The following is a 249964-nucleotide window of genomic DNA, read 5'->3' on the forward strand; positions in this document are numbered from 1 at the left end:
CCTGTCCCCTCTCAGATCCAACAGAAACTCCATGTCCTTCAAACCACCCAATGGCCTCTCCTGCCCACCCTCCAATGCCTGCTCTTCATTCCTCTGGCTAAACCACTCTCAGACATACAGAGATGTCCTGCTACCTTAAACAACTCTACCCTTTCTGCTTGCCTGACCCTTATACTGAAGCCATTGTAGAACTGGGAAAGGGGCAACTCAAAAGGCTGGTGCAGGCATCCCAAAACTCGGCCCACCAGATGTTTTGGGACTACAATTCCATCATCCCTAGCTAACAGGACCAGTGGTCAGGAATGATGGGAATTGTAGTCCTAAAACATCTGGAGTTTGGGGATGCCTAGGATGGAGCAACTCCTCATTGAGAAAAAGTTGCAACATTTCTGTCTTTTTAGCTTAACCCCCCCCCAAACAAAAACAGGTAAGTAAAAGGGGGCAGGGGGCATGATAGAAGTGTATAAATTATGCATGGCGTAGAAAAAGTGGAGAGGGATCATCCAGCCTTTCTACTTAATGTTGGTTTTTATTTTAAAGTTTTCAGAACTTCCTCTGACAGTGTGGGAGTTGGGTGAATGAAACATTTATTTTTGCCTCTTCCCTCCCAGGTTGGCCTTTCTACAATGCACTGTTTTCCTCCACAAGTCTGCTTTGCTTTGTATTCTTCTCCCCCATGCAACCCAGGAAAGCATACATGTGAAAAGCCACATGGATTTTTCAGGAAAGATCTGCAAAAAGCGTAAAAGCACTGCATCAAATTTTCTTGAATGGCATTACTAAAACACATTGTTGGAAGAACTGAGAGTAGCAGGGTAATTTGCTTGGGGGACTTGATCCTCGAGTGGCATAGGTGCCAACTTCCTGGGGCCCTGGGTGCCTGAGCACCCACAACATTCCCCATGAAGGGGCCAGGCACCCACAAATTTCGATGCTAGGGCCATGCACACTGCATGACACCCAAGCCCCAGGCAGCCACAGTCGTGGAGCCAAGTTGGCACTCCTGCCACATGGAATGACTCCAAAAGGTAGTAGACACTCCCTCTCCCAATATTTCCTGCCACTCTTCTCATTCCCTAAATTTTCAGTTACAGCCCATGAAGTTATGCTGTTGCCAGGGGTGTAACAAGGGAGGTGCGTTGGGGGCGGGTCGCCCCGAGTGCCACCCTGGAGGGGGGTGACACTCGGCACGCCTCCCAAACCAAGCCCCGCCGCCCAGTAAAAAGCCTCGCTCGGCACGGCGGGGGCTGGCTTGGGAGGCGCACTTTGCTTGAGGGCGCGGCGTCCGTACGGGCTACCGCTCTCACGCGCTGTCCGTACAGGATGCCGCCCATGCAGCAACCTATATGGCCACTGTGTGAGCAGCAGCCCGTACGGACTGCGCATGTGTGGCACCCTGTACGGAGTGCGCACATACGGGATGCCGCACTTGTGCAGTGTGTATGGGGTGCTGCACAGGCGTCGCACCGGGTACCGTTTGGGCTTGGTACGCCACTGGCTGTTGCGTGGATTAAATCTTTGCTTCCTGAATAATGGTCTTTGCCAGTCTTTTTCTTCCCCAAACAAGCTTTTTCTGCAATTGCCTCAGGTCCTTACAATCATTGGAGCTAGCTGTCATTTTGGAGTGGGGGGTGGGCAGGATATGATTGTTCAAGCTGTTCAGTTCTGGAACTAGGAATGATCTGAACAAAATCATGTGGACATTCCAAACCATCTAAGTAAAACCGGCATGTGTTTGTGTTTAAGAAAGCACAAAGCATTATGCAATCGGAATCACGCAGAGTTGCAGATTACCAGTTCAGGTTCATTTGGCCGTGCAATATTCTGCAACAGAGAATAATTATTTTGGAAAAGGAAGTCCTTCTAATTTAAATGTGAGAAAAGATGGCTGAAAGTTGAGGAGGGAGGTTGCTAAGCAACAACTGCTTTACAAAGGGTTTTTTCACTCTCCTCTCTCAGCTGACATTTTTCTTGAATATTTTAGATGGAGTTTGGCCAATATATTAAACCACCCATATGACTGTGATACTGTTTTCAAACTATGATTTTCACTACTTTGCTTTAGCAGCAAAGCATGAGTATCAGGTTTTTGAAATCAGATAAAACAAGTGTTTACTAGCAGTACCTTTTCCTGAACTAGTTTTTCATTGGAAATTACCCACCTGGAGCAGAGTAAATTCTCCACCATTCCTGAAATTAGCAGGTGTGCTAAGAAGTTTCCAACAATTAGAAAATGGATGTAAATTGTGTGAAAATTTCTATATAAGATGCATTTCCCTCTCTGACAGATGCAGCGTGACTGGCCTTTTAATTCTACCTTCTCATCTTTCTTTTCAAGAGACTGTTTCACTGCAGTGTTTATTTTATTGTTGACTTGCTGTGGCAATGGGTTGAGCATATAGACCACAAAACTGCAAACTGTTATAGATTTGGGCAACTTGGCTTCCCATTAGGATTAGTGCTTGACAGTAAATGGTATCGGGATATTACATTTGCTCCACCTGGACTGTGTTTAAATGTGCATCCTTCCTTTGATAGTCCAGGCATTGGTTATCTCGGAAGGGGGGTGGGGAGGAAATCAGATAGACTAATATAATTAAAGAACCTTTTTCTTTCCAGGTTAAACCCAATTGGGATACCATTGTAGGGGTTCCAGGACTAATCCTGGAGTTTCTTTGTTCCTACAATAACTGCATCTTTGATTAGCTGAGGTTTCTGATAAACACTGACACCGCTGATTTATTATCTACTTCTTGGTTCCCAAGGATACCGTGCATGTTCCATTCTACAATATGCTGTTCCTAACCTAAAGGTGAATGTTTCAAAATACCAGTGTCTCTCCTGTTCTCCATGGGTATTTATCTTTTTCCATTCCATAACCTGTATTTTAGGCAGCTTTCTGATAACAAATCCTTTCTCTGATGCAGTGTGTCTCATTCTTTCATTTTTTTTAAAAAATATATTTTATTAATTTTCCAATTAAAACCAATTATATCACATTCATTATTTCAAATTATACACATATATATATCAATCAAGCCGAATGTTATGCCAAATCATCTAAAGAATTTTTTATTTGGGTTCCCATGCTTCAAGAAATTGGGGATTCCTCGCAACCGTCCACTGCCGTCTTTTTTCTAAAGTTCAAATCGTCCTCCAAGTTCATAATAATCCAGATCTTCCCCTTACAGTCACATAGATGTTTTCCACTTTCAACCAATTGTTTCCCAGCTGCTGTGTGTCTCATTCTTTCAATTTGACTGGCTTTTGCAAGTCTTTTCTTGCCATATCAAATCAAATCAAACTGAAAACCTTTGGTTTCTTGATGTTGTCAGGATGTATCACATAGGACATGCCAGCATAGGGGTTTCATAGAGGAGCTCTGATTCATTGATCCAGCAATCCCCACAGGCTATTAATATGTTCATTATTATTATTATTATTATTATTATTATTTAAAAATATATTATTATTATTATTTAAAAATATATTATTATTTATTAAATATACAGCCCTTCATCCAAAGGGCGGTTCACAACATAAAAATAGAAAATGAGAAGACAAAATACATAATAAAACACAAACAAACCAATAACTCCCCTCCCACAAACATATTTAAAAAGCTGTAGAATGTTAATTAGCCAAAGGCCTGGTTGAAGAGAAACGTTTTTGCCTGGTGCCTAAAGATATGTAATGAAGGTGCTAAGCAAGCCTCTCTGCCATTCAGCAACAGAAACAAGGTATAGCCATAGTTGCAAATCAGTGCAAGGAATGGACAGCATAAGCCAAAAAGAATAACCAATATAGCTGGTTGGTTATTAATATTAAAGTAAATGGCTGATAAATAGTTCTTCCTTATAGTGACCAGTGTTTTCTTCATCTGTGACACACATGAAGCCAACATGGTGCCTTCCAGATATTGTTGGACTATCGCAGAGCCAGCCAGCATGGTCAATAGTCAGGAATGATGGGAGTTGGGAGTTCAGCCTTGGGTTAGCCACTGCTGGTCTATGGTGTTTCATAACACTGGCAATGTTTGGTTCAGCTGTTGTCCTTTGGCTTATGCTTAGCCCATTTTTCTTCTCCAGCAATGAGTCCTCATCCCTCCCTTGATCACCCTCAACATTAATTGACATGACTAACCAAAGTCCATCAATTTCAATCTGAATCTACTCTGAGTAGAACTCGGTTGGACACAACATCCTATATTAAGGATTGCTATCGATTGGGGACCTGCCTCAGACATTTAAGAACTACAGGTGTTTGGGCAAATATAACATCAATTGGCCAACCTTGCCCTAGCTTCTTCTAATGAGGTCAAATGACAATGCGGCATGTCAGAAATAGACAGATCTCACTCATCAGCTGAGAGCATGCTGGACATGAACAGGGATTTGTTTCTTGGGGAAACAAGCTGCCATTTGGCTTACGAACGTATTTGTGGGCACTCCTCATAACAGGAAGAATTACCTCAACTAGGTGGAACAGTTGTCTGCTAAGATAAAAGTAACTACTCCAGTCTGGGTGACTGAATAAATAAATCTGACAGACTGACGTGCCCAGACTTCACTGCCTCTGCACAGGGGAGCCTCTCCCATCCTCTGCAGGCGAAAAAAGGGAGAGCCCAGATGTTTTTGCTTCAAGACCCACCCTCTCTTTAAGCACATCAGGTTAATTTTTGAAGGTGTGAATAAATCTCAGGCTGATACTTTTGACAGAACAAGAAAGTCTCAAGGTTACCCACCCATCTCTGCAATCTGTCCTCCATTCACTCCTTCCCCATAAAACTGTGTCATGCTTCATTTCAGCTACTGGACACTGTGATCCAAAGGCTCCGAGTTATGGTTTTACTACTAACAAAATGTGCACCAAATGGTGGAAGTGTGTATTGAATAGCTGAGTTGGCGGTGAAAGTATGCCCACATTCCTTCTTCATGAGTACTTAATTTCTAAAGAAGAAATGCTGAGGCTCAAGTCTGTCTGGAAACAGAAACATCTGATCTGGAAGCTCTTCTTATCCTGGTTGTGTGGAGGCTCCCTCTCAGTGACAATGCTCTGAATCTGTTCAGTAACACCTCGTGCCTTTCAGGAACAGACCATGGCATTGAAAATAAATGCTCTGGAACAAACAAAGCCCTGTTGCCAGTCCATTGGTACACATGCAAATAGGTGCGAGATGGGGGTGGGAATTGGTGAATTGCTGTTGATGTCACATAGTGCTAACACAGGGGGAAGCGGTGATATTCTCAATATGCTTGCTGGAAGGGGGGAGGCATTTGAGGCAGTTCCCTCCCAACTGTAATGTTCCCTAAACTCAGTCTAATACTTTCTCCACCATCTTGGCTGTCTGTTGGTACATCTTCCACCGGTAGGAGCAAAGCTGAGATAAGATGAATGAATACCTGCAGGCGTGTAGTTAGTAGATCATATTCTGTAACAAATCTATCCACTACTGCAGCCAATTCCACCGAGTACAACAGACAATGGCATCAGTGGCCTGCTTTCAGCTAGAGCACTCTGTGCATGCTACTCATGTAAATTGGTTCCGGGGCCATTTGTTTAGCCCACTGCCAAGGATGCGCAGCTTCTCCTAACCCCTCACCCATTTAAGAATACCGTAAATGTCTAAAGCAGGCATCCCCAAACTGCGGCCCTCCAGATGTTTTGGCCTACAACTCCCATGATCTCTAGCTAACAGGACCAGTGGTCAGGGATGATGGGAATTGTAGTCCAAAACATCTGGCGGGCCGAGGTTTGGGGATGCCTGAAAGCAAGGAGCCTTTTCTCTCCCTAGTGGTTCCCCATGTGTTTTAGTAACAGGGTTTTAAATCATGCAGGCAGCTTACATGGACAGAAAAGACTTCCTGATTTAAACATTAGCAGGTGAGGGGCCAGCAGCTGTGCTGGGGGTGAGGGGGGCTAAACAAATGGCCCTGCAGCCCCTTCATATCTGTGTTGCCCTCTTAAATGAGTGGCACATGAAAGGGCCATAGTAGATCAATGTTTGTTTTAATGCAATTTCCCTGATTGTGTGTGTGTGTGTACATTCATAAGCCCCTACTCACCAATAGACATCTAAATAGACAGGTGCAATTGTGCTCTGGAAATCTGTGGTCATGCTTATGCACATCTTGTGTGTTCTGGGTTCCTTGAAAGGATGATGTGCTCACATTTTATACAATTTGCGGGGTTGCATCCGATATTGGAATATGATTAAAGGAGGCATAATTGCAAAAAATTGTGAACTGTAATGTTCAGTAGGGTTTTAATATGAACTTAAAAAGAATTGTGTTGTTGGAGAGAAGCAGCATGATGCTTCCTTATTGAGAAAGCTCCTGGCTTCTCAAGCTCACATACAAGTTCCTGTGTACACCGACATACAGATGGAAGCCAGTAGGAGACATTTTGAGCTAATTTTCCTGGAGTATGATGTTACCCAGAGACATCAAATTGTCAGTATTTTGAAGAACCACAGATGATGGGCAAACAGCTGCCAAAACCACATGAAGCGTGAGATTTCTTTTGAAGAGTCCAGACCTGGGCATCTTGTTTTCTTTTACTGCTGTCCAAAATTAGCTCCGTTTGAGTAAAAAAAAAAAATCAATGAGGAGTGCAACCACTTTTAGTTTAAAGCATACGTTTTGACAAGGAGCACTGATGAAAGACTTAGGAATGTTTGCACACAAGATACCATTGAGATGTGGCTGCTGCTTTTGGCAAGCTGGTTACAGAGTTCATGGGAAGAGCAGACAAAACATGCCTGCTAGAACACTTTCCACCCTTCCCCCACACCCGTTTCTTCTTTCAAACAGAAACCACACATGTGAGTGAGCCATTTGCCTACAGCAAGATATGGACGTACTGCTGCCTGCATAACAGCACCGAATCATGGATCCTGCAATTATGGAAGGCTCTACCGTTCAAAGCCATCCTCTTGGATAACATGCACCCAGATGGCCAAGCGCCATTTTAGTGGGCTAAAGAGTGAGAGTCTAGTTCTAGTTGCTGTAGGTTTTAATTCCATCACACGCAGCTTGCCTTCATAGGCAGAAAGGAAATCATTAATTATTACAGGCAGCCTTTTGTTCCGGTGTCCTTGCAATGTGGCACTTGTGAGCTGGCTTCTCGTATCACAGCAATGGCTGCGTTTCAGTGGAAACCGAATCCCTACGTGTGCTCAGCGTATACTTTTTAGAGGTTATACATTAAATTATACTGAAAAAATGGGGAAGACTGAAATGATCCCTCCCCCTTCTTAACACGGTTCCTTTTAGAATGAAGCTGAAATGATTTATCGTTGTCTTGCTGTGACTTTTCCCCTCTTCCTTCCTTCTGTTCAACCTGTGCAGCCAGCTACGATTGGTGTTGAATAATGCATAGAAAAGAAAAGAGAATGCATTACCAATAACACTGATATTGTTGCACACAAGTGTGCGGCATCTTAAAACAGACCTGAGGGAAAGCAAGTGCACTTGCTTTATTGGAATTCAGATTTTTTTATATGGCTCTTCTTGTGCCATCCAATTTGGGTACGGCAAGCCTCTGCATTTGACATTGTCTCAAATTCAAAACCCAAATAGGTCACTTGTTTGTATGTATGTGCGTAAGACACACAGAAAGAGAGAGACATAGCTCTAGTTTAAGCAGGTGCAGAATTAGGCTATTCCCCCCTTATGAAATTCTGAGGACAGTTATTTGATTCTTCTCCTCCACTGCAACAAGAAAAGTATGGATATATGCCTGCGTACCTTGTTTTAGTGACACACACACACACACTTTCAATAGCAGTTTATGTATTCGGGTTTTTGGAGTTCAACAAACAGCATTACTTTGACCTCCCTGTGCTCAAATATTGCCATTTTATAAATATAACATACACAACCAGTTGCATTCACAGCAGCATTAGGGCCTGTACAATAAAAAGTCATTTAATCAACACTATGCTGAAAATTTATGAACTCCTACCTTTCAGTATGACGGACAACAAATAAATCAGTTTATTGCTTATGCCCACATTGTATTTTAATATTACTACCAAAACTTTAGTGAATATTAGGCTTGTGTATCTTCGATCAAATCATTGTTTTAACTGGGGTGGCTTGACAGCTGACAAACCGGCAAGAGCTAAGTGTAGAGACATAATTCAGCTGAACTAAGCACTTTGGAGTCATGCATTCTGTTGAATAATGCACACTTTCTTTTTGTTTAGAGTACCTCTATCAGTGCAATCCGATACAGGTTTACTCAGAGGTAAAGGTAAAGGGACCCCTGACCATTAGGTCCAGTCGTGACCGACTCTGGGGTTGCGCGCTCATCTCGCATTATTGGCCGAGGGAGCCGGCGTATAGCTTCCAGGTCATGTGGCCAGCATGACAAAGCCGCTTCTGGCAAATCAGAGCAGCACATGGAAATGCCGTTTACCTTCCCGCTGTAGCAGTTCCTATTTATCTACTTGCATTTTGACGTGCTTTCGAACTGCTAGGTTGGCAGGAGCTGGGACCAAGCAACGGGAGCTCACCCCATCACAGGGATTCGAACCGCCGACCTTCTGATCAGCAAGCCCTAGGCTTAGTGGTTTAACCACAGCGCCACCTGGGTCCCTCTACTCAGAGGGTATTCATGAATTCAATAGCGTTAATGCATAGACAAGGACAAAGGATCACACCCTAATTTTCTCATTGGATTTTTCTTCCAATGCAGCATCCAACTGATTATCTGTGGGGTTTGGAAGGCTTGTTATGACCCTCTGCCTGCAACAGTTTGTTTACACAACCCAGACGGTTTCCCAAAATTGTTTTTTATCTTCCACAAACGCCCATTAAGCTCTCATATTGAATCAGATTGTAAGTCCATTTAGCCCAGCACTGCCTGCTGTCTGTCACAGCCCTGCTACTCCAGATCATTTGACAACAGATGCTATTGATTGAACCTAGGCCCTCCCCAATACTTCTGAAATGGATGGCTGAACCCTACACAATGTACACAATGCTTCCATGTGAAGACACTCATGATTACTTTTAAAGGTCCAGCATATGTTCTGAAAGTTGCTTTAGAGCAAGAGGTGGGGGGGGACTCGTAGCTCTCCAGGTGTTGCTGGACTCTAGCTCCCACCAACTCCTGATCACTGGTCATACTGGCCTGACAAGATTTGGAGTGCAACAGTCATCGACTCTTCTGGTTCCATGGATCCACACCACTACTTCCCAATTCATAGAATAAAAATAATACTCCGCTGCCAAAGTCTCACGTTCTGCATCAGAAGTGACAATCCTTGCATGGTGCTGCTTGTTTATTTGAAACTTCTTTTCAGGAGATGCTGAGTGCAAACATTGAACAAAGTAACAGGTGTTTATAATCTTTATGTCCTTGGGTAGCTACAAGAATCTCAGGATTTTTAATATTTGTGCTCAACTAAGTAACACATGGTGCTGCTTTTTCACTGTGTGTGTGTGTAACGAATGAACAAAATGCAATTGTTCTAATGGCTAACTAGATGTTCTTCAAAATACTTAGCTGCCACTTAAATCTGGCAGTGGTGCATTGAGCTTCCCTTCCATAATGTTCTGCAGTTACCCATACCCCACTCGGGTGCCACCCAATCCTAAACTCATTTACTAGGTAGTAGGGAGCAATGTCCTTTGAACTTAGTAGGTCTTACTTTTGAGTACACATGGTCAGGATCTTACTGCACAACTGATTTGTTGAGAATGCTATTCCCCCACTTTTTGCCTTCCTTATTTTACAACTGAAGGTCTTGATCTTTCTGACATTTTAAGTCAATTTCTCACTTTAAAACACATTCCCAGAGTGAATTTTGTGGGTTTTTTTTTTTTAGGGCAGGTGTTACCTTAGCGGATTTTGTGTATACAAAGGGTGCTCTTATTAAAGCTGCAAATATTTTGTGCTTTAAATAAGTTGGTATTAAACTGAAGTCAGTTCCAAGAGAAGTTGAGTTCCAGAACCTGGGTAAATGATGCTCACCATTTGCTTTGCTTCTGCTGGCTGGGAGGAAAGCAACAACTTAAGCCCCCTGCTTTGGCATCAGAGATTTCACCAGGCTTATATTGGAAGCCTTAACAGCTAGAAAGCAGTTTTAAAAATAAATAAAAGGTGAGAATCTCCAGATACTGAACTATGTTATTGTGGAAATGCATAATACACACAGCACACTGACTTTTATTATATACAGTTCATATAGCTGATAGATATTTGAACTCTCTGCAGTTAGGGAGGCATTTTGGCGCAGAAGATGAGGCCCTCAGTAGAATGAGCAGAAGGGCTCATAGAAAGTACAGCAAGGCTGGTGTACCACATTTTGAAGTAATCAAATAATTTACACCATAGAAAGCAAGAATAGGGAACGCTTTTCAGCCTGAAGGCCTCATTCCCTTTGAGGCCACCTGCTAGTGGTGGCTGAGGCTAAAAAATGGGTGGAACAACAAATGTAAAAGTTACTTTTGTGCAGTGGGCTAGATAAACACACACACACACTTCTCTATCATCTACCTAGAAAAGCAGGAGGCATCTGAGTTCAAGGACGCATACCTGCCATGCAAAAATAATCAGTGTAAAAGTGAGCATTGTGACCTAGAGAACTATGAGGGCCAGATTTGGAGGCTTGGAGGTTCTCCTCCGCTGATCCAAAGCATGTGCGTGCGCATGTGAGTGAGTGTATGAGAGGGGGGGGGGAAGAGAGAACACCCATTAAATTGAAAGTCTAAATTACCTAACTGCCCCACTTACTGGCAGATACCTCCACTGTTATGAATGACTGAGTCAGTCTATAACTTTTGGAGGGTTTCACATAATGATCGCACCTACGCACCAAGAAAACGTAAAAACATAACCAACATTCTGGAAATTCATTCAGCACCATCTTGCAAACACCAACAGCACCAGCAAAACTCAGGAAGCATTTGGAATAAGCTGCTCCCTGAATTTATGACTGGCTCCGTTCAAGTGAATGAAAGCAATGTGGGCACTAGAGTTGTAGGCTCACCACAGCAAAGATTCTGGAACTGCACCAGGCCCTAAAATGCCCTATAAACTAGAGCAGTGTTTCTCAACCTTTTTTGGGCCAAGGCACACTTGTTCCATGAAAAAAATCACGAGGCACACCACCATTAAAAAAGTTTAAAAAATTAACTCTGTGCCGCCCTATATTGACTATATAATTATGACTGTAAGAAACACTTGCCAATTGCTGTGTTGGTTGCAATCTCCTGTAATAAGGCTTCACAAGCCGCTGATTTCTCTGCCAGCACAATCCTTTGCTCAGCAAGTTTCAGGTTGAGCTCATCCAGCCAGCTTCTTTAAGTTTGTCTAAAACCACCCTCCCGTGGTGGTGGCTGTTGAGAGCTGCGCTCGCCCCGCGTCGTGACCCGGCCGGCTTCCTTTCCGGCAGGTTAGCGCTGTTTATTGGCGGCCGCCAGGCACGTGACAATGCAAATTGCCCTTCTCGTCGCTGCACGTCGCGGCACACCAGCCAGCGTCTCGCGGCACACTAGTGTGTCGCAGAACAGCGGTTGAGAAACGCTGAACTAGAGGGCTGAAAGTATCAACACAGCTTGAAAATTCTCAATATTTTTTCCTTCTTCCAAAGAGGATATTAGTACCCTTTAAAAAATCATGCTCCAGATAACACTTACATCATTTTGAAAAAGAGTAAATGTTCTACCTGCGGCTACTTAGCTGCTTCTGCTACTTTAGACTTCAGTACACTACTGGCTAGATGCAATTCAAGCCATGCCTGGTTGCTACATTCTTTCCAAAAGGCACTGTGCCACCAGATACGTAGGGAATACTCTTATGCCAGCAGTAGAGAAACCAGAAGGATTTAAATTTTTTTTGACCTGACCCTGCATTTACTACATTCTCCTTCAGCGTCACTCTCACTGCTCATTTCTTCTTGTAAACAACTAGAGAAACGGACAAACACAGTTAAAAATGCTGCCGCTTGGACACTGTTCTTTTAAGCCTCTTTGTTTCTTGATTGCACGCATTAAAGGGGATATCTGCAGGTCCAGAAGCTGGGGTCTCTTGTTCTTTTGTTAGCATTTCTTTGCATCTTCTCCTTCCATTAGGAGCAGGGAAACATGCCAGTTCCCAGGCGATGTCCTCACACTTGTTGGCCATTTGTGCGCTGGCAGAGAAAAAGCTATTCAGTAGGTTTCCTCGAAATCTGGCCTTTGAGCAGAACCAAACATTGTGCTGCACTTGCACGAGGGAAGCAGAAATACCTAGATTTAAGAGCTTCCCAATATGTTATGCAAACATGGGATTCTGGAAGGCAGCCAACAGCACAGAGTTGGTATTCACTGCCGGAGCGCTGTGTAGCAGCATTAACCGTGGTTCCTGAAGAGAGGCCTTTTACAACCCCTGACTCAGCCAGCAAAACAGGGAAAAGGAGTCATGCAGGCCGGCAGATAACTTGCCACATCAAACACCACTGGATCTTTCCCTGCGTCGCTTCCAGACCTTTTTTTGTGCAACCAGGAGCGATGGCGATGTGGAGCTCATTCCTTGATCTTCCGTACATAAATGCTGTCCTGTAGGATATGGGCAATAGCAAGCAGTTGCAGAAGCCAGGGGGGGCATACTGATGGTGCTCTGGAAAGCAAGGACTGACTTTTGACCTTCAAATCCTGGTCATCCTGTACAACAGGATGCCTAGCAGATCAGACAGTGTAAGGTCAACAGGTATTATTACCCTTTGAAGTGCTTTCCCTCTGTCTTGCTGGGATTTGCACATCGTGTTTCTTGTCCGTGTGAGAGGCACACCATGCAGCACATAGCTGGTGACATTTATCGGATGTACTCGTCTTCAGAGATGCTGGACAAGTCTTCATCTGCGCTTTCCTCTGAATCTGGTAAGTTGCCCCAAAGCAGTAAGTTTGTACCTTAAAAAGAAAAGGCAAAAAAACTTCCATTGCATTCTCTCTGACCAGGATCTCATGCTAATGAAGCAAAACACGTTGCCAAATGAAGCTACAACCCCAGCAATAGATAAAGGCTAATAAACAAAGTAACATGAACATGCAATTTAAGCCTTTAATTCCACCTCCGTATTTAAATGCCACATTCTAGAACAGGGCTGGTCAACCGTCCAGCACCCAGGTTCCTATAAACTAGGGGTAGGGAACCTTCTGTAGCCCGAGGGCCGTGTCCCCTTACAACAACCTTCTGAGGGCCTAATTAATGCTAGTGGTGGGTGGGCCAGTGAAGCAAAAGTGGGTGGTAAAATGACTGCAAATCTTACCCTTTGCACATTAACCAACATTCCAGCCATACAAAAGCCAGAGGGTTGTACAAACCATGCATTATCACAGCTGATTGGTTGGCCTCCCACTCCACTGAGCTCTGCACGTTGTTGCTCAGAAATGAGACTATGACGCTATGATTCTATGCTTCTGTTATATACCTGAGGCCTTGTTCTCAAACATGGCAGTTCAAGATGGCTTTTGCCTGAGTATTTATCACTTCTTTTTAATTCATGCTTTCCCACCTTGGATTGCTATTTTATGAACTGTGAGCTCAGATCTGGTGCTAAAAACAAATTCCTGGGCCGAGTGCTTGTGCTCAGAGGCACCCTGTTCCTTAAGTTGGAAGTGTGTAAAACCCCCGAGTATGTTGACGCTTTAATAAAAATTAAAGTAGGTCCAACAAGCCTGAAGTATGTCTAACTCTCTTTGTATACATTTTCTAAGAGGCACACAATTCACTGTAGTAAAAGCTTTGGAATAGGACACTCCAAGGGGATAAGAACAATAAACTTTGTGCGTGGAATGAAATTTTCCATACCGGAAGAATCGAGCCTGTTGATTCCAAAAACAGTCTGGCTGTGAAACATCCAGAAGTGCCCATTGTTGCAGGACAGCAAACAAGGTTTGCATGGAGCGATCACATGGTAACCTACCACATTCCCACTAGAAAAGCAAACACACAAGTTCTTAGGTGAAAGAGTAGACAGAAAAGTAAGCTCTAAAATCAACAGTAAAATGAATGTCCTCATGGTAAATAGCAAGTTAATAAAACAGGATCCCACCCTATCTAGTAGAACTAGTTGTGAATGTTTGACTAAATACTGAGCAAGATGCCTTTGGAAAACAGTCCAGAAATAGCCTGTACAGTATGTTCAGCCTGCAACTTTCTTTTTAACCCCCCAAATGGGCACCTATATTATGAATGTATCAACAACAGATGTTGCCTGTTCTTAAATATAAAACCTATTTTATAGAACATAACCTCACCTCACCTCATATCACAAAAATGGGAAAATACTGACCTACTGATCCCTGTGGCTCTAGAAAGCATGGGATATAATGATTATTGATGTCATGACAAATTCATACAGAGATGACTAAAACCAGGACCATTTTATGGTGGCTGATAGTTACATTTTTAGAATAAAAGCCATTAAATTGAAGAAAACTGAATAGATATGAATCTATACTGAACTTCTCTACATTTTCTCTGATTTGGGTTGGGGGACACAAGCCACAGGGTAAAATCTTGATTTGCTAGTTATTGTGCTGTTTCATGAATATCTAATAAGTGGCCACAGAAAAGGCTATCTTCTGCCCCACTGGCAATCTAGCCACCTTGATGTGTGCAGTATTGTAGTCAAATTCCTTTGAGTTTATGTATTTCAGCTAGTACTGCCCCCTCCCTATTTTAACCCTGTCCCTGTTCCATCAACAGCATACTGACATGCAGAAATTAAGGAGGAAAAACTCCTTCCATCTCTGCGTGATGAAAAACTTCACCTGCCACATTTCTGCCTGTCAGACTGCTATTAAAGCACAGAATGAAAGCCAGGAAAAAGGTGGGCAACACTACAAGTGAAGATAACACATGTCAATAACCTATTCTGCTTTGTACCTGTACTACCACAGTTTTGGAAATCCTGAGGATATCAGAATAGTCCAGTTTTCCCAAGTACAGTAAATCTGGGAGCTCTTTATGCCAACCATTTTATTGCTGGAATTTATCCTGGACATTGTCAGCCAAGGACTTCTTTGATGGTGGATAGTTAAATTCAAGTGAGCATTTGATAATCAAGTTTGCTTCAGGCTCTTGCACACAAATGAATGAAGAGGTAGAGACCACACAGCTGTTCAAAACACTATGCTAAGTTAAACTGCAGCATTACTTACTTACCATTTCAAACAGGCCACATCTTTCAGTTTACATTTGCAGATTTCTGTGAAATAGCAATTTCCAATGAAGCCAACAGTACTGTGGGAGAAATAGTTAAAAATGAACTTGATCACAGTTTCACAATGTGAAGTATTGTGGCAATAAAAGTTCCAGCAGAATGCTATTCTCTTTGTTTATTGTTAGTTTACAAATCTATATGTGCCAACAGCCATTGTAAACCTCTCTTTGCTAACAGCCATTGTAAGCAAGGCAATATACGACATAACTGTACATTGATCCAGCTTTTAGTTTAATGTGTTTTGATAGGTAGTCTTTTCCTTGCATTGTCTCTTCAAAAATGACCGAGCTGAGTTGCCTGTTGGAGAAAACACTTTAGCAAACCCTATAAAGTTGTGATCCCCATGACTTATATGAAATGCTGTTTCACTCTACTTAAAACAAGAGGCATTCGTTATTGGCTCCTATGTTACAAGGAGGGGAAACTTTTGGCTCACAAGATGCTAATGAATTCCAACTCTCATCAGCCTCAAGAAACATGGCCAATGGTCACCACTCCACACTCTGCGTAGTGGTGTAGGGAGCTGCAGGAGACAGAGAGGGGCAGGAATCAGTGGCCCCCTTCTTTCTGTGCTGGACATGGAAGAGCCCAAGTGTCCTTCACAGGAAGAAATACAGGGGGTTGCTGGAGGGACAGACAAAGTGCTCTATCCTTGTGCCTCTTAGCAGTCTTCTCACCTGTCTACATGTGAATGGTTAAAGGGAAAGTTTGGATTGGGCTATAAGGCTGTAATCCTCTTCATATTTCCCAGAAAACAAATCCCAGTCCACTTACTTCCAACTAAACATGCATAAGATCACATTGTAAGAAAGCAATTTTCTCCCAAAGTGGGCCTAGTAATGAAGCAAATTTTCCTATGAAAGCTCCACTAGTTTAAGGGATTGCACCACATGACACTAAGAGGTTTCAGGATTGCTGCCTAAGCTTGCAAAAGAAGCAAATCAGATAAGAGGTCAAAACTGCCTTCGGAGCAAAAACAGCTTGAACCCTGTAGTTCAAGCCATTGTGATCATTCCACAATAGCTACCCGGTAAGAGAATCACTATTGCTCTTTAGTAACAATAGATTAGTCTGCTTCGATTCTAAAAACATCTCCAACTCCAGCTTCCTGGTGTAACCAGCCAGGTGGAAGAGTATCAGCCAGTGCAATATGTTACCATAGCTTCTGTCCAAGAATTGGTCTGTTGATATTTGTTATTCAATAGAGCAATTTTGTTTCTGGTTCTCATGATGAAGCAGAGGGAGATATGGGCTCTACAGCCAAGCATGACCATTCCATCAGCGTTGCAGCCCAGAGCCACTTTACCTATTGCTAGCCATGAATCATGGCAACAGAATGAGATGAACAGGTGTAGAAGACTTATTAAGAGTGCCGACAGCATCCTGTACAACAGAGGAAGCGACAACCAATCATTCCATCAGCACCTGCAACTGAATAGTTTTCAACAACCATTAATCTGTGTTTGCTCTTGGATGTGTGTTCCTTTGCTTACAAATGAAGCAGTCTGATCATTACTGCATTCCTGACAGGATTAAAACAGTTTTTCTGTATGATTCACACCAAACAGACCTCTTCCCAGAGCTGATCTATATTAGACAGAAAATTAAAAACTATCCCTGGGTGTTGCCATGGTAGAAAGGATTCAGGTGGCAGGCAGCTACTACCAGTAATCAGTTATAGCGTTGCCATTTTTTATTTAGAGTTTCAAAATGTAGATGCTTCGCAACACTTAAGCTCTCCCTTCAAGTTTAACCGCTCAGCCCGAACAGAGTACAGTACCCCCCCCCCCCCCGGCTGCCATGCTAATCAATTATTACATTATAAAGAAACCAATCATGATAAATAATTTCCCGAGGCACTAAAACATAGCTTTCCTTTTAATATCTCAGTTTGAAGTAAGAGGTTTACTGAATTCCATTACCACATTTCTGTAATAGCAATAGTCAGCGTTGTTTCATTGTTCAACATTATCATAGACATACCATTTGTAACCACACAGAATAAATTCAATTAAGGTTTGTCAGTTACTTAACATTTATACAGTATAATATCTAAGTGTGGGGAAAGTCTCAGCTATGAAACATTTCTGTCATTTGCTTAAAATATATATTTACTTATATTGAATGGATCTTGATGTTGGCTTTTGGAAGACTTTTAATTTCAAGCTGTTTTGTGTAATTTTTAACAACTTGTTTTATACTTTGCAGTTCAAAATTATTTTACTCTTTGATTTTATATTTGCTCTCTTGAAATCTGTAAGTTTCCCAGAGCACTGACACCCAACTTTAATGTATGGGGCAGGAGAGATAATACCTCAGTACTAGAGCACAAGCTTTTTATGCAGAAGATCCCAGGTTCAGTCCCCAGCATATGCAGGTAGGGCTAGGAAAGACCCTTCCCTGAAACCTTGGATAGCCACTGCCCATTCTTATAGACCAGGGTTGGCCAACTGTGTGTTCCAGATGCCCTCTCATTGTGGCCACTGACCATGCTGCCTGGGGCTAATCAGGGTTGGAGTCCAAAAGCATATGGAGGCCACCACATTGGCTACCTTGGTGTAGACAATACTGAGCTTGACCAATGTCTTCTACATCTGTTCATCTCTTCTGAGTCCATATAACACAGATTCCTATGTACAGTATATTTGAAATAATAATAAATTTCCAGTACTACCCACCTGAAAGCCAAGTGGAGTTTCCTTTGGCCTTGTATATCTTCTCAAATAAATTACCAGCAGTACTGGTTGACCAGTTTACTCTCTGGGAACTCGGTTGATAATTATAGTACAATTTAGATTCTAAAGGGCTGTCAGATGGAGAACACTTGTTTTCTCTGGTTCTGGAGGGTAGGACCACAACCCTCTTTGTTCCTTGTTGCCCACACTAATGGATTCAAGTTACAAGGAAGGAGATTCTGACTAAACATCAGGGAGAACTTTCTGACAGTAAAAGTTCTTTGACAGTGGAGCAGATTCCCACAAGGTGGTAGAATCACCTTGGAGGTTTTTAATGAGAGGTTGGATGGCCACCTGTCATGTATGATCTAGCTAAGATTCCTGCATTACATTGTTGGACTAGATGGCCCTTGGGTCCCTTCCAACATGATTCTATGATTTGTCAGAAACATTAAGCCTTCCACCCCCAACGTGCAGGCCATCTTTTTATCCATTTGAATTACTGAATCTGCAATCATATTGCTGAAGATAGAGTAAGGCATGCTGATGACACTAGCTCTCTGTGACAAAAGTTCCATTAGTTTAGGGTTCCCTTAAGAAGTTTTGATTAAATATGATTATGATTTCCTACATGTACAGTATATCAATGTCATCACCAATGAAACTTGCCTTCTTCTTCCAACACTCCTTCCTTTTCTCATGCTTGAAAGTTGCATTTTGATTCACAATCACTGAGGATGTAGGAAAGCAAAGACTATGTCTTCCTGTGGTTTATACAACACCCCCCATTGTGCTTTTGACTGTTACCACAACAAATACTGTAGACCAGAAACTGACTATTAAGAGAAGTGAAAGTGACAGTTCTAGCATACCGGTAGTGCCACTAAGTTCTCCTACTGTTATGGCGTTGGTGGTGCTATTCTAATATTAGAATCATGCCCCGCTTTCATAATGCAAGATGATTAAGGAAGACAGACTACACAGGCTGCTGTGATTCCCTGAGCTGAACATAACAGAAGTTGTGCAGACCTGCTTTAGAAAGCCCATGTTCTGAATATTTTATTTTGACCTCAAGTCTTGGATTCTGCATTTTTACAAAATGAAAATATTTTCCTACATTATGGCAGATATTGTAAGGGCTGTATGCCACATGAGTGCATGAAATACCCAGAAGGACAGAAAAGCTTAAGACATACCTCTTTTCATAGCCCATGCACACATGTGAGTTAGGACAGCAGCCACAGCATCTGCAACCTGGCAGACCAATATAGGCGATTGTTGAAACCTGAATGTGTAGTGTATTCTGCCAAGACCCTTCACTAGTATTATTTTTATTATATTTATAGCCCACTTTTCCTCCTAGCTCAAGGCGGCATACAGGGGTCTTCCTGTGCCGTTTTCAACCTCACAACAACCCTGTGAGGTAGGTTTGGTCAAGAGACAGTGACTAGCCCAAGGTTTGTCTTCATGGCTCCTTTGAATTTTGTGTGCCAGATCCTAGTGCAGCACCTTAACCATTACACTATACTGAGTTAAGAATGTGAAAGACCACCGAAACTGGACCTTAGACCTAATGCAGATAAGTCACTATGGTTCTTGAGGTTCTTTAAAAAAAATGTGTGAGAGATGCCAAGCAAAATACTTACTGTGGGACAGAAAATTACAGCCAATTCAAGATTCTCTGAGTCTCCTTGTGTTGACTCACCTGGTGGGAGGGATGTCTGTGGAGTAGAGATCTGTCTCTGTATCAGCCAGGAGAACAGCTTTCATGCCCCGGGAACTTAGCACTTGCTGGCAAAACCTGCAGCACAGCACAGTCACACATCTGTCTGCAAAACTGCAGCTGCTGGCGGACATGGCAAGGCCCGTCTGATCCAGAGGAGATTCCAGGGCACCCCTGTGCTTCTTTCAGTAGGGTAGAAAAATAATTTGTCTTCTGGGGCCAGCAAGGTCCTTCTCCCCCACAGGACTTACTGGTACTCTTAGTTTATCAGCTTTGACTACCAACCCTCTTGTTCCTTGTCACAGATTAAAACTCTTACCAAGTGTGGTGATGGTCCTTCCAATCTTATACTGGAGGCTATCTAATCAGCATTAATCAATATTAACTATTGAATTGAGGGAAATTTTCTCCCTCCCCCAGTCCAAGTCTGTTTCTCTTATTTAGTTACTATTTATTTCTTCAAATTTATACGCCCCTTGATTGCAAAGAAAAAAAGCAATATATAAAAAGATAAGACAGAAAAATCAAGAAAAAATTCTAATATTTTGAAACATACAAAAAGTTAAAATGTTAGAACTGATTTAAATTCACAATAGCATTTCTAAGCATCTGGGAAGGCTTGCGCAAACAAGAACTGTTTTAGCTGGCCGCGAAAGGAATACAGCGAAAGCGCCTGGTTGATATCAATTGGCAGGGAGTTCCAAAGTGTAGGTGCTGCCAGCACTAAACGGTATAGTTCTTACAAATGCGGAACGGGTGTTATGTGGCACCTGCAGTAGTGCTAATTCTGCTTTATTTCACTGCCTAGACCCCGGGGTCCTTCCTATCATTCCCTTCTCCCCAACCACCGAGGGCAAGAAACATGCCCGCCTCCCAATTAATCCTACTGTCCCCAATTTAGGATTCTTTACTTCCTTCTCGGCCACTCACGGACTGACTCCGGATCCCCCTGCCTCCTGCCAGCGACCCCAACCTGGACGGCTCCTTTCTTTACGTGCGCGAGAAATGCTCAGAATTAAGACCTCGCGTCGCCTCCCAGTCCCCTGTCAGTTTGAATCTGTGGCTTTGCCTCCCATTGGGGGAAATCTGGCCCACCACCGGCACCTGATTGGTAAAAAAGACAACAACCCGCGTCTCCCCGCTTGCCATTGGATAAACTGACCCTCTCTCGTTCCTACCTACGTGCGGGGCATGAGGACGCGCCCCCTTGCTTCCCATTGGTCCACACGGGGCTTGTATTTGCATGCCCCACCCTTCGTGGTCGTAACCCGCTTCTGTCCCCTCCGAGCATTCTGAGTGGCCCCATCTCCGTCCTGGGTGGGCGGTGCCAATACGGAAAAGTGGCGGGACCGAGGCTGAGGGAGGAGGTAGGCGGGGCGCGGCTATTGGCTGGAGCGCCCGCCAGCTTTCGGAACCTCCCCTCCCGATTGGTGCTCCTCTGTGGAATGGGCGGATGCGCTGGAGCGGGGCTGCGGCGGGGAGCGGACCGTGGGAGCAGCGGGTGGCCTGAGGAACGCGCCTCATGGGGGGAAAGGACTCGCCGTCCGAGCAGCAGCACTGCAGGTAACAGTCGCGTCCGGGACGGAGGAATCCTGAGTTTGGGGTGAGCTCGTGGCAGATTCCCTGCGGTAGATCCCCTTGCCTATCCCATAATATCCCCTTGGCGGGATCCGCCTCCTTTTCCAACTTGGCTGCAATTCGTGTAATGCTAGCCTCCCGCCAGCACAAGGAAGCCCACTCCTTCCAGAAGGCTGTACAGCAGCAGTCTCCATCCTATAATACTCTTCCCGCGCGTGTGTGTCTTGTCTTCCTAGTTCCCTTGGTAGCCCGCAGCGAGCACAGGCGCCCTGCTGGAGCCATCCCGTGCTCCAGTCCACCGGGAGAGGGTCGGTGTCCCATCCATCCCATAATATTCCCCACTGCGGCAAGCGCGGGGAGGGGGGGGGGGAAGCCGGACTCCCCGCATCCCGTACTCGCCCCGAGGGAGAAGCATTCCTCCACAAATAGCCACAGCCCCGTCGAAGCCCAGCTCTTTTTAAAGGGATCCCCCCCCTCTCTCTCTCTCTCTCACACACACACACACTCACACACACACACACACCCCGGAGAAGGCAGTTCTATGCGCTCGCAAACGAGCCTTGAAGCAGTTTCATTCCAGATCAGTCTCTTCAAGCTACGAAGCTCAGCGGCGTCAACACAGACTGGCCGCGGCTCTCCCGAGTTTTCAGGGGGAACCTTTCCCGCCCGGCCCTACCTGGAGACGCAGCTGATTGAACCTGGAACATCTGGCATGCGAAGCGTGTGCTCTGCGGCTGAGCGAGGTTCCTTTCCGAACTAAATCCGCAGTACTCTTATTCCCAGAAGATAGTCCCATAGCAGTCTATTCCTCCTCCTCAAATACAGGTCTTAGTTCGTAATATTCCTGGGTGAGCAGGAATATTCCTGCTCGTAATATTCCTGGGTGTGGAGGTATTCCTCTGCCCCATTAAGCTAGTGTTACTTGCCAGACAATAATATACCTACCTTCTTATCCTCCCAGGCCATAAACCCCTTTTCTAGTCTGATGCATTTCCTCTTTACATCATCTCCCTGAAAAGTGCAGCACCAAGAAGGAAAGGCAGGGCTGGATTCCTAACTTCCCGTAGATCAGATCTGTACACTTACTGTGATCCACCAAGCTGAATACAGCTCACCACCCATGTGCAATGGTTTGCTATGGGCTCAGTAAACCTCCTGGTTTTGCTTGGTACTATTGGGTGGGTGGCAGATGTCAGATTCTCAAGCACTTGAACCAACTAATTGAATGTTTTCAGCTTGGTGGGTCACAAGTTGTGCAAGCCTATGACGTACCGGATCGAAAGAGGAAAACAGCATATATCCTTCAAATGTTGCTGCAATTGACTTTTGAATTGAACAGCTATCTTCTTGTAAAGGAGAAAGCACAGTCTTGAGCTTTCAAAAAGTAAAGGTAGCTGTATTGTACCATGAGAAAAATTCAAAAAGTATATTAGCACATTACTTTTATTAGGCCAACCATAATATCACAAAATAGTGTGCAAGGTTTTGAGTTCTTCAGAACACTACATCAGGGTAGACTTGGGATGGTGGCTATGGTTATGCTTCTTCCCAGCCAGACTTGTTGGAATCTGATAACATCTGTGGCACCTAAAAGGCCTCATTGAATGTCTGCTGTCTATTTCCACATTCTCCCTTGAGACTCTTACTCACGGGCATCACCATCATTAATTTTAGCCTGATGAAGAATACTGGATAATTCGAAAGCTTGCAAACTGTTTTGTGATATTTTGGTTGGCTTAGTAAAGATATTTCCCTAATACGGTTTTTGACCTTGCAAGGGGCTATTGGGATGGACTACAAGGTTTTAGTGATTTCTCTTTGTATTTCAGGGAGGTAGCTTTAAATATGTTTGCATAGTTACTTCACAGCAGGCTGACAGTATGTGCTAGCACTGGGTAGAAATATGCCAGATTTCGATTGTGTTTTCATGCTGTAGCTCTCAATCCTAACTCCACTTGTTTGGGAGTAAATCCCATTGAATTTGGTAGGATTTACATCAGAGGAGATTACACTGTTAGGATTACACTGTTATTCCTTAGTCAGTGAGCCATTACCATTTCCTGTCTGTTGGCCACATTGTTTCTCTATTTGGATGTGGATCCAGGTTTCTGGAATCCCCTCTTCTTAACATTTGCTGCCAACAGTAGTTTGTAATTCAGAAAAAGAAGTTTTGTCCTTACTTTGCTCTGCTTGCATCTCTCTTGCACATACTGCTCTGTTTCCCCAGGCTCCAAATCTGCTTTGATGTCTACAGCAGATACATATATCCCTCCTCCCTCTTTACTTTACTTTGCCAGCTTTTGGGGGTTCAATCCTCTAAAATTAACAATGATGCATAATAAAAAAATACCTAAAGCTAGTCTGTTGGCTGGACCAAGATCTGCAGCTTTAGCTACACCAAAGGGGATTAGTCTTGTTTATACAATGGCTTGTGGGTTCATTTTCGAGCTCCTGTAGTTCAAGTAATTTGAGGATTTGGGTCTGATTTCCCTTTTTAGCATATCATATTGCTCTGTCTCCAGTTGTTGTTTAAACTAACCAAGAAGGAACACAAAACTGCTTTTGCAGGACCTGTTTTCCTTTGTCTCCCCATTTTCTTGGATTTAGGAGGTTCTGATGATATTAACCCCCCCCCAGCTCTCTACCTAAAATGTAACTATTGTACCCTTTTCTTCAATTGGATGCATTTTTTTTCTGCTGCAGTTTGAGTAGCTTGCATTTGTACTTTGCATTTCTAGCTTTCAGTCACATTTGTTGTTTTGTATATGCCTGTAACTGGTTGAGAGTCAATTATGTATTTGAATTTGCAGGCAGTTGAACTGAAGAAAGTGACTTTGGAGCTTTCATCTCTTCTACCATTTGGGATTTAATTTGCATCATCTCTGGCTCTATAAAAAGAAAAAGAAAAAGTCAAACCCACACACAACATGTTGTTGCGCAGAAAGACTTCCACTCCCTGGCTGTGCTATTAATGTTAGCAATCAGGAAAAGCCTTTGGGGGCTGCAGATTCTCTGTAGTCTGATGCTGCTGCTGCTGCCACCGCCACCACTGCTGCTAAGGGTTTTGGTGCAGGGAATCCAAACTGCTGCCTTTTCTGTCCGCTGAGCTCTTCACATCTGCATGTCTCTGCTGCTCACACACACTCCATCTCCCACCCTCTCTCCATGGACTGATTGCTGTTGAGGGAAGACGAGCCTGGCCAAGTGATTGTTTTTGGGAGGAACACAAATTGCATTTATTTTGTCGTATTCTGGAGGATCTGCTCTGAGGATAATCTTTTTTTTTTTTTTGCTGGGGGTGGGTGGGAAGGAAAACATGACGTCGCCAGCGAAATTCAAAAAGGATAAGGAGATCATAGCTGAATATGACACTCAAGTCAAAGGTAAGCATATATATATTCTTTAATGTGGACATGGTTTGTTTCTGTATGTGTTTCAGTCTGCAGTTGCATATGCAGGCACTCATGCTACATTTTTGGGTGTGGAAGGGGAAAGCATTTGCAGATTGCCAGGAATTTGCAGTGCTTCTCTATAGTGCAATGTTAGAAGGGATTGACAGGGATTGTTGCTTCTTTGGGTGGGTTCTTGGTGTATCCACCCCACTATCTTTTTTTAAATATAGCTTTCATTTTATGGCACTTTTTTGCTTGAGAGTAGGCTAGAGGAATATAGAACATACATTTGTATTTTTAAAAAATCAATTTTGATTGTAAATGCCTCCTTCCCCTGGGGAAATGTATGTATTAGCCTAAGAAGCTTTGTTGAATTTCAGCTTAGAGGAGCTCTTTTACAGCTGTATGCACCAAAAGGCTTTCACTCTTCATCAACGCCTTCTGTGTGTGGCTGTTTCACACACCTCTGGCAGCTGGTTGCCGTGCCCTTCAATTGAAACTGCATATATTCAATGATAAAGTGTTTTTGGTGATTCTGTGCTCTTTTTGCAAGATGTCCATTAAAGGCTGTGCTATGTTTGCAATGGCAACAACTTGATAGGCGTGCTCCATGCAAAAAATACCTTGGTGACATTAGGCAAGTGGGTTTGGTTTCACATCCTCACATGTCCTGAGTGACACAGTTAAGAGACGCTTGCCTAACCCTTTTGTGTCTGCAGAGTTTTCAGCATTACTTCATACATGTGTTCCTAGTGAGACCTCATTCCTGCACGTGTCTAGCCTGACACAATGCTTCTTGATAGGGGAACTTTGAAGTAGTCATTTTAATGAGAAGTCCTTGATCTGCTTGTCTGCGTAGGATGGCATGAGAGAGTGATTTTGAGTTTGTGGAAAATTAACTGGCTTCTAATTGTGAACTACATGTGCTCAAGGGCTTTTCTGCTCTCATTCAAGTACAGTAATTGCAGAGCTTTTGTGGATTTGTGGCCTCTTGATATGATATGATCTGAGAGAGATCACTGTCTTTACCATGTTTTAACATATAAAAAGCAAGACTTTTTTTTAAAAAAAGGTTCTGCTGCTTGGACTAAATATGGCTTTTTAATAAAAGTGTTCTGGGATTCCTGGGTTGGAGGCAGTAGCCAGTGAAAGCATTTTTGTCTTCCACTCCTCTCCCCCCCCCCAAATGTAATCTTTTGCTTGGCCAAGCTAGCAACCAAGGTTTTAGGAATTCCAATAGCCAACAGGAGGCATTGATTCAGAAAAGCATCTTATCCATCCAGCAATAGATTGCTGTCTGGGCTGGAAGAGTAGGTGGTCTTAAAAATGCAGTTTTCCAAATATATGTAGAGACTTGGATTTCCTTTGTTTCAGGATACAGCAGGGAGGGTTCCCTCTTCCAGCTTGTTGAAACAATGCAAAAGGCATTTGTTCTGTTCTTAGTGACTCAACCTACTGCACAAGTATTGTAGCCTCCATTCTACATGGTGGTCTGTATTTAGGGAAAGGATTTCAGGTATGCAGAAAAAAAGAAAAGACTGTTTATTTTAGCAGTCTATTTGCAGTTGTAGTGTTAAATAGAGCTTGGCATTTAGATAGGAACTCTTATTAAAAAGTATTGTTACTTTATCTTTTTTAAAGAAAAGCACTGCTGTTTCAGCCTGGTTTAAAGTGAAGTTCTGTCCCCTGCTGCTAAAATATTTTAAATTCTTATTAAAAATGACAGATTTTGAACATGGGACTAAATCATGCACATTAAAGCCATCTCAACCCTTGCTTTTTCATGCAAAACCATTTGCAGTCGTTTTCGGTCATCAACAGCTATCAGTCAGTCAATCACCCATTTCCACCACCCTTCTGAGTGATCCCCCCTCCCCTCCCCCTCCCCACCCCTTCTCTACATAAGTGCCTGGGGACTCCTATTTCACTGTATCTGAAGAAGTGTGCATGCACACGAAAGCTCATACCAAAATAAAAACTTAGTTGGTCTTTAAGGTGCTACTGAAGGAATTTTTTTATGCATGGAATAGTTACATCTCTTCTGATGAGAGATGCTGTTCTATGGAAAACAGACTGGTAGCTCCTCTTAGCATGGCTGTAGCAATTTCAAGGAATTACCTGGACCTGAGTAGCCACTTCTAAAATGCCATCCTATGCAACACAAGAGAAGAGAGCTGTCCGACTGTGTTCTCTGCCTGTTTCAAACCTACACAGACTTCTCCTTTCCTTTTTCTTTTTGCTAGAGTTTGGGCAAATGGGCTGGTTCCCAAGGAAGAATAGTGAATCGCTACTTTCCTATGATAGTTTGTTTCCTCCACCTGCAATTCTTCACTTTTCTTATACAGTACAGCAGTTCTATACTTTGATGCATCAATTTACAGTGGTACCTTGGTTTACGAACTTAATCTGTTCCAGAAGTCCTTTCTTAAACCAAAGCGTTCTTAAACCAAGGTGTCCTTTCCCATAGCACCAGGGGACTCTATTTACAAATGGAACACACTCAACAGGAAGTGGAATATGTTCTGCTTCCTAGGCAAAGTTCACACACCAAAACACCTACGTGTGTGTGTGTGTGTGTGTGTTTGTGTGTGTGTGTGTGTAAAACTCAGGAGTCTGGCAGACATTTCTTGAAGGGAAAGAGTCATAGAACTACGTGGACAAGTGAGAGGAGGGATTATGTTCTTGCTGGCTTCCATTTAGGAAATTGAGAGCTGTCACAGTTTAAGCTTCTTTGGACATCTTCCAATGAGTGGCTATTTCTCGTGAGGGCAAAGTACTCTGCTTATGCTCATGAATGCTCTTCATAGTATTACCTGATTCCTGCCCTCTTTGGCAACTCAGTCACCAGGCCAAATTTTAAGGTTCTATGGCACCTAGATTTTTGCTTCTCTGACTGGTGGCACAGAGCTTTTTATCATATGATTGAACTGAAAAAAATCAGAAGTGGTTTGTTTGGGTTCTTCTGTCGTTGCGCAAAAACATGTTACAAATAAAGTATACATGTGAAATTTATTGTGATGGTTAATTAGTGGAGGAAAACCACTGTTTTTAGTGATGTGTGAATATTTCACATTAATACCATGCGTTTGTGAGCTATCAAGATATCAAACTCTGCGAATGAAACCTCAAGTTCTAGTAGCTTTTTTTGAAACTACCTTACTAAAACCTAAACATAAATGCTCTATCAGTTGCACAATTGATATTACTGAAAGTCAGAGGTTTCTATCTGCTGGTTAGCTGTAAACTTGGAGAGTATAAAAGGTGGAGCTATGTACATTACAACAGATGTTGTATGAGAAACTCCAAGTTTTCTCTGTTACACTGATGATCATGAATATTTTTGCCACTGTTGCAGTGTTGAAGTATAAACCCATCTATGGCTTGTTAACCCATCTATCACTGTAATTCTGGGTTCTCCTGTGTCATGGAAGACTGTGATTAAAAATACATGGTGTATTGGATGATGGAATATGCTGAATAGCTGAAATGGGAGGCAGGAAGGAGAATGTTGTCTTTCTCTTAAGATAAAAGAGTTCTGTAAAGCTAGAAGGGAGAGAACCATCACTTCCAATATAGAACCCTCAATAATGCAAGTTCCTTGTTCTGTCTGAATGCAACCACAAGCCATCTATTCAGCACTTTATCCCTTTTCTTCAGTGTTTCCTTGCTTGATAATTTTTGTTTTTATGTGATCTTTCACCTGACATAAAATCCACTTCTAGAAAACTAGTAGAAGTTTATCACTCTTTCCTGATTTAATTGCTCCCAGAAAAAAAATATCAATTTGTAACCCTGTGAACCCAGAAAAAAAGTTTTGCACTTTAATATTCTTTGTACTTTAATATTCTCATGGTTTTTATGGATCATGCCTCTGCTGTTCACGTTATGAAATTTTGGGTGGTATTCTGGCACATGGTTCTTTCCACTATTCTCTTGGGGGAACAGAAGTACAAATACCTATAAAGGGTGGTGATATAGCCTATATCAGTTGTGTCAAACCACGCCCACTGGTATGAATGAAACTGAGCATGGCATGGTGCTATATTGATCAAAAAGCTACAGTTCCCTCACACAATTGGGACAGAAGTGCTAGCATTATAACCAGGACAATTAACTCAATAATCACCATGTGTAAATGAATGTTTGTTATACCACCAAGCTAATTTATGTGTGATAATATGATTTCTATGAATGGTTGTAGCTTCTTCTTCTTGGAATGTCTTAAGAGTCATGGGTGTAGCCAGGATTTTTGTTGGGGGGAGGGGCAGAACCTCAGTTAGCTAAGGTATGTATATATATTGATTTATATTGATTTGGGGGGGAACAGCTGCCCCTCCCTGCCCCCCTTGTCTATGCCCATGTTAAAAGTACCACAATTATTTGTGGCTTAATTGTGTTAATGGAAGGTGGCGCTGTGGTCTAAACCAGTGGTCCTCAACCTTGGGCCTCCAGATGTTTTGAGACTACAATTCACATCATCCCTGACCACTGGTCCTGCTAGCTAGGGATCATGGGAGTTGTAGGCCAAAAACATCTGGAGGCCCAAGGTTGAGGACCACTGGTCTAAACCACTGAGCTTCTTGGGCTTGCTGATCAGAAGGTCGGCAGTTCAAATCTGCACGAAGGGGTGAGCTCCTGTTGCTCTGTCCCAGCTTCTGCCAACATAGCAGTTTGAAAGCATACCGGTGCAAGTAGATAAATAGGTATCGCTGCGGTGGGAAGGTAAACGGCATTTCTGTGTGCTCTGGCGTCCGTCGCGGTGTTCCGTTGTGCCAGAAGCGGTTTAGTCATGCTGGCTACATGACCCCGAAAGCTGTCTGTGGACAAACGCCGACTCCCTCGGTCTGAAGTGAGATGAGAGCCACACCCCATAGCTGCCTTTGACTGGACCTAACCGTCCAGGGGTCCTTTACCTTTACCTTTTTACCTAATGGCATCTAGATACACTGGGATTAAGATAAAGAACCAGGATGCTACACCACCTCACATTCTGATGAATTGTTAAATTTAATTCATTTCCTTAAAGGTGGAGTAAATTAATTCTTGAATGTTGGCATGTTTTTACTGCAGGGATAATTTACCTTCTTGGGGGGCTGGGGGCTGGAAGAAAGCTTCCAGCAAACTTAAGCAGTTTAGTGAAGTTCCTATGAAAGCTCAAACTAATCTATGCAATGGGGAGGAAAATGATGTACAGGATAAACTTGGTCACCCATTCAGTTTGCTTGACGCTTCTTCAAACTTTTATAAGTGAGGCCTAGTGCAGCAGAAATTCAATTATTGTTACAAATATTCACTTTTCAAAAATAGTTAGAAGGGTTTAACAAACTGTAGTTTGGGCTGATGATGTTGAGCATTAATACATACATACACACATAATTTTATTTGTCTGCACGCCTTCCACATTTCAGACCCTGATCAAGGAGGCTTACAACATGAAAAAATACACTACAGTGGTACCTCGGTTTATGAACACAATTGGTTCCGGAAGTCTGTTCATAAACTGAAGCGTTCATAAACTGAAGCGAACTTTCCCATTGAAAGTAATGGAAAGTGGATTAATCTGTTCCAGATGGTCTGTGGAGTACTTAAACTGAAGTGTTCATAAACTGAAGCAAACTTTCCCATTGAAAGTACAGTGGTGCCTCGCTAGACAAATTTAATTCGTTCCACGGGTCTTTTCTTATAACGAAAAATTCGTCTAGCGAATCCCATTGAGGTTTTTTTGAATTTTTTTTGCCCATGGGAACGCATTAATTGAATTTCAATGCATTCCTATTGGAAACCGCGATTCGCTAGACGAATTTTTCATAAAACGAATTCGTCTAGCGAGGCAACCTCCGCTCGAAAAATCCTTTCGTTAAGCAGAAATTTCGTTAAGCAGGGCATTCGTTAAGCGAGGCACCACTGTAATGGAAATCCGTTCCAGACGGGTCCGTGGAGTACTCAACCTGAAGCATACATAACCCGAAGCATGGGTGTAATTGGTTCCGGAAGTCTGTTCATAAACTGAAGCGTTCATAAACTGAAGCGAACTTTCCCATTGAAAGTAATGGAAAGTGAATTAATCCGTTCCAGATGGGTCCACGGCGTTCGTAAACCGAAAATTCATAAACCGAGGTGTTCATAAACCGAGGTTCCACTGTATTGCAACATTACAAAAGTAGTCACAAACAACAAAACACACACAACCAAACTGAACAATTTTCGCATAAATCACAAGATCTAAAATAAAGATACATAAAACCAACGGCAACAAACCCCCATCAACAAAACCCCCCCAGCCCTGATGTAGATATACAGTAATTCATTGCTACCAGCTGCCTGATAAAACATACTTTATGATGGTAGGATATAGAATGGGGTCTGGGGAACACTGTGCTCATAGATGGTGCACAAACATTTTTCTTGGAAGAGCCAATAAGAGCACAAACATCAAGAAGTTTAAGGAAATGGTTTAATAATTAAATTCAACCAGACGTCCAAAGCTTTAAGCAGAGATGTGTGAAAAGAGGACTTATTGAATAGAAATTAAGCATTAAGCTTACTCTTGAAACTTTCTATATTTTACAAAAATAATTCCAGATGTTCAACTTTGAAACAACACAAAACAGTTTGCTTTCATGCTTCATAAAAGAAACATGCTTCATTTCTGGATTTCACTTCAGTGTAGATATATATGTTGTTGTTGTTGTTGTTTAGTCATTTAGTCGTGTCCGACTCTTCGTGACCCCATGGACCATAGCACGCCAGGCACTCCTGTCTTCCACTGCCTCCCGCAGTTTGGTCAAACTCATGTTCGTAGCTTCGAGAACACTGTCCAACCATCTCGTCCTCTGTCGTCCCCTTCTCCTAGTGCCCTCCATCTTTCCCAACATCAAGGTCTTTTCCAAAGATTCTTCTCTTCTCATGAGGTGGCCAAAGTATTGGAGCCTCAGCTTCACGATCTGTCCTTCCAGGGAGCACTCAGGGCTGATTTCCTTAAGAATGGATAGGTTTGATCTTCTTGCAGTCCATGGGACTCTCAAGAGTCTCCTCCAGCACCATAATTCATAACATATGGGACGCAGGTGGCGCTGTGGGTTAAACCACAGAGCCTAGAGCTTGCCGATCAGAAGGTCGGTGGTTCGAATCCCTGCGACGGGGTGAGCTCCCGTTGCTCGGTCCCAGCTCCTGCCAACCTAGCAGTTCGAAAGCACGTCAAAGTGCAAGTAGATAAATAGGTACCGCTATAGCGGGAAGGTAAACGGCGTTTCCGTGTGCTGCTCTGGTTCACCAGAAGCGGCTTTGTCATGCTGGCAACATGACCTGGAAGCTGTACGCTGGCTCCCTCGGCCAATAATGCGAGATGAGTGCCGCAACCCCAGAGTCGGTCACGACTGGACCTAATGGTCAGGGGTCCCTTTACCTTTACCTATATTACATATTATATATATATAACAAAATATATTACAAATACACACACACACACACAAAAAAAAAACTCATGTAATTAAACATTAATTTAACACGAGTACTATGCTATAGCTAATTAATGGTTGCTTTTGTTAGTTATTTGAAACATGATACCCTTAGTGTGTGCTTTCCCGCAAAGCAACTGACTTTGCAAGTAGTACCTCTGAAGGCAATAGGATTTCCCCCATGCATATTATTTTCAGACTGCTGTAGAAGTTTTGTTCAAGTTTCACTTCTTATGATTCTTACAGATAAAGAGATAAGTTACTGGCAACTTTGTGCATTAGTAGCACAGACAATTTGTGGTTAGAAATCTCATTTGTTTTCAGAAGGAAATCCCACACTCCTAAAGGGTTGAGCTTAGTAAAGCCACCTCTCAAAATTAGTGTATTGTGTGCTTCATCACTTTTAATAATTGCTTGTGGCCTTGAAATTTGCCATCTGAAACTTGTCTTATGGGACTGAATAATTCTTTGTATGAGATGCAGAAATGTAATGCAGGGTGGGTGCAAAGTACAAGATTTTTAAAGAAGCGAATGTAAAATGATCTTGTGTTTACAAGAATTATAATTGTTTGGGAGTGAAGTCTGGAAACATGATGTTACAACACTAGTATGTAGTCTGTGGTATGTCTAGATAACAACAAGAGAGGGAGAGCTTGGTTAGAAATTGCCACTAGGTAAAATGAGCTGACAACTTGTCATTTCTTAGGCAGTGCTAGAAGGCAAAAGCAAATATATATGTAAATATGAAACTGAGGGGGAGCAGACTTCCCTAAAGTGGTTACAATGAGGGCTATTATATGATCTGGTACATGGCTGCTTTGTATGCTGCTATGCATTCCTTCAGGAACACTATGGATGGGATGATAGTTACTCAGCTTTGTGGAGAACATGGCCTGTGGCAGGAGGGCATCATACTGGGGAAATTAGAAACAATCCCTTAGAAGGGATCCATCTCCCCCAAAAGGTGTGATTATATAGACTATACTTCTCTGAGTGGGTGATGGAGTTCTCATAATGGAATGCAGCCATTTGGAACACAGAGTGATGGGCATGTAGACTTAATGGAAATTTGCCTACCTGGTGTGAAGGTAGGATGATGGCATTTGTGGTGCTAAGTTTCCATGTCCATAACATATTGAGGAAATAGTCTTCGAAACTAAGTTACGGTAGGTAAGATGTTGAACTCTACAGTCTCCAAGATATAATATCTACATGCAGTGCAAGCTAGACGGGAGAGTTGCAGGGCCTCAGTGATCAGAGTCAGATGTCATATTCCCACTCCAACAAACAAAGGTTGGTCTGGAACAGGGTCCCCAAACTAAGGCCCAGGGGCCGGATGCGGCCCAATCGCCTTCTCAATCTGGCCCACGGACAGTCCAGGAATCAGCATGTTTTTACATGAGTAGAATGTGTCCTTTTATTTAAAATGCATCTCTGGGTTATTTGTGGGGCCTGCCTGGTGTTTTTACATGAGTAGAATGTGTCCTTTTATTTTAAATGAATCTCTGGGTTATTTGTGGGGCATAGGAATTCGTTCATATTTTTTTTTCAAAATATAGTCTGGCCCCCCACAAGGTCTGAGGGACAGTGGACCGGCCCCCTGCTGAAAAAGTTTGCATCTAGCCTTCCTCCTTACAGTTTCTTGTGGTGTGTGAACCAGGAAAGTTAAGTGTTCCCAACAAACAAAAGAGTGCAAATCAGGATCAGCTTGTCACTAGTGCCCCATTTGTGACATGTGTTCCGATTTTCTTCAGATGCCACTAAGGTACTTCTATTCTTGATTTGTAGTACTTAACTGGGATCTGAACAATTTATTTTATAACTATTAAAAAATGGAACTTGAGAAAAGAGAGTGTGTTGACTTGAACCAACTTGCATTTCACTGTTGAAATTGCAAGAAAGTCTTTTACTGAATAAGTGGATTTAATTTTTTTCCAAGAAAGGATTTGGTCTTTAGAAAAAGAGCATTGAAAACTGTGAAGAAATTTAGTGAGTGGTATTAATTTTAAGATTCTTTTCATATTAGAGGATTCCACTGCCTTATTTATTCCAAAGTGGTATTTTCCTATCTCTGTTTGGGCATGTATTTCCATGCAAATTATAATCACAGGAACCTAACAATTTTCTGATGTCTGAGCTTATGATTAAATGGTAGCAATTCTTACCTAAAAATTAGAGTTGATATGGTAGAACAAGATATACTCTTTTTTTCTGAAACCATTTTATCCTTAACCTTCTGGATAAATATAACTTTATTGATAGTACAATCATGAATGTCGGAACAGTTTGTCCAGTAGCATACGAATCAATGCCCTTTTTGGTGAAAGCATTAAAGGTAAAGGTAAAGGGACCCCTGGCCATTACCGACTCTGGGGTTGCAGCGCTCATCGTGTGTTATTGGCCGAGGGAGCCGGCATACAGCTTCCAGGTCATGTGACCAGCATGACAAAGCCGCTTCTGGCGAACCAGAGCAGCGCACGGAAATGCCATTTACCTTTCCGGTTGGAGCGGTACCTATTTATCTACTTGCACTTTGACGTGCTTTCAAACTGCTAGGTTGGCAGGAGCTGGGACCGAGCAACGGGAGCTCACCCCATCGCGGGGATTCGAACCACTGACCTTCTGATGAGCAAGCCCTAGGCTCTGTGGTTTAAAGCAACATTGGTAGCACATTAGAATAAGGTTACCAGATATTTTTCAATGAATCAGCGGACACTTTTCAACTTCAATGTATTTTGTATGGGGACTGATTCGTAAATCCGGGGACCGTCCCCAGGAAATGGGGATGTCTGGTAACCTTACATTAGAATATTTTGCTTTTCAGGAATGCATGCAAATTCAGAATGGCTGTAGGATCTCAACACAAGCATCATCTATGCATGTGACCCTTCACTTCAGAATGTGCCTCATCCTGTGGGCTTTTTATCAGTTCTTGTTTACAGTAAGGGGATTATATGGCAGGGGTCTGTCCACTTCATATCCATAGGCTGCCACGTCATCTGCCATGATACAAACTATGTGCTATAACAGCTATATTTTTGTACAATTGTACTGTCTTGTTGGAAAATGTTTCTCCTTTCGTCTTAGGTTGTATGTTCCAGTGCAGTCATGAGACAAATAGGCTTTCCATTCCTAGGTTTGTAGTTTGAAAGCTCTAAATGATTTTAAGGGTGAGTTTCAAAACAATGTGCTTAGTGCATTGTACAATTGCTGGCTACCCTATCCTTTTGAAGTTCTGAAGACTTCATCTCTGGGCACAGAAGTGTCTGCAGCATTCTTTTATTTAAACTTCTTTCATAACTTTGGCACACATGCAGTCAACGCATGTATGAGGAAGGTAATGGGATCACATTGCTGGCACCTCCCCTGGTAATGCTTTCTCCTGTTGACAGAAACTCAGTATGTAGAGACAAAGATCTAAAAGAAGGCACCTACTTATATAGATGCACAGATCTTCCACACTCAAGGTTCCCATTTGAGAACATATGAAGAGCCTACTGGATCAGCCTTCAAGCCTATCCAGTCCAGCATCTTGTTCTCACAGTTGCCAGCCAGATGTCCGTGGGAAGTCCGAAAGCAGGACCTGAGTACACCAATACTATTCCCCACCTGTAGTTTTCAGCACTGAGCTGTCAGCTGTGAGCTCAAAGGTCTTGCTCCTGGTCAGTCATCACCCTATGAGGTATATGTAAAATTAAGACACACACGTTGCCCATATATGCATCACCTCACATTTGATTACATTGGATTGTATTTGGCCTCTCTCAATTGCAATCTTGTGCCGCTGTGCTTTTAGTGCAGGCTTCCTCAACCTCGGCCCTCCCAGGATTCCCTAGCTAGCAGGACCAGTGGTCAGGGATGATGGGAATTGTAGTCTCAAAACATCTGGAGGGCCGAGGTTGAGGAAGCCTGGGTTAGTGCCTAGTTCCCCACCTCCTCCGTATTTATTTCCATCTTCATTCAGGTAGGGGAGAAGGGAGATTTGTTCCCTCATAAGCTCCTATCAACTTCCTCCCCCGGCTGCCCGCCATCAGTTTAAAAGTTGTTCTGCCATCTTTTTAAATTTTAAGCAGCAACTATCTGGTTGCATCCTGGTTCAAGTGAAGCCTTTCTCTACTGGCCTCCTCCCCCTTAGCTCATGCATTATACATTATTACAGGATTTGGCTCCTAGCACACAATGACCTTACGGTGCCCTTATTAGTCTGAGCTGCTTTAATTAAATAATTAGTCTGAGTTGCTTTATTAAAAAAAGGGTGTTACTTGTGCTCTTGTTGCTTTGTTGTTTAACTTGCCTTGATGCTTTGTCAGCCAGGACTCACTGTAGCTCATGGAGCAATATTGCGGAGTGTGCAGATGCAGCAGTATTTGGGATGGGGGCAGTGTGCCATTGCACTCCCTATGCTATATTAGAATATTTGGAGGAAAAGGTATGAAAGTAGAATCATCCTGAAATCCAGTGTGTCTTCTAAAAATACAGCTATACATCCCCATCTCCATTCTTTTCTCTTCCCTTACATGTGGATAAAATCCAAAGGTTCATCAAGTTAATTTATTCACCCTCATCTCAAGAATTCTCTGCAGTTATTTTGCTTTTTGTCAACTTGGACATCAGCGGAGTTGACCAAAGCCTGTCAATCAGGTTGCCTGTGCAAATGGGGCTGTAAGGTTATTTATTACTTAATATATTTTGCAGCACAAGCTGTTTCAAATGTTTGCTGCCCATCTTGATAGAGAAGATAAAATTATATTACACTGCCACCTGACCAATTTGCAATGGGACTTTGTCCAGGTGGAGACAGATTTTTATGAAGGCTTTGAGGATGCTCTAATTTCTGTAGTCCAATAGTTTTGAAGTACCCTGTTAACCTTAAAAGTAATCCCTGAAACGTAACCCCTTCGCAAGTGGCAGGCTTTCTGTAATAAACGACAGATTTTCAGCAGTGTGGCCCTAGCAACTACAAATCCTTGGTTGGCTTCTATGCTGTAAAGTTGTACTGCCTTTTAAAAGCATTTTGGGAAACCACATCTGCTATGATTTTCTCCTCTGATCATTGATGCCTTAAGGGGGCTTGTCATCAAAAGATAAAAGAGGAAACACTTTGGCTTTCATCTCCTAGAAACTGGGTGATCAACTCTTGGTGACTGAGTTGGTCTCATTTAATTTACCTCTCCATTTGTGATGCTATAGCAGTTAAACCAGGCCAAGTTCAATGTGTTACTATTGGTGTATATACCCCTTAATGACTTGGGACCAGTTTACCTCCAAGATCACCTAACCCCACATGTACCCACCTGACCGCTTCAATTGGTAGAATTGGCACTACTCCCAGTGCCACATAATACCCATTCTGCATTTGTAAGAACTCTATTGTTTAGTGTGGTAGCACCTCCACTTTGGAACTCCCTGTCTATTGCCTGGCATGCTCTGGTCCATGGGGTCACGAAGAGTTGGACACGACTAAACGACTAAACAACAACATCTATTGATATCAAGCAAGTGCGTTCACTATATTCCTTTTGGGGCCTGCTAAAATAGTTCTTGTTTAGGCAAGCCTTCCCCGATGCTTCAAAAGTTAAGGTAATTTTAAGCTGCTGTAGTAATTTAACTTTTGCAGCTTTTAAAGTATGGTTGTTTTTTTTCTTGGTTTTACTGTTTTATTCTTTGTAAACTATTTTGAGGAATATATTTGTACAATCAAGTGGTGTACACATTTTAGAAAATAAAGTAATAAAATAAATAATAAAAAGTGATGGTCTCCTAATCACATCTTCCTCTCTTACAGCCCCCACCCTAAATTTTGATAGGAGCATGTTAGTTCTTCCAAAGGGTATGTGCCAGTTCAGAGTGTTGTAAAGTATGGTACAGTAGTTGATCATGGGAAGCCTGGGACCTCCTCTACCTTCCTAGGAAGTTAAAGGTGGCTTTGACTTTCAGACCTTGAAAAAAGAGGTGTTATTTGGTGAACTGGTGTCAACTGAATTGGAAGAGAAGTTAGTTGTATAGACTGATTACCTAAGGATAATCTTATCTGTGAAACCAGGGATGGGAGGGCCAGATCATAGAATAGTAGAATTGTACAGTTGGAAGAGACCCTGATATAAGTTAAGACTCCATCTCCTGTCAGCCTCAACCAGCATTGCAAATTGTCCGTGAAGTTGGGAGTTGTCCTCTAAATACAGACGTACCTTGGTTGACAAACGCCTTGCGACTCAAACATTTTGGCTCCCGAATGCTGCAAACCTGGAAGTGAGTGTTCTGGTTTGCAAACCTTCTTTGGAACCCAAATGTCCAACGCGGCTTACGTGGCTTCTGGTTTGGTTGCAGGAGCTTCCTGCAGCCAATGAGAAGCCGAACCTTGGTTTCCAAACATTTTGGAAGTCAGACGGACTTCCAGAATGGATTCCGTTCAACTTCCAAGGTACCACTACATCTGGATGACACCAAGTTTTCCGTTCCTGTTTTAAACCAGTGTTTGTAGCTAGGCTAAAAACTGTAAACCTGAGTGAATAGGATCCAAGCACATACTGGCTGATAGAGGCTCTTTACATCTTATGTCACAAGATCTGGGGTGGAGGAAGGTTGCATAAGTCACATGACAGTTTTAATCCTGTGTTCATATTTAGTGATTAACTTTCTCCCTAGCTGTCTTGCTTTAGTTGTCCTGCTGTTGTTTCTTATCAGAGACCTACAATGAAGCCATTATTAAAGGTCATGGTTTAACTGATTAGGAGTGGGTTGCCACCTTATTCAGTTGTAAAATCTTTCCTTGTTTTTTCATTCCCCCCCCAGTGCATGTGTTCAGCAGCCTCTCAGTAGTTACCTGGCTTGAGTGTTTATCCTTTGAAGTTAGATTCCTTGTGCTTTTCAGCAGATTTCTTCTGCCCTTTCTCTCCTCTTCCCTCCTCCCCAACACTTCGTGCATTTAGCAAGTCCCTATTCCTCATGAACCACAAATGGTTTTGAAATGCAGACTTTAGCCCCTCCTTCATGTTCATTTTTAACAAAATATTCACTTTCCCCCTCTCAATTGTAATTATTCTTAAATTGGCAAAAAGGGGGCCTGTTTCCCCAATCAGTCTTCAAAGTCAGTGTGCTTCCTGTAATTTTCCCCGCCTTTTTGGTCTGCTTTTGTGCAATCAGCCTGCTATTATCCATGTAATGTCTCAATAGGGCTGACTCCAGAGGACTGCAGGAAGAAGCTATAATATGAACAAAAGACTTGAATTTTTGTGTTTCTTTTAAAGTCACATACTGTACATCTGGAGTGGGAGGGGAAAGGCTCTTTGACTGTATAAAGGAAAGGGCAACTAAAGCATTACAAAGGCCACAGGATATAGGATTGATGTTTGGATGGAAACTTAACTCTGCTGTGAATGAAAATGTGCACTCACTTTTCCCAGTGAGGTTGAATTTCTAAAGGGCATGAGTATTTGTTTTCATACCTTTCTCACAGTGTAAACTCGGGCCTACTAGTAGGATGCTTCTAGTTGTGGAAGAAAGGCTAGGACTTTTGTCTTTGGCCTGGGCTAGCAGTACATGTTGTCTTCATGATGACAGAACACATGCAGTGGAAGTGTTCCTGTATGTTAGATTTCCCAAAGTGGAGTGCCTGATTTTCTAGGGCTGGAGAGGCATTCATGTTGGACAGTTTGTGGTGAAGGGACAAGATGATATTATTGGCATGCAATGATCAGTGACATTCAGGGGCTAGGAGTCCTCCCGCCTGTCTCTGCACTCCCCAGGCTGTTCCCTTGCTGCTCTGGGTGGCTGGGTGAAAGGACAGGGGAACCCTGATACAGCTGCTTGCCAAGGGCACAAGGGAACCTAGCTAATTCCTTGGTGACATTAATGTCCCCATTAACTGTCAGCAGAGAAAGCATGCAAACTCCAGGTCAGAAGGTGCTTGAGCCCAACTGGTGATGATTACAGCTCACTAAAAAGCCCGCTATATGGTGCAGGTGTGGTCTGTTCAGGATGGGACAGTATTGTGGCAGCTTCAGTATGGTAGCATTCAGGGATTCTGCAACCTGTGACTTGCTCAATTTGAATCAACCCTATTCTGCTCAAGTGGATAACTCCATGGGTGAATATGTGCTAAGGAGGACCTAATCAGCACATGCCTCCGTGGCTGCTGTGGCCCTAGAGTGTTCTGATTGAATAATTGGTATGTGGCTAGGTATACATAGCAAGAAGCCTGCTGGATCAGGCCAAAAGCCAATCTAGTTTTGCATTTTGTTCTCACAGTGGCCAACCAGATGCCTGCAAACAGGTCCTGAGCTCAACAGCACTCTCCCCGCTTCTCATTCCCAGTATCTGGTATTCAGACACATACAGTATCTAATTCTGGAATATACATCATGGCGAGTAGTCACTGATAGACAAATTCATGACGGATAAAACTAATCCCCCTTTAAAGCCATTCAAGCTGATGCCTATTCCTGCACCTTGTGGGAGAAAACTCCATAGTTTAACTATGCCCTATATCAGGCATGGCCAACTTGGCCCTCCAGCTGTTTTGGGACTACAACTCCCATCATCCCTAGCTAACAGACCAGTGGTCAGGGATGAGGGAACTGTAGCCCCAAAACAGCTGGAGGGCCAAGTTTGGTAATGCCTTCCCTATACGAATAGGGCAAAGTAAAAAATTATTTTGTCTGTCCCAAATCCTCCAATATTCAGCTTCATTGTCCCCAGATTCTAGTGTTATGAGAAACAGGGCAAAGCTTTTCTCTATCCACTTTCTCCATGCATAATCTTACACACCTTTTCACTAAACTAAAAAGTCCCAAATGTACCAGTAACCTTCTCTCATAGGGTAATTGCTCCAGCCCTTTGAATGTTTGGGTTGCCTCCCCCCCCCCCCGAACTCTTTCCAGCTCTGAAATACCCTTTATGAGGTGAGGCAACCAGTATTATATACTGTATTCCAGGTATGGTCATGCATAGATTTGTATATTGGGGAGTTTTATTTTCAGCCATTTCCCTAATGATCCCTAGCAGGGAGTTGGCCCTTTTCATGGTTGCACACGAGATTGACATCTTCATTGAACTGCCTACTACAACCCAAGATCTCGTTCCTGGTCAGTCACCATCAATTCAACTCTTCTTGGTGTATATGTGAAGTTAAGCCAATCATTCTTGTTGGTGCCTTTCTGGAAGCTGCCTTTTGAAGCATTTCAATTTATTTATAAATCGAGATGTATTTTTAGATCTTCAGGTTTTTTTGATCCTTTCTTGTTCTATGAAAGATGGTTCCTTAGATTTACTCGAATCTAATGCTCACCCTTTTTGGCCAAATTGCGTTACGAAAATTAAGATGCACATTAGATTCGATGGCGCATTAGACTCAAGTAAATATGGTATTGTCTGGCTTCTTCCCCAGTTTAAAGTGAGCAGAGTATATTAACACTGCTGGGTGTGCACGTGGGCAAGTGACTAACATACTTTTGTGCTCTTCATAAAGTACAGCATTGTTTTGCATCTTAGTCCCTCTCCTCCAAGATTACGTCAGTGAGCTTTGGGGTGTGCTCTAAATACAGATGTCCTTGATTACCCTGCATGATTGAGATAATATGGAGAGGTCTCAGTGCTGGTAACTATTATTCACATTATCCATGAGAGGGTGACTGCAGAGATGTGGTCCTGGATTACTATGAGGAAACATTCTCAAAGGTTTTGCATGTAAAGATGGATACACACATCTTATATGTTCTTCAGACACTTGAGGGAGGATGAACGAAGCCTTTCACAGTATCTGTACATCTAAGCAGGTTGGCAGTAGCTTTCCTGGGCTCTTGTTTTTCTCTATAGGTTTTTCAAGTAGAGATCTTGAACTGCAGGATGCTGGGGATTGGATCTTGGAACTGTTTGCATCCAGATTATAGGCTCTGTCACAATGAGTTTTGGGTTCTGTCCTCAATAGTAGTAGGCAGAACTAGTGATTGATCAGAATTGAAATTAAATTCCATTCTTTAGAAAACATTGGACAAAGGATTTGCCCACAGTGTCTAGCTAAAATGAAATCTGAACTATTTGCACTCTGATCAGTTTTACTTAGGGTTCTGTTATGCTAAAATGTATGCAATCCCCTTAGTAGCTTCTTTCTGTCAAATGGAAGTGGGAGGAAGAAGGATCTCTCCATTTTTAAAGTGAGTGTTTCCTAAGTGATCTTTCATTATGCAGAAGGTGTTCACTATAAAAAATAGAAAGAATCCACTAAGGGATGCTGCATCTGTCTGTAGGAAAAGTCAGCTGATCTTCTTAACTGTTTGGCATTTAACCAACTTGACCCATGTTGTTTCTTGTGAGAAGGTTAAATGGTGCTTTCAGAATGACTTGGACTCTTTGACAAGTGGTAAAAATAAATCCATCTCTGAATAGACAAAGGGCTTTCTGGTAGATGAGGAAACTGCCTCCTCCTTTTTCTGCTGCTGCTGCTCCAGTGGTTCCTTTCTAAAAACAAGCAGTTTGATTTATGTAAAGACACACAAGCATCAGTGCAATTGCTTGTATCTTTTTAAAAAAACCTGTCTTCAGTGTGCATTCTCAGTTTCTACAATAAAGGTGTAGTGTTGTGAGGAAGATAATTTATTAGACTTCATATAAGAACCATTTTTTTAAAATAAAAAAATACAATTCTTTAACAGCACATTTTAACCATGGACTTTTTTATTTGAGTGCTGCATATTCCAGTTCCACTAAATTCAGCACCATAACTGGGTCACTGTCATAGGAAAACAGGAAGCATCTTTATACTAGGGCAGGCTGCTTGTCTTGTATTTTCTGCTTGGACTGGCAGCAGCTGTCCAGGGCCCACAGGTCGAGGTCTTTCACATTGCCTGCTACTTGATCCTTTATTGATGCCAGGGAATGAACCTTGGAACTTCTGCATGCCGAGCAGGTGCTCTGTCAATGCACTACAGTTCCTCGCTGACTCATGGCACATGTTGGGTATGACAGCCTCCGTTTTGGCTTCTGTTTTCATTCTGCGTGTAGGGATTACTACGAAGTTATTCTTGCCTGTAGGTCCCCAAGCTAGCACTCTCCCAGACCTGTGGAAGTGAAATGTCTTTGAGGAGAAAATCTGAACAGTCTTAGAACTGCTTACGCAAGTATTTGAATGATGTATGGAGGATCACTGTATGGAGTCACGAAGGAGCAATGTATATTAATTACACAACATTTTAAAATGTATTCCTGTATGCTTTTCTGTCCGAAATTATGCTCTGCATCCCACAGTAAAACTTTATGTATTGCATTATGTCAGTTATGCAACTTCATTAATCACTAAGATAGCCTCTTACGTCAGAGGAAGTTCTGAAAAAACAGTTTCCTCTTATTGTGCTGAGAATATGTTGTTTAAATTGTATTCTGTTCTGCTCATTCAGCTTTGAAGAAAAGATAAGTAAGCAATTTTTTTCTTCCCAGGTTTTGATCAGACCAGAGTGGTTGAAGGATTTGTGCAGCACAATCATATTCAAGTCTACAGTGGTACCTCGGTTTAAGAACAGCCCTCTTTACGAACTATTCGGTTTACGAACTCCGCAAAACCGGTGCCCCGGTTTGCGAACTTTACCTCGGTCTAAGAACGGAATCCGAATGGTGGAAGGGCACTGGTTGCAGGAGGCCTCATTAGGGAAAGCGCGCCTCGGTTTAAGAATGGTTTCGGTTTAAGAACGGACTTCCCGAAAGGGTTAAGTTGGTAAACCGAGGTACCACTGTATTTGGAAGTAAGCCCCATTGAGTTTAATGGAACTTACTCCCAGGTAAATATGTGTAGAATTGCAGAATTGTAGAATTAAGCTTTATCATTAAGTACTTTTTAAAAATCCTAGTACAGTAACATAGATACCCATACAGTAAGGTGGCACTGTGGGTTAAACCACAGAGCCTAGGGCTTGCCGATCAGAAGGTCGGTGGTTCGAATCCCTGCGACGGGGTGAGCTCCCGTTGCTCGGTCCCAGCTCCTGCCAACCTAGCAGTTCGAAAGCACGTCAAAGTGCAAGGAGATAAATAGGTACCGCTACAGCGGGAAGGTAAACAGCATTTCCGTGTGCTGCTCTGGTTTGCCAGAAGCGGCTTTGTCATGCTGGCCACATGACCTGGAAGCTGTACGCCGGCTCCCTCGGCCAATAATGCGAGATGAGCGCCACAACCCCAGAGTCGGTCACGACTGGACCTTTACTTAAAAAAAAATCCTAGTACAGTAACATAGATACCCATATAGTAAAATTTTCCTTAAGACTACCCTATCATGATTCAAGTGTAAAAGTTTGTCATTTTGAAATGATACCAAAGCTCAGGCCTGAATGAATGCCTCAGGTGTTGGAGTTCCACAGCTGAGGAGCAATTCCCAAGAATGCACTTACTTGTATTACTTGCAGAGAGGAGACTACTTATTTCTTTTTGGGGGGTCCTTTACCTTTTATCCTTCTCAAGCACCATTTTGTAAGCATAGGGGCTACAGGATGAGTATTCCCAGTTACCATTTCAGAATGGTACTTGGGGAAAAAACCAAGGTCTTGGTCTTCATGTGTAGCACAGAGTATCGGTTGGATGCAGTTTTTAATACAGTATTCCTCTGCTTATAATATTCCCTTCAAGTCGAACAAAACAGAAATCACTGTTCCCTCAGACATGACAGGGAATCTCCCTTCTGTGCTATGCCTTGAGGAAGGACCCCCCCCCCATAGCACACATTTAGGTTACTTAGGCAAAAGGTAGATGGGGACTCTTTATGTAATGGACACTGAACACAATGCAGTGTGGATGGGCAACCTCTGCATTTGGTTGCACATCAGAATAGAGTTGTCCATGAGTGTTCAGTAATTTTCTTTCTGTGGTTTTCATTGACTCCTCAAATATAAAGTGATTAAAAATACTCTGAGACAATAACATAAAACGACAACAAACACCTTACTTCAAGTATTTTAAGGAGCACGGGGAATAAGAAAAGGGGAAAATTGTATCATTAAATCAATGCAGAAATATACAGAGGAGTTTTGGCATTATGTTCTTATTGTAAACACACCTTGTGATGAATCATGGGAACAGAGTGGTGGTGTTCTGCTTTATTTGTAGAAGTAATAAAATCGCACCAAACAACAACAAAAAGTTTCTTCTCCTCTAGTTATCTTTAATTTGTGTAAAACGCCACCCCCCAAGTGCTATCTGTCACACTTCGATATACCAGTAATCCGGATCTTTGGTGTGGTATTTGAATACCCAAGCACAAGCCTGTTCAGATTGAATTCAAATAAGAAAGTACATGTGAAAGTTAGGTAAACTGCTGTGAGAGGGAGCATCAATTACATAAAATCCCTTGAATAAATTATATCTTGTTCAAACTTGGTTTGTGATCAAACACTTAAGTTAATTCAGATGTTTGTTTTCCTGTTAGCAGGTTTTCTCCCCAGGGCATGCTGGTACTAGCAAGTTGGTTATCTGACACCTCAGGTTGGACTGAGCTCTCATTTCTCTTAAACCAGGACCAATAGCAAAACAAGTTTAGCACAGATTTTGCCAGTAATTCACACAGCTGTAGTGCTACACAGATATCTGGTTGTATGTGTAGCTAAACAATTTAGATATTTGGGGGTGGGGGTGGGTGACAGTCATCTAAGCCATACTTTGAGTAGACCCATTGAAATAAATGATTTTCTCTTATTTTGGGAATCACTCTCTGAATAGAATTCACAGAAAACCTGTTTAAAATTTACTTTTACAGTACTTTTAATTAGATTACCATCAAGCATTCCCATAAATAAGCTTCCTTCCAGGGTTTTTGTTCCTGGAAGTTGCCCCTATAGAACCCCAACACTGCTCTTTAAATTCACCTCCCCCAGTTGAAAAAGAGGTTTTGGGATGAGGCACTATAGCATTTTAAAGGCGAAATAACAGCAAAATATTCTAATGTAAGGTTACCAGACATCCCCATTTCCTGGGGACGGTCCCTGGATTTACGAATCAGTCCCCATACAAAATCCATTGAAGTTGAAAAGTGTCCCCTGATTCATTGAAAAAAATCTGGTAACCTTATTCTAATGTGCTACCAATGTTGCTTTAAACCACAGAGCCTAGGGCTTGCTCATCAGAAGGTCAGCGGTTCAAATCCCCGCGATGGGGTGAGCTCCCGTTGTTCGGCCCCAGCTCCTGCCAACCTAGCAGTTCGAAAGCACGTCAAAGTGCAAGTAGATAAATAGGTACCGCTCCAAGCGGGAAGGTAAAGTGCGCTGCTCTGGTTCGCCAGAAGCGGCTTTGTCATGCTGGCCACATGACCTGGAAGCTGTATGCCGGCTCCCTTGGCCAATAACGCGAGATGAGTGCCGTAACCCCAGAGTCGGTCACGACTGGACCTAATGGTCAGGGGTCCCTTTACCTTTACCAAATATCAATATCTTTGAAATGGGGAGAGGGGAGTAAAAGAGTTGTTTAAGGCTTTTGAGGGGAGACTTTCCGAGAGAAACGCTGGGTTCTATGGTTTGCATTGCTGGTGTACAACCCCCTCTTTTTAAGGTTTAATATAACAGTGATGTTGAAATTGTAGCCAAATTTATTGTTCTGTGATATGGAACAAAGTTTAGAGAAATGGAGCCTTAGTCAGAAGCCTCTGTTTAGCTCTTGATGACAGGCTAAACTTTACTTTAGACAGAGCCAAATACATTAAAAATATTCTTTTTTAAACCTCTGGTGCCTGAGCCCACAAATGTGTTTAACTAATAATAAAACTTTTATTCTCCGTGTGAGTAGTATGCATTTTTTAAAAATACTTTCCTGTATAAATGTTCCTTTTGCACCTGTGAGAACAAAGCTATGAAGACAATCCCCCCTTAAAGGTTTAGAAAAGATAAAAGCTTAAGTGAATTTTAATACCAGCAAAAGATGAGTGGGTGAAAGCCCTAGATATCAAATGTGTGACTTAAATTTTTTTAGCCGCAGTGTGTCAAGGAAATATATCTGCTGAGACTATAAAATCTGTGACATGTTCACTTTACAGGCTCCCCCCCCCCCCCGCATTGAATAGATTAGACTTTTATCAATTTAAAGGGAATTTGAAGCAAGAGAAATTTAGTTTTCTTTTATCGTGTCCACACACCCAACAAATAACCTTCAGCTTTAATAAAACACTTCAGCGTTTCAAATGGTGGATTTGTAAAAAGAATACAATGGGGAGAGGAGAAGCTGTTCCAAGTATTTGTCTATGGAGGTGGTTCTATGTGTAGGGGAAATGGGTGGGGGTTAATGGAGCAGGAGACCTTGGGTTGGGTGAGGGTTGTGGAGATGGAGGAGCAGAAATTGCAGGGTGGGCATAGAAGGCAGGTTTATGGTTATGGAATGGAAAGATTGGGATGGGATTCATCTAACACACACCGTCTGCAGAAGCCCTGCACAAGGAATTCCAATTGTCCCCTCACATCCCCAAAATTGGCTTGGTAGGGTCTGGGGGAACACCTCAAGAGCAACTTGCAGCAGGAGGAGGGGGAGAATTGTTCCCTCTGGCAATCCACATTAGTGCAGGTGGAACGTTTATAATAGCAAAGCATTTAATTCCATCTAAGGAGTTTTTTTGCTGGGCTCAGAAGTGAATAATAAAAGTGGAAGGCCAGAGAAAAGAAGGTTTCAGTAGTGGAGGCGAAGATGAGCAGAACGTGAAACGGAGTTATAGCTGAAGGGACCAAGATGAATGGGCAGAGTTTGGGCGTATTGTGGGGTGGGAGGCAAGCCACACGTTGTCAATTGGTCAACTGACTTGAAGACTGACTATTGAACAGGCAGGTGGAGGTGTATAGTGGACCTAGCAGGGGGAGGTCTAGGGTGCACAGATGCAGCAGGATGCCATTGGCATGTAGGTAATACCCTGTCTTGTCCAAAAAACTTCCCGCAAAACAATAAATAATGGGGTGAAGAGATCAGGTGTCACACTGCCTGGAAATGATGTTTACCTTGGTCTTGTTATAGAGGTGTGGACTTGTTTGTGCAGCTTTTCACTTGAACTGGGGAAAGAAGTTTTGTCAAATTCAAACTCCTTCCTGTAAGCAGAATAGGCAAGAAGAGCAAACTACTTGAGAGTTTATATTGTGTCCTTTTTATTTAAAGTGCTCTTTATTTGTTGGAGTGCACTTGTTAAACCAAACTTGAAGGCTTGCTTTAGATGCTAATGTGGACATAAAGGTTATTGCTGTCAGAACAAGCAGAAGAGTGGGTTCAATAGGAAGTCTTGATTCCTTGCCTTCTTGCTAGGGATATTTCTGGAAACATTTATTCTGTGCTCCCTTCTCTCTCTTCATTTTACTGGTGCAAGTTTGCATTGGTAGAAAGCTGATCAGCCAGAGGGACTTTGATTTTTGCCCATTCTTGACAAATGCAGGTTATAAGAGGGTTTGTTTGCAAGCAGCCACTGCAACCTTACGCTACTAATCTATGATGAAACACTCATGCCCTCTCCTTTTCTTTCCTTGTTCAAAGAAGAGAAGTGATCCAAAGGCAATTTACACATAACTCTGAGAAGTGATGGATTGGGATGGGAGGTGAGAGCCAAAAGGAGTAATTATTGGGTTTGGTGCTTAGTTACTTTACAGACCTTCATTTTCTATGTATCATAGTTTTGTTTGCGACTACATAGCTCTTACTAAGATGTATTCAAACAGGGCAGAGGTTTTAAACCTCAGGACAGAACTAGCATTTAGATGGTTAACAAAATCCAAATACGTGGATTATTTTTAGATTTATGCCTGTAATTTGAGCTCTAAATAAAATACAAAATGATCGTTGCTGTCTTGGGTCCATCAACTCAGCAACTGAACACTCCCTTTCCCCCCTTTTTCCCTAACCCTCAACTGAATGTTGTACCTATTGTAAAACGAAGTACATGTATTGCCCTCTGACATACTGACATACTGACCACACTAAAGGACAGTGATGTTGCAGTCCTGTAGAAGTACTGATAGGACTCTTACTTTTGATCACACAGTATTATGTTTATTGGCTGGAAAGAGGAAGAAGAGTTTGGATTTTATATCCCGCTTTATCACTACCCTAAGGAGTCTCAAAGCGGCTAACATTCTCCTTTCCCTTCCTCCCTCACAGCAAACACTCTGTGAGGTGAGTGGGGCTGAGAGACTTCAAAGAAGTGTGACTAGCCCAAGGTCACCCAGCAGCTGCATGTGGAGGAGCGGAGACACGAACCCTGTTCCCCAGATTAGGAGTCTACCGCTCTTAACCACTACAGCACACTGACTCTCAGTGTGAACCCTTCTTTAATTATTTGGGATGTTTCTTTGTTGTGTACATGCAGCTCAGGATAGGTTAACTCAGATTTTTCTTTTGAGTTGCTTTAAGAAATTCACCTGCTCCAACTTACACCCCCCCCCAATGCTTGTGGTTAGGGGGCGTTGGGGTGCTGAAGGAAGAGGGCTCACACTAGGAGCCTCTCAAATCTGGAGCCAGCCCTAGATACATTCGGCTAGGCTCTTTTATTGCTGTATGGTCTGCATTTCAGCAGAAATACTTTAAAAAATTGTGACAAGCATTTAATGTTTCAGAACCTCAGTGAGACTCTTCCTGCCAAATCTCTGCCAGATACACTTGGATAGAAAAGCAATCTGGAGGTATCCAGGGCAGCTTAACCTTTATAAACCCCAAATGCCACTGGCAATTGGTATCTCTCTCTCTCTCTCTCTCTCTCTCTCTCTCTCTCTCTCTCTCTCTCTTTTAAGGCAGAATAGCTATAGCTGCTCTGGAGAACTTTCATTCAGTGTTCAGAATTTTTGTACTGTACTTGAAAATTTCATCCACCTTGAAATAATCCCCACACTTGGCATTTTCTGTGAAAAAGACTCATGCCCATAAAATGGTGGGAGAAACTGCCCTGTTGTCAAGGAGCTTTGTGGGTGGTGCTTACAGCTAAGGAAGAATGTTTTCTTTTCTATTAAGAAAGGATATGAGTTGTTCAAGCTTGTGTATGTTACCAGTGACACCTTCCTGGATGTCTACTCTTTTAGTAAATCAGAATTTCTAGATGTAGTACATTGAAGATCAAAATTATGGAAACATGCTTGTACTGCCATTTTTTGTTGAGTGGATTCACCTCAACTTCAGAAATAAAAAATGCAACATTCTGATTCTTTGCTTTGTCAATACTGTTCCCAGTAGCCATGTCTCATTGATTGATACCCAGTCCTTGCCAGAGCCTTCTGCAGAAACCCAGACTGGGCCAATGCACAAATCTGAATTACTTACTCTTACTGCACAGTCTTGTTTATGTTTACTCAGAAGTCCTCCTTGCAAAGTTCAGTAGGACTTACTCCCTAGTAAGTGTGCAGAGCTGCAGCCTTAATTGAATGTAGATGGATTTCCTCCATGAATTGGAATTTTGTTGATACAGAGTATGCCCAGCCCTGATGTGAGGAGCGTTTCATAGGTGTTGCAGAGCTGCAGCATGTCCAACCAGTTTTACTGCGCTGGTTGCTTTTCAAAGAGTTCCTGACATGTTTGAGTGGCTTAACATAAACTGCTTCTGTCTAGATTTCTTTTCTTCTTCTTTTTTTAGCATTTCAAAAGCAGCAGTGACAACCTATCTTGGGAGATAAGTTTCCAAATAAAATCATTGCCATAGTACCATTTGCATTTGATTTATTATATAGAATACTTTAGTGATTTTTTTTGGCTTTGTATTGGACATTACATGCTACTCCACTTGGCAATTGTGATTTGAATCATAACTTCACATTTTTACATGTAAAATATTTTATGATGGAAAGAAGAAACAGAGAAATGACTTAATGGGGGTATCTCATCACTAGTTATAAACCTGGTAGGGGAGCCAGCTAAGAAGGATTATGCAAATTTCAACATTAATTTACAGCCTTCAGCGTAGACCAGTAAACCCAAAGCTAAGTGGCTTGTAAACTCCTTAATTGCTGTTGTTTTTAGCAAAAAGGTGAATGTGCCCTTGTTGGTGTATACTGAATCATTGTCAGATCTCATTTACTGATAGAATTATCCCCTGTGAGGTCAGAGGTCCAAGTGAATTTGGTTTAGGTAAAAGGTGATTGAAGAGCTGGTATTGACTTTTTCCTTTCAATAAAAACTATATATAATTTTATTGCAAGCAGGTTTTCTTCAACAGCCTGTTCATAAGACTTACTGCAGGCCCTGTCAGGACAGCAAGAATACCAGAGACTTGGATAATGCCTTTAATATTGTATCATAGATAGTATCACACCCAGACTGTATTGTATCGTGTTGTATTTTTTTTTGCAAGAGATAATATAATTGAAAGATGGGGTGTAAATCTTTAAGATAGCTGAAAGCTTTGAAAGTTTTTTTTAATGCCCCTCTGTCACTGAGCTATGGCCTTTCCCCATTAACTTGACTGTGGGCAGGCTAACCGAATTCTTCCTAATTCAACTGATAATGTAAATCCATAATAGCATGTAATTTTCAAAGGAAATTTTAGATGTATCCACATCTGCTCTATTTTTAAATGCTTAGCTGATCTGTATATTTTCCATTTCCCCATGATGGTGATATTTAGAATTGCATCTCTTTAACTGAAAAGTTCTGGTTTCGGTGGCAGCCAACACACCCCAAATTAGACCATATTTTCCATGCTGGATCATGATTATAGCCATACAGACTTCTAGATTTGACTTATAGCACTTTTTTGTATTAAACATGACTAATTTGTGGTATCTTCTGATTTTTTCTATTTACAGAATACATTGTACACATGAGCCAAGCTGACATTTCATTTTTCATGGCGATGTATTTATGCTTTTGAATTTTGTTTTATTTTTTTATCACAGTATCTTAAATGTTGGATCTAAAACAATGCAGCTGAGCCATGTCTGTGCATCATTAAGTAGGTTATGGCCTATGAAAAATCATACCACAATAAATTCAGTTTGTCTCTATGCACAATGGCACGTTTTGCCTATTTCAGAATTGGCAGAATCTTTCTGAAATCTGGCAATTTCAGAGCTATTATTTAGGCTAGCTTTCTGTGTAGAAACAGATGCTGAAAGACAAACCTGCTGGTCTCGCACTTTAAATAGCCCTCAGATGGCAATGCGGATAGCGAGAAAACACAATACTGTGGAGACTGCTTGATTATGTTGGCTTTGCAGTTCTATTATTAGATCACAATAACGGGAACGGAATGCTGTAGCTACTGCATTGCACACTAGAACGATCCAATGGATATGATGCGTTTTTAATTCTGATATTTAGAAGCCTTACAGGCTCCTTCTTTGTGCTACTAGTTGTTTGGAATCTAGTCTTGTTTTTCTTCAGTAAAGGTCAGAAAGGTCGTTTACAGCCCAGAGCTGCAAAATGACCATTGTTCTAGAGCAGCCTTAAATTCTCGCCTTGTTAAAATAGTGATGTGTTCCAAACATCAGCCCTCTTCAGATGTTTGTTGCTCTACATTAGGGTGGGGAACCCTTTTGACCCAACAAAAGTTTGCCTTGGGAAACTTTGTGATGCCTGAGCGATTTTTTTTTTTGGTGTGTCTAATAAACAAAGCTAAAAATGTTGAAAATGCCAAAACTTGCCTAATATTGTAGGACCTAAGTCCCACCCGGGTAATAGGTGGGACTGGTGGATGCACAATCCTTTTATACAGTCACAAACAGGCAACACCTGATTTCCTCGAAAACAAAACTTAACTACAAAAAGCACATGTATTCCAAACTGCCATACTCCCTTCTCCCTTCTTATCTGGCCCTGTGAGCCTAGCTTGTATTCCCCTCCTTCCTTTATCCGGCCTTACTGGGTGGGTGGGTGTAGGGTAGGCATTTGATAACAGTTTGCAAGCTACGTGCTTATGGCCCCTTGCTTTGTCACACTTCAAGCCCCTCTATACAATGTGCTGTGTATTTGAATCCTAAATACTATGCAACTATTTTCATATCAATTATGTGTGTCTTAAAATAAAGGTATTGACAGTGTTCATGGCCCTTCAATATTGCACTTGCAGTGGGCACCCACCCATTGTTGCTTATGGGCTTACGAAATGCAAAATTTTCCACAGAAAAACAAAGGGTTTGAAAAAAAGTCTCCCTGCGTCACTGACTAAAGATGGAAAACGCTTAACGTAACGAAAATAGCTTGCTGAAATACCTGATTCTGTTTGTCATGGTTTTCTGCTGCCTGTTCAGCCACATTTTTATACTTTGTCCTCTGAAGAGGGCTGGATGGGTGGTACATATGGCTAGATTACAGGTTCCCAGAGTTAAAAATAGGAAAGCGATGTGGAAGTGAAGGAAGACTGAATCCTCTTGATGTCCTGGTAAAATGGCCAGACTGATTTATCATGGCTTGGGGTCAAGTGCCTCCTACTGCTTAAATGGTTCTTAGCCCTCCAGGTCTGCTTTGTAGCAGCCAGACGATGAGGACAAATGATTGAGTTCAATTGTTTCAATCTGACTGCACACAAAGCAGGGGAGTCCTGCATTGCTTTGGGGAAGAAAACAACCCCCATTTAGATGCTGCTGTCAATGGTTGTTGTTGTTGTTGTTGCTGTTGTTGTTTTAAATCAAACTACAGTGGTACCTCGGGTTAAGAACTTAATTCGTTCCGGAGGTCCGTTCTTAACCTGAAACTGTTCTTAACCCGAGGTACCACTTTAGCTAATGGGGCCTCCCGCTGCCGCCGCACGATTTCTGTTCTCATCCTGAAGCAAAGTTCTTAACCTTGAGGTATATCTGGGTTAGCGGAGTCTGTAACCTGAAGCGTTTGTAACCTGAAGCATTTGTAACCCAAGGTACCACTGTAGAAGGTTCAAAGCTGAAAGTAGAGTAGCATATTGGCTGTTGGCCATGCTAACGCTGTGGTTACAGTAAGAGAGAGCTGTTCTCCCACAAGCTTTTTAAATAGTCTTTTGTGCAAAAACCAAACCCATGTACCAAGGAAACTGCTGCACAGCATAAACTCTATTGCTGCCTGTTCCAGAAAGCTGCTTGGTCACTGTGTAATACTGAAAAATGATATCTAAATAAGCTTTAAACGAAATAAAACCAGTTTAAAACCAAAGAGTTAATATAGAACATCTTATTTGCCAAATACCCAGATATCTTCTGGATAGTTTTCCCAACAGACATGCTTTCTAGTCTGCCAGAATATTTATTGTTCTCCTTCATACTACCATGTGTTACTTTGGTGGTTAAAACTTTGCTTCTCTGTTTCTAACCTGACTTTATCTACCTCTCATAGTTTATTGGCTTTTTCTTGGATTGCATCTGTCCAAGTCTGAACACACATTATGTCCAGGAAACTTCAGCACCTCTTGTCAAGATTTTTTATACTAAGACTTAAAACACAAGCTCTGTTCATATTGGACTGATTCACACGCAATGGCAAACATAATTTGGCTGTTCACATCTGAGCCTTGGGTTAATTCATTTCTCCTTTCCCCTTGCCTTTAGATGCTCCATTACCTTGTTTGCACAAATCATGATTGGATATTTAATACAAATTGGCAAACAATGGCTTTTGCAAACAAGGAAGTGAAGATGATAACCTGAGCATTTGATTGGCCCAGGGGTGAGGAGCTGTATGAGTTTGAGGTACAGTATGGGAACCACCAACATTTAGCCATTAAACATGGATCATCCCTTTGTGTGAGTAAATCTATATTTTAAATCTATTTACGAGTAAAGATACAAAGTGGATAGTGTGGGTGTGTAAAGAAATAAGTCGTACCTTAGTTTTCGAACAGCTTAGTTCTCAAACATTTTGGCTCCCGAATGTTGCAAACGCGGAAGTGAGTGTTCCAGTTTGCGAACTATTTTTGGAAGCCGAACATCCGGTAGGGCTTCCGATTGGCTTCAGGAGCTTCCATCAGCCAATCAGAAGCCACACTTTGGTTTTCGAACATTTTGGAAGTCAAACGGACTTCCAGAATGGATTCTATTTGACTTCTAAGGTATGACTATAAATCCAAACAATTCCATTACCCTCCTTTCTCTTTTTCTCACCTCCCTCTACATACCTTAAAATCCTAATATGTGATATGATGTCTTCTTCCAAGAGCACCTTTTTTTTCTTCTTCTGCACTTCTGCTACACCAATGTACAGCTTAGTTTGTTGTTCAAACCTTGGCTATAGCTCATGGTTCTCAATGAGAGAGCTTAACTGCAAGCCTGGGTTTGGATAACATGCTACACCAAACTTTGATTTAGCTCAGCGTGGGAAAGCAAAAGAACAGGGAAGACCAAAATTTGCCTTACACTCAGGTGTGAATGAAGGAAATGTGGGGAATTCAGAAGTTTTTTTTTTTAACTGAAGCTGTGAGTAAAAGGAAATGTACTCAATGTACAAAGTAAATACCACAAGGCCATAATTTCTGCAATGAGCAAACTGATTTCAAGGAGCATTGCCTACTTACTTGGTGCTATTTACTTTCTCATTGATCTGAAGAAATGATTCATGGAAGTGGAATGGTACAGTACCAGTGTGTAAGACAGGTCTCTCTTTGAAGAAGAGGTAGAAGTAACGATTACTGATTTTTATCACGGAATAGTTTGGGAGTTAAACTAGCTACCCCACGTTTGAAAAATAATCCCCCACCCCCTGTATTAAATTCCTGACCAATTCAATTCCTTTTCAAAGAGCTGGGAAAGGGCAGGACTCAACTTGTCCAGACTCCCTATGGAACCATGGTCACATGACAGCAGATGCATGTGCTGCTACTTGTTACATGTAGGAACATGACTAATATAAAATCCACAAGTTCACTTGCTAGAAGGAAAGCAATTTATTTGCAAGTGCATCGGAAATATATGACCCAGGGCATTTTAAGGGGAACAACTGTTCTTAAAGTACAAATAGACTCACAATGGTGTTTGATTCAGCCTTCAACCACTTCTTTTTGTTGTTGCGTGGTTCCATATAAATTATGTTTCTTAAAGCAGCTGGTCTTGACACTTTGGCTGATTAGACCATTCAACCTGGGAGACGAGGGCCATATGTGCTCTCTGTAATTCCATATCCATTATTTTTCTATGGCCTATGTGTCTGAAAATGCTGAAACTTCTAAAAATCGGTTAGTATATCCTAAGGGATACACAATTCCTATACTTCGTCTGCTTTCAAAGATTTTCTGGCAATCTTTCATGAGTTAGATAGGTCATTCCTCCCCCCCCCACTTTTTTAATTTGAGCCTGTCTAGGAGCAAGTCTCTTTAAAGCCTTTAAAATATTTTTAATGCTCTTTAGGCCTCAATGTCTCTTCCAGATGGTAACAGTATGAGTCAGATTGTAAGATACCGATTTTTATTTTTAAGAGAGGATCATGCTTTCTCTTGTACAGCACAGAGGAAGTGGATGAGTGATATGTTTTGCAGTGCGGAGGACCTAATCCTGCTCCCTTCTCTGCTTCCTGTTCCTTAAGGGCAAAGCCAGGTCCTCTTTATCATTTTTCTTGGCATTGAACACCACACTCCTCCTCTTTGTGGTCATACAAGACAATCTCTCTCTCTCTCTCTCTCTCTCTCTCTCTCTCTCTCTCTCTCTCTCTCTCTCTCACACACACACACACACACACACACACACACACACACAGAGAGAGAGAGAGAGAGAGAGAGAGAGAGAGAGTTCCATATTGTAAATGGTTAATAGGCTTCCATGCAAACCTCACAGTAAGGTCTTGTTGTGCCATTATATTGCTAGGAAGGGAACAGTGGGAAGAGTGTGTGGAAACACTTCAAAGTGTGCTCAAAGTTCTAAGCCACCTTTACCTTAAAATAAATCTTTTTTATCCTCTTGAAATATGAAAAAAGCAGAAGCTGTCTTGATCTGCCACAAAAGAAAAATAGCTTTAGTGAGAATAAATCGAACACATCATACTTGGCTTTTGTCAGATGCAAAGAGATATTCTCTCCTCCACCCCCTTTCCCCCTGAAGCATCTTGTGGTACCTCATCGCCTTGCAAATAAATCAATACAAATAGGTATGTTAGTCAGTTGTGGGATATGAATGGCTTGAAAGGAAAGAACCACTAACCTCCTCTTGCTGTTGACATAAAAAAATGTGTCTGCTTTATCTGGGACTATGACACTCATTGCGCGCACGTGGGGGGGGGCAGCAAATTTGGCTTAACTTGGTAGTCAAGCTTTGTTTAAAATAGCCAGTGAATGAGACTTGACTGTCAACTTGCTGCTCCACACTAGGTACTTACTACCTAGTGAGGGAATGTTTCTTTGGGAAGGAACACGGGGTGGGATTCAACTAAATAGTTCTCTGTTTGTGCAAGGACTACTGCAAGTGCAATGGTACGTTCCACCCAACCCCATACACACCCTGTGCAGTCTCCAGATCAGATTTAGGGGTGCATGATGGGTGGAGACGGGGAGAACATTCCGTTGCATATTGAGGAATCATTGCACTGATTAAATTAGCAACTTAACACTACACTGAATACAACCTAGTATTTTGTGATGCTCCAGTTTCATTCTTCCTCAGGTGCTACTTAATGAACAGTTAAAGTCTCCATAGGTAAAGGGTAAAGGGACCCCTGACCATTAGGTCTAGTTGCAGACGACTTGTGGCACTCATCTCGCTTTATTGGCCAAGGGAGCTGGGGTACAGCTTCCAGATCATGTGGCCAGCATGACTAAGCCGCTTCTGGCAAACCAGAGCAGCGCACAGAAATGCCGTTAACCTTCCCACCAGAGCGGTACCTATTGATCTACTTGCACTTTGATGTGCTTTTGAACTGCTAGGTTGGCAGGAGTAGGGACCGAACAACGGGAGCTCACCCCGTCACGGGGATACCAACCGCCGACCTTCTGATTGGCAAGCCCTAGGCTCTGTGGTTTAACCCACAGCGCCACCCGCGTCCCATGGTAGACACCAAATCAAAGGCGCTTCTCAGATTTGTAAGCCCAATACAGTGGTACCTCAGTTTACAAACAGTCCTGTTTACGAACGCCTCCGTTTATGAACACCGCGGACCCGTAAGTGTTTACATCCGGGTTCTGCGGCGTCGGATGCGCATGCGCAGACGCGATCTGCACAGCGTGTGCATGTGCAGAAGCGCTCTATCGGCGCTTCGCGCACGCCCAGAAGCGTGCCTTCGGGGAGCGAATGCCTCCGTTTACGAACGCCTCCGTGGAACGTATCACATTCGTAAACCGAGGTTCCACTGTATTGGCATTATTTTCCCAACAAAAGTTGTTCCTAGTTGATCTGGAAGCTATAGCTTGTCAGAATACTAGACAAGTGGCTTTTGAAAACTGCTCTGGGAGCCTTTTTGGCTAAGGAGTTCAATGCTTTAAGCTTATGAAGAAATAAGTTTAATGTTGTCAGCAATTTGGATGTGTGTTTCTTCATTGTATAGCCAATAGTTTTCAGGTATTTTGATGTCACTGTTAAGTCATTTGTATCTAAGGACTCGAAAGGTGGCATTCAACTAAGTTTTACTAAGCCTAGATCCATGGAAATTAATGCACATGATTAAGTTAGGTTCATTTATTCTGAGTAAAGCCATGTATCATGATAGCATTAGCCCTTTAACATTGTGCCAAGGGTCACCATTCTCTTAGATTGCAATAAATTTTATATTTTTGCACTACATAGAACAAATGATTAGTGTGATAAATTTCCTAGGTGGTTGTCATAATTTAATATAGGGTCATACTAGGAAACCATATTTGTGGACTCTTTTACTAGCTACAATTTATGGGCAGGTCATTATTTGCAAGCCTGGTTCCTCATTTTGGGGGCAAGTTTTGAGAGAGGTTGCAGGCAGCTACCATCTTGCCTTTATTTTCTGAAACCTCCTTTTAAATGATGATGATGATGATGAGTAGTAGTATAAATTTATCATGTCAGCATTCTTTGGCAACTGAACATGTTTAGCATTGGGCTGTTGTGGGTTCTCTTGGGTTTTTTCCTGCAATGTTTTTTCTCTCTACCTCTTAGACAAATTGTATATGATGATGTGAAGCAAAACTCAGCATCAGAGACAAGAAATTAAAAGAAGAAGAGGAAAATAAAAGGGGATTAGACCGGAGCTAAAACCCCAATAGATTAGGTGCCCGGTCAGCCTTTCCAGGGAGGGCATTCCATAACTAGGTGGCACTATTAAAAATGCACTTGCACTAGTGGGAAGTACATTCAGGTACTTTGGTAGCAACCCACAAAACTTCATAAATATAAAATTAGCACTATGAATTGGGCCTGAAAATGGACGATGAAACACTGGCCTAATATGTTTATATCGCCTGGTTCTAGATAGTCATCCGTCAGCCATATTGTAGGTTACCTAAAGTTTCTGCATCATTTCCAAAGGCAGTCCTACATGTTATTTATATTGCAGTAATTGAAATGGAAGGTTAGCAGGACAGCTATAACTGAAGGGAAGATTATCCTTATCCACATAGTGTACTCTCCTAAACTAGTAAAATATTATCTGGGTCACAGAGGCCAGTTATGTCTCCACTGACACAGATGGATCAAAGAGCATACCTAGACCACAAACGTGGTCCTTTATGGCAGAATGCGACTCCCTTCAGATGTGGTTGAACACAACTGACCAGGGCAGATAAACCAAGCGTTAACACGGGCATCCCCAAACTTCGGCCCTCCAGATGTTTTGGACTACAATTCCCATCATCCCTGACCACTGGTCCTGTTAGCTAGGGATCATGGGAGTTGTAGGCCAAAACATCTGGAGGGCCGCAGTTTGGGGATGTCTGCGTTAACAGTACCACTGTGTTGTCTGGATTGAGCTTCAGTTAATTGGCCTTTGTTTGGTCTGTTACTGCATTCAGGTGCTGATTTAGCACTCCTGCTGCCTCACCTGAGTTTGGTGAAAAGGAGAAATAGAACTGTGTATTGATGACATCTCACTCTTAACCTTCAGAGACCTTACTCGGCAGTTTTCTATAGATATTTAATAGCATGAGGGGTCTTAATAAACCATGTGGAACGCTAATGTCACAGTGCTGAGCAGAAATCCTGCCCCACCTTCAAACTTCCATCCAGGTATGAGCAGAACCTCTGGAGAGAAGTGCTCCTAATCTCCAGTTTGGACAGCATCTCTGTAAGCTGCAAGCTGACCGTATCAAAAACCACTTACGAGATCCAGGACCATTTAGGGTTCAAATTCTCCTGTGCATCTCCCTGAAGCAGCAGTAGTCATCCCACATCGTACGTGGGAAGCACAACTTTGTACCAAATCAGGCTGAAAAGCCACAGACCTGAACACACCTTTTAACACCAGGCCCTCCCCTGATGGTGGGTTCAAGGAGCAAAAGAAAACACCCTCTTTACTTTACGGCTGTTTTTTCTTGCCTAGAGGAAGTTTCTGAATTGTTGACCACCACTGAGAATTGCAGTACTAACTCTGTGTGCACAGTGAGACTATGTTTATTATTATCTGAACTATAGCCACCCAAACCAAATGTTGGGGGGATAAACAGTGTTTGCTACTTAGGGATGAATTTCAAAGTGGCTTGTAAGGCAACACGTGAGATGTTTTTGTGTATTTTTAATGCAAAAATTCTGATGGCTTCCCCATGCCCTTGGGCATGCCTAAAGGTTGTCTATGGATTGTGCTTATTGTAAACAAATAAACAAACCCAAAACTATGTGATAACCAGTGGCATGCACTTCACTTTTAACTGGTTTTCCCCTCTAGCTTTCCCAAAGTGATGATGAAAGGGGAAGGAAGAATTAAAGGCTATTGCAAATATGAAATAGCGTTTGAAAGCTTTTTAAGAACTTGAAGGGTTTGTAATGCAGATAAAGAGATTTGGCTTAGAATTCAAAGTATGCCTTTAAGAGCTTTGACTGTCACTTTTTTGTTTTTCTTTCAGCCGCATGTGCATTAAATTCTTGTCAGTGTGTGTCTGTGCCAGGAGTGCTTCTGCATCTTAATCAGGGTATGAACCGTAAATAGATGCTGCTGGATTGTCTCTGCTTAATATTATGGCTGGCCTACATAAAAGCCCATGAAGAGTTATATATCTTATGGCTAATTAGGAAGTAAATCTCCATAGGAAAAACTAAATGTCTGCTGAGCTTTTATGAGAAAAGAACAAGCGATGCTAAGTTGGCTTATTTGGCTCAATTTTTTAGAAAAACGTAATAACATTGTTAGTGTTTGCTATTGTGTGTGTCTCTTGTTCTCCCCCCCCCCCAATTTAATACAACTTTAAAGCTTACAATATCTCAGGGCTGCTTCAAACACTCTATAGTAGGGCGTTATAGTCTGCTTTGACACACTAGTGCTTGCACTTGCAATATACATGCATTTGTTTTTAAACATGTTAATATAAAGCCTTAACTTGTGAAGTGGTCTTCAGTACAGGTGAGATCATAGCCATGTTCACCTGATTAATTTTAGACAAGCCAGTTACTCATTAGAAAAAGCAGCGTGGGGCATGCCGCTGGGAGGGTACCTGGAAGGGACACCCAGGAAGGGCACAGCTGGCATATGCCGGCCTTCAGGTTTCCCTCCCGAGCCCCAGCCGCCCTCCCAGTGGCACACCCCACAGTGTTTTTTCCAACAGCGCTGGGGTGGTGCATGCTAGTTGCTTCCCTCCTGGGAGGGATGCATGCTCAGGTGGCACGCTCTGCCCACTTGGATGCCCCAACCCCATGGTGTGGGGGTTGTGTTCGTGTACCCCCCGCCCTGCCCCTGGCACTGGTTGGGGATGCTATGCCAGTGAGGAGCAATGAAACAGGAGCATTCTGTGCCTTCAGGGTAAATCATTAATCACGATTTGCTGTAATGTCAGAATGCAACTATTGTCTGGATAAGGAAAAGTTGTTTGTTTTGAAACACCCTTGCACAGCCATGTCCAAAGTCCATTTTAGGGGCCTAATCCGGCTTGCCGGTCGGTTTAACCCGGCCCCTGTGGCAGTTTATTTCCTGGGGTAAAATCCTAAAAAAAAACCTCCACCATCCTAAAAAACGCTGAACAATTTCAACCCTAAAAAAAGCTCACGACTTTGGGGTAAAAATCATAAAAAAGGTCAACAACTTCAATCCTAAAGAAAGGTCAACAATTTTGGTGGTTGGTCCTTTGGTCAGCCCTCATGGCCCTTCACTTACGGTAATCAAATCTGGCCCTCTTTGGAAAATACCACTGCCCTTGCAGGAGGAAGCTCAAACTAAAATTAAATTAACATGCACTTTTTAATTTTGTAGTTAATGAGCTAGGGTACAATCATCTGCCACTAGGGATAATGAAAAATAACCCGCAAATTTAAATCAACTGCTGTTTGGTATCGGCTTACTGCATCAAAGGAATTAACCACTCCCTGGAAAAGATGCCTTGTGACACAGTCTAACTGGTTAAGATCTTTTGACTGGCACTTTCCGGAACTTCAGCTGCTTAGCATGTGGGATATAAGTTACAAAGAAATGCAGGAACTGTAGCAGAGCTGCAGTATGGGTCTCTGGTTAGGGTGGCAGCTTCAGGATGACATTCAAGTAAACTAGGATATGCTTGTAGATGAAAACATTGTACATTACTAGCACAGGCTAGCAAAGGCATTGTTTTACATCTGGAAGCTGAAGCACTAATGCTAATAGCTCCATTTTTTTAAACGAGGGCCCATTCATGAGGTGGGGTGAAGCCTCCTCCTAAGGTGGTGTTCCCACTGCCTCCACCACTGATGCTGGCCGGGACGTGCCACCTCTGCCTCTGTGAGCCATCATTTTCACTGCCATGTCAGTCAGCCACAGATACCTTCAATGAGTCATAACTGTTTAGCAAATTTGGCAGATTAAAAAAAAGAAAGGACTGCTAAGCTTAAATTTGATAGAAATTTTGCATGACAGGACTCGGGTGGTGCTGTGGGTTAAATCACAGAGCCTAGGGCTTGTCGATCAGAAGGTCAGCGGTTTGAATCCCCATGACGGGGTGAGCTCCCGCTGCTCAGTCCCAGCTCCTGCCAACCTAGCAGTTTGAAAGCACGTCAAAGTGCAAGTAGATAAATAGGTGCCACACCGGCGGGAAGGTAAACGGCGTTTCCGTGTGCTGCTCTGGTTCTCCAGAAGTGGCGTAGTCATGCTGGCCACATGACCTGGAAGCTGTATGCCAGCTCCCTCGGCCAATAAAGTGTGATGAGCGCTGCAACCCCAGAGTCATCCGCGACAGGACCTAAATGGTTAGGGGTCCCTTTACCTTTACTGTACTTTAATTCTAGGAAAAACTGCAAGCTCCTACTACTGTTCTAAAGTATGAAGTTTAGGTGCTATGCATTTCTCTCTCTCTCCCTCTCTGGTAGGTTCACAATACTGTACACCTTTTCATCCAGACAGCTTTTTTGCGTGTTTACACTTTTATAAGTTTACAAAAGTAAGTGTGTTATGCAGCAAACATTTCTGTCTCATTTATCTGAACAAGAAAGTGACGCATATTGTTCTCAGCACCATTCTTCCTAAATGCTTGACTATGGTTGCATTGTAATGCACTCTTAATAGGTTTCTAAACTTTTTTTATTAGTATACTAGTTAGATCCATACTGTACTGTACTAGTTTTTAACTTCTTAAGTTATAATGTAGTCTTTTGGGTTTGTTTTACACCTTTTGGTATCCCCTTGCTCACTGTAAGGAACGTACTGGATCTGCTTGTTACTTTGAAAGCTCAATGAGTTGCTAATAAGTATGAATTTATTTTGGCAGTTCTTAAATTTTTGTAAAATATTGCCACTCCCATTGCAGTCATGGGGTGGGACTGGGTAGGTGGGGAGGTCAAGAGAGCCCACAGAACAGCGCATGTGGGGAGGAGGGATATTTCTAATTCCGTCTGGCAAACTGATATACTTGTGCAGATGGAACGTTTGTAATTATGTGACATTTGATTTTCACCCAATGTGTTAAGGCTTGTCTTGTGTGGTTCACGTACTCAGAAGTTCAAAGATATTTAGGGGGAAATAACATGGGTATGCACAGTGTATTGGACATGAACTAAACAGACACCTCAGAATAGATTTATTAAGGTTTTGGTGTGTAGAACTTATGGGTATCTACAGGAAGAAATGGAAACTTCTCTCTTAATTTGGATGTTCCATATATTTCCCCATAGACTCCAGGACCTCTCAGAATAGAAGTATGTGGTACATGTAAACTTAGATAGAGGCTTGAGATTCTGTCTGAGGAGAGGAGATACAGAGCTTATCTTTATGATGAGTACAAAGTTTGGTGGTGTGGTCTCTTATTCCATGTTCCAATAAACCATCTGTAAAATGGAAATCCTACATTTGAGTTAAAAGCAGCTTTCATTTTGATCTCTTGTCTAAATCTTCTTAAACCGATTTTAAATTGGCTTGGGAATTATTGCATAAAGACTCATGAAACAGATTAAAACAGCTGATTGTAATTAATGGCTGCCTTGGGTATTGTTGCAAGGAAGTAAAAAAAACCATAATGGGGAAGGGAATTGGCTCTTTATGGATTTGCACATCTGATTTGGGTAGAGCAAACTGTCTTTTTCCAGCCTTTTAGCTTCTCTTGTGGAAACTAAAATGGGAATTTAACAATATTATTAAAGGATGGCATTGTGAGGACTAATGACTTTGCAGTTTCTCAAAGTACATGCAAAGGACTTTCATTACTGACTATAAAATAAATGGATGATAAGCAATTTTGTCTGTTTCAGATAGGAGATGGGAAATAATTGATAGGTGTCCCCCTCCTGTTTCTTTGAACCACTGAAATTTATATCAGGCATGTCAAGGGTTGCCAGATTTCAAAAAGTAAAAACCAGGAAAACCTAAAAGTTGTTGATCTTTTACTTTATTTTTACAAAAACGCCAAAAAGGTGATTTTTTGATACATCCAGAACAAAGCACCACATTTCGGAATTTCCCCCTGGACTTCAATTCCACCTTTGAAATCTCAGTAATGTTAGAGAAAATCCAGATGTATGGCAGCCCTAGGTATGTCAAAATCATTGAATTGGTAAGAAGGAGAAAAAAAAGCCTTTGGGGGGAAAAAGATGCAGACCTTTGGACTGACCACCAATTGCCCAAAGCTTTTTAAGAATATCTCTTTACTGTTATTGAAGGAATACTGGGACAAAATAAAATTTAGTCTTCTACTAGTGAGATTTAAGAGGGAATCTACTTTTATGACGCCTTGAGTGGTTTCTAACGGCTAGTAAATCAAGGAAGATTTTGTGGAGAAGAGAAAACACTGACAGAATCAGCTAAAAGAGTTGGTTGCCATAGCAGCAAGAACTCATACAGAGTAGTGGAAGTGGCTTGAGGTTATCTTTCCAAAGACACACAGCTAATAGGAAACCTATTACCGTCTGTGTTCTTGTATCTGTTGGACTGTTAAAGGAAATGCTGTGTTCAGGTTGACTAAACAATGACCAAAATGAGGGGCAAGGTCTTTTAATTGCTGATGTGTTGAGGGGCAATATGCTTGGAGTATTGTGAGTATCCCTTCATGTCATGCCTTTCCATAGAAGCTGTTAACATTTTAGCATTTCCTCTTTCTACACTTAATCACTTTCACAGTTTTAATCAAAAAAAGAGATCCTGAGTTGATAGTGGATCACGAACTAAAATCAGGCATTGCATTTGTAGCTCAGCCACATGGTACCCAAGGGATTAGCTTTCCACTGAAGATTTCTAATGTACTCCCAACCAAAGCAACATGATAAATGAGCCTTTCTAGTACTTGAAAATTGGCCCAGTGTAGTTTTTGCTTTTTTGTATTAGGTCTCCATGTGCTACATTTATATTTTCTTGCTTGCCTTTTTACTATGCCAGTTATGGTGAATATGTGGCCCTTCAGGTGTTGTTGGTATGCATCATCTCGGGCCATGCTGTCTGGAGTGGATGGGAATGGAGTCCAACAAAATCTGGAGTGACTTCCCACCTCTGATGTACACCTAGTTCAGAACTTAAGAATGACCCTGCTGGATTCACCAAAAGTCAGCCAGCTTCCGCTTCCCAACACCTGGTTTTCAAAGTTAGCACTCTCTAAATGTGGTTACAGGTAGGTAGCCGTGTTGGTCTGGGTCGAAGTAAAATAAAAAAATTCCTTCAGTAGCACCTTAAAGACCAACTAAGTTTTTATTTTGGTATGAGCTTTCGTGTGCATGCACACTTCTAAATGTGGGTTTCCATTTAGCTGTTGTGAATAGCTGGTGATTGAAGTTATAGCTTTAAAATGTCTTTATTCGTCTGAGTGATCCTTCCCCTAGTCATAATAATCAAATCGGTAGGAAAATGTTGGCTTTCCCTAGGCAGCAACTTGTGTTGGTTTGTGTTCCAAAACTTGAACACCCACTGGAATAAGTTTGGTGGTGAAGCACACCAGCTCTTTTGCTACTACCCTGTGAGAAGAAGCATGGAAATGAAACAGAAATGCAAACGAGAGAGAAAAAAATTGGTAGACCTGATTAATACTGAACCATATGTCAAATATTTAAAGTTATATAGTGGATGCTCGGGTTGCGAACGTGATCTGTCCGGGAGGCAGGTTCACAACCCGCAGCATTCGCAGCACGCAGTGCTGCGTCTGTGCACGCGTGGGTCGCAATGTGGTGCTCATGCGCAAAGTGCGATCTTGTGTTTTTATGCGCATGCGCGAGCGCCAAAACCCAGAAGTAACCTGTTCGGGTACTTCCGGGTTCGACGCGGAACACAACCTGAAAAGACATAACCTGAAGCGTCTGTAACCCGAGGTATGACTGTATTGCACTTAAAAGAGGCAACTAAGCTTTTATTAGTTCTAAATCATTCAGTGCACTGCCCAGACCCTCAGAATTTTTCAGGTTGGTAGTTCAGGAACCATTGGTCTACTTTCCATTGACGACAGCTCTTGAAAGGCCTTTTTGCTTTACTAGCCGAGGGAGCTGGCATACAGCTTCTGGGTCATGTGGCCAGCATGACTAAGCCGCTTCTGGCAAACCAGAGCAGTGCATGGAAACGCCGTTTACCTTCCCGCTGTAGCAGTTCCTATTTATCTACTTGCACTTTGACGTGCTTTCGAACTGCTAGGTTGGCAGGAGCTGGGACCAAACAACGGGAGCTCACCCCGTCACGGGGATTCGAACCACCGACCTTCTGATCAGCAAGCCCTAGGCTCTGTGGTTTAACCCACAGCGCCACCCTGGGTAGCAACTGCCAAATAGGCTACAATACTTTGATGGATGGAGCAATGGTCTGGCTTGGTATAATTCAGATTTAGCTTTTTCCTAGGCCCCTGATTTAATCCGACTTAGTAAAAATAAGAATATTGAACAAACAGATAAGGCTACATTACTGAAAGTGCCTCCGAGAATGAATATTAAAACATGCAGCTTAAATACCCAGATTTCTACCACTACTAAAACTCAGCTTAAATATTAGAAGTTTTATATTTCTTAAGTCACCCAGGAGCTTAGCTTGGCAGATCTCTAGACTGCGGAAGTTGCAGAGCTGGGAAGCAGAAATACTGCATTATGCCGTCTTCTGGAGTTGATTGAAAGCTAGAAAACAGCCGTTGGCTTATTTAGTAATAGTGCCTAAATGGAGAACCCCTTGAGCTCATTTAACTGTTTCCAATAAGTGTTACATACTTGTGAGTTAAAGAATGCCTTATACGGTACATAATGGCTTTAGAATAAAGGTTTGTGAGTTTGGTTAAACCCTCACTACGCATCCCGGAGTGTTTTAGCATCCCATAGGTTGGCCTGTGAAAATACTTGATATTGAGTACAATGTAGAGATGTAAAATTTCCGGAAATTTTGAAGCTAAAAAACAACAACAACCACCACCCGGTTTTTCCCCCGCTTCAGGAAGAAACCCCGCTTTTTTTCCTTTTTTTTCCGGGCCTTCATATCTCTAGTACAATGTGCTAGCAGCATTTCTTGCACAGGCCCTCTTTTGTGTATATTAATTCCAATGGCTTTGCTGGTGGGATTTGAGCTCAGAAATATTTTTCTCTGCTGCATAAAGACATAGCAAACGTTGGGTGTGAATGTGTTCTCTGTTGAGCAGAGATGAAGGATACAGCCTTAAAATGTTTATAAGGAGCAGCCCTTCAGCATGCACACTTTGAAGGATTAGCCAAGAAGGAGGAGTGATGAGAGTTTAAGCTGCTCCTGAGCATTATTTGCTATACAAAAATGAAGTCATGTAAGGGGCTGGGGAAACTGAACACGAGCAATTTACAAAGAATACATTTTACCCTTTGGATGTTTTTTGCTGGTTCGATACTAATAAGTGATGCTGGTAGAAAATCTTTCCTAGCTACTAACAGATTTGTTTGCAAAGCGACTTTTGAATTTTATCTACTGCCTAGGGTGAATTGCCTAGGTATATTATGTAGATTCTATTATCTCCTCCTCCTTCCTCCCCATCCGCTCCCTGCAAAGGCCATTTTCACCATTATAAAAGACAAGCTTTCATGTAGAGAGTCAAGATATTGAATTTCTGACTAGCAGACAAAATAGTTCAATACCCAATAATGCAGCGTGTTTATCATTTCCCAGGACAATTTGAACCTTGATTTTGTTGAAGATTCCTGAGGCAGGGGATTATCTTCCTTTCAGATAAACGAGAATGATTTCTCTAAGGGTTGACTGGAGAATGGAGAATTGCAGAATTTATTCTGAAGACCTTTAGAGCAGTTCTAAGTGTCAGTCATTCGGTATGAATTAATAGTGTTTGTGGTGGAATGCCAGCCCTCTGGCATGATTGGTTTTTGGGGAGGAACAGGGTGGGGGAAGGTCACTTTTTATTCTATGTAATTTTAAAGAGACAAAAGATTACCTGTGGTCAAAAAGCAAACTAGCCCCACATAGAAGCTGTGCATCCTGACTCTTAATTTCCAGATGTAATTACAGTGGAACCTTGGTTCCCGAACGGCATAGTTGATGAACAAATTGGCTCCTGAACACCGCAAACCCAGAAGTAAGTGTTCCTGTTTGTGAACGTATTTCAGAAGCCGAATGTCTATTTCAGCTGTCAGTATTGTTTCTGGGGCCAATCAGACAATCACAAGCTGTGCCTTGGTTTCTGAACATTTTGGCAGTTAACGTACTTCCAGAATGGATAGAGTTTGAGAAGCAAGAAATTTGTACACAAGAAATTTGCATGCTTTCACCTTTGTAGGGTAGTAATGAACTGTTGTTGTCTATAAAACACCAACCGTCTATAAAACACCAACAGTGTTCAAACCCAGCAAGAAAATTTGTCCAACTTTTGAATAGATAGACCCTAAAAATTGGGATAGTCTTGTGGCATCCTAGAAACTAACAGTTTTACTATGGCACAAACTTTTATGGACTTGGCCCTACTTCATCAAATATATGAAGTGATGAAATCTTAGTTTGCAGGTGTATAAAGGAGAAATCAGCCATTGGCTTATTTGGTAATAGTAAAAGGATACAATTGTATGGTGAAGGTTGGATGACAATAAGATGCAAAAATTGCAGTGAGTGATAATTAGGTATATGTTAAGTGGGCACCTTTACAGTAGTAGACTGGAAATTAGCAATCAGCAAGGTGCCCATTTAACATATATTTAAGCTCTAATTATCACTGACTGTAATTTTTGAAACTCATTGCCGTTCAACTTCCACCTTGCAATTTTCTGATATCATTAGCCCCACAGCCTGGGCTTCTCACTGGGCACACAGGTCTTCCAAATAGCCTGAGAGGAAGGTGAGAGAGTGTTGAGTTGAGGCTTTGATTCAGAAGCCTGAACCGACTTTATCACTGAAGAATGAACAGTAAACCTTAAATGAAGCCGGAAGGGTGAGAAGAAAATTCCTGTAATTGTATATGCTTTTTAATATTATTCTCTCTCTCTCTCTCTCTCTCTCTCTCTCTCTCTCTCTCTCTCTCTCTCTCTCTCAATAAAAGGTAACAATGTAAAAATCATTTGCACTCCTACAACACTCCTACAAATAAGGCCATACAGGGCTCTACAACTTGTGCTCTTCAACTTGTCAGTGACTTGTCATATCTCACTGTGGACTGCCTGTCTCAGGCCGACAAGAGTGATTGTCGAGGGCTCATCTGGGACCTCATGTTGGACTGTTGGAGGAATTGGGAGCAGCAGGATTTCTCAAAATCAGCATAACCAGAGGGACAAGCCCTCTCCTTCCTTCAAGCCTGGAATCTGGGCAAAGGATTGGTTTTGTTGTAGAGCTTCCAGTGCAACGTTAGGGGCAAGCTTCTGCTCTTCTCCTGATCCTGCAACTTAGGAAAAGGACAGGGTTAATCTCTGCATTGCATTGACTTTTTGAGGCACCCACAGACAAGACACTGGCCTTTTCCTGAGTTAGGGGCAGACAGATGACCTAAACTTTTGATGGATGCCAAAGTCAGCCAAAATATGTTGCCCCTTAGCCATACATCATAATCCTGACTGATTCCTGTTGCTTTCATTTAATAAATTTAGGCCCTGTGATGGAACAACGTTGGGCAAATTCTTCCCCCCTGCGGTTTAATTAAAAACAATAACACTGAATGGGGAAAGGAAAATAGTGTGTGCATATGTGTGAGGGGGAGAGACTTAAATACTTTGGAACATATTCCTCCCCCCCCCCACTTCATGCAACTTATTCAACAGACACTGTTAGGAAAATCTATTATTCCTGCATTGCAGGGGGTGGACTAGATGACCCTCAGGGTCCCTTCCAACTCTACGATTCTTTGAAAAGGACCTTTTGCCAGCCACTTAATAGAATTTTAGTGGAGAGCTGTGTGTTATCTGAGCAGACTGCTGCAAGACAACTAAAGAGAAAGGATCAAATATTCAAAGATCCTTTGTTACCTAATCAATGAAACGTAGACTCTGGGAGCTGTCTCAGTGAGAATATCTTTCTTTCTCTTACACCTGACACCAATCCCTGTGTAACCTTTTATTTATATGCCTTTTAAAGGGACTAGAATGCAAGTGAAAGATGCCAGATTGACATTCTTGAACACTGAAGACTTTTATCAAAGGATGGTGGGGGGGGGGGAGATGTAGCTCAGCTGGTAGGAGTGCCGCCTTCCCTGCCATTGTGTCTTTAACCCTATATTAGAGTGGAGAGGGGGAAAGTTCATTCCCCCTGTCACCTCTTCATTCTTCCTGTTGTGGAATTCTGCCAGCAAGTATGACAAGAGCAGTTGACATGGCAGGATGGAAGCTGCCAAATCTTCTGCTATAATGCCATTCAGTAGGAAGTATGTATTTGATCCAGGCAAGCATCTGAAATGCTTGTCTGGGGGTGGAGAGAAATGCATTACATGCCTGTTGGCTGGCCTCTTTAGCCTTTGTGCTCACACAAATATTGTATCGCCCCTCATTTTAGTGTGTGCTCTGAAAAGTATTGTGGTGAAATCGGTGTTAGGAAAGCACCAGTAAGTAGAACCTGGATGTCTGTTGGTGGCAAAGCCGTATGGCAAAGTTTGTCTTCCTGATGCTTTGTTTCAATCTGATAAAGTGCATCTTGAAGCAATTTTACAACTAGCTGCTGAATCCTAAAAAAAAAGTGCATGCTTAAATTTATCGCCCCTGTAATAATTCTAAAACAACCATGGCAGCAGGGCATTTGAACATATACCCAGTAGATATGGATGGATATACCTGTGTGCAAATGAACCTTCAACCACCATACCTTCGTAAATGGGTTTGTCTGGATTGACATCACTAAATGACCACTTATCCTTAATTCCAGAAAATTGGTTCATTTTGTGTGTGGAGGCAAGTAGAACCTCTTTTGTTGCAAGTACTAAATGGCTTCGGTCCAGTATATCTGAAGGAGCATCTTCACCCCTATCGTTCTGCTCGGACACTGAGGTCCAGCGCTGAGGGCCTTCTGGCGGTTCCCTCGATGCGAGAAGCCAAGTTACAGGGAACCAGGCAGAGGGCCTTCTCGGTAGTGGCACCCGCCCTGTGGAACGCCCTCCCACCAGATGTCAAAGAGAAAACCAACTTCCAGATTTTGGGAGACATCTGAAGGCAGCCCTGTTTAGGGAAGCTTTTAATGTTTAATAGATCATTGTATTTTAATGTCTTGTTGGAAGCCGCCCAGAGTGGCTGGGGAAACCCAGCCAGATGGGCGGGGTATAAATATTATTATTATTATTATTATTATTATACAACAGAATGTTGTAAAGTGGAATGCTTTTGTTCAGTGTGCCAGCCAGCATTGGGCTGGGTTTCTGCTTTGGTTTTGTAGTGGGGATTGCCCACACAGTTTTTTCTTTCCTAAAGTTTCATTGTTGGGCAAATCTAGGGTTCCCCCATGCACGCCAATATTCCATGGTGATACAGTCTTCACTCTTACAGTCAGAGGTTCAGAGTAACTTAAGACAAGAGGTCGCCTGAATCTTCCACCTGCTAGCTTGGCAATTCAGACGATATATTTCCTGTTTTTACATTTTTTTTTATTCGTACAAATAACAAGAAAAAAAGTGCTTGGTTTGCTCACAAAGTGAGTTTGAGATTTACGTTTCACACTGAAGCAGAAAACCCTAAACTGGCAAGAGAGTCTAGTGAACTAACCAGCCCATTATTGCAAGCTCCACTTGAATAACATTCGAAACACAAGTTAATTGTAGCTTTATGAGACAGGAGTTTCTGTTTTAGTTTAGAGGTTGATTGCAGATGTGGTCTAGGATCTAAAATTACTACTTCAGCTGACTGCATAAATGTGACTCTCTGTTCATTCTGGAGCATTTTGTTTTTGACCTGCTGCTGAGTCACTTGAAAGAGAAAAGATACTAGCTCAGCCACACTGCTAATTAAAGTTTGGGTTTCTGTTTTGTTTAGGTAGCTTTATATAGTCAACTTTCCATTAATTCATTTGAGGGCTATAAAATTTGTTAACTGTTTGGCTGCAGTTGAAATTTCTGGCAACCCTCCTTCCTTCCTTCCTTTCTTCCATAGCCTAGCCTGTCTTGTCCTTAATTTCAATGTGTGCTGGCATGTATTTCATATATCTAAAATAGTTGGGAGATCCAGTTAGTTCTGAGGGAAGAGCTATCTGTGTGTGACATACAGCATATTCTACAGAGAAGGGTCCCTCTGGAAAAAGATGGCTTGGACTTCCAAGTCTCCAGCGTGAAAGAAGGCCATCACTTGTGTCGAATCACCATGAATCTTACTATGTTTGATTTTCACAAAGACTGGCAAGAGTTTCTCTGCCAGTTAACTTGATCCATGTGGGTGGTCAGAACATCTCGTATTAATTTTTTAGTACTGTGAGTGGACCCTACGTATGGGTTTGTGTTATTCCTCTCAGTCTCTTATCATTTTAAATTGCTTGGCATTTGGGAGTAGGATAAAAGCATCTTGGAAGTCCTGCGCTGTGATAAGGTAGATGGGTGCCAAGGAAATCTTGGCTTTCCTCCCAGAACGCTTTGTTTATTTCTCTTTTTTCTCCATCTTAGGAGGACACAAAGGGCTCGGGCTCCCATTTGGTTGCTCATAATAGAATGCAATATGTATTTGTAACGTGCCAAATCCCATTGGTTCAGACAGGTATTTAAAATGAATTATTTTTTAATCTACATAATAAAAGAAAACCAGAAATTACACTACAGTATAAGGGCTGAAACAAAATAAAAAAATACCTTCCGTGCATGCACACGAAAGCTAATACCAATGACAAACTTAGTTGGTCTCTAAGGTTCTACTGGAAGGAATTTTTTTATTTTGTTTTGACCACGGCAGATCAACACGGCTACCTACCTTTAACTAGAACTATAAGGACTGGTTTGCAATCGTGCTCTCGTACAAGTGGCATCACTGTGGAGGAGTGCGTACACACTGTGCGCCAGTGATATTGCAATTACTTGGTTTGGAATGCAAATTGGCACATCCCAAAAGGACTCCTGTATTCTGAAATAGACCATCTCAAATGGCTCTAGGTGTTCTAAGCACCAGCAAGGGGGTCCCTGCTAACACAGACAAGTAAAAGGGGCTTCTTGCACAGCTTAAATTACAAACTAAGCTGGCGAAGGAGCTCCTTTTACTTGTCTCTGTTATCAGAGGCTCCTTTCCTTGTGCTTAGAATGTTGCTATGGCAATGTATCAGCAACTCCGGATGCTTGAGATGCTGTCCCAGCATTGTACCAAGCATTAGGGAGATGGGAGAGATATATCATCTGATTTCAGAGGCAGGTAATAGGTTTGAGGGCTCATAGGTTGAAAGGATGGGACAGGAATTTGGATCCTTTTGTTCATCTGAAAATGATAAGGTTGTTTTTAAATTACAAGTTTCTGTGCTTGAGAAAAATACCAAGCAAGTTCCTGCAGTTTCTTCCTTTCAGAGCTACATACGTGGTCTGCTTTTGCTTTCTCAACAACTGAATTTCCCTTGAAGCTTGTCATCTTTTGAAAAAAAACTGCCGTTGAATTTTCCGGGGGATTTCTTCAAATCCGTTGATCTGTTGGGAAACTTTGCATTATTGAGAAGCACGTGAACACAGATTCAACCAACTTCCCGTTTTATAAATGAGAGCTCATAACACTACATATTAAAAGAAACCCTCTGTTTCACTGGTTTCTAGTGAATTCAGCAACAGGGCAAGCAGATGATCTCAACCCATGTAAAGTGGAAACGCTAAATGTAAAGTAATGCAACATCGTGTCTTTTTATAAGCAGTTAAATTACCATAGATGCTGAGGAGTTTGTGCCAAGTGAGGCAGATGAAAGCAGAGATAAGAGGTATGAAAAAGAAGAGATGGAAAGCAAATCTATGAGGATGCAAGCAATTGTAGACCTTTACAATCAGCAGAGCAAAGGTATTTCATTTCCCTTTGGATTCCTGAGATTATTGTTGGTATTTCTCACAGCTGGCAAAAAAAAAACCAAAAAAAAAACAGCAGCCTTTTTTAAAAAAAGAAAGTGAGAGTAAGTACAGCTGCCCTGTAGCAAGAGGCCTTTGTATTTTAAGAGATGAGGGAGATAGTTCAAGACAGTTGAATGTCTGGATGTATGAGATGATGAAGAAGAAGAGTTTTGATTTGATATCCCGCTTTATCACTACCCAAAGGAGTCTCAAAGCTGCTAACATTCTCCTTTCCCTTCCTCCTCCACAACAAACACTCTGTGAGGTGAGTGGGACTGAGAGACTTCAGAGAAGTGTGACCAGCCCAAGGTCACCCAGCAGCTGCATGTGGCGGAGCGGAGACACGAACCTGGTTCACCAGATTACGAGTCTACCGCTCTTAACCAGTACACCACACTGGCAAGATAAACAGGAGTGTGTGCAATGATCAAGCTCTGGTCCGCAGGATAGTTCAGAATTTTCTGAAGATGCTTCTAGTCAAGGTCATCTTTCTGTTTGGTTTACTGAACTATAAGCTTTCCTAGTCAATGACTAAATGACTACTAAGGTACTGCAGAAAGGTGTTTTTTAATAAATAAAATACAGCCGTGTTGGCATATAACACTGGTCAGAAACAATGGTTGGGGACCTCAAGCATACAGCTTGAGTAGTTCCTCCTTTGCTCCTTCCTTAGGAGAATGCGGAAACAAACTATGGAGTGATTGGCTCAGTGTTCGCTTAGCTGTGAATCAGTGTTTTTATTTTGTTTTCCTTCCAAGAAACCAGGATCATAAGCCAAGGTTTGTTTTTGGCATCCCAGTCATTGTTTGAGAGAAACAAACCAACAGTGCTAGTTCATATTCATTTGCTGAGCCTGTTTCTCTGTGGTCTATTTCCCTCATTCTGGCTGCTTAAGGGACTGCTTAAACCAGGGGCTGGCAACCTAAGGTAGCGGCCCACGAGGCTTGTCTAACCAGCCCATGACGACCCCTGCTCCCCCCCTGCCTGCTCTTACTGGCGCAGTGCGGCGCGGTGCGGCACGGGACCGACTTCCGAGTTGATGGCGCCTGTGTGCATGTACACGGGCGCTCCTCCGACCCGGATGTGCGCCAGAAATAGCATGTGTGCACGTGTACGGGATGGAGAAGCACCCATGCACATGCACACACGCTACTTCCGGCACACTTGCTGGTCGGAGGAGTGCCGGAAATAGTGTGTGTGCACGTGCATGGCTGCTCCTCCTACCCGGAAGAGAGCACATGCACACACGCTCTGGCCCATCCTCCGGAGCGTTGACTGGCCCATCCTGTGATAAGGTTGCCGGCCTCTGGCCTAAACTGTGTGCACTAGAATGCAGCTTGTGCACAGGCTAATTTCCCTAACCATGATTAAGGACCAGCATTACATCTGATTGCAGCCATATTAGTGCAGCATTGGTCAGTCTATATAGTAAGTCTTACTTGATATAGCCTCAGCGAAGATGTCAGAGTTTTGAACCTGCTGGATACCAAGGCTTAGTCAGGCGTGTAAGTGCTCTTGTGATAAAGTGTGTACATTATTTAAGCAGTGGAGCTTCCAAGAGGATACTATAAGTTTGTTAAATTCATACTCTGCAAAAAGGGGAAAAGGTATCAGTTACTTTAAAATACCAGCATTCATAGAATCATAGAAATGAAGGACCCCCGAGGGTCATTTAGTCCAACTCTCTGCAATGCAAGAATCAAAAGCTAAAGCATCCCTGACAGATGTCTACCCAGCCTTTGCTTAAAAACATCCAATGAAAAAGAGTCTACCACCTCTCACAGGAGTGTGTTCCACTGTTGATCAGTTCTATCAGAAAGTTCTTCCTAATGTTTAGTTGGAATTTCCTTGCTTGTGATTTGAATCAATATTGCATTATTTATCTCGTTTTTTTTTCAAATTGCATTGTGATTCTTATGGGCAAAATGTTACACTTGGCACACACACACACACACACACACACACACACACACACACACACACACCCTGCTGTGTTTCTTTAGGGTTTTTTTGTGGGCTGGTGGCCTAGTGAGATCTGGGTGGATGCACCAGTTTTATCAGCCAGTGCCGCCATATGGGGCACTCTCTGCTGACCCTGCCATTCCCATGATTGCACCTGTCCTTTTATGCCATCCTGTTGGTCCAAATGGCACAGGCTGTGTTGACAGTACTCATGGAGAGCTTCCACGAAGCCTCCACCAGCTTCCCACTGGGTCATGAGCCCTCCAGCAATATGAACGAGTGCTTTGTTCTCCATGTGTTACAAAGTAATACGGTAACTGTTCCAAAGGATCGAACACTTTCCTGCTGTCCACAATAGAGCAAAAATTGTAGGCAAGCCAATATTTTCTTATGAATTTTAGTAAAAAGGAGAAGCTGCTGTTGGTTTGATCCAGTATGGGGGTTGCTGTTCAGAATTAATTCTTTCTTCTTTTGTGCTGTATACCAGTTGGAGTTCCTTAATTATAATTAGCAGCTGCAAAGCATCGATACATCCAAGAGTTGGCAGTATGCCTGCTCAAACTTGTGTGGATACAATCTTGGTAATTGCTGCTGCTTTTTAACCTCTGTTGGAAAGGGTGTGTGTGTGTGCGCGCGCGCCTTGAGTTTGTTTTAAAAAATACTGTCATAATGGAATCATCCTGGACTAAATATTGGCTTAAAGGCTTTGTGACTCGGCTTTATGCAAATGTAATACCCCAGCTCTTTTAGAATAGTGATGAGTTGCTTGTGATTGACAAGGAGCATCCTAAGGCAGTTAGCATATGGAGGGGGGGAAGGGTTAGTTAGAGTTAAGGTACGTTAAGGAAGAGAGGTTGGCAGTGGTGGAGGAGAGAAAACATATAAAAAGAAAAATCTTGTTTAGTCTTTGGATTTGCTGCTGTGAGGATTATTGCTTATGAAGATAGCATCTGTTTATTATTCAGTTCTTCAGTAATTATCAGCAAGTTTTCTTTTTATAAAAAACCCCCACATCTGTCTCATCTCTGTCTCTTTTGTAAGTGTAAAATAAAATAGCTCCCTGACCTTGCACACCTTGCAGGGTGGGGCACTCAGAATAGCATCACCTGTTCTTTAGTTAGTGCAAGAGATGCAAGTTTTCATCTTGGGCCCTTAATACATAAGTTTCTGTGCTGTTATAAAAATGAAGGCTATTGATTATAAAAATGATATGAAGGAAAACTCTTCCTGTTGAAAGAGAAAGCTAAAACCTTTGGTAAAAGTACTCTTTGTAGCTGATTTGCCAAAATTGTATTGCACCAAGGCCAATATTTTTGCATTGAAAGTAGATTTATCTTTGGTTTAGAATGATTGACTATTATTTTACCCTAGGATTCTGGAGCCTTCATTAATGTCTCATGATGCATGTGTCCTAAAGGTTCTTTTAAAAGGCGGTGAAATGCCACCCAGCCACATGAGAGCATATTTTTTTTTTTTTAAAAAACATAATTTTTATTGATTTTACAAATTACAAAAGATGGTACATACATATACACCTTTTCCACCTTCTTCCCACCCCCCTCCATGGGTCCTCCCCTGCCACAGAAGTATCCCACGCAGGTGAACAGTCAGAAGTGGTCCATTTTATGATTGGGTTTCTGTCCTCCTCCCCCTCCCCTGCCCCCGAAGCCCCCCCCTGCCACCAGGGAGCTCCAGTGAACCAGGGCAGTACGCAGGAGTTCATCCATCCAACCATCTATTGTCATACCAAAAAAAAAGAAAATACAAAAAGAGAAAAAGAGAAAAAAGAGAAGAAAAAAAAAGACAAAAAGGAAAAAAGACAAAAAAAAAATTCATCATAATTGTTAAATTCATAATTGTTAAACCATATTTTGTGGGCTTCCCCACCCTCCCCCCTTCCCCGGTTTTCCTCCCTTATTTATCATCTTCAACAGTTTCATAGTTCATATTTTATAACATACACCTTTATATCTTATACCACTTTTAAACTAACTATTATCATTTTCGCCTATTATCCACTCACTGAGAAATCAAACTCCCATTTTTTCTTCCCGCGCCTAATTTTTACCCCTCTATAGGCCTCCATATTTTCACCTTTTTCCAGAATCAATTCACTTTTTAAACCTATAATTATTCCCAAACTAACCTTACACCCCCCCGAGTACTGGCTCCACCCCACCAATCCAGCAAGTTCCATAGTCAGCAGTCCAGTTATAGTCCTATTAACCCATCCTTACAATCACAACTTCACTTTCCCTTCACCCCACCCCCTGTTTACAGTCTTTTGCCATCCAGGCCTCCATATCAGACCCCTGAGCTTCTTCTCTTCTCTGCTTAATTTTTCCTTCTTCCCTGTGGTCATTCTGGAGTTCCAGTAAGTCCAATCGTGCCCCCCTCGAAGGGGAGGCACTCCATCCAACTTTTTGTAGAGTAAAATCATCATTTTTTTCGTGATGGGCTTCATTTTGTGTTAAGTCATCACAGTCCTCATCATTGTCATTCTCACATTCGTCTTCTTCAGTTTCAAAAGCTTCATCTTCTAAGAAATCATATTCTGCCATCATCATCTGGAATTGTTTCTGTAACACTTGCCGTTGTGTCTCCTCTTGACATAGTTCTATTCTTGCTTCCCACATTAAGGTCAAAACAGTCCGCTGAAACTCAGGCGGGTACCTTTTTGTTGACATAGTTCAGTCCTGTCAAGGTCAAAACTTGTCACATGGGGTGGAATATAATCGCAGTCTATTTTCTCGACTCCATTTTAACAAGCTGGCTGCATTCTTAAAAATAAAGTTCGAACTCACATTTCAAAAGTATATAAACCAAAAAAGAATTTCCAAAAAGTCCAGAGATAAAGATAGAAATAGAATTTAACTATAAATCCTGATCAACTCACTGGATTGTCTGGGCTGCCGGCTCCCGAGGAACAGAAAGGTCTTTCTTAGTCTTAACTTCTTTCTGCAGGGCAATCACAACCACAGTCTCTCTCCCCTTTTACCCTGCATTTAGGGGAGATTCTCTTTAATGCCTTTGAGGAATCCTTTTAAGTTGAAATCTTCTGTTTACGGCTTCGGGTTTCTGTTTACTGTCTCTTATGTTACCGTAGGGGGGGGGTGGCTTCCTCTTTTCCCCTCTCTCCCAGGTCCAAATTATTGCCTTAATTTACATTCCAAAGAATCCAAATTACTCACAGTCTATTCATTTGCTGAATGTTCTTTGAAGAATTGGCCACCTCCACTTCCCAGACTCGCAGCTTCGCACTCTCAGAGCAGCAATGTCAGCCTGTCCGCCGCGGTTCACCTCCTCGCTCTCGGGGGCTTAAACAAAGCCGATCCGGGGAGGAGAGAGCCCGCTTTTGGCGCCGCCAGGCAAAATCTGTCCCCAAAAAGCTCGATTTGGGGCTTTTAAGGAGGTTTCGCTTCGCTGGAACGATTCCCTCCACCTCTGAAGCGCCGAGGTCCGCTCCGCTGTGCGGACCCCCGTCTGAGCAAGATGGCGTGGTCAACCGGAAGCCCCACATGAGAGCATATTAACTTGCACTGGAGAGCACATTAAACTGATGCTGTGGTTCCTTAAGGCTGACTTTAAGGTGCTGGTTTCAATCTATGGCTCCCTATTTTTTTTTTGGAACTTGGAGATCTGAATGCTCTTTACATTTCTTCATGATCCTCAAAGTGTTGAGTTGTCAGACTTCAGAGTTATAATTTCTGGAGCTCCACACTTCATGTGCTCTACAAGGATGATAAAAACCCACCATTGTAACTTGCAGTTAAGCTTGTCCGTCAAGCTACGGTTGAGCCTGGTTTTCCCATCTCTTACTTCACCTCTTATGTTTCAAATATTTTTCTGTGTTTTATGGTGCTGCAGGGAAGGAAAAACTGTCTCCCACACTTCATGCTTAAGCGATTCTAGGTGACAGACTCCCTGTTGGGTCAGCTGCAGACTCTAGCATGTACTAAGCCTTCAGCAAGCCTGAAAGCAATGCAAATTCTCCTTATGTAGGTTGGTCTTTTGGTGGCTACAGCAGATAAGGGCTTGTTAATTCAGTATATTATACATTTGGCTTGTTAAGTAAATAAGGAGGATGAATCAGGCTGGCTCTGCAATTTATGTTATCTCCTCATTGTTTCTGGTTTTGTTCTCTTAGAGGTTCTCATACAAAAATGTTACTCTTTTGTGATATTTCTTACTGTGAATTTTCAAAGAAAAAACGATAAAGCAGAGTGCTGCTGAATTGCTTATTTAATTGTAAGATTTTTTTTTAAGTCCCTCGAGTTAAATTTACAGGGAAGCTCCATGAGGGCTTGCAATGAGCCTTGCAGATACTCACTGGTGTCTGCATGTGGCAGAGTGCATGCTGTGAGGCTACTTCTAAATTAGGATCACTGTTCTAAAAATATTGCATGTGTCTTTGCCCCAAACACACATTTTTTTTCCTTTTCAGGATTTTGATTTGAGGGGGTGGTGAACACATTTTTGCAAGTTTACAGTGAACACTCCACCCCCCCCCAAAAAACCCCTCTGGATGGGTTTCCTTTAACAACAACAACACCTTATGATCTCTTTTTAAAAATAAGGTGAACATATTACTAGATGTTAACAGATAAAATAGTAACACTTGCAGGAAGAAAATTTTCCCTAGTTAAGGCAGGCTACTGATAATGTATTCTGACCTCCTCCCCATGGTCTCTGTGTTAAGTTTTGTTGCTGAAATTGGATGGTAGCGCCCTTTTCTCGCATTTGTCCTCTGCTTGTGGTGCACTGTGGTTTTGGGATTGTTGTTGTTGTTTAGTCGTGTCCTACTCTTCGTGACCCCATGGACCATAGCACGCCAGGCACTCCTGTCTTCCACAGCCTCCCGCAGTTTGCTCAAACTCATGTTTGTAGCTTCAAGACACCCTCCAAGCGAATGAAGATATATAATTTTTTTAAGGAGTGTGAAATTCCAAACTAAATTAGTTGTGGCCTGTAATTCAGGGTAAGTAGTTTAGGAGTTACCAGTCCTTTCAGTATATTTATTGCATCTGCAGTTTCTTTTTGTGCTGTAATACAGTGGCCCACTGTGCCTTAGTATGTTCGGACAGGAGGTGATGGTGGTGGGGAACCCTCTCTGCTTGTATAAGGATTGGGATTGGATAACAGGAATACATTGTATAGCCTTGGAAAACTTTCTGGGCTTCAGGAAATTCCTGCATTCTTGACTTCATTTTATTTGCAGCCAGAACAACAACAAAAAACCTGTGAAAACCTATCTGTAAGCAAGACTGCTCTTCTGTATTTAAGTCTTTCAGGAGGGGCACTTGGGCCATCAATGAACCATTGTTCCCCAGTGCCAGCAAACCCAATCAGCTGCTGTTTTCCCTCCAATGGAAATGCAGTCCTATGGAAACTGGTCCTGATGTAGCACATCTCTGCAGAAACAAAAGGGAGCAACCATTGACTGTGGCTTGCAGGATGTGACATAGTTGTTAGATTGCTTGGCCCAGTTTGGTTTTCCTGAGCATAGGAGTCCTGCCTCATGACAATTCATAGCAAGCGTTTCTTTAAACGGGGTTGCGGAGCTCATCTTGCTTTACAGGCCGAGGGAGCCAGTGTTTGTCCACAGACAGCTTTCCGGGTCATGTGGTCAGCATGACTAAACTGCTTCCAGCAAAACCAGAGCAGCACACGGAAACGCCATTTACCTTCCTGCTGGAGCGCTACCTATTTATCTACTTGCACTTTGGGCATGCTTTCGAACTGCTAGGTAGGCAGGAGCTTGGACCGAGCAACGGGAGCTCACCCCGTTGTAGGGATTCAAACCGCCGACCTTCTGATTGGCAAGCTCAAGAGGCTCAGTGGTTTAGACCACAGCGCCACCCGCATGAGGGATAGGGATGACCTTTTGCAATGCTCCTGTTCTTGCTGCTTGTTCTCCAGTGAGTACTCCATTTTGAGAGGGTTGTCTGCTTTAAAACTATTGATTTTTCCCATGTCTTGCCAAACACTGTCTGGTGGTTTGCCTCCCAAAAGAATTGAGGTGGACCTGGCCAATATGTTCACAGAATTCTATTATGCTGTGTTTTGTAATCTCAAGAAACAACCAGTTGGTTGGGGGCAGGGGTTTCAGCGTATGGTGGTGTACTTTGATCGCAGCGAATTCTTCCTACAAAGAGCAACTGAAAATACTACGGGAGCTTGTTTTATCTCACGGAGAAAAATAATTCCAGGAACAGTTAATTAGGCAGCATATAGCAAGCGATCAGATTGTTATTCAATGGTCTCTTTAGACCAGGCACCCCCAAACTCAGCCCTCCAAATGTTTTGGGACTACAATTCGCATAATCCCTGACCACTGGTCCTGTTAGCTAGGGATGATGGGAGTTGTAGTCCCAAAACATCTGGAGGGCCGAGTTTGGGGATGCCTGCTTTAGACCTTGCTTCCCTGCACAGCTCCCACAAGACCAGTACTCTTGATTTCTCCTACTACAGGCTGGCTTGTTTCAGCACCGTACATTCTCTGTGGGATTTTGCTACCTCCAAACTAGCTCTCTAGGCTGCCATCGCTGCCTGCCCCCAAAGCTGCAAAAGTGATTTCCTCAGCAGGTGTAAGTGTCATGATTACTATAGAAACTACTGGATTTTCTGTACTCCCAACCTTCCTAAGAAATCAATGAAAAGCAAGAGGAATGGGAAGCTGTGGTGAGCGAAAGACATGCATTGACATTATCTCTCCTGGGGGGCAACACCTACCCACCCCCATAAGGCTTCTTTCTTTCTTACTTACACATTTGTATTCTGCTGTGCAGCTGCACCTATGTGCATCTGTGGAACATTTTAAAACTATTTCTACCACCTTTAAAAAGTCTTCGAGCTCTAAGTCTTTTTATATCTATCTGAGAAGTGCTGTTGTGCTGCATCTAAAACTTCTGTGGAATTAACTGGAACACTATAAAGCAGCTAATTGAATTATATGCACGCACACACGCACACACGCACACCATTGGTCTTCAGTTGTTGGGTTGTGAAGTGTCCAAACTGGGTGATGCCCTTTTTTTTAAGGGTAACTTGCAGTAGCAAAAACCATTGCATTGTTATTTTTAAAAGCTGCTTTAAGAGAAGAGGGGGAAGGGTTATATGGTAAAACTATTAAGAGTGAGTCCCGTGTTTGGAGGTTGAGTTAAATATGTTTTGGGTCTACAAATGCTGAAGATTATTATTAGTTTATATTCTGTTCATGTGATGGATAGGACACATGAAGACTCCATGCAGTTGTTTGGGTCCCCTGAACAGTTTCAGATAAAGTAGCTATGAAGTTGAACCTACCATGTGGAAACTTGAAGATGCTCGGCATATCTGCTCTGATTGCTCGTGAAAATGAAGTGATGTATAAAATGCATTTTCTTTTTCCCTCATTGCCTGATTGTTGGCCCAGTTCAGTGTGCTGCTTGAAGGTTAAGATGATTCTTCCAGCTTTTCCAAGGGAAAGCTTTTAGACCTCTGAACATTGCTCTGAACAATGTGGTTTCTGTTACTGACCAGAGACCTACCTGTAGTTTCCTTTTTTCAGTCAGTAGTTTCCCCTCGTTTTGGATGTTATATCCAGTTATGGCACCCTTGCATAAATAGGGACTTGGCTGCAGCATTCATCTTTTCTCCCCAATATGCTTAGAGGGTTGTTGGGGGGGGCTTTGGAGCAAATGGGGGGACATGGGAGCTGTGGGGGAAGGAGAAGGACTGGGGAAGTCTCAGCAGCTGGTGTGATGTTGGATCTTATCCTTGCTTCTTTGTCTGTAGTTTGCGTGCATTTAAAACAGGCCATTTAAAAAAGACAAACACTTGCAAAAGCCCTCTTGCTCTGGTGCTGCTTGCACTGCTGTTTTGTATCCAAATGATCCAGAGTCATAAAGAAAAGACAGAAGCTCAGTGAATGCTAAGTGTGTTGCATTTGCTTATTTATGTTGTTTGGTATCAATTTGATCTGGGAATGAGACTGTTATATAAATAACTGAGATCGGCCACAGAAAATCCACAGGCATAGCAGGCAGTTCTAATTAGCTTTTCAAATGTCCAGGGAGTTTTGGAGGAAAATGCATAGCCCGATCATTTTGTTGGGCATTTAGGGGGCTGAGGCAGAGGCGTTATTAATGGACCTGCAACCAACTTATTTAATAGCTCAGTAGCCAAAGGCCGTAGGTTGGTGGGGTTTGATATAATAACTGAGAATGGTACTTTTACTTGCCAGTTGTTTAGCTTTCCCATGGGTCAGAAATATATAGTTTTATATTTCCAAAGGCTACTTCAAGCATTGGGTGGTCTTAATAAAACATTTATCTGCCCCAGTAGTAAAAATGGTATATTAACAGCCGTGTCATCTATGCTAAAACCACTCTCTGTGCAGGCAAAAGGAATCTGCCTGAAATTTTTGCCCAAAGACATCCTTTTCATGAAAAATGAAACTGTCTTGTGACCTTTTCCAATTGGGAATGCGAATCAGTTGGACCTTCCAAAGGCAAAGTATTCTCAATTTGATGTGCTGCATTTAATTGCAGTGGCGCAGCTGGAGTCCCAGCAACTAATTGAATAATCCCAAATTGGTGTCTTCTGGGAATGCCCGGCATGATCAGTGCTTTGGTTTTGCCCTAGGAATAGCCTGCAAAGGAATTTGATGGAGAGTCTCTGGAGGGAATTTGAGCTAACAGCGGGGCATTGCAGTGTTAGCCAGCCCTGTGGCCCTTATCTAGAGAGATTCAGTACATTTTTCGACAATGACCGCTTCATTGGGATACCAAATGTGCCCTTGACATTGCTGATTGATAGAATCTTCAGCAGTAAAAGCCTTCCTTGTAAGTGAACTGTATTGGGTTCCAAGTTGCTTTGTTATCCCTTGGCCGCAATGTCCAAAACACAATTATAGTTATTTTTCTGTCTACAGGCACAGTTAATCATGGAGAGGTTTTGCTGACATTGAGGTTGGTTAGAGGCCAGAGGGGAAGTGAGAGGCATGGGGAGCAATTTTAGCCTTGATTTTACTAACTGCCTTGTACATAATATTTATAGCATTCATATCCTGCTCTTCCTCCAAAGAGTGAAGGGCAGCATACATAAGACTATCACATTTTCATTCTCAGTAGCCTTGTGAAGTGGGTTACACACACTGATGTGATACATATGATGCTAATTGCATTATTCCCAATTATATTGTGTGTGTTCTTTTAAAAATATAATTACGGACAGAGTAATTTTAATTGGGAATGGAGTGGGAGGGCTTAACTCTTTCATTCTTGCCAAACGGCAGTTTGGCTAGTTAGGCTTTGGGGTGAAAAAATACTCTCATGTGTACCCCAATAATTGCAGTGTGGGATGGATTTATTTTGTCACCAATGGTTTGGGAGATTAAAAATCTCTCCATGCACTGCATTTCCAGTCACTCCCCATGCCTGACATGAAATGTTAGAGAACCACATTGTGATTGGGAGTAAAACAAAAAGTGGAGCATGTGGTTTGAGAAGCATAGAATCACAAATGGAAGGGGCCCTAAGGATCATCTAGTCCAGGCATAGGCAACCTTGGCTCTCCAGATGGTTTGGAACTACAACTCCCATGATCCCTGACCACTGGCCCTGTTAGCTAGGGATCATGGGAGTTGTAGTTCTAAAACATCTGGAGAGCCAAGGTTGCCTATGCCTGATCTAGTCCAACCCCTTGGAATGTAGGAATATGCAGCTGTCCCATATGGAGATCGAACCTGCAACTTTGGCATTATCAGCACCACGCTCTAACCAACTGAGCTATCCAGCTTAGGCCCTGCGTGTGTAAGCTCAGGCCAGCCAATTTGTATTCTGAATTGGTTTGAAATCCAGATCCTCCAGTCAGGGTTTGAAATTAGCAGGGCACGAGACGTATTTCGTCCTTAAAATTCTCCATTTGCGAGCGCCTCAAAAAGCCTGGGTGCCATTTTTTGCGTCTGGCTGACACTCAATGCATGTGCTTTGAAATCTCGAAGTGCATGTTAAGGATAGACAATATGTTAAGGAGTTTAACAATGAAGAGTAGAGTATTTTGAAAACTTAAGTATGGTACCAATATTTTAATTGTAAACACCAAATTAAACATGGATTAACAATTTCCTTTAAAAATGTGATATTAACATTGTGTCATGTGAATTGTGTATTGTTGTTGTTTAGTCGTTTAGTCGTGTCTGACTCTTCGTGACCCCATGGACCATAGCACGCCAGGCACTCCTGTCTTGCACTGCCTCCCGCAGTTTGGTCAAACTCGTGTTCGTAGCTTCGAGAACACTGTCCAGCCATCTCGTCCTCTGTCGTCCCCTTCTCCTAGTGCCCTCAATCTTTCCCAACATCATGGTCTTTTCCAGGGGGTCTTCTCTTCTCATGTGGTGGCCCAAGTAATGGAGCCTCAGCTTCATGATCTGTCCTTCCAGTGAGCACTCAGGGCTGATTTGCGTATTAGTTCATGCTTATCAAAATAAAAAAAAGTGTTGCTGATCCCCGCTCCCCCAAATGACGACTAGACATTCTGTTTTGGCGCCTACAACCAAGGTCCCAGGAGCCATTTGGTTCCTGGCTTCTCTGTCCCAGTTTCTAACAATGCCTCCAATTATATACTTATAATATATAACACTATCCAATATTGGCTCTTCTTTAGGTAGCTCAGAGTTGTTGACATGGCTCTCTTAGGCGTTTCTTACCTGATGCCTGCTTAGTTTTAACCAATGTTCTAGCACTATGACCACCAGACATCTTGTTATATTTTATGCTCTTTTTAAGAATCTGTTTTAACATTCAATTTGTGGCCTCCCCCCCCCCTCTTTGTTTTACAGAGATCCGAGCCCAGCTTATTGAACAACTGAAATGTCTTGATCAGCAGTGTGAGCTTAGAGTCCAACTGCTCCAGGACCTGCAGGATTTTTTCCGCAAAAAGGCTGAGATCGAGATGGATTACTCCAGGAACTTGGAGAAGCTAGCTGAACGATTTCTGGCAAAAACAAGGAGCACCAAAGACCAGCAATTCAAGTAAAGTGTTCTTTCTTGCACAAGGGAAGGGGGTAAAACAAACAAATAACATGAAAACATATCTATTTATGAATGAATGTCTATAACAAAGTATCTGGTGTATTTCTTCTTCCTGTCGGGTATTTTCCTGTAAAGCAAATGCTGAACAGTAGTTTTTATCCTGCTCCTCCTTCCAGATTTAGCTTGGGAGGGTGGGGCACTCAAATGTGTTGTGTCAGCGTATGTGATCTCTGCAGAATCACAGCACTTGTGCTCATCTCTTAGTTGCTTGCCCAGTGGGAAGATGCAGTCTCCTGTGAAATCTGGTACTTTTATGCCCTCTGTTACTGCTTCCTTCCCTCCTCTTTGGGCCTTAAAGATAAGGACCCGAGAATGGAGGATGCAAATCTAACACATAACTGGCGTTTGTAAGTATAAAGTGTGGCCTTTGGAAAGCAAGGATTCTTCCTAAAGCTGTGCCACTGCATTTTGTTGCTGATGTTTGTGAACTGTGGCTGCTGTGACTTTATTTGAAGTGCTTCAGCTTTGATGCCTGTGAGAGGTTTCACACATGCAAGCAGCACCAGGATTTCCCACCTATTTGCCATGGGTTGCTAGCAGGGGCTCCTCCCATTCTCTGTTATGATAATCACTGGCGTCAATGACGGGATGTGCAAAAGGAGAAGAGGAAATGAGCCGCTCCTGCTGCTTATATTGGCTTTGAGAATGGATATGGGTTGCGAATCCTCTGAAAATGAATGGAAGGCTGTTTGACATCAATGTCAAAGGAAGAGGGCTCAGTATTGTATAGCTCAGTCCTTCAAGCCTGAAGGACAGCAGTCAGAGTGGGTCACCATCTATGTCTGACAGCCACACAGTTTGAGGGGGGGAGGGGATAAAGAGAAAGAGAAGATGCTTTTGTATTAAAGTCATAAGTGAGATCTTAGGGAGCATATGTGACCATGATTCATTCTTGCTTCCTCTGCCAGCTACATTTATTTTTGGAGCTGCATGTATGCACTTGAAGATGGTGCTTTTAAAGGGAACTGCCCCCAAAATTGTGAGCCAAATGGGACATTTTCATTGTCTCAGTAGGACATGATCTTTTATCCCATAGCTCCATGGCTCTGGTGAGTTACGTGCTTCATTTTGAAAATTGATATTTGAATAAAACCTGGTTTCTAATACTATGTATCCCCTCAAGACTGTGTTTGTTTGCTTTGCAAACTTAAAGGTGGCCAAGATACTCTGTGCAAATGCACTAATCCTTCATTCCATTGAGCAATATCCCTACTAATCTGCCTATTGTGCAGCATTTTATGTAGGATACCAGTATTGTGGAACAGAATTGAAATGAATTGCCCATGGACTCCACCACATGGCGAAGGTGCTTCTGTAGTGTCTCAATGTTCTTATATTAGAAACTATATTTTCTTCTTAAAATGTTCCTAGCACATACGTTTTCAGAGATGTGTATGGACATATGATAGCATAGAATTGTTTAACAGAACAGAAACATGGAGGCATCTAAGAGAACTCAATCTAATGGATGTTAGTGTGCTAAACTTCCCTGCTTCTAAAATATCCCCAGCAAAAATTTTGATCCCAGGGTTGCAAGTTTCTCGCATTTCATGAATGCCAAATTCATGATATGTTTTGTGGTAGAATATATGCAGCCCAACCTCTTGTAGTTTTACAGCTTCAAGACTCATGGGAATGCCATGCAAGAAATGCAAATGATGTGTAAATTAGACATGGCTTTCTGGCTCATTATGAGATCTAGTATTGCTTTCAGATGGACAAGATGCCCATCTCTAGAAAAGGGAAAAGGCCCTGCTTGTTCTCTATATTGGACTATAGGGAGAGGAGAACCTTCCTAACTTCTGCTGCATATCTCGACAATGTGCGAAGCCTGTCAAATTGTGTTGTTGGGATAGCAGCTGGGATGGCAGCTTGATGTAAAATCAGTGTTGGGATCACAATAATTTCTGTTCCAGAATACTCAGCCTGTTCTCGGGAGAAAACGTCCATCTGGATGAGCCTCCATCCTAAATTCAGTTTGTTTAATTTCCAGCCATTGAGGCCTTAGAATGCTTTGTTTTTATTACTCGATTTAATTGCTGTGTTTGGGAATACTGTTTGGCTGTGATTCCTTTTTACTAGAAAGCCTTCCTCTGAAAGCCATTAACTTTTCACCCTTTGGCTTCCTTTTTATACAGCTTTGAAGTGGTTCACCTTTTGTTCTCCTCCTAACTGATACTTAATGCAAACATCCTCATTAAGACATACACTGAACTACATCACTACCAAAGCCTGATCCCCTAAGCATAGCCAATAAAGAGAGTTGTAAGTGTCCTTCTCATATTTATAGAACTATAATTGTGTCTTGAACATTTTTTTGTCTGCCATTTTCCGTCAACAGGAGGAGGCTTTAAAAATGCTTTAGATCTGCACTCTATGTGCCATTAAAGAGAAATGTCAGTTTTGGGTAGTTGTTAGTTCTTGTGTAGTCCAAATGCACAACCCCTAGGTTTTTCCAGTGATAACTGCAAGAATAAACTTCCGTTTAATGATGGTGTCAAATTTCCCTAGTGGAAATGCTCTCTCATTAGAGGCGTTTTGCCTATAGCTGTTGCTTTCCTTCTGTTGGGTGTTTCAGTTGAACATTTGATATGGAAGTTGTTAAGCTAGCCAGCAGGCTTTTAATTAATGCTGCAGTGTGTGTTACTCAGAAGTGTTGGGGAACAGTTGTAGCAGATTACTTTTTTCTTTCTGTTCATGGGTGAAATTTTGTTTGTTAAAGCAAGGGTGTCTTGGTTTCCCATATGATTATAGCCTGAAGTGTGATGTGTATCAAAAGTAGATAAAATGGTGACTATGATCCGTTGTTCTAATTTGGAGTACACAACATTTTAAGTTTCCTAGCACTGATTCTCACCCATCCCTGCAGCAAAATTTTCACAACCCATGAAACCTGTGTTTTGGGGTAATATTCATAGGTTGTTGGAGACCAGAATTTGGTCACGAGCAGCTTTTCCTGTTTTAATGTTTGCATCTTATAGATGCTATTTTGGTGGTTTCCCTGCTGGCATCAGCGGCTTTTAAGCTACTTGTTTTGCTGTGGTGTGATCAATTTTTCCCCAGTCAGTGGTGATTATACGATAATATCACTGTTTGTAGCTTTGAAATGTTCCAAGTTGTCTCTTGTTTGTCTTCTTTGGCGATCACTCGTAGCCGAGTAAGATTGTCTTCCATGAACACACTCTTAACAGTGAGTCCGTGAGTGACTGTGGAGACCAATGCTGGATCCACAAGTCCTTCCACAGTGGGGACATAGGTTTCTGGGCAGGAGTTGATCATGGTGAGGGTTTGCCAAGTGTGCCTTCCTCTTAGCTCGTTTCTGCTTTTCACCTTCTGTTTGTGCTTCTTCAAAGTCCATGACACCTTTGGTAAAGGTTGTTCTCCAATTGGAAGCGCTTGCAGGTCAGTGTTTCCAAGTTACCAGTGCTTATACTACATTTTTTTCAGATTTGCCTTGAGAGCGTCTTTAAACCTCTTTTGTTGTCCTCCGGTATTTTGCTTTCCATTCTTAAGTTGGGAGTAGTTGCTTTGGAAGATGATAATCAGGCATCTGAACAACATGGCCAATCCAACGAAGTTGATGTTAAAGAATCATTGCTTCGACACTGGTGATCTTTGCGTATTCCAGGTTGTACAAAAAGTAAAGGTAGACATGTTGGCTCATAAGAAGAACTCCAAAATCTGTATTGGTGGAATGTCTTTTTGATAGGCCTACTGAAGTATCACAAAATAGCATGCAAGCTTTTGAGTGCTGCAGAACTTTTCACCAGGGTTGGAGGTAAGCAAAGCAAAGTTGGGGCAGGGAGAAAAACTGCTGGTGGTGATGCCTTGAGTCTATATCTGGTATGAATGTTAATGCAGAATGGGGAAGGAAGTAGCAGGCATTCAGATGAAACTCCTTTATGTGCCACACAGGTATCAGGTTGCACCAAAGCCTTCGGGGAAGGAGAAAAATAGCAAAGACTGATTCCTCAACTCTGGAATTACAAAAACCAACTGTTAATCCCACATTTATCCCTTTACCTTTGGGTAAGACACAGAATTTCCATCATAGGCGGAGAACAGTAATAAAAAGAAACTAGGGAGAAATTAGGGCTGTATACAATCAACAACAACAGGTAGAGATTAATTTTTGTGGTGTGCCTAAACATCAATAGAAGCAAATTTGGTAACTTTACCTAACAGCTGGAGGAAATGTTCCCTCAGAGAATCAAGTTTTATCTTCAGGTGATAAAAGACCTTCTTCCAGTTCTGCTGTTTAATGACTAAATTCAGTATATTCCAAGCCAAATGAAAGGTAGCTGTGTTTGTCCATAAAAAAACAATACCAGAATTCATCTCAGGGCAATACCTAATAGCAATACAAAGTCAAGCTCTCCTTACCATACGGCGTGAGAATTTTTCTCTCCTCTCCCACTTTGCTTTATTTTACTGTCTAGCCCGATAAGAGCTTAGGAGAACGCAAAACACTTGCACGCACGCCCCCCCCCCTCAGTTGGCCAGTTTAAAGGTATTCCCCTAATACGGATTTTTGAAATGCTTGTAACTGTAAGTCATGTTCTTTCTTGCTACTCAGGAATCCTCTCATCTGAAGATCAGTCTGAGACCCTTCAAAGGCCTCTACTTTCCATCTCAGCTGTTTGTGTCACCTGCCATCTGTCTGTCACTTGTGGCGTTCCACAAAAGCCTCCAGTTTGAAACAAGAGAGATGGCACTTGAAGGCCCGTGCTGCAATTCTTACAAGATTTTGTGAGAATAGCAGCATCTTTCTGTCTCTCTTGAATGCTTTTCATGTCTTCTAAAACTCTTCTTCTGTAAGGGCAGAGCAAGCAACACATGTAGGCATTGTGCAGTATATGAACACTCCCAAGGATGTTCTCCACCTGTTAATAAGCCCATTTGACAGGGGACCAAAAGGGCAATTTCCCCAATTTACCTCTCCTGTTTCCAATGAATGACAAGATTTAACACCCTTGGGATTCAGACAACATGCTGGTCCCCCCACTTCCATTTCCCCTTTTTAATGGATGGTTCCCTCACTCCCTCACTCACTCACTCACTCACTCCAGTAACTGCCATTGTCCCCTTGATGCACAACTTAAAAATGGGGTTGTTTGTCTCCCTTGCCTCAGGAGGTCCTGTGCATTCAACTACATATAAGAAGAGTGATGCTGCAGCTTTATGTAAGCCAGGGGTCCCCAAACTACGGCCCCCGGGCCGGATGCGGCCCAATCGGCCTTCCAATCCGGCCCGCGACGACTCCCGCCGCCCGCTGCCGCCGCCCGCTCTCACGGCGCGCGGCGCAGCGACGATCTAAAAAATCGGCAAAAAATCACCGAAAATCCTTTGTGCGCATGCGTATGGGCCTCTCCCGACCCGGAAGAGGTCATTTCTGGTGCACTTCCGGGTCGGGGGAGGCCCATACGCATGCGCACAAGCGATTTTTGGCGATTTTTTTCCCGCCCGTGTGCGTGTGCGCATGCGCACGGGCGCGCACTCCCCCGCCCTCCGGCCCGCTGCGCACGCACTCCCCTGCCCTCCGGCCCGCCGCGCGCTCGGCGCGGCGGGCACCGGCCCGCCGCGCAGAAAGTCTGGGGGCCCCTGATGTAAGCCATAAAACTAATAATGTAGGGACTATATTAGAGGGTGGATTAGTAAAAAATATATTAGTAAAAAATATATTACTGCTTCATTTTCTTTTTTGCAGTTTCTGATATCTCTTACTTCTTTATCTTGAATCCTTTAATCACACATCCTGAATTTAAAATGTGGTGTAGATTAAACAGCTTTACTTATTCACAGTCTCAAATTGACTCTCAATCACAGTTGGGGTTTCTAATGTCATGTGGCTACTAAAAGGGAACTGACTCGGATCGGTCTCTTCCAAGTTCACACATGTTCAGGCCAACCTTTCCATAGGGTGGAGTGTATGTGTGAGTAAATAACACAAAGGTCACCTCCAGGTTTATCCTACCTTGGAAGGAAGGTGGGGAACCTGTCAGCCCCTTTGGGTTTACTTTACCCAAAGTTGCTCCAGAAACTTAGTTTCCCCCAGTCCATGAGCTGCTATAAGAATGGAAGTCAGAGAAGCTTTGTTTATGCTGTGTCTACCACACGGGTCCAATATGACATTAAAAGAGCTCAGGCTCTTCTAATGCAGCCATGATATAGAAATAAGCTACTTTTTCTGGTCATTGACATGAAGGGAGAAGAATATTGAATTCGTCATGGTGCTTGCTGCTAAACGTGCAGGAAAATAGACACTGAGGCCTCAAACTGAAGCTTTGAATCAAACACTTTGGAAACCCCAAGAGAGTTTATTCTTTAGCAGAGCTATTTCAGGGTAGCAGATGGTTTGAAATCTGGCTCCAAGTCCCAAACTCTCTGCAGTGGATGCAGAACAATGGATTTACCTGCAGGGGAAGCTTCTGATGCTACTGTTTTCTCTTATTTCTGGAGCAGGAGCTACTGTATGTGGAATGGAATATCCAATGCTAACAATGCAAGTATGTTGCGCCCTCCTGCCTGTAGTTGAGTGCAGTAAACTGGGGCCAGCAACCTTTTTCATCCATGGGCTGGTCCACCGTCCCTCAGACCATGTGGGGGGCCGGACTATATTTTGAAAAATAATAATAATGAACTAATTCCTGTGCCCTACAAATAACCCAGAGATTCATTTTAAATAAAAGCACACATTCTACTCATGTAAACACACCAGGCAGGCCCCACAAATAACCCAGAGATGCATTTTAAATAAAAGGACACATTCTACTCATGTAAAAACATGCTGATTCCCAGACCGTCCACGGGCCGGATTGAACAGACAATTGGGCTGCATCCGGCCCACGGGCCTTAGGTTGTCTACCCCTGGTGTAGTTGAATCAGGAACTTGCATGTGCTAAAGGGAGAGTTCAACATAGATTTCAGGGATGAGGCCCACTTCTGGCTTTCTGCACAGCTGCATCCTTAATAATAAATAATTAATAATAATAATAATAATAATAATAATAATAATAATAAACTAGGGTACCTATATGAAGGTTAGAGAATGGAATGTCCTACAGTGAAGCAACTTTTTCCTGACATTTGTAACTCTGATATGTTCTAACATTTATACTGCCAAATTACCTCTGCTATACATTGTCTTGCAAAATCACACTTATGGCCCGCTCAACCTCCAAAATGCTTAATTACATTTGTTTTCAAGGAGAAGTATGGTGTCCCCAGTATACTGATGATATGCAGCTCTATCTGTGCATTCCATCTGAATCAGGAGAGACTGTGGAGGTGTTGGACTGGTGCCTGGAAGCAGTGATGGACTGGATTGGGGCCAAGAAAGTGAAACTGAATCCTGAAAAGATGGAGGTGCTCTTGGGTGGTCAGCTCTCATAACAGGGAATTAGGTAGATGATGTTTGGCGGAGTTGCTGCACTCCCCCTAAAGGAATATGTTCCTTTAGCCTGGGGGGACTCATTGATATCATATCTGTCCAAGTGGCCTCTGTGACTAGGAGTAATTATGCCCAGCTCAGGCTGGTCCACTAGCTATGGCCCTTCCTGGACTGGGAAAGTCCAACTTCAGAGGTCCTCTCCTCCTGTCCGGAATCTGCAGCTAGTACAGGTTGGTGAATAGTTTAGCCCAATGGGACCACAGGTCACCAGTCCTGAAAGCACTGTGTGTGGCTCCTAGTGAGCTACCATGCCCAACTCAAGCTGTTAATATTTGCCCTAAATGGCTTGGCACCTCCACCAGTATCAACCACCTCAGATCTTACAGTCTACAGGGGAGATCCTGTTGGGGGTGCCGTCTCTGGAGGCTGCCTGGTTGGCACTGATTCATAACAGAGCCTTCTTGATAGGACACTCCTTTTTGTGGAACATTTTTTCCTGGTGAGGTGTATCTGTCTCCCTCAGTGTTAATGTTTAGGTGGAATTTTAAAACATTCCTTTAAAGAGCCAGTGTGGTGTAGTGGTTAAGAGCGGTAGTCTCGTAATCTGGTGAACTGGGTTTGATTCCGCATTCCTCCACATGCAGCTGCTGGGTGACCTTGGGCTCGTCACACTTCTCTGAAGTCTCTCAGCCCCACTCACCTCACAGAGTGTTTGTTGTGGGGGAGGAAGGGAAAGGAGAATGTTAGCCGCTTTGAGACTCCCAGTGATAAAGTGGGATATCAAATCCAAACTCCTCCTCCTCCTCCTCCTCCTCCTCCTCCTCCTCCTCCTCCTCCTCCTCCTCCTCCTCCTCCTCCTCCTCCTCCTCTTCCTTTTCCTTTTCCTTTTCCTTTCCCTTTTCCTTTTCCTTTTCCTTTTCCTTTTCCTTTTCCTTTTCCTTTTCCTTTTCCTGTCCACCGAGGCACATGGTGGTTGAAAGACATCGTTTCTGGCAACTTTGAAATTAGTAGTAGTGAGGATGTTTGTTTTTTCTTTAATTATTTTTTGTAGTTTGTTGTTTGCTATCTTTGGGTGGCGGGTGGTGGTGATGATACTGTCTGCAGCTCTGCGTGGCCTGGGTGAGAGAGTTTTCTAAGTCTTCTTGCTTGAATTCCTTTAACTAGACCTGCCAGGAGGCCTTGATACAGTGTATAAAAAGCATGTTCTCTGCCATATCTTACCAAGCAGCTAAACAAAAGTAACACTGCGGCCTATTTTAAGACAGGATGATAAAATGGCTTTAGAAAATGAAGATAATCTTCGGAAGTGAGATGCTAAGCAGCAATTGTCAACTTCTAACTATCAGAGCAGCCAGGACATCCCAGCATGAAGTTCAGGCGACTTTTTGGCTGCCTGTGTCCTGAAGAGGATGCAGAACAAGCCTGGCAGCCTTCAGGCTGAGCACTTGTAAACAACAGATGTTCACAACTAGAATATTGGGTGGTGGTTGTGGTTGGTGTTTTTTTTTGGAAGGACTTGAGGTGTGGGGGAAATGAGCCTAAAGATCACCACTGCTTCAAAATGTTAAAAGTATATAATTAGAATAAAGAGTGCATTATGACTTTAGGCGGTTTGAAAGAAACAAGTCTTGTACTGTATATGAAAACAGTGCTAAACCTTGAAAATTCTATTATGCTTTGGGCATTTTCATAAATGACCTTGTACTATGGAGGGTGTGGCTTGTTAAATTTCAGCATGCCATTAATGATGAAATGGATTTATTGAATATTTTAATACAAAAAGGATACATATATTTAATATAAAAAGAATACATGCTATTAATGATAACATTGATTAATCACAGCAAGAAAGATATTGATGTTTTTATTCAGATTTTATTGTAGTTTTATTGTTGCATGTTACGTTTTGTTTGATATCCTCTATCATGTGTCTGAAGGGACCCAGGTGGCTCTGTGGTTAAACCACTGAGCCTAGGGCTTGCTGATCAGAAGGTCAGCGGTTCGAATCCCTGTGACGGGGTGAGCTCCCGTTGCTTGGTCCCAGCTCCTGCCAACCTAGCAGTTCGAAAGCACGTCAAAATGCAAGTAGATAAATAGGAACCGCTACAGCGGGAAGGTAAACAGCGTTTCCATGTGCTGCTCTGGTTTGCCAGAAGCGGCTTTGTCATGCTGGCCACATGACCTGGAAGCTATACGCCGGCTCCCTCGGCCAATAATGCGAGATGAGCGCGCAACCCCAGAGTCGGTCACGACTGGACAGGGGCGTAGCCAGGATCAAAACTAGGGGGGGGGCAAGCCATGGTCGTTCAGGGGCGGGGCCAAGGCACGGGAGGGGAGGGGCCACGAAGTGGGAATGTGGGCGGGGCTACAGGGCCAGTGGGCCCAATGACATTGTGGCGGCGGCGGCGGCGGCGGCAGCGGCCACTTTGTGCTTCTGGGGCTGGCAGCGTTGGCAGCTACCCTGCTTGGCTGGAGAGGATGAGAGGGTCGGGCAGGCGAGAGGGGGTGGCAACACGGGCGAGGGCGAGGCAAGGCACGGCCGCAGCCACGACGGCTCCAAGGCGTTGCTGCATATCAGCATAATATTTCAACCATGTCTTGGGTTCAAGCCCCACCTTAGGAAAAAATTCCTGAATTGCAGGGGGTTGGACTAGATGACCCTTGTGGTCCCTTCCGACTACAATTCTATGATTCTATTGATATATTACCATAGCATATGCATCATTCTGCTTTCTTGAATTGTCCTACTCCTAGGCATAGCAGCCAACTCCTAGAGGCCTAGGTGCCTCTCCCCTCCCCCCCCAAATACTGGTAAATACCGTATTTGAAAGAGTCACCCCCCCATGTTGATGGGCTTTCTATGTGGGGCTTATCTGCCCCCCCCCCAGTATTTTATTAAGGATGGAAGAGGGAGGGAAGGAAGGAAGAAATAGAGAGAGGGATAACTCAGATTTACAGGTGTCTCTGGGTGACGCTGTGATGCTGGAACTCTGCAGCAAGAGGACAGGAGGGTCGGGCAGGCGAGAGAGGGTGGCAGGGCGAGGCAAGGCATGGCCGCAGTCACGACAGCTCCGAGGCATTGCTGCATATCAGCATAATATTTCAACCATGTCTTGGGTTCAAGCCCCACCTTAGGAAAAAATTCCTGAATTGCAGGGGGTTGGACTAGATGACCCTTGTGGTCCCTTCCGACTACAATTCTATTGATATATCACCATAGCATATGCATCATTCTGCTTTCTTGAATTGTCCTACTCCTAGGCATAGCAGCCAACTCCTAGAGGCCTAGGTGCCTCTCCCCTCCCCCCCAATTACTGGTAAATACCGTATTTGAAAGAGTCACCCCCCCCCCATGTTGATGGGCTTTCTATGTGGGGCTTATCTGCCCCCCCCCCCCCAGTATTTTATTAAGGATGGAAGAGGGAGGGAAGGAAGGAAGAAATAGAGAGAGGGATAACTCATATTTTTGGGTGCCTCTGGGTGACGCTGTGATGCTGGAACTCTGCAGCAAGAGGAGTCTTGTAAGCAGCTTTCTCTCTGCTTGATTTACAGCAGGCACGTCCAACAGGTAGATTGTGATCTACCAGTAGATCACTGGATGTCTGTGGTAGATAACTGGTAGGTCACTGGCACCCCTAAAAAAAGCTCACCCAAAATTTTCCTCCTCCCTAAAAAAAGTTGAACTATGACCTGAAGCCCTAAACAAAAATGGGCCTCCCTCCCTCCTAAAAGAAGCTCAACAAGTTTGACCTAAACCCCCCCCCCAAAAAACAGGGCTTCCCTTCCTTAAAAAAAACTCAACAGCTTTGACCTGAACCCCCCAAAAGGGGGTAGATCACTCCCAGTTTTTAACTCTGTGAGTAGATCAGAGTCTCTTGGGAGGTGGCCACCCCTGATTTACAGTATACAGATGCAGGAGGAGGGGCAGGCTGGAACACCTGTGCTTTTTATAAACATCACTGTGTCTGTCAAAGCTACAGGCCCCCCCTTTCTTATTCACTTCCTTTTAGCCTTGCAGAGCCACCTTAGTCAAATTGAATCCTCTGCACCCTCATTAAATCGTCAATAGAACTCTTAATGTGATTCCTGAATGCTCATTAACAACTCCCACTCAAGAACAATAGGGTGAATTGGTCAGCTATCGAAACTTGCCTGGGGATATCTGCTCCATTGTCTTAACTGCTTAACTACTGGTAGCCACTTTGCTTTATTTATTTGATGTGTTTTTGTTACAGCTGTGTCCGTCCCCCCAGCAAGCGGAGACTTAGCTGCTCTTGCTAAAGCAAAGCCCTTTCCACTTCAGTTTTTGGAGGGGAAAAGTGCTGGTTATGGTCTGTAAAATACATTAATTTTTTGCTTCTAGGGGGGGGGCAGCTGCCCCCTCCTGCCCCCCCTTGCCTACGCCCATGCGACTGGACCTAATGGTCAGGGGTCCCTTTACCTTTACCTTTATCATGTGTCTGGGTATGTTCAGTGGTGAAGTGGATTATAAACAATCACATTAAAAAGGTAAATAATGTCTATTTACCTTTTTATTGTGATTGTTTACAACTAGTTTTAGTTTAAAATATCTTTTTGATATTCCATTTCCTAAGTACTTTCATCTTGTAACAGATGTTAAGATCTGGGAATTAAATCTAAAAGCTGTTGTATTTTAGTACTTTAATCTCATTGCAAGCTACTGATAGCTAAACTTCTAAATATCAGTCATTAGATTTGAAAAATTAATACCAACCTCTTAAGTGCCGTCTTTTATCTTGTGTGTGTGTGTTTTTTTTTTTAAATATGGTAAATGGGCATGTTAAAGTATTCAGAACTTTTCCTTTCCTCCCCATGATCCTAGGCGTGTATTTGGCATATACGGTTTTGAGAGACCTGCTTTACCCCCTAGCCTTTGTTTGAATTACTCAACTGCGACTCAGTGGACCTGTTTTGTAAATCAAAACACTAGGAATGCCTGTCCTACTTGCTGCCTGAGGTATAATATGTTAACAACCTCTGACCCTCTTGCTACAGGCAGAGAATCCCCATTATTGCTGAATATATAACTTAAGAGTCAATGTCAAAGGCTTGCATTACATCTGGAATTATTAAAATTTTCAGAGCTCCATCTATTTGCAGCATTTATGCAGTTGTTCAGTGGAAAGCGAACAGGAACCGTTTTGTTTCAACCCTTACCTGAGTTTTTTTAATAATGAATGCTAGTTGTATGCCACTGACTGTGAAATGATTCAGTTAGTAACAAGTCATTGAAATACTTTGTGTTACAACAACATGCTTATATCTTGACGGTTGTGGGCACTTTTACCTACATTGGTGAACTTACTACTATTAACTGCAGCTGAGATCTGGACTAGGTAATGTGTCTCAACATGAGCATAGGAACGGTCACACAAAACCAGAAATGGTTGTGCCAGAATTATTGCCTCTTATTTTGGCATACTTAGAATCATAGAATTGGAGAATTGGAAGGGACCACAGGGGTCATCTAGTCCAGCCCCCTGCAATGCAGGAATCTTTTGCGCAGTATGGGACTCGAACCCATGACCCTGAGATTAAAAGTCCCATGCTCTACCAACTGAGCCAAAAGCAGAAGCCCAAACTTCTCTCTCTTCCCCTCGGCTTTGCTTCCTGGTTTATCACCATTGTTTGGGAAGCAGGCATTAGCAGCGAGCGCCATATTTTTAAACAAGTAAAAAAACGGGTCTTGTTACCAAACTTCAGGAGCCTATGCTGTTGTTGTTTTTTTTGTTTGCTTTTTTTTGGAGAGGGGAAGTATTTGTATTTGAGCACAAGCAACCTGGTATAGTTGAACCAGCTCCAGTCTCTGGGGAAATATCATCCTTTAATCCTTTTCACACTGAAGCATTGGAGCAATAATATCCAACCAGAAGTAATGAATTGGAGTCAATGTTTGATCTACATGAAGGGATCCCTTTTGAGCACTGCACGTTTGAAGCCTTCTCCTTGGGTGGTCATAAATCTAAATTAGAGCATTCACCACTTTCACAGCAAAAGTCAGCTTGCTTGGTACAGTAGCTGCATTTAGTGGTGCTTAAATTCCTTTGTAGATTTAGTTAGAAATGCTATTAGCTTCCCTTCCATGAAATTCCCATCAGAAGCAATCACCCTCCAGTTATAAGTGACAGTTCTTGTGTATGCATGGCTATCATTGAGTGAGTTTTTAATTTTTATGAAAGCAAAACCCTTTTTTTAAAACCTCCACCTCTGCTTTTCTCTTTCCCATAATATCCTGTCTGTCTTGTCTGTCTTTTTCAGATTGAGATCTCTTTACTGCAGGCTTAGTCCTTATCTCTGCAAATGCTTCTCAGTGCTGAGCTGCCTGTGTTAAATAAAAATTATGTAAATAGTCTGTTTATTTTGTAAAATCTCTTTCAGATGAAGTGTGCAAAAACAAGAAAGGCGGCCTTATTGTTCCTGGATTAAATAGGGGTCGAGGGGAGCCCTAATGGTTATAATGCAATATCTAAAGTGGGTTCCCAATACATGTGTCCCGTCTGCGTGAGGCTGAGATTTGGGCGTGGACTGATTGAGGTGACAGTCCCAGACAGAAATTAGAATGGTGCTGTGCTTGATCATATTCCCCCCCCTCCTGCCCTATGGCCTTTCATGTGTAACCTCATGCGGTATGTCAACATGCAAACTGGCGCCACCAGACACCAGTGGTTCTACTTGCCATATTTCTGTGGGCCCTTGGTATTTCTGCTATGCACCACTTTGGAATAGCTTTGTGAATTGTGGCGCAGTAGTTTGGACAGCTGAGAATTGTCTCTCTTAACTCTTTAATGTCCATATATTTTCCTTTGGTTTAAAGGAGATTTTCATGCTGTGCTCTTCTTGCACATACTCGCTCTCTTTTTGGCGGGGAGGGTGGGGAGAACCATGCCATCTAAGCTGTCTCAGTTGGCCTAGGGCTTGGGTAGGCAACTCTAAAGAACCAGAGAATGGTGATTTCAGTCCTCCTGTTCTGGTGGCGGGCACTTTCTAGGTCTTGCCAGTGCTGTGCATTGGTTTGGCTCATAACATATTAATTCTTGACAGTTTTGGGAATTCAGTTGCAAGGCATGAAAAACTGGCATAATGGCGTGTTTGGAAGAGAGAGCAAGTCTTCATAGTTGGTAGTAGAGCCTTAGTATGGCAGTCTAGCTGGACTGGATGTAAGGAGGAGCTCCAGCTTTATGGCAACTGCTGAGAAGAAACAAAAGGAGAACTACCGTGTTTCTCATAAAATAAGACGTGCCTATAAAATAAGCCATGGCACGATTTTCATGCGTTGAAAAAATATAAGACATACCCCGAAAATAAGCCGTAGTGCTAAGTGCAGTTCTGGAGGGCCTCGCCAAAACACCCAGCAGTGCGCGCCGCATGGAGCCCCGAGCCAGCGGGAGCCAGCAATGCCCAGCAGCGTGCGCCGCGTGGAGCCCCAAGCCAGCGGGACCCAGCAATGTCCGCAGCGCGTGCCATGTGGAGCCCTGAGCCAGCGGGACCCAGCTGAAGCACCAACAAAGCGCCAGGCAGCGCTGCGCAGAGCGCCCCGAGCCGCAGGAAGAGGAGGAGGATTCAAAGTGCTACAGAGCACTGCTGGGTCCCGCTCGGGGTACTCCGTGTGGTGTTGCTGGGCGCTTTGTCGGCGCTTCAGCGGGGTGCGCTGCTGGGTCCCGCTGGCTTGGGACTCCACGTGGTGCGTGCTGCGGGCCCCGCTGAAGCGCCAACAAAGTACCCAGCAGCGCCATGCGGAGCGCCCCAAGCCAGCGGGACCCAGCAGTGCTCTGTAGCACTTTTAATCCTCCTCCTCCTGCGGCTCGGGGCGCTCTGCGCATCGCTGCCGGGCGCTTTGTCGGCACTTCAGCGGGTCCCGCTGGCTCGGGGCTCCCTGCGGCGCGCGCTGCTGGGTGCTTTGTCGGCGCTTGAGCAGCAGCAACAACTTAGCGGTAATAAAATAAAATAAAATAAGACACCCCCCAATATAAATATATCGTATAAATATATAGTAGAATAAATATAAGGCGGTGTCTTATTTTATGAGAAACACAGTGGTTGTTTTTACCGCCCCCCTCCAAAAGGGTGGGGGAAGCATCTTGATGAAAAGAGACATTTGACCTCCATAAAAAGGTTGACTTGGAGCAATTCTCTCCCTAAACATGTTTGCTTGGCACAACCATTGTTAGCTTTTTGGTACTAGGTTATGTCATTTAGGTATATTATTATTATTATTATTATTATTATTATTATTATTATTATTATTAGACCAAGCCTTTAAGACCTTTACTGTAACTGCCCTTGTTTGCTTTTTACTTGCTTTTAATATTATGTTAATATTATGTTAAATAAATAAAACAAAACAACCCCAAACTATTAGAGTGGTAAGCTGCCCTGAGGACTTCATATCGTACAAAGGTGGGGTAGATCTTCTTTAAACAAACTGTGGTATGGTCAGTAGTTTCTTCCAAAAAGCTCTCCTTCCCTCACTCTCCTTTTTAAAAAAAATGTGTTACTGTGTACTGTGTTACTTTCCATGATGACAAGCTGCTCCTCGGGAGGCTGGCCGTGAATAAACTCCTCTACCTGTTTTTCCAACGTCACACTGTTCTTTGGCTCAGAGGCATGAAGGGCAATTTTGAGGAAATGTTTTGCTAGCTTTAGCAAAGCAGAGGAAGAAGATCACGCTTCTTGCAGGAATATATGACAATGCCTACTGAAATAGATGCCTTGTTCCACCTTCCTAACCTACACTGGCTATGCCAGGGTGGATGGGGAACCATAAGCCCTCTTCAGGAGTTCATGAACTCAAGAAGGGGGAAGTGTGTGCATGCCACCCCCAGTGACTCTGTGTACACCTGCCGCACCCTTTCTCATATTTAGTCTGAGCATCTGAAGAAGTCTGGATGGACATGCTTTGAAGCTACCTCAGTGCCTGGAATCCTGATAATGCAGGGTTTCTGATCACAGGGAGGCTTCTCTGAGCGTGTTCAACCAAACACACATGAGCTTTGGGTGTGTAGGGTACGGGGCAAGTGCATGTGAGGACATTGGGGGGAAAGCCAGCCCCCTGCATACTTTTTGCCCTTGTGTGTTCAGGATGAATGCCTGCAGAAGCTAAAGATAGCCTGCTTGGTCCTTCAGGGGGAAGGGATCCAAAGCACACAATAGGGCAATACTGTACCTTTATAAGGACCCTTCAAAAATGTCACAAAGTAGTAAATAAGCTTTGGAACTTTCCAGAAAGCTTCACTCAAGCCAGGTGTTAAAACAGGGGGGTGGAGAAGTAAGGAGAAGGGGAAAGCTGGCATGACACCAGCAGATGGAAACAATCTTAAAATGGATTCCAGCAGTTGTGGTGCAGACATAATTAGATTAGTCTCTGCTGGGTGCTAAAATGGCTTTTCAGACTGTGTTGAGGGCTGTTAGGAGTAAGAAACAAAAGCGGTTCCTCCGTGACATTCTGGAAATAAAGTTGTACCTTGGAAGTCAAACGGAATCCTTTCTGGAAAGTCCATTTGACTTCCAAAACATTTGGAAACCAAGACGCAGCTTCCAATTGGCTGCAGGAAGCTCCTGCAGCCAATTGGAAGTTGCAGAAGCTGCGTTGGACGTTTGGGTTCCAAAGAAAATTTGCAAACCGGAACACTCACTTCTGGGTTTGCAGCATTTGGGAGCCAAAACGTTCAACTTGCAAGGCATTCGGGATCCAAGGTACGACTGTACAATATTTAACCGAGTCTTGGTTCTGTCTCTGGCCTGAAGTGGAGTGCACGGGCAACTTGCTGTTTTGGAAACATTCATATATGGACCAGAGTGGGGATGAGATAGTAAAGTTAGCCGTATTGGTCCATAAGAAAAATGTCTGAAATCCACAATTACCGTAGGTAATAGCTTAATTAGGATCAACCAAAAGGTCACAAACTTGTGCCAAGCTTTTGAAATTTGGACTGCAGTTCCCATCAGTCCCAGATAGCACATATTGCCCTAGAAGGTGTGGACTTAGGACTTCAAATTTTAGTGTCCTTGACCCAAGGAAGTTGCGTGATTTCCCTTACCTGCTAATGCTGACATTCTGAATCTTTGTCATGCCATTTATGTATGGGCAAAGTTATTCTGGTTTTATTAACAGGTCGCATTCTCATAACATCTAGTATCAAGGTCAGTGTTAACATTGTTTGTTCTAACCCGTTCTTTGATTAGATCATCAAATACAATGTAAATCCCTTAAGGCACATGAGGTAAGATGTTCCAAACCAGCTCAGCTCAAGAGTCCACCACTACTCTGTCCTAAAAACTCTGGCCAAAAATGAGACCGTGAGTGCTGTGTGGGTTCTTGGAGAGCTTTTAATTTTTTTTTAAAAAAAGCCTTGTTTTGTTTCCCAAATAGGAGTGATTTTTATATCTCTACTCCCATGCTGTGCCTCTTGTTTTGTTGAAATTTGAATGAAACTTCTGCCATCCTCATTCTTGCTTTGTGTGGGTTGGGGAATATATTCCTTTCTTCCAGCTTTAGTGTGTGACGTTTTAAAGCTATTAAAATGTGCCGCTTGTTTTGCAAAGGAAAAAAAACCCCGCTTCTCTGAGAGCACAATGGGAATACAGAACTGCTCTTTGGATGTTTTAGAAGGAAAGGTTTCTGATCTGTAAATATTATCTAAATCTCCTTTCTATGGGATATTAATGGATTTCCCAAATAATGTTTAAAGAGCTCAAAACATATTCTGTCTCTTGACAGGTGCTCCTGAGAATTTCAGAAGCAATCAGAGCACAGCTTCCAACCACCTCTTATGGCCAGAGATACATCAATTTTTGAGGATGCCAGGCTACCATGTGTAGTATCAGTTGTACTGTTTACATTTGCACCCTGCCCCTTCTTCACGATACTTGCTTGTCAGTTATTTATATTATATTATATTTTATTAATTATACACACATACATACACACACATACCATATTTTTCCGTGTATAAGACTAGGTTCCCCCCTAATAAATTATGTCAAAAATTAGGGGGCGTCTTATACACAGATAGTGCTGAGGCCATTTTCTTAAATCTGAGTCCCCCCAAATAGGGGGCATCTTATACATGGGGGTGTCTTATAGATGGAAAAATATGGCACTTTATTTATATATCATATTAAATGCTTCTACCTTGGGGGGGGGGTGGAGGGGAAGGGAGGAGGGTTATTGTTTTGTTTTGCTCTTGTTTTTATTATGTATTTTGTGTATTTATCTTGTATCTTTATGATTTGAACTGCCCCGAGATCTACAGATGAGGGGTGGGGCAGCATACAAAATTAATAAATGGACCCTTGTGCCGAGTTTGGCAAGGATTACTTTTAAGCAGGCACCTAAATGCCAATACTGCAGGTGCCTGACAAATGGTCCTTGGAAGCGTATTCCAAGGGGCAAGCAATCACACTAAAGGCCCTGCTGGTCTTGGTAGGGTACAACAAACACACAAGACATAACCGGCTGTGCATTCACATAAATAATGCTCTTCTGTATTTTCCACAATATCAAATATTTCTCTCATACGTAATCAACACATAAAGTTCAACAAAGTAAACAGAAGTCCCAATAGATCAGTTCATTCACAAAGCCCAAATATTTGCTAGTTTCTATTCCACGTATGTCTTTGGATATTCATGAAATCCAAAAGGGGGCTTGCTACAGTTCCACAGAGTCTTGACAAGGATTTCCGGAATAATGACCTTGTTTCACCCTCCTGGGCTTTGTCAGTTGTACATGTTCGTCTGTAGTATATCAAGATTGTGCATCTTATGACATAGTGGAGGGTAGTATTTGAAAGCCCACAGTATATATAGGCAGCTTCCCAAGTGTCCCCAGTGTCCCTTAATTCTTGATTGTATAGCCCCAGGCTGTTTAATCTGCCTATGATGTTACAGCAGCTAAAATAGATCCTGACCAGGGTTGCATTGGAGCAGATCGACCACTTGCTGTAAGATGACCCCCTGCGAGCTCTTTTGCACTAGCACAGTGTCATATGAAAATGCATAGCCAGGTGGCTAAAGAAATGCAAAGCCTGTAAACTTTATGGAGTAGCATAAGTACAGTCCATTAGACTGGCAGACCTCTTGCTATTTTTATATAAGAAGAAAGAGCTTGTGTGTCCCAGCCAGCTTATTGTCAAGTTTGAGGAGTGCTGCCTTTTGATCCTTTTGTTGGCTTTTGTCTGTTGTAGCAGCATACATACACAAGTTCAGGGAATGTGAACATTTCCCCCTCTTGTACGTGCTGGCTTTCCTTGGCAAGCAAAGCTAAGTAGTAGTTTTGCTTCACCCTGGCTCTCTCACTTCCCTTACACACTGAACCTTGAAACAATCCAGATTGCAAACTTCAGTCATTTCCTGTGATATTTTTCACAGGGCAAGAAACTCTGCCAGATCAGCTGCTTTGAAAGTGCCATTCTTGTGTTTTGTTCTTTAAATGAAACTATAATCTGTTTTTTTACTACAGATCCAATCTCTCTCTCTCTCTCTCTCTCTCTCTCTCTCTCTCTCTCTCTCTCTCTCTCTCTCTCTCTCTCTCTCTCCCTCCCCCTTCGCCCTCCCCGTCTAAGGAAAGAACAATGGAAGTCAACAGTAATCTGTATTCCTAACATTTCTAGGAAAGTTAACAGCATTTTTCTGACAGGAAACCTCTGTTATCTTCTGACAATGGAATAAGGGATTTGTTTTTTTGGGACTGCATCCTACTCCATCAGGAAGATGGTGCTGCATTTGCATCACAGTGGAAAATATATCCTAGAAGCTGAAACATGAAGTAAAATACACAGAAGACGAATTATGAATCTTGGCTTAAAGGCTGATTATTCTGTGCATGTAGTAGAGGAACTGCTATCTCTTTGTGTATGCGTGTGTGAACAATTTATACTGGTTTAGAGGTGCAAACTATTTGTTCTTTATACATGTTTACCTTAGCCTCCTTCTGAAAATATCAAGAGGATATGCCCCTCTATTTTATCATTATAATAACCTTATGAGTTGAACTAGATTAGGCTTCCTCAAACTCGGCCCTCCAGATGTTTTGAGCCTACAATTCCCATCATCCCTGGCCACTGGTCCTTCTAGCTAGGGATCATGGGAGTTGTATGCAAAAACATATAGAGGGCCGAGTTTGAGCAAGCCTGGATTAGAATGAGAGAGAGAGAGAGAGAGAGAGAGAGAGAGAGAGAGAGAGAGAGAGAGAGAGAGAGAGAGTAATGAGTCTATGAACACCCAATATGTTTCACACCCATGCAGGGATTTAAACCCAGGTGTCATTGGTCCTAGTCCACTAGTATACCAGCTGTGGGGAACCTCTGGGCCTCCACATGTCATTGGACTCCAATAACCATCAACTCCAACTAGCAAGGCCAGGACGGGAATTGTAGAGGATAGGAGTTGTGATCTACCCCTGCCCTTTATCATATCAGTTCTAGTTGAGTTGTAAATAGTGTGGTCGTGAGAATTAGTCCACCTTTGTTTGCTGCTATATTTCTGGTGCCATCTGTACACATTGGACTTCCCATGCAGCACAAATGGGTCCTGACAAACCATGTGGAAATGCTGAGTTTGGAAATTTGAGAAATATCTGGTGGGATATTTGATCCCTAATCGAGAACACTGTGCTCAATGGTCTTTTGTAATGGTTTTGTAATTATGGAATTGGCAGCTACCCGCTCTTTATCTGCTTTTAGTCAGGAGTGGGAAGACTCACTGGGTGTTCTTTCTATATTGAGTTGTGGAAGACTCTTTTCTTCTCTTGCGCCAGAGGCTTCTATCCTTCTACATGTGGTGTGTCCCGTCAGTATGCAAAGAAGGCAACCCCGCAAATGAGTTTCATACTTTTTGTATTACCAGAAAGCATGGCTGTGCGCCAGTGGAAGTGTGTGTTGCCAGCTATCCTCATGATCTTTAGGATGAATCAGCCTGTTTGATAATTGTGTCCTCTGATTTGGATGCCCAACTGTTCTCTTCCCACCCTCTTTCACATTTTTAAAAGGAAGATTTTGTGTGGCTTGCTTTAGTGGGGAGAAACACCCTCCTCTGTTTAATTCCACATGAGCTTTAAAGTGAATTCTACAGCTGTTGGAAACATTCCTGCCATAGTCTGGCTTAAAACAATATTTTTATTATTGTCCCTTCCAAGTATTACACAATACAGTGGAAAAAAGAGTGGATGTAAACAAATGATAAAGGGAAACTAATCTAGGCAAGTTAGAAAATCAGAAGTACAATCTCCTGGGAAGGTGTCTGATGACAGCTCCTTTTACAGAGCTCAAGGTGGTTTACATACTTCCCCTCCACTCAGCTTTCGCCTCACAACAACCCTGTGAGGTAGGCTAGGCTGAGAGGCAGTGACTGGCCTGAGCTCACCTAGCAAGCTTTGAACTCTTATTTGAACTCTTGTCTCCCAGGTTCTAGTCCAGTACTCTAACCACAACAACACCACACTGACACAGTTTATTGAGACTTGTAAGTGACCTTCCTACCTGCTATTATCTGAGTTACTGCTCTTGCTTTAGCCAGGCAGTATACAGCTTTTGTAATACCTACCCTCCTCCATGGTGTTTGTTGCTGACAGGCTGCAGTATCTTTTCAAAGTAGTATGTGTAGAAAAAGCATTCTTCAGCTGGCAGGCAGCCTTAAACGCCCCTCTCTGCACAAATGTGCATATTTAGCGCATGCGTAGAATAACAAAGATGGCAGCCACAGCAGATGAAGACCACAACTTCCAGAGAAGGAGTCTGCCTTTAAACAGGCTTCAGAATATCCGCTTGCCACTCCAAGTGCGACACTGCCCTCCAAAAAGTGGGATGAATAGCTGACTTTCCTATTAACTTCAAAGCTAGACAAATAAAATTGTCTGTTGCAGATCCCTGACAACTCTCTAGCTCCAGAACTGAGAGGACGGCCTAGGACTGTTTGGCAGCTGCATGGCCAAGGCCCTCAGAGAGACTTACGGTAGTCATGAAGGGCCAAACCAGCAAGCCACAGTTCCACGCAAGCCTTTCCCATTGACAAAAGCTAGAAGGACTTGACAGGTGGGGAAGCGGCCTAGTGACTGCACTTTATTTATTTATTCAGCTTGGTGTGCAAGACCAGTGAAAAATTGTAGACCTCTGTCATTATTCATGGCTTGGGATTAGGAATGTGCTGCAGGATTTGCCCAGATCCTGAATTGGACTTTAGGATTACCCCAAACCAGAGTTACCAATAGTCAGATAGTGCTGCAGAACCAGAATGGGAAATGCGGGAAGAGGAACCAAGAGCATTTTCTTGTTGGTGAGTCAGAGAGGAAATGGAAGTATAAAATCACGTGGCCCAGTCATTAAACCCATAGTTCACAGTTACATCTGTGCTGGCCCCATTGCTTATGTGTTGGTTTTCAAGAAAGAGAAGGAGAAATGTAAAAACTGAAGCGCATCCAAAATGAGGTCTCAGGATGCTGGAAAAAATAAGGATTTTATTCTTAAACAGCCTACATGGATTTTTTTTTTCTCACAACAGCCCACAGCCTCCTGAGATATGTTCTTTTTTTTTTGCTTTCTAGAAGGGAAAATAAATTCAGAGTATAAAGCAGAGCTAAAGGTGTCTTATTGATTAAGCAGAGGTTGGATGGCCATCTGCCATGTATGATCTAGTTGAGATTCCTGCATTGCAGGAAGTTGGACTAAATGACCCTTGGGGTCCCTTCGAATGCTACAGTTCTATGATTCCAACTTAATTATTTACAAAATCATGGCTAATTCTAGGTTTCTGCTTTACTAAGGAAATAATAAGATAAGTTTGAATATAAGAATTCTAACAAGAAGAAAGCATATTAATAGCTTTATCAAAATCTCTTTCTATTGCACATTATCCTAATTATGTTCTGGTTCTCTGGGTATTAAAGCAAACTCATTTGTGTACAAAAAATTCTCCGCTTGCACAGACATATAAACCCCAAACAGACTTAAAACTGAGATGATCATACCATTCAGATAACCCTTTGGAAAAAATAATTGCCTTGAACTACTTCTTGTAGCTGCCTTGGAATAATCCAGTAAAGATCCTGTATTCTCAGTGATTTTTATAACACCTGCTTATAGTTGCTGAACGAATCCAAAAGCAGAGGCTGTTCTTTCAGCACTACAAATATCCCCTTAATCCCTGGATTATTCCAAGTCTGCTACAGAGTCCCCTGATGTGCCCTGCATCCCAGTCCCCATTTGCTCCTTTTTTTTTTACTTTTAGCAACCCTTCATCCCTGTTGTCTACAGCCTAGCTACTCCTTTACCCTCATTAATGTTTGCTTCCTTCTTCCTGCCTTTTACACTGAGTTTTCCCTACCCATTTTTCTTTGCCTACTTACAGGGTTATATGTTTTCTACACATTTGCTGTGCATAAAATGGTAGCTATCAAACCTCTGCTTTAATTTTAGAAAAGTGAGTTTTTACCCTTATGGTGGCACAGAAGACCTTGAATGACTAGGCTGCCTGGACCTGCCTTGGGCCTTTCCAAGGGACAAGAATAGAGCCCCCAAATGATTAAGGCGATGGAACGACTTTCCTGTGTGAGGAAAGGTTTTGGCATTTGGGACTTTTTAGTTTAGAGAAAAGGCAAGTCAGAGGTGACAAGATAATCATGCAGGGCATGGAGAGAATATAATATAATATAATATAATATAATATAATATAATATAATATAATATAATATAATATAATATAATATAATATAGAGAATGGAAAAACTTCTCTTGAAAGAAAGAAAGAAATTGTTGCAAGATATATGTACACTTACTAACTTTGCATAATGCAACCCCATCAATGAACTGAGGCTTCGTTTGTGCAGAATTTTGATGGTTGAGAGGAAGACAGAATATGCACAGTCTTGCATTTGATTTTTGTCTTAAACACCTTGGGGAGAAGATATCACTGGACTCCATTATAGACAGCATTCACCCCTGGCTGCTGCTTGACCCCTGCTGTGAATTGCACCTCTGTGATAATCCATGGATGCCAGGGTGGACTATGGACTTTTGGCCAGTTGGGGCCAAAAAACCCATGTTCTGAATCCTATCCCCACTATGACTGTGGTTGTCTTACTAATAAGAGATGGCAAATGGGTGATGACCACTCTGTCATCATTTAATTTTTGTAACTGAAAATTAAAAGGGTCTTGACCTAGTGTCTAAGTGGGCTCCCAGATAAGCAGGTAAAGGTAAAGGGACCCCTGACCATTTGGTGCAATTGTGACCGACTCTGGGGTTGCGGCGCTCATCTCACATTATTGGCCAATGGAGCCTGCGTACAGCTTCCAGGTCATGTGGCCAGCATGACAAAGCCGCTTCTGGCGAACTAGAGCAGCACACGGAAATGCCGTTTACCTTCCCGCTGTAGCGGTACCTATTTATCTACTTGCACTTTGACATGCTTTCGAACTGCTAGGTTTGCAGGAGCTGGGACCAAGCAACGGGAGCTCACCCCGCCGCGGGGATTTGAACTGCCAACCTTCTGATCGGCAAGCCCTAGGCTCAGTGGTTTAACAGCCCTAATTTTCATTTGTGTGCTTTTCTGCTAAGATTTTGTGGAGGCCGTAGCAATGAGGAGAACACATTATAGGAGAACAGAGTGAGAGGTTTTGACACTGTTTCTCTTTCTATGTTATAGCTGGGGTTTTTTAATAAAAAAAATTCAGTGTAGATTATTGTAAGGTGCTATGCAGCCATTCTCCTTGCAAAGAAAAAGAATCATAGGGTGACACTAGTGTCCTAAGAGAGCCCAGGGAAGTTGTTTATTTATATAGGCCAGTGGTGTGTTGTATTTTAAAGCCCTGTTATTTTTATTAATACTTTGCTGTCAGGATAAATGGTGAGTTAGTGAGCATTTGTTAAACATTCTGTCGTGAGATGTGCCTCCTGGCTGCTCTGAGAAGAAATGATTGTGGTCATTGTTCTGAGAAAGTTACCGCCCTGCTTTCTGTTCCCTGATATTGAACATTCAGTTTCTGGAAGGCTACAGTTCACAAGGTCCTCAGGTAGCGGACTTGTAACTTTCTCTCAGCATGTCATCTAATGTTTCTCTACTAGGGTTGATTTACAGATATAACCTTGTTGAAATCTGGTTTGTACAGATTGGTGGAAAGAGATTGCTGGCAAAGCCATCAGGAGCTTTTGTGATACTTCACCCTAAAGGTGATCATTCCGAAACAGAATGAAACAATATTTATTTTATTGTATTGTATTTTTTAAATCTTATTTGGCTTAATTTTACAGGGTTTAGTGGCTTACAGTGGAATGTTCAGTTGGGATTTATTGTCACTGGGAGCTACTTTAAGACCTTTCTGGTGAAAAATGATGTATAAATAACAAAGAACAATAGTCTTTAAAGATGGTTTGATCTATATCTATATCTATATGGCTAGGTATCTATCTAGCGATGTCCCAGTGGACTCCCAGGAGGCTTTTAGCTGTTCAGGGTGAGTCTGGGCTCCGTCCCCCTAGGCCAGGTGAAAATGGGCCTTGCAGCAGGGAGCGGTCTTCCTTCCAGCACTCATGGCAGCAGCAGGTTGTGTACATAAGGACATACGAATAGCCTGCTGGATCAGGCCAATGGCCCATCTAGTCCAGCATTCTTTTCTTACATTGGCCTTCCAGATGCCTGTGAGAAGCGAGGGATCACAACATGAGCACAAAAGCAATCTTCCCTCCCATAGTTTCCAGCAACTGGAATTGTAAATTGTTGTAAAAGTTGTGCTTTAATTCCTGATAACTGCCTCAATTTTTGCATTTTGCAAACTTCAGTGTTTCACAGTACATACACATTACTACTATACAGTGGTACATTGGAAAAGTTCAGTATATTGTATTGCATCTCCTATGGAAAAAGACGAGGATAAAATTAATACTTTGGTTCTGCTTTCCCTGCAGGAAGGATCAGAATGTTCTTTCACCTGTCAATTGCTGGAACCTCCTTTTAAACCAGGTGAAGCGGGAGAGCAGGGACCACACCACCTTAAGTGACATCTACCTGAACAACATCATCCCTCGGTTTGTTCAAGTCAGTGAAGATTCTGGGCGACTTTTCAAAAAGGTAATGCTTTTATTGCTACATGCATTATTTCATAGCTTCAGAGATGGCTTTTAGTAACATAACACAAGTGAATTTGTCCCCTTGTTGCATCTGAATTGGATTACTGTTATGTGCTGTATGTGGAGCTGTGACTAAAGACTGGTTGGAAATTATAGTTGAACCAGTATGAAGCTAGCAGGCTGTTGATTTGGGCACATACCTTATATTCCGGCATATAAGGCGACTGGGCGTATAAGACGACCCCCAACTTTTCCAGTCAAAATATAGAGTTTGGGATATACTCGCTGTAACGAGTATCTCCCAAACTTCTAACACACACTACGAAAATCTTCTCTCCAGTCCAAAGATTTAAATGAATAAAATGTCAACAATGAGAAACATTGTCAACTGTCATGGAGGTTTTCCCAAAGGTTTTGGTTAGTACCGTATATTTCTGTATCTCTTCCTGGCACCAAGGTGAGGGGGGGGGGAGAGAGAGAGGAAAGCCCCGCACGTCCCCTCTTCCTGCAAGGAAAGAAGGCAGCAGCCGCTTACATACATGTAAGTGGCTGCTGCTTTCTTTCCATGCAGGGAGGAGGGAGGAAAGCCCCGCGCCTCCCCTTTTCCTGCAAGGAAAGAAAGTGGCAGCTGCTTACACGGTCGCCGCATACGACGGGGATGCGGCCGCGGCCGTTTTTGAGCTCCCCCACCGTATGCGGCGGCCACAGATCTTATACCCGGCGTATAAGACGACCCCCAACTTTTGAAGAGATTTTGCGGGGTTCAAAAGTTGTCTTATACGCCAGAATATACGGTAGGTCAAACATGTCACTCAGATGTTCTGTTTTTCATTGAGTTACTAATTAGCTCCTGGGCTCAATTCAAAGTGCTGGTTTTGATCTTTTTAAAGACCCAAATGGTTAAGGACCCGAGTACTTTGAGATACTTGTCCTGGCAGAATCCTAAGTGAGCAAGAGTTACCCTAACAGCAGCCTCCTAGCACAAGAGAATCAAGATTACAATAGTGTAATTACTTCCATTGGTGTCCTGCTGTGCTTCTCAAATGCAAGTGGCTTTCAGAGTGATCTTATTGCACCCACTAGGCAATACTTTGAGGCTGGGACTATTATACATGTTTTATAATCAGGCAGAGCGCTCCCTTTCTATAAAATGTAATTGTGGCAGTTGTGAAGTAGCTCTTTATGAAGCAGGGCAGTGGACAGGGAGGGAAACAGACTTCTTCAAAACTACCCCTCCCCCTTATCATTGCTTCATTTTAAAAGGGGAAAAAAGAAAGTGAGTGGATTATCCCTTCCATTTACCGGTATTAAGTATGGCTAGGTATGGTGTGGCAGCCTCTAGATCAGGGTTGGCATGCATGGGATCATGTCTAACTTCCCCCCTTTTTAAAACCATCTGGAAAAGTTTAATACGGTAGTAATAACAAGTGATTATGAAGTCACTGAATATGGGTATGTGCGTTATCTGATACTTGTTTATTTTTTGGTTTAAACATGCACACCCTGCCTTTTCTAAAAAGTTGAAGCTGGCTAACCAGAAAAAAAATAACTAAAATAACAATAAACAAATACAGGGGAGAAATTTCAGATAGCATAATTAGTCAAAAACCCTAGTAGCAGAGGATACTTAAAGGCATTGCATTGTCCTATAATCCTATCTGGAATGTTGAAGGGTATGACTAGCACCCTTCAGGCCTATGTGCTCATTTGACATTCTGAAATGCCTGTGTTTCCTGAAGCGGAGATGGCAGTACCATTTGTTTCCAAGTTATGTGAAAGTAACAGCTTTATTTGACCTTCTGAAACTTTTTGCTAATTAAATTATCATTGATTAAGTACTTAGAAGGGATTATTGAGTAACAGGGACCCTTTAATTTCCCTTAATCTTCATGGAGGATAAGTAATGTTTCTACATTATGCTCTTGAGGACAACAAGAAAAACAAATTGGCTGGCTGGCAAGCACAAAGGATTTCTTTGGGAAGGTGGTCTGATATAACATAGTTACAGGTAGGTAGCTGTGTTGGAAGCATTGTCCCCACCCCCACTTGGTTAATTTCACTGTAATTTGGTGATCAGACACCCATGTGCAGTGGTGGTTAGAGCAGGAATGGAGAACCAGTGGCTCTCCAGATGTTGTTGGACCCAACTCCCATTATCCCTTGACCCCATCCCTGGGTTAAGAGCGCTGGACCAGGACCAGGGAGACCTGGGTTCAAAACTACATCAATTTACTAGTTTATATTGGAGCAGTCATTATCTCTTAGCCTCACTTGGGAGAATGATGTTTGCCACCCTGAGCATCTTGGAGGATAGATAAAATATAAAAAGTAGCAAATTAATCTAGAGTTTGGATATTTCTTTAACTTTGCCTGCACTTCCACAAAGACATCTGTAGTTTTAACTGCGTAGCTGCCATTCAAAGGAAAATGGCATTCTTTCACTACACTCTTATTAGTTACATTAAAACCTTGGTTGTCGAACGTAATCTGTTCTGGAAGCCTGTTCGGCTTCTGAAATGTTCGACAACCGAGGCAAGGCTTCCGATTGGTTGCAGGAGTTTCCTGCACTCAGCAGAAGCAGTGTTGGATGTTTGGCTTTCGAAAACCGGAGCATTTACTTCTGGGTTTTTAGTGTTTGGGAGCCAAAACGTTCTGAAACTGAGGTGTTCAGGATCCGAGGTTTGACTGTTTACATATTGTATGGAAAAATGAGTGACTCAGGCTACAATCCAGTGCATGCTTTCTTGGGATTAAGTCTTTGCTTAAATCAGGCATCCCCAAACTTCGGCCCTCCCGATGTTTTGGATTACAATTCCCATCTTCCTCAACCACTGGTCCTGTTAGCTAGGGATCATGGGAGTTGTAGGCCAAAACATCTGGAGGGCCACAGTTTAGGGATGCCTGGCTTAAATCCTCCCTATTGAAAAATACAGAGCTTGTGCATTTTTTCTGGCAGTAGTGGCAACATGCTCTGTTGGCCACCACTGTGCAGAAGCTAAGGAGATGAGGTCCGGTTACTTCTGAACAGCTACTTCTGAACTGTGCTGTGAGGTTGGGTGGTGTTGGGGGTGCTTTGCTCATGATGCCACCAATTTGCACCTTTGCAACCTGCCAGAGGCTTCTGTATAGGTTGCCCTGCACATTCTAGGGCAGCCTTCCCTACTGGGCGCTGCTCATATGTTGTTGCACTCCAACTCCCAGCAGCTCTGGCTAGCCTGGCCAGTGGTCAGGGACGATGGGAACAGTAGTTTTTTTAAAAAAAAAAATCTGGAAGGTATCATGTTGGAGAAGGCTGGACTAGGTCCCCCACCCCATGCACTAAGTTAGGTCTACCGGTAGTAGCAAGGGAAAATTGAATTACCCTCCCTTTCCTACTTTTTTTCTTATTATAAAGAATGAAATGGTGGACTGGAAAGAAGTTACATTGCTAAGAAAAAGTGCAACATTGAAGTAGCCTACTATGGGAACAGAAAATTAATATTGTCACAGTGGCCTGGGTGGGCTACTTCAGAGTAACGACTCCACACAGCTCTGCATTTTATCCTTTTATTGGTGCTGTGTATTTACAGTGCTGAAAACAGTGCTATTTACAGATGGTAGTACATATTGTCAGTCTCCCACAGAACCTCCGAATGGCGGTTCGCGCGTTTTCCTCCAACAAAGTAATCTTGGCATACTGAATCTCCTCCCCCCAGCGCTTCTTACGCAATTCCGGGGTAGCTGGGATCGGCCTCTTTCCCACCGTCTCCCTGCTTCCCTGTTCCTTTCCCCGGCGGTGCCTGTGCTCCGCTAGGGTACTCAAGCTCCTGTTTCCACTTCCTGAATCACCACTCGAAGTCTCCCCCTCCCCGCTGGGGGAGGAGCTGGTATTCAGGATGGGAGGGGGCTGTCGGTAGCTCTTATCCCTCACAAATATAGATAGCATGATTTTAAATGGTACATGAAAATATCTCTTAGTTTGTTTTCCACAAGTTGTGCAAAGACAGGAGCTTTAGAATTTAGTATCCAGATAACAGGTTTGCCAAGTTGGTCAAATGCCAGGATAGTTTCTTCTGTTAACTCTCTTTATGCTTGCTATGTGTCACTAGCACATAATTCTTTGCACCAGTCCCTCCTGGGGAACCTTTCTCAGACTGACATGTGATATGCGGAATGGAAATAGTTTGTGACTGAACCCAGAGCCACTGGTGATTGTGCTCTTTGCTGGAAAGCTCTCTCAATTTCCTGCATCCCAATCAACCTGACAAGTGTGAACTAGCACAAGACTACTGATAAAGCCCAAATATCAAAGCGCTTAAGGGGCTGATTTGTTAACCAGCGAATAGCCAGTGTCTCAATGTAGAATTATGAAAGAAAGCAGCACTGTACATATCACACCATTTCTAAGTGCTTCATTTAGTATGTATAATTGTACTTGCTACATGCCATCTAAATGTCTGAAAGCAGCTTTTATTAAAAAATAACCCCTTCAGATATTATTCAAGGGAAATAAGATAGTTGATTTCCAGCTGTTTTGCAAATGGACTAGACATTAAATTGCAATTTGTTCCAACTTCATTTTGTTGTTGTTGCAAGATTGTGTACTTCAAATCCAGCACATAAACAATGTTGATGTTTGTAATTTTTGTTAAATAAGAGATTCATGCTTTGGCAGCCACTGGGTGAGTGTGGCTGCAAATAAAGTATTTCAATTGTTTACATAGGGGCTATTTACAGAAGTCAACTGATCACACTTTTCAGTGTTACGGGTATCTGTGCCATAACTAATGAATGATTTCCAAAAGTTAGCTCAGTTGGTAGAGCATGAGACAATCTCAGGATTGTGGGTTTGAGCCAGACCTTGGGAGCAAAAGATTCCTGCATTGCAGGGGGTTGGACTTAGATGCTCCTCGTGGTCCCTTCCAACTCTATGATTCAATGATCTAAGAGCAATCCAGGGTGAAGAAAAACATCAAGATGTATGTCACACTAGGGGGAAATAAGCTGTGCTCTGTGGGCAAGTGGGTCTTGGGTCCAAGAAATTAGCTGGTTCCTGCTCTGTATGGGATTGCACTCCCTTTGAAGGACCAGCCTGGGGCAGCTGCAGGATTCAGCATTGTCACTGGAAGCCCAAGTGGCCTCAATGGCTAGGAGTGCCTTTAACTTACCAGGCTTTGACTGTTAAGACAATTTTGAAAGTTCCTGGACTGGGACAGCTTGACCACAGTGATTGAGGCATTGGTATCTTCCAAAGGGGATTGCTACAATATGGTGCTTCCCTTGCACTTAATTTGGAAGCTGCAGTTCGTGTAAAATGCTGCAACATGATTGCTGACAGGAACAAAAGTCTGTCAGCATATTACAACTGCGCCCAGTGATCTGCACTAGTTCTAGTTTGCTACCGGGAATTGTTCAGGGTGCTACTATTGGTATATAAATCCCTTAATGCAGGGATGAGAAACTTTGGGGTTTGTGGGCCAGATCCTTAACAGGATCAGCCTCACAGGCCAAATTCTGCAGATGGGTGTAGTCACCTACCTGTCCATAACTATTCATGCAATAGTACACAAATGACTTTTAAATCTCTAGCATTGGCTGTTTAAGGGGTGGGGAGGGGGAAGTGGTTCTTTCTGCCCTGTGGTGGGGAAAGGTTGGAGGAGAAAGAAGGCATCACGTGTGAGGAGTTCCTCCAGCAGCAGCTCTGCAAAAAATGCAGATCCATTGCTGGAAGGACTCACACACACTGCGTGTAAAATGTAGGCTTCTTCCCACCCCCATGGGGGGATAAGTACCACTTTGCAAGCATCCCCCCCCCAGTAGGGGTGGCAAAAAGCCTGTGCAGTCATACCTTGGAAGTCTAATGGAATCCATTCCAGAAGTGCGTTCGACTTCCAAAATGTTCGGAAACCAAAGCGCGGAAGCCCTAGACGTTCGGGTTCCAAAGAACATTTGCGAACTGGAATACTCACTTCTGGGTTTGTGGCATTCAGGAGCCAAAACATCCGAGTACCAAGGCGTTCGGGATCCAAGGTACAACTGTAATTTATAGGCAATGTGCACAAGAGAAGTCCCACTAGCAGGTGATCTGCAAAAAGCAAGGGGGAGAAACATCCACTTGTGATATGAGTTACTGCTTTAATGTGACAGCATCTGCTCCCATTTACATTAAACCAGTTTACAACTCATTGCCTGTTTACATTTGACCAGGTGCCTTTGTTACCCTGTTTTAACTGAAAACAGGTACACCTGCTGAATTTTTATGTTACTTTTAATTGTATTGTTTTATCACAGATGTGCTTGCTGCGGGGACTCTTTTGGGAGGAGGGGCAGCATATACATTTAATAAATAGCACGCTTTCATATAATGTTGTTGTTTAGTCGTGTCCGACTCTTCGTGACCCCATGGACCATAGCACGCCAGGCACTCCTGTCTTGCACTGCCTCCCGCAGTTTGGTCAAACTCATGTTCGTAGCTTCGAGAACACTGTCCAACCATCTTGTCCTCTGTCGTCCCCTTCTCCTAGTGCCCTCCATCTTTCCCAACATCAGGGTCTTTTCCAAGGATTCTTCTCTTCTCACGAGGTGGCCAAAGTATTGGAGCCTCAGCTTCTGTCCTTCCAGGTAGCACTCAGGGCTGATTTCCTTAAGAATGGATAGGTTTGATCTTCTTGCAGTCCATGGGACTCTCAAGAGTCTCCTCCAGCACCATAATTCAAAAGCATCAATTCTTTGGCGATCAGCCTTCTTTATGGTCCAGCTCTCACTTCCATACATCACTACTGGGAAAACCATAGCTTTAACTATACGGACCTTTGTCGGCAAGGTGATGTCTCTGCTTTTTAAGATGCTGTCTAGGTTTGTCATTGCTTTTCTCCCAAGAAGCAGGCGTCTTTTAATTTCGTGACTGCTGTCACCATCTGCAGTGATCAAGGAGCCCAAGAAAGTAAAATCTCTCACTGCCTCCATTTCTTCCCCTTCTATTTGCCAGGAGGTGATGGGACCAGTGGCCATGATCTTGGTTTTTTTGATGTTGAGTTTCAGACCATATTTTGCGCTCTCCTCTTTCACCCTCATTAAAAGGTTCTTTAATTCCTCCTCACTTTCTGCCATCAAGGTTGTGTCATCTGCATATCTGAGGTTGTTGATATTTCTTCCGGCAATCTTAATTCTTGCTTGGGATTCATCTAGTCCAGCCTTTCACATGATGAATTCTGCATATAAGTTAAATAAGCAGGGAGACAATATACAACCTTGTCGTACTCCTTTCCCAATTTTGAACCAATCAGTTGTTTCATATCCAGTTCTAACTGTAGCTTCTTGTCCCACATAGAGATTTCTCAGGAGACAGATGAGGTGATCAGGCACTCCCATTTCTTTAAGAACTTGCCATAGTTTGCTGTGGTTGACACAGTCAAAGGCTTTTGCATAGTCAATGAAGCAGAAGTAGACGTTTTTATGGAACTCTCTAGCTTTCTCCATAATCCAGCGCATGTTTGCTATTTGGTCTCTGGTTCCTCTGCCCCTTCGAAATCCAGCTTGCACTTCTGGGAGTTCTCGGTCCACATACTGCCTAAGCCTGCCTTGTAGAATTTTAAGCATAACCTTGCTAGCGTGTGAAATGAGCGCAATTGTGCGGTAGTTGGAGCATTCTTTGGCACTGCCCTTCTTTGGAATTGGGATGTAGACTGATCTTCTCCAATCCTCTGGCCATTGCTGAGTTTTCCAAACTTGCTGGCATATTGGGTGTAGCACCTTAACAGCATCATCTTTTAAAATTTTAAATAGTTCAGCTGGAATATCATCACTTCCACTGGCCTTGTTATTAGCAGTGCTTTCTAAGGCCCATTTGACTTCACTCTCCAAGATGTCTGGCTCAAGGTCAGCAACCCTACTACCTGGGGTGTACGAGACCTCCATATCTTTCTGGTATAATTCCTCTGTGTATTCTTGCCACCTCTTCTTGATGTCTTCTGCTTCTGTTTGGTCCTTACCACTTTTGTCCTTGATTATGGTAATCTTTGTACGAAATGTTCCTTTCATATCTCCAATTTTCTTGAACAGATCTCTGGTTTTCCCCATTCTATTGTTTTCCTCTATTTCTTTGCATTGCTCATTTAAGAAGACCCTCTTGTCTCTCCTTGCTGTTTTTTGGAAATCTGCATTCAGTTTCCTGTATCTTTCCCTATCTCCCTTGCATTTTGCTTGCCTCCTCTCCTCCGCTATTTGTAAGGCCTCGTTGGACAACCATTTTGCTTTCTTGCATTTCCTTTTCCTTGGGATGGTTTTCGTTGCTGCCTCCTGTATAATGTTACGAGCCTCCATCCATAGTTCTTCAGGCACTCTGTCCACCAAATCTAAATCCTTAAACCTGTTCCTCACTTCCACTGTGTATTCATAAGGCATTTGATTCAGATTGTATCTTACTGGCCCAGTGGTTTTTCCTACTTTCTTCAGTTTAAGCTGGAATTTTGCTATAAGAAGCTGATGATCTGAGTTACAGTCAGCTCCAGGTCTTGTTTTTGCTGACTGTATAGAGCTTCTCCATCTTTGGCTGCAGAGAATATAATCAATCTGATTTTGATGCTGCCCATTTGGTGATATCCATGTGTAGAGTCGTCTCTTGTGTTGTTGGAAGAGAGTGTTTGTGATGACCAGCTTGTTCTCTTGACAGAACTCTATTAGCCTTTGCCCTGCTTCATTTTGAACTCCAAGGCCAAACTTGCCAGTTGTTCCTTTTATCTCTTGATTCCCTACTTTAGCATTCCAATCCCCTGTAATGAGAAGAACATCCTTCTTTGGTGTCATTTCTAGAAGGTGTTGTAGGTCTTCATAGAATTGGTCAATTTCACTTTCTTCAGCACCGGTAGTTGGTGCATAAACTTGAATTACTGTGATGTTAAAAGGTCTGCCTTGGATTCGTATCGAGATCATTCTGTCATTTTTGAGATTGCATCCCATTACAGCTTTTGCCACTCTTTTGTTGACTATGAGGGCCACTCCATTTCTTCTACAGGATTCTTGCCCACAGTAGTAGATATGATAGTCACCCGAACTGAATTCGCCCATTCCCTTCCATTTTAGTTCACTGATGCCCAGGATGTCGATATTTATTCTTGTCATCTCATTTTTGACCACATCCAGCTTACCTCCATTCATGGTTCTTACATTCCAGGTTCCTATGCAATATTTTTCTTTACAGCATCGGACTTTCCTTTCCCTTCCAGGCATATCCGCAACTGAACGTCCTTTCGGCTTTGGCCCAGCCGCTTCATCAGCTCTGAATCTACTTGTACTTGTCCTCCGCTCTTCCTCAGTAGCATGTTGGACGCCTTCCGACCTGAGGGGCTCATCTTCCAGCGTCATAACTTTTATATGCCTGTTGTCTTTGTCCATGGAGTTTTCTTGGCAGGGATACTGGAGTGGCTTGCCAGTTCCTTCTCCAGGTGGATCACGTTTAGTCAAAACTCTCCACTATGACCTGTCCATCTTGGGTGGCCCTGCATGGCATAGCTCATAGCTTCTCTGAGTTAGTCAAGCCCCTTCGCCACGACAAGGCATTGATCCATGAAGGGATCCATTGATCCATTTCATATAATGTCCATGTGCAATTAAAGATGCATGCAAAAGAATGTATTTTCCAGATGGGGACAAAAACGACATATCCTGGAAGGGAGAAGGCTGGTCCCTGTATCTAGCTTACCAGATTTGAAAAGCTCATTCTGATTCATTTGCGGATGGTTTCCAGAAGCACAAAGTGCTGGAATTGAAGCTGGGTTGTGACAAATTGCAAAGGGCGCATTTCACTCGAGAGATGAGCTGCTGCATTCTGCACCCGGTGGAGCAAAGCCCCCTTTCAAGGATAGTTAGAAGAGAAGTCTGCCACTATAATCTACCCTTCTGGCTACATAGGCCTGTGTAGCTGTGATAAGGTCTGCACGAGGCACAGTCACAGCCTGTGGTCATTTTCTCAGAGCCTGGAAGATGCATCCTGTCACAGCTATTGTCTGTGAATCCTGACATCGCAATAGATCCCATAAAGAAGGGTCCTGCCTTTTTATGCACTTAACAGCAAAACGCAGCTGTGACTTTTCTGTGAAATGTGTGGAAGTAGGTAGCCCAGCCCTCCAGTGAGAAATGTGCAGGCCACAACAAATTCTCTTGTCTCTTCCTGCAAGATTCTTCTTGTTTTGAAGGGAAGGTGTTACAAGGATGGTGCAGGCATACTGCCTGTCAGGCTCTGGCATGTTTGTCTGTAATATGATTAACTTCCAAACTTCCAGAAGCAATTTATATTTGGGTTTTTATGAAGCTTTTCAGATTTCTGTCCTCCTCAGCCTGGGCTGTCAAGTTCTGCTGCTGTTGCAAGAAGCCTTCAATATGGTCTGACTTAATCTAATTGAGTTTTTCTCTTCCTATCTCACAATGAAGAGATCCTTTTCAGGGCTGTGATACGAGGAAGGGTCTCATTTGTTTGAGCAGTGGATGGAAGCCTGCCAACCACTTCAAAGGTATCTTTGCTGATAAGGGAAGTCAGGTTTGCTGCCAAAGCCCAACGGTTTGAGTGGTGTCTGAGATACGAGTGTGTTGCTAACATTTCTCACTGGCTGCTAGAGGGGCTTTAGTGCCCTCCCAAGGCCTCTCCTTAAAATGCTTGCTGAATGGCTACAAGCAGCAATATTTTGGGGGGGCATTCAAGATGGAAGTGATTCTGGAACCACTTCATGCAACAAGGGAATAAGAAAATGGGGTGGATTTAAATGCCAAGGAGCAACAGGCTGAAGTCAACTAAGTCACTGTGTGAGTGGAATGACTTGCACTTGTGCAACAAAACTTTAATCCACCCTCACATATCCCAAAATCTTCTCTGGCAGAAGCTCCATTGTGTAAACAGAAGTTGTTCTACTTACAAAATTACTTGGCTGGATACAATCCAAAGATTTACAGGTACTTTGTGTTGAAAAAACAAAGTTCTCACTATATATTGGTTGTACATAAGCCCCTGCATGTTTAATAGCTGGGCCAGCCATTAGGGAGGGTGAGACCACTGCCTTAGGCACCAGTAGCCCCCCTCCCCAGGTAGCACTCACACTGGTGACCCACTTGCCCCATCACTTCTGTCAGTGATGGAGAAGCACTACCACTACTGGTGCCGATTTTGGGCAAGATCATGTCACTTTGGGGCAATATCTCACCCCAGATCGGCACCATCTTGTCTGAAATCAGCTCTGATGGCAATGGCGCTTCTCCGCCAGTGGCAAATGTGGCAGGACCTGCAGTGGTGTCAGAAACAGCTAGGTAGTAGCGGCAGAGCAGGGCGGCCCTTCCCTTTTTACATCAAGCAGTGGAACATGATTCACCACCCTTGATGTTCACCAGTTAGAATCTGCCACTTCAGGAATTCCTTGTTTGGGAGCATCATATCCTTATCCCAGTCCTCTGAGAATCTACTTGTTTTGTTTAATTCTGACTACAGAATTGGCTGTTGCTTGCAACGCAGACTGGAATAGTTTTATCAAATTGGTCATGCGACAATATAGGGCCAATTCAGACTGTCGTAGCTCAACTTATTAAGGCAAGATACGCAGGAGCCTTGTGAACAGATCCCTTTTGTCATGGCTCATGAGCAAAGGATGCCTCTAGTTTACCACGGTTCTGAAACTGGTTCAAGTGAAATGGGAATCTATGGTTAGTTAGAGATTTCCAGGTTTAATTGTGGCTTGCAGTAAAGGGAGGAGAAATAGCTCTTTGCATGGGTATGTGAATATCTCAGCTCAATATTGTGCAGGGGGTGGGGGCACATGCAAAAATAAGCTGGACCGGCATTATTTGACTCTGCTAAGAATGGCACTGATCGTACATTTCTACTATTTGCTATGATTCTACAACCCCTCTGGAACTGTATCACTTCAGAATAAAAGAGGGACCATGTTCCCACATGTGAAAGGAAAACAAACAAACAAACAAACAAACAAACAAACAAACAAACAAATAAATAAATAAATAAGCTTGGAAGCCTTAGCATATAAGGGAGAAGGCTAGGTTACAAGCCCTTCTTTGCTTCAGTTGGCTCTCTAAGGGGAGGAGGAGGGAGTGGCGGTGTGTGTGTGTGTTTGGGTGTGGGAGCATTCAAGCATTGGCTGCCAGTTATTCAGCCCCAGGAGAGAAAGCACCATATGCCTGAACAAGCAGGCTGACTCAAAGTTCTCTTTGGATACATGTTCTTCTTTTTAAAGGGATTCTACATAAATATGTGGATGTTGTTCTGTTCCATAGCAGTGACCACATTCCATGAAAATTGGGCAATTCCAAAACTGTGGAATCTAGCACTTTAAGAAAAACAACAAAGGCTTTGCTTTCAAATAGAAAAGGTTAATCTGATGAGAGGGGATTGCAAGCCTTAGTTAAAATAATGCAGAGATTGGCACTTCTAGGGAAGAATACATTGTTTCTGCCTTGCCTATAACTAATTATATTACATTACCCTGTATGAATTCTAATGAAGTTCATGTGTGAGCCCTACACATTGGCTCACGTTGAGTTCTGATCCTCTCCTTGCAAATCTCAGGAGAGTAGGCTGCTTTGATATTGCTTCCATTCTTCTTTTTTCAGGTTTCTTTTGATTTCTTGCTTTTCTCTTTGTGCAGTACATATCTTTGATTCCTCTGTATTTCGAGCTTTGAGTGTGCTCCTTTTTAACTCTCTTCTGTTTAAATTTATTATCTTCAGATAAAACAGTGTTATGAAAAGCAGCCCAGTCCTTGGATTCCTACCCCCTTCTAACTATTCTGTTTTCCTTTAAGTTTCTGTGTGCGCTCATAATTCTCTGCATGGCGACACCATCATATTTTTAGCAAGATTTCCAGATCTTCTCCTGCTGATGTTATTTACACATATGGCCTCTTTTTACGGAAGAGGCCCTTGTAATTTAGTCTCCTTCATTGTCGCTCCTTGCCAATTGCGATAGAAGAGAGAGATATCTCTGAGTCAAACCAATTTTGACATGTTTTATGAATCTCTTATGTATGTAGCAGATTTTGGCATGAAGCAGCAGGCTATGCGTTCCTATTTCAGCTCATTAAAGAATTTTGTGTTGCACATGAAATAGGGTCTGCCTGCCTCTAGACAGAAATGATATACTTCGGAGGTTAACAAATCTGTATTACCTAACCATGTAGGATTCCCTCCCCCCGCCCCTTTCCGTTCTGGCTAGTTTCTGAACAGACAAATTTTCTTCTGGTTCCTTTAGCTCCTTGACTGCAGCTCAGAGAAACAACAAGAGAAACCTGAGAACTGAGATCTGTTTAAATAGCCTTCTTCTTGATTCTGTGCAATTTATTTTTATGTGCAACTGGCCTCTTTAGGCATATTATCAGCTGAGGTGAAAGGTAAATGCCAAGAAATACAGATCTATATTATATATATATATCTGTGAGGAAGCTGAGCTAATCTCCTCAGTGTGCTTTCCTCTGCATCCATTTCCTTTGCTGGAGTCTTCTAGGGCAGGAGAATGTTTCTTCCCATGACACGGTTTCCTCTATATCAGGCATCCCCAAACTGCGGCCCTCCAGATGTTTTGGCCTACAACTCCCATGATCCCTAGCTAACAAGTCCAGTGGTCTTGTGGATTAATGCAATCAAAGCGGAGCTGCAGCTCAAGGGGAATTTTGCTGTTTTGTTTATATATGTGTAAAGGGCCGCTAAAAGCGGGATCCACCAGTCTTTATTGGCTTTGATGGCATCAATAGATATAAGATCATCTCCGGGGACCTTGCCCACTTTTAATTGGTCTATAAGGGTTTCAACTTCAGGGCAGGATACTGGATCCCAACCAGGCAGTGGTTCCAACTCCACCATTTCTCCACCAGCCGCATGATCTGCATATAGATCGAAGAAGTATCTTTCCCAGGTATCCGCTGGGATTTGGGGTTCAATCCTTGCAAGCGGCCTGCCCAGATATCTGGAAATTAAGTGCCAAAAGGAGGGTTGGTTTCTGTTCTCTGCGGCTATCAACAGGTTATTCCAATTGTTTCTTTCAGCTGCATGTTTCTTTTCCCTTAATAAGTTTTTATACCTCCTCCTAAGGTTCATAAGATGGTTACTAGGCACAGGGTCATTTGATGCTCTATAGGCCAGACATTCATCATACAGATAGTTCTTGAAATTCCTACATTCCTTGTCAAACCTTTTTGTGTGTGTGGTAAAACTGCTTACGATTCCTTGTGGGGGCCCATGCCAGTGTTGGTTTTAATGTTATGCATCTACTTCAGCTTTTCCATGAGAACAGCGAACAATTTTTACTGCTTACCTGTTCAAGCAACTGGCAGCAAGGAAAGATTCCGTGACTTTTTGTGGGGCAATTTTCATGACAAGATGGATAGTACATCTTCCTTTTGGTCAGCTCTGTATACTTCCAAGCCACCACCCCCCACTTCCAACACTAAATTTCACCTTCTGCTTTCTTAGTTTTAGTTCAAAGGGTGGTTGACAAGGGCTGCTTTCACTCACCTTGGTGGTGGTAAGGAACCTCCTAATGACAAGGAAGTAGCTTTCATGGGCTGTTTGCTCCACCAGCCAAATGCTTGTACAAATAAGAGATCCCCCCCACACCTAATATTTAGTCTGAAATTGCTTCCCCATACTTCTTTGCTTTGATCCCCTTTGGGCATCATTAACATTATTTCATGATAAAAAACTTGGAAATTGAAGGGGTTTTTTTGGCCATATGTAAATACATTAACTGAACTGTTTAAAACCATTTAGTCGATATTTTTTAAGCTTACCCTCTCTTATGGATCCTTTTACTCACATCTACTCTTGTTGTTAATTCACAAAAGTTTACCGCTTTGTCAGTTCTATCCAATTATCCAGTTCAGTCATGTTTGTGAACAGGATATGCAGATAAACCATCTTCCCATAACTTCTGAGTTCTTGTACTAGTTTTGCTATGTAAAGCTGTAGGGGATTTGGTCATGAAAGGTGCTGGTAGCTCATCCTGCTTTGTGTTGTATTTGATAAAAAGTGAAAATCTATAAAATGCAGGAGACATTTTCAAATGATCAATTAAACAAATGTAATTTTGGCTTGCTGAAGGGTATAATTCTCATAAAAGGTTGTATTCAGACCTTTTGCTCTATAAGACTACTAATAGGATTGGCAGAAAAGGTGCTGAACTGCATTAAATGAGTGTATAAGAAGTGAAGAGACCAGAAATTTAAGACTCTAAATTCTCTGAAACTTTAGAATTGGAGAGATCCTAGATGTCATATAATCTGCACCCTCCAGAAACTAAATTATAAACATTTTTTCTGTCTGACATCTGTGTTTTGAAGAACCTATGATCATGGTAACAGGCTCTGTATCTAATAGCTAATTAAGTACTGGGAGATAGTTCAATTGTTGGGCTTTTTATTAAAAAAAGAGCCATTGCTGCAATCTAAGTAAATGAAGATTCCAGTGGCTAGGAGCCATATGATTGCTAGTCCAACAAGGGAGTATTGTAGTTTGGAAATGAACTGCAGGCTTGGGAGGAGGGTAATCAGATTGTCTTGGAACCACAGTTAACTGTTTTGAAAATTGCAGTCTAGGTGCCTAGGGCTATATGAGGAAGTGGTCACCTTGGGCCCTCTCAGCCATGTGCTAAGCCGGAACTGTGTGGTCATCCCCACTCACCCATAGTGCAGTTAAAAACAGGTATATTTTAAGCATTGATCCCAGTTGTTTGAATCTACTCCTGCTAGCTGGGGTAGAGAAATTATTAGGTGTGTTTTTAAATGATTTAAACATGTCTTTCACATGGTTTCCAGTGCTCCATATCAGTTTTAGATATTATTTTATGAAGATGTTTTGCTCCGGGCCAGTCACTGTACAACTCAAGGGTATAGTTAAATGAGTTCAAAGCCTGGAAAGATGTTTCCTGTCTGTGGCATGGGTGAGTTGCTAGAACCAGCTCTTCTTAGTGTGGAAAATGAACTGCCCATGCTGCATTTCCATTTACCTTCCCTATATTTATTCACAGAATTGATGTTGATCACTTTAAAAACATTTTGCTTGTTGTTTGACAGACTTTGCAATGGATTAGATTCAGGTCATCTAAGAGATGGGCAACAGCAGCTTGAGGATGGCAGGTTGGTCATCCAGCTGCGGTGCCTACAGCCAACTATGTCAAGATAATATTTTCCTAAGGGTTTGAGAAAGAGCGCCAGCGAAGGTAGGGTGCATGAACCTGTCATGAGTGGCATTGAAATTGTGCAAGATGGATTATAGGGCATTACTTCCAATACCTCACAGGCCTTTGCAGGCAGCTGGCAGAGTGGGCCACCTATTGAAGGTGGCCCACACATGCTTCTATTTCATTTTGAAAGGCAAAACAATATTGGTAGTTTCACGGAGAATCTGATGACTGGGACTTGACAGCATTTAAGATGACAGGGTTATTTGGAAGCCAAATTTATGAACCTAAGAATTATACAGCAGTGTTGTTTTGACCTAGAATGGAGGTGAATTAGTTTGTCATAACTGAGGAGAAATGCACCTCACCATTATACGAGATTAAAATCTACATTGTAGTGAAATTTAGGAATGGCACTCAGTGTGAAGGAGTCCCTTTTACTTCATTGGTTAGAACAAACTGTATCTGCTTAATTACTATGTAGTTGCCTTTAAAAACCAAGCCTCTATAGGTAGGCCTCTATAGGTAAATGTTGCTGGCTCCCTTGCCCTCTTGCAAGTCACTGTTCTAGCCTGAACATAGGATAGATAGTCTGACTCAGGAACATAGGGAACTATTGGCCCATCTAGCTCAGTACTGTGTGCAGGGCTGGCTCTTCTGCAGCCAAAGGGGTGTGTGTGGGTGTAACAATCTAGTTGGTGGCCAGGGGCAGAAGGAAATTGAGGCAGGATCACGCAGAGGATGGGGATGTAACCATCTAGTTGTCTTGGCAATGAGGATGTGGCGGTGAGTGGCAGTCCACTTGCCAAAGCAATGGCAGATTCTTCCCAATGCTGTGATATTTTGTTGTTGTTGTTGTTGTTGTTGTTGTTGTTGTTGTTGTTGTCGTCCATCCATCCATCTTGAGAGACAACGGAGTGCACCTCCGGGGGCCAAGTCAAACTACTGTGTTAGCAGCACCAAAGTGACCTCCCCTGGACTCAAGCCTGGGCAGTGGATATGGAAGCCTAGGGCTGCCCAGACAATGAGACGACACCCACCCCCCACCTCCCTGATGCATAGCTGCCAAGTTTTCCCTTTTCTCGCGAGGAAGCCTATTCAGCATAAGGGAAAATCCCTTAAAATAAGGGATAACTTGGCAGCTATGCCCTGATGTGGTCCAAAGGAAAGAAGAGCAATTCGTTAGGCACCAGCTTGGCTGCAGGAGTTTCTGGAAGGAGTCGTACAAGATGCCATCCAACTATCTTAAGGACTCCGCACCAGATTTGTGTAGAGTTTGCTCCTTAGCCTTTTCTTCTCCCAAAGATGTCCCTCATGGCAGTGGAGGACCAGAGTTTTCCTTCTCCTAGATGGGCTACCTTCCCGGGTTGACGAACCCCATCTGCCCCTCACATCCTTCTATAGCACATGCAGAAACCACCTTTTTGACTACTATTGGTCTCATCCACTCAATCTGCTGGATCCTGTCTTCACATGCAGGGCATAGCTGCCAAGTCCCCCGTATTCCCCGGGAAACCCCCATTTCCAGGACTTTCTGGAAGGAGTCATACAAGATGCCATCCAACCATCTTAAGGACTCCACACCAGATTTGTGTAGGGTTTGCTCCTTAGCCTTTTTTTCTCCCAAAGATATCCTGAAAGGCAGTGGAGGTTTATACACCACTACTTGGACTATGTGCTGCACATTGGGGGGGAACAGGTGGCATGTGAAGCCCTGGTGCCAAACCAAAGGGACTGGGCAACTGCTGACAAGGGATGTCAAACCCCCCCCCAATGCAGAGTTTGACAGAGTGCCAGGAGCCCAGGGAATAGGAGAGGTTATACAGGGGTGATTGTTAAACCCTTACCTCAAATGAGGCCATAGCACACATCCAGGGCCCATTGCCATGTCCCTTGCTTAGCTTTAGAAGGAAGCCTTCGGACCATGCACATCGACTGGTATGCTTGGTTTGCCATGTAAAATGCATTTTCTGCATCAATACATAACACTTTTATGTCTAAAGTTATTCTCTATGTGCATTTTAATGTAGCTCAGTTTAGTTTTTAGAAAATACTAATAAGAGACAATTGAGGTTCTTGAATGAGAATACATTTCAATTTTTATTTTCCATAGTGTAAGCATTCAAAATAAGTGGTGCTGGGGACCCCTAAAATCTGTCTAATCCATAGATTGTACTGGTAGTTGGTGGCTTGGTATTTCTGCCTTTTAAAGTCTGGATAGAGAGCGACTGAGAACTTGTAACTATATTGATTGTATGGACAAAAAAGTAGCAAAAGGACTACCTAATTTCCCTGTTGATACATGGAAAATCAACAAAATATCATTTTGACTTCAGTTTTTAGCAACAGAGTAAACCATGCTAATTTTTAAAGTAGTTATTTTGAAGCAAAAAGTTGTGTCTTCTCCCCAGGACTCTGTATCCACGTTTAGAGGGTATGTTATATTTAGGCCATAAAATGTTGACAGCGTATCTAACTTGCCTTTTTTATTAGTGCCCTAAATATTTTGAAGCTGCAGCTGTAATTTTCAGTGGAATGCGGAACAGCCAAGTAAGCATTGCCATAGATCCAAAAAATCTTGATTAAATTAGACGGAGGCTGGGTTAGGCGGGCGGGAGTGGGGTGGGGGGTGGGAACAGGACAAAGAGAGTCTTGAGTAGCCTGCTGTGGTATTCTGAGAGTTAATGTTCCAGTTAACTGTGGCAGTGACCTACGGCTCTGCATGTGATTCATGCACAGACCCAAAGGTAGCAAGCAAAGGACTGTGTGAGTGTGCCTATGTGTATGAGATAGGAGGAGGCAGTGTGTGTATTTTCATGCACACATTTGTGGCTACTTTTGCTTTTCTATTCCTTTTTGATGGGGGCAGGGGTGGGAAATGTTACACTAAGGCAGAAGAAAGCAAGATATTGATCTTGAGGCAAGGCAGCCATGTAATAGCTTGCCCTTCAGCCAGCGTTGCTTTCTTAATGCTAAGCATATGGGCCTGTTAGACTGCAGTTAGGTTTTTCTGCTCTACTATGTAACTCTTCTATGACCTCCAAGCAGTGGTCATCTGCAATGCATGCACAGCCGAATTTGCCCTTGGTCATTATTAGCTCAGTAAGAAGGGTCTTTGTGTGCCAGATTCTAAGCCTCCGTGAAATCAATCATTGTACACTGAGGTGGGAAACCTCACAGCTGAGGACCACATCTCCAGGCCTCCCTATCCAGCCCTCCCCCTGGAACAAACAAACAAAGTGCTTTTGACTTCCTGGAATGTGCTCAATGGAAAGTGGGGTGCGTGTGTGTGTGTAGAAACTTCTGCATTTTGTGTGACTGGAATGTAGCTTCTTGTACGAATGAGCATTAAATAAATTGCCTGGTCCACTTTTGCTTCTGGCCCCACACATTACTGGCATGTGGCCCCCAGAAGGTCCTTGTGTGTGTGGGGGGGTGTTGATTGTTGGGATGAAAAAGTTCCCCCACGTATGTTTCCTTTCATAGAATCATAGAATTGTAGAGTTGGAAGGGATCCCCAGAGTCATCTAGTCCAAACTCCTGCAATGCAGGAATCTCAGCTAAAGCATCCATGACAGATGCCTACTCAGTAAATGTTTTCCATCAACATCATTAGGCATTTCCCTTTTGTCTTTTTATTGCTTATGGCTCCATATCCTCCTAATTCAGATAGGTTTTTAGTTAGCCATTTTTAACCCCTTTTAATGAGCCTCACCCACTGGTTGTATTGGAGTTGCTATGATTTGGAACTTCTGAAATCACATTTGCTTTTGTGACTGTGATGTTTCCTACTTGACTTTCTCTGCTACTTATACTCTCATTTTAATTAAGCATAATCTGTCAGTTTGTGTTCCTTCCTTTTATACGTTTCTTCTTTCCTCTTCAACCTGACCTTTAAGCTCAGAAGCATCAAGCATGCTGATCTTCTACAGGCCCTTAAACAATGGCTCCCTGCACACATTTGCATGGTCTATAAATATCTACAAGTAGTACATGGTATGGAACTAACCATGTTCTGAAATGACACTGGCCTGGCCAATAGATAATTACTCTGAAATGAAGCACAATACCGAACATTAATTTTTTATTTTTTTATTTAAACAATTAAGCATTAGTAGAATTAAAATATATGCATTTGAAATATCATGTACTGATTGCTACAATAAAAGCATCACAGCACTGTACTTTTCTTAAAAGTAAGTGGCCCTATTAGAGAAGAAAGTTCCAAAGGGCTGATTGTGGCAAACTGTGGCAAGCAGTCATAAAAACAGGAAGGATAAAATTTCAAGATAATAAGATAATGTTCAAAATAATCTTAGAAAGTTTTTAAAAGAATGAATGGCGTAGAATATATTCCATAGTGACAAGGTTCATTTTCTCCCAGACATTCCTAAATGTTGCCAAGTAAACTCATATTTAGTGGGAATGTACCTACCATGGCTAGTTTGGTCATATAAATCTCAAGCTGCCCCCAAGCAGAAGCAAAGTCAGAGGGGGTCCTCATCACTCCTGGTGGCACATATTTTATGAGTCAGTTTTTCAGAAAGGGCAATGAGCATGACTTTTTAAAACCACAGGTCCATAGGATAACAATATGCACCCTTTCACCCTTGAGAGATCACTAGACAAGCAACAACCAACAAATATAGAATTAATTGTTGAGAAGTAAGGCCAGCATTGGCACCATCAAAAATGGAGTAAGCTGGTCACCTTGGATGCTAAACTAACAATTATACCAGTTTCCATTGCAACCTGCTTCCAGAACTTGTGTACATAATTACACCCCCCACCATATATGCCAATATGTACCTTGTACCTTATAACCCCGCCAGCATAACGGGGGACCAGATCTTACAATGTGAACAAGTCTGACCCGGTTTAAAAACCAGCGGTGGACCATCTTCAAAGAATTCTCCCTAATGTTAGCAAGCATGAACCTCAAGAGACAAGCCAACCATGTATTTATTTTATTGTATTTTTATTAATAAATAAACATACACCCCCCTTTCCCCCTCCTTTCCTCCCAGGGACTTCCCTCAATCTCCCCTTCTGGTTCTTTTTAATATTTTCTCATTCTGCATATTTTAATATATCTTAATATCATTCTCCTTTGCCTAAATGCTCTATTTCCCCCCAAATTTTATACCAAATCATTAAAATCCCATATTATACTTATTTGTTTTCAAATCAGCCAACCAGATTTTAAGCCATTGAGAATTTTTCACTTTGCCTGTAGGGTCCCATCTCCTACACTGATTTCAAAGTAGTAAATGGAAAGGACTGGGATTCACTCAGAAACGCAGGGTGTCAGTGATATATATCCCCTACTGATACAATATGAATTACTAAGCATTTTGGTCAAAAAGGTTTGAGTTTCATTTGTCTGTCTTGATAAACAATTTTTTAAATTTCCAATTACAAACCAATTATATCACATCAAATATTTCAAATTATACAAATACAATCAATCAAACTGAATATTATGCCAAATCATACAATTTTTGACTTCCCATGGCTCAGAATCTGGGGATTCTAAATAACGTTCCGCCCTGCCTTCCTGATTCTAATGTCCAAATCTTCGTCTGTCTTGATAATTCAGTTTAAGAAAATGACTATTATAATTGATGGTGCTCTTCACAACAGGGACCACCTTTGTTCTGAAAAAGTATTGGAGAGTATTGCTTGCAAAAATCCTCAGTTAGTTGGGGGCTGTTTGATCTTTTTCTTTCTAAGTCTAGCAATTATAAGAGCAGAATGCTTTTCTTTGTCAGGCTTCAGGACTTGGTTTATTTACTTGGCAATGTATCTGGCCACCCAAGGATGGTGGTGTGAAACCTGGGGGCATGAGTTGAACTAGTGCAGGGAAACTCAAGCCATTTCAACATCCTGATCATTCTGCTTGCTTTCTTGTTTGCTTACTTTGAGGCATCACTATTGAATAACACCAGCTGTTTCATAAATTGGTAAGATGACTCTATATGAAGGCTGAGATCAGGACTCATGTCAAATTAAGTACACTTTTTAAAAAGTTGCACATATCATAATGAAGTTGTAGAATGAAATAATAATTAGTTGGGTTATTCAAAGAGGGAAGTGTAATGTAGAGAATTACCGTACTTTTCCGTGTATAAGACTAAGTTTTTTAAATTAAAAATTATGTTCACAATTGTGGGTCATCTTATACACAGACACAATCTCCCCCCATTTTCTCAATTTGGAGTCCCCCCCCAATAGTCTTATGCACTGAAAAAATACGGTACCATCTAGTCCAGGGGTCCCCAGACTTACCCGGCTTTGGGTTGGAGGGCGGGGGAGTGCGCGCCCGTGCGCATGTGCGCGCACACTTACTGGCGCGGTGGCGCGCTTCCAGGCCGGAAAAAGCACCGGAAATCATTTGTGTGCATGCGTATGGGCCTCCCCTGACCCGGAAGAGCACCGGAAATGACCTCTTCTGGGTCGGGAGAGGCCCATACGCATGCGCACAAACGATTTCTGGCACTTTTTTCTGACCTGGAAGAGCGCCGCCGCACTGCACGCCGTAAGAGCGGGCGGTGGGGGTCGTCGCGGGCTGGACTGGGAGGCCAATTGGGCCGCATCTGGCCCGCGGGCCGGTCTGGGGACCCCTGATCTAGTCCATTTCAATGTTGGTTTCTTTCCAGGGTGTTAATTCTTTGTACATTTACTGGCAGACAAAAAAGTGCTCAAGTATTCTCATTAATGATTAGCCTTTGTTGCCCAGTTGATAAGAGAACTTGTTTGGGTGCATCATGAAAGCAAAATAAAGCAATTAAATTAATGTATGTAAGTTAAAAACTGACCATTTCTAGATTTCTTGTTCCTTTATCTAATTAGAACTAGCTTCTGTTAAATGCAGATTAATGAACACTATGGAATACCACTTTCATCTGTTGTGGGAATTCTTCTGAAACAAAGAATGTAGCCAGTTTCAAAGGCCTTTCTCCTGTTTGTCCTACAGGGAGGTGATCAATCAGAAAAATCATTTACAATTAGATTACATTTTGTTCCCCCACTGTTCCTTGTTAATGTTTCTGCCTTTTGTAATCTGAACTAAATTGTGTTAGGAAACCCTTAGTCAATTGACTGCTTTCTTTTTCATAACTTGATGCTTTGATTTCAGAGCAAGGGGTTGGGTCATACACATCTTTTCATTGTCATGCTGCAGATGAAATGTGGCCTGTTTCCCTAACCCTGGTTAGCAATCAGAAGCTCGTGGGTTTATTTCCTACCTTTTCTTTCCTTATGTTGGCATTTTCCCTCTTTCCACTTCTGGAACTAAACTCCAGTTAACTCTGCACTGGTGTATAGTGCTAAATCACAATTTTCTACTGTAGCAATTTTCATACCTTCATGTAGTGGGCATGTAGGAGGCCACCAGGAAGGAAGGGTGAAGCTGTATAAGGAGGCTTTCAGGAGGGAGATCAGATTTGGAGCAGTGATGACCATGGACAGTAATGTATCTGGATATGAGGGCAGAGATTGGGACCAAAGCAGTGGTGAGCTTTAAGGCATAAGGACTTTGTGCCAGTGCAAAAGTGGATGGGAAACCAATGGACCAGTAGGTATTTGAGGAGAGGCATCACATGGACAGAATGTGATGAGAGGTGAACAATCTGAGCAGCAGAATTCTGGGCTAGAACTGGGTTTTGCTTTGTTTCAGCACAGAGTTGCACACAAGCATCTCGGGATGCTTCCCAGTCAATTATATTTATAATTAACTACTATTCAAGCAAAGGGGAAATTATGAGCTTTCTTAATCATATAAGATGGGTGTGGGGAAACTTCTGGCCTTACAGATGTTGTTGGACTCCAGTTTCTATAAGCAGAAGTGGGGAACTTGTGGACCATGTAAAGAAGGAGGTATGGGTCAGAGAAGCATAGATATGTTGTGGGCATTATTTTTATATATGTTTAATTGACATAATTCAATTTTAAAAAATCAGTGCATAGGTGACTATAAATACATGGTAGTGTTTATAAATACATGGTAGTGTTCTTGTAATGCCAGTTAATGTGGCTTCCAGTGCGTGAATGTTCCAGAGCATTGAAATTAAGACATTATTTAAGACGTTGAGTATCCTGGGGAGTACATAGTGCATGCCTCTGAACAAGAAACAGCTTATAGCCAAATATTATGTCAAAGAGCATGTTTCAGCAGGCTTGGCAAACTTGCCACTCACAGCCCTGTTATGTGCTGCCCTCCCTCAGGGATCTGAATAAATTACTTTGAATGCAAACCATAGCCGGCATTGTGTTGCCTTTTCTGCTTTGTTTCTCATATTCCCTGTATAAAAGTCACACAAAGTAGGTGGATCATATCATTGAAGTGACTCAGATTAATATTACTTGGCAGTGGGCATATATACCCGCCTTGTTGGAACAGAGGGAAAGCTAAAATGACCTCAGGTCAAACCATTTTCTATGCTCTTGTCATCATTTGCTCCCTGCTGATCCCAATATTGGATGCATAACCAAAGCAACAACTACTGCATCACAATCAGTGCTGGCAGCTGGTACCCTGTGCCAGGCTGTGAGTGTCCCATTCTTCCTCTCACTTCTAGCAACATTAATCAGAAACTTCCAGCAATATTGGACCTTAGGTTCAAGCATGGCGTGCATTGATAGCCCCCAACTTTGAAAAGTACCCACCTTCTTCCCCCCCATGAGTTTATAATAGAGTACAGTATTTTCCCTCAGTCCCTTTCATTCCAGATTCTTCTTGGTTCTGGACAGTTTTAAGGTTCTCCACTTTCTTGCTTGGGATGGGACAGTGAAGCATTTCTGAAAAAGAGCTGTCAATCGTCTTTCTCTGTAGGGATATCAAAACAATGTGTCTATAGTTGCAGTCTCTGTCACTTTTTCAGAGGCTACAAACTTTGCTCCATCTTGCTTGTGTCAATATTCAGGTGCAAACATTAGCTCCATTTAGGGGCGTAGCTCACAGGGGCGGGGCGGCAATCCGTGCCCAGGGGCGGCGCAGTGATCCACCCAGGAGAGCGCTGTGGCGAGCTGCCCACGGAATCCGCCTGGCAGGCTCAAGTCCCATGCTGCCGTTTCGGGCAGCAAGGAGCTCGAGTCACTGCATCACTCCCAGGAGAGACGTGTGGCTTGGGTGCACTGCAGGCCAGGCCCCGCGGTAAGTGCTGGCCCCCATGGTGTGCCATTTTGTCACGCCCTCCGGGATGACACCCGGGACGGCCCGCACCCCCCTTTCCCATGCCCCTGGCTCCATTTGTTGCATTATGGAATCCTTTTATATTGAACAACTAGAACCTGAAACCAAGTATCTCCAGCATCAAAAGGAGACAACTGTGGAATACTGGCATTGTTCAGGTCTCTTGAGAGTGGGGAGATTCAGGAAGCAGAAAGAGGAAATGACACCTTTCTGTGGCACTAGAGAGCTCAGGTTTGGGCTGACTGTCAGCCACAAATCAAGGCAGTTTATTGCTTTACTAGTGTCATTCAGCCCGTTAAGTAAACGGGCGCTAGAACTTGCATATTATTATATAGGATGTGTGGGGAGGAAGGGGGGAAATATCAGCCTGGAGGGATCAGGGGCAGCCTGAGCAGCAGGAAGAAGGGGCAGGATCTGGGCCTCTGCCCACCCCACATATGTTTTCTTGGGGGGGGAAGGTTTCCTCCTTGGCCTCCCCCCACCCCCACCCCAAAGGGAGGAGGTTCAGCCTGCCTTGAGGGGCAGCCAAGAGGAGGGGCGGGGGATGCCACTCTGCATATGCTCAGAGGTGCTCTCATCGCTGACCCTCTCCCCTACCCCAGCCGGACTCACTGTTCCTGGTTATCTCCATCCCTGCAGCTGGCTGGCTCCGGGGCTTCAGTGACAGCAGCAGCAGCGAGAGCCGCGGGCCAGGTCAGGCCTCGGCTCAGGCCCAGCAGAAGCGCGGGCACTTCCGGAAAAAACCCCACTTCGGCGCGACCCCCCCCCTGGCCCGAGCGCGTGACGCGCCTCCCTCCGCTCGCGCCCGACTCACACCGGCTGTCAGCCTTGGGCCGCCCCCCCCCCGAGGGAGCCCAGAAACAGAGGCTGCCGCCGTTGCCAAAGAGGGTGTGGACAGCACAGCGCTTCTCCTCAGACAAACCGGGGGGGGGTCACCTCAGCCCCTCACCCGCCTCCCTCGGCCAGCCTGAGGCGGACTCGAACTGCCGGCGTAAGGGTTACCGCCCGCCCGCCACTGCGGGACTACCAGTCCCGAAGTGCACCGCAGCAGCATTTCTCCTTGGGCGGGGGGAGGTTTCAAAGGGGAGAGAAATAGGAACGGAGAGAGTGGGAGGGAGGGCTCGCGCCCGCCCGCCATTGCATGACGGGAAGCGTAGTTTGAAAGGCGGCCGGGGGACGCCACTGCCACTGAGGCCGTGCGGTGCTTTCTGCCTCCATCTTGTGACCGAATTTGTGGCCGTCTCCCGCTCCTCCTCCCCCCGCACGTTGCTCCACTTGGGTGCCGGTGCTCCGAAAGAGGGAGCTGAGGAGGTGGCTGCACAATTGTCACCTGTGGCCAGAGTGAAGAGGCTGGAAAGGAGCCCAAGCCTAGAGCTGGTAAGGGGAGGGAGCCGAATGCCTCGTGTCTCTGCATCCAGTCCCTGTGTCCGTGGTGCACATGCGCAGTAGCGCGGACACAGGGACTGGACGCAGAGACACTTGCACTTTATTATATAGGATAGTGGTTCTGAGGAGAATCCGGAGAGTGCAAACTGTGTCTCTCTTCCATTATATGTGAAACATTTCTATTGGGGCGAGGAGGAGATCTTTGTTACCCTTATGACATGCATAAAGATGCTTACTATGCAAATCTGTTGCCCTTCATATATTTAGGGACTCAAATTCCCATCAGCCACATCTAGCACAGCCAATTTATAGGGTGATGGGAGCTTGTATTCTGCAATGTGCTATCCCATACTTGCTGCCCTGGCTATAAGTTGTCAGCAGTTAAGAAGGTCATGGATCTTGCTCATACAGTGGACTTCCTTGCTATGTTGTCCTCTTTTCCTGGAATTTTTTTTTAAAACCAGCAGCATCATTTTACCACCCCTCTCTCTCTCTCTCTCTCTCTCTCTCTCTCTCTCTCTCTCTCTCTCTCTCTCTCTCTCTCTCTCTCTGTGTGTGTGTGTGTGTGTGTGTGTGTGTGTGTAAGAAAGCAGCAATAGGGTTACATTTCTTTCCTATAGGATCAACTGCCATCAATAGTCCTAGAAGCTCATAGATCCTTTTTGTGGCATTGGGTGGCTCTTTTTAACCTCCAGATAGACACTGTGAACTTCCCATATGCCTTAGGGTGGCAACTGTGGAAACAGAATGCTGAAGTAGATAAGGCTTTGTTCTGATCCAGATGGGTTCATCTTATGATATAGTTATGAGTTGAGGCCACCTGAGTTGACTATTAAAGGGAATGATAAAGTTTATGAGCCTTAGCCAGGCAGATACATACCGCCATCGAGTGCAAGTAAGCTTTCTTTAAAAACTGCCACTGTTAATGGCAGTTTCCACAGTGAGGAGGGAATGCTTCTGGGCTTCTAACATGTATTTCCAAAACTGTAACTGAAATATAAAAACCTAGAAAATTGGATTTCATCTTAAAAATCATGATACAGCTTTAATTTTAAATGCATGAATAGTGCTGATTCAATAACCTTTGAATGCATTAAATATTTAAGCTGGCTAAAATCTTCTTTCCTTCATGTTGAAGTAAATTGAGTCAGAGTTCCTTGTTTAGAAAAGTTTAAATTATGACTTCCCCACTGAGTGGTGTGTGTGTGTGTGTGTGCTTATGAATGCTAAGAAAGCAAGTTGGAATTTGGCTACCCACTTCAATCCCCCCTCCCATTTTATATTCCTAACCATTTATTCCTTTAATTTTATACTCATTTTATACTCATGAAAAGTAGAAAGATTCACATTGGCTTTGGCCTGATGTTTCATTCTAAGTAAACTCAGTTATAAAAAGGCTGATAGAGGGATTAAAATGTTGAGAAAGACTCAAGTGCTAAAGCTGCACATTTGGCAGGTTTTCTTCTGGGTAACATTTGGCATGGAATGCAGATACAGATGCAATTAGACAATTATGACTGTCTAGATAGGAGCAAATATAAACTTGGAAGTTCTACTTAAAACAATCATGAAAACAATCATTCTAATTGACTGAAATTCCCTATGGTCTTAGTGGAACTTCAGCTTTGCAAGAAATTAAACATAAATAAACAACAGAGTAATAGATTGTTTTATTGCTTGAAGTTTTCATCCCCTCCACTGAAAATGTAGACAAAACCTTGGTATAGTAATAGCTCAGGATTCTGATAAGAGAAGGAGGGAAAGTGAACTTTTATTTAGGATAAATATTTATATCCTGGCTTTCCATAATTCATGCTCAAGATTCTTAATAGTAACAAAACCATAAAATTAATTATCTTAATTATTAAGAATCTTTCACATTGAAAAGTAAAAACCAATAAACAGACAGTGTTAAAATTTGGAACAGTGCCTTCAAAGTATTTGTTTAAAAGGGTAACAGACACAAATGTCTGAAACTGTCTCTTAAAGGCTAAAATTCTCTCTCTCTCTCTCTCTCTCTCTCTCTCTCTCTCTCTCTCTCTCTCTGTGTGTGTGTGTGTGTGTGTGTGTGTGTGTTTGTGATAGAGGGGAATCCTTTTCATAGCAAGCAGTAAATTTTCCACTTAGAGGACTAAGAGGAGTCTTGTTAGCTCAGACTAAATGCCCATCTAAGTCAACCTGTGTCAATTTAATGCCCTTCACATGTTTTGGACTAAAACTTCCACTGGCCATTTACCTCTAAATAAAAAATACATCGCTTGCTTTAAGACTGGATTCATTCACATGCACACAGAGGTTGGTGAGGCTGTTTTGCTTTAGCATCCTAGTTCACAGTGGCTAAACAAATACCATACCTTTGGGAAGCAGATTTTAATGGCTGCTCATAGCTGTTAATGATGGCTGTCATCCATGAATTAATCGAAACCGTTTTTTTAAGCCACCTAAGCCAGTGACCATCACCACATCTTATAGCAGTGAATTCCCTAAATTAATTGCATTCTGTGAAGAACTACCGGTACTTCCTGAATCATCTGCTAATCAATGTCATTAGATGACTTTGAGTTCTAGAATTATGAGAGCATGGGAAATTTCTCACTATCCATTTTCTCCACACCATGTAACTGTTATAAAAATCTATCATGTTTCCTTTACCCTTAAGTGTATTTTTTCTAATCATAAAGGTCTTTAAACTGGAAGGTACTCCCAGCACCTTGATAAGAATATGAGAAGAATCTGCTAGATCAGCCCAGTGGCCTATCTGGTCCAGCATCATGCTCTTACACTTACAAACCCAGAAGTTCTTTAGGAAGCCTGCAAGCAGGACTCAAGTGCAAGAGCACTCTCCCCTCCAGTGGCTTCCACAACTGGCATTCAGAAGTTTACAGTTTTATTCCTAATGATCCGCAACATAGAATTTGCCCCTTTCACAGCTGCTGCACACTGGGTCAACATCTTCATCTTCACTATGACCCCATGAGCATATATGCGAAGTTAAGATTTATTTTTTTGCCCCAACATACAAAACAACACATGTTGAATTGTATTTGCGATTTTATGGCCCATTCACACAGTTTGGAGAGATCCTTTTGGAGCATTTTGCAATCACTTTTTTTAAAAAATGACCCTGAACAACTTATGGTAGTATCATCAGCAAACTTGGCCACTTCGCTGCTCACATCATGGTTGCCGACTTCTGCTTTAACATTATTGTTTCTTACTTGGGACCATCAAAACATTATTTTACAGATGTGGCTTCACTGTCAGTTTTTATGAAGTTATGATTCTTGTTGGTTTTTAATATAATAATCCCTAGCATGGGATTCACCTTTTTCATAGCTGTCACATACTGAATTAACAATTTCATCAAACCATCTGCTACAGGCCTAGGATCGTTTCCCTAGCTAGACAGTTTCCTGGTAAGCTGTTGAGAACATTCTTCTTTCAATAAAATGGACTACATTTGCTTATGATGGAGTTGTGTTTCGCCTCCCCTCCCCCAAATTTCTTCTCCATTGTATAGGATTTTAGGGAAGAAACAGCTTTTGGGGGAGTGGGAACAGGGGTGAGAGTCATACCAGGTTTCACATGGTAAATAATTGTCTCTTTGTCCTCCTGGTCAGGTTTTTAGTCGGGGAATTTCCCCCTGATATGCCCAGTTTCCTTCTCTGTCATGCTTTCAGGCAGCTAATTACATTTTTTTAACGGGTGTAATGTAGGGCACTCTAGATCAGAGAGCCACTGTTCCAGCTTCCTTTACGCACCATAGTAATCTTGGGTGAGTGTTACAAGACTACGATTGTTAACTGTGACTCTGTGTCAGCAATGCTTTGGGTTTCCAAAGGCCCCTTTCATTTTAAATAGTGTAGAGTTTCACTTGGCTTATGAAGTACAATACCAGTCTCCATAGGGATCCATGGCTGAAGCAGTAAGTCACAATCATTTCAACAGCCTGTTCAAATAAACAAGGATGCTGTTTGATACATCCCTTCTTAGAACTGTTGTTGGGAAGAAAGGAAACATCTGCCTGGATATAATTGTCATTTTATTGGTTTTATTCCCTCCCCGTTGTGATGTATTGAGCCATGCGATTGCATAATTGTGAAACTATTATATGCTGTTGTGCAATAAATGTAAAGAGACTTCTCTTGATCCCTGGCACTACTACCTTTCTGTTTGGAAAGTGAAAATACTATTTTAGGATGTTAAACAGCTGTGGAAGGAAAGAAAAGGACAATGTGTTGGCCAGCAGTAGAAGTAGTAAGCAAGTGTGTGATTATAGTTTTCTGTTCCAGTCACCCCCCCCCCCACCATGAATTGACTATTTTTATACTCACCTTAATGATATATCTTACATGGATAGAGGGTGCATCCATGGTTCAACAGCTGCAAGTCAATAGGTCCTTAGTGTGTTGAATTCATAATTCTTTTTTCTTTAACCATTCATACAGTGAGGACCAATACAAATACCTTAACAAGTTAACAAGACTACAGATTGCCACCCTATTGTGGGAAAGATAGTGGGAGAAATGGAATGCATACTCTGGAAGAAAAGGATTTGCTTTTTTTGCAGCAACTGAGAAGTAAAAAGCAAATGACTTGATAGGTTGAAGATGGTGAAGGCCAATGCAATGATAAGATGCTCACTGGTATTGTTTGTGGAAGCAGTTTAGGCTTCTCTGCTTAGCTCTTGTAAACTATTAGACAAGTGTGGCACATCTCTTTCAGTATGGGTATATTGCTATTTAAGACCACCCCCACCCCAAAAACCCTGACTGCTGCCATGTGGCCAATTTTAAATGAATAAATACATACTTTAAAACAGAGAGCGAATGGATCCATCTAAAGCCCGGTTTGACAGTCCATCACATTTGTTTGTGGCTTTCCTTTATTTTTTTTCTGGTGCTAATAAATCCTACTAAAGCGAGCAAATTCATGAGTCACATTGTATGGGGTTTAATTTGGTGGCTCAGTTACCCAAGTGCCTCCTACCATGGAGTATATTATGTCAATACAGATACAAGTCCCTTGTGGTTCTTTTCTGTTTAAAAATAGATAAGTGTATTTTCAGTGGAGGAAAATGTCACACCTGGGCCCTTGGCACATGCTGAGACTTGACTGTGTGTGGATATGAAGTGCCTTGGGTGTGGTTTCTTTTGTCTTCTCTCTTGGCACTGAGTGTGGATTCTAAAATAAGAGTAAATGTAGTTTTGCACAGGTTGTGACAAAACAAAACTTCCTTTCTCAGGTTTGGTGGTCATATTCATTGGAACTTATTGCTAAGCATATGGACATAAGAAGAGCATTGGATGCTAGCATAGCCATGTGCTACCTCTGACAGCAGCCAGAGTTTCCTTTGCAGAGATGAACGCTTGCTTCGACCACACACTACCAGCATTTGGCTGGCTTTGTGTGCAGCCTATTGCATTTTATTAAAATAGGTTGTTTAATTTGAATGTAATTGGAGCTAAGCTGAGTGTTTATTGGATTTGCCAGTGTGAATAATGACGATCAATTGTGTCTGAATTATTGTGAACATCATGGCATGTTTGCAGCCGCTGCCACCACCTTGCCCCTGTTTTCCTCTCTTTTCTTCCAGTTAACCTTTTCTGGTTCTTTTGTATTCCAGAGCAAAGAAGTGGGGCAGCAGCTCCAGGAAGACTTGATGAAGGTCCTGAATGAGCTTTACACGGTAAATCAAGTTGCTTTCTTGGCTCCTTTTCAGAAAGTAGGAAAGAAATGTTTGACTTTACCCTGCCTGCTGCAACAGCGGCAATCAAGCATTGGAAGTGATAAATGGCTGCAGTCTGTACTGAAGCAGTGTGTTATTTGCTAGTTGGTTATGTACTGTAAATTTCTCCCCCCCCCCCCTTTTTGTTCCATTTTTATCCTCTGCCTGCATCTCTATTGCTTTTCCTCATGTCATCTGATTATGTTCCACATCAGGCTGCAAATACTAGTGAAGACTTGGGGTGCATCATTGAAACTGTGCACAGTATAATAACTGCAGCTCTGAGATCAGCTTTGGCTGCAAGCATGCCACATACAATTGGTTCCATTCATTCCATGTGCAGGAATGCACTATGCACTAACTTCGTCATGCAGTAATTTTTCCACAATGATGATTTATAGTAGATGCTTGCATATCACTTACTGCTTTACGTCTGCCTTCTTAGAAGGCAGGGTGGCAGCAGGTTTTAGATTTCTTAAATATATTGAGGCAGTAATGTTTATTACAATTCAACATGCTGCATCAGCTGTATACCTGGACCCCAGGGTGGATAAAGCCAGAGAGTCTGCAAAGACACAGCCTTGCTGTCAGTTCAGTGCATATGAGTCTTCAGAAATACTATCCATATACACCAAATGTATCTTAATAATAAAAAGACTAGTATAAGCCCAGAGAAATGCCAGATGTATTATCCCTATACTATAGATCGATGGTAAAGTTCACAGAGTTATTGTACGTGGGGGTGGGGGAATCTTTCCCAAACCAGCATCTTGCAATGAGGACTCTGTACATATGTATTTGGTGATTTTTCATTTTATTAATTTATTGTAATTGAATTTTTGCACTAATTTTAGCCTACACATATGAGATTCACAAATCCACTATTCAAAAAGACCACCAAAGGTTATTCCCTTCATTATCATTGCTGCCTTGGGCCTCCTTTGGAAGGGCAGGATATAAATTTAATGAACCAATCAAATCAATATATAAGCACAACTGATAACTCAACCACTAGTGAAAATCTTACAAAGAAAGCTTGTCTGGTACCATAAGTATGTTTTTCATTTTGGAGTACTCCATGCATTCTGGCACTGGTGAAGGGGAGTTAATCCCATCTATAAGAAATCCATGTCTTGCACCAGGAGACCCGTCTTATTTGGTATTGTGTTAGCACAGGCATAGGCAAACCCTCCAGATGTTTTGGGACTACAATCCCCCTCATCCCTGACCACTGGTCCTGTTAGCTAGGGATCATGGGAGTTGTAGTCCCAAAACATCTGGAGGGCCGAGTTTGCCTATGCCTGTGTTAGCATCTAGTGTTGGGCCAGAGAGACACGTCAGTGATTCTTCTGGTAAACTGGCAATCTTGCTGCCCATCATTCTCCCTGGCTGAGGTGGTCTTGTGTGTGTTCTCTTGGTGAACCCCTTGGAGATTTCAATAGCCACATGGAGATTACTTATCCTGCTCAGGACTTCATGGCTGCCATGATAACCACAGGGCTGCCTCGGAATATAATTGATCCCACACATTTATCAGGTCACACTATTGATCTAGTTTTTTCAGCCTAGCGGGGGGGAGGGGGGTTAATGAGTTGGAAATTCATTCGGGGGGAGGGCTTTCTGTAACCACATTATCATGGTCTGACTACTTCTCTGTTTAGTTGGACAGTAACTACCGGTACTCACCTCTGCAGGCAAGGGCCCCCCCAGATCTGAGGGCTCCCTGACTACCATCGTGCCATTTCTGGTTGATATGGATGGCACTCCTGTTTTACAGTTACTATGTCTAGAATATTGTTTTATTTATAAGTGCATTGTACTGGTTTTTTGTTTGTTGTTACCTTCTGATTTAGAACCGTGGTGTTTTCATAGACGAAAGGTGGTCTTGATTTTTTTAAATAAAAAAACAACCCTTCTTTAATAAATAAATTAATAGAACCTGACGATTTCTGGTGGCTCCTGATGCTTTGCCAGTGCAGTCTGGTGTGCTGCATATGTGCAGGGAAACTCCTGTTCGTGCTTACATACAGCCCCTTAACTTGAAGCTGCTAGTAGATCTGCAGCTGCTGAAAAGCAAAAGAGAGCTACGTCAGGGAGCAGAAGCCTGCAACACACATCAGTGGCTGCCCTGTCCTTTCATTTACTCTGCAGCACAATCACTGGGTCAAGACAGCATCAACTGCATTATCGAGGGTTCATTTGTCTCCACGTCAACTACTGTCACACATGCTGTCATCTTTCAGCAATTTCTGATGGTTACTTAGGCTCGGGTGGCGAGAAGGTAGATGGGGATGTACCGATGTAGAGTGATTTATAGCAGATCAGCAAGGTTTCAGTCTACCGATGGTTTCACGGTCGCAGCAACAAAAAGCCCCCCCCCCCCGCTCTAAATGAAACTGCTGAGATCAAGAAAGTCAGCAGTGGGGAGAGAAGCAGATTTTTGTTTCACTGTAAGGTCTGTTCTTGTACTGAAAGCAAATTCCTATGATGGGTATGTGCCCAAAAGCATCATTTTGCTTAATTCTAAGAGCAAAATCCCCCCCCCACGTGCTATTTTGTATCTGGCTCTCATTGGTGCCTCTCAGGGTTCTAGTAAACAAAACATAGACGTTGCAAGCCAGAAGGCTGTGCATCCCTGAATTGTTTATTTCCTAACGTTAATATCCTGCTTTTGTTCCAACATGCAAACTAAGGCAGCATACACATGTCATCCAGACACTAACTAGATCTGGATCTGCTTGGCTGCAGGAAGGTCTTCTTCCATGTCTTCTGACCATTCCCTGGGACTTAGGTCAGCGTTTCTCAACCGCTGTTCTGCGGCACACTAGTGTGCCGCGAGACGCTGGCTGGTGTGCCGCGATGTGTGGCGACGAGAAGGGCAATATGCATTGTCACGTGCCTGGCGGCCGCCAATATCCAACACTGACCCGCCGGAAAGGAAGCCGGCCGGGTCACGACGCGGGGCGAGTGCAGCTCTCAACAGCCACCACCACGGGAGGGTGGTTTTAGACAAACTTAAAGAAGCTGGCTGGATGAGCTCAACCTGAAACTTGCTGAGCAAAGGATTGTGCTGGCAGAGAAATCAGCGGCTTGTGAAGCCTTATTACAGGAGATTGCAACCAACACAGCAATTGGCAAGTGTTTCTTACAGTCATAATTATATAGTCAATATAGGGCGGCACAGAGTTAATTTTTTAAACTTTTTTAATGGTGGTGTGCCTCGTGATTTTTTTCATGGAACAAGTGTGCCTTGGCCCAAAAAAGGTTGAGAAACACTGACAGGCAAAACTCTCTCTCTCTCTGGAGCTGCAGCAACTCAGGCTCCTCAGGCTCACAGTTTGTATGCTTAGCTGTTACGCAACCAGCTTTCTGTTTTAATGCCGTTCTGCTCAGCACTATAGCTAGTAAGAGGAACAAGGAAGAGACATTGCCTGGAGAGAAAGAAGAAAGTGTTAATAAAAGTCTCCCATGCAAGACATTTCTTCTTGCACAGCTGAATGGGATATGTTCGGCGTTGATTAAATCTGTCTACACAGCAACTGTGACCAAATTGCCTCTATTTTTGGAAAAAAACGTGCAAATGTTTTCTTTGGGATTACTGTTCAAAAGAGGGGGTGCTCTTGGATTCTACCTAGTCAACAGGGATTGCTGCAGTGCCAAAGTCTTTTCTCCACACAATCTGTGAAAAGATGCTTTAGGAATGCTCTTGTTACCCAAAGCACATTAGCCCTGACACAGAGCGGGGGATATTAAACACTAAGGTTAGATCCAGAATGATTTTGCAGAACCAATGTGAATCAGCAAATTAAAGAGGAATAGAGGTTATGTTTTATTGTGGCCAAATGTTTGGAAATGCCTTTTTAAAGCTGCATTTCAGGACCTTTACTGCATGGTGTGGTGCAATGGAATTTTTAGTACTTAGCTAAATTCCAGCTGCAGATGTTTAGCATCTGAACGCTAGGCTGGTGTGGCGACATAACAGCAGCACTCTGCAGGAGACTGGAGGGTGTGTCCTGCTTGCGGTTTTTAGCTCGCTTCCTGGAAAATGGGAATAGTTAGCCTTGCTAAATCCACAAGCATATTCCTATAGGAAAAAGTTTGTGCTGATTTGCAACAATGTCATTAGGTCATTGCGATTACTAAGCAGCAGTGTGGTGTGATTGTGAGGAGCTTAGGATAACTGTTTTAAAAATGTGTATAGTGACTGCCCAGTGTTTAATTTGACCACCCTAGCTGTTGAGTATTTAGCCTTATTTTAAGTGAGAGTTACAGGGACTTGCATACTTTCTGGATAGAACTATACTGATAGTGGAAAATAGCACTAAATTGTGTGGTGGTGTATCACTAGCCATAGGTCTCTTGAAAGAATACTCCTGAGCTACATCATTTAATTTTCTCCTGTCTTTCACACATGGGTGAAGACATTCGTGCATCACAGTGGACAACTACAACCAGCTACTTTTAATTTTAACTGGGTACTAATGGATTTTTTTTTCATGGAGACTAGGCAATGTTTTGGAGGACCCCACGTACCAGGAAATGTGTGTAGAATCATTTCAAAACATTATTTTGTTCCTGAGATAACCAGTGTGGTGCCCTCCAGATGTTATGGCACTGTGTCCCTCATTGTCCCTGGCCTTTGGCCATGCTGGTTGGGGGAGCTGGGAGCTGGTGTTCTACAATATCTGGAAGGTACCATACCAAATTGAGAGTATCTGGGTCAAAATTAAGGGAGAGAAAAACAACAGTGATCTCATTGTGGGAGTTTACTATAGATCCCCAAGCCAAACTGAGGACACAGATGATGCCTTCCTGGAACAGATGGCCAAGCATTCCAAAGGAAGTGAGATAGTAGTAATGGGGGATTTCAACTATCCTGATATTTGTTGGATGTCAAACTCAGCCAAGAGCATAAGGTCGAACAGATTCCTCACTGGCCTTGCAGACAACTTCATTGTCCAGAAAGTGGGAGAAGCAACAAGAGGATCAGCCATTTTAGATCTGGTCCTAACCAATAGTGATGACTTGGTTAGTGGGGTAGAAGTGGCAGGATCATTAGGTGGGAGTGACCATGCTCTTCTGGAGTTTATTATCCAGCGGAAAGGAGCAACCAAGCATACTAAGGTCCAAATTCTAGACTTTAAGAAAGCCGACTTCAGAAAACTTAGGGAAACGCTGGGTGAAATCCCATGGACAGTAATACTAAAAGGGAAGGGAGTTCATGATGGTTGGGAGTTTGTTAAAAGGGAGATATTAAAAGCACAACTTCAGGCAATACCAATGAGACGGAAACATGGAAGGTGCCTAAAGAAGCCAGGCTGGCTATCTAAAGAACTTTTGACTGAGTTAAGATTTAAAAGGGATATGTACAAAAAATGGAAAAGGGGGGAAATCTCCAGAGAGGAATTCAAACATATAGCCAGCACGTGTAGAGACAAAGTCAGAAAAGCTAAAGCACAGAATGAACTCAGGCTCGCCAGAGAGGTTAAAAGCAACAAAAAGGGCTTTTATGGGTATGTCCGTAGCAAAAGGAAAAACAAGGAAACAGTGGGGTCACTCAGAGGAGAAGATGGTGAAATGCAAACAGGGGACAGAGAAAGGGCAGAACTCCTCAATGCCTTCTTTGCCTCAGTCTTCTCCAAGAAAGAAAACAACGCCCGACCTGAAGAATATGGAGCAGATGATTCAGCAGGGGAAACACAGCCCAGAATAAGTAAGGAGGTAGTACAAGAATACTTGGCTAGTTTAGATGTATTCAAGTCTCCAGGGCCAGATGAACTACATCCAAGAGTATTAAAAGAACTGGCAGAGGTGATTTCAGAACCACTGGCAATAATCTTTGAAAATTCCTGGAGAACAGGCGAAGTTCCAGCAGACTGGAGGAGGGCAAATGTTGTCCCTATTTTCAAAAAGGGGAAAAGAGAGGACCCAAACAATTACCGCCCAGTCAGCCTGACATCAATACCAGGAAAGATTCTAGAGCAGATCATTAAGCAAACAGTCTGTGAGCACCTAGAAAGAAACTCTGTGATCACTAAAAGTCAGCATGGGTTCCTGAAAAATAAGTCATGTCAGACTAATCTGATCTCATTTTTTGACAGAATTACAAGCCTGGTAGATGAAGGGAACGCTGTGGATGTAGCCTATCTTGATTTCAGCAAGGCCTTTGACAAGGTGCCCCATGATATTCTTGTAAAGAAGCTGGTAAAATGTGGGCTAGACAATGCTACCATTCAGTGGATTTGTAGCTGGATTACTGACCGAACCCAAAGGGTGCTCATCAATGGCTCCTCCTCATCCTGGAGAGTAGTGACTAGTGGGGTGCCACAGGGTTCTGTCTTGGGCCCAGTCTTGTTCAACATCTTTATCAATGACTTGGATGATGGGCTTGAGGGAATCCTGAGCAAGTTTGCAGATGACACCAAGTTGGGAGGGGTGGCTAACACCCCAGAGGACAGGATCACACTTCAGAATGACCTTAACAGATTAGACAACTGGGCCAAAGCAAACAAGATGAATTTTAACAAGGAGAAATGTAAAGTGCTACACTTGGGCAAAAAAAATGAAAGGCACAGATACAGGATGGGAGACACCTGGCTTGAGAGCAGTACATGTGAAAAGGATCTAGGAGTTTTGGTTGACCACAAACTTGACATGAGTCAGCAGTGTGATGCAGCAGCTAAAAAAGCCAATGCAATTCTGGGCTGCATCAATAGGAGTATAGCATCTAGATCAAGGGAAGTAATAGTACCACTGTATTCTGCTCTGGTCAGACCTCACCTGGAGTATTGTGTCCAGTTCTGGGCACCACAGTTCAAGAAGGATACTGATAAGCTGGAACGTGTCCAGAAGAGGGCAACCAAAATGGTCAAAGGCCTGGAAACGATGCCTTATGAGGAACGGCTTAGGGAGCTGGGTATGTTTAGCCTGGAGAAGAGAAGGTTAAGGGGTGATATGATAACCATGTTCAAATATATAAAAGGATGTCATATAAAGGAGGGAGAAAGGTTGTTTTCTGCTGCTCCAGAGAAGCGGACACGGAGCAACGGATTCAAACTACAAGAAAGAAAATTCCACCTAAACATTAGGAAGAACTTCCTGACAGTAAGAGCTGTTCGGCAGTGGAATTTGCTGCCAAGGAGTGTGGTGGAGTCTCCTTCTTTGGAGGTCTTTAAGCAGAGGCTTGACAGCCATCTGTCAGGAATGCTTTGATGGTGTTTCCTGCTTGGCAGGGGGTTGGACTGGATGGCCCTTGTGGTCTCTTCCAACTCTATGATTCTATGATTCTATGACTCCCCCTATCATATGCTCTTGTCTGGAGAAACCATGATGTACTGATGATGTACACACACACACACACACACACACACACACACACACACACACACCGCTTGAACTTCCTATACATTATTGCAATTCACTACTAACATTCTCTCAAGTTCAGAGCAAACAGTAATGTGAAGATTGGGAGAGTTGTGTTCCAGATAAAATAATTGCTCATTATGCTGATGTTGCATGCTTCTCTCCAGCATCTAAATATCGGGTTCTGACAAATAGCAGAAACAAACCATAATGCAACACTATGCCATTTTAGGGGGGTGCTGTTGTTTCCACTGTTTGCTTCACTTTTCAGTTTCTTTCTACTTCGATCAAGCATATTTTGTTGTAACTGTTTTAGAAGCAGGGCATGGGCATTTGCTCTGACTACGACTGCCATTACTGAGCCTTAAAAGATATTTAAAATTGAGTATCTACTCCAGGGGTTGTCAACCTGGTCCTTACCACCCACTAGTGGGCGTTTCAGGATTCTAGGTGGGCAGTAGGGGGTTCTACAGCGCAAACTGAATCCTCCTTCCCTCGAGCACTGGTGGGCGGAAGGCAATTTTACCATCAAGGAAGATGCATTAGTTGGCGGCAGGTATAAAAAGGTTGACTACCCTGATCTACTTCATAAAGTCAAGGCCCATAATTTTTTTTGACCCATGATCCCATTCTTAAAATTCTATAATTGCGGCATAATTTGAGGGAATGCACATTTACTGACCTAACCATATCAATTTCAAATGGCAAAAATAGATAGTGAAGATAGTTGCTAGTAGCAAATTGATGAGGTGCCAGTAAAGAAAGGTTTCTAGAATCTGACCAATCCTAGATAAATATAAATCTGTCTTCCAAGGTAGTGGCATTTGATCTTTCCAGGCCAGAGACCTTCCTGTAGCCTCAGTCTTAATCACAGCACCCAACCTTCCATTCCCCTCTCCCCTCTCCCTTCTTACTGCTTCTCTGCCTTATTCAACTCAGCCCACATCACATCTATTAGTCCAGTCAATTTTGCTTACATATGCATGTACTGACAGGCAGTCATTTTAGATTTCTTAACCTACACCATGCATATTTTTTCCAGTGCAATCCAATGTCTTCCATAATGATCAATAGCAAAGTGCAGGGCTCCTCAAATGGTGGCGGTGGTACTGGTACAACCCATGTTAGGAGTTGTCTACACATGAGTAGGACCATGGCAGAGACACATGCCCTACTGGCATGCTGGTCGATCGTTTGGGAGCTTCATAAGCTTTCTCCAGCCCAAACATCACAGCGACTGACACCAAAAAGCATTAGCATGCTTAGGGATCCACAGAGTCTTCACGCAGTTTGCGTAACAAACCTCAGCAACTCAGCATTTGGCTAATCTACGTTTATTTACATATAATACACACAGAGCACTGCAACATGGCTCTCTCTCTCTCTAGCATCAGACAGCAAAGAGAAAGGACAAAGGATACAGAACACAGTATCACAAACATCCTGTCTCTGTCACTTCCCACTCTGTGGAATGAAAACATATACAGTCATGTGATAGACAACAATCCCATGACTGCAAACACAGGGAATGAATCTTCAACACTTAGCTGGTTGTGGCCCACTTGTGGAACATGAATCAGCCATTTGAAAACCAATGCTCATTCATCCTGTTATTGAGGTGTTGTCGTTTTGTTTTAGCAGTTGCTGCTCCCACCCACTCACCCAGTGAAATGGGTACTAGAAATCTAGATGTCTAACTGTGAAAGAACAATGCGCCTTTGCTACCTAAAAAGCTTTGTCAGCTATTGCAGCTTGGGAAATAAGAAAATGATCTCAAAAGGAAGATGAATCATTTGGGCGGAAGGAAGGGAAGGGACTTCATGTATTCCTGGGTAAAATAATGGCTTTAACCCATTGGGATTTTGAACACTTGTGAGAGTACTTTCCAGTTCTTTCAGGCAGAGAAAGAAAGAGAGATAATTTGTTTTAAATGTAAAGCCTGTGCTGACTAATAGTCTGTTAAAGTGATGGAAATATTTTTATTTTTTTTAAAAAGAAATTCACTCCAGTGATGCTTACAATAAATTAGAAACTCTCTTCCACTTCAGGAGCATCTCTGCCTGGCAGAGACAATCTACCCGGTGACTGAAATTGTACATACAGTTACAGGTTTTTTTGGGGGGGTTGCATGTTAAACCTCTTAGTCATTCTATTGATCTGATTATTCATTAATCCCTTAAGATGTCATAGAATTCCTTCATCCCATGATTAGTGATAGTAGCTATAGTAGAAGACACAGCACATTCCCCACAATCAATTGCCACCACAATGCATGTGCTCAAGGCCCAATGTACAGGAAAAGCGTGATGTGCCATCTGTTTCCTGGATTTGGGAGCTGGATTTACAACATAAAACTCAAGTTTCCTCCTTTATCTCTAGTTTAGCAACAAATGTGTTTTTTTAAACAATGCATGGAGTTATCAGAAATGTGATGCTTCTGCTGACTCTGCAGCCTGAGAATTGCTAGTATGAGAGAAGGGGCTGTAATTCTAATCTGCCTACATTCCACTTTACAGCAATATGGCCTGCGTATCAAGAGGCCCTCATCAGTTTCCTCTTCCAAGGGTGACTCCAGGTGGTGTTGAGAGTGGTGAAGAAAAGGATGACCTGTAACAGCCTCTGCTGGTGTGGTGTTTACAGCAGCCATATTTCTGTCCTGGGTCTTCATGTAGTTGATATGATCCTTGACCATGATACTAACATAATTAGAAGCCAACTATTACGTATTTCAGTTCCAGACATGGAGATAACCAGTTTCTGGGCTGGGTCTCTTTCCTTCAATGGAAGGAGGTGGGAGAGACTAGTTCTCTGCCCTGTTTAAAGCTATTATTCTAGCTGCCTCTTTTCATCTTTTCATATGTGATAGCTCCACGTTGGCATGTAAATTATTCAGCACATCACTTTAACACTGACCGGGCTTGCATTTTTAACTGCGGCTTCTTTCTGTAACCAAGAAGCATTGCTTAATTGCTACAGGAGGGGAGAGACATAGAGAAGGAGAGGGAGTGGGAGTGTATTCTATTTAACAAAAAATATAGCCAGGTTCAAACTGAGGTGAAACAAAAGTCAATAGCTTTGTGCCAAAAAATTGAAAGGACTTGAGGCGGGAGTTTGGCTTGTGTCAGGATTTCAAAGCTGGAACAGAGATCTGCTCACTGCTGAGCGTGTTTACAATCCAGTTAGTATTGAATATCTAAGATATTTTGTGGATGGGGGAGCATGACAACATTTGGAGACCTCATAAACTTTTAAAATAACAATCTGTTTTCCAACTTCATTATGGCAAGCCATCATGAACACAATATGTGGAAAGGGAAGGGGGAAAAGACTTTCAATAACTAAACCACAGTGCATTTGCCACTGTCCTATGTCTTCCTCCTTCCCTTGCCCCAGTAAAAAGCTGGGCTAAGGAGATGCTGAGGTGGAGAGCAGAGTGTCTGTGTTTAATAGAGGTCTAAGGTTGAAGCCCTGGTCAAAGATTCTCCAATTTTATCATACTTAGCCTCCCCAAAGTGGAAAGTAGCCACCAAGCATGCTCATATGTACCAGTATGTGAAGCACACTGCTAAAGCTCACTTATATTTAGCATGTCGCCACCTGGAAGCATTGCAAGCAAGGAAAGGAACAAGTCAGTTTTGGTTCAGTTTTGGTCATACTTCCTTTACAAAAATAATGTGCATCCTGGAGAAACATAGAACCACTGAATCATGTTTTAAGACTGTTATTTTCCTAATTCCAAATAGATGCTTTTATATTCCAGATAGATGCTTTTATATAAGTGTAAAGTAGAAGCCTTGGTATGTTGACTGGGGCGAGTGAAAATCATGCCTTTCCCTTCAGGGCAGGTAAAAAGCTTGTGCTCAACTGCTGGACAATTGTCTCTTGCAGGTGATGAAGACCTACCACATGTACAATGCAGACAGCATCAGTGCTCAGAGCAAGCTGAAAGAGGCAGAGAAGCAGGAAGAGAAGCAGATTGGCAAGTCTGTGAAGCAAGAGGATAAGCAAACCCCACGCTCCCCTGATTCAGCCTCCAGTGTCAAGTTTGAAGAAAAACATGTCCGGCGGAGCTCAGTCAAGAAGATTGAGAAAATGAAAGAAAAGGTGTGTGAGCAGCATGATGGGATTAAACTGCTGGGTGACTGCAAAATGAGGTATCTATTGGGGTATTAAGGAGACGGAGCCAAATAATGGAGAAATCAATAAATTAATAAGTGGATGGCTTTCATTTGCTTTGTCAGGGAAATGCTGACATCCTTCCAGGGAATCTGGAAGCTTTGGGTTTTAGGCCTTCAGTGTCTCGCATAGTTTCTTGGTGCCAAAGCCAAGTAACACTCCATAGTGTGTTCAACACAGAGAACTATAGAACTGCAAGTAGAGTTGTGGGACTAGACCAAATAACCCTATGCAATGATGTTCCCATGGGGTGCCAATTGGCCCTTGAAATCACCAAAGAAATACGGTATGTGGTTTACATACTACTTACAGGATGCTTTTGTTTTGTCTAAAAGTATTGAAGATGTCGTAGAGCTCAGGTCCGACAGTGAGGAATGTTGAGAGTCAAAGAATGCTATGTGTTCTTTGCGTGAGACCCGCACTTCTTTTTCTTCTCTTCATTGTTCTTCTTTTTAATAAACTCCTTTTGGTTTGTTTTCAGCGCCAGGCAAAATACACAGAAAATAAACTGAAGGCAATTAAGGCAAGAAATGAGTATCTTCTGGCTCTGGAGGCCACCAATGCTTCTGTGTTCAAGTATTACATCCACGACCTGTCCGATCTCATTGATGTAAGTACACTTGTTGTTTGGGCCCATATACTGAAGGTTGCTGCTGTAAACCCCATTATGTTTCTCTTCTCAGTTAAACTGTGTGGTCGGCCATCATCGTACAATTCAGGATTATCTATTTACCTGTGTACAGAGTAGTGTCTCAAGCAATTGCATGAGATCAGCAGTGCTAGGGCAGTTGTTCGTGAACATGGAATTCATTACATGGGGGTTCAAAACCTTTGGCTGGCCTTGCTAGATAGGCCAAAATTTGTGATTTCCAGATTGTTGCCCTTCCTTCAGCACAATCTTATACATGCCTACTCTTAAGTAAATTTCACTGTTTTCAATGGAGTTTACTCCCAGATAAGTGTGCACAGAAATTTCAGTTTTGGAAGCAAGCCTATGCACACTTATTCTGGAACTCAGTGGGTCTGACTTAGGAGCAGACATGCATAGGGTTAGGATTTTTCATTTCTGATCTCATGTTGCATCTCTGTGTGAGGTCAGGGACTATTCCTTTCTCCTCTCCCCCAGCTGTGGTTTGTTTCAGTGCTGAGCCTCTCAGAGTGCCTCTACAACTGGGTGTCCACACTGCCAGGTCTAGCCTTTCCCTCTAGGACAAGGACAAAGTATAGACTTGTTTTGGCATGGGACGGTATGAAAGGGGAGTACTAGAACATTCAGTGTAGCTGTATTGGACTGTCCAAATCTCAGGGCAACTCAGTTCCTTCCTTGTCCCCAACTGCAAGCTGGATAGAGAAGTGGGGTTCCTATTGCCCTTGCCCCATAGGGCAGTGGAACAATAGCCATAGCGACCATGGTAAGCAGGATTGTGGACCACTGTGACTAAGCTAAAAAGCTGGTGGGACAAATTGCAGCGTTTTAAATTCTTAAGTGATTAAGTAGCTAATACTGAAAAATGATCCAAGTCTTTTAGAGTGTGGTTAAATAAAACATTATCTGCTGTGTGGATTCTCTACTTCCATCCGAGAGGACTGATGCAGTGACTATATCGAGCTGATTACTGCTGAACACTGCTTTCTCTGCTTCTTGGTGGCAGCTGTAATAGCGTCCTGTAATCAAAGTTAAAAATAGCCATTGGGGAGCCCTAAGGGTAATTTGGGGGTTGGGGGAAGGGGCCTCCAAACAAGCAAATTAATTTATCATCTTTGCCTGCTCTCCACTGTTCCTTGTTCAGCCAGTCATAAAATCAAACAGGTCATGCTCACTTCAGCTCACTTCAAGTATTTATTGGAGGACTTGACTGTTCTTTCTGCTGTGAAGTGCAAGCCTTAGCAATACTAGGAAACCCTGTTTTGTCTTGGTGGAGAATAGTTGTGCTGTTATAGAATCATATAGTCCTGTGGATACCTTCTATTTTCTTTTGCTTTTGTATGTTGGCTGTTGCCTGATTTCAAAGTACTTATGAATTACACGTAAACAAGATCTGTTCTGTAATGCTCCTTAAATACCCACCGTTTAATTTATCTGAATGATCTGGAGGGCATCAAGTGAATTGTCATCCTGTATTCTTAAGGCTATGCATGAGATGCAGGGTAATTACATTTGACTTACCAAGGGGAGATGTACATGTTCATACAAAGTTTGTGGTACCACCTTCATCAGAATATAATTTTAGCATACAAGTTAGTGATTTGCTTCAGTGCTTCTCCTGTGTAAAACTCCCTGTCAATAGAAAACTAGCATCTTAGAGAAAAAATGTTTTAGATCAGCCTTCTCCTAGATTTTAAGAACACCTTACATTGAGAATTATTTTTTAAAATCTGATTCTCCCACGTGCATTTTGAAGTGGTAGAGGTCCATGAGGGCTCTAACATTGCTTTTTCTGAACATGTATGCTTTTTTAAAATGAGAAGGATTATTCTCTAGGGCAGGGGTGGCCAACTCCCAAGAGACTGCGATCTACTCACAGAGTTAAAGACTGGCAGTGATCTGCCCCCTTTTTGGGGGTTCAGGTCAAAGATGTTGAACTTTTTTTTAGGAAGGAGGAAGGCCCATTTTAGGGAGGAGGAAAGCACTGTTTTTGGGGGTGCAGGGGAAAATGTTGAGCTTTTTTTAGGGGAGCAAAATTTGTTGAGCTTCTTTGGGGGGGGCAGTGGTCTACCAGTAATCTACCACAGATGTCCAGTGATCTACCGGTAGATCACGATCTACCTGTTCGACGTGCCTGCTCTAGGGGCTATGCCTGGTGCTAGAACTGTTGATGCTGAGCTTCTTTCTTTAATGTTTTATATGGTGCCAGCAATATGCAGGTGTGACATTATCTATAACTCTAGGACAGCGTTAGAGCCTATATTAAGCAGGTGAGTCAATAATGAGGGAGCAGAAGGAGGATGAGGAGATGGCTTGATAAGTAAACAAGAAATCATCCCAGGCATGACAGAAGGCACAGAGATGGGAGACAAAGACAACCAACAGCAGATATTTTTTGTTGCAAAAGGAGTGAAGAGTTTAAAGGGGGATATGGGACCATATTATAATCACAGTTAAAGGGAGATGTGGGACAAGCTATAGTCAGAGTTTAAAACGACTAGATTATTAACATCCGGAAAGTAATGGAAGAACTAAAGGAGGAGGCTGATGCGATCATAGTAAAATGCCATGAAATATGAGGTGGCTCTCCCTGCCAATGTCTATTCACAATTTTCACTTTCTGTGCCATTAGAAAGCTTCCCTGAGGCATGCGTTGGGAGGAATCTTGTTAGAGCCCGTTTGGATTTCCTTAATAAATCCTTAACTCTTCTTTAAACACAGAGCGGTAATCTGAAGGAGTTGAGATAAGCGCCATCATTTATCCAGATTACAGGGTGACGCTTCTCCTCAGGAGCCCTAAGGCTGCTCTACTGGCACAGCTGTCTGGTTATACACCGGTGCCAGGCAAAAGCATTTGTTTCAGCAATGCATCACTGTTTGCTATTTCTGAGCGCCGAGAGAGCCAGCTCACGCGAGAGACTTTCATCCATCTAATTTGTCACAATCGTTTAACTATATACAGTAAAATAAAAAAATTCCTTCAGTAGCACCTTAAAGACCAACTAAGTTTTTATTTTGGTATGAGCTTTCGTGTGCATGCACACTTCTTCAGAGTATACAGTATATATACAGTAAAGAGTTTGCTGTGCTTGATAGTACTTTTATTCTGCAATCCTAAATAACGCTTTCTAGTGAATTGAGAGACGTATTTCTGAGAAAATTAGGATTGCGCTGCACATTTTGGAAGGGGTTGTAACAAGGTGCTGCTGTGCTGTGGAGTGGCAGGGTGGGGAGCAGGTGTCTGGTAGCTAGAGGTTTACATAGGCTGAGGTCAAGTCAGAAGGCCATACATCTTTATTGGTTACAGCTCACAAAGTTTGGCAGGGCATAGGGGAAGGAAAGCATGACTGTTGGCTGACGCAGCCATCCCAGCCCACTTGCTAGGTTAATGCTGATGGGAGTGGCAGGTATATAGGAATGATCACAGCCCAAACCAATACCATGGACCAGTCTGATGACCTGGATGTGAGGCAACCATGACAGCTCCAGAGGTGGGCCTTAGGGGGACCATTCTTTGGGGAGTGGGGCTCCCACCCCTGTTGACTCCTGATATGAATCTGGCCCATTGCCTTATCTTCCAAGAACAGAGTTGTGACAGTAAAATTAGACCATGCAATCGGTCAACAAACTGGCAGCATTGCTGTGCCAGTGGCAAAAACCTTGTGTTGCAGAGCCCTATCGAAGGGGAAAGGTGGGGTATAAATAAATAAATATATGATAACAATATTGCACTATGTTTAAAATTGCTTCCTAGACCTGTCAGCTTGGTGGCTCACCTCTGATCTTGGCAAGGGAGCAAACTCTAGAACTTAGGAGGAGTGAGTGGATAAGTCAACAATGGGGTATTGCCCAATACACATGGGGGTCTATAATTTGTGCCCTAGAAGCAAACCAAAGGAAGAAAATTCCCCTACAGGTCTGCTTGTCCCCTCCCACAGCAATAAGAAAGCCCAACTTACTGGCTCCTGGGGTAGAGACTCTCATCAGCATGGCAGCCTCTGTGTGAACATGCCATCAGCTGCACCCAAGAGGGAGCTGCCCTTTTTGCTCCCTCCCATCGCCATATCATGGGACAAAGCTGATAAGCAGTGGCCCAGGGCTTGACATCTTTTCATAGGTGAGGTAACAGAAGAATGCTGTTGGATCATCCCTGTGAGTGCTGTTATGTTAACATTCACTCGAGGCAGGAGGCAGTTGTGTGACTTAGCTGAGGTGACTTAAGCCAGGAAAAGAGAAACAGAGGGACATAGTCAGATCATTGGTCCATCTAACTCATTGCAATGAGTTGCAGTAGCTCTTCAGGGTTTCAAATGAGTCTTTCCAAGTCGTCCTACCTGGCAGTACCTTGGGCCTTGGACTCTCTGCTACTGCCCTTGCATTCACATCACACGTTAAATCTGTTGAAACAGTAAGTATACAAATCAGGTTTAATGTTCGGGGAAACCATATTCTAACAATAAGTGTTCCAAGCAGTATTTGAAAAATGTGAAAGCAAACCAAAAGTTGGCTCCCTTGCCTAACTGTTCCATGCTGTTCCTCTTTGTGCAGAAGCCATCCACTCAGAATTAAGGAGGCGTAAATTCCACAAGCCCACCCATTCCAATGAAAGACACACTTGGGCTGCTTAGAACTGCAGGCTGAATTCATTGTTAATCGGAACAACTGGAGGTTTTCATGCAGTCATTCAGTTGTAACAATTCCCTGATGGTTTTGAATTTGCTGAAACTCTTTGAACTGATGCTAATCCCTTATGCTAAATAAATATTGCACTAATGGAAAAATGGGTTTGCCTAGCTGAGGATGCTTGTGGAGGGCAGGGGTTGGCTCAGCTGTAGAGCTCAGCTGGCTGATAAAATTGGCATTAAGCTGGTGAAGATTCCAGTGGGGAACTGCTGGGGTGGACACTGAGATGTTGGCCTCTATGTCTAGACAACCCAAAAATGTGAAAAGAGACTTCTGAGTGATGGTTCCTTTCAATATGCCTTTAAGCAATGAGATTCCTTCAACAAGCAATAGAAAGGAAGTGTGCATCTTCCATATAAAAACACCAATCATATTTCTAAACCTCTGCTATGGTGGCTTTTAAACTTGGCCCAGTGATCTCTGGTGTGCAGTTTTAGGTGGCTCTTGAGACTGAAGCAAGGAAGTAGTTTGGGATAAGAATTTATGTTATTTGGCTGTAATTATGTATGTATTGCCTAAACACCAGCTCCTGGGTTTGGGTGGGGTACCACAGAATAAAAAGAAAGGAGGCGAGGGGAAGGAAGGAAGGAAGGAAAATGAGAGGCAAAACAATTAAATGCCCATTGCTTTTTGGTAGATGACAGCACTGAAAGAACAAATATAAAATGATGGACATAATGTACACAATTGTTATTTAAAATATTTAGTAAATTTGTTACCTGTCCTTCACAAACTGGGTTAGAAGAGGGAAGGTTACAAGAATTTAAAATTAATTTTTAAAAAAGTTAAAATGGTAGCATGAATAGATGGGCCTTATAAACACTCATCTCAGGTATCAAAGGCCAAGAGGGAAAGAGATGCATCCTTAGCTCACAAATGTCCTCACAAAGTGGCTTCCATAAAAATGAAATACAATCACAAATGAATGGGAATGTTATGTTTATAAATGTGGGCAGTAATTATAGTAGAACAACCCATGACAATAAAATTCATTAAGCATGGAATAAACCTTATAACCTCAACTGATCATAATATAAACTTTCATCAGACACACTTGTGTTCTGCGAAATATTGGATAGATAAGATACAGATATATAAAATGAAGCTTTATAACCTCCTTGTTGTAAAAACAGGCATATGAAAGGATTTACAACATAATCAAGTTCTTAAAAGAAGGCACACTTGATAAAAAATACAGTCTATGGATCTTTATAGTACATGAAAAACAGGAAGGAATTAGCAAGATAAAGAAATTAAGAGTAAAGCAAGCACACTACAATCCACTTTTTAATTACAGAGAAAAGAAGAACTTAATTAGAACAGTTCAAAATATTTCAATCTTTGTTCATAATTATCTGAATTATGGCTAATTTTTTTATTTATATGTGCTATCAAAGCCCTTTGAGGAAAGTTGTCATCAGCCAAATGCACTGGGCATTTTATTGCTTTATAATTACGATTACTATTTAGTACCATTTACAGCAGGTGTTGCTACCTTCAGTCTGGATCCAGCCCATTGAGACCCCAGATTTGTATCCCGATCTGATTGGGTGCTTAAAATTCCTGTTTTGAAACAGAGGTTGCCCTCCCAGCTTCACTGGTGGCCCACCAAAGCCCAGACCCCACCTACGCAATATGGTGTAAATAGGTTGAGGAAATGCAGAGTACCAGCCAATGTTCATCTAGATCAGGGGTGCACAACCTGTGCCTTGAAAAAAAATCTGGCAACCATACTTTAACCCTCCCTTGCTCCATTATCAACCTGGTGAGCAAGGAGATAGAGAATGATCCAGACTGTGGCACTGCAGTGGGTGGAGAGGCTGGTCTCTTTAGCCCAGGAAGCAACTGCAGTAGAGGGGTGTGCATGACTCCCCTGCATAGCTTATTGGCTGACTGCCACAGAGGACAAATGCAGCCATTAAAATTTAATTTGCATAATTGTTTGGGCATCCTCCTGTCTGGTAGTGGTAAGGAAAGAATAGAAGCTTACCTGCAGAAAACAAGCAAACTTGAAGTGTATTCCTCCCTTCAGTGATGCTTAAGAACTACCGGTAAAAAACCAAAATACACAAATCAAGATCTTCCTAGTACTGATTTATTTTAGCCATTCACAGTATCTAGCACTGCTGCATTTATACTCATTATAGCTCCTCCCTTCAGCATTTTTTCCCTAGTGACCGGCTATGGAGTATTCTGAATTGAATTTTGAAATGCAGAGTATTTTCTTGGCCTTTGGCCTTCCAGGTTAGCACTTTTAAAGTCTCCTAGCTAGCAATGGGTTAATCAGCTGTCACGCTGAGAAGTGAATTTGGATGAGCTATCATTAAATTCTTATAAAACATTGATTTCCTTGGAGAACGTTTCCATCAAACATTTATATAACCTAGAAAAGTCCAGTGAGACAGACACACTTATAAATATGTTATTTTGCACATTTGTAAATGTTATGGATGGGGAAGGAGTGCTGAAAAATGTTTACTGCCAATAGTTGCTATAAAGATGGAAAACATTGCTGTTGTCTTAATATAATCCTCCAGATTTCGTATGGAAGTGGCTTATAAAATATTAATAACTGTTTTTCTCTTTCATTCTGTGAAACACACACACACAGAGAGAGACAGAGAGAGGCTGACTATCTGGTCTTCCTTATAAAGATAAATCCAAATATTATGGATGTATTTTGCCAACTGCATCCAAGGGGGATCCGTCCACAATGGGGGATTCATAGTAGATTGACCCATGTGCTTCTCTTAAGTTTTGAACCCTCTTAAGAGGGTTCTAATTCTCACTTGAAGGCAGTTTCCCTCCAGTTGCGCTGTGTAAAACATGGACTTTTAGTGTGACAGCAAAGCTGCAACTGCTTGTATGTCTTTTTTACCCAATGAGCCACCCTCTGCATGTGCAAATTCTCAATCAATCTGCTTTTGTTTTTGTGCTTGGTCTTTGTGCATCTTGATTGAATTGAACGTCCTTCCATTCTGCGCTTCCAGTAAAGCCAGAAACTGCTGCTTTATAAGAGCTCGACACCTGCCACACTCCACAGCCTCTTGGCACTGTACCCAGGCATCTTTTGGCACGCCGTGGCAAGACTTGTTTCAAAAGTGTTGGAAGGTGGCTCGGGTTGCAGTTCTTTCCTTCCCTTTCCCCCTTTCCGTCGTCCCCTTCTTTTTCCCCATTTCCCATTTAGTTTCATGCCTTGCCTCTCCCATGCCCCAAATAATTATGCAGGAGGAGGAGATTCTATTGATTTCAGTTCCAGAGGAGGGCATCCATCAAGCAGATGGGCCCTTCCTCCTTTTGGATGGCTTCCTAGCATATTTAATTTTTGCTCACTCACTCTCTTTTTTATTTTGGTCTACTGATTTCTTTTAAAAGCAAATCTGCTTCTGATGAAGAAATAGCAGGAGCTTCTTTCCCATAAGTACGGTAATATGATTTGCTTTGTATAGCAAATTGGCTTTCATGAACAATATGTTAAAGTTGTCAGAAGTGCAGCAAAAGGGATTCCTTTTTAAAGTTTTTCTTCACTTTCTTTTCTTTGATCTGCAAAATACTAAAAATACTACATACTAAAAAAAATTTTTAGTATTTTTTTTCATATATTTCATTCCTACCCTTCACACAATAAAAACAAGGAAGTTCTGGTACAGGAGTAAGATAAGCTAACAATAAAAGTAGTCTAATGTTGTCGTTGGCATCTGTCTGTCTGAAAGGACAATTAAGTGTGCTTCCAGGGGCGAAGTCAAACTTCTGTGTTAGCAGCACTGAAGTGACCTCCCCAGGACTCAAGCCTGAGCAGTGGATATGGAGGCCTAGGGCTGCCCAAACGACGAGTCCCCCCCCCCAGCAGCCTCCCTGATGTGGTCCAAAGGAAAACAGAGCAATATGGTAGACACCAGCTTGGCTGCAGGAGTTTCTGGAAGGAGTCATACAAGGTGCCAACCAACCATCTTAAGGACTCCACACCTGATTTGTGTAGAGTTTGCTCCTTAGCCTTTTCTTCTCCCAAAGATGTCCCTCAAGGCAGTGGAGGACCAGAGTTTTCCTTCTCCTAGATGGGCTACCTTCCCGGGTTGACGAACCCCATTTGCCCCTCACTTCCTTCTACAGCACATGCAGAAACCACCTTTTTGACTACTATTGGTCTCATCCACTCAATCCGCTGGATCCTGTCTTCACATGCAGGGCATAGCTGCCAAGTCCCCCGTATTCCCCGGGAAACCCCCATTTTTCCAGCCGTTTCCCACTGGCAGCCCGGATTTTTAAAAACCCCGTAAATCCCCCGGATTCTTAACGGCCCAGGGAGACTCCTTCTGCGCATGTCTGGAGTCTCTGGACATGCACAGAAGTGATTTCTGGCGCTGCGGCCATTTTGGAAATGGGCAGAGCATGCGTAGAAGCAACTTCCGGTGTCGCTTTGCCCAGTTCCAAAATGGCCGCAGCACAACTTCCGGTTCCGCGCAGCTGCCGATCCCGGATTTTTCAAGCTGGAAGTTGGCACCTATGATGCAGGGGACGTCCTCAACACACCAAGGGTTTGAGACCCATTGGCTATCCGCACCTGGTTTTGCAAGCCAGTCAAAGCTATTCCCTGGGTGTGGGTGCTGACAGCTTTTAGGAGCCACAGGTGTGAGCTAAGTACAGGGTGGGGAAAGGTGGTCAAACTACCCCAGAAAGAGCACCAGAGGTACTGCCCCTCCCCTAACATCCCATACACCCCAAAGCGGTGGATAGAACCAGAGAAGCAAACTCCTAGGGGCTGAGGGGTCTTCACCCCCCCAATAAAATATTTGAGGGGGTCGCCTCCCCCCACGTTGATGGGCATTGCCATTCAAATGGTTTGTATGCACTGTGTCATGTGATTGATTATGCAGGGTGGGGCTCCCCCCCCCCCATTTTATTGAAGTTGGCACTCCTGGATAGAACAGTAGAAACAAGGTATTGAAAACAATGCAATGGAGTCTCCAAATAGATATCATTAAAGGCATGTGGAGTGGACTTTAACTCTAGTAACTGAAAGTTAACAAAGTTGGTGTCAGGCAAACATGTCCAAGGATGTTGCAAAGCTTGGTCATTGCCACTGAGAAGGTCCATTCTCTTGCAGCGCTCAATTAAGATCCTCTTCAGAGACCCTTCTCCATTGTCCCCAACGAGTACAGTTTATTTAAAGAGGATCCTAAGCCCTTATTGCTTTCTGGCATTTGGGAAAAGAAACAGCACCAGCTAGGATATGAGCAGGAGCTGGTAAATCAGGTCACCCAGGCTTAACAACCAGAGAGGGAGTGAGTCTGAAAGACTTGAGAGCAGGAGAAAAGCACACACAATGGCACCAATCCAGAATGCTGGAGTACATCTGCAAGTGTGAATTAGGCTTGGTAAGGCAGATCAATATTAAGCAGAGTGTTCTAGATTGTTTAATTGAGCTGGGTCCATTTCATTGAGTCTACCTGATAAGCAGCCACAGAAACCCATCTTGCCAGTTCAAGGCTTGCTCAGTTACATGAGAAAATTTGATACAATCCAAAATTGGCTGCATGGTCGAAACAAAATTTAAAAAATCATTCCAGCAGCAGCTTAAAGACCAACTAAGTTTTTATTTTGGTATGACCTTTCGTGTGTATGCACACTTCTTCAGATACAGTACACTGAAATAGAAGTTCATGGTGTAACTTTTAAACATGGTGTAACTATTAAACAAGATTTTGATAACTCAGCTCTGGACACTAGTTTCATGTTTCTTGTCTAGTGGATTGGACCTTCTGAGACTGAATGAATAATAATAATAATAATAATAATAATAATAATAATTTATTATTTATACCCCGCCCATCTGGCTGGGTCTCCCCAGCCACTCTGGGCGGCTTCCAACAGAGAAATAGAACACAGTAATCTATTAAACATGAAAAGCCTCCCTGAACAGGGCTGCCTTCAGATGACTGAAATCAACGTGATGAGTAATGCGTGTAAAATCATTGATAAATTATAACCTCTGCATCCTGACTACGGCCCGGGGGCCACATACGGCCCCTGAGGCTCTTTTAAGCGGCCCCCGGGGACCCCCGCCGCCAGCTGCTGCCACCCGCTCTTACGGGCGCGTTGTGACGCGGCTGCTGACTTCCGACCCAGAAAAGCAACGGAAATAGCTTGTGCGCATGCACAAGCGTCATTTCCGGTGTACTTCTGGGTCAGAGGAGGCTTCTGCACATGCGCACAAGCTATTTCCGGTGCTTTCCAGGTCGGGAGTGTGCCAGAAATAGCGTTTGCGCATGCACATGGGCAAACCTAGACAGCATCTTAAAAAGCAGAGACATCACCTTGCCGACAAAGGTCCGTATAGTTAAAGCTATGGTTTTCCCAGTAGTGATGTATGGAAGTGAGAGCTGGACCATAAAGAAGGCTGATCGCCGAAGAATTGATGCTTTTGAATTATGGTGCTGGAGGAGACTCTTGAGAGTCCCATGGACTGCTAGAAGATCAAACCTATCCATTCTTAAGGAAATCAGCCCTGAGTGCTCCCTGGAAGGACAGATTGTGAAGCTGAGGCTCCAATACTTTGGCCACCTCATGAGAAGAGAAGAATCCTTGGAAAAGACCCTGATGTTGGGAAAGATTGAGGGCACTAGGAGAAGGGGACGACAGAGGACAAGATGGTTGGACAGTGTTCTCGAAGCTACGAACATGAGTTTGACCAAACTGCGGGAGGCAGTGCAAGACAGGAGTGCCTGGCGTGCTATGGTCCATGGGGTCACGAAGAGTCGGACACGACTAAACGACTAAACAACAACAACATGCACATGGGCGTGCACAGCTGTGTGCCCCTGCGCCCGCTCCCCCACCTTCCGGCCCACCATGCAATCGGCGCGGCGGGCATCCGGCCCAAAGCCGGGTAAGTTTGGGGACCCCTGCTGTAGAGCTTCTTGGGTTTCAGATGGCCTTTCTTTTTTATTTTTATTTTCCAGCAGTGCTGTGACCTGGGATATCATGCCAGCCTCGGTAGGGCACTCAGGACATTCCTGTCAGCAGAGCTGAACTTAGAACAATCAAAGCACGAGGGCCTGGATGCCATTGAGAATGCTGTGGAGAACCTGGATGCCAACAGCGACAAGCAGCGCCTCATGGAGATGTGCAACAATGTCTTCTGCCCACCCATGAAGTTTGAGTTTCAGCCGCACATGGGAGACATGGTTAGTTTTATTCTTTTTCATAAATAAGCATATAATGGAATTTCCAATCCAGTCAAGGTAAGGACTGTGGAGGGAATCAAGCAAATTGCCTTGAATTGGTCAGTGACCTGACATCTTGGCCTTCGGCCTGGGCATCAAATTATGAAAGAATGTCCTAATTTAAGCAACATATATCTTCATGGGTAAGAAGAGAAAGTGAATTTGTAGTATCAGTTTGTGATTATCTTCTCATTTGTAATAACGATGGCTTCTTAGAAAAGAAGTGATCCAATTGCTTCACCCTTAGAATAAAATTAATTGGGAAAAGAATTTACTGTAGAGATTACCAGTATTTCCTAGCACCATGATAAATAAAAGAGTTGAAGCTCAATGTCATTACTATGTAGTATGTACAGGAATCGCTCACTGAATTGTGAACCATAAAAGTGAAGGTTGGTATTTTATTGCATATTTGGTGGCTCTCTTGGAAAACTCAGTAGTACAAACTCTGCTCTATTGGCCATTAATTTATTTAGTTATATGTTTTCTATGCTGGTTGCTCTAATGATATCCTCTTCAAGCTGGTCTCCTTCCTTCATAAGAGACTCTTTCGCTTCTCTAAGACCTAATTTGCACAACTATTGTATTGTGAATCTGTCTTCTCATGGTGATTGCCGTTGTTCAAATGCTGGAAAATGGCTGCGAATCAGGCCTGAGAATTCAGTGCTTTAATTTATTATTTATTTAATGGATTTATAGGCCACTTTTTGTATTTACAAAAATACAAATCCAAGTGTAATATAAAAAAACTTTAAAATTATCAATTTCATAGTAATACTAAAGCAAAAAATATAATAATCCATCATCGAGATAAACTACAGACCATAGCACAATAGCCCCAATTTATAGCCCCAGTTTATATTAACTATTAAAAGCCACCAGGAAAAGGGGTGTCTTTGTGCCCTACTGAAAAGATACAAGAGTTAGGGTGATTCATGTTTCATCCCAACCTGTAAGTAGTTTTTTTGTTTCTTGAGACTTTCCCCCTTAATATCTGCGTATAAAACTCTGACTGTTGGCATTATATATCCAGTGGGTCACCCAAGTTGAGTTTTTTCCACTAATTCACAGCATAGGAAACAGAATCCTCTGTAAAACCTGTCACTGAATTTAACATGCCAACTAAGAATAGCAAAGTCATCCATTTTTGTCCCCCCTCTCCCCCGAGGTCTTCCTATATAACAAGATACCTTGTAAAGGCAGATAATTGTGCATGCTGGATGGTGAGCCATAAAACTAAAGCTCAGTATTTCATTGCATATTCCTCTGGTATTTATTGCATGTTTCCTTCATCTAGTGTATCTACTCCCAAGAGACGGTTATCACAGATGCTTTGCATTAGGTCTTTTTTCAGTGTTCTTATCCATGGAATTTTCTTAGCTGTTGCATACAGCTGCGATATATTAGAGCTCATGTTGTTGAAGAAGCAAGCGCCATTGGATCCCATGCAGAGTGTTACAACTTTATTCAAAGGGACACAATCTCTGTCTTGATTCATGTCACTATTATGGAGAACGAAAGTGTTACTTAATTTGTTGTTGTATGTCTGTATTCATTGGGAAGTGAGAATATCTCAGTGATGCAGACACCATCAAGAGTTCTGTATTATACTATAAAATTCATTAAATCTCATATTTGCTCTGGTAATTGTAATCACATGTATATGCTATAACCCCAAACTTATGATTATTTATTATTACAATTACATCCCATTTTTCCTCCAAGCTCATGGTGGTGTACATAGTTCTCCCCCGTCCCTATTTAATCATCACAACCACCCTGTGAGAAAAGTTAGGCTAAGAGATCACACATTGAGCTTCCTGAGTAGGGATTTGAGTTTGCAAATGTAAAATATCCTAATATATTCTAATATTCCAGTGAAATCTGAAAATACAGTACTTCATGTAGCCATCACCCCCCATATTTGTACCAATAATAGAGGCTTATGGTGGTTCTGAAATATGTTCAAACGTCGGAGCAAATGATGAACCTTCCATTGATTTTTACCCCCCATAGAGCTGTATTGGATTTTTGTGTTTTTTATAGCATCATCTTGTTGCTTTGAAATCTGCCCAAGGGCTAGATGCACATCCAGCAATGGAATTAACTGGCAATCAAAACTCTCCTCCAACAATGTATTTTGGAGTTCAGGATTAAAAATAAAAAATAAAAATAAGCTGCTTCTTTAAATTTGAGCATGCAGATATTGAGTTACCCTTAATGTTACAGGTTTGAGCAAGGAATGGAAGATTAAGATACTACATTGGGATAATCATATCTTGGCTTCATAAGTTAAGATATGAACAAGCTTTTTCTTCTTCAGCACATCAGTCCCATCTCTCCTTGCTTGTTATAAACCACGATTAAACCAGGAATTTAATCACAGTTAACCATTTCATCCCAACCGGGAAGTTATAGTTACCACCTTCAATAAGAAGCAGAATTTCAAACCATGGTTTGGAATTGCTTTAAGATCCTTGCTTGTCTGAAACTGGTAAACATGTTTACCCACTTAGGACAAAACAGGAAACTATGTTTAATTCAAGATTTCATCATGATTTGATCATGAGTTGTGCAAAGGGCAGAAAGAAGAGGCCTGTGAATACAGGTAAAAGGCTCATACCTCAGTTTATTAAGCCAAAATGTTTTCTTACAATATATTAAATTTGCTTAAATATTTAATTATCTTTGTTAATAATGGGTAGAAATCTTGCTTGAACCAAACACCATAGTCCTGGCTTCCTCAACCTCGGCCCTTCAGATGTTTTTGGCCTACAACTCCCATGATCCCTAGCTATCAGGCCACTCAGGGAAGATGGGAATTGCAGTCTCAAAACATCAGGAGGATTGAGGTTGAGGAAGCCTAGCATAGTCTTTGGGTTCATTTACATGTTACATGTATCTCCACAATCCTTTTGAGGGACAGTTCTGGTCCTGTCTCTCATCCTTGCTCACAGGTCAATGCTGGTCCAAGAAAAGCTATAGGCAGTATGCATTAAGGATTTATGCTAGCACAAAAGGACTTCTCTCCCTATCTCCTCTCACTAGTCCCAAATCTACTCTGGAGGGTTGAATGAAAACCCAGAACCAATTTAGGGAGGTACATGGTGAGGAGATGGGGAGATTGTTCCATTGGCCGAGGAAAAGCCCCTGCACTGAAGGAATGTATGTATGTATTTTATTTGTCTACCACTCTACACCTGTAGATCTCAGGGCGGTTTACAACATATGATTACAATATAAAAAAATATAAAACACATAACAAAACTCAGAACAGAAGCAAACCAATAAAACCCCTTCCACAGCACATTTAAAAGGGCATTGAATATCAGTAAACCAAAGGCCTGTTTAAAGAGGAATGTTTTTGCCTGGTGCCTAAAAGTATATAATGAGGGTGCCAAGCTAACCTCCTTCCACAAATGGGGAGCCACTGCAGAAAAGGTCCGTTCTCGTGTTGCCACCCTCCAGACCTCTCATGGAGGAAGCACACAAAGGAGGGCCTTAGAGGATGATCTCAGGGTCTGTGTAGGTTCATATTCCATTACTGTCTGGTATTGTACAGCCTCTAAGCTGGATAAGAATAGGCTCCAACAAGCAGTAAGAACTGCAGAGAGGTTAGTTCATGTTAGTTTGACTCCAATAGAGACACTTTATGCCACTCGAGTCAGGAAGAGAGCAGAGCAAATTGCTGTAGACCCTTCGCGTCCTGGTCATCACCTGTTTGATTTACTCTCATCCGGATGTCGGTACAGGACTCTATATACAAAAACGTCTATGCACAGGAATAGCTTTTTTCCTTGTGCCATCAAATTGTTGAATCTGTAGTTGTGTGGGCGGAAGGGAGGCCAGTTGGTGGTATGGGGCCTTTTCACTGTGGTGTTGTACTGTGAGGGGAATAGTGTTTGTATGAGGTACATTTTTTATTTACATTGCAATGTAGTCGAAGCAAAATTCCAAGTATGGTTGATACTTGGCCAATAAATTATTCTATTCTATTCTATATGGAAAGATGCAGTTCTTGAAGTATTGCGGTCCTGAGCCGTTTCTCCTATGAAACCCTATGACTTCATTTGTTCCATGGCCCAGTCCACACCTCTCATACATGTGCAGAGCTGAAGAATCAAATGTCTAGAAACTTTCAGAAGTTCCATTTCTTTTCCAGGTGTCCCAGCTGTGTGCCCAGCAGCCTGTGCAGAGTGAGTTAGTGCAGAGGTGTCAGCAGCTACAGTCTAGGCTATCCACGCTGAAGATAGAAAATGAAGAGGTAAGCTAACAAATTCCATTTTTTATTGGTCTTTTCCCTTGCTGTTTTAGCATAGTCTAGACAATACAGTATGTTGGAGGAGAGTAAGGGCAGCTGAGAAGATAAAAACATATAAGCTTCAGTTCAGGCACAAATTTTTAAGGCAACCAAACAGCAAATTTTAGATGTACAGTTGTGTACATTTTGGTCCAAGTTTCATGAATTTGTTCCACCTATGCTATAATGGTAATTGAAAGTGTGCATAAGATTAAACCCTCAGTCTCCTCTCAGCCACTTGTTTTATGTAGACCCTGTTCATGTTAATTGTGTTGTGTTGTGCTTGGGAATCACAGACCCCCAGTTGCAGTAAATGACAAACCGAGTGATAACAAGGCATTTTCCTCTGCATTCCCACCTTCACTCTTTTCCCTCCCCCCTCCTTTATAATTCCTCTCTTGTGTTCACTCTGCCAGGTTAAGAAAACAATGGAGGCCACACTGCAGACTATCCAGGATATCGTCACCATTGAGGATTTTGATGTCTCTGACTGCTTCCAGTATAGCAACTCGATGGAGTCTGTAAAATCAACAGTCTCCGAAACCTTCATGAGCAAGCCAAGCATTGCCAAGAGACGGGCAAATCAGCAGGAGACAGAACAGTTCTACTTCACGGTAAGAGACCTGACTTTTAACACGCTTGCAGCAAAGCTGATATGTGTTGCAGCTGGGAAACTGTATGTGTCGTCTGCAGTTCTGGCTAACAAGCTGTCAGCGTAATTCTTGAGAGGAATAATAAGAATGGCCCACCTACAAGTTCAGTGTCTGTGTGATTATTTCCCCTCGCCCCTTTGAAAGCCTATGTTCATCCATGAAAGCTTTCACCATAATGAATTTGTTCGTCTTTAAGTAGCCACAGAGCTCTTCGTTTTAAATAATGTTTGCGTCTTGTTAAGTGGAATGTAAGCAAAAATAACATTGCATCTAAACTACAGATCACAATAAGGTGTCTTTGTTCCTCTATCAATTTATAAGCTTTGATAGCTTACAGGTTGATAACGAAGTTAAATCTGGTGATGATTTAATTTCAGGATGGATCTTTCACTGAAAATTGTTCATCGGTTTATCCATTGTTTTAATACTCATTTCCTGAAAGCTTTTCTGAAAAGTGGATGAAATTAGGATCATAAGACACATAGAAGGAACATAGGAAACTGCCTTATACAGAGTCAGACCATTGGTTCATCTAGCTCAGTATTGTCTTCACTGACTGACAGCAGTTCTTCTGGGTTTCAGATGAGGACATTCCCAGCTCTACCTGGAGATGCCAGGAACTGAACCTGGGATCTTCTGCAATAAAAGCAGATGCCTCCTATTGAGCTACAGCCCTTCCTTATCATTCCCTGCCATCAGCATGTGTATTAACTGGATGAGGAGCCATGTGGCACAGTTCCATTCCACCCCATTCCACCTTCCATGCCTAACAGCTGACTAGTGATATTTTAGATTCTAAAAACAGGACTCCATGGGCAATCATTTGGATCAGGGCATGTGTATAGAAGGTCTTTATTTTTTAAATAAAAAACTTGCTCTGTAACTTGCCTTTCTAAATGGATTTTGCAGTATTTAAAATATTTTTATTCCTCTTAAAAGAATGATAGTGTTCATGAATAAATGCTATACATTGGGTAAATTTCTTTGGGCAAGATGGTTTATGTTGAGTCTTGCCTATAAATAGGTTTACCGGAGAGTGTATCACTCCCTTAGACAAGCACTCAAAATACTTCAAATGCCGCATTAAATTAAAAGGTCTGCTTAGAAAGAGAATTTATCAGAAAAATGTGGGTGGAGAAAGTGATTCAATTAAGAAGCAATTGACTTCCCTGGCTGTGCAAATGGCTATTTAATTGAACTTGCAGATCTTCTTTTTCTAGAGAAAAACATACTCTCTTTTCTAACAAGCACGTACTAATTTTACCCGTGCATGATGCTTTGTTTTCATTTGTACCATGCTTACCCACAATCCGTGCCAATAATATTAGACTTTTGCCTCCAGGGAATAAAAGTAGAGTTTGTCATGTCATATACATGTACCCAGGATAAAGAAGTGGGGATTAAAAGAGGCTGTTGTATAAACAGCCTTTTTTTTTAGTTCAAACACTTGATAGATCTGCTATGTGAGAGACTTATAAATATCCTGAATAAGAATATGAGGCTTTGGTTTAAAACAATTAGATTGGGGTTTCTTGACATAAAAATGGGTAATGGCTGAGCATTCCTGTTAATGAAGGGAGGAAATGCGGGGAACAAAGGTAAACCATCAGTAGAACTGCATTTTCATATGACATAAGTTTGGCAAGACACAAAAGATGCACCGCTTTGAAGATATTTGCAGCACTCTGGGGTGGGTCTAAATTAGACGTTAGAAACTTGACATTGGAAAGGTCTTTTTTCATTTGGCACTTTTCTCCTCCTGTCTAACTCTAGTGCATTATGGGAGCTTTTTACATGCCTGTCTGCAATGGAGCTACAGGCGTGCCACCACCTAACTCGGGATATTTTAGCAGACATCTAAAATTATCCTGAGGCTTGATCTGTCAAACAGCACTTGCACATCTTGTCAATTTTTATTTTCCCAAAATACGTCAAGGATCAGCTCATGCAGCCAGGGTTGATCATGAGTAGGGCTCCAGTTCTGGGTTTGGTCATATTTTAAAGAAGCACCCCCTCTTCATTAATCTAGTCTGGATAGGCAAGCAGGCCTGCCACTTGAAGTGGCCCAGGGTGGCAAATTGCAAGCAACCCTAGGGGGAGGGAGAAAAAGAACTGTGCTGTTTCTTCCAAACCCTGTACAGTGGAACCTTGGGTTATGTACTGTCCTCCTTACGAATGCTTCGGGTAATGAGCGCCTCTAACCCGGAAGTAGGTGCTCCTGGTAGCAAACTTTGCCCTGGGATGCAAGTGGAAGTCGCGCGCCAGCGGCACGGCAACAGCAGCAGGAGGCCCCATTAGCGAAAGTGCGCCTCAGGTTAAGAACGGTTTCAGGTTAAGAACGGACCTCCGGAACGAATTAAGTTTGTAACCGGAGGTACCACTGTAATTAGCTGAGCAGAAGATGGCTACTTGTTAGGATAGGTTCCTGTCATGCCACGGTGTAGATTTGTGCTCTTCTCACCGGTTGATCCCTTCTGAAGAAAATGACTCGGCTTGCTGTTTATTGCGCTAGCTTGAATGCTTGTAAGTAATTCTTGTGTGGCTCATTTTAAGTACCGACTTGTGGTTCTTAGGGAGAATTATTGGGGCAATAGGATGTTCATAGGTATGTGGCAGTGGAAGTAACTTCAATATAGTCCCCTTTTATAAATTGTTGCTGTTGTTTTCCTGTCCATTACAGTAATATCCAGAAACATCAATCACAGATAAAGGCTCTCTTGTACAGATTGTCATTTGTAAAAAAACCATAATAAAATGTTAGTAGGTTTCAAATATCAGCAGGTTGACGCAGGTACTGCAGGAACATAGGAAAAAGGCAAGACTACAAGAATCCCCAGGATGGGAAATACTCTCTCACCCCCGCCCATTTATTGAAGGCATTGCAGCAGCAGAGGGAGTGAAGGAAGACCATTAATCTTACAAATATATCTGGAAAACCTCTTTCCCTTCAGGAGCAAACACTCAAATTGTATGTGCTTACTGCTCTATTCTCCACACAAAACTGCTCCCTCTCAGGGAAGTGTGATGGAACAAGGTGCAAAAGGGGGAATGAATTGACACTTCACATTAGCGACTCATGCCATGTGTTCCTTATGTAAACCCAACCCTTGGCTCTTTAGTAGCCTCAGAACAAGAAATATAGCATGCCTGCAACACATTTCTCTGTGCGCCCCCACACTTTTAAGCTTCCATTATAAAATGTCAAAGACAAAATAACGTTGAATTGCTGCTTTATTCTGTGATTCAAGCGATCCTTTTCACAGCCAGTTTTAGCACTGATTTTCTTGGGAGATGTTTTCTGGTAGATGCAGCACATTCAACACCAATTTTTAGTTTGCAGGGAAGACAATGACTATTATTACTGAAGGGGGAGAGAGGAAATATTGGTGGTTGGTGCACAATCCTTGGGTTCACATAATCCCCACTTCTGATCCTACCATAACCCTATTGCTTGTTTTCTGTGCTTCGGTATCTCTCTTGTAAAGCAAGGGTAAGAGTAATTTCACACTTCACAATGGTGGTTAGAATAAGCACATGAAATTGAGGTGCTGGTATGGTGAGGGAGGTGTACATGTAGCAAAATAAGTAAGACATCTGAAGAAAGGATGGATGATTGTAGTTTACAGTTAATTGCTATCACTTGTTAAAAATATCAAGCCACTATGGAGTCCTTCATCTTCAAAGTACTTGGCAGAAATACTTCGTTAATCTGCACAAAATCCGTAAGACTTATGAAAATATTATTTATAACCTTGCCTGTAATCAGTGCCATGCTGCTTTTTATCAATGTGCTGTTCTTTCTCCCTTTTTAATCATCAACAGTAGTGCAGCACTGTGGTGCTCCCGATTTCCTTCCCCTCCCCCAGTGCATTCTGGGAATATCTCTCCTCAAGCTGAATGCCTGCATCAGCTTTGATGTTGCTTTTTTCAAAAATGAGCTGAGTGATCTGGATTCCTGAGAGGGGGTTAAGGATATGAGACATATAACAGAAGGTATTTCCATACAGCCTCAAAAGCATAACACTGTTGCTTTGCCAGCAAGGCAGGAAGACCTAGATTGGGTTGCACATTAACCTATTATGTTTTTCTCTTGACAGCTGTTTCATACTGGTAAATACCAAGGTGGAAGATAGCGTTCATAGTTGTGCAGTTGTGGGGAGAGGGAGCACCGTTAAGATTCTTCTGGTATAGAGTAACACACTGGCAGTTAACGAAACAACACTGTGATTTTAGGCTGACTTTTGCTTCCTGATATAGGACTTCTAATGTATTGTACCTGGGCCAGAAGTGCTATCATCTTGAGGTGGCATTGTATTTATTTCAAAATGTTAACTTGGTTTGTATGCACAGGAATACAGTGGCTTTACAGTGGAAATACTTGCCACTGATGCTCAAAACAAATTAGATTGATGTTGCATATGATGGAATTAAAACAAGTGACTTATAACCCAATGTTGTGAGTGCCGACATCAGCACTAGTTCACATAGAGGCTTACCTGTATACTTACCTGTTGACTCAAGCATGCAGGAGGTAGGCCCTCAGGCACAGTGACTTATATGCTGGAAAGCTGGTGCAGCAGTTTGTCATTAAGTCGCTTATAATTGCTCAGAGGTGGGAGTGCAACTTGGAATAGGACAAAAGTGGCTGCTGCTACCAATTCTCCACGGTAGCATTATGAATCATTAATTTCCCTTTTCCCCCATTACTTTGATAGTTTTGCCCTTTAAAATGGTGAGTTTAACACTGCTTATTTTAACTTCACAGTTAGTAGGCATTACACTGAAATAAAAATATTTGAAGCCAATATGAAGTAAGAAATAAATGTGAAAATGTCACAATGATAGCTAGGCACTTAGGTATTTAAAGAACTTTTTCCAATAATATGCTGATTCAACTGCCTAAGACCCCAGCACACACCAGACACTGGGTTGGAGGGTGGGGTGCATGTTGGATTGGGTGAAGGTGGACAGTGTTCTCGAAACTACCAACATGAATTTGACGAAACTCCGGGAGGCAGTGGAAGACAGGAGTGCCTGGTGTGCTCTGGTTCATGGGGTCACAAAGAGTCGGACACGACTAAACGACTAAACAACAACAACATCCTTCTGCCCATGAAGCTGGCTTCCCACCAACACGCCATGGCTGGTTTGACAGTCAATGTGAAGTGTAAGAAAGCTCTGGCTAAAGCAGAGATTTGAATAAGAATCCGTCATAGGAATCCATGGACGTGAATTGGAATACAAAAGTCTGCCCCAAATAAGAAAGCTGGATATACGAAAACCCCATGGCAGGAATTGGGACTAGCAGTAATGGAACAGAGGGAAAACAAACTCTGGGAATTGGTGGCCAGGGTTTTAAATGAAGCGAAATCACCATAAAAAGCCTCAATTCGTGCCTGGCAATCATATATGCCAGTAGTATAGAATGATTTATCCACCTACCTGAATGGCAACCAGTCTCCCGTAATGAGATAAAGGTCCTTATTTCCTTTTTGAAGTTGAATAAAGCTCCTGGAGCTCTATATTCCTGTGTAAGGAATACATAGAATGGTGGGTGCCTATCCTGGCTGGCTTATTTACCACCATAAACAACATGGGCCAAATGCCCTCTGGATGGAAAATAAGTATTCTTTTCCCAGTTTATAAGAAAGGCAGTAGGAATGATCTGCAAAACTATCTGCCAGTTAGCTTGTTAGACAACTCCTCAAAGCTATATGAGCAGTATCGCCTTCAAAAATTTATCCGACTAGTTGCAAAAGAGCAACATTATTCATGAAGTACAAGCGGGATTCAGAGAAGGGCACAGTCCCATTGATAAGTGTTTTACTCTGAACCATATTATAAGGAAATATACTAAGAACATAAAGAATAATCTTTATGTAGCCTTTATTGATCTTTCTGCTGCATTCGACTTTGTTAATCAATACAGAGTGTGGGAGAAATTTCAAATTGCCAACACCAACTGCAGATTTCTGCTATTGATCCAAGAACTATGCAGAAATGAGGGTCAGAGTAGTTTTAAAATGATGGTATGACTGATGCTTTTTAAAAGGTCATGAGGAATGCAAGGTTGCATTCTTACCCCTCCTTACTTTCATATTAATGGTTTGGTGCCATATTGTTACCTCCGAGGATGTGGACAGACTGCTTGGACGAGTGAAACCAACCACCTGTCTCCTTGACCCTTGCCCATCCTGGCTAATAAAAGCTAACCAGGAAGGGCTGGGCGATGGGCTCCGCGGGGTGGTAAATGCTTCCCTCTATGAGGGAGTATTCCCAGACCCGCTGAAAGAGGCGGTCATTAAACCGCTTCTTAAAAAACCATCTTTAGATGCGGCTAATATGGCCAACTATCGCCCAGTCTCAAATCTTCCATTCTTGGGCAAGGTTATTGAGCGAGTGGTTGCTGAACAACTCCAGGCACGCCTGGAAGAAGCGGACCATTTGGATCCCTTCCAGTCGGGGTTCAGGCCTCATCATGGGACTGAAACTGCCCTGGTTGCACTGGTTGATGATCTCCAGCGGGCTAGGGACAAAGGTGAGAGCTGTTTCCTAGTCCTGCTGGATCTCTCAGCGGCTTTTGACACCATCGACCATAATATCCTTCTGGACCGTCTAGAGGGGTTGGGAGCTGGGGGCACTGTTATACAGTGGTTCCGCTCCTTCCTCCTGGGCCGTGTTCAGAAAGTGGTGGCGGGGGATGAGTGTTCAGACCCAGCCAGATGGGCGGGGTATAAATAATAATAATAATAATAATAATAATATATTATTATTATTATTATTATTATTATTATATTTAGCCAATGCAAACTCTCCCCCTCCAATAATTAGGAACAGAAATATCTCAATTTTGATGTATGCAGATGATTTGGCACTCCTCTCTCCAGATTGGGCTCAAAAATCTCTTGGAGGTGTTTGGCACATACTGTTAACAGGAAGGTCTGTCTATAAATACTCGTAAGACAATGATTATATGATTTTTGGCAAACACAGTCCTAGATATAAATGGTGCTTATAGAAAAAATGCAGTCTGTTAGACACCTGGGGATACTCATTAGTGAAACCCTCTCTTGGAAGTTTCATACAGAGGCAGTGAAAGTCAAAGTGCAGAAAACCATAGGGTCATTGATAAAGTTCTGCTACAATAAGTGACGACAGCTGATTGAACCTGTCCTAATATTTAGCAGCAAAATGCTTACTCAAATGTTCTATGGCATTGAAATCTGAGGCTCTGATTTGAACTCCATTAAAGATTTGGAAATGGTGCAGAATACCCCCCCCCCCTCCGGAAGCTATGCTCTTTACCATCAGGAATTTCAGCAGCACTTTGTACAGAATCCAGGTGGCCAACACTTAAGGCAAGAGCGTACTGCGCTCAGTTAAAGTATATTTTAAAAATTGCTACTATGCCTATTGAGTGTTTTCCTGCTCTGTGCTATATGGAATTGCGTGATAAGCAACTCTGGAAAGCAGCTAGTCAAGATGTTTTAGAGTATTATTATTTTCCAGAACTGAGTTTCGCTTTGACCTTGAAGAAGTATCTACTAAAGGATTGGCTCTTCTACTGGTAGAAAGAATCCAGAAGCGACCTACAACTAATTAGAAACACCAAATTTCCCCATTGGGAAATATTGAGAGCAGAGCATTTTAGAGCTAGTGGTGCTGGTGGCGCTGTGGGTTAAACCACAGAGCCTAGGGCCTGCCGATCAGAAGGTCAGCGGTTCGAACCCCCGCGACGGAGTGAGCTCCCATTGCTCGGTCCCAGCTCCTGCCTACCTAGCAGTTCGAAAGCACGTCAAAGTGCAAGTAGATAAATACATACTGCTACAGCGGGAAGGTAAATGGTGTTTCCGTGCGCTGCTCTGGTTCGCCAGAAGCAGCTTAGTCATGCCGGCCACATGACCCGGAAGCTGTGTGCCGGCTCCCTTGGCCAATAATGCGAGATGAGCGCTGCAACCCCAGAGTCGGTCATGACTGGACCTAATGGTCAGGGGTCCCTTTACCTATCTGACCAAGCTCTCACCAGCTGCCGTAAGAAATGCCTTTATTGAGCTCTGTTTCCAAGTGATGCCTACCTCTGTCTTAGATGGATGCTACAACAAGGTCCCATACGCAGACAGACTTCATATTTGTGGTCAGCCACAGGTAAAATACATCACTCATTCTCTGTTAGCCTGTCGAAGAGATCACTTTCTCAAACCTTTGTTCATACATGCATGGTTTCTTTCGAGTGACAATAATAGATTCATAACACATAGAGTGGCCCTCTATGCACTGGCTGAAAAAAAATAAGAAAAAAGGAATTAGATAAAAATGCTATAAATGGTTGTGGTGATTCAGAGTTTTAATCTGAAATCAAGTTGGATTTGTTGGTGCCCCTGGTAACTTCTCTCTCTTATATCATGGATGTTGGCAATTTGGATTTTCAAAAGGCAGAATAATATTAGCGTTGAGATGCACAAGGGAAACTGTGTATTAATGCTTAAGAACTCAGCAAAGTCTTTACAAATTTTATATTATCGATGTATGTCTTGTACTATTTTATTAATACTGTTGCTTAGTACAAATTTGTCATAGCCTTTGGCTTGAACAATAAACTTATCAGCTGCACTGTTTCATGCCTGTAGCTGCATTTAACCAATCTCCAAATCCTAGTTTGGAGGATCAGGAGTATGTAGCAGTCCCTTCTTGCTTTCCTCCGCACAGAAGGGGAAGTGATTAGAACAGCCCACTTCTAATGAGTGGTGAAGCATAGTTTGCCATTATGTCCAAATGCTGCATACTATAATTTTCTAAACGCCCATATTAATATGGGATTGAACTGATTGTTCTAATTATTGGGCTGCATTGTGGACTTTATTTTATTTTATTTTGTGATCTGCATATAGCTATCTAATAGTTTAGGGCTCAGAGTCTCACCTTCAGGTTTAAATTGGCTCCAGGCAGGCAATCTGTCATGTCTTATTATCAAGTGGTTATTTATTTTAATGGGGCCTTGACTGACAGCAGGGTGCAAACCACTGAACTGTGAACATGCTTGCAATGAAAGGTTTCTCTAATGGCACTGTGCTTTGGCATTGTGTTCCTCTGCTTCTTAGGATAGTGTGGGTTGGTTTGACTGCTCATTTAAACCCTAAATTTATTTGCAGTTGTATTAGTTTTGTGCTATACCATGCTCTTAATTTTAAGGCTTATTGAGAATTTATGGGCAAACTGTTTTCTGGATTATTTCCCCTTTTAAATCAGCATTGGTAATACTTGATATTAATTTTTCCTTCCTTCCTCCCCCTTTCCCCCCATTGCTTTGATTTTTGAAAGCTTTGCCCTTTAAAGTGGGGAATTTAACACTGCTTATTTTAACTGCACAGAGTTGTAATCCGTAACACTGTAATGAGCTAGGACACTGAAATAAAAATATTTGAAAAATTAAGTAAGAAATAAATGTGAAAATGTCACAATGATATCTAGACACTTTCCCCTGAAAATAAAGTCATTTCCCTGGTAATGTGCTGCTTAAAGGTTGTCCTGTGAATTTTTCAAGTTTCTGTTGCAGAATAATTCATCATATAATACACACTGGGTTGGAGGGCGAGAGGTGCATGTTGGATTGGGTGCAAGTGTCCCTCTGCCCTGCCCAGCTCTGCCTGCTAAGCAGACCTCCTGCCAGCTGCCACCAGTGCAGAGCTTCTCCTGCATGCCAAATGTGTGGGAAGGCAAAAGTACTACTGCAGGATTCTCACTGGCAGTAGCCAGTGGAAGGCCACAAAATGGGGCATTCCAGAGGCAGAGAACATGGGTGGGTTACCAGTTTGGGATCTGCTGGAACCCAAACCAGTCCCATGGCTATTGTTTCTTTAAGGGAGAACACAGGGTCTCATGTCCTATTAAGGTCTCATGTCCTATTAAGGTTCACAAAGAGAGCAACAAACACAGAGATGAAGCAAGGAAGGGAGCTCTAGCTGATGTTGTAGCAAACCAACCAAGGGAAGTTCTCATGAGACTTTTATCCTGGATAGTCTGAATTGGCTTCAAATAGCCTGAATGAGGAAAGCACCCTTGGAAACTGAGCACATTGCACAATATAGTCCCTTGGGGGCAAACACTTTAAAGGATTGTGTTACTTAAGGAGAGGAGCTACCCGAGGCATAAGATGGACTTGATTCTAGCCACTGCCAGGCAAAGGGGAGACCAGGGTAATATTGATGCTTGAGGAGAAAGGGCATTTCCCATGTTTCCCACCACAAAATGGGCAGGATATTCATAGGGAGCAGGGCTGAGGGCCATGAGCCAATCAAATGAGGTATCCTAAATACCAAGCACATTTGTAACTTCAGTATGTAGTGCAAAGCTGAAGGGCTCTATTAAAGGCTATCAGTGATTGCTAGCCATGATGGCAGTTCTGTGCCTCTGCAGTTGTAGGAAGTTTGCTTCTGAATGCCAGTTTCTGGAAACTGCAGTCGGGATGAGTGCTCTTCCACTTGCACCCTTAAAAATTCTATAGATCTCATGTCTCTATATGGGGCCAGGAATGGATAAAGTCCTTGGGTTTTTTGAATGGCTTGTTTTAAATGTTCTCTTCAGTAGGCTGAGCCCCACACAAATTCTTCTGCCAGCACTACTCCAGATTTGCAGTACAATCTGATTGCTAGCCCAGAAGGTATTGTTTTAAAATCCGTAAGATGACAAAGAGACAGGCTATGGTATCATTCAGCAGGGTTAGGCCAGTGTTATGAAGGATACTTGTGTTGGCTGATACTGCTTTTCATTTGATGCACAATCACAATGATAATTATTTGTGAAAGCTTCTTCACTCTACTGAGCTGCCCTGTGTTAGGTTGCATGTGTTTCTGTGAAAGGTCTTGGTTATTTAGGTCTTATTTAGTTATTGCATGGGAACCATGATGGTTTGATTTACCCTAAGCTCTTTGTCACATAGGGGGTATCTTAGTCCGTTCCGGTCTCTTGGTCCATAGTCCTTTTGTGTCCTAGACGTAGATGCTGATCCTTGGCTTCTTTTTGCTCCGACAGAAGTTGAAGGAGTATCTGGAAGGGCGGAACCTCATCACCAAGCTTCAGGCAAAACATGACCTCCTTCAGAAGACTCTGGGAGAAAGTAAGTCTGGGAATCACTTGTCATTGTGTCAGCCCATCCCTCGTAATTACTGAATTAGGCAGCTGACTGAGCATAACAGTCTTGGATTATCAATGCTAAGTGGACAAAGTCATGTTTTATGAATTTATTATTCAATCCCTACTGCACTGCTTAAGTAATGATGAAAGGGAAGTGCTTAATGAGCCAATAATGTGCATCATCTATTTGTTTAACTGAAGCATATGCCTATTTCCCCTCCCCCTCCACTTCCCCCATCCATTATAACAATTCCACAGAATCAAATTGGAGTAATCCTAGTAATTTGTTTCTCCTAGCATGCAAATATTCCTATCATTTAAGGAAATGTTTTTTTCCACGTGGACTTGTTTGCCTTTCATCTCCGTGTGGATTCTTTTAAGAAATCCAGGATAAAGGGGGTATTCATAGGTAGAATCGGAGGTAACCATTCTACCAGTGCACAGCCTGTTGTAACTTCACTGAACTGCTTGGACCACCAGCAGCTGGAGCTGGCATGATTAGTTGTCTATGACACTGATGTTGAACCTAGGTGTCACCAGAAGTTTATGTATCTGACTGCCCATGAAAAACCCATCTGTCCAGCTTCTGGGGAAGGGCAAGGCGAGGTAATCCTAGACTCGATAGAATTATCTGTTCATATCACAACAAAGACCAGCTGCAGCTTTCATTGTAGCTGTCTGTGTTGATCTGTTTCCCATTTCCAGGATTCAGGTCTTTGGGGAAAGGAGCTAAATCAGAGGGTTTGTTCTGAACTGTAATACGTTATAAAAGTCTTTTTGCCAACACTTCCTTTCATTCTCGCAAAATCTGCTCTGAGCCATATGGCTGAATGCCTCTGGCCCAGAATTAGCTGCTTCGAGTACAGCATCATATTGGTACAATGAATACAGTGACACGGCATTTTTATTTCTTCAAATCATCTACGTGTGCCTATGACCATTAATGTGAATAGTTTGGAAAGTGCTTTGCATTCTGGATCCACAAATTTGCTGGATAAAGCTGTTGGTTATTTTTAAATTGACTCTGATCCATAGGAAGTGAAATGAGGCAATGGACACATTTTCCAGGTTTTCTGGCACAAGAAACTATTTGTCTATCAAAAAAGTAGAACAAGTCATGCCATTTCCTGGGAGCATTTTCTCCCTCTGAGTGTCTGGATATAATGCTCCTGCTGCTCCTGTGATGAATCACATTCCTGGGTCATAGCTGACTTCTGCAGAAAGCTAAATGTCTTTCTTTTTTGACTTTCTAAAGTCAGAGAGCCCCTTTTGTTTATGTAATGCTGTTGTGGATTACGTTGAAATGTGGTTGCAAAGGTCCTTGTCCCTGAGTTGGAGCCATTAAAACAGGCACCCCCAAACTATGCCCTCCAGATGTTTTGGGACTACAACTCCCATCATCCCTAGCTAACAGGATCAGTGGTCAGGGATGATGGGAATTGTAGTCCCAAAATGTCTGGAGGGCCGAGTTTGGGGATGCCTGCATTAAAACAACAACAACAACAACAACAACAACAACAACAACAACAACAACAACAACAACATGGATGCTATTGTCTTGGAGAACAAGGAATTTAGAAAAATGTATATCCTTGCAACCCCAAATTAGAACACTATAAACTGAAGCAATTTTAGATGCCAATCCTAACCAGTTTATAAATGCTATTGCAGTCTATAGTGGGTGACTGAAATCATAGAAACGTCTTTCTAAAACTTTAGCGCTGAGAAGGGTTATTTGGCAGAGTGCTTGACTTGCCTAACTTTGGAGGAACTTGATAGGGGTTTGTGTCTTGCCTCACCCCCCACTTCCCTTTAAGGTGACGTTTGGCTTCATTTGCCAATTATTTTAATCTGAAGATGACAAGTTCCGTTAATAAAAAGCACCAGCAGATCTCTCTATCTGCGAGTAATTATTTCCCTGCCTTCCATCTGCATTTGTCACTGTAATACTATAGCCCTTTGATGTTGCCACAGCCATGTAATTTATACATATGAATATTCTGTGATGGAAGTGGGACAGATGGTAAGAAACTCTGGTTTGGAATAATGTTGCTATAAATTATGCACCATTCTGGGTAATTGAGGTTTATGTTGGGAGGGAGAAAGTGACTGTTCAAAATGGGTTATTTATTTTCCATGATCAACAATTAGCTTCATTCCCATCACTTCATTTTTAATCTTGAGCTATCAGGCCAAGTCCTTAGTTGATACAAATCAGCATCATTCCATTGCATAAGGCAACTTAAAAACTGTCTGAGCTCTGATATGTGCCAAATAATTCGTGTGTCTATCCTCCTCCTTTTTTAAAATCCTCACTGTGGTATTTTTAAATATTGCCTGTATCAGCACTAGGCATAGTGGTTTGGGCCCTTTCCTTCCAAGCCATAATAAGGTTGGTGGTAGGTTGGTAGGGTTTTTTTGTTTTGTTTTTGTATATAAATATGATTCCATAAAATATCATTTAAACCCATAACTCCTGAAATAGATGGGATGCTGGCACCTTGTGCTTGTGGGCTAGCAAATCTGTGAATGTTTTCAGTCTCTCCAAGTGGTTTCATAAAACATAATCTCTCTTCACTGCTGATTCCTTCTGGGAAGATGTCGGAGGGAGAAGTGGCGTGGCTCTACTTTGGCAGTAGCAGTCAACAATTATTGCATCTCTAGAAAACCAATTTCTAAAAACAATGCTTTCCATAGAGTCTTCAGGCAGCTTGGAGCTGTTTTGTGCATTTCCTGGTCAGCCATGGAGGAGCCTTGCCTGTGGGGACATGCTCTCTTGATCTCCATAGGAACAGGAGCAGGCAAAGAGTGGGGGTGTGTGTGTTCAGTCGCATTTCTTTATTTATTTATTAAGCCCCCCCAGTCCCTTTTGCCCCCTAACCAAGGTTGAAATCACACCCACCCTTCCTCCTGTCTGCTACAAGTCTCTCCTCTTTTGAAACATAGCTTTTGAAACATAGCTGTTTTTCTCTTAACAGGTCAAAGGACTGACTGCTCTCTTGCCAGGTAGGTGTGGTTCCAAGCAGCTTTGTTGTTTCCAGTGTCTTCCACTAACCCAAACAGTCCTTTTCTTGCAAACAAAGCACTTGCCAATTCTCCTTCAAACTACTCCTCATTTTGATGGCACTTCTTATGTTTGTATTTTTTCCTAAAAACAAAAATGCAGCTTCTGGAAATGTAAGCTTCCATATGAAAGGTTTTGAAGCAGCCTCCCACACAATGGCCACAACACAAGAAAGGACTGAGTTAGCACTATGTGCATAAGCTAGAACAAGCCCATGGAACCTTGGGCTTGTATGCTCCTCACTCCCACCCCAAGACGACATGCCTGGTGTTGGGGAAGGGCCTCTATGAATCCTTGCTTCTTGTTATGTATGAACTGGGTATTGTGGTTTGCAAACACTAGTTAGTTAAAACTCTGGTCAGTTAAAACAAACTAGCTTCATAATTGATGGCTTGAAATTGGCTTATTTTGAAACTTACCGGACTGTTTTAAACCACTGTCTTTGGTTCGTATGTAACAAGTCACTGTTCATGGAAACAGAAAATGAATGTTTCAGAATTCCTTTCCCCTGACTGCACAGAAGAAGGGAGAGGAGGGGAGCAGGGAGCCCACAAGCCTTCCCTTGGCCTCACTTCAGCTTGAGTGCATATCACTAAGCCAGCCTTTGCTAACCTGGCGCCCTCCACATATTTTCAGCTGAAAGTCCCACCATAAGTCCCAGTTTTCAAAGCTTGCTGGTGAAGTGTATTGGATGTTATAGTTTAAAACATTCAGAAGACACCAGGATGGCGGCGATTGCATTCAAACCATGGCTTAGCATTAAGTGTGAATGGACACAAAATAAGACATGCTATTGGCATGCTATTTAAGTAGAGTTGTTACGACTGTGTTTACCTGGGGAAATTTGGATAAATTGATATTAATTACCAAGAATTCTAACACATGGGTTGTGCTGTCTAACTTGGGTCTCAGGACAGAAATAGATACTAGATGTCAGGAACGGTGGGAGGAACCAGCTGGGGAACCACCAAGGGAAGAAGGCTCAGAGCCTGGGGATTGGGGTGGGATGACGACGAGTGGTCAGAAGGAGAAGAGGGAGAAAACTGGGAGGAGGAGGTGTCAGAAGCTGAAGAGGTAACAGGGTTTAGTGTGCTGGGAGAGTCTGTGGCAAAGAAGTCTAGGCCCAGAGGCAGAAGCTGAAGCAGGAGAGAAGGGAGGCCAAGAGACAGAGATGAGACCAGAGATGAGGCATGGGTGTCTCCCCCTCTTACTGCGATGAGCTTCCCCTCCTCCCTGGTCTCCAAGAACCAGGAGAGGAATGAAAAGGGAGGAGGATAAGTAAGCTTCACACAGGAGAAATCTCAGACTGCTTTGGGAAAGCCCTGGAGAGGAGAGGACTTACGCAGATGTGGGGAAGTGGGGACCTTCTATCACAACAACTCCTTCATCAGGGCAAGACCTACTGGAGATGAGTTGCTGTGCTCATTAGGCCTGGCATTCCTGTGTAGATCTTGCTTTTGCTATTAAGGAGGTAACTCCACATGCTCAGTGTGATTTACTGCTGGCTCACTCCTGTCACTAAACAACAATGGGGATGCCACCAAAAGTGGAAACTCATGTCAAGTTGTCCTCCCAGCCCCATAAAGTTTAGGCAAAGCTACACACATTGTGAGATCATCCTTGACTCCTAACGGAGCTGGGAAACAACACAAATATGTATCTTTCAATGACATGAGGAGAGGGTTTGGCTTTTGATGAGCATCACATATAGTTCCAGCCTGACAAACTTGCTTAGGAGAGGGAAAGGGTGTGCCAATTAGTTAATATGCTGTCATCTCTTTTCTTCTTTTTTCCCTGGTCTAAACACCTTCCATTTTTCCAGGCTGGAGAAGACATTGTGCTCTGCTGGAACTCCTCTTGTCATGGGGGATAAAAAGCCCTGAAATAAATACCTGAAGAGCTTTTGATTGTTTAATGGGGATGGGGAGGGATCAGTCATACAAGGGGTTTTCTTTCACTTTGGCCTATTGACCTCATCTGGTCTGACATGGAATTGGATTGCAGCAGTGGAGAAAATAAACGTTTTGTTATAACTGGGCCCGGCATCAATCATGCTATCATAAATGTCACCGTATATGTGGAAATAATAATAGAAAAATATGACTTTTGATGAGGCCTTCTTTGAAACATTGCAGATCTCCAAATTGCCTTTCTGTATTGGCTTAGAAGTCATGTACATGTGGAGAGAGTGCAAGCGCATACATGAGCCTTTCTAACAAAGGGAGGGTAATTATTCCATATCTGGAGTCATTACTTCATTTTGCATTTCTTATAGTAAAGCAGAGCTGACAGGTCCTAATAAGGGTCTGACAGCTGTAATAATAAAATATTATTCATTGCAGAACAACATTAAATATTGGGGAATCATTTAGGGTTGATAATTTAAAATATATTACATTCCTGTGGCATTAATCTCCTCCCCCACCCGCCCCGCCTGCCCCCGACACCATCCCTGCAGTTTGGTCATCCTTTCTTTTTCATCAGAATACCTCAATATTAAAAGTGCCATTATGGTTCTTAAGTGTGCAAGCAAGATTGCTTTCCTCACAGACTCAGTAACCATCTGTCCTGGCGGGGAGTTTGGTTTCATGATCCAGGGACTTTTCAGTAGTTTGTATCTTCTGCAATTCATTTGGCAGAACAGAAATGGCTGAATCAGAAGCAAAGGTGGAGAGAAGACAAATGGATCAAGGCTATTAGAGCTGATTTGAAACATCTTTTCAAGGGTAAAGAGAAGTGCTCCCACATAACAGGTGGATGATCTGAATCAGAGATACTTGAAGCCAATTTTTTTTTACATAAGATCAATAAAGGTTGGGCAAGGTAGCCCTCCAGATGTTGTGGATTCCATTTCTGAGCCAGAACATCCAGTGGTTAAGAATGGTGGACGTTGTAGTTCAGAATATCTGAATAGCACTCTGATGGCCACCTGTGCACTAAGAGCATTGCCACTGTGCTCTGCACTTACCACATCACATTTTCTTGCGCCACAACAGATTTTGTTAATGCATGGATCTGTCCATATCATAAGGGGATATTTACACTTTCCACTGAAGGAGAAGCTTCTATCAATTTGTGTGTTGTGATAATATGAAATCCCGCTCCTATGCAGTGGACTGCTGCCCTTTGGCAGTTTTTTTTTACATCCCTAAAACTACTACAGTTGTACCTTGGAATTCGAACAGAATCTATTCTGGAAGTCCATTCGACTTCCAAATTGTTCAGAAACCAAAGCGTGGCTTTTGATTGGCAACCGGATGCTCCGGCAGCCAATCGGAAGCTGTGGAAGCCCCTTTGGACATTCGGCTTCCAAAAATAGTTCGTAAACCAGAACAGTCACTTCCATGTTTGAGGCATTTGGGAGCCAAAATGTACAAGAACTAAGCTGTTCAAAAGCCAAGGTACGACTGTATATGAGAAGCAAATAGAAGGGCATAGCTAGAGCTATAATATTTCAGGTTCAATCTCTGGCCTGAAACTCTGGACAGCTATTGACAATACTGAGCTCGATGGGATTCTTCTTCTTCTTCTTCCTTGTACTCTTCCCATCTGATTGGGTTGCCCTAGACCAGGGGTCCCCAAACTAAGGCCCGGGGGCCAGATGTGGCCCAATCGCCTTCTAAATCCGGCCTGCGGACGGTCCTGGAATCAGCATTTTTTACATGAGTAGAATGTGTCCTTTTATTTAAAATGCATCTCTGGGTTACTTGTGGGAAATGGAGTCTCTGTTGGGCCTTTCTGACCACCTGAGTGAGTATGTTGATTTTCCAAGTGAGGTCCTCACTAAGGTAAACACCCAGGAATAAGGTAGATATAAGGTAGCTTACTGCGTTCCTCTCTACAATGAAAGCAGGCACAACAGAAGTTAGAGAAAACACTGTGAGACGGTCACACCAAATGTAGCTTCACACATTCTCAGGATGAGCCACTCACATGGCTGAGTAAGTACCTGAGTTCTATAGATGGAACTTGCCAAAATCCTTAAGTAAGGGAATTACAAAGGACTAGCTGAACTTCCATTGACCTTCAGGACTCCAGAGAAGGATTCTTAGTCCTTCTGTTGGTACCAAGCATATACCGTCTAGGTACCCTTCCTGCTTCTCAGAAATTCACAGCCTGGAAAGTCTGTTATTGCTTTCTATCCAGGCAACATCTCCAGCTCGCATTGGATGTGGCTGCACATCACACAACTTATTTACTCTTTCGTAAGGCTACTCCCATACTCTTTGTAGCCATGGTATGCTGCTTGCCGTAGCTATCAGCTCCATCTGATAGTATAGTTCAGTGTTTTCCAACCTTGGGTCTCCAACTGTTTTTGGACTACAACTCCCATCATCCCTAGTTAGCAAGACCACTGTTCAGGGATGATGGGAATTGTAGTCCGAAAACAGCTGGAGACTGAAGGTTGGGAAACACTGGTATAGTTAACAAAGGATTTAAGTGTGTCTGCCCTCAAATGAAATGCAGTCAGGACAAGAACTATCTACAGAGAAATGATACGAAAGGTTCTCATTTCCTTCCCTCGCTAGTGGAGAAGGCTTGGCAAAAAAAAAAAAAACCAACATAAAAGGCCATTCCTTCCTCTTTGGATCATACACTAACATCCGAGAACACAAACAGTAATCACGAGGCCATTTGTAACATAGCTTGTCATTTCAGTGTGGTTTAATTTGTCTGTCACTTTCCTTTTCTTGGGCACTTGTTTTAATAAAGAAACATTAATAGGTTTATATTAATCTCCACAAGAGAAACCAATTTGCGTTTTTTCCTCCCCCTTGTGGTTCTAAATCACTCAGCAGAACTCACCTACCTTAGTGTGGTGCAGCCTGTAAATTATCACTAACTGGCACGAGAATGATGGGAGGTTTATAATGGGTTTCTCTGCAGCTGGAAGTAAAAGGTTAAGTATAGCCTTATGTTAGCAATAAGCTTTGCTGCGTCCATTTTGGGCTTTTATTTTAATGTTTCTAAAAGTCAGGAGTAAATGAGTGGATTTTTCCCCTGCCTCTGGTTCCTCTCCACCCCCAGGAAGAGCCATTTATATACCAAGTGAGGCTGCATTTGGATTGTAGGTGATTATGTTGACATATGCCTTTGCTTTCTTTTCCTCTTCTCGCTCCTTGATCAATCATGGCCCGTCTTGACTTTGGGATCAACAGCAGACACAGTTCTACCATAAGGAAGCAGGTAATAAAGACTTCATACAATTACAGAAAGATTAATTGATGCCATTTATATGATTGCCAGATGTTATTTATTGCCACCAATATTTCATAGAGGGGGAAATGATGGGACCAACCCAAATTACCTTGGCCAAATCAAGACAGCCGGCAAGTGCAGTCCTCAAAGGAGGGAATGCATAATCTCCTCCTTACCCAAAAGAATCTGCATAATGGATTGTTATTTCAAGAAAAAAAAACCTAAACCAATATTAGTTTTGTGTTTGATAAATCACTAAGCTTATGAAGCACCAAATGAACACTTCTCTATTTAGAGACTCCTCAGACCTAGTCATTTCTAGCAGCAACACTGAACCCTTTTGGGAAGTGTTTATGTCCACAGTATACAACAGCAAGTTGCTTCAATCTGACATAGCCTCCAAACTTCAAGCCTATACGCAATGGGGAAGATTTAATTGTCTTCATCTCTTGCTTTTTCCTCTTCTCCCTCCTTTTTCTCTAGAATGATACCGTGGCTTGTAGATTTGCTGAGCTGAATGCTAGGGGAAGATAGAGCTTAGTAAGAGACTCTGCTCTGATCTATTTGCTTGGGAGGGAGGGAGGGAGGGAGGGAGGGAGGGAGGGAGGGAGGGAGGGAGGGAGGGAGGGAGGGAGGGAGGAACAGAGACAGCATAAGACAGGCATGTCCAAAGTCCGTTTCAGGGGCCTAATTCGGCCCCTGCGGCAGTTTATTTCCTGGGGTAAAATCCTTTAAAAAGCACAACTCTGGGGTAAAATCGTTTTTTAAAAAGGTCAACAACTTTGGTCGGTCTTTTGGTCGGCCTTCACGCATGTTCACTACATCAAATCTGGCCCTCTTTGAAATGAAAAAAGTTTGGGCACCCCTGGTGCCATAAGCCAACACTCTGGCTCCAAAGCAATTAAGCAAAGCAAAGCAATTGCCTTTGAATTGTCCAGGGAGTGGGCAGCTCATCTTGAGACAATGTATTCAGATAACTGAGTGCATAGTCGGTGAGTCAATAGACAGGGCTGCTCTGTTGTCCTAAGCTGTTGCACATGACATTGGAACTCCAGGAACACAGAGAGGGAGAGGGGCCTTGGCAGGCTAAAGGGTCCTGGGCAAGAGCATCTCTTGATGATATTTTAGTATACTTTGTTGTAGGCTTAGCATTTATCCTTTACTCCTTTACTCACTTGCATGTTACACAGCAGTGTGAACTGTTTCATATAGATGAAAACTTCTATGCCCCACCCCCTTTTGTGTGTGTTCTCTCCCCTTATCGTCTCCTGTCTGGGGCCTCTGAGTTTGAAGCTATTGCCCTCTAATGGCTCTAGCCAGTATAAGCTGTGTATCATAATTCACATTTATGCTACTCAGCTTATTGCTTCTGTCTGTTGTAATTGTTTACAAGAGTTGTCGGCTGCTCAGCTTGCCTTCCTCTTCTGCTTTGCTAGATAGGATTTTGTTAAATGTGCACATGTGCTCCACTAATCAGAGAAAATCCAATATATCTTTTTTTGTCCCCGGTGGATGATTTACAGCATTGTAATTTGGGCGCAATAATAAAGAAACTAGGTCATATTGTCATGGGACAGGGAGGACCTGATATCTTTTTCTAGGCCAGTTTTGATTTGAGGCTTTGCTTGTTCTTATAGTAGTTTTTTTTAAAAAAAATTGTTAATAACTTGAAGCATACAGGAATGTTAAGTTAATTTGTCCAGAAAGTAGACTGTTTCTATTTTGAAGTCAATTCTATATCAGGATAACCAGCTCCATGTGTCTATTACTGATGATACCTTTGCCACTGAATAAATTAAAGACAAAATATTTTGGCATAACATGTTCCAAATAAGATATGTAAAAATTCCAATAAGTTTTTTCTCATTGTAAATCCAATTCCTTGTTGCATGCAAATGTTTGCTTTTATCCTGAAGCCATTTTCTTATTTCTTTGGAGTAGAATGAAAGGATTTGTAAGGCCTTTGATTTTATTTATTTTTGTTTACATAATGCACATGGTTTGGAAATGGCGGAAAGGCTTGTCGTGATTTGTATACTTGCCTCACCCTTCCATGCTATACAAATTAGAGGCTCTTTTATTTTCTAAGTGCCCTTTTGGGGGGGGGGTGTTTCCTGCCATCTACGTGCTCTTCTCTTGCAAAGCTCAATCTTTGAATACCTAAAATAATTAATTTCTGGAGGCTGTGTTGTTCTGTTTACACACTTGAAAAAGACTCTCTAGAACATCTAAGGTCTCTCATAGGATTCACCGGTGTTTGTTTTCTGTCAAGTCACACCAGACGCTGCAAATATCCTTTTGCGGGTGGAGGAGCGGCTTGGGCTGGACACAGGGGCGCTTCCTATCTCTGCTCTGCCCAGCATCCCTCCACCCCATAGCGAGCTCCCCATTCTGCCTGCTGATGGAAAGCCTCAAAATTGAGCATTCAGGGGGGGGATAGCTGAGCCAGCCTGGCATGCCAAGCCAGCCCCACTGCCACCGCAGCACTATGGGGCCTGATTGGAGCCCATTCAAAGATGGTGCAGAGATTTCCATTGCTGCCCTCCTGCCCCCTTCCACATACACATGGTCCTGCCTAGCCATGCTTGGGATTGCAGACTAAGGTACTATAATGAAAACAGCAGGGAATTATCACCTTCAATATAACCACAACACTGAATAATGGCAGTAATTCCGCTAACATTATTCTGTTTAACCGTTCTCTATGAGGGTGAATAAATTCCAACTCCAGGTTTAACCCAGACTTTCTTTGAGAGAGGGAGGGAGGGAGATATTCTAGCAGCTAAAATACAGAAAATCCAATAGCTACCGGTATTAATGACTCCCTCCAGTGTGTGGATACACGAAGAAAGCATATATTGCACAGTGTCTGCCGTGTAGGAATTTTGTGAAGTATCCCTCCATTTGTAGCCTTTTCCGAAGAATGTTCATTTCGAAACGGTATCATTTTTTAAAACTGCACTATCATTTGAATATTCTTTTCATTGCATATTTCTCATTTTGTTGTTCAGGATTCCAGCCAAGCAATTCCCCTGGTGGTAGAGAGCTGCATACGATTCATTAGCAGACATGGTGAGTTTGGAGATAGTTAAGCTAAAGTGTAGTTTTTTCTGCACAGTATTCAAGTAGCCTGTTCAAGCATAGTCAGGACTGTGATCTGAAAACACAGGAGGCAGCCCTCCAGTTAACCCTGTGGACATTGCCTTGAGTTTCCTCTCAAATAAATAAAAGGCAGGACATAATCAAAATGCATAAGTAGAGCACAGCTTGTGATTGTAGGACTGCCTTTTAGTGTGTGCGTGTGTGATATTTCTTAAGTTACTAGAAAATGCCCTGGACCTTTTGAATTAAGATATAGAAATGTTTTAAATAAATCTGTAAAGTTTGCATACAGTGATTTTTCTACTCAAGCTAGCTGTATTCTTATTTAATAAAGTAAATAACTTAATAAATTTGTATTAAGAAATTTACATAAGTATTTAATAAATAGTTAATAATATTTTATGGAGCCACTCTGTTTTCAGAACTGTGACACAGGAGCCAAAACTATACACACATATTATATGTATAGTCCTTCTGGATTTCTGATACGTTATTCTTTTTCTTCCCGCTCTCTCTCTCTCTTAGCATTAAGGTGTTGCATCTTTTTTCCTTTCAAATCGATCTTTTGCTTCACCTTATGAGTTCTGAGATTTCAGCGGGCATGTCCTGTGTATTGCTGAACTTTTAGTCAGAGTGGAATGGTGTCCCTTGCTCTATCAGAAGGCTATTTTGCCTATTTGGGGTTGTTTTTGTTGTGTATTGCGTCAAAGGATTTGTCATAGTTCTGCCAAGTCTTCCTCCTGCCTGCACCCCTTCATGCACAGTGGGCTCTAACTCTGTTCCAGAAAGGTTTCCCCAACCCTCTGGAACAGAATTTGGGTGCACATAGGGGGGGTGCCTCTCTCACATTGTGGAGATGGAAGACTTCATTGGATCAAGTAACATGTATCAGGAGGATGCTACTCTATGTATTTATCATTTATCTATTTATGTTCTTCCATTTGTATTATGCCTTTTTACCTACCATGAGACCCAAAATTTCTGTGGTTACTCATCCAATCACTGACCCAGACATGCTTAGTCTCAGCAAGATTATTTGTTCAAAAATCATAATTATCACAATTTAAAAGATTTATGAAATAAACACCATTCCACAGGAAATAAGGTATACTCCGACATAATTAATTTGTCTTTGGCTATATGGTATGTTAAGATAAATGGCTCTAGATCAAAGCTTTGCATGTTGCTGGTCTCTCCCCCCCCCTCCACACCCCTATCTTCTTCTAGCGAACACAAACATACTTTATGTGTAAGAGACATTTTGTTATCTGATAACAAATAGCAGATTTTCTCCCAAGTCATTACAGAGGCTGCATTTCTGAAAATGATCTATGAAAGATGTGTTCCTTGGGGAACATAGGTTTAGATCCAGTCTTTGCTCCATGAATGGAAATCCCCTACTTCTCATCAAAGGGCCCTTCTATTCAAAGAGCAAAGATTTTGGATCCAACCCATATTTGGTAGAATAACATAATGCACCGCAGTCTTCAAAAATTGCTCACCATATATATGCAAACAATTTATTAATAGAAGTTTTGACACATCTTTTCAGTTAAGCTGCTGGTATTTTACTTACTTACTACCCACATTTCTATACTGCCCTTTATCTGAGAATCACAGGGCAGTTTACAATATAAAAAGACAAAAATACATACCTTAGTAACAAACTGTACACACACACCCCCACTGCCTCCCCCAACACACACAGTTTAAAAGGACACAGATTGTTTAATTGCCCAAAGGCGTGGAAGAACAGGAATGCTTTTGCCTGGCTCCTAAAGGTACCCAACGACAGTGCCAGACAAGGTTCCCTGGGTATAGTCTAGAAGCCTTCATTTGGGATAGGTGGTTAAATAGGATGTCTGAGCATATTTTTAAGAGGTTGTGCCACTTCTGTGGATGGCAAGGTAAAAATATATTCCATATCCAATTGAACATCCTGATGTTATCAAATTTGGGACCTGCTTCCTCACCACATTAACAGTTAAAACTTTCAGTTCATCTGGAACTACGGTAACTTATAATTTAAAATAAACATTGCATTTCACTCTGTTTCAGAATTTTAAATAACTTTCAGATTTCTTGGCTCAGTTATTCTGGGTGCTTTTTTTTTTGCAAGTTGCTCTAGTGGCAGGTCTTTTGTAACCCTGCTTCCTCTATGCAACATCAGCCAATATGATAGCAAGGTATGATGGGCTTAGATCTTTATATGTAGTATAAAACTGTTCTTGGTTTTCATCATGGTTGTGGGTGTATAAATGGCCAAAGTGGCACCCACCAGATGGTGTTGGGACTAAAAGTCCTGTCAATTTGACTCATGCTGGCTGGGGCTGATGGGAGTTGGAATCCAGCAACATCTGGAAGGCATCACATTGGCTTCACTGGTGTATAGTGTTGAAGGTCTTAAAGCAACAATTCTGAACAGCTTCTGGCCCATCCTTGCCCACCAGATTTCAACTTCATAAGCTGTTTGTAGAACATAGGTGGTTGCCTCCTGTGAAAAAGTAACATTAAGTATGGTATTAGCTGTCACCTCCAGATGTTCCACCCAAGATTCTCCCTCATTCAGTATGGATCTGAGTATTGAAAGGGTTTAATCAGATTTATAACAGTAATAATTCTCCATTTATAATGATGAGAATTCTCCTTTCACATAAGCCTGTTCCCTGGATAACAATATTTGTAATTATACCATCCAACATAAAATTAAGTACCATTTTAGTTATCCTGCCAGCTGTTTCAGGTGAGCCTATCTAGCTATCTTAAGCTCTTATTCTTATTAGTTTTCTATAGTCTCTCTTTTCTACATCCTCAAGGGGATTTTCCCTGGAGGCTTATCTGCCCTAGAGATGGACATATATATATAAGAATAGAAACATTTCTCTAGTGATTACACCTGGGCAGTAAAATTATTCCTATACAGTTATGGGATTCATATATAAGAAAGCAAACTACTGATCTCCTTTGTTGTTTCCTTTTAGCATTGGTTTAAGTAATCTTTAAATGAAAGCAAGATTCATCTACACTGGAGATAATATGAATTTCCTCTGCTGCTGTTATCACGCCCTTCTTGTTTTTGGTGCTAAAATATTGTGAAGAATCAAACAAGCATCTGCTCTTGATATGTGATGAGGGATTATCCTTCCTAGTAGAGAGCTCCTTACCCTAACGCCTTAGGACCACCATCACTATGATTTGCTTTTCTTTCATACTATGTAGCAACGTATTTTCTATAAACCATCTGATAGATTCCCCTAGAATTTCTGCCTTGACAATTGATCTTAATTAAATGACCTGAAGTGTGACCTTTGTCTAGAAAATCGGTCCTCTTAATTGATTCGCCCTGTTGTTTCTCTATGCTTAGCCTTTTGTTTTTAAAGGCTCCGCGTGGAAAGGCACAGGATTCTGATCCAGCACCACATTCCTACCAAGGTTTGTGCTATGATTTACAGCTAGTGGGTTGTCTGGGAGAGCTAAACCATGACCCCAGGTTCGGACAATTTGCTAAGTCAAACCACGGCATAGCACAACACAGCAGCAGAATTGCCAGAGAGGAGCCCAGCAGTCACAATCTCCTCTCCCGGAACCTGCACATTTGCAGCTAAGCCATGGTTCGACGCAAGCTGCTGATTCAACAAAATCTTATCTTAATTTGATTTTCTAGACTGAGTGAACCCCATTTGAAAAACTGCCATCTAATTCATCTTGTGTTTTGAAAACTTATTGATATTACCAAAAATCCTTTCAATGAAGGTAGTGTTAGTGTATAGCACTTCTTGAACAATTGCTTAATTATTATTAATTTAAAAGACACATTACACAATAGTTAAGATGCTGGTTGTCCAGTAAACACAGAATTAGAGCAGGGGCAGGCAACTGGTCTGTAAAGCCGTCTGTAAAGCCCACCAGCCTTCTGCTGATTTTCTTGGCGGCAGCAGCAGCTGCACCAGAGCAGAAGAAAAGCCAACCACCCAGTTTCCTTTGTTGCGCCAATGTTCCATTGTCTTTTATAACAGCCTGGCTGTGGTGGTGTTGGCAGCAATGAAGAAAACCCAAACAAACCACCCAGTGTTCTCTCTTCTGTGATTTCTGTTCATCTCAGGAACACTCAGTCATCATTGGAGGAGCATCGCCGGCACTGGACAAGATTGCAAGTGATCCTCCTCCCATCTCACCCTTTTGAAGCATCAGAGAGATTTTGCCTCCAGCATCATCTGACTCCTCCAAGCAGGCAGGAGGTGGATTCCTGACAGGAAGGAAGAAGTCAATGCCAAATTGGAGAAAGGCCCTAAGGGGGCAGAGTAGGGCTGAGGCTGGTGACCGATGCTCTTTTGGGGCTTGCTTATTTAGAATCTGTTGGCAAAGCTCCATCCCATTGCAGCCAAGTGATGGTGCGCAAGCAGGACACACTCGGGAAAGACATATGCATGATCACTTGCTCCCTTTCTCCCCAGGCCTAATCTTTCACAGAATCGCCTTGAAAATGATAAATATCTTAGTACACTCTAAAGTACAGCAATTACTTCAAACTTCTGGGAGTGGGGCATGTCCCATGAAGGCACCACCATCTATAAGAGTCAAACATGTTATTTGTAGTCCTGGATGCTATGAAAGTAGTTCCTTGGAATTGCCTCTAATAGAGCATAATCTGTGTGCGTGTGCTCCATCTGTTTCTCTTTTAGGCCAAGATAAGTTTAGCAAGCCTTGATGTCACTCCTCGCCCCCTTCCTTTCTCTCTCTAGAATCTTTCTCATTCCAGAATTGCCACCCTAAGAGCCCTGCTGTTCTAGGAACCGTGGACCATGGGTGCTTCCTCAGTGCTATGTGTCTTTTAGAAGCCATTAAAATCAGTCGTATTGGCTTCTTGAATGCCAAAGTGAATTCTAAAAAATTAGATGAATACTTTTTAACAACGTATGAATTGTGCCAACTTATTGCTATGGATTTAATTACACCAGTGCTGGTGTGCCACTTTTAATTAATTTTAGCTGTCAAACAAGTTGGATTAACGGCCGGGTAATGATATGGCATCTCGATTTGGATTAGTGTGTGCTTATATCATCATGTTGTTGAATTTGACAGATAACTGAATTTCAGTGACTGAAGGAAGGATTGTAAGAATGTTGTAAGTGTATCACTTGCTTAGGTATTTCTGGTTTCATGGATTTCTCTTATTTTCGTTGCAGGGCTGCAGCATGAAGGGATATTCAGGGTGTCGGGATCTCAGGTTGAGGTGAATGATATAAAAAATGCATTTGAGAGAGGTAAGGGTAGTTGGTTTTTTTTGTATTGCACAATTCTCTGCAATGTGTCTTCATGCTTCTGGGTTATTAGTTTAAGCGAGGTGAGACTGGTGTCATAAATGAAGACTTCAAAGGTCTGCCCAATCTTAGGCAATTCCCACTTCCCCCAGTGGCTCCCACACACTGCATCTCAAATTGTTTTTGAGTAGTACTTAAGTAGAGTACTTAAGTAGACCCCCAACACGCTGGAGAGTTTGGGAGGGCACAAGTGGCTGCATGGGGAAGCAGAAAACAGGGCACTTCATTGTCCTTAGTTACCTTAGAATCATATATACTGTAACTTAAGCCCATTGTCACTAAAGCAGAGTGGTGCTTTCAAGTCACTGTTCTCTTCTTTCCAAAACATGGCACCTGTATTCTCCAGTCAGCTTGAAAGGCTGGTCTTAATATCACACAATATTTTACATTCAAATTATCTGCCTAGTAAAAGCAGAGCAGCATGTCCAACTAGGGTTGCCAGACTCAATAGAGGACAGGACTTCTGTGCCTTCAATTGCCCTGCTCTCTCTTGAGTCTGGAAACCTTAAAGAGAAACCAGCAGACCCTTTGCTTGGAAATTAAACAAAGGGTCTGCTGGTTTCTCTTTAAGGTTTCCAGACTCAAAAGAGAGCAGGGCAATTAAAGGCACAGAAGTCCTGTCCTCTATTGAGTCTGGCAACCCTATGTCCAACCCATGTCAAAGGGCCTCTGGCTAACAGTGCGTATGTGTGTAACTTTATCAGTCATGACGTTATGGAGATTGCTGTGCATTTGTCCTTTGCCTAAGAATAAGACATGATCTATAAGGGTTTGTGAAAATCTGTTTTGTGGTGGGTGGATGCCAGATGCAAAGGGTTACACTTTATGGAGCATTTATGGAAGGCTGCTTAGAGAAAATAGATAACTGTTCTAGTATCTTTGCATGCATAACATTGATTCCCCCCCCCATTTCATCTCTCATGGCCTCAAATCCAATGAGGAACTAAACTAATGAAGTTAACCTTAATGTATGTGAGTTTATTACTCCATCAAGAGCCCTTGGTGACAGTTAATACTGGGGATAATGCTCTAATTCATAGTTGCCTATTTATTATACTCTGTGGTGTTAAGATAATAGCTGTGCCTTGACTATTTCTCTCGTAATGGATATCTCTATGAGAAGAGAGAAGGCTTGCCACATCATCAAATCTGATTATGTCCAACAGCAAGTTCTCCTTGAGGACTTTCTGCTTCGGTGCAAATCTTTCCTTTGTCTTTGGCCAAAACCAAACCTATAAACTCCAGTAGATTAAGAGTCACACCCAAGACCTGTGTGTTCATGCACTTCATTAGCTTTGCTAGTCTAGCACTACCTGCCTTTGAAGCTGAGCAGGCTGGTAATCAAGCTTTCCATCAGTTGCATGTAAGACTCAGCTCTGCTGGAAGACGGAAGGGTCTACGTGTTGCAAATTGGAATCATAGAACTGTAGAGTCGGAAGGGACCCTGAGGATCATCTAGTCCAACCCCCTGCAGTGCAGGAATATGCAGCTATTGTATACGGGGATCAAACCTGCAACCTTGGTGTTATCTGCACCATGCTGTCTCCTTTTGTTGACTGTCTTTGGATAGGAGATGGGGCTGCTGAGAAGTGTTGCTTACCCAATGTACTTACATAGAATCTTTTGTGGGATACCTGTTGGGGGGGAGGGGAGGGGTGTTTGAAATCATTATAGGTTACACATTGTGAGCCACTTGGGCTCCTGCCTGTTATTTCTCCTCCTGTGAGGTTCAAGCTTCTAATAGATCACTCCTTATTTTGTTTTGCTAATATGCACCTTCTCTGTTCTCTTGTCATTCTTGTTTTGTGGTAACCAGGGGAGGATCCACTGGCTGGAGATCAAAATGACCATGATATGGACTCAATAGCAGGTGTACTAAAGCTCTACTTTCGTGGGCTAGAGCATCCCCTCTTCCCCAAGGAAATCTTTCATGACCTGATTGCCTGCGTCAGTAAGTAGCACAAGGATGAAATGAGTCAGTTGAAGATAAGGCATGCAAAGAAACACAACACAAGGAGATAGCTGCCCCTATCGAGTGACAGAATGAGTAGCAAACCACAAAGGTGTAAAAATATTTAATATAACGTAGAAGGTAACACATATTCTAATGTGCATTGAAGCAGAAATGTTTTTCTTCAGGAGATATGTTAAAATCACAATTTTAATGCATGAAAACAATAATCAAAATGTTAATGCCATTCACCGATGCAAAATCTAACCCCAACAAAAATTGAGCGTGCTCTTCTTCAGAGAGAATTCTTAATATATCTGGCACAAAGCACATAGGATAAACCATTTTCTATAATACATAAAATAAAGTTTCTTGCACCTTCTGACATTTTTCTCTCTGTGCTCTCTGCCCCATAAAAGTCAGTTAATGATAACATTTTACGTAGTTCAGCCTTTTGTATATATCTGTAGGAACTTGCTCATTATCCATCCTCTGTGTCTACACAATCTTCCCTTTTTACACTCCCCCCCAGCACTTGTAAGACTTCAGCTATCTCTCTAAAACCACGCTGCTGGCTTCTCAGAACATTCCCTGATACTTTGATAGTATCTCAAGGAAAATGAGCAAGAAACCGGAATTGTACAAGGTTGTATTAGAACCTACTATAATTTGATGCCCCAGTTAGTTGCTGAGGTGGCAACATTAAACGCAGAGCAAGAGTTAGAAAGAGGACCTCTTTCTGTTTGCTTCTCATTAGCGATGGCCTGTTGACAGTTAAGTCATCAATATGTATATCTGCTTATTGTATTAGTTCATTTAAAATGTTTTCTATATTGCCTTTCAGCCCGGAATTCCATAGCAATTAACAGATTAGAACTACTAATGAAACATCAGGGAAATACTATGTTAAAGAGAAACTGACTGACAAGCAGTACAGGAAGTCTCCTGGTTGACTCACCCTTAAAAAAAGGGGGGGGAGAACTTGCTGTCTATACTGCTTGAAGATACAGTAGTTGCAATGTGTCTTGGGCTGTATGTATATTTAGAAACCCAGCAGCTGTGTCTTTTTTTGGCCGGGTACCTTCCGTAACCATAAGCGTCAATTCCTTATGGTGTTTCTGTACAGAACATAGAAAAGGACTTTCAACTAGTTAAGCTGTTAAACGTACAACTTTATCATTTCAAGGGTGCTTTTTAAATGTTCTTGTGACTCCAAGTTTGCAATGAACTCCCCCTGACTCATTCAGAGAGCAAACAATGAATCCATTGTCCGAGTGTAAGAATGTCAGTGATGGAAGCAGCCTTTGAAGTAGCATGTAGGAGAGCTCCTTTTAAAAGGATCTGTGGTTTCATTCTCCCTGCAAATTAGTCTACGCAGTTTTACTCCTGTTAGATGAAAAGAGCAGTCTTTTGCCAAATAATTCTGGACTTCCAGAGCCAAGGATATATGCTGCCCACTTTTTTCCCATTAGACTGCTGCAGACAGAGCTCTTTACCTCACCCTCCAGTTATGTTAATCTATCTGTGGAATACTGTGCCAAAGGTTTTGCTTAAGACACCCACCTTACAGAGCTAACTTTAATGGGCTATTGTGTTGTGGCTTGTGCAACATACAACACTCAATTCACCCGCACTGCATGGACCTTGAAGATAAATTTCTCATCTTCTGCTTTGAAGGACCTTTTTCATAACAGATAGGAAATCATGCCTCTGTCATCTTCTGTGCAGTGCTTCATAAATGTTTTCAAGAACTGCTCAGACCTTTTCCTTCCCACCCCCAATTAAGGGTCATTTCACAAATGGCACTGAAGTCACATTTCTGTTTTACTTCATGTGTCATCTTGAGGGGCTGCAGGTGGCAGTAAGTTCTCACTTCCCATGTGATAAAATAGACTTTGGCACAGTCTTCACACATTGGATTTTTCCTGCACCCGTATAAATATGAAACAGTACATAAAAGTAGCAATGTAAAGTTTCCATAGATGTTGCAATGCCACTTATTGTGTGATTAAACAGCAGCTCCCTGCTCTTTTTTCTCCTTCCTCCTAGCAATGGACAATCTGCAGGAGAGAGCTCTACACATCCGGAAAGTCCTTCTGACTTTGCCTAAAACCACTTTGATTGTAATGAGATACCTCTTTGCATTCCTCAATCAGTAAGTATTCCTCAAGCACAACAGATCTGAAGTGTTGGTTTGCCAAGTAAGAATCATAGAGTTGGTGGGCCTTGCTTGGTTCAAAGAGTCCAGAAACCTCAAGAGATGCCTCTCCACCCTTTGTGTGAAGACTTCCATGAGACCTGCAAGAAAGAGCCTCTCCCCGTCATTCACATTATGCACAGAACTGAGTTCCTGATCACTTAAGTGTAAAGCATTCATTTCTTTTTAGTTGGAGCCTGTGCTTGAGCTCATCTCTGAATATCACTTGTATTTTTACTGCCAACCTGTGGGCTTTTTTTCTTGTTCAGGTAGCATTCTGTTGGCAAAAATCTCCATTACCAGTACAGTATTGCTGTTCCCTGTTTCTAAGTGGAAATCTTGCTAAAAGAGCTACCTTTTAGGGACAGCCATCGTTTCAGGGTACTGGAGAATTTTTGTTCGGATGAAATAAGGCCTGTCTTGAGACTTCCTGTAGTATTGCTCTGGAAAACAATGAGGTCTTGATTGCAGCCTGGAAAATTCAAAACCATATCCCCACAAAGTGTGCCATTGTCCTGCCACCCCTCAGATAGTGTTAGATAGGAAAGACCCAATTTCCTGCAGCTCAGGAACAGAACTTTCCACAGCAGTGTTAGGAAATTCTTCCATGCCTTGGGATTCCCTTCCCTCAGATGCCGCTTCTAAGTCACTGAAGTGAATGGCTGCTTCCGCCCTTAATAGTGTCTCATTATTCAAAGAACTGGACTGGAAAGCAGTGTTTGTTTCAAGAAGAATTGTCCGGGCATCTAATAACCCTGTTTTGTGCTTAACCATTAACATGGTGCCCTGAAATGCCCAAATTGATGCAATTTGCTTTTAAGATTTAATGGCACAAACCTGACCATTTAGAAAACTGCATTACCACGCAGGAAACTCACTCTTCCCACTTTGCATTTTAATTTGGCCAATAGATAGCTTTGGAGGGGTTCTAAACAGGGGACAATACCAACATTGGAGAGAAGGAGTTTGGTTTTGAGAACCCCGTGTATTAGGGTGGGTCATAAAAAACTTTTTTTGGAAAATGTTTCCTCCCTTGATCTTATATATTAAGTATAATGTGATGTTTTGATGCAACACATAATATGAGTGGTGTTTTATTGTTTAATGTTTATGTTTACTTGTTTAGTACACCGTTTGCTTAATTGTTCCATATAATTTGTTCAAAACCATTGGTTTTTCATGTAAATTATCAACATGTTTTATCTTAAATAAATAAATATTGCAGAAAATAATAGTATGCAACTATTATTGCTCTACATAAAATCTAAAATTTTTGTTTATTAGTTCACAATTTAACATACTGAGAATAAATGAGTCAAATTCCTATGTTTTCATCACTCGTAGTGAGGCAAAATTTCAATCTGTAGGAGCAGGGTCTAAATATTAACAGATTTGTCCCAAATTTGAAATTTGACTATGTTTATACCATACGCCTGATATAAGATCAAGGGAGGAAACATTTTCCAAAAAAAGTTTTTTATGACCCACCCTACCGTGTATGAACATGAGGGGCTAAAAAAGTAGGTGCCAGCTGCTGGATGTTGCTTGCTAGCAGAGTTCATATTTTGTTCATATAGCAGAGTTCATATTTAGCTTGCCCTATCAGTAAGATATGTAGGAAGGAATGAAGTATGTGATAACATATCTGGTTAAAAATCAAGCTCTATTCTATAACTCTTTCCCCCACTTAAAACCTTATTTCCAGGAACTTAATTAAATGCTTGGTTGGACAGTGTTCTCGTAGCTACGAACATGAGTCTGACCAAACTGCGGGAGGCAGTGGAAGACAGGAGTGCCTGGCGTGCTATGGTCCATGGGGTCACGAAGAGTCGGACACGACTAAACAACTAAACAACAACAACAGCAGCAAATTAAATGCTTGCAAAGGAAACCAAGACTCCAGCCTCCTTTGGGCATTTGCTTGAACATGTGACAGTTAAAATTGTGTAGAGGGTGTAGTCATGCCTGCAAGCCCCACCCTGTCCCCCCCAGCCCTGCATGTGGATTCCTTTCTGAGCTTTGGGCCTTGAGCACAGATGTCCATGTGGGGTTTGGCTGATCATGCTTAGAAGCCTCTGCCCAATGAAGAGCACTAATAAGGCAGGGTTCCTTATCGTGACAAAGTTCCTATGCATGTTCAGCCAAACACACACAGGTCTTGGAGAAACCCGAGTTCTTGGGGATCTTAGTTTGCATATGTGTCCCGCACCATTCTACACATTTTTTAAAGCCTCACATGTTCAGATGAATGCTTGTAAAAGAGTTTTGATGGGCCTTGGTGGAAAGAGAACTGCATACATCTTTCATTGGACAGGGATAGTCTGGCTACAGTGATCAATGCATTGGCAAGCCTTGATTATTGTTATGTGCTCTCTGTGAGGTTACTCTTGGGCCTAGTCCAGAGGCTCTAGCTGGTGAAGATTCTGCAGCTAGATTGTTGATGGGGACAAACTATTGCAAGCACGTAATTTCAGTGCTCAAAAGTCTGCATTGGTTGCTCATACACTACCAGGCCAAAGTTCTTTTATTAATTTACAAGGCCTTTAACAATCAGAGCCCAGGGTACCTCAAGAATTGCCTAATCCCTGATCATTGTGGAGTCATGGCTCAGATGCCCACCTCATCTCCACCAGAAGCTATATTGTTTTGTATTGTAGGCCCAGTTTCATGGAACTCCCTTGCAGATGAGGTTGGGGAGGCCCTGCCTATTGAAGGTTGCTGTTGTTTTTGTTGTTCCAGCTGCCATTTTAGCTGAAGTTTAATTTTATCATATTAACTGGTTTTTATTTTCTGTGTTGTATTCTTTATAAACGACTCTTGTAGCTAAGCAGCATATAAATTGTTTAAATGACATAAGTGTGGGGCAGAGGGGCCTTTTCTTTTGCCTTTTGGAGGGTTACAGTGGTTAAACAGCAGCACTGGAATTGCATGCTCTTGGCAGTGACAAACATAATACCCCAGACAGCCACAGTAAGGTGGGGTTCATAAGATTCCTCCAACCTTTCAAAGCAAAGTTGTCCCTCTGAGCCTTGTTTAACTTCAAACATTTTCACTGTGTTACACTGACAGATGCTCAAAATACCCATGACTGACATTCCATTTTGAATGTTGGCTGGCATTTTAGCATTCTCAGCAGTTCTTGGGCAGCTGAAAGAGAGATAAATGTTGGCTGTGAGGAAGGGTGCAAATGGAAAAAGCCAGAGGGGTGTGCTGGTTGCCAGGTTCTTGGCAGCCTTGTGCTGTGAACCATGCGGCACCGTGGCTCAGTCACACTTTCATCTGTTTCTTGGCTGGATAGGAGGTGTTGCTTCTGCAGCTGCTATCCAGGCAGGGTGCACTGAATGAAATGCCAAGAAATAAATCCCTGGCAACAGCATTCAATCGGCACGGAGAATAAGCCTCCTTAAAAGGGAGCTAGATGATGATGACTCTTCCCAACACATGCACACACGCTTTTAACAAATGCCCTACGTGTTAATTGAAGGGATGTTCAGAAAATGGAAAAGAGGCTGGCTGCTTAATAAAGAAATCAATGCGCTAGTCAGCAGGGAAGTGCTCTGAATATGCATTCAGTGCAAATGATCAGAGAAGCACCATCTATGCAAACAAAACTGAATTTGATCCAAGGCGGTACAGCCAGAAAAACTCGCCGTTCTTTTGGTAAATACCATTACTGTTGAGGGTGGTGGTCATTTTTTCCTAAGTAGCCTCAAGACATTCTTCCCACATGAGATCAAGTTTTAAAATCCGAGCAAGCAGAGCTAACCCCCCCCCCCGCCTTCATTTTAGCAATTCGCTCTGTACTTTAGGTATCGTTGCTCCTAATTCACCCTCTTCCTCTCATTCCTTCCCTGTCTTCTGCAGTTTATCTCAGTTCAGTGAAGACAACATGATGGACCCCTACAATTTAGCCATCTGCTTCGGGCCCACGCTGATGTCAGTGCCTGAAGGCCACGATCAGGTCTCCTGCCAAGCCCATGTCAATGAGCTCATCAAAACTATAATCATACAACACGAGAATGTCTTCCCCGGACCAAGAGAGCTGGAGGGCCCTATATACACCAGGGGTGGAAGCACTGAGGATTACTGGTACGGTAGGAGATAATGGGTAACAAGTGAAGGGGGTATATAGCGCTAGATTGTAGTCTGACTAGTAAATTACATATTTCGACAATGCTGTCATTTTCCCGTTTCAAATGCTGGCCCCAGGATTTATCCCGTTTGTGAGTCACATACTGAGCAGAGGCAAGATTGGCGAGGTTCACAGTCCTGAGCGCAACAGATTTCCCCCACCCTAAACCTGCAGGCCCCCAAGATTCAGAAAGCATGTTGCATGACTGCACTTCATTATACCGAAGGATAATGCCCATGACACTGTCCGAAAGGGTGTTATGGTAATTACCGTAATCTGCTGGCGAAAGCTGCACAGCAGACACATAGCCTGAATTCATCGCTGACATTCTTCTCATTTTTCCACATATCTTGAGCGACTTTACTTCAGAGACAAGGTCAGTAGCAGCTGAACTTAGAAAGCTGCAGCATGGGTTAATTTCAGGGCAGCAGCAACAAGCAGGGGAAACTTGAAGCCTTCCTTTCTCTCCTGCCCAGCGCACAGGGGGCCTGGCTGCGCATTCAGACTGAAGCCGACATCTGCAAACAATTCAGCCAGAGCAGCTCCTGTCATGAGATGGGGGGGGGGTGAGGCGGGGAGTTGTAGTGGAGGAGCAGCTTGCCCCACTATTTTACCTGAAAAGGAGAATGTGAAAATAGCCCGCTTGGTTGCATCTTTACCAGAACAATCCCTTTCCACTATGCACAGTGCAGACACTGAACCCCAGACTGCAATATTCATACTTCCAAAAAATTGGAGCCTTTCTTTGCTTTCATTTGCTACTGATCTTAGTTTTATTTTGATTAGTTAAGCCCTTTTTGCTGTTTAATCTTGGTCGCAAAATGACCACAGTACTATATGAAAATAAGTGCCTCCATTAGTGCCTTTACTTAGAGTTTTCAAGATATCACACAGTTGTATTTTCAGCTGGGAAAGGGGTATAGAAACTAGTTTATTGGTATTTCAGCAGCTGGTGTTTAAAAGAGCATAAAAAATTATGGAAAATGTTTGAAGAAATCAAACTTGCCGACTTTGGACAATGGGCTCTGGAGTGCCCAGCAGACCTTGGTGATGATAAAAAAAAATACTTCTGTTAAAAGACTTTGAGAAATTATACAACCTACAGTCATGGACAGTTGAAGATCCTTCTTGTACTGGAATGAAGGAATTTGCCAAGAAATCCTAAATGTTGTATCATGACTTTTATGGCTGTAACCTTCTTTCTGGACAGATATTACCTGTATCAATATTTCTATTTTATTTTTATGAAAATAAAAATTATTATATAAAATAAATAATGATGGAAATATAATATGATAACAGTATAATATACCTAACATTATGCACTTTGTACGGCTTGCAAACAAACTCTCTATAAAAGGCTGCTTCAGAAGCCATCTGGTTCCATTATTCTCCATGGATTAGGCCAGGTTTATGCCTTTCACTTAAGATTTTCACATTTCAGTCCTGAAACAATTTGCAGTGCAACCTCTTTCTCTCTCTGTCTCTCTTGTCACAATAAGATTGCTGCCCCAAAACCATAAACAGTATGAGGTGCGACGGGGCAATGAACAATATTTAAATGAGAGTTTTAAACTTCCTGGATCAGAGAAGATAACAGATTCAAATAATGCCGGGACCTCCCAATTTGAGTGTTTTCATCTTGTGATAAAGAGAGTAAGGGACAGAGTATACAAGCCTGATGCTGCCTTCTAATCTTGATGTGATCTCTCTCTCTCTCTCTCTCTCTCTCTCTCTCTCTCTCTCTCTCTCTCTCTCTCTCTCTGTGTGTGTGTGTGTGAAAAATGGTGGCAGAGCAAAGAATTGCCAGAAGAAGACCTCAGATGCACAACCTGCTGAATTAAAAAAAATAGCAGTGATCTTGCCCAGTTTTTTTTTTAAAAAAAAGATTTGTATTGGTTTTCAAAAATATAAGCATAACATCAACAAAACAATTGGTTTTCCCCCATTCCCACCTTCCTCCTCCTCCTAACAGAAGTGGGCGCTTATCATCAGGATGTTTATTTGAGTGTTTTAGAAAAATGCATTATTCAGGACATGTACCCTCTTAGTATCTCAGATAAAGCAATTGTTCATAAATTCTGCTTCCATTGTGTGACATGTATCTTGCTCAGTTTTCATTGAACATGTGTCTTTGGTTGCTGGGCAGTTGCTCCTCATCCTTTTCAGTATGAATGTGAAGAGTCCCTTATACATTGCAGGTGTTCTGGGGTTTTCTTTCTTTCCTTTGTTACTACATCTATTTGTCTCAAATCTATTTGTCTTAAATGGACTTTGAGTGTCCATTTAATTTTCTACCATGAACTTACTTTCCATTCACTTCGGATGTCCATGAGCATCACAACCCTTGTCATGGTTCAACATTTGGGGGACAAACTGTAGTGAGAAGTTTTGATTTTGTGAAACATTGGGAAACAAATTGGCCTGCACACACCACAAGACCATTTATTCAACACAAGGTGATAGGAATCATTGTGTTTCTAGAAAAAGCACTAGATCATGTGAGTTCACCAGACATTTCTTCCCTTGAAGGCAAAGCAGTTGAGTTCATCATTTTATGTGCAGAGTTAATTAATCTAGGAAAAATATGACCTTTGCTTCCTAAGTATCATAGGATTAAGTCATACTGTGTGGAGGGATCTGAACCTCAGAGGTTTCTACCGTACATGGCATAGGGGTCCCCTAGCAGCTAAGCTAGTTCTCTCAACACATTGTAACAGTATTTCTTGTCTTAAATTCTTCTAGTGTTCTGCCTCATTACAGTACAGTACATAAATGGCCACATAAGAGTTAGAAATACAGTATCTCTTTCAACCAAGGAAATTAATTCTGAATAAAGATTGAGCTTGTGGGTAGGGGCAGGAATGCCATGGGATCATATCTTTGCACTGTACACCAGTACATTTTTATAATAATCTTCATTATCTCAAAATCTGTAATGTTCGCCATTGCCTTTAAACGTCTTACTTACCATGCTTTGATAAAAAAAGGAGGACTGCCTGTCATCTCCTAAGATGCAGGTTCTGGGTGCACTCAAAAGCTTGGATTTCATATAGATTAACTGTAATGAGATGTTCCATTTTTTTCAACATGCATATGCATGCACACACTTTTATTAAAAATGGCGGCCAATTAATTCCTAAAAAAGATGATACAAAGCATTCCACTGTGAAGGCATTTGAGGATTTTAGAGAGACCAAAAATCAGTCTACAAGTTGCTATTGGTACAATCATAATAGGGCAAAATTGTGCCTTTTGATTAATACTGAGGTCTCTGTAAATGTCTGAATTGTCATATCTATTTCCCCCTGATCTAGTAAGCTACAAGGCTAAATATAGTCTGCTGCAGGTGTCATGCTCACTCACAGAAGGATTCTGTGCCCACTAAGGTCCCCTTTCTCTCTCAATTATTTTTAATGGATTTTTGTGTGTGAGTGATTGTTTAGTTCAGTGTGCCTTTTGTCTACTTTATTGGGGGCGGGTTCTGAGCCTCATCAGTTTTAATTCTGTGAATTGGTTATTTTGTGGCATCCACAACAGCTTCTTACATTTCCAGATATACCCCAAAATGAGGGGTGGGGTAGCATAACAAATCCTTCCAGATGTACTGTATGGGTACTTAGCATGTCAGACATCTACTTACTGAGGTTGGGGGGGGTGGAAGGCCAGTGGAGGCTGATCCATTAGGATAAATGGGGCACTGCCCCACCACCTTGAGTCTGTGTTCAGCCAAATCCACCTCCCCCAGGGGATGGCCCTAGTCAATGGTTTCTTCCTCCTTCATCTCAGTTTTGCCTTTGTAAAACTAAGAAGGGAGGAGGAGGAGGACAAAACTAGAATTTGCTGTCTCTGCCTGACATTGCCTCTGCCTCCACCTACTATTTGCCCCCCTACTTTCTTCCCCACCACTCCCAACTGGCACCAGCCACCACTGTGGCTTCCTCCCTAGGCTTTACACATGCACCCACTCCCCTTATCTCGCTGCCTTGACCAAGGGATTTGGTGGAAAGCTAGATCCGGTTATGGAAGTGTACAGAAGCTGCCTAGTTCCTATTATATCCTGGTCTTCTGATTCAGGGGATCAAGGCTCTGTTACGCCCTATCTCTGGATGTGTCTGCATCGAGTGCACAGCACCAATGTCAGACTGGATAAAAATACACAGCAACTATTATTATAGTGGTCTGAAATATTTTCACAACTTGTGCCAAGTGCCATCTGTATTTGGAAGAGCTCCTGAGGCTTAATGTTGGGGGCAGCTTGGTGAAATTTTAAAAAAGGAAAGAAAAATTGTGCAGGAGGGAGAAACAAAACAGGAGGAAAGCAACTAGTTGTTCCGGACAGAATCATGATGTGGAATTCATTGTTCTGTTTCCAGAAGCACTGCAGCTTGCCCCTCTCTTGACCATGTTCCCCCAGTCAATTTTGGAGCACATAGTATGGGGAAGTCCTGTTGCATGAGCAAAAGTCCTTGAGTAGACTTTGACTTCTGGGCCTGTTTAGGTGAATCCCACCCATAGAGTTGACAGGGACTTCAAAGATCTTCTAGTCCAGACTCCTAACGATGCAAGAAATCTATTGCTACAGGATGACTGATGTACTTTTGAGTTGGGGGATTGAAATTTGAACCAACATAACTACAGTAAAGTATTTGCTTGTCTGTTCTGAGCCTTGGGCCTGACGCAGAGCATATGGAACAAAACTTGATTATTTTGCTGGTTCAGCTCAATTTATGAACTGCCTGATAAAAATACTATCTAGGTGGCATACACAGTAAAAATGTGTGTGTGTGTGTGTGTGTGTGTGTGTGTAAAGAAACCACTCAATAAAGACATAAACCAGTAAAACTGACCCACACAATCCAAGACAGACACAAAGCCACAAAATACAGCCCAGCTACAAAAGCTAAAATCTGAAAATAATGCCACCATTCGGCAAATACTATAATAAAATGATAACAATAAAGAATAAGGCCCCAGTGAACAAAAGAAGTATTTTCCTGATGCCAAACCGTTGTGAATCGCCCTGAGATCTACAGATGGAAGGCCATATACAAAATTAATTAATTAATAAGATCTTATAAAGTAGGCAAAACTTTAGATTAGTCTTTCTAGCAAGGTCCCATTCAGAGCTTAGCAACATGGACCTCACCTTGTGTGGCACCCACTGATAGACCTTCAAGCCTTTGTTCCCAGCTCTCACACAATGCACCTCAGGCCCCATGTTTTTCAAGCATTCCATGGCACCAGCTAAACTGTTAGGAGGGCCCATAGCTCCATAGTACAGCACACAGAGACGATTTCAAGTTTATCATCAGCATATTCAGTTAAAAGGATCAGGTAGCAGAGACCCTGGAAAGCTGCTGCAAATCTCAGTAAACTATACTGGGCTAGGTGGACCAAGAGTCAGATTCAGCGTAAGGAAACTTCACATGTTGACCTGTGCTGGAGTAGATGGACCACCACATATTCTTCGAGATGTTGGAGTAGGACATGTGCCTCCCATCTTCTGACCTATTCCAAAAGCCCCATCTATGACAAGTCCCCATCTATGACATAACCCCCTGCAGAGTTAAGCTTAAGGAGAGAAGTTACTATTGCCACCCAAGCCTCAAAAGGTTGCTACTCTACATGCTTTGCATGTCTCCATCAAATATTGGTCTTCCACCCAAAAGTTCAAGTGTCACTGGGATACCCCTGGTGCCACATACCATTTACCAGCCAGTTCTTTTCTTTTTTGAGAAAACAGGAAAACATGCCCCGTCAACATAGCCCTCTCTGTCTTTCTTCTTGCAGTGAAAGCCCCCATGGAGAGACAGTCTCCACAGAAGATACAGCTCAGGATATGGTCCCTGAACACCACACCAGCGATGATGGTAAGCACTTGTTTGACAGCTGTTTCAAAGCTGGCTGCCCATTTACTTTCAAGCTTGGCATGAGATGGGAAAGCCGTTTTGGCATGTGGGTGTCATCCCTCTGTAGGTAGGCTTATTTGACAAAACAGAATTTACCAGCAAGAGAAGGTGGGTTTAAGATATTTCCTCATGTTTCTTAGCTAGAGCCACAAATCTGGCATGCCATTTTTAATACTTGACTGATCACAAAGATTTCACTGAGCCCGTTGTCAAGGTAGCAAGATGGAGATGTACTACAGGAGAAGAGCTGTGGTCTCTGAATGTCTCTTGTTAACATCTCTTTGTCTTGCTTACTTGAACTATCTAGAAATCCAAGTGCACAGTTTTAGTAATTAGGCTGTGTTGGCCTCTGGCATGGGGCTGTTTTTTGCTCCTGTTTTCCTGACTATGGTATTAAACCATATTAACTGTGTGTTAAAGCATCTTAACTATAATCTGTAAGCCATCCTAGCTATAATCATCAGGTAATCATGAAGTTTATGTTAATAGGTTTAACAGTCATGCCTTAAGACTGAGAATTGGATTAGATGGTTTTCTTCCCCAATTCCATTGTCTCTTGCTATGTCAAGTGTGAATTGCAATATTGTTGGAACCTTTCCTGGTCCATTGAGTGATAATTAATAGACAAAGACTAATAGGCCACGCCTAGGTTCAAAGTTGAGAGGAGGATCAGTAGCTATTTTTGAACAGATCCTGAAGCTGAGGCTCCAATACTTTGGCCACCTCATGAGAAGAAAAGACTCCCTGGAAAAGACCCTGATGTTGGGAAAGACTGAGGGCACAAGGAGAAGGGGACCACAGAGAATGAGACTGTTGGACAGTGTTCTCGAAGCTAATAACATGAGTTTGACCAAACTGCAGGAGGCAGTGGAAGACAGGAGTGCCTGATGTGCTCTGGTCTACGGGGTCACGAAGAGTCGGACACAACTAAACGACTTAACATCGACAACAGGTTCAAAGTTGAGAGGAGGACCAGTAGCTATTTTTGATCTTTATCCCCCACCTGTAGTGCAGACCTGCTGGGCATTAGAGATCATTATCCTTTGCCAGGCTAAAGGCTAAATTCCAAAAGGGAATATTGGAAGTTAAGTTATGGTTACCAGATATTTTTCAGAGAATCCAGGGACACTTTTTTTAAAAAAAAATTCATGCTTTATTATTTTAGGAAAGGGTTGCCCAGAGTTCTTGACCTTTTTTAGGGGGGGGATCCCAAAGTTGTTGGGTGCTCACCTTGACACATGGCAGGCGGAGAAGTCCATCTACAAACACAGAAACGCCCAAGCAAAAGAGGGGTTTTTTTGGGGGGGGGGAGATCGAGTAAAGGCGCTTGCTGGTCTTGGTAAAACACGCATTAAAACACACACACACAAGGCTCCGTCTTTCTCTGTCTCGCAACGCAGCACAGCTCTTTTCTAGGCTTCTCCTCTTCTTTATTGCCTCAGTGTGTCGCTCACCCTCCCCCCCAGACTCGGGTGCGCAGAGCTCTGTGCAATTTCAGGGCAAGTGTTGATCGAGGAAGCGAGCCAGAAGGAAGTTCTCTGGCTCGCGCCTCGGTTTAAATAGCCCCCCCCCTCCAGCCAGCGGATTGGCTGGCTGGAACTTCGACGTGGTCGGAACCTCCGGTGCTGCTCACTGCCATGGCACCCACCATGTTGCCTCGCTGGAAGTCCCCAGGCATAAATCAGGGGACATTAATTAAAATCCGGGGACAGATTTTGTCCGGGGACAGATTGGTGAATCCGGGGACTGTCCCTGGAAACCGGAGACGTCTGGCAACCCTAAGTTAAGTGGCCTGCTGATTTTGGTATAATAAACAATTGCTATTTGAAATATACAATTCCCTAGCTGGTAATAAAATGCACAATGGAGGCCCGTTTAAAAAAAGAAGAAAATGTGTTAGTTGGTGCCAGAAACTACCGGTAATCAAGCGAGAGAAAAACAGGGAAGCACACAATTCAATGAGTATTCATTGGGGGGGAAAACCTCCAACCCAGCTAAAAACAACAATGCTTTCTAACCCTGGTAAAACCTTGTTCACTAGTGTGAGCTGATTACTCGAGCTCTCTGTCTACAAACTACTCTGCAATGCATAGTTCAGATAACTCCTTTTCTTTCTGGAAAATCCATTACTGGATTTTCAGTCTTACAGATGTGCTTGCTTGGCCTTCAGCCAGTCCCTGTGCTTTGCAGCCTCGGGGGTTAAGCTCAGTTTCTTGGTTCGAGGGGCTCCAAAGGCTGATGAGTCAGGCAGCGGTGGTGAAGTCTCTTTGTCTCAGACACATTCGCCCTGTATTTCCTGAGACAGCCTACCCAGATCACAATTGTCTTTGCCCAAAGAAGGGCTTCCTCTTCGAACATGCAACTTTTCTGAGGCATAACTTAAGTTGCTGTCTGATTCATGCTGTTGGGCTTTTAGGTAGTGACTTATTGCATAATGAAAATCAGCCAAGGAGAAAGGCTATCCAAATGGAGAGTGAATTCAGTAATAATAACAATAACAATAACAATAATGTGTTTTTGAATGAGTGTGTTCATCTGAGCCAAGCAAAATTTGCCAAGACTAGGAAGGGAAGAAAGAGCAAGGCTCAAGACTGAGAGGTCAATTGTAGAGGTCATCATAGGTGGTAAGGTGGAAAGAAGTGGGATAACCAGTCACAAACTAGAACTAGAATACAGTGGGTGGGATTCAACTAATGAGTCTTGTCAGCAGATGCTTTCCACTTGGACTTCTGCATATGCAACAGGGCTTTCCTCCCCGCCCCCTGGGTACCCGCTATTTCTCCTGAAATTGGCTCAGGAAGTTTAGGAGAGGTGGGATTGCTTCATCTCGGAAGCCAAAATGCTTGTTGAAATGGAACAACCCACTTAGCATGATGTTGAATTCCTCCCAAAGAATTAGATTGTAGACAAGAGCCATGGACTGGATTACAAAGGGGGGGGGGACCTCAGTGCAGGAAGACTCTTCTCATGATCCCTATTGGGATTCATTGCTTGGGAATGTAATAAGTTAGAACAACTTCCACCCTATGGAGCAGTATGTCCAGCAGGCCATTCCACTGTACAGAAACAAACCTGTTTTTGCCACTAACTATATACTCTACAGGGAGCTGCATGCAGTCTTGGGTCCCTGGTGTACCTGTTACAATACAGTTCCCAAGCATCTTCTTCGCAACATTTATATAGACCATGGGTAGGCAACCTAAGGCCCATGGGCCGGATGCGGCCCAATCACCTTCTCAATCCGGCCCACGGACGGTCTGGGAATCAGCATGTTTTTACATAAGTAGAATGTGTCCTTATATTTAAAATGCACCTCTGGGTTATTTGTGAGGCATAGGAATTCGTTCATTCCCCCCCCCAAAAAAAATATATAGTCCGGCCCACCACATGGTCGGAGGAATGGTGGACCGGCCCATGGCTGAAAAAGGTTGCTGACTCCTGATATAGACTGCATATATTTAGGTATCCACTTAAGGTAGGGGTGTGTGTGTACTCTTACGTGGACACCTAGGTGAAGAAACCCTTAGAGCCTTTACCTTGTCAATAAGCATAGAACCATAGAATTGTAGAGTTGGAAGGGACCCCAAGGGCCATCTAGTCCAACCCTCTGCAATACAGGAATCTCAACTAAAGTATCTCACAATCTCATTCCACCCTGACGACAAGCCAAACCAAGGGCCTGTACGTACCTTAGCTTCATGTGGATTGTGAACCCCTTGTGGCTCGATTAGCGCCCCCTCATGCAGCAGTTGGCAAGTACTTCTACTGCAACTTTCAGGCCCAGCATGATCCAGATCCTAAGGAGCCATTAAGGTCTCAACAGGCTTTACCATTTTCTGACCTGGCTACTCCTAACTGAGCAATTCTTTGCTTAGTACAGAATATACTGTGTGTCTAGAAATCCTGTAGACTGGCCCACCTGTCCTCAGCTGCCAGGACAGTTATGTTGAGTTCACTGTTGAGGTAAGCATTCATGAACATTTCACTGGTAGCAGTAGACCTCTACAGCTTTGGAGGGTGTATAACATGCTTCTAAATGGCCTGGCCTCATTTCCCAGGTGCATTTGACCTCCAGTATCTCAGCTGACAACATATACGGATATTTGAATTCCTCGCTTTTATTTTATTTTTTTAAGGTGAATGGTTTAAACACTGATAGTTTATGAACATGCAAATTCATTGAAATGTTATTTCTTATCCCTGCAGAATGTGAACCTATTGAAGCAATAGCCAAATTTGACTACGGTGGCCGAACAGCACGTGAGCTCTCTTTTAAAAAGGGGGCTTCCCTCCTGCTTTATCACCGGGCCTCTGACGACTGGTGGGAGGGCCGTCACAACGGAATTGATGGCCTGATCCCCCATCAATACATCGTTGTCCAGGACACGTATGTTACCTCTTAAGACCATTGGGGCATGGTACTTGGATAAACAGGGTTCAGGTTTAATATTGCTTCTGAGGAAGAGGATGTCCTGAAATGCCTATTTGCACCTTAAGCTATTAGGAACAAAGAGTTGGGAAGGATCTAGTCGAGAGCTTTCCAAACTGTGTGTCGCAACATGTTAGTTAGTGTGTCGGCAGCAGTGTGTAGTGCGAACAGTCCCCGCGCTGCTCCCAGGACTGGAAAAGGGTTAGTTTAACCCCCGGTTTGCTAGTAAAACTGAATTACTGTGTCATGGCATTTTGCGTGTCTAAAACGTGTGTCACCGACATCAAAAGTTTGCAAAGCTCTGATCTAGTCCAACCCCCATGCTTTAATATGGGATCTTGCAATCTTAACATTCCTGGCAGATTAGCATCCAGCCTCTGTTTAAACACCTCCAAGGAAGAAGGGCACACCACTTCCCATCAGACAACTCTAGCTGTTAGGAAGTGTCGCCGAAATCTGCTTCCCTATCATTCCTACCCATGCATTCTAATCCTGCCCTCTGGAGCAACAGGGAATAGGTCTGCTTCATCGGCCACATAGCAGCCCTTCAGATAATACAAGGTGCCCATCATGCCACCTCCTTTCAGCGCCAGATTTAGGGCAGTGTGGGTGGTTCCCCCACACAGGGTGCTGAGCCAAGGGGGTGCAACATAATATTAAAAGTCAAAATGTTTATATTTATTTAAAAAAACCAACTGTACCAAAAGGGATTGGGGGAATTTTGTCTTCAATCATATTACCATATTACCAAAGTCCACCCCCGCTCCCTAAACCTTTTTGAGGCTAGGCATGCCCAGGTCTTCCAACTATTCCTTATACCGTAGTTGGTTTCCAGATTCCTCACTGCTGCCCTATACACATGCTCAGCTGCTTCATGTGATCATATGAAAATAGTCAACAACACACACACCCCACCCGAAAAGAGCATCTTAGTTTTACAAGCTGCATTATGGCTGCTCTCAGGATCCAAGTACATACACCACCTAGCCTTTAAGTAAAGCATTAAAATGAGATCTTGTAATCTGAGAGCATTCAAAAAAACCTGATGATTAAATTGTTCTGGCTATCGCGTCTTCTACTATGGCTTATCTTGAGGATGTAACATAGGTTTTGTGGTTGTGGCTCTTTTCTTCTCTAGTGAGGATGGAGTATCAGAAAGATCAAGCCCAAAATCTGAAATAGAAGTAAATTCAGAGCCACCGGAAGAAAAGGTGACTGCCAGAGCTGGTTCCAACTGCCCAAGTGGGAGCCATGTTGCAGACATTTATCTTGCAAATATCAATAAGTAAGAGTTAATGTTGGTTTTGTATTGCTACTCTTTAATGTATGTGTTGAGCATTGTTTTTCTCTTTTGTTTAGTTTTGAGCTGTTGGGCTAGTTTAGCTTGTTTGTATTGTTTTATGTAATGTTTTGTCCCACCGGGAGTATACTACTAGTTGCAGCTCTGAATTAAAGGTCAGTAGGCCAACATTTCACAGTACTGAAACATTTCCCATTTGGCTGTCAATAATGTTGAAACCTTTTTGTTTCAATCAATCATTTATATTTTACATTTCTAGCCCACCCTCCCTTCAAGTAACCCAGAGCAGTGTGCCAGATTCTTGCCCTGCTTTCCCCCTGTAATAACCCTATAAAGTGGGCTGAGGGAAGCTGGCTGGCCTCAAATCACCCAGTGAGGTTTGCGGCTAAGTGGAGAATAGAACCTGGGTCCTTCCTGTTTCTGTTCTGACGCGCTAACCTTCATGCTGGATTTTTATTATAAGCAGAGTGGAAAAGGTGATTTAGTTCAGAATGTTTGTTTTGTGATTTCAGTATCCTTTCATTGCCTTTCTGGGATTCCTGTGTTGAAATACAACTTCTATAACATTTAATCCCCACCCCCCACTTCTTTTATGGTGACAGGCAAAGAAAGAGACCAGAGTCTGGCAGCATACGAAGAGCTTTCCGTCAAAGTGACAGCCATGGGCTGCCCAGCTCCCTGGGAGAACCAGTCCCGCCAGGAGCTGTGGCCAGTTCACGTCCCTCCTCACAACCCATTATGAGCCAAAGTCTCCCGAAAGAGGTACCAGATGCATCTTCCATCAGTGGCCATGGGAGCCTCAATTCGCTCAGCCGGCATGCCTCTCTGAAGAACAGGATAGATAGCCCCCACATCCGGAAAAATGTGACCACTGGAAGGTCAAAGAGCTTTAATAACCACCGGCCCATGGACCCTGAAGTCATTGCACAGGTAATAAGAAGCTAGGCCAGGTTGAGGTAAGATGGGGCTTAACTTGCATACAGTGGTGAACAAATATTTCCACTCCATGTTACCCATTCTGTTAAAAAAAATATATCTCATTTGTGAATTTTGATGTTGACTATTCACTAAAACATTCATCTAATACTCAAATATGTTCCAGCTGTTCTGTGAATGTTGTATATTTAGCAACAAATGTTATTTGATATCAATATTTTATATTTTGCTTCAGTATTTGCTTCAGATCAGGAAGCGTCCCCTTAGAGGTGATCAAAACAAGTCAAGTTTTGAATTCTGAGGTAACCTCTGAATTTTTAAAATTCGAACATTTAAATTTCTGTTCAGTTCTAAAACATCAGCTCGGTTTGTGATTGCTGCATGCCTAGTCAATCAAAAAAGCATGGAACAGCACCTATGTTTAATCAACTTGAAACCAATTTCCAAAGATTCATAAGGGTTAGAAATTACCCGCATCAAAGCATCCCAGTTAAGATGCATTTGATTGAGAACCTTGGCTACATGACCAAATTTTGATCACATGTGACTCACTTAAACTTTGAGAGAAGACTAATTGTTTCTGCTCTTCACCCATCCATGAGGAAATTGCTAAAACATAGAAATGGTTAAAGCCATGGGTATTTAGTGCTCTTGGTTTAACCCATAGCAAAATACTAATGGCAGAGTATGTTTCCTGTTAGTTTTAGACAGTCTTCCCCAATCTGGTGTCCTCCAGATGTTTTAGACTACAACTCCCATGATTATGGTTTTAGAAAACATAAGCAGTTTTCATAGGCAATGTAGAACAGAGGGATCTGGCCAGATTCCTGTGCTTTGAGAAACAGAAGTCCTCTAAGGTAAGCAGGAAGCCATTTAATTTTGTCATTTTCTGCTCACCCAGGACTTTGAGATACAAATGTGAAAGGGACCAAAGACTGTCTAGAACTCCTGCATTTTTATATGGTGTATACCTATTCCATTGAGTTTTATCATCTTGTATAATACACTCAAATCTCTTGCCACCTAAGGAATACACCTTGGTGAAAAGTGCATGGAAACATACCTGCTTTAACACTATATATCCTTTTTCCTACTGTTCTGTTTCTACAGTTGATTGTTGAACCTTGCTGAAACTAACAGTCAGGGAATGAGGGCCATAACACCACCATAACCACTGTCCCCAGTCCTGTTTTTGTTTTTTGTTTTTTTTGTTTTTTTTGTAGTGCAATTATCTGAATTAAAAATCGCATTTTATTTCTTCACTGTGCGCTCTTTCCACTTACTGTCATCATAGTCATCATCTAACTCTGTTTCCCCTAAATCATTTGGGATAAATGTTGGTAAAGGCTTTGGTGAAAACAGATCTATGTGCAGGGTTAATATTCTATGCTTTCAGGAATCTGTGTTAGAATCGCAAAGCCCGGGATTTTTGAAAAACTGAGTTTTTGGTGCCTCTGTTTTGAACCCACAGCCCAGATCTGTGAGTTTGTTTAACTGCACTTAGAGGTTAAAGGATCATAAAAAGAACACAACAATCTATCCTGTTTTTATGGGATTTTTGTAGTAGCTTTTCTCTTGCTTTGCAGTTTCAGTCAGTGATAAGGAGCTACCTTCAAACAAAGCAGATCTCTTTGTTTCTGTTGGCAGGGATAGGGGATGGTTTCACTGGTGTGTACACAGCTGTGGCTGGATGTGGGCGCTGAGACTTTTAGATCATGTTAGCGTAAAGCCATCATGTGATTCCCCTCCTCCTCTAATTTTTGAAATGAGCACTGTTTTCACAGAAGGTTGATAGTGCGACATTGGTCCAGAGTGGAACACAAGCCCACAAAAATGTGTTCCTATTGACCAGGAAGGAAGCCTTACAGGAATTTTTTCTCAATTAACTACTCCATATCCACATAATGTATTTTCACCTTCTAAAAACAGAGCGGGAGTTTCTGTTCAGTGCAAAACTGGTTCACTAGAAGGGGGGAAAAAACCATCTCATCATGTGTATGGGACTGCACAGTTACAGAATACATTGGAAATCATTTTTTAAAAAAACTGCTAGAGACTTGAAGTATCCTTCCAGTCTTCAGAAATGTTAATCCATCTAAGTCTGTCAGTGCTATGCTATGTGCTCAGAGAAGGTTTTGGTCCTTGGTTTCCTCTCCAACTGTAGGTGTACTGCACTTACATGCTTGGCCAGGTCTTCTGCTTTTCACTTTGTGATGAATCTGTCAAAAGCTCACATGCACTTGAATCTCATATTACAATGTCAGGCATTCCAAGAAAAGAAGCTAGGCTAAAACGTGAAGGAACTCACTAGGCTGTCAGATGCCAAAGAGGAGAGGAAGGGTTTGCTGCTGTTGTTTGAATGTTTGGCTTTTATACCTCCTGGTCGTGTGCAATTACTTTTATTTCATTGTTTATCCTGCCTTAGGGCATAGATAGATATAGATATAGATATAGATATAGATATAGATATAGACACACACACACACACACACACACACACACACACACACACACCACTCACTTTAAAGGGGAAACTATATAACCACTTAATTCTAAAGGGAGAGAAAGAAACTGTATTAAAACATCAGAGAATAAAGTCCCTTTGAATACTAATAGATAATTCCTTGAAGCACATTATCACAGCATCCAGAAATCTGGTCTTGGAAATAAGCAGGCACACATTGTCTTTATCTGTTGTTCCATGCCACCTGTTGGGGTGTGGGGCATGCGACAGATTTCTTTTCCTGTCCAGTTATTTGTTTTAAGGCACTCAATATGAACAGAACCAACCACCAAGTCATTTAGCATTTGGGCTGCAATCCTGTGCCCATTGTGCATTCTCATCTCACCTGTTTCAAGATCATAGGATTTCATGCTGGAGTTGATGCTGAACTTTTCATAAGGCATTTCAGATTCTTGGATACCACAGATTGGATTGTAAATAGAGGTCACCATTAGGGCTGAATCTTGGCTATACTAACCAGCCCTGGGAACAGGATCTAGCTCAGGGGTCCCCAGACTTACCGCACAGCGGGCCGGAGGGCAGGGGAGTGCGCGCGCAGCGGGCCGGAGGGCGGGGGAGTGCGCGCCCGTGCGCATGCGCACACGCACACGGTCGGGAAAAAATCGCCGAAAATCGCTTGTGCGCATGGGTATGGGCCTCCCCCGACCCGGAAGTGCATCGGAAATGACCTCTTCTGGGTCGGGAGAGGCCCATACGCATGCGCACAAAGGATTTTCGGCGATTTTTTGGCGATTTTTAAGATCGTCGCTGCGCAACGCGCCGTAAGAGCGGGCAGCGGCAGCGGGCGGCGGGGGTCGTCACGGGCCGGATTGGGAGGCCGGTTGGGCCGCATCCGGCCCGGGGGCCGTAGTTTGGGGACCCCGATCTAGCTTCTACAGTTTCTGCCTTGTCTATAATACATATTGTGGTTTTCTTCTGAAAAGCTGTCCTTTGCCCTTATGGTGCATTTCCTTCTTCTGTCTATATGAGAAGGCTACATGTGGATTATATCTTTTGGCAATGCTTTGAATGACATATAGCAGCCTCTCTTGCCTTTCAGTTAAATTCTTCTTTTATCCGCCCTCCTCTTTTTGCCCTTATGTAATTTATTGTTTCCATAGGGAAATGCACTCAGTAAAAGAAAAACGGGCTGCATTAAATTAGAGCTCCCCTTTCATGTGCTCTCAGGTGTCATTTCAAACAGTGTGAGGTACACCTCTTGCATTTGACACCAGTATCTCTGAAATCTGTGTTTTGCTTTAAGATCTTTTCAGACTGTGATGGGAGGAATCTGGTTACCATCTTTGGTTCATCCTCCTCCTTGACTGATTTACCTCCCTGTGTGCCTTAAAATGCCTATGAGGAAACAAAAATGTTGTAGCCAAGATGTGAGTCATGGAAACGCTAAATCATTTGAGCTCTCCAAGAATCGTAGTGCACTGGTCAAGGCCACCTCTACAGCTGAACTTCTAAGCAAACTTAGGTCATGATCTAGCCAAGATATTTTTTAAAAAAGGCTTGATGCTTCTTCCTAATTGTGACCTTTGCATTTATTTCCTGCATCTTTCATGTGAAGCAAGAATGAAGTGTCATATAAGCAACATTTTTCATATATCTTTTAAAAACACTATAGAATAGCAAGTGAGGAAATGCTGGTATGTGTCACGTTCCAGATTTAGAGTTGCATATTGCTCATTTGCCACATAGTTAGCAGCATAATGGGTTTCTACTCTTTTTGAGGAGTCTGTTTTCTCAAGCATCATTCTTGTTCCTCTTATCGATCTCCTTGCTTTCCAAGCTATTATCTACCAGTGTTTCAGTCATTTCCTACCAGCCATCTGACCAGGGAAAAGGTTTAAAGAAAAGTGTTATTACCTGGCATGCACTCTGGACTGAAATTAAGCAAAAATTTGTCTTGAGTACCAAACATAAAGCCAACATCCCTACCAATGATAAAAGGTACCAAGGCCAGAATAAGATCATCTCGCATTATTGTCCGAGGGAGCCAGCGTACAGCTTCCAGGTCATGTGGCCAGCATGACAAAGCCGCTTCTGGCGAACCACAGCAGCACACGGAAACGCCGTTTACCTTCCCGCTGTAGTGGTCCCTATTTATCTACTTGCACTTTGACGTGCTTTTGAACTGCTAGGTTGGCAGGAGCTGGGACCAAGCAACGGGAGCTCACCCCGTCGCAGGGATTCGAACCGCCAACCTTCTGATCAGCAAGCCCTAGGCTCTGTGGTTTAACCCACAGCGCCACCTGCGTCCTATGAAAACATGTATCATCTAGCTAAAGTCTTCAACTCTAAATACATTTTTTTTTTAAGTCGGTTGGATGCCTGGCCTCATACAGCTAGCAACAGGCTGGTCCTCTGGCAACATAGTTTCCCACCCTGTCCATATTACCTTGCAGGGAAGGGTGATAGTGGGACTGGTCATGCCACTAGGAAGAGATTTTCAATGCCATATCATTCCTCTTACGACAGGAGCAGCATCTGCCACTGTCTGCTTTTGCTTAATATTTTCGAGACACCACAGAGAATTAGTCGGGCTCTTTTCTAGCTCCTTTAATTGCTTCCAACGTCTCTCTTTTGCAGGATATTGAAGCTACTATGAACTCTGCTCTGAACGAGCTGCGGGAGCTGGAAAGGCAAAGCAGCGTGAAGCATGCGCCAGATGTTGTCCTGGACACCCTGGAGCCATTGAAAACCTCCCCTGTTGTGGCACCCACCTCGGAGCCTTCCAGCCCATTGCATACTCAGATCCTCAAAGACTCTGAACCAGCTTTCCAGCGAAGTGCCAGCACGGCAAGCGACATTCCCTGCGCCTTCAGGCCAGCAAAGTCCGTCAAAATGGCCACCCCGGTCAAACCTCCAGCAACCAGGCCAAAGCCTGCGGTTTTCCCCAAAACAAACACCACAAGCCCTGGGGTTGCCTCAGCATCTCAACAGTCTACTGACAAGTCCTGTACTGTCTGAACTTGAAAGCCTACTGTGAATATAGCAATTTTTTTTTTGTTTCAGCTGAGGGGACCCTGTTAAGGAGATGTTAGAAATTTCTATTTAATTAGTATTGAACTTCTGCTGAAGATTAGTTTGGAAGTTGCCATCGCCAGGGATTCTCCCGACAGGAAAGCCCCAACTAATTAAGTCTCATTTTGCACCGCCCATCCCCTGTGATGCTAGGACATCACAGCTAAGTGTAGCCCGAGACATAGAAAGTCTTATACAGTATCAGGTTGCTGTGAAATCAGTGAGGAAAAGGCAGAACTGAGTGGTAAACAGTCAATGCCTTGTTTGAGTGTCTGGTCACTAACAATGACCTTCAGGGTCATCTTTTAGAGGTTAGCAGAAAAGACTTCTGTGCTTCAACCACTACAGGGATACAATACAATATTGTTCACCCGTGGATGTTTTTGATCTCACTGGTTTAGGTGGCCGGGTATGCCTGGGGCGTATTTTTGTGCGCTATTACAGTGCATAATAGTGCCACGCAAGGTCAGGTCAGTTTCCATTACAGCCTGCATCATTTTTTTCAGGGGTACATGTTCTCAGACATACGTTTTCTGTCCAGTGTTTAAAAAAGAAATCATGAAAAGTACATAAGCTTAGCCTTGGTTTAAATGAGGCATATTACATGCACATATGCATGTGTTCATTTAAAGTTAAACTGATATTGCAGGGGAAATGAAGAGCATTAGAGCTTGCATGGTTAAACATCCCCGACTTATATCTTTGCTTGGTGCTTCCAGATCTAAAAGCAGCGTGAATTCTTTTGAAATGAGATTTTCAAACAGTGTCTCTAGAACAGCCTCTGTGCACTTTCATGGGCACTCAGGAGACAAAACTGAAAACGTAGGTTAAATTTTGAAAACCAGCTACTACTGATCAGTCTTTCTCTGTCTCTCTTCTGGCATTTCCAAGCGTGTACATCTTTAATGGTCTTTGCAAAATGAGATAGGTTCATGCCAACCACTCCAGTTCTGAACAATCATAGACTCAAGATCTGGTAATCCTAGTTAGCAGCTAGACCCTGCTTGTCTCTGTCTCTCTCTTCTCTGCCCCCCATCCCACCCCCTCCTCAGCTTGTGATTCAGTCTCCTATGAGCTTCTGATATGGCAGCATAGGGCAAATAAATTAAAAGCTGTTGTGGGACATGGACATAGTCCAGTATTCAGCATATTTCTGTGCCAGGTCACCATGTCTATAAGTACAGACAATAAAATGAATCATCTTTATATCTGGCATTTGCAGTGATGGACTGCAATTGCTCTGAATTCCAACAGACTGTATGGACTCATGTTTGCGTTGAATGGGAATATATTTTTCAAGAGGGTAACCATTTAAAAGAAGAAGAAATGCAGATTTAATAAGCAACTGGGAATTTATCTGCTGCCTCTATCACCACCAACCAAAGGAACAATGAATTAATATGGATTCCATCACCCTTCTTTGATGCTCAGCTGAGGGCAAGATAAGGAACTGAAATGTGTTTTCTTTCATGCGCTAGGTCTGAACTACAGTCTGTCTTCTTGTGGTTTTATGAATGAAATTGTTGGTATTTGATATTTTAATAGAAGCAAAATACTTAATCTTATGTATACAAAATTGCAGTAGTCTTCAGATTAATCTAAGGTTGTTAGTCAGACATTTTCTTTTAAGTTCCCTACAAGTTAGGGGGAAATTGTGTTTTTTAAAAATTATGTCTAAAAAGACGACAATCTCACAAATAGTGGTAGAAACAAAACCATGTAAAATGTTTTTTGTCTTTTTTTAATGGAGGGGCAGTTCTGTTCCTTAACATTTTACTAGTTGTTGCCTTTTAAATACACAGACATCCCACCCACCTCACTCCCTGGTATATGTGTACACATTACCTCTGCATCTTGGACCTTGGCCAGCTCAAGTGAAAGACCTGAGCACTGCGACTTGATCATTCATTCTCAGGATGGGACAGACTTCTAATCCAGGAATCTTAATTCTTTATTATTGCTTCTTCTTCTTTTTTAAGAGAATAGTGTTTCACTCAGGCCAAACTACTGGTTTTTTTTTTAAAGTTTTGTAAGTTCATGTTAGGGTTGCCAGCTTCTTGGCCAAAGCAGGGCTTCTGTGCCTATAGCAGCAACACAACAGTTTAGTTAGGTGCAACCGTTCCCTTTCCTGCAGCACAGTTTAGCTACTGTCATTGAAGGCACACGGGGCTCCCTTTAGCACAAGGCATTAGCAGGCCTAGTGTTATGTCGCTACCCAAGGTGGGGTGCAGGGATGAAAGCAGAATTTATTCATAGGAAAGCTATTGAGCACATGCTAGCAATGCCTTATTTTGTCTAGGTTTTATACCATGCCTTGTACCAGTGAAGGGCACGCCGGCCACCCAAGGCACATTGGAACAAAATGAGATTTCATGTCTTGCAAAGTGTTTTGGTATATGGGTGCAAACTGGCAAAAAATAATGATTAATGGCTTGATATTTTTATGACCTTTCTGTATATAACTTGCTTTTTTTTTCTTTTCTTTTTTCTTTTTGGCTGAACTCAGCACTAGGGAGGACCTACTAAAATGGAAGTAGAAATGTCAAAGGATGTACACCTTATCATATGCTATCCAATCGGAATTTTAAAACATGCACCATGATTTATATTGAGCATGTATATGTGAAAACAACTTTTCACAGGCAAGCACCAAGGAATGTTCATTATGTTTTTATATAAAAAAATGCTTAAATTGCTTAGTTTAAAATCTCTTAAGTTAAGTAATTTGGATCAGTTTCTCTTGCATAGATTTTCATGCCCTTGCACTAATGGAAAGGGCGCTTCCCACATATGAATTACTGTGGTTAGGACAGCCTTTGCCAACCCGGTGTCCTCCAAATGCTTTGAACTACAACTCCCATCTGCCCCAGCCAGCCCATGGAGTTGCAGTCCAAAACATCTGGAGGGTACCAGGTTGGCAAATTCTGATTTAGGGCATATCTACATTACAAACATGTCCATACACAACATACAGATAATCGGGTTCACTGGAAAGAGGGCATTACTTAAAACAACAACAACACCAAATCCTGATTTTAATGCTGTAATCCCATCCAGTTTCTTGGGAATCTGCACTGAATACAGTGGGACTTGTTGCCAAATGACCCTGGAGAGGATTGTTCTGCTGAGTTGTAATCACACGACACCAGGAGACTTGGGTGGAGGCCTATACTTATCAATTTATTAACTATGGCCCTGCTCCAAGCAGATTGATTTTGTCTTTTAATATCAGCGGAGCTAGGCCCTGGGGGTTCAGATGTAGTTTCAGCCAGAGGTTGGCAGCCTGTATCCAATCTCTGGCTTCCACACAGATTGTGCCAGTTTCTAGACGTAGGGCAGCATTTGACATGCAGGGGGGGGGCATTTGAAGGGCCGCTCTAATAAATTTTGACTGGATTCTTTCGAGTGGGATCAGATTTGGTGGCGGAACACATAGTTGGACTCTGTAGAGCAATTGGGCCATCGCTTTTGCCTCAAAAAGTTTTAGGGCCACAGGTATATATTATGTCCCCTTTGATCTAAAAAAACTTAAGATAGCTACGGAGGACTTATGGGCTACTGCCGCTGCCTGTGTTATATGGGCTTTCTTTAGCCCTTTATCATGGAAAATTATACCTAGGTATTTTAGGCAGTGAACTTGTTCACTTTTCCGACCATTTATGTTCCATGGACGAATCTTAGGGCGTTTGGCGAAAGACCTTACTTTTGTCTTCTGATAATTTATGACAAGACGGGCCTCTTTGCAATATTCAGCTAATGACAGTAGCACCCGTCGTAGCCCGACTGGAGTCCTGGATAAGATCAGGGCATCGTCCTCATATAGGAGAATAGAGATTGCCCTGTCTGCCAATTTGGGTGAATGAAATTCTGGTCCCTTTAATTTGGATACAATGTCATTTATGTAGTATGTCCCAGTTTCCTGGGAATCTGCACTGAATACAGTGGGACTTATTGCCAAATGACCCTGCAGAGGATTGTTCCGTTCATCTGTGGTTTAGATATGCCCATAAAATGCAACTTCACCTACCAGCGTGAGATACAAAGCCAAAAGCCGATGTAAGTTAGTGTCTTATGCAAGACCAGCATTTAACAAATAGATGGAGGTCATACGTATTCATTATGGAGGGGAATAACAGCATTTTAGCTGACAATCTGGAGTTTCTGTACCTGTAACTTGGCAACTAAATTCTTATTTCTTCCAGCTGACCACAGAATAATGTATTTCACTTACTGTTAAGCATCTCACTTTCTTTCAAATGGTGGTTATCTAAATGCCCCTTTCAACCTCTAGGCTCAGACACACATGCTAATACATTGAAATCTCTCTCTCTCTCTCTCTCTCTCTCTCTCTCTCTCTCTCTCTCTCTCTCTCTCTCTCTCTCTCCCCAATGCTAAAACATCACATTTCCCTCATATCTCTACTGACTGAATGGTGAAGCACTGGATATTAAATAACACTGTGATCATGAACAAATCGATCCTTTACATACTTATTGAGGGGGCAGGAATCTCCCAAACCCTCATTCTCTTACTAATATACCATTGTTTGAATAATATTCTGTTCAGGTAACATCCTGCCCCGCCCTACCCCCGATAGAAAGTAGAAATGCCAGGTGTGAATCAAAGCAGGTGCTTTTGCTCTTCCTACAGCCATGGCCAATGACGTTTAGCTTTGTTTTGATGACCCTCTATGAAGCTTGGGGCCCCTGGCTGGGTGACAGTCAGAATCTCTGTGCAGCCACCACTGCTGCCCACAAGGTTCAGTCCTCCAAAGATTCATGTCTCTGCATAACAGTGCACAACGTCCGTATCTGTAACTCTCTGTAACTTTTCACTTGAATCGAGCACTGTTATTTGAGACCAGCACAATTGCATCTCAACTGTCTTTCTGACTCTGATTTTGGGCTGCAAGTGACATTGGTTGCCCATCTTCTCCAAACTGCTCCCCCTGTTAATGATCTGAAACAGGGGGAGCATACCAGGGAGAAGAGAGACCATCCACAGTTGAAACCCCCCCCCCCAGGTATCATTCTCCCTTTGGCGTTTGCTAGGGAGCCCGGGGTCCCTCTTTTCCTCTAACATGTTTGCCTTCATCTGGCCTGTTTCTGGATTGTTTCAAGAGGAAAGGGAAAGAGTTTGACTGATCATACCGCACTGGTTTGGACTCTGCTCCCAAGGTGCTGGTATCTCCCAATTCTGGTACCTGACCCTGTTGCATGGAAAACACTAGAGCCTCATGAATGTAACCGTTTTCTTTGATAACAAATTTTAGCTGACATGTTTTCTGGGTCTTAGTCCAAAGGGCTGAACACCTTTCAGGACTAATCTTTCCTTTCACTGACTTTTCTAGGGTGTAATGTATACTGTGCTTTAAAATACAGCAAGCCTTTCAGTAGGGTAGCTACAAAACAATAATGAAATCTGTACCTAAGACACAGGGAGGAAACTGAGAACCAAGTTGCTCTTTGCTTATAAGCCTGCAAAGTCATATATGAGACATGCTTACCCAGAAAGTCTTCTCACTTGAGTGTCTCTTAGGATGCAATTTCTCAAAAGGGCAACACATACGTGTGTGTCAAGCAAATGGTAAATGTGGTGCTAAATTGTCTCAGACATGACTAGGAAAGATGGGTCCTAAAATTTTGTATTTGTGGGAAGATTTCTGCCTTGCTTATAGCTTTATGAATAGCTTCTAGAAATGTTTTCCCACCTCAGATAATTATGAATGAAGCTTGGACCGCACAATGCTTTGGAAAAGTCAATCTTGCCTCTCTGCTGCATAGCACACAACCAAATATGCACGTGCAGTAGCTGCTTTTCAAAGGTTTCAACAACTTTTCCTGTTCGAATGCTTAAATGCAAAAGAAGCAAAATGTAATAGAAATTTCCATCATAGTTGATCTGGCAAGCATGAGGGAGTCTATTTAAGGGTCTGGGTTATTGCTTTAGAATAAAATAAAAAACAATGTGTGAGCTTTCAATACAAACATTTCTGATTTTTTTTAAATTAAAAAAATGCAAATCTTAGAATCACCTTTGAACCAATATCTTTTAGGCTGTGTTTTCTTCTTTACAAGTGAGATGGTCCATATGATGGAAATAAAGCTTCAAGTTATAGTGGCACTAGCAAGATTTCTCTCTCTCTGGAAGTTGAAGGCTATAATCTGCATAAACAGAGCTACCTGCATTGGGCTCTGTGGGTGCCAAATTGCTAGAGCAATATACTCAAAATATGAACAGGTGACGTAAAAGACAGTAATCGATGTAGCCAAACTGCTAACGCATATATATATATTTGAAAAGGAATGGCAGTGGTGTCTTTATTCTACTGTATGTAACACAGTTCAGTTGCACAGTCTAACAGTCTTCAATTTTTATGTTTTAAAATCTAATCCTGCAAAGTCAGGTTTGGGTCCATTCAGTGCATTAGATTATATGGGTTGTTGTTGTTTTTAAATTAACAACTGTTGCTTTAATGGGTTTGGAATGAAATGTTCTTGTTTTAAAAGCAATTTTCCATTGTTTGTTTATCTTCTACACCAATCTATATATATGGTGTATATATTTTCCTTTCAAAGTAAAAAAGAAAAGAAAAAAAACCAAGCAAACTGTAAAATTGTACTTTGTATATATACTACTATGTACAATATTGGAGGTACATCTCTTCTTTCTTTTTGGTACAGTATTGTACAGTATTAGAGGAGTAAATGTGTTGGAACTGTTAAATCCGTACTGAGGGGAAACAAATATATCTGTTGTCATTAGCAATAGTTTTGGAAAAATAAATGTTTGGGTATGGTGGAAGTGCTGGCCTACAGACAAACCTGTGTAATGTCTGTTCTGTGTGAAATATGTTTGTTTATTTATTTACTATTACGTTCACAACCCTCCAAGGAGCTCAAGGTGGGATATGGGGTTTTCCAGTTTCCCATTTTATCTTCACCCCAATCCTGTGAGGTACATGAGAGCGTAAGAGGGGCTGCTGGATCAAACCAATGGCCCATCCAGTCCAGTGTTCTCATAGTGTCTAACCATATGCCTATGGGAAGCCAGGAAGCAGGAGCTGAGCTCTACAGCACTCTCCCCAGCTATGATTCCCTGCGGCTTCAACAGTGACGGTAGAACATAGCCATTGATCGCTTTGTGCTCCATGAATGTGTATAATTCTCTTTTTAAGCCATCCAAGTTGATGGCATTCACTATCCTTGTAGGAGATAATTTTATAGTTTGCGCTGCAGATAGGATAGACAGTAACTGTCTGAGTGGGGATCTCAACCCAGGGATTAGCTCTGCTTTGCTGAGACAGAAGGGCTACTAATTGGAGCTACAAGCAAGACCTCTGGTCATGGCACTCATGGACCTAATTTTTGGATTTTGTTGTTGTTTAGTCGTTTAGTCGTGTCCGACTCTTCATGACCCCATGGACCATAGCACGCCAGGCACTCCTGTCTTCTACTGCCTCCCGCAGTTTGGTCAAACTCATGTTCGTAGCTTCGAAAACACTGTCCAACCATCTCATCCTCTCTCGTCCCCTTCTCCTAGTGCCCTCCATCTTTCCCAACATCAGGGTCTTTTCCAAGGAGTCTTCTCTTCTCATGAGGTGGCCAAAGTATTGGAGCCTCAGCTTCACGATCTGTCCTTCCAGGGAGCACTCAGGGCTGATTTCCTTCAGAATGGATAGGTTTGATCTTCTTGCAGTCCATGGGACTCTCAAGAGTCTCCTCCAGCACCATAATTCAAAAGCATCAATTCTTCGGCGATCAGCCTTCTTTATGGTCCAGCTCTCACTTCCATACATCACTACTGGATTTGGATTTTACCTTTGTGCAATGTATTTACATCTTGACCATAGATCAAGAGGCAGTGGCAGGGAGGGTGAGCAACAACTTCAGTAAATATGTAGGGGGAGCAGCAGCCCCCATGTTATATGTTGGTTGTGCAGTGATGTAACTGTATGGAAGATAACTAACCAAAGAATTGCCCATATGCTTTCTCTCCTCTGAGTTGGCAATACAGTTTAAAAATATCTAAAGATATAACCCATGGGCATCTTACTTTCTTTTACCACTGAGTCTTCAGTGAGGCCCCAACAACTGGCCATGAATCTGCTGGTATTATTTCCATTGAGTTCATTTTGATGATTCACATTGTCAATACATTCACATGGAATGGGACTTGCAACCATGCTAAGCCAATGTCTGCCTTGCCTTGCACAGCTGCAATCTGCTTCCTGCTTCAGTCCTGCTTTAAGCATTCTGAGAACTGGAGGGTGAGTCCCCATGTGGCATGGAAGGCAGCCATCCATAAGAGGAAAATAACACATTGTTTTTTTTGGGGGGGGGGGACTCAGCTAGGTGTTTGTTAACAGAAGCACCGCAGGGAGATACTGTCAGCATGATCCACGTAAAGGAAAAACAGATGGGTTGGGGAGGCGGAATCAGCAAGATTCTGGAGCAGGGTGGCAATGGGAAAATACAGGGAAATTGATCTGAAGACAACTGATGTGCTTCTGTGTTTGAAGCTCAGCAGGGCTAGACATGACCTGCAATCAAATGGGAAACCACCTAAAACAGCCCCGAGAGGGTAAGATAAAAATTAATCAAATAAATCAAATGCATTAACAAAATCCCACTCCTGAAGGCAATTCTTCAGGGATGGCTTAGCATATCAGGCTTCTTTGATCTCCTGTGTCAACAAATGGTTCATGTGGCTCCCTGACTGAGAGTTGCTTATCTCTGAGAAGCTCCTACAGTGGCTTGGATAATGCTTACATGATTCAACTACTTGGCAGACCCTATTGATGTAGGTCTTTCCAGCAGGGTGCCAATTTCTATGGAGAGCCTTGTGCGATTGCTCCTACCCATTCCAGTCCTATGGGAGATGGGTCATTCAAGGGTTCACCCAGCCATGCAGGAGCTGTCAATAATAAATTATTCCCAGGTGGGAGAACACCGAAAAAACATTCCTGTGTGTTCTGAGAATCCAAGATGGAGCTGACTTTGTCAGAGGGTAAAAAGGAAAGATGAATTTCACACTGAAGGTGGTATTATTATTATTATTATTATTATTATTATTATTATTATTATTATTATTTGTTAATTGCTTGCTTCAGAAAGGACTGCAAGTGACTTGCAACATAATTAAAACATAAACATTTAAGTCCTGATCATTGTTGGTTGAAATCTGAGAACATTTAATGAAGATTTGAATGTCCAGGGAGGAAGGATTTGATGGCCTACCTTCCACCTTCTCATATTAGTGCTCCTATTCTGGTTCCCCAACCCCAATGACCCCCACTGCTTTGTCTCTGTGCCCTCCTGTACTATCCTGTGTGTCGCTGTTCTTTAGTCCTAAGCAAGGAAAGCCCATTTCTTACAAGGAGAATACGTCTTACATATTCATTGGAATTATAATTATGTCCAAATGGCAAACATGGATGTGTCAGTGCAAAGTGCCCCTACCCCCCAAGTGAGTTAGTATATTTCTATATATGCAGGGGAAAGCTCCCTTGGTATTCAGAAGTATACTCATGAGTCAATTAAGAGAGAGAATATTTGAAATGCCAGAATGGCCTGAGGGAAATGCATGAACATTTAGACTACCGGTGTTGATACTAAGTGTATAGCGATGGGAAATATTAACTCACCTAATTGTTTAGAAATGGAATTTCCAGGTTCATATTGAATGTCAAAGACAGAAACCTCCTGTCTTTGTTGCTACACTCACAGATTTTGTTAAAATCTGGATTTCACGTGTTTTCTGTCGGGAAACACTTAACTTCCACCTAAGAGACCAGGAGTTGTGTGAGTTTATCATTTATGTTTGGGAATCCATGCTGTATGGTTTAAAAAATTCCCTCCTTGCATTATACAGGGAAATTTGGGGAGGAAGAAAAATAAATAAGGCACTGTTTTTCTTTCTCACTCTTGGGAACCAGCTTCCTTCCTGCTTTATAGTTCTAAAATGGTCAAGTTAGGGGTCAGCAGCCAGTCCCCAGTCTAAAGCGCTATAGTGTTGTACTGTAAAGCACAGCCAAGAAAGCAGTATCCCTTTCTCCCTTTTTCCTCTCCTAAAACTTCCCCCACTCTAAGAATCAAAGACATCGAGGCTGACTACAGCCCTGAACAGAAGCATTCCTAAAATTTTAGTGGGTGGGAACTGGGAATATACACTGCAACATTTTGCTGTGGACCCTAATTCTACCCTACATGTATTAACTTGGAGGTCTCACTGCTATTGATGGAGTTTACTTCCAAGTAGCTTCCCTTCATGTATAATCTCAAATACAGTGGTACCTCGGTTTATGAACACAATTGGTTCCGGAAGTCTGTTCATAAACTGAAGCGTTCATAAACTGAAGCGAACTTTCCCATTGAAAGTAATGGAAAGTGAATTAATCCGTTCCAGATGGGTCCACGGCGTTCGTAAACTGAAAATTCATAAACCGAGGTGTTCATAAACCGAGGTTCCACTGTATGTTAACTAGGATTTCCTTGTCTCAAAAATGCTCAGAATGTTTCGAACGATTCATTTCACTATTGAATAGGACAAAGCTGACATGGAAGGGAATTCTGGGATCTGCTGAAATAAGGAAGATATTTTGCTCCTGTGTGTCCTTAAAAGGGGGGGATCAAGATTTTGCTTTACAACTCTCGCTCCCCCCTCACCCCCAGTGTGTCTTAGCTGTTGAACTGTGATAAGCCCTGAAGAGCTGTCAAATATTTTATGGCTGGGGAATTTTCAAAAAACAGACTGTAACATGAGTTAAAAGCACATTTTTCTCTGCTGTAAAATAGAGGAACACCAGAGGGCTTGAGAAGTACTTGGAAGGAAAAGTAACTTTAGGAGGAAGAGAAGGATTCTTTTATTATTATTTAGAGTTAATCAAATATTTAATAATACATACCTCTAAAAAGACAGAGATGAGCAAAGAGTTATACCGTACTTGCTTTTTGCATTGTAAGACTGATAGGTCTAAACTAGCTTTCCCCAACCTGATGCCGTCCAGATGTTTAGACTGATCTCAACCATAGTTGATAAGAGACAGAACAATTTTTGACATCACTTCCTGTTTGTGGTGATAGTGGCACGTTTACAGTTTGTGCAATGTCAAAATGTATTACTTATTACTGTATTATTATTATTATTATTATTATTATTATTATTATTTCTATATGACTGATAGAGCTTCAATTTGATATTATAATTTAAAATGTAAAATGTTTCTGTGGATACATTTCAAAACTATTTAACCACATCTATCCCTCCAGGTGTGAGTCTATACTTGCCTAGATGAATCAGCTCTGGGGTTGCTTCCAGGACGAAAGGGTTTTGAGTGTTATCTAGGGTTGCCAGACTCAATACTGTAGTGGACAGGACTTCTGTGCCTTTAATTGCCCTGTTCTCTTTTGAGTCTGGAAACCCTAAAGAGAAGCCAGCAGACCCTTTGCTTGGAAATTAAACAAAGGGTCTGCTGCTTTCTCTTTAAGGTTTCCAGACTCAAAAGAGAGCAGGGCAATCAAAGGCACAGAAGTCCTGTCCTCTTGAGTCTGGCAACCCTAGTGTTATCTTATTATTTTATTTTATTTTTACTTGCTTGTGTTTTAGTTTGGGACTTTTTAGTGGGATGCGATATACCAGTTTAATAAACATATCAGTAAATCAAATGTCTGTGCAGGGCTTTGTGTTAATCTGCCTTCTGACGGATTACCTGTGAGTCATAAGAAATGGGTTGTTCTAAATCGTTTTTAACATTGTGTTTCTGTGCTGTAATCTGCCCTGGGACCTTAGGGTGAAGGACAGGTAATAAATATAATTAATACAAGAAAAGAAAACCTCATATGTCACCTTTTAACTGGTAATGGGAACTAGTCGTTTCCTCTAAGGTGGCACAGACCCCTTGCATAGCCTCCAACACGACTCAGGAGAAAACAGGGACGCCATATTCCAGCGCCACATTCCCGCATGAGTCACATGACCTGTGTGAGATTGCAGCTCCAGAAATTTGGACACAGTGCCCCAAAATGATTGCCGCACAAGATGGCGCCCCTCCCCAAAGCACTTTTTCAGGGCAAGATCATGGCACCCAAAACGGCTGCTACGCTCTCATGGGGCAAATCAGGATGTCCTGGTTTTTCCAGGACAGTTGCCCCAACACACACACACACACACACACACTTTTCAAATTTCATTCTACTACACCAAACCAGCCACAAGGAATGTTACCATCTGGACAGGCCCTTCTTGTCAATGTCAAGGTATCTGGGCACTCCATCTCAACAAAATGTGGACGCAGAGCTTTCTTCCCATTCCTTGGCCCTCGGGGAGCCTTTGCTTCTTCCTCCCATTGGCCTTAACCTTTGATTTGCCAAGGAATGTCAGTTACTAATGAACACTGAAGCTTCTAATGCTTTCCATGCTTCCTCCTCAGCCCTCAACTATTTTAGATTAAACACACCTGTCTAGTTGCTAACAGGATGTGGCTGAGCATGACCACCTCCTGCAATGCCCTGATTACAAAAGGTTTCATCTTCAGGCTGTTGCCAAGCGAGCTTGGGGTGGAGGGGAGGGAGCATTCCTCCCAGCCAACCCCAGCTGGAGGGAGCTAAGCAAAGGGAACGATTCCTAATTTAGCTGGGGATTTATTTCCTTTTCCTTTTTTTTGTCCCCTTCAGCTTTTCAGCAGGGGGAAACCGCATCATATTTTTGTAATTACAGCTCCAAAAGTCCCTTTTGGTTTCTGTTCCAGGGAGTTAATTATTTACAGCAAGTTTTGGTGTGGGGAGGAGGGAAAGGCTTTTGATGTTCAATCAAGCTGTTTTCTGCAGGGTTGAAACGCAGCTGGTTGCAACAAGTTCTTTGCTCCGTCCCTGGTTTCACAGGAAGTCACAGCACTGGGGGTCATGGTGCCAGTGTTGAGACGAGGATGAATGATTCCCTCTCCCAGAGCAACTCAAAGGGTTTTCTCAACTCACATGTGCTATCAGTCCAATGTATTCAGGTGTCCCTAGGTGTGATTTATTCAACAGGACAGCCGGACCAGACTGCTGGTTGGTCAAGGCATAATTTCTGTAGCAAATTTGTGTTTCCCATGAGAGCAGCTCAATGACCATTTCAATGCATCACTCTTAATGTGATGACACATTTAAGGTTATTAGAACAGTGAGGCCATATGGGGCAAGAATGGGACCTCTTAAGTCAGGGGAACCTATGGCTCTCCTTGACCACTGGCCATGCTGCCTGGAGCCACAGGTTCCTCACCCCTTGCCCAAACCTCAGAGGCAGTATGTATACCGATGGCCTCTGGCTGACCGAAAAATGTTGCATTCTCCGTCATAACCTTTTCTATTGTTATGAGAATTATAAGGTCTAAGAAATAAAATAAATGTACCAAGCAAACACATACATAAATATATAAACCACATGTCTGAAACAGTACAGAAAAAAAAGTCCTGAAACCATTTTGTCTCTCCCAAATTGACCTCAAATGTTTCTCTGCAAGGAGGGAGGAAATGGGGAAAACCTCCCCATTGTCTCTTTGCTCACAAATCCTGCCTTAAGGGCACATTTGATATATGAATAGTGTGAGCCTGTGACCTGGACTCAGGAATTAAGTATTTATCATCACAAAATAATGGCTCACCAGGTAAACCCATTAACAGCCAGGTAAACCGATCAACAGGTTGCCTGCCAGACAGGATTCTGTTGTAGACCACCCCTTCTGTGATGTGTGTATGGTGTATTGGGATCATTGCCATTCCACAGATCAGCCCCTAGTGTCTACTTAAGTCAGGCTGTGCAGGCTGCAGTACAGGACTCAGCGAAGGATAATGTGGGGATGGGAGAATTTATGTACAAGAAGAATTATTTCATGCAAGATAGTTGGATCTCTACTATGGCTATCAGTGCTTTTGCCTCAGGTGACATGCAAGGTTCCTAATATTAAATGCAGCGTCAGAAATCCCCTTCCTATTCTTCACAAGTACTATCAGCCAGGAGACCTCGTCATTGCCGGTATTATGTCTCAGATCTACATATTCTTCAACTCAATAGACTTCCAAAAATGTCCTTCTAATGACCTCTTTGATGACATGGTGTAAGATTTGTTTTCTAAAACCCATTGCCTGTTTTCTCCTGCTTGTAATGCTCAGGTTCTGCCTCCTGTCCTATATTTGTAGTGATGGTGTGGAAGCAATCAAGATATTGTGGGAGAAAGCAGTACTGAGCAGATTAGGAGGATTGGCTGTGCACAATTCTAAAAAGAGAAGTTTGAGCCTTGACACTGGAAGCCTCGAGTGGCAGATGAAAATGACAGACTATGCTGAATTAGCTAGATTATCTTGCAAAATCCGAGACCAAGGAGAGACAAGGTTCCAAAAAGACTGGAGTAAATATGTGGACTATATGGAGAAAAACTGTAGAAGTTTAAAAACACTTGCAGGATTGAAATAAATCCTATGAATTGACTGAAAAAAGACAATAAGGAACTGCAAAAAAAGGAGTTAGTAAGAAATCCACATGAAGGGAGGGAGGGAAGTCACAGCTCGGCAGAGCAAGATGAAAGAGGGAAACATAAGATGTATTGTATAAAAGATTGATTTTTGTTTTCTTTTGTTGTTAATTGGAAAAATTGAATAAAAATATTTGAAAAAAAAGACACTGGAAGCCTCGACCATAACCATAACTATGTGGAAGTTTGCTATAGCCACCAATGTTAGGGGAAATCTTCATTGATTAGCACACTCCAAAAGTCATTCTCTGTCTCATATCAAGTCAGATTATTGGCTCATCTACCTCAGTATTTCCTGGATTGACTGGCAGCAGCTGTGCAGGGCTTCTGGTGGAAATTTTCCCAATCCCTCCTGTAGGGTCATCTAGCCCAACGCCCTGCAATGCAGGAATCCTGCCCCCAACTGTCCCAAGATGGGCTCGAACCACCAGCATTCTGGTTAACAGCCAGACACACTGGCCCATTGTGCCACCTCCAGGTGGTTTTTGATTTGGGGTGGGGTGGGGGTTAAACCAGGGACCTTTTGCATGCAGAGCAAATGCTCTACTGCTGAGCTATGACCCTGGCCCTTCACTGAAAATGGATGTTGATGCTGAGCCCTGAATGGGCACATGTGAATAACATATCATTTAAAATTCAAGGCTATGTTTTGAAGCAGTGGCAGGGTTCAGTTTGATCCCTACAATAGTGCATATTTCTTAATTGATGGTAAAATGTCTGAATAAAATTTCAGCGCATGCTCCTGAAGTGTTCAACTTTCTATCTGTTCATAAGGCTTAAGGCTGACATTGGCTATGCCCAAGCTTTGGCATACTTCTGGTATATCATGCACTGTATCTCTTGGTGCAATGCTAAAGAAGGAAGGAGATCTATCTTATTTGGCCACCTTTTTACCGTGTAAGAGTAGCTGATCCACATTGCTGATTTGTGGTATTGTTCCTAGTCATGATTTTACCCAAATATCTCATTGTATGTGAAGGGCCCCACCCAGATGCCTCTTTTTTTATCCCGGTCACTTTCTCAGACTTTTGTGAGCTAGGACTATCCCTGCCACAACCTTGATTTTTGAAGGTAAGCTGCCACCTTGTGGTGTGTTCTAAAACAAAATTATTTATTAATCTTCTAAAACAAATCATGTGTGTATTTATTCCGCCCTATTGCAATCTTAACTGTCTGTCAATTAAATCACTGTATCTACTGTATGTTTTGCAAAGTGGTTTGTTTGTTTGTCTGTCTGTCTGTCTGTCACTTCTCTATAGGTTCAGCCACCTCTCTTTTTTTTTTTTTGAACATACTTTTTATTAATTTTACAAAATACAAAAAAGCAAAAAAAAGGTACATACTTAAACCCCTTTTCCACCTCCTTCCTACCCACCCACATGGGTCCTCCCCTGCCACAGAAGTATCCCATGTATGTGAACAGTCAGAGATGGTCCATTTTATGCTTGGGTTTCTGTCCTCCCCCCCCTCCCCTGACCCCAAAGCCCCCCCCTGCCACCAGGGAGCTCCAGCAAACCAGGGCAGTACGCAGGAGGACATCCATCCAACCATCTATTGTCATACCAAAAAAAAAAAAAGAGAAAAATAGAAATAGGAAAAAAGGGGAAAAAAAAGAAAGGGCGAAAAAAGAAAAAAGAAAAAACAATACAAAACAAAAATTTTTTCTTGCATTCATAGTTGTAAAACCATATTTTGTGGGCTTCCCCTCCCCCCCCTTCCCCGGTTTTCATCCCTTTTTTATCATCTGCAACAGTTTCTTACTTTATAAAAATACACCTTTGCATCTTATACAACTTATAAATCAATTGTTAACATTTTCATCTAATATTCAAATCACTGAGAAATCAAACTCCCATTTTCTCTTCCCGTGCCTAATTTTTTGTTTTTTCTCCCTCTATAAGCCTCCATATTTTCACATTTTCCAAAATCCATTCACTTTTAAAACTATAACTATTCTCAATTTAACCTTACATCCCCGATTGCCGGCTTCCCCCCCCAATCCAGCAAATTCCAAAATCAGCAGACCAGTTATAAACCTGTTAATCCATCCTTAATCACAACATCACTTTCCCTTCACCCCACCCCCTGTTTACAGTCTTTTGTCATCCAGGCCACCATACAGGACCCCTGAATTTCTTCTCTTCTCTGCATATTTTTTCCTTCTTCCCTGTGGGCGTTCTGGAGTTCCAATGATACCAATCGTGCCCCCCTCAAAAGCAGGGCACTCCATCCAACTTTTTGTAGAGTAGAGTCATCATTTTTTTCGTGGTGTGCTTCATTTTGTGTTGAATCATCACAATCCTCATCTTCTTCTTTTCCTTCCCCATCATTGTCATTCTCACATTCATCTTTTTCAGTGTCAAAAGCTTCATCTCCTAAAAAATCATATTCCGCCATCACCTCCTGGAATTTTTCCTGTAACTCTTGCCGTCGTGTCTCCTCTTGACATAACTCTATTCTTGTTTCCCACATTAAGGTCAAAACAGACCGCTGGAACTCAGGGGAACACTTTTTTGTTGACATATTTCAGTCCTGCCAAGGTCAAAACTTGTCACGTGGGGTGGAATATGATCACAGTTTATTTTTCGACTCCATTTTAACAAGCTGGCTGCATTCTTCAAGTCTTATTGACAATAAAGTTCGAACTCACATTTCACAAACACTTAAGCCAAAAAAGAAATTCCACAAAGTCCAGAAATACAAAGTGAAGTAAAATTTGACTTATAAATCCTGACAACTCACTGGGTTGTCTGGGCTGCCGGCTCCCGAGTGGAAAGGTTTTTTCTTAGGCTGTACCTCTTATTGCAGGGCAGTCATAAACCGCAGTCTCTCTCCCCTTTTCACCCTGCATCAAAGGGGAGATTCTCTTTGATGCCTTTGAGGGATCCTTTGAATTGTAAATCTTCTGTTTATGGCTTCGGGTTTCTATTTACTGTCTCTTTTGTTGCCGTGGGGGGGGGGTGGCTTCCTCTTTTCTCCCCTCTCTCCCAGATCCAAATTGTTTTATAATAATCCAAATCATGAGATTACTTACAGTCTTTTCCAATCGTTTTATTTTCGGAAGAATCCAGCGCTCTCCGCCTTCGGCTTGAAGCTTCTCCCTGCTAGAATAACGTTGCCGCTCAAAATGGCCCCCGCGACTTCTACCCTCCTCGCTCCGGAGCTCTTATTAGAGCTAGCCGAAGAGTTGGGGAGTCCGGATTGGGTCTGTGCCGAGCAAATTGCCCTCGGGACGCCCTTCCCGAGGTTCTAAGGGGCGCAGCGTCGCTCTCGCTGCCCTCCCCACTCCTAGCAGAGACGGGCCGTCTCGGAGACGAGACGAAGCCCCGCCGATCGACGCTGGCGCTGAACCCGGAAGCTCAGGTTCAGCCACCTCTCAAGACATATTCACCAAACTTGGCAGAAGGGTTCCCGAAATAGAGGCAGAAGTCTCTGTTGACGTTTAGACACCATGCACCATTTTGAATAAAGATGGCAGACCCAAACATGACTTTGGTGTGACTTCACTCAATTTTGTGTGTGATGGGTTCAAACTCACAAATTACACAATCCATTTAAGAATCACAATATTTTATTGTTTCTACAAATTCCCAGGCAGCGCTGGGGGACACCCCATGCTAGTATTCTGATAACATGTCTGATCTCAGATCTTCTAGTTAAGTGCTGCAATTAAAAGGAAGGGAGCTCATAGGCACATGGAATTCAGAAATAAATGCTATTGATTGGAAAACAGAAAGAGGCTTGAGGCAAAGTAACCTTGGCTTTAATAGTGACCTCTGCCAGAGCTTGCAAAGGTCTGGAGACATCCCTTTGAGAGCCTGATTCAAAGATTGTTTGCTTGTTTGGTTCAGTGAAGCCAATGCTTAATTCCCTAAGCAAATAGAGGTCATCAGCTGCAAGTCAGTTCCTCATATTATGTGTTGCCCTAGTAAATTGAGTACTGAAGGAAATTGTTGTTGTTTTTTGTAAATATAGTATTGAACATTCCAAGGCAAATGAAGCAAATACCAAGGTATTAAAGCAGCCAAACAGGAGAGTTCCAGACATTCCCCAGATACCACCCAGACATTTTTGCTGTTAACCACGTTTGGCATCCAGCAATCTGAAAATTTAGCTAAGGATGCAGAACGTTGCTCTTCCACATATTTTTCTTTTGTTATTTAACAAAATTTATATACCTTGAATGTAATAAATTCTTTGATTACAAGAAATATTAAAATTCTCAATAAAAATAGCAAAAAATTTACGTAAAAGGTAATTAAATTTAAAGTAATTTAAAAGGTAGTTAACAGTCGACTAAAAAGAGATTAAAACACATCAACTGCTATGTATCTGGATAAACTTGGTTAAAGAAAAATGGTGGTGGAAAGGTACAACAAAGGTGCTTGCCTGATGTCAATAGGCAGTGAGTTCCAAAGTGTATGTGGCGCCATATTTAAATATTGATTTCTTACAGCAGGAAACCAAGTATTATGTGACACCCATAAGAATCCCAGCTACGCAGATTGAAATGGCTGAGTGGGCACATATGGATTAAGAATGACATTTCCCCATTCCTACAGCCAGCAAATCTTAAATCTACAGTATCTTTTGGAAAGTTATTTGTTCGTTATGCATTTGGACATTTCCTAAGATATCATAACTAAATTTTGCATGTTGGCTCCTGAGATCAAGGAGCAGGTTTTCATCGGTGTTTGGATACATCTGGTTGTCATTTTGAATCAATATTGGGGACTGAATCTGTCAAAACTGCACTGATTTTAACCACTGATTTCAAATCTGTGCTGGGTTTTTTGGGGGGTTTCTTAGAATTCCTGAGCAATGCCAACCAGGTACAAGGCTGCTTGTCACCTAAAAAGCAGGGTGGGGCGAGGGTTCTGCTTCTTATATCAAAATGAGCACACAGGGAGGGAAGGTGAAATATATATCACACTCACATTCCACTGCTCAATTTGGTTGCTTTATGTGATTTCCCTTCAGCCCAGCTCCAATACTAGAAGTGAGCTGGGTTGGTTGGAAATTGCTTAAAGCTGTAGATAGCAGCAAGGTGAGCCAAGAGGGCTGTGTGGCTTTTGCTCCTATCCACCACACACTCATTTTGATAGGAGAAGCAGACCGTCTCACCACACCAGTATAGGCAAATGAGCTGGTATAAATACATCTCTGGTATACTCCTCTGGTATACCTTAGGGGACCCAGGTGGCGCTGTGGGTTTGACCACAGAGCCTAGGGCTTGCTGATCAGAAGGTCAGCGGTTCGAATCCCTGTGACGGGGTGAGCTCCCGTTGCTCGGTCCCAGCTCCTGCCAACCTAGCAGTTCGAAAGCACATCAAAATGCAAGTAGATAAATAGGAACCGCTACAGCGGGAAGGTAAACGGCGTTTCCATGTGCTGTTCTGGTTCGCCAGAAGCAACTTTGTCATGCTGGCCACATGACCTGGAAGCTATAC

At 42.5% G+C, this 249964-nt stretch overlaps 2 protein-coding genes across 10 annotated transcripts; one reads left to right on the forward strand and one right to left on the reverse strand.

Annotated features, from left to right (window-relative positions):
• Positions 1-6309: 6309 nt before the first annotated feature.
• On the reverse strand, positions 6310-22345 carry FAM72A (family with sequence similarity 72 member A). 3 transcript variants are annotated; one of them, XM_060277125.1, is made up of 5 exons: positions 22139-22345; positions 19598-19797; positions 15160-15237; positions 13801-13925; positions 6310-12899 (listed from the first exon to the last, which is right to left on the reverse strand). In XM_060277125.1, the coding sequence occupies exons 1-5, from the start codon at positions 22157-22159 to the stop codon at positions 12805-12807; spliced, it is 519 nt and encodes a 172-aa protein (XP_060133108.1). In that variant the 5' UTR covers positions 22160-22345; the 3' UTR covers positions 6310-12804. The 3 variants fall into 3 exon arrangements, with proteins under 3 accessions (XP_060133108.1, XP_060133107.1, XP_060133109.1); XM_060277124.1 differs by having other exon boundaries at positions 19598-19794; positions 21870-22345; XM_060277126.1 differs by lacking the exon at positions 22139-22345 and adding an exon at positions 20546-20956.
• Positions 21061-234381, forward strand: SRGAP2 (SLIT-ROBO Rho GTPase activating protein 2). Of its 7 annotated transcripts, none has more exons than XM_060277123.1 (23): positions 21061-21178; positions 87578-87770; positions 114138-114300; positions 146652-146714; positions 158004-158219; positions 158773-158901; positions 170580-170804; positions 175006-175107; positions 175560-175757; positions 186825-186909; positions 189905-189932; positions 195150-195177; positions 198201-198261; positions 203478-203555; positions 205429-205563; positions 207613-207718; positions 211625-211849; positions 217686-217765; positions 222011-222191; positions 223372-223518; positions 224136-224463; positions 224705-224771; positions 229571-229694. In XM_060277123.1, the coding sequence occupies exons 1-22, from the start codon at positions 21061-21063 to the stop codon at positions 224768-224770; spliced, it is 2955 nt and encodes a 984-aa protein (XP_060133106.1). In that variant the 3' UTR covers position 224771; positions 229571-229694. The 7 variants fall into 7 exon arrangements, with proteins under 7 accessions (XP_060133106.1, XP_060133103.1, XP_060133104.1 ...); XM_035122342.2 differs by lacking the exon at positions 224705-224771 and adding an exon at positions 24004-24576 and having other exon boundaries at positions 21098-21178; positions 229571-234381; XM_035122343.2 differs by lacking the exon at positions 224705-224771 and adding an exon at positions 24004-24576 and having other exon boundaries at positions 21123-21218; positions 229571-234381.
• Positions 234382-249964: the final 15583 nt, after the last annotated feature.

Source organism: Zootoca vivipara, chromosome 7, assembly GCF_963506605.1.
Source record: "Zootoca vivipara chromosome 7, rZooViv1.1, whole genome shotgun sequence".
Taxonomy (NCBI): domain Eukaryota; kingdom Metazoa; phylum Chordata; class Lepidosauria; order Squamata; family Lacertidae; genus Zootoca; species Zootoca vivipara.

Bases quoted from the DNA above. Each gene is read 5' to 3' on its own strand.
- SRGAP2 (XM_060277120.1), top strand. From the start codon at position 21,061: ATGGGCGGATGCGCTGGAGCGGGGCTGCGGCGGGGAGCGGACCGTGGG. The intron at 222,192-223,371 runs GTATGTTACCTC...TTTCTTCTCTAG, and splicing joins TACATCGTTGTCCAGGACAC to TGAGGATGGAGTATCAGAAA. The intron at 223,519-224,135 runs GTAAGAGTTAAT...TTATGGTGACAG, and splicing joins TATCTTGCAAATATCAATAA to GCAAAGAAAGAGACCAGAGT.
- FAM72A (XM_060277124.1), bottom strand. From the start codon at position 21,989: ATGGGACTATCTTCTGGGAATAAGAGTACTGCGGATTTAGTTCGGAAA. The intron at 13,926-15,159 runs GTAAGTAAGTAA...TTGCTTTTCTAG, and splicing joins GATGTGGCCTGTTTGAAATG to TGGGAATGTGGTAGGTTACC. The intron at 12,900-13,800 runs GTATGGAAAATT...TTTCTTTTTAAG, and splicing joins CAACAGGCTCGATTCTTCCG to GTACAAACTTACTGCTTTGG.